The sequence below is a fragment of the Cetorhinus maximus genome, unplaced genomic scaffold, assembly GCF_964194155.1.
Source record: "Cetorhinus maximus unplaced genomic scaffold, sCetMax3.hap1.1 HAP1_SCAFFOLD_625, whole genome shotgun sequence".
In the NCBI taxonomy this organism is placed as follows: Eukaryota; Metazoa; Chordata; class Chondrichthyes; order Lamniformes; family Cetorhinidae; genus Cetorhinus; species Cetorhinus maximus.
In genome coordinates, this window is record NW_027596567.1 from 1 (window position 1) to 225196 (window position 225196).

The 225196-nt window shown below is 44.5% G+C and overlaps 3 protein-coding genes, 5 non-coding genes, 2 pseudogenes and 1 gene segment (V, D, J or C); 8 read left to right on the top strand and 3 right to left on the bottom strand.

Annotated features, from left to right (window-relative positions):
- The first annotated feature begins 92 nt into the window (after positions 1-92).
- Positions 93-84090, top strand: LOC144674310 (uncharacterized). The gene is made up of 7 exons (XM_078535729.1): positions 93-1379; positions 3707-4056; positions 22681-22820; positions 24011-24210; positions 26321-26575; positions 36746-37906; positions 83053-84090. Exons 1-7 carry the CDS (start codon positions 93-95, stop codon positions 83941-83943), a joined length of 4284 nt encoding a protein of 1427 aa, XP_078391855.1. The 3' UTR covers positions 83944-84090.
- Positions 84091-85453: 1363 nt separating this feature from the next.
- Positions 85454-93796, top strand: LOC144674313 (uncharacterized). Of its 4 annotated transcripts, XM_078535731.1 has the most exons (4): positions 85454-88867; positions 89174-89284; positions 90024-90104; positions 91376-93796. In XM_078535731.1, exon 4 carries the CDS (start codon positions 91485-91487, stop codon positions 92352-92354), a length of 870 nt encoding a protein of 289 aa, XP_078391857.1. In that variant the 5' UTR covers positions 85454-88867; positions 89174-89284; positions 90024-90104; positions 91376-91484; the 3' UTR covers positions 92355-93796. The 4 variants fall into 4 exon arrangements, with proteins under 4 accessions (XP_078391857.1, XP_078391858.1, XP_078391859.1 ...); XM_078535732.1 differs by having other exon boundaries at positions 85454-89284; positions 90024-90096; XM_078535733.1 differs by lacking the exon at positions 90024-90104.
- Positions 93797-94869: 1073 nt separating this feature from the next.
- On the bottom strand, positions 94870-108471 carry LOC144674312 (uncharacterized). Its single transcript, XM_078535730.1, has 2 exons — positions 107987-108471; positions 94870-101685 (listed from the first exon to the last, which is right to left on the bottom strand). Exon 2 carries the CDS (start codon positions 101574-101576, stop codon positions 100371-100373), a length of 1206 nt encoding a protein of 401 aa, XP_078391856.1. The 5' UTR covers positions 101577-101685; positions 107987-108471; the 3' UTR covers positions 94870-100370.
- Positions 108472-110399: 1928 nt separating this feature from the next.
- On the bottom strand, positions 110400-128721 carry LOC144674314 (uncharacterized; annotated as a pseudogene).
- On the top strand, positions 126271-126352 carry trnal-uaa (transfer RNA leucine (anticodon UAA)). The gene has a single exon. It is a non-coding gene; the product is annotated as a tRNA-Leu (tRNA).
- Positions 128722-133533: 4812 nt separating the features above from the next.
- On the top strand, positions 133534-133607 carry trnav-aac (transfer RNA valine (anticodon AAC)). Its single transcript has one exon. It is a non-coding gene; the product is annotated as a tRNA-Val (tRNA).
- A 2231-nt stretch (positions 133608-135838) lies between these two features.
- LOC144674315 (uncharacterized) lies at positions 135839-137003 on the top strand (annotated as a pseudogene).
- Positions 137004-140596: 3593 nt separating this feature from the next.
- On the top strand, positions 140597-140669 carry trnav-cac (transfer RNA valine (anticodon CAC)). The gene has a single exon. It is a non-coding gene; the product is annotated as a tRNA-Val (tRNA).
- Positions 140670-142298: 1629 nt separating this feature from the next.
- trnav-cac (transfer RNA valine (anticodon CAC)) lies at positions 142299-142371 on the top strand. Its single transcript has one exon. It is a non-coding gene; the product is annotated as a tRNA-Val (tRNA).
- A 1631-nt stretch (positions 142372-144002) lies between these two features.
- trnav-cac (transfer RNA valine (anticodon CAC)) lies at positions 144003-144075 on the top strand. The gene has a single exon. It is a non-coding gene; the product is annotated as a tRNA-Val (tRNA).
- Positions 144076-155722: 11647 nt separating this feature from the next.
- On the bottom strand, positions 155723-171242 carry LOC144674309 (Ig heavy chain C region-like). The segment is given in 7 exon segments: positions 155723-156141; positions 156858-157169; positions 157794-158111; positions 158326-158625; positions 169422-169475; positions 170711-171013; positions 171141-171242. Coding segments are annotated over 7 exon segments (1737 nt in total).
- Between the last annotated feature and the right edge of the window lie 53954 nt (positions 171243-225196).

Consider the following 225196-nt stretch of genomic DNA (forward strand, 5'->3'; position numbering starts at 1 on the left):
TGAAGGGATTTAATCGACCGTCTCAGCTGGAAACCGGTGAGAGGCTGTTCTCCTGCTCCTCCTGTGTGAAGGGATTAATACAGCTGGTAAACATGCTGACACGACAGCGAGCTCACAACAGTGAGAGGCTGTTCACTTGTTCTGCATGTGGGAAGAAATTCATGTGTTCATCCAACCTGCTGGCACACCAGCTTGATCACTTTGATGAGAAGCCTCTTCAATGCTCTGACTCTGGGAAAAGCATTAAAATCTCTGAGGAACTGGTCCAACAGCAGCGAGTTCACAATGATGAGAGACCGTTCAGCTGCTCCCACTGTGGGAAGAGGTTCAGGCTGTTCTCCCGCCTCGCAGAGCACCAGCTCCTTCACACACACGAGAGGCCGTTCAGCTGCTCTCACTGTGGGGAGTCGTTCAGCGAGTCAGTGCATCTCACTGAGCACCAGCGAGTTCACACCAAGGACAGGCCGTTCAGCTGCTCCCAGTGTGGGAAGGCATTCACTCAGTTTTCAAGCTACACTAAGCACCAACTGGTTCACTCAGATGAGAGACCTTTTAAATGCTCCGAATGTGAGAAAACCTTTAAAAGAAGCATTGATCTGCTGAGGCACCAGTGCATTCACACTGGGGAGAGACCGTTCCCCTGCTCTGTGTGTGGAAAGAGATTCACTCATTCTTTCCACCTTCTGACACACAAGCGTGGTCACACTGGGGAGAGACCATTCATCTGCTCCGTGTGTGGGAAGAGTTTCATTCGGTCATCCAGCCTTCTGATACACCAACGGATTCACACCGGGGAGAGACCATTCACCTGCTCCATATGTGGCAAGGGATTCACTCGTTCAAACCAACTTCTGATACACAAGCGAGTTCATACTGGAGAGAGACCGTTCACCTGCTCCGTGTGTGGGAAGAGATTCACTCAGTCAGCCAACCTGTGGACACATCAGCGGGTTCACACTGGGGAGAGGCCGTTCATCTGCTCCGTGTGTGGCAAGAGTTTCTCTCGTTTGTCCTACCTTGAGGTACATGAGCGAGTTCACACCGGTGTGAGGCCGTTCACCTGCTCCACGTGTGGGAAGAGATTCGCTCATTCATCCCATCTGGTGAGACACCAGCGCAGTCACACTGGAGAGAGGCCGTTCACCTGCACAGTGTGTGGGAAGGGATTCACTTGTTCATCTTATCTGGTGAGACACCAGCGCATTCACACGAGGGAGAAGCTGTTCACCTGCTCTGTGTGTGGGAAGGGATTCACTGGTTCAACCCACCTGCTGAGACACCACCGCATTCATATGGGGTTGAGGCCGTTCTCCTGTTCTGTGTGTGAGAAGGGATTCACTAAGTCATCCAACCTGCTGAGACACCAAAGTGTTCACACTGGGGAGAGTCCATTCACCTGCTCCGTGTGTGAGAAGAGATTTACTCGGTCATCCGACCTGCTGAAACATGAGAGAGTTCACATGTTACCAGAAAAGTTGGATTCAGTTGTTGATGCTGAGAATCACATCCTGAACTGAACCTTTTCTCCTTTATAACTCTAGATTATTTCAGTTCTCATACGTTCAGTTACTCTCATGGACAAGTCCCAGCTCCCTGTACCTCCCAGAGTGTCTCAACTTTTTACGATTTACATCAATGACTTAGATTAGGGGAGTGAAGAAGTAGCTAAATTTGCAGTGGACACAAAGATAGGTAGGAAAGTATGTTGTGAAGAGGACATGAGGAGGTTGCAGATGGATATAGGTAGGTTGAGTGAGTGGACAAAGATCTGGCAAATGGAATTTAATGTGGGAAAATGTGAAGTTCACTTTGGCAGGGAGAATGAAAAAGCAGAGTATTACTTAAATGGAGAACGGCTGCATAATTCTGGGTGCAGAGGGATCTAGGTATTCTAGTACATGAGTCACAAAAAGTTAGTATGCAGGTACAGCAAGTAATTAAGAAGGCTATTGGAATGCGATCCTTTATTACGAGAGAGATTGAACATAAATGTAAGGGTTTCATGCTTCAGTTGTACAGGGCATTGGTGAGATTGCACCTCGAATACTGTATACAGTTTTGGTCTCCTTATTTAAGGAAGGATATAAATGCATTGGAGGCAGTTCAAAGGAGGTTTACTGGATTGATACCTGGAATGAGTGGGTTGTCATATGAAAGGTTGGACAGACTGGGCTTGTTTCCACTGGAGTTCAGAAGAGTGAGGGGTGATTTGATTGAAGTATACAAGATCCTGAACGGCCTTGACAAGGTGGACGTCGAAAGGCTGTTTCCTCTTGTGGGTGAGTCCAGAACTAGGGGGCACTGTTTTAAAATCAGCGTCGCCCTTTTAGGACAGAAATGAGAACTTCTTCTCTCTCAGAGCGTTCTGCAACTTTGGAACTCTGCCTCTGAAGGTGGTGGAGGCGGGGTCACTGAATATTTTTAAAGCAGAGGTAGATAGATTCTTGTTAGGTAAGGGAATCAAAGGTTATCAGGATTGAAACACAAGAAGATCAGCCATGATCTTATTGAATAGTGGAGCAGGCTCAAGGGGCCAAATGGTCTACTCCTGTTCCTATTTCTTATGTTATTATGTCCTCCTAGCCTTGGCATCCAGGGAAGGATAACAGACCCAGGATCATTATTGGTGAAATTTTGCTGAAAATTTGTGAAAAAAGAGACATTCTGTTGAAGTTTTTCATCAGGACAGATTTGTAAGAATACCAATTGTAAATGGAACAATGATTTATACTACATGAGAAGAGGGGCTGATTGGTTGGCACGAGGACTGTGATTAGTAGAGGTATTACCATGGAAAATGCACCAGGCAGTAGTTAACTGCCAAGCTTTTTAAATTCAAACCAGGCAGGTTGACTCTGATTGGTCATGGGAAATGAACCAGGGAATGACTGTCCCTAAGCTTTTGTTTTGTTGAGAAAGCGCAGTGTGTGGACATGCTCTTTCTGTTTGCAAAGGACAGGACCCTGTGTGTGAATACATGAGTTTCTAGCATGTGTAAGTGAGCTATACCGTGAGCATTACTGATAATATTAAATTGTTTGTCAGTGTCATTCTTAGCACAATCAGATTTGTTTAGTAAGTGCTGTCCAATTACAGAGTCACTTATCATGTTGGACACTTTGTTCTGAGATTTGCAAGCATGGGCCGGTTGATTATGGTCAGTACTTTGCCTGTTGTGAACAGCCGAAAGGATGCTCTGTTTGACAAGAATGATACCAGAAATGTGTGTGTTTACATATGAGGAAAGGATTGACAGGCTGGGTCTCTTCTCTCTTGGATAAAGGAGACTGAGAGGCCTTTAAAATGATGAAAGGTTTTGATAGAGAGGATACAGAGAGAATGCTTCCTCTTGTGGGGAAGAGAGACCATAAATATAAGATAGTCACCAAGAATCCAATAGGGAATTCAGAAGAAACTTCTTCACCCAGAGAGTGGTGAGAATGTGGAACTCGCTACCACAGGGAGTGGGTGAAGTGAATAGTATAGATGTATTTAAGGGGAAACGAGATAAGCACAAGAGGGAGAAGGGAGTAGAGGGTTACAGTGATAGATTTAGATGAGGAAAGATGGGAGGAGGCTCGAGTGGATCATAAACACCAGCATGGACTGGTTAGGCTGAATGGCCTGTTTTTGTGCCTTATAACCTCTGTAATCCTATGTAATCGAGCTCTGAATCCACTGTATTATTTGTGTTTGTGTTGGGAAGCAGCATGGCATTAACCTGAAGACTAAACTCAGACTCTCCCAGGCCATTGTCCTTACCACCCTGCTGTATGGAGCAGAATCCCGGGTTTGCTATCAGAGCCGCATCAAAGCTCTGGAACGCTTCCACCAAAGACACCTGAGGTCCATCACGAGAATTCGATGGCAGGACAAAATCACAAAACAACGAGGTCTCCGTCGTGCTGGACTCAACAGCACAGAGACCACCCTCCAGAAAATTCCACTTGGATGGCCAAGCCATGTCCCCCACATGGATGATGACAGAATCCCCAAGCAGATCGTCAATGGGGAACTGCCTCAGGGTAAACAACATCAAGATGGTCAGTTCAAACGGTACAAGGACACCCTATAAAAGAGCCTTACAAACTTGTGCATTGCAGACCACCTCTCTGGGGAAAACACCGTAGCCGACCGGCCCATGTGGAGGCAAACACTGAAATTTGGTTCAGCATGTTTCAAGGACCATCTACTCCAGACTCGCAACATCCGATGTGCCCAGAGGAAGACCAGTGGTGGAGCAGCTGCAGAAGTTCCTCCGGTACCAACAACGACAACATGAACTGCCAGTTCTGTGGGCGTCCATGGCAATCCCACATCAGACTCTTCAGTCATGAGAGGAGCCACAGAAAACGATGCAATCATTGACAGCTTGGACATACTCGAACAACGAGGCATCTACCCCAACATTACCCGTGTTCCCCGGATCAGGGAACTATACTCTGTCTGTATGATTGCAGTGCTGTTAATAAAGTCAGGAAAAGACAATCTATTGTTGTGAGTTTGATTATCACAAGATTCAACAGTTAGAGTCAACAAGATGAACAAGGAAACACATCACGGCCCAATATTCCAGCTCGATATTCCCAGGAGAACGTCTTATCTAACACCTCGAGTGGACAGAACAGAGAAAGATCCCATCTGTAAGAAACCCTCGAATCATTTGTAAATATCTTTCAAATGTTGACAGGTTCCAACTGTCAGTTTCTATTACATTGAAGTCAACGGAAGGTGAGAGCGTAGTTATTCTAGAACTATAAAGAACACTAGTTCGACCACAGCTAGAGCACTGAATACAGTTCAGGTCACCACATTACAGGAAGGATGTGATTGCACTGGAGAGGGTACAGAAGAGATTTATCTGGATGTTGCCCAGATTGGGGAACTTTAACTGTGAGGAAAGATCTGATAGACTGGGATTGTTTTCTGTGGAACAGAGGTGGCTGAGGGGAGATTTAATTAAGATATATAAAATTATGAGGGGCCCAGATAGAGCGGACAGGACCTATTTCATTAACAGAGAGATCAATAACCAAGGGGCAAAGATTTAAACTAATTGATGGAGGATTAGAGAGGAGTTGAGTAATGTTTTCACCCAGAGGGTGGTTGGGGATCTGGAACTCACTGTCTGAAAGGGTGGTAGAGGCAGAAACTCTCATCACATTTAAGAAACACTCCAATATACAGCTGGAGGTGCTGTAACCTCCAGGGCTACAAGAGCTGGAAAGTGGGATTAGACTGGATAACTAATTTTCGGCCAGCACATGCATGATGGGCTCAATGGCCTCCTCTGTGCTGTAAATTTCTGTGATCACAAGTGGTCCTCGTGTTTTTATCCGAGACAGGCCTCAGCCCATCATTTGCTCCAAGTGTTGATGTGATGGTTGAAGCTAAGAGGTGTCAGATGTCGGGAGCAGCAGGAGCAGTAAATAAATGGAAATGTCAGAAAATACTGATGTAGTTTATCTGTATATAGTTCCATTTTAATAACTTCTGCTGAATGTGACCCTCACCCAGTGCCAGGATATCAGATCAGAGCCACCATGGAAAATGAGTTTGACACTCCTGAGTGTCTGTAACTTCCTCCAGCTCCACAACCCTCTGTGTAAATACAAGGTGTTGTTGTTGGATTACACCCAGAGATAGACAATGTCAACATGATTCTCCTCATCCACAAACACAACAACTTCTCCACAAAACACAAACAGGTTTGTAAATTGCGACCTCACTTTCCAGAAGCCGTGTTGAGGATCTCTAATGGCTCCTTCTCTTCCCCAGTGATCAGAAACAGCATCTCTTAGGATCCCTTCAAGCATCTTCCCTGTGATCGACATCACACTGATGGGCCTGTCGTTCCCTGGCTCTGCTTTGTCTCCAATTCGGAAAGTGGGAACTAAGTGAGCTGCCTTCCAATCTCAGGGAACAATCCCCGACTCTATTGAGCTGTTGAAGATTCGGCCAAGGGGCTCAAAGAGCAGCCTACCCATCTCTTTAAGCAGCCTTGGGTGGGTATCATCTGGACCTGGAGCACCATCTAGTTTGAGATTTCCTATTTTATCCAGGATGACAATCACTTTCTACTTTAATATTGATGATGTTACTGTCAACAGCACATCCCACAGCTGGATTCTGAACATCATCCACAGGAGTGCAGACTGATGTGAAATAGTCATTTAACAACTCTGTTATATCCTGGCAATCTGTTTCAATCTGTCCTGAGCTGACTTTCAAAACCATCTTTAACTATCTTCTCACTCCTGACGGAGCTGGAAAAGTTGTCACTATTATTCCTATAATTGTTCACCACCTTCCTTTCCAAAGATTGCTTCACTTCCCTAACAGCTGCTTGTGTCTCCCTCAATTGTGGGTGATATTTGTCCCTATTCTCCTGGACACTGAATCCATCTTGTTCTAAACTGGGTTCAATGTCAGACAGTTCAGGGAGTCGGGAATCATTCACCCCTAGACCTACACTGACAGGGAAAACCCCAGACAGCTCCCTCAGTAAGGATCCCTTGGTTTTTCACCATGTATTAGTCAGGATACTGAAACCCACCTTTCTGACAGTCCATTCCTGGAGGCCCCACTCCCTGAGCCTACAACCTTCAGCAGGGTCAGTGGTGGAGCTCCACAGCGGGAGTGATCCCAGAGTAACTGTTGGGATTGCACCACCATGGATATCCTGAGTTGTCTATTTATAGTTATCCTGGTGTCTAACACATGCACATCAATAAAACAGGGAATTCCTGGAAACACGGTGCAGATCCTTCTTTATCTGGAGATCAAATGTCTGTGGTATAATTGTCTCAGCAGTTAACAGGCTCCTGTGAACTCCACCATCTGCTCTTTCAATGCAGATTTTAACAAATGTCTTTCAAATAAGTTAACATTGTCCTGAAATGGTAGCTGTCGTATAATTACCACAGTCATTTTCAGGCTGGAAACTTAAACCTGCCATTTCTCTTTCAAGACAAGAACACATCACAGTTTTACACCAATCTCTGATTTGACAGCACATTTCCAGCATTCACCGTTGAAAAACAGAAATTGCTGCAAAATCTCAGCAGGTCTGGCAGCATCTGCAGAGAGAAAAACAGAGTCAACGTTTTAAGCCCAATATGGCTCTTCTTCAGTTCCAAAACATTAACTCTGTTTCTGTCTCCACAGATGTTGCCAGACCTGCTGAGATTTTCCAGCATTTTCTGTTTTTAGTTTAGACACCCCCAGTATTTTGCTTTATTTCACTGTTGTTCTTCCTGATTCTAAACACAATTGTAAAGGAGCCTTTTGTCCCATCTGAACCATGGAAAAAAGCAGCTGACACACATTTCTTCCACACTTCAGGATTAACCCACACAAAATCTCTTCAGTGTCAGTGAAGAGATGAGAAAGACAAAAGTGCCATTTGTCCCTCTCAGTGTGACCCTGAAGGACTGTGTCCAGGCTGAAGTTCTGTTCCTGCCGTATGACCCTCCCCCAGATTGTCCTTTCTGAGCTCCAGCCAGGTGATGTTAAACACTCAGGTGGGAAAGACAAAAATCTACAACAATATGTTCAAAACAAAGCTGATTTATTTGACATTTATCCAAATGTTAAACTCCAGCCCAGTTAGAGGGATAATGAACATCATCAGAAGCAAACTCCTGCTCTCAGAATGAACAAGGTCCAGTCCTGGATGTGATTAACAGCTGCAAGAACAGCAGAATCCAACCCCTGCAGTCACTTGTAAACTCACTGGTGTCAGTAGGTGAGATGACCGAGTGAATCTCTTCCCACGCATGGAGCAGGTGAACCGCCTGTCACCAGTGTGAATGTGTTTGTGTGCCAGCAGGTCCACTTTGCTTTTAAATCTCTGTTCACACAACTTAGAGAAGGTTTCTTATTACTGTGAACAAGTTTATGTGTTTTAAGGTGGGATGACTGAGTGAATCTCTTCCCACACATGGAATAGGTGAACGGTGTCGCCCCAGTGTGAGTCCGTTGCTGGACACTTGAGTTCACATGATCAACAGTACCCAGTCCCAGTGAGAGCACCTGAATAGTCTTGTCAGTGTGAACACGTTGTTGGTACGTGAGCTCCACAGGATTTTCATAGCACTTCCTACAATCCAGAGATTGAAAAGATCGTCCCAGTGTGAACTCACTGTTTGTCAACAGGTTGAATGAATGAGGGAATCCTTCCCCACATGGAGCAGGTGAATGACCTCTTCCTGGTGTGAACTCACTGGTGTTGCTGCAGGATGGACAATCGCCTGAACCTTTTCCCGCAGTGAGAGCAGATGAATGGAGTGGAACCAGAGTGAATGCTCTGGAGCATCATCAGTGAATGTAGGTTTTTAAATCTTGGTCTATGCATTTAAAGCCTCTCTCTGGTGTATGAACTTGCTGGTGTGTATGGAGGCTGGATGGAGAAAGAGGCGGATAAGGAGGAAATCCCAGTGGGGTAGTGGAAGGGAGAGAAGCAGCAGAGGCAGCTGATCGGATTGTCGCAATCTTAGTGACAAAGAAGCTCCATGAGATCCTCACACTTGTTGGGGGTGGGGATGGAGGAGACAGGGGAGAGGGAGAGCCCTTCAAAAGGAACTAACTTGTGTTAGAGATATTAAAAAGGCTTAACATACTGTAGGTTTAACACAAAGCTGATTTATTTGACTTTTATCCACAATATTAACCACAATAACTGGACTGGAGTTTATTAACATCAGCAGAAAAAGACCCCAATGAACATGGTTCAGTCCTGGATGTGATTAACAGCAAAATCCATCACTGTAGTTATTCATGAACTCGCTGGTGTCTCACCAGGTGAGATGAGCGAGCAAATCTCTTATTACACACAAAGCAGGTGAATGGCTTCTCCTCAGTGTGAACTCTCTGGTGGATCAACAGGTGGGATGAGATAGTGAATCCCTTCCTACACTCACAGCAGGTGAATGGCCTCTACCCAGTGTGAACTCGCTGATGTATCCACAGGTTGGATGACTGAGTGAAACCCTTCCCACACTCAGAGCAGGTGAACGGCCTCTTCCCAGTGTTAACTCGCTGGTGTGTCAGCAGGTTGGTTAACAACCAACACGCAGCCCATTACAAATCAGTTATTAAATGGTCCATCTCTGTTTCTAGTCTCAGTTCTGTGAGCAACAGCTGCAATAAAACAAATGCAAAACATTGCATTTGCTGTAAATCTGAAAGAAAAAGAGCAAATGCTGGAAATGCTCCAGGTCAGACAGTAACTGTAGAAAAAGAAAGAGAGTTAACATTTCAGGATGTGCAGAATCGATTACAGGGAATAAAAATTCAGCAGAATTTTATGGTCAATATAAGCTCAGAAGCAGAAGAGAATGATCTCTAGTGCAGGTAAAACAATTCCTGACCACGGGAAGATAAAGCTGGTAAATCAGCGGTGTATAGACGGGAGACGGGCAGCAGGGGACACCTCATTTAGACACAGCTGGCAGAAATAACAGGGAAATACCAAACATGGTTAAAATACACCCATTGTTCGAGGGAGAGGAAGTTAGACAATGGAAGAGAGGTGATCAGGGAGGCAGTGGTGAAACAGAGCAATGGCTGGACATAGATTCAGATCCACAGTAAAGAAGCCACACCAGCCCAAAAGCTGTGGAAACCAGGGCACAGCACTAAAAGCTCTAAATTGTAGATGAATGTTCAATAATACTCACCTCTGAAACAATTTCACTGTTTTCAAATTTAAAATCTCCTGCTAGAGCCTGCAGCTGGAAAGATATTACAAGCAGTGAGAGCACCTGTAAAAGGATATTACATAAGTCATTTGTGGCAGTCCAGGTTTGAAATTCAGAAGAGACAAACATTTATCTTGGTTTGAGTTTCCTGTGTGTTGATCCTCCCCTTCAAACCCTCTGTAAAAGGAGTTTCCAAAATCCATCGCTGTTTGTCCAGAATAGAAATTCACAACATTCCCTCCTCCTGGCCTAGGATTACTTAAGCAGTGACAACTTCCATTGGAAGCAGGTCAGAGAAGGTTTACTAGGCCAATTCCTGGAATGAGGGGGGTTGTCTTATGAGGAAAGGTTGAGCAGGTTGGGACTATACTCATTGGAATTTATAAGAATGAGATGTGATCTTATTGAAACATGTTAGAGTCTGAGGGCTCTTGACAGATGCTGAGAGGGTCTTTCCTCTCATGGGGGAATCTAGAACAAGGGGAGGGGAGCAAAGTTTACAAATAAGGGGGTCTCTCATTTTACACAGAGGAGGGGAAATTTCTTATCTCAAAGGGTCATGAGTTTGTGGAATTCATTTCTCCAGAGAGCAGTGGAGTCTGGGTCATTGAATATATTCAAGGTTGAGTTAAGCAGATTTTTGATCTACAAGGGACACAAGCGTTACGGTGGGGAGGTGGGGGGCGCAGACAGGAGAGTAGAGTTAAGGCCACAAGCAGACCAGCTATGACCTTATTGAATGGCAGAACAGGCTCGATGGGCTGAATGGTCTCCTGATGCTCTTATTCTGGCGCTTGGGAAGACCGCGCATGCGCCCTGCAGCAAATTGCCCCTCGGAAGATGGCGGCCGTTATCCAGGGTCTGTTAACAGAAACAGGAACAGAAATAGCTGGAAAAACTCAGCAGGTCCGGCAGCATCGGCGGAGAGGAACAAAGTTGACGTTTCGAGTCCTCATGACCCTTCAGCAGAACATCCTCTTCTCCGCCGATGCTGCCGGACCTGCTGAGTTTTTGCAGGTGTTTCAGTTTCTGTTTCGGTTTTGCATTTCCAGCATCCGCAGTTTTTTTGTTTTTAACCAGGGTCTGTTCCCCGGAGCTGCAAACGCCATTCCCATTCCTGCACAGTCTGATTCTGGGCTTGCGGCCTACATCGGGTGTTTATGAAGCCTCCTTTCCCTCCCCACCCTCACCTCCCGGCTCCATTCCTCCCTCCGCCCCGCCCGCTCTAACCCATTTCCAAAAGCCTCTCCCGCACTCACAGGGCTCCGATCCAAGTGACATTGCGCATGCTCCAAACAGTTCAGCAGGGCGCCTGCGCACTGGGCTCCTGTACAGTGATTAGAGCACATTCACATCCGCACGGAATGTTGGGTAACAGCAGCGCCATTGACACTCGAAATACAAAATAGAAAATCGTTCTGTTAACCAATTGGGATAAATTAATTAAAGAAAAAGACACGTAAATGTTTGTGAATTTGTGTGCTGCTGGGTTCCATCTCCCAACGTGATTTAAATCTCTGCTCCATTCGGAATACACTGAGTTTTTAAAGCTTTTTCCAATGGTTCCCCTCTCTCTCCTCCTATGCAGGTGCTGACCCTGGCTGGGTTCAATCCCACAGTCACTGGTTCCTCTCTTTCTCTCTCTATCTTATGTTACTGAATATTTACTCTTTGATATAATGATACAGCACAGATGGAAACTATTCAGCCCATCATGCCTGTGCTGACTTTTTGGACGATCTATCCAAGTAATTCCACAGCCCGGCTGGTACTGTCAAAACGATGCATATCTGCTGTAGTAATGCAGGAGGTGAATGGGAAAGGATCTCCCAGACTTTGGGAAGATTGATTGACCAGTGTTCTGAGCTGAAATAAAACAGCAAGTACCACTAAAACTCAGCAGGTCTGGCAACTCCTCTGGAGAGAGGAACAGTGTTAGTGTTTTGATTCCAATGTGATTCTTTATTTTATTCAATCATGGGATTTAGGTGGTACTATCCCTAGTTTCCCTAGCTCAGAGGGCATTTAGAGTTAACCACATTGCTGTCACATGTAGTTACCATTTCACTAAATGACATTTGTGAACCAGATGGGTAGTCATCATTCGACTTTTAATTCCAGATTTTTATTCGCACTGTGGTGGGATTATCCAGCGCATTGCCCTGGGACTCTGGATTACTAGTTTAGCAACAATACCACTCTGCCGTCTACTCCCCTTCTTCGAAACTGAAATGGACGGCCATTTTTCCTGTATTCTGACATTAAAACTTACCGTGCTTTGTTTTTTTTTATACTACAAACATGACCAATCCCTTTGCCTTTTGTTCAATCACATCTTTGTTTAATCTCTCCCGTCCTCCTGACCTCTTTTGTTGTACCTGACCCTCCCCACTTTTCAATACCAGAAAACCCATCCTATTTCTCCATCTCTTCAGTTCTGAAGAAGAGTCACATTGCAGTTGAAACGTTAAATCTGCTTCTCTCTCCACAGATGCTGTTAGACCTGCTGAGTTTTTGCAACACCTTCCGATTTTTATTTCAGATCTCCAGCATCCGCAGTATATTGCTTTTATTTAAGGGTTCACTGGTTAGTTAAGTACAGAGTACTTGGTCGAGTTTAATTCGATAATTCTGCACACCCCACATACCACAGTGACATTATTAATAAAGGGCCAAGTGAAGGGAACATCCCTGATGTGATAGAGTAGATGAATTATGGAGTTACGAATCAAGGATATTAATATGCTGTAACCTCACAAATGCCAATTAGCTGGGATGTTGCAGTTTGAAAGAACCCCACATACTTGTCCAGTGAAATAGGCCGTGTCCATTGGACATATTAGGGCCATACCACTGTCCAATTTCACTGGTGTTCATGTGGATGGATCTCAACTTTATGAACAAGGACTGTATCAAACTGGTGCTGCATCTTATGTCCCTCATGACAGCTGTAATATCTTTATTAAATACTCAACATAATATTTAACCCAGAAATCTGAGCTTATTGTGATCACAGCCCTTCAAACTGTCACTGATGGAAACTCCAACTATTCAGAAACTATCCATTGGTTGTAACTCCATCAGGGAAAACCTACCTCTCTGGCAAAAGAAACAAAACACAACTTCTCCACAACAGAAAGGAAACCATTCACCCACCACTCCAAATGCCGAATGATTTGGTATATTGCTGGTAAGTGACGGGAACAATTTTCTATTTGTAATGTGAATGTACATCAGCAGCAAGAGTTAGTGAAGAGGGTGATGGTAATAACCAGGCAGACTGACTCACCAGGAAAGTTACTCCAGAGGGAATTCCATGGGATCCACCCAGAACACTGGTACTGGTACGACAGACTCCAGTTAAACGTGATTTAAAAACTTGTCAGGACCATGACCCTGATGTGACTGTGGCCAAAGAGGCCATACACCATAGCAAAGACTTTCCCTCATCCTTTCTCAGCAAGAACTCACTCATCCAACAAGGGTGGTTCTAATGTGACTTGGGTCACACTTTGATGCCTCAGAAAAGAATTATTTTTGTTCATGGATCAAATTTTGGACATGTTCCTCTTTTTCCAGTCCTCGATATGTTGCATAATTACTATTGACAACACAGGATGCACCAGGATTTCCATCACTACCTGAACCTGTGACCAAATTAACCCGGACTTGTGAATGGACATGTCACATCTGAATGACGTTCCGTGGGAAACCTTGCAGATTGATTATACAGGCCCACTACCCACAGTAACAGGAAGGGACCGGTATATCCTGGTAGTTATAGTTATGCTTACCTGGTGGATTGAATCTTTCCCTGCCTGTAAAAAATGATGCAGCCACTACAGCTAAAATCTTGTGGGAACAGATCTTTATCAGATGGGACTTTCTGAAAAGGATAGAGAGTGATATTGGTTCTCATTTCACAGCTGAATTAATGCAGCAGTTCCGTCATATTGTGGGTGTGGAACAACATTTCCGCATCACCTACCCCGAGCACTTAGCGGGATAGTCGAGGGCTTCACTTTTCTATAAAAACAGCACTGAGAAAAACTGCCATGAAGGGAGCTGATGATCTGGTCAAGGTCAACTGCCTTGCCTGGTGTGTTAATGACCATTCACTCCCCTCCTGTTCACTCCTCCAATTGCAGCCCATTTCAGCTCATGACAGGGCAGAAAATGCAGATTGTGCATCGCCCTGGGATCCCACTCCCCATTGCTACTCGACAGACTCAGGACCTGTTTCTCCAGAACCTCCAACAAACCTCAGCATCCTCCCTCAGTGGGACTACAGACAGTGGAGAAGATGGTGCTGCCCATCTCAACACCTCCAGGGAGAACAACCCTACCCGTTACATTAACTGTTCAATGGGAGATGAAGTCATGTTAAAAACCTTGTGAAAAGGGGTCGGGTTGGGATGTTAATTGGGAATGTCCATATGATGTTCTAGATAGACTTGTGGGAAACAAGTCCTATATTAGCGAAATGGAAATGAAGGATGGAAATGCAATATTTGTGTTACCATGAAGATCAGTATGAACTGTATATAATGAAAATGTCAGATAACCAGATGGAGAATAAACGCTGTGTTTGATTTTATCCAACAGGGACAAGATGTGGATGGTCATCATGCTCCTGGACTGTGTCCAGGCTGAAGTTCTGTTCCTGCCGTATGATCCTCCCCCAGATTGTCCTTTCTGAGCTCCAGCCAGGTGATGTTAAACACTCAGGTGGGAAAGACAAAAATCTACAACAATATGTTTAAAACAAAGCTGATTTATTTGCTATATAACCAGAATACTAAACTTCAGTTCAATTATTAACATCAGCAGAAACAAACTCCAACTGTCAGAATGAACATAGTTGGGGGAATTAATTTCTGGCATGTTGAGTTGTAATCCGATTGGGTGTCTGGCTTATTGTGAGAGAACATCAAGCTGTCAGGGAGAGGGATGATGTTGAGGAGAGCAGGTTTCTGATGGTGCGTGTGTGTGTGTGTGTGTATGTGTATGTAAGGGAGAGACAGGCTGTGCTGAGAGTTCGGTACAGGCAGCACCATTGCAGCCCTGAATGATCGAGAACATCTCTCTCTGCCGGAGTGAGACTCTCCGCTATGTGGATGCTGCAGGGAAGGAAGAGCGGAAGGAGACTCGCAAGGAGTCTCGGGACGGAGCAGAAGTGAGTGTGCTACCAAATTTTCAACACCAAATTATCAAGGGGAGCAAACAGGAATGAAACGCCCGTGGCGAAAAGTTGGTGATGCAGGTTGATAGAGACATTTAAAAGAGCAATAAGCAATTGGTTTCATTTCTAGAGGGTGAGCGTTGAAAAATAGAAGTTTTGTTCTACCCTATATCGAGCAATGGGAGCACTGTGCACGGTTCTGGCCTCCGTATTATAAAAAAGGATATAGAGGCACCGGAGAAGATGCAAAACAAAAAAAGATTTACAAGGACGATTCCAGATCTGAGAGGTTATAACCATCAGGAAAGACTGAACAGGCTGGGGCTCTTTTCTCCAGAAAAGAGAAGGCTGAGGGGGTGACCTGATCGAGGACCTTAAAATGATGAAAGGGTTTCGAGCGGGTAGACGTATCGAAGATGTGGAGGAGGCCAGAACTGGGCGGTGGGGGTAGGGGTGGTTAGTGGTTATCAATATCAGATAGTCATTAATAAATCCAATGGGGAATTCAGGAGAATTTACCCAGAGAGTGGGGAGAATGTGGAACTCGCTCCCATAGGGAGTGGTCGAGGTGAATAGCATTTAAGGGAAAGAGTTAGGGTGGGGGTGGTGGTAGTGAGACTAACCCGATCGCTCGTCAGAAGTGCTGGCACGGACTCAGTGGGCTCAATGGTCTCCTTCAGTGCTGCACAAATTTGGTGAATGGGAGCAAAATTTCTGCCAAGTTTTCTTTCTATATCCAAACTGGTTGGGTTCAGTCCTGTCAACACATATTTGTACCGCCCTGTGGCAACCAACTCCCTCTCGAAGGTGCTGCACTGCCTCCCTCACGGGGAATGGGGGACAGCTCCGGAGCACCGGAAGTTTGTTTCTCAGGCAGTGGGTTCAACAACCTCGGTCGTTGGTAAGATTTTAGAGTCCATTATTAAGGATGAGATTTCAGAATACTTGGAAGTGCATGGTAAAATAGGGCAAAGTCAGCATGGTTCCATCAAGGGGAGGTCATGCCTGACAAATCTGTTAGAATTCTTTAAGGAGGCAACGAGTAGGTTATACAAAGGAGAGCCAATTGATGTTATCTACTTGGACTTCCAGAAGGCCTTTGACAAGATTCCGCACAGGAGGCTGCTCAGTAAGATAAGAGCCCATGGTGTTAGAGGCAAGGTACTAGCATGGATAGAAGATTGGCTGTCTGGCAGGAGGCAGAGAGTGGGGATAAGGGGGTCCTTCTCAGAATGGCGGCCGGTGATTAGTGGAGTTCTGCAGGGGTCAGTATTGGGACCACAACTTTTCACTTTATACATTAATGATCGAGATGAAGGAACTGAGGGCATTCTGGCTAAGTTTGCAGATGATACAAAGATAGGTGGAGGGACAGGTAGTATTGAGGAGGCGGGGAGGCTGCAGAAGGATTTGGACAGGTTAGGAGAATGGACGAACAAGTGGCAGATGGAATACAACGTGGGGAAATGTGAGGTCATGCACTTTGGTAGGAAGAATAGAGGCATAGACTATTTTCTAAATGGGGAGAGAATTCAGCAATCTGGAGTGCAAAGGGACTTGGGAGTCCTAGTCCAGGATTCTCTTAAGTTTAATTTGCAGGTTGAATCGGTAGTTAGGAAGGCAAATGCAATATTGGCATTTATTTCGAGAGGACTAGAATATAAAAGCAGGGATGTGCTGCTGAGGCTTTATAAGGCTCTGGTCAGACCACATTTCGAATATTGTGAGCAATTTCGGGCCCCGTACCTCACGAAGGATGTTCTGGCCCTGGAGAGGGTCCAGAGGAGGTTCACGAGAACGATCCAAGGAATGAAAGGCTTAACATCTGAGGAACGTTTGAGGACTCTGGGTCTTTCCTCGATGGAGTTGAGAAGGATGAGGGGGGATTTAATTGAAACTTACAGAATACTGAAAGGCCTGGATAGAGTGGACGTGGGGAAGATGTTTCCATTAGTAAGAGAGATTTGGACCCGAGGGCACAGCCTCAGAGTAAAGGGAAGACCTTTTAGAACAGAGATGAGGAGAAACTTCTTTAGCCAGAGAGTGGTGAATCTATGGAATTCATTGCCATAGAAGGCTGTGGAGGCCAGGTCACTGAGTGTATTTAAGACCGAGATAGATAGGTTCTTGATTGGTAAGGGGATCAAAGGTTATGGGACGAAGGCGGGAGAATGGGGTTGAGAAACTTATCAGCCATGATTGAATGGCAGAGCAGACTCGATGGGCCGAATGGCCTAATTTCTGCTCCTATGTCTTATGGTCTTATGGGTTCGGCACAGCTCCGGGGAAATCAGTACGGAGCCAGGAAAAGGCTGCTCGTGCCCTCCTGCCACACCTGGTAAAGACTGGCACCTTCACAGTCAGCTATTTGAGCTGTAAATGATTGGGCATTGATATCGTGACACCTTCCCTACGACCATCAGGGTTTTCGCTGGAGTAAACAAGGAGAAACTGTTTCCAGTGGCAGGAGGGTCGGTGAACAGAGGGACACAGATTGAAGAGAATCGGGAAAAGAACCAGAGGGGGAGATGAGGGGGATTTTTTTTTTTACACAGTGAGTTTTTGTGATCTGGGAGGCGCTGCCTGAAAGGGTGGTGGAAGCAGATTCAACAGGAACTTTCAAAAGGGGAATTGAATAAATACTTGAAGGGGAAATGTTTTCAGAGCTATGGGGGAAAGAGTGACGTGGGGGAAGTGGTACTAATTGGATAGATCTTTCAGAGAGCCAACACAAGCACAATGGGCTGAATGGCCTCTTCCTGTGTTGTAAGATTTTATGATTCATTTCTTTCTGCCCACACACGGGATTGTGCACCCTCCACAGTCACTAACTAGCACATTTGCTTGTTTTTGTCACTGTTTTATTCTGGTTCTCTGTCATGTCCGCCTTCCTCTCCCTCTTCCGTTTTCCCTCTCCTTCTCTCCCGCTCTCCCACTCTCCCCGGTCTCTCTCTCCTTCCCTCCGACTCTCCCATTCTCCCCACTCTCCCTCTCGTTCTTTCCCGCTCTCCCACTTCCCCCGGTCTTCCTCTCCTTCTCTCCCACTCTCCCACTCCTCCTGGTCTCCCTCTCCTTCCCACCCGCTCTCCCACTCTCACCAGTCTTTCTTTCTCTCCTTCTCTCCCGCTCTCCCACTCCCCAGTCTCTCTCTCTCTTTCTCTCCCACTCTCCCACTCGCTGGTCTCCCTCTTCTCGCCTGCTCTCCCACTCCTCCCAGTTTCTGTCTCCTTCTCTCCCGCTCTCCCACTCTCCCCAGTCTCTGTCTCCTTCTCTCCCGCTCTCCCACTCTCCCCAGTCTCTGTCTCCTTCTCTCCCACTCCTCCTAGTCTCTGTCTCCTTCCCTCCTAGTCTCCCTCTCCTTCCCTCCTACTGTCCCACTCCACCAGTCTCCCTCTCCTTCTCTCCCGCTCTCCCACTCTCCCTGTTCTCTCTCTCCTTCCCTTCCACACCTCCGGTGTCTCCTTCTCTCCCGCTCTCCCATTTTCCCTGGTCTCTCTCTCCGACTCTCCCGTTCTCCCCGGTCTCTCCTTCCCTCCCACTCTCCCACACCCCGGTCTCTCATTCTATCCCACTCTCCCACTCCCCATGGTCGCTCTCTCCTCTCCCGCTCTCCCATTCTCTCCAGTCTCTCTCTCCCGCTCTCCCGTTCTCTCCGGTCTGTCTCTCCTTCTCTCCCGCTCTCCCACTCCCCCCCAGTCTCTCTCCCACCCTTCCATTCTCCCAGGTCTCTCTCTCCTTCTCTCCTGCTCTGCCATTCTCTCCGGTTTCTCTCTCCTTCTCTCCCGCTCTCCCGTTCTCTCCAGCCTCTCTCTCTCCTTCTCTTCCGCTCTCCCATTTCCCAGTTAGGGGAGGGGATGGCGTAGTGGTATTGTCGCTGGACTAGTAGTCCAGAGACCCAGGGTAATGCTCTGGGGGCCTGGGTTCGAACGGTGGTGGGTTCAGATGGTGGAATTTGAATTCAGTAAAAATCTGGAATTAAAAGTCTTACGATAACCATGAAACCATTGTTGATTGTTGTGAAAACCCACCTGGTTCACTAATGCCCCTTTAGGGAGGTCATCCTTACCTGGTCTGGCCTACATATGACCCCAGACCCACAGCAATGTAGTTGACTCCTAAATGCCCTCTGAAATGGCCAAGCTGGCACTCAGTTGTATCAAAACCGCTACAAAGTCTCGAAAAAGGAACGAAACAGGATGGGCCATCTGGCATTGACATAGGCACCGGAAACGACAACAGCAATCTCGGCCCCGTCGACCCTAAGTCCTCCTTACCAACACCTGGAGGAGCCATTTAAATACTGTAGCTACTAGAGCAGGTCAAAGGCTAGGAATCCTGCGACGAGTAACTCACCTCCTGACTCCCCAAAGCATGTCCACCATCTACAAGGCACAAGTCAGGAGTGTGATGGAATAATCCCCGCTTGTCTGGATATGTGCAGCTATGGTTCCTGTTAAAGTTGCTCAACCAAGGACAGGCATGTCTCCGATGTCTCTGTCGGAGTGGAAGACACTGAACTGCCTGTGCTTAATGATGTACCTGATGTTAATGCTGTTCCAGAGAATATGGTTCCTGCAAAAGAATCGGAAGTCGTGGAGCTTCGACATTCCACACAGATCAGGAAACCATCTTAAAGACTGAATTTGTAATTTCATGACCTGTGTAAATATTGTGATGGCATGAGATAAATACAAAAGGTAGAGAAAAGTTTAAGGTTGGGGGCGGGGGTGGGGGGGTGGCTGCAGTAATTATAGTTCTGATAAATGTAGGACCGTAGCTTTAAGAATACTCCTGTGTTGTAAGATCACATGATCTGTATGGACCAATGAGTTAGCAGCACGGGGACTCACGAGGAGAGAATTCTTCTTTCGTTATAGAGTTAGATGCACACATGTAACTGCTGCTGCCGTCTTGTAAATAAAGTTCAACATTTCCACCAAGCAAAGCTGCCTAGAAAATCAACTCTATCACACTTTCCTTCCCGAAAGTACATCAGTGAAACAAACAGGGTATTTATGACAATTGATGGTCAACATTACTGAGACTAGCTTTCAATTCCAGATTTATTAATTGAATTTAAATTCCACCTTCCACTGTGGTGGGAATTGAACCCATGTCTCCCAGATCATTAGCCTAGGCCTCTGGCTTAGTAGTCCAAACATTAATGCTATGCCACCATCTCACCTTTTAGTGACAATCAAATATTGATAGCCCTTAGTTCTGGTCTCACCCCACACAGATAGAAAGACTTTCTCTACCCTATCGAAAAACCCCTTTCATCGTCTTAATCAGGTCACCCCTCAGCTTTCTCATTTCCAGAGAAAAGAGCCCCAGCCTGTTCAGTCTTTCCCGAGAGTTATAAGCTCGCGGATTTTGGCAGTGTAGGAAATGCAGAATAGATGAAGAATAGCCTTCTTCGGTGCTGTGAAGTCCTGAGAAGATCGGGAAAATGGGTTTAATTTCACTCCATCTGGCGAAACTGCACAGCGTCTGACTTAAAATGGTAGCGGACAACTTGCTTCTCCAGCACTTTTGGCACCGGGTGGCGGGGCTGTGACAGGAAGAATAAAACAGAGGCATATTATCTAAATGGTGAGAGATTGCAGAGCTCTGAGATGCAGAGGGATCTGGGTGTCCTAGTGCATGAATCACAAAAGGCTATCTGGAGTACTGTGTACAGTATTGGTCACCTTATTTAAGGAAAGGTGTCAATGCATTAGAAGCAGTTCAGAGGATGTTTACCAGGCTAATACCAAGAATATGTGGGTTGTCTTATGAGGAAAGGCTGGACAGGTTAGGCTCGTATCCACTGGAATTTAGATGAGTAAGAGGTGACTTGATTGAAACATTTAAGATCCTGAGGGGTCTTGACAGGGTGGATGTGGAGAGGATGTTTCCTCTTGTGGGAGCATCTAGAACGAGGGGTCACTGTTTAAAAATAAGGGGTCGCTCATTTAAGACAGAGATGGCGAGAATTTTTTTCTCTCAGAGGGTCGTGAGTCTTTGGAACTCTCTTCCTCAAAAGGCGGTAGATGCAGAGCCTTCGAATATTTCTGAGGCAGAGCTAGATAGATTCTTGGTTAACAAACGGTTGAAAGGTTATCGTGGGTAGGCAGGAATGTGGGGTTGCGGTTACAATCAGGTCTGCCATGATCTTATTGAATGGTGGAACAGGCTCAAGGGGCTGAGTGGCCGACTCCGGCTCCTAATTCATAATTTGCAATGTGTCCATCTGAATTCATGCACATCAGGGTTCCAGTGGGGTACATGACACACCTGTGCCATTGTCAGTGGAGTGCCCTCTGGGATGCACAAAGGTAGCTCGACTCTTCCTCCCTTTCTTCACCGCACACCCCCAGCCCCTCCCCCCCATCCCACCCGCACCCCCCACCTCCCTCCTCAGGCCTTTACCCACCACCGTCCCTCCTTCATCCATTACTTTCCCTGGGCTCCCTAGTTTTGGGAGGAGTGGGGCCAGCGAGACCCAACAGCCAGCGAGAGGCCCTTTCATGGCTCCAGGTTGTCCTGATGTGCATTGACAAGGTTCCTCCTCCCCTCCTCCCGGCAGCTCGATAGAGAATGGGACCCTCCCATGGGAGAGGCTGTCCCGCTTGTGATCCTGGCTGGAAACGGTGGGAAACTGGGAAATATTGGAATGCAGAGGGACCTGGGTGTCCTTGTACACGATTCACAGAAAGTCAGCATGTGGGTACAGCAAGGAACTCGAAAGGTAGATAGCATGTTCGCCTTTATTGAAAACGGATTGGCATATAAAAGTAAAGAAGCCTTAAAATAATTATTTAGATCTTTGGCGAGACTACACCAGAAGTATTGTGCACAGTTCTGGATCCCATAACCCCAACCCCAACCCTAACCTCCTAACCCCATCCCTAACTCCCTATCCCTAATCCTAACTCCCTAACCCCATCCCTAACTCTCCAACCCCATCCCTAACTCCCAACTCCAGCCCTAACCCCATCCCTAACTCCCTACTCCTAATCCTAACTCCCTAACCCCATCCTTAACTCACTACTCCTAACCCCATCCCTAACTCCCTACTCCTAACCCTAACTCCCTAACCCCATCCTTAACTCCCTAACCCCATCCCTAACTCTAACTAAACTGATTCCTGGGATGAGAGGGATGTCCTATGAGGGGAGATTGAGTATAATGACCCCATATTCTCTGGAGTTTAGAAGAATGAGAGGTGATCCAATTGAAATGTACAAAAGTCTTCGGGGGTTTAACAGGGTTGATTCTGGGAGGCTGTGATCCTCCCCCATTCCCCCACCCCCAGCCTGGCTGGGAAGTCTGGAACAATGGTGGGGGTCACAGTCTTAGGATAGGAGGTCAGCCATTTTGGACTGAGATGAGGAGAAACTTCTTAACTCAGAGGGTAGTGAATCTTTGGAATTCTCTACCGCAGAGAGCTATGGATGCTCCATCATTGGGAATACTCAAGACTCAGATCGATAGATGTTTGGGCACTGATGGTGGGAAAGTGGAGTTGAAGTAGAACATCAGCCATGATCTTAATGAATGGGTGGGGTAGGCTCGAGAGGCCGAATGGCCTCCTCCTGCTCCTATTTGTCTGGTTCTTGGGAGTATTGTGTACCTTTTTCCGATTGGATCAATGGATCCCCATCCTCAACCTCCCTTGGTTGCCATGGCTACAGGAGTAGGCCATTTGGCCTTTTGAACTTACTTCCCTGCTTCACTCACCACCTATTTTGGAGCTTTTTAAAGACCGTCCGGTTCATCAACAGCTCTAACCTGTTTCTTGGCCACCCCTTGCAGGTATACAGCGGTTGTCATGCCAATGCTCTACAATACCCGCTACAGCTCCAAGCAGAGAGTCACGTTGATGATAACTATGATCTGGATGCTGTCCTTCGCCATCTCGTGCCCGCTGCTCTTCGAGCTAAAAAACCACCCTGGTAAGCTGTGCCCATCAAGAACCCTTATTTCATCTTTTATTCCTCTGTTGTTTCCTTCTATGGTAAGGGAGGGGCATGAGAATTCTCACAACAGTCCCAAGGATTGGGGACTTCAGTTATATGGAGAGACTGGATCAGCTGGGATTGTTCTCCTTAGAGCAGAGAAGGTTCATGGGGAGATTTAATTGAGGCATGCAAAATCCTGAGAGGTTTTGACAGAGAAAATAAGGAGAAAGTGTTTCCAGTGGCAGGAGGGCCAGTAACCAGAGGACCACAGATTGAAGAGAATCGGGAAAAGAACCAGAGGGGGTGGAGGAGGAGAATTTATACTCCACACGAGCCCAATCCCACCCCATCTTTATCTCCCCCATCACCATTTCCTTCTATTCTTTTCTCCCTCATGTATTTATCCAGCTTCCCCATTAAATACATCAATAATATTCACCTCAACCACTCTCTGTGGGATTGAGTTCCACATTCTCCCCACTCTCTGGGTGAAGAAGTTTCTCCTGAATTCCCCATTGGATTTACTAGTTGTTGTACTATGCTGATAGTGCTGGTATCCAACCACTGCCAACCATGTTGTATTATGGTGCGCGGTGGTGTCTCAACAATGCAACCTTGAGACTTGTAGATTTAAACATGAACTCTTTATCTATTTACAGATCTCAGGTTACTGTCATGCATGGCGCTGCTACCTCCATGCAGGCTGGTTCCAGAGTGTTCTCTCTAGACTGTTCTCTCAGTCTGTTACCATGTGACTTTATACATCATACCGTGGGTGCTGCTATTCTCCAGTCCCTCTCTAACCCTTACTCTGTCGAGTACCTTTACATTACAGTGGCATGCAGGCACAAACAACACTAGTGACTATCTTATATTGATGGCCGTCTCGTTCTGGTCTCCCACCCGCCTTACCCTCCCCCACCCCACCCCACCCCAAAAGTGGAAACAACTTCTCTAGGTTCACCCTGTCAAAACTCTTTCATAGTTTTAAAGGCTTCTATCAGGTCACCCCTCAGCCTTCCCTTTTCTAGAGGAAAGAGTCCCAGCCTGTTCAGTCTTGCCTGGTAGTTATAAGCTCGTAATTCGAGTGCCATCTTTGTGAACCTTTAGTTACATCTTCTCCAGTGACTCAATGACAGTTTTTGCAATTATGGAGACCAGGAATGTGCTCTGTCCTCTTCCAGATAAAAGGGACGAGATCATCTGTGCCATCATGAACCATTCTTTTATCTTATATTCCTCTATTGTCTCCTTCTACATTCCCTTCATCGTGACGCTGTTAGTTTACATCCAGATCTATGCCATGCTGAGACGGAGGAGGAAGCGCGTGGCAGCTAAGAGGATCAGCGTTGCCATGGAGCATGAAACCCAACCGCCCATAAAAGTCGGAAGAGAAAATAACAAGCTCAAATATTAAAATGAGGGGATGTGCGTACTGGGCGTGGTGTAAGTGACTGACCTTTAACCTCTAGACACTGCGATTAAATCCTGCCCAAGTTTGCTTTGCGTAGAGGCTGCACGGGTTCAATTCGACATGGGTTAGAGTGTCTTCGATCCATTTTGTATCAGACGCACTACCATGATGTAGAGTTGCTTTCAACCTGCCATTTAAGGGAGGATACAAGATGACTGAGGTAGTGCTGTCACCACAGGTATAGCATGTTGGTCTTTTGAAGGAGGCTGCAGATTGGCAGGCATAGAGCGAACTGCACATCTAACCGAGTGTTGTACCTGTCCTGGGAGTGTTTGATGGGGACAGTGTGGAGGGAGCTTTACTCTGTATCTAACCCCGTGCTGTACCTGACCTGGGAGTATTTGAAGGGGACGGTATCTTGCTTTATTATTTAAAAAACATGCTTTTTAGAGTGAAATTTCTTTGTGCAATATTACTGTATGTTTCACACAATCGTATTCCACCTGAAACATTCACTCCCTCCACCACCGACGCACAGTGGCAGCAGAGTGTACCATCTGCAAGACGCACCGCAGCAACCCACCAAGCCTCCTTGGACTGTACCTCCCAAACCCACGACCATGACCATCTAGAAGGACAAAGGTAGCAGATAGATGGGAACACCACCACCTGAAAGTTCCCCTTCAAGCCAAGCACCATCCTGACTTGGAAATATATCGGCTGTTCCTTCACTGTTGCTGGGACAAAATCTTGGAACTCCTTCCCTAACAGCGATGTGGGTGCACCTACACCACATGGACTGCAGCTGTTCAAGAAGGCAGCTCACCCCCACCTTCTCAAGGGGCAATTAGGGATGGGCAACAAATGCTGGCCCAGCTGGTGAAGCCCACATCCCATGAACGAATCATTTTTTAAAAAAATGCAATACTTAAGTCAGTAATTTTGAAAGGAGTTTTGCCCTATTTAATGGCTAATCTCTCAATTCAAATTGTAAACAATGGATTTTCTTTATGGCCAATATGAAGTATTTGTATCCATGTTTGTGCCTACACTGTTGCTAGGGTCGATAATTCCATTTTTTGTTTTATTTAGTTTCAGAATAAGTGCACACACCCGGAAGATGTCAAACTTTGCACTTTAATGGTCCAATCAAACGGGAGCACCAGTGTGAGTAAAAAGAAATTGTTAAGGCCTCATCTGGAGACAGCAGAATCCTCGGAGCTGATTGACAAATTCCCAGTTCAATTTGAGTGGCCGAAATTCCCACTTGTCGCTAGGGTCACCAATCATTCCAAAGGTCATTGATCAACTCTCTTCCCATTCGCTGCCATCGCACGGAATCTCAATGGACCCAAACCTCTTCCCACTCACTCCCATTGTACACAATCCCAATGGAACAAGCCCCTTCTCCTTCACTCCTATTGTGCAGAATGTCAATAGATCGATCCATTCCCATCGCACAGAACCCCAATTCCTTTCACTTCCATGGGGAGATTGGAGAAGTTGGGATTGTTCTCCTTAGTGCAGAGAAGGTTCAGAGAGAGATTTAATCGAGGTGGGCAAAATCATGAGGGGTTCGGATAGAGTAAATAAGGAGAAACTGTTTCCTGTGTCAGGAGGGTCGGTAACCAGAGGGACACAGATTGAAGATAATCAATAAAAGAAAGAGGGGGAGATGAGGAGTTTTTTTTCTTTTTACACAGTGAGTTGCTGTGATCTGGAAGGCGCTGCCTGAAAGAGCAGTGTAAGCAGATTCAGTAGGAACTTTCAAAAGAGGAATTGGGTAAATAGTTGATGGGGAAAAATTTGTCAGGCTGTTGGGCAAAGAGCGGGCGGAAGTGTGGGACTAATTATAAAGCTCTTTCAAAGAGCCAGCAGAGGCTCGATGGGCTTAATGGCCTTCTGTGCAGTATGATACTGTGAACAAGTTAACTGCCCACACCCCATGTACAAAATGGTGACTTGGAACCAAGGGCCTTTTGTCATTCCCTTCCTTGTCCTCTCCTGTGATTTGTGTGTGCTCTGGTCTGTGCTGTTGGCTGTTGGTAACACCCATTTTCTCTTCTTTTTGGCATCCTAGACACTGGTACGAGAAGCAATCCCTTGCTCTGAAGAATCTGAGGGAGCCCGCTTTGTGGGGCATCCCGAGAGCTCAAGGCCAACAGGAACTCTGCTGGCTTTCCAGCTCGGGACCACTTCCGGATCCTGCCTGATGGCTGGTAAATGGAAGGCCCCTTCCCCCATCGAGGTATCCGCGGACCCCGAGTGCAATGGCCAAGCAAGGTTCTTCAGGCGGAGTGCTTTTGAGGTGCAGAGGGTATCGGACGAGAAACAGGTGCCAGTGGCCAAATCAGCAGCGAAAGCAAACTGTCCCGCCAGAAGGAGAAGAATGCAACACAGATGTTGGCGGTTGTCTTAGGTGAGTCTAGAACAAACTAGAACAATAGACTATGTTCCACCGAGACACAATGATTTAGAACAATAGCCCAAGATCCACAGCCTCGGTGGTCTAGAACAATGTTTTAGGTGCCTTGTGTCAACCTGATCTAGAATAGGCAAAGTCTATCAGTTCTTACAATGATCTAGAACAACAGACCGAGTTCTATGTAGTTACAACCATCTAGAACAATAAACGAGATTCCATTGTGTCTCAATTATTTATAAGAAGAGGAAAGGTTCCATGGATCTTGAAATGATCTAGGGCTGTAGTATAAATTACATGCTCTATTACTGTGGACTAACTTCCATAGTCTTTAAATGATCTAGAAAAATAGACAAAGTTTCCTTGTGGCACAATGATCTAGAACCATAGGTTAAGTTGCATTGTAGCACAATGACTTAGATCAACAGTCCAAGTTCATGGGGTTTGCTGTGATCTAGAACAATAGGCTGCATTCTACCAGACCGCAAAGTTCTAGAGCAGTAGGCCAAGCTGCATGGATATGTAATGATCTAGACTAATGGCTGTGTATAGTGTTACCATACTCCCAGTAGATTAGCCTGAGTCCTATCGTGTTACAATGATCTAGAATAATAGGCTAAGTTGTATGAAATCGCTATGTTCTAGGATTGGATTCTATACCGATGATACCAAATTTGTAAGCTTGTGTGTCAGGGATGTAATGTGAATTTTAGCAAAGAACTAGCAACTGTAAGTAATTAATGGAGCCCTGTTGCCATATGGTTGAGGAGCTCTGAGTGGGGTAGGAACCCTTTCGCGAGTCACTGTGTTGCAATGACAAATGGCCCACACGTTCATTGACGACTCTTTTCCTCTCTCTCTCTCTGTCGGATTGGCAGGCGTCTTCATCATCTGCTGGCTGCCGTTTTTCATCACTCATATCCTGAACGTCCACTGCCAGACGCGCCACATCCCGCCAGCGCTCTACAGCGCCTGCGCCTGGCTGGGTTACGTCATCAACCCCATCATCTATACAACCTTCAACGTGGAGTTCCGCAAAGCCATCATGAAGATCTTGCATTGCTGAAGCTGGAACAGGGACTGACTCTGGAACAGGGACTGAGAGCCAAGCGGACCGGACCATGAAACTTGCAACTGATGTCTCCACACGAGAGACACGGGTTATAAGGATCCCAGACTATAAACACCTTGTCTCTGCTGTCTTCACCACACCATAACAGGAAACCAGAATGATCCCTTCCTGCCAAAGATGGAGGAACATGAGTGCACCACACACTGGCACCTTCTGAACACGACAATAAAAGGATGAGTGCTCACACCACAATGTTATGTAGTTTAAATACTGTCTCTCTACACCTAAACACCTTCCATCGCCACCTACTCTGAGTTTAGTTGTTGCGTTCCTTACTGAAGTTCCCACTTCCTGGCACCCAAACTAGTATCCTCAGAATTAAGCGCAACCCTTGATCATTGTGCCACCATGAAATGTAACGTATGGGTTATGTGGAGATGAGCAGAGAGACATTAGCCCAAACCTAAAGGTGGCAGGTCCCTTATTTTCCGTTCATTCATGGCTGGCATTTATTTCTCCTCCCTCATTTCCCCTTGAGAAGATGATGGGGATTTGCCTTTTTGAATTCCACTGACTGGCTTGCTGGGCCATTGCAGAGGGCAGCTAGGAGTCAACCACGTTGCTGTGGTTCTGGAATCACATGCAGGCCAGACCGGGTAAGGATGACAGATTTCCTTCCCTTAAGGACATTAATGAACCAGTTGTTTTTTTACAACAATAATTATAGTATCATGATCACTGTTACTCACTTTTAATTCCAGATTTATTTAATGAACCTAATTTAAATTCCTTCTGGCCATGGTGGGATTTGAACTCACGTTTCGAAATTATTAGTCCAGTAACATGACCACAAGGCTACTGTTCAACGGAGTTGATACGGTGATAATAAAAGCAAATGGGTTCCTTGAGTTTATAAATGGAGGCACAGAATATAAAAGCAATGTAATTGTACCAGAACTTGCATGACTGTTCTTTCAGAGAGCCAGCAGTCACAATGGGCCAAATAGCCATCTTCTGTGCTCTAATTTATTGGCAACGCAAGCCTTTTCTTCTCCTTAATCCACTCTTGGACAGAGATAATGCCTCGAAGCAGTGAATATACTGAGAAATATACGCAATTATCCTGATTCCCGTTTGGATAGAGATGTGACCTCTGTCCTTGTCTCACTTTACAGATTGTGATGGAAAGCTCAAATCTTTATAGACCTCTAGTCATGCACACTGTGCTAGATGATTCAGCAAAGCTGTCCCAGAAACGAGATGGTGCCTGAAAAAAATGCCATATGCCAATCTGTCCACCATCAAGTTAGAATTTGAGAAAATAAGCGATCACTTTTTAAAAAAAATTAATTCACAGGATGTTGGCTGGGCCAGCATTTATTGCCCATCACTAATTTCCCCTTGAGAAGATGGTGGTGAGCTCACTTCTTGAACCGCTGCAGTCCACGTGGTGTAGGTACACCCATGGTGCTGTTAGGGAGGGAGTTCCAGGATTTTGACCCAGCGACAGTGAAGGAACGGCGATATATTTCCAAGTCCGGATTTCCCCACAGGCTGGAGAGGCGGGGGGCAGGGGATGGGGTGGTCACAGTCTCAGGATAAAGGGTTGATAATTTTGGACTGAGATGAGGAGAAACTTCTTCGCTCAGAGCATTGTGAACCTTCGGAATTCCCTGCCCTAAAAAATTGTGGATGCTCAGTCGTTGAGTATATTCAAGACTGAGATTGATACGTTTTTGGATATTAAGGGATATGGGGATATGTCGGGTGAGGAAGTGGAGTAAGGTACAAGATCATCTACGATCTTATTGAATGGCGGAGCAGGCCCGAGGGGCTGAATATTTTCCTTCTGCTCCATGCTGGCCCCTTCTTGCCTAATAATCTATTGTCTGACTGATTAAACTTCGCCATTCAATAGAACCTTAGCAGTGCACTCAGCTAAATTGTACAGTGACACACTAAACTCAGGAGCATCTCGGGGGATGAACAATTTGAACCATTTCTTTAAGTAACATTTGTGAATCATTAAGTGCCAGGCAATGACAGTTGCCAACAAGACAGAATCTAAGCATCTCCCCTTGATGTTCAATGACATTACCATCACTGAAACCCCCACTATCAACACCCTGGGAGGTTACCATTGGCTAGAAACTGAACTGGACGAGCCATATAAAATGCTATAGCTACAAGAGCTATTAACTGGGAATTCTGAGGTGAGTAACTCACCTCCTGACTTCCCAAAGCCTGTCCACTATCTACAAGGCACAAGTCAGGTGTGTGATGGAATACTCTTCACTTGCCTGTATGAGTGTAGCTCCCACAACACACAAGAAGCTCGACACAATCCAGGACAAAGCAGCCCGCTTGATTGGCACCACATCCACAAACATTCACTCCCTCCACCACCGACGCACAATGGCAGCAGTGTGCCCCATCTACAAGATGCACTGCAGCAGCTCACCAAGGATCCTTTGACAGTACGTCCCAAACCTGCAACCTGCACCGCCACGAAGGACAAGGGCAGCAGATAAATGGGAACACCACCACCTGGAAGTTCTCCTCCACGTCACATACTATCCTGACTTGGAAGTATATCGCCGTTCCTTCACTATCGCTGGAACTCCCTCCCTAACAGCACTGTGGTTGTACCTCCACCACAGGGTCTGCAGCTGTTCAAGAAGGCAGCTCACCACCACCTTCTCAAGGGGCAATTAGGAATGGGCAATAAATGAAAGAATGAAAAAACAATTTTACAACAGGACAAACTATCTTTAAGTTTTTTTTAAAGTTTTTAATTTTAACCATACCAATTCCTAGCCCTGTGTAAGCATGTCTAGAGGATTGGGGTATTAAACGTCATACATTGATAGAGACAACTAGAAGATGGCCAGTAATCATTGATCCATCCCAATAATTTCTTAGTTCCACAGGAAGGTGGTTTGCATGGAGCACATCAAAGGTAACAAGCAATTCAGTTGAAGAGAATTAGCTGCTAAATGCCAACTGGAGAAGACAGGGCCTCAGTTTAATGTGTCATCCGAATGTCATCCCTCCGACAGTGCAGCATTCCCTCAGGACTCATCCTCTGACAGTGCAGCACTCCCTCAATACTGACCCTCCGTCAGTGCAGCGCTCCCTCAGTACTGACCCTCCGACAGGGCAGCACTCCCTCAGTACTGACCCTCCGACAGGGCAGCACTCCCTCAGTACTGACCCTCCGACAGGGCAGCACTCCCTCAGTACTGACCCTCCGACAGGGCAGCACTCCCTCAGTACTGACCCTCCGACAGGGCAGCACTCCTTCGGTACTGACCCTCCGACAGTGCTGCACTCGCTCAGTACTGACCCTCCGACAGTACTGCGCTCCCTCAATACTGACCCTCCGACAGTGCAGCATTCCCTCAGCACTCATCCTCTCACTGTGCAGCACTCCCTCAGTACTGACCCTCCGTCAGTGCAGCGCTCCCTCAGTACTGACCCTTTGACCAGTCATCGCTCCCTCAGTACTGACCCTCCGACAGGGCAGCACTCCCTCAGTACTGACCCTCCAACAGTCTAGCATTCCTTCAGTACTCACCCTCTGACAGTGCAGCACTCCCTCAGTACTGACCGTCCAACAGTGCAGCACTCTCTCAGCATTGACCCTCCGACAGTGCAGCACTCCCTCAGTACTGACCCTCCGACAGGGCGGCGCTGCCTCAGTACTCAACCTCCCCACCCCTAACAGTGCAGCACACTGTCAGTACATCTTGCCTTCAGTGCTGACCCTCTAAGAGGCAGTACTCCCTCTGTACTGATCCCCGCTCCAACACTCTCTCAGTACTGACCCTCCGACAATGCAGCGATCCTCAATTCTGACCCTCTGACAGTACAGCGCTCCTCAGTACTGACCCTCTGACAGTGCAGATCATCCTCAGTGCTGACTCTCTGACAGTGCAGATCATCCTCAGTACTGACCCTCTGACAGAGCAGCACTCTCTCAGTACTGGCCCTCTGACAGGGCAGCACACTCTCAGTACTGGCACTGAGGAGTGTGAGACTTGATGTTGTGCTCATGTCTTTGGAATGGGACTACAAATCTACAACCTTTTGATTCGGGGGCGAGATTACTACCCCTTGCACCCTGACTACTATTTAACTGTCGTGTCCCATGGGGGTGGCCATTTTACTTCACCATTATCATGTCTAAGTGGATGCAACATTTCACAGCTGGTTTCTGAGTCAAGTTAGTCACTTTGGATGCCCCTTTGCTTCCATTAACCAATAATTGGCTCAATCAGATGGTGGAGATGTTACATAATAAATATTCTGAGAGGCGACAACGAGTTAATGGAAACTGGGCTGCACCTTTTACAAATTGACATAGGTGCTTCAGTTAAATAGTCAGAAGAGATCAATTAGCATTATATAAAAGCTGTGGGAGCATTTGGCAGAGTTGTGTGATTGGATGGTTAGTGGAGGATATTCAGCCAGGTAAGTGGATGATGGGCCTTCAGTTGAAGACAAACAGGAAATGTTGGGAGCAATCAGCAGGCTGGGCACTATCTGTGGGGAGAAAGGAGAAAAGCAAGTAGAGTTAATGTTTCAGGCTGAGGACCTCTTATCAGAACTGAGTAAAGATAGAAATGGAATAGATTTTCAGCAAGTGGAGATGATTGCTTTCAAAATTGAAATGTAAGTGATTGAAGGATGGGAGGTTTTGTGGTGTTAAGGAAATTAGTTTTGGGATAAGTAAAGAAGCAAAATGTGTCTATAGGTGTGAATGGCAGAAATTTTAAGAGCAGCTGTTGTCTGAATGCTTTAAAAAAAAAGTAAAAATGAAACTGGCAAAGGAAACAAAATGGGGGCAGAGATTAGTCTGAAATTGTTGAACTTTGAAGGCTATAGGTAGTGTCTGATTCGAGAGATGAAGTACTGTTCCTTGGGCTTCACTGGAATAGTGGAGCAGGCTGAGGACAGAGGTTGGAGTGAGAGTAAGGTAGAGAATTAAAATGGCTGGTAACAGTTTTTGTGAACTATTGAGGAAAAAACCCATTGTTCCCCTCATCTTTGTCATAGCACTACTATCCGTTTTTAGCATGCTTGTTACTTCTGTGGTGAGTGAGGAACCTAAAAGCTCTTGAAGCAACGTTCCCTTTGCGTTTTTGGAAATTTGAATTGCTGAGCAGCTCCTTGTCTGTCCTTCCACTAAACAAAATAGGGTGGCTCTGAATGTTTCCAGTGAGCTCAGAGACTTTTCCAAAACCATTAAAGTTTCTTAGTAAATGATTCATGGAATAACATGTCCAAGAGGAAGAAGGCTATTTGTGTTGGTTTATTTGAAAGAGCTACCTTTTTGTCCTGTAATTGTGACTGGTAGTGCAGAGTCGATCCTCCTTTAATATGACTAATGTTCGTTGGAGCTGTTGGCCTCCAGCCTAAACCAGAAAACTGATTCGAAATTGAGATAGAAATGGTTTGTGGGAGAGGGAAAGTGAATGTTTGGTGTCTGTAATTAATTTCCAGTCCCTTTTTAGCACGATGTAATCTCTCAGTTGAATAATGCTGTCTTGGTGGAGATATATGTTAAATCTAAATGTGCTAAGCACTGCAGTGATAGATTGATCAGGCCATTGAGCAGCTTTGCACAATTAATTTGATTTGAAATGCTATTGATTTTCCTGACAAATAACGATGCTTATTAATTTGAGTTGCTAGTCTAGAGTTCTGACTGAGTTGTAATGTTACATTATTTTACAGTGAAAAATCTGACTTTGTTCTAAATTGGATATTCTGGCTTGTTTTTTTGAGAATCACCCAATGATGTTCCCTAGTACTTAGCTTTTAGATGCTGACTGGGGTCTTTAAACATATGAATGTGATTATAATAGGTTTCCATTTATGGGGGAGACCAGATCTAGGGATCATCAATATAAGATTGTGACTAATAAATCCAGTGGGGAATTCAAGAGGAACTTCTTTACCCAGAGAGTGGAGGAGAATGTGGAACTCGCTTCCACAAGGAGTAGTTGAGGTATTTAGTGTAGATGTATTTATCCATCTTTCCCCTTTAAATACATTAGGGAAATGGGAATAGAGGTATACTGAGTTGGGTGGGAGGAGGCTTGACTGGAGCATTACCACTGGTGTGGGCAGGAGGGGTTGTATTAGGTTTCCCTATGTTCCAAAGAAAATATTGATTGATATATTCTCTAGATTCTCAATGATAACTGGGATAAAGAACTGTAGCTATAAGGATAGGCTGGGACTCTCTTGGAGAAAATAAGGCTGAGAACAGACTAGATAAGAGAGATTCAAGATCCTGAGGGGTATGGACAGTGTAAATAGTGAAACTGTTCCCACTCAAGAGAACATCAAGAACTAGAGGGCACAAATTCAAAATAATTGTGGGAAAAGGAGTAAATGTGGTGAGGAAAATGTGTTCACCCAGAGGGTGGTTGGAGTCTGGAACGAACTTCCTGAAAGGGTGGTGGAGGCAGGTTCAACTGAGCTATTCAAAGGGAAATTGGATTGCTCCCTGATAAGTGTGCGAGGTTACAGGGATAAGGCAGAGGAGTGGGACTATGCAGAATGCTCTTTCAGAGAGCCAGTGCAGACACAACGGGCCAAGTGTTGTCCTCTTGCACTGTAAAGATACTTTTGGCATTGTATCATAGTATTTCTTGGATTGATGTGCAGATCAAAAGGTTGAATTTGAGTGGATTGTTTAGTTCTATGCTGTCAGAATTGACTTCCCCTGGTCAGTGACCCTGATAGCTTGCTTGAGAACTTTTGAAGAAATGATTTACCCGCACACTAACATAGACAACTGGTCATAGAGGGCCCTGTGCCTTGCGGTTGTCCTCTCTACATCCGAGTAGAAATGGGTTTGGTTGACTTCTTGCATATGGGACTTGCCTCCATTAGATGTAATTAATCCTGCATTTATTTACACTGCCGTCCAGCTGAATGCTCGACCATCACCGTTGACCATCTGCAGGCTGAACAGTTTCTGCATTTGTACAGCACGGGGAGGCCGTTCAGCCCACCCTGCATGTACAGACTCTTATCTGATTAGTTCCGCTCTTGTGGTGTTCCCTGTAGCCTTAAAGTTACACAAATAGGAATATTCGTTTTAGAATCTGTTGCTGCCATCATTTCACAAGCGTTTTTTTAAAAAAAAGTTTCTCGTGTTGCTACGGTTTTTTCAGCAATCCCCCGTTTAAAATCTAACTCTGCTGCCATTGAACGGTTTGTGATTTTTTTTTTAAGAACTTCAATGTCCTCTTAAGCTTCTCCATTCTCAAGAGAGCAATCCCAGCTTCTCCACGTTGTACCTGTTAGAGGAAAAGCTGATGATACTGATTATACCAAGGACTATGAACACAGATTTTAGTTAAGAGACGGGGTGTGTAGGGCGGGGGGAGGGGGGTGGAAGAGGTGGAGGAGGAGAAGTGTGAAGAACATTTTTATTTTTTAACACCGCGAGGGGCGGTGGAAGTGGGGGGATGAATGATTTCAAAAGTGGTGGCATTTTTTTTCCCCAAGCCTCCGTTTTGATGTGATCCAATTTTTATTAACCACTCCACAGCAAATTCGAGGGTAGAATCGGAGGAGTTTATTTTACACGTACAAAGCAGGGTTTGCCACACCACACCCCCACCCACTTTTACATTCATACAAAAGAGGGATAAAGGAAGAAGTACAGGGCAAAGACCACAGAAAATAGGAATTATTTCACTGGAGTCCAGAATCAAAGGTCCAATGATGTATTCCTTTCAGAGTCGGCAGGTTGAAGACTAATCCTGGATAATTCAATTTTCCAGTGCGCAGAACTTCTATGATGAGATTAATTAGCTTTGTAGGCGCTGGTGCAGTAAGTTCCAGTAGAAACAGTGTAGATGGGGACTAGGGCCATTTAAACTTGGACAGAGTCCTGGCTCTGCTGCCACTTCTTCTATGGAAGATAGCAATCTGCTTCGCAGCTCCACAAGGCAGGGTAACTGGTTCTCCCAGCTAGGGTGGTGGGGGAATCATGTGATATGACTCCCACTTCTCCACTTTGGTTCGGACAAAGGATTTATTTATATTCCTTAGTCTGGATTCTTGATGGTTAATGTTTCAACCATTAATCATTTCCAAGAGGTTTTGGGGTCCTTTGAACCATCAGACTGGTCTTCTCTGTTGGCCAGGCCTTGGCCTTAGAAATGTAATTGGTTTTTGTACAATTCCCTTGGATTTGATCTTTGCAGTCACAACAATCATTGGCATCTCTTCAGAGATAACGAAGTGGCAGCTGTTCTAAGTGCCAGGAAGTTACTTTTTGAGTCGGCCAGCAATAGCTCCAGTCATTTGTAAGCCTTCATCCAGGTTTTTTCAAACATGTAATTTAGCCATTTAAGTTTCTTAAAAATAGTGAGATCTTGGCTACAGGACAGCAGAATATGCAGGACTACAGGGGAATGGCACTAGCTGAATTGCTCAGTTGACAGATCGAATGGCCTCCTTGTGTGACAAATCTTGTTGTTGTATCTAGCAGACTAGCACGCAAGAGATTAAAATCAGGCCTCCATCTATACAAAGTGACCTGTCTGTTTCCTCAAGGCCTGAGAAAAAGGTGACTTCCCTCAGTTGGCATTGAGTTAATTTTTTGATTCATTCATGGGGCGTGGGTGTCAGAATTAACCGCATGTAGGCCAGACCAGGTAAGGACAGCAGCAGATTTCCTTCCCGAAAGGGCATTAGTGAACCAGATGGGTTCGTGGCCATCACTAAATTTTTAGTACAAGATTTTTATGCATTCTAATTCCACCATCTGCCATGACAGGATTTGAACCCGGGCCCATACAGCATTGCCCTGTGTCTCTGGATTACTAGTGCCATCCATTATGTGGCACCTCCACTCCCTCTCTCCTCCCACGTGTGTTTGTGGGTCTTAGAAACGGAAGGAGGACTCTTGGAGCTCATCGGTGTGTTCATTCTTTCTTCTACGCTGTAGATTAGATTCTAACTATGGTTTATTTTTCTCTCAGTTTACGAGCATGGATTTGGAAATTGAGGGGATTATAGGAAGATTTTCAGATGCCATGAGCCGTGGCGGGATATCCGAAGTGGCATCTTTGGTGAAAGCTGAGAGGAGCAGATTGGAAAGCGTGACGGTTCATGTGGCGGTCACCGGGACCCCGAGAGCGGGGAAGTCTGCTTTCATTAATTCAGTCATGGGTTACAAGGATGGCGAAGATGGCGCGGCACCCACCGGCCCCGCCCAACAGGTGACAAAGCCGGCTCCTTACAGCCGGCCGGGGAACCCCAGCTCTGTGTTCTGGGAGCTGCCCAGCGTTCGGGGATCCGGCTTCTCGTCGGGCCACTACCTGAAGGCGGTGGAGGTCGACAAGTACGTCGGCTTCTTCATCCTGTCATCGACGTGGTTCACGTGGGAGGTCGCAGCCCTTGCCAGCGAGCTCAGGCGGGTTGGCAAGCAGTTCTACCTCATTCGCACCAAGATTGACTTGGGCCCTCCTGGCTACAGGGACAAGGAGTTCGTTGAGGACGTCCTGAATGTTTTCACCGCCGGCTACTTTGAAAACCTGGACATTGAATACGCGATTGCTCACTTCTTCTGTGTCTCCTGCCACCAGGTTGACAGGTTCGACTTTCTGGAGTGCGTCCAGGCTCTGCAGAGAAATTCCTCTCCCCCACTCCAGAAACACGCCCTGCTGCTCTCCCTGCACTACCTGGCCAACAAGATGGAGCTGAAGCACTCCCTGAGGGAGTTCATTCCGGTGTCGGCGGTCTACAGCTGCCTCATCGACCCCATCCCGATCGAGCAGCTGCCTTACCAGGCCAATGTCCACTTTCTGTACAACGAGATCCGGCTTTACCGCGTCCTGTTAGGGCTGGACTACCCGGCCTTGAGCAAAAGGGCCAAGCTGATTCGCCAGCCGACCTTTGTCCTCTCGGATGAGATCCAGACCACGATGGCAAAGATGCTGACGGAGAAGGGAGTCTCGGAGGAGCTGCTGAAGTGGACGGAGATAAACGCGTCGGTCTCCCACAGCTACGTGAAGTGGATTCCCTTTCTCGAGACCCTGCCTGGAGGGAAGCTGTCTGGGGCTTCCACCATCCGCTTGTTGGATACCATGCTGCAGAAGTTTACGGACGATGCCTGCCGTGTTCAGAGGAAAATGGAGGATGTACTGAAGGGTGAATAACATTGTTTGAGGCCCAACAATCTAATGGTGTTTGGTACACATGAAGGGAGAGCAAAGCTCAACTTCAGTATCAAAGGCCAACGTTGGTATCCTCTGGTAGGTGACGTGGCTTAATTCCCTATTCTTTTCCTCCATATTCTGCAATGTAACCTTTGTTGCAGAGGCATTCCATGCTCTGCCAGTCCAAGATTGTTAATGCACAATGCCTTCTCTTCTGAAAGTACAAAACATATCCATTTCATCCCAAGACCTTCAGATGAAATTCTACTTGGCAGTTCACATGGGCATGGGCCAAAATTGAAGGCTAGGCACTACAAGACTCGTATTTCACTGCAGCTGGTAGCTACCATGCTAGGTGGGTGTGAAGTTTTGCCTAAGCACATTACTGCAACCCTGCAGCTGTTGTCAATGCAACATATTGACTGACCCTCTTTGTCTGAATGAGCAACATAACCCAGATGTGTTTTCTTTTGTAAGCTTTTAAGCTGTATTGTACATCCAAGTGTTGATGCAATATTGGGGATAATTTCTTCTATCCTTCCCATGTTAAACGTAGCAATAGCTCTTGTAGATGTTGTAATAGTAAACACCATCATTAAACAGCTAATGACGGTCTTTGTAAGCCCTAGTGTAGATTGAATTGCTGACTCTCCACTTTTAAAGGTGATGGGCGTGATATTTTTGACTTTAACCTGAGTCCAGTGTGGTTGTCGAGCAGTTGGGGATATGATGCAACACTTCAATTTTTTTTTTTAAAAAATGAACCTTTGTTTCAAGCACATCAACACTAATTAATTGAGCCCAATATTTTGGCAGAATGGCTGACTATTGACGGCAATGCTTTGTTTTCCTCTCCTCCCAACAGGAGGAGATATTAGAAACTTGTCACTGCAGGGGGAGTTGGTGGGTGAAAGGCCAGGATTCAATAAGGAAATGCCAAATGTGTGCAAAAGAAATGAAAGATGTGATTTCTGAGCAATGCAAGTAAACTCTTTTTTGCTGAAAATGTAAACAAAGCTGTTTCTTGTACAGATTACAGCTGAGTGAGTCTCATTTTATTTCACGAAAGGAATGCTATTGGGAGTGTCAAAATTCGCACAACTTAACGTTTCAGTCTATTTCCAGTTGATAACTGAACCCACTACGGTTATTTGAGAAACTTCAGAATTTAAATAAAATTATTAATGTGTACAGACTGATCTGACTTTTCAAAGTAGCTTTAGTGAAGGATTTAACTGCAGTTGACTTAAAAAAAAAAAAAAATTTTTAAAGGCTTCAACATTTTTTGTTAACTGCTGCATGTAACCTGTTTGTCATCCACTTTTTCATTTTCCAGTTCTGTTCAAGAATTTCCTGTAAATACTGTTTTCATAAATGCAGGTTTGTATGTGGGTCATCAAAGACTTTTTGTTGGAGCTGCCTGTCACTCGTGAGGAATTGATTTATTAAAATGAATAACTTATGCAATTTATCCTGGAGTCAGCTACCTTGGAATTTTTTCTCTATGATAACTGTGTAGTTATGTTTCTGAAACTGGATTAGGTATACACACGTTCCCAAACCCTGGATAACTTTAAAAGCAATTTTTGTTTTGATTTGCAGCATAGTGAAGCCATTTAGCCCATGTCTGTGCCAACTGGGATTGGTCCCTAGCCTTGTGGGTTACAGCATGACACGCAGATTTCCAAGTGCATTTTTTGGGGAAGTGGTGGCGTAGTGGTATTGTCACCAGGCTGGTATTCCAGAGACCCAGGGTAATGCTCAGGGACCTAGGTCCAAATCCCAATGGTGAAATTTGAATTAAATTTATATTTTTAAAAAAAAAATAGACCCCACGTCTGACCATTTTTCTTGTTGTAAAGTCCCATCTGGTTCACTGACCTTCAGATGTTCTTGTCCTTATCTGGCCTACATGTGACAACAGATCCACAGCAATGTGGTTGACTCTTAATGTCTGAACAAGGTCAATTAGGGATGGGCAATAAATGCTGACCAAGCCAGCGATGTCCACATCCAATAAAAGTGTGTAAAGTTGCTGCCTGTACCCCATCACATATGAATTTCTAAAAATTAATTCATGGGATGTGGGCTATGCTGGCTGGGCCAGCATTAATTATCCATCCCTAGTCGCCCTTGAGGGTGGTAGTGAGCTGCCTTGAACAGCTGCAGTACATGTGGTACAGATACACCCACAGTGCTGTTAGGGAGGGAGTTCCACGAGTTTGACCCAATGACAATGAAGAAATGGCTGATATATTTCCAACTCGGGATGGTGAGTGACAATGATGGCAACTTCCAGGTGGTGGTGTTCCCATGTGTCTGCTGCCCTTGTCCTTCTCGATGGTGGTGGTTGTGGGTTTGGAAGGTGCTTTGAAGGGGATTTGGTGAATTCCTGCAGTGTCTTGTAGATGGTGTACACTGCTGCTACTGTCACTGATGGAGGGAGTGAATGTTTGTGGATGGGGTGCCAATCAAATGGGGCTGCTTTGTCCTGGTTGGTGTCGAGCTTCTTGAGTGTTGTGGGAGCTGCACTCATCCAGACAAGTGGAGTTTTCCATCACACTCCTGACTTGTGCTTTGCAGATGGTGGACAGGCTTTGGAGTCAGGAGATGAGTTACTTGTCACATGGTTTCTGACCTCTCGTAGCCACAATATTTATATGGCAGTTCAGTTTCTATGCCCATCTAATCCTTCTGCCAATGACATTAAATTTGTCTCCTGGTTGTTGAAGGATACCAACATTCCCCTTGGTGAGGTCAATCTGTGGGCAATGGTGGGCAGGTAGCAAATGATCCATTCAGAGGGGTGTCTTCACTTGGTGTACCTTTCTCTTTGAAGGCCAAGTGACAGGTTCTGTCTCAGGCACTGCACCATGAAGCTGCCAAGTGACATTGGGGATTGTTGCCACTGACCATTTGTGGCATAGCATGCCAACCCATAAGAATTGATTCCCAGGTGCAATTGTCGATGCTTAGGGTCTTCGTGTCATGGCTACAAGCATCCTTGAACCATTCCTTTGGTTGTCCACTAGTAATTTGTCTCCATGTACCTTGCTACACGGATGGTCCTTGGGAGTGTGACCATCTTCCATTGTTATAACCACAGCCAGTGTTAATTGTTGTGCAAACCAAATCTCAGGGAAACTTGTCTTATGGACTATACCCTTGTTTACATAATACAAAAAAAAGGCGATGTACCGATCTTAGTAAGAAGTCCAGTAATGCTTTTACTTTCTTAAAATCGCAAGAGTTTTATTAGCAACAATAAAGGGAAACGTAAACACACAAGATTAGTTACACCATTGATGTTAGGTTTTTTTTTTAAAACATTCCCCCAAAAAAAAGGAAAATTCTACTTGGTCAAACCTACAAGTAAACACCTCCCAGGCAACAGTCCCTTTTATAGATGGTTAACTATAAAATCCAGTAATATTACACAAGGCCAAGTGTTGTAGCTTTAATAAAAGCATAGCACATGACCTCTACCCTCTTCCACTCTGTTGGAATCCACTTCAGAATAAAACTGCTTGTTGCAGCCCAGGACTTTTCTGTTGACTGAATGGCCGGTTCAAATGGCATCCTCTCCGGGCCCAGGGCTCCAGCTATCTCTAATCCTAAACTCTTTCCCCTTCCATCCCAGTTCCATTGTTCTCACACCTCTTTGAAACTCAAACCCTTCCACATATAAAATCTTTTTCTGTTTCTGTCTTGTCTTTGCTTTTTGGGTCAATAAAATATAGTAACCCCACTACTCTACCTATGGAACTCATGCGAAATGTAAAGATGGTTTTTGGTATCGCTGACTCCCCTTTGATATTCAAACAAACTCTCAACTTCTCTAAAAATGCAAATATTAGATCTAACCTAGTTACTTATACCTCAAGCTTAACACCCCTATCCTTTCCATCTTTCAAAACCAACAAGACAACCTGACTCCTATTAATCTCCTGCACGCACACGTGCGCACACACTGCCTCTGTTTGAGTGCCGACACACTTAGGCAGTCCTCTCAAATACAGAGCTCCTGAGGTAAATGGGTACTTCATATCCACTCTGCATCATGGCCCTCCCCATTACAGATAAAATGCCTAACTTTGTACACCACTTACATCTGTTCCTCGGTCTCTGTGCCAAAGAAAGCGAAATCGGGAACATTTCCTTCAGGGAAGCCCCTTTGGAAGGGCCAGATTTAAGGTAAGACCGCAGCCATTAAATTGGGTTCCATTTTAGATAGGAAGCCTGCGAGTTTGAAATGGGCCTGGAGGATTCTGACGACTAAACCTCAAATTTTTCCATATCGGCAAACAAAGAATATCATTACCAAGTTGATGAGTCCCTCTAGGTAGCATCTATGCTAGCAGAATGATTTAATATGCTACAACATCAGCACATTTGGCACCTTGACTTCCCAATATATGGTGTGTTTGGGGGGGAAAAAAATCTTAAAAATGAGTCAAATGTCCAACCACCTCTATGCAGAGTCCCTCAAAAGCATAATTATGCGTAATCATTCCTGCAGTTTATTTTCTTTAAACTAGAAAGGCCATCCAACACCAGCTTCCTCTTCCCAAGCCAGTATGCCCAGTGGCGAGGCGCAAGTCACTCCAAACCTACTCTGGTGCGCAGGACAGTTCTTTCATATGCCTGATACCAGACTCTGGAAGCAACTGCTGTACTCAGAATTCAGTGGAGGCAGGAGACGCTTCATTGACTCTTCTTCCTCCCCACCCCCCTTCCCCTCCCCCCGCCCCAGGTAACACCGACTCATGGGAGTCCCTGGCTTGTGACCGACCAAAATGGATGGAGAAGGTTCTTTTGTGAAGGTGAAGCCCAGGCGTCCGAAAGAGGATGCAAACCCGTGAAGGAGCCATCTGCCCCACCCTTCAATCTCCAGCTGTCGCTGCATGTGGCACAGTCTGCAGATGGTACGCTGGGCTTCTCAGCCACCATAGAACCCATTGGACTGGAGTGGAAGCAAGTCATCCTCGACCCTGAAGGGCTGCCCAAGTAGGAGATGTTAAATCACTGCACAAATTATCACCACCTTTCAAAATATTAAACAGGAATTTTATCCAAATAAACATTTTAAAGTTTTCCTCTCTAGCATTTCATTTACATAGTTTTGAAAAGTAATGCACGCACTGATGAGGGTTGAACCAGGACATTCAGTGATTCGTCTGTCTCAGTGCCCTTATATTCCAGCTACGAGGGAGCCTTTGATATATATTTAGACAGTGAAAATACAGCTGCAAGTGAATGGATATTGAGTCTTAAACCCAAAGTGCTGGAAGAGGTTGAGACCTTTTGAATGGAAACTCCGATGGGGAATTCGGGAGAAACTTCATTTCCCAGCGAGTGATGAGAATGTGGAAATCGCTACCACAGGGAGGGGTTGAGGTGGATAGCACAGATATGTTTAAAGGGAAGTTGGAGAGACATTAGAGAGAAAGGAACAGAAGGGTGTGGTAAGCGGGTGGGAGGAGGCTCATGTGGAGCATAAATACTGGCATGCAGCAGATGGGCCAAATGGTCTGTTTCTGTGCTGCTGTCGTGTAGAAAAGTCGGCCCTTTCAAATAAAAACCCTATGGATAAATTTATTCATGTGAAATGTGTAATTTTTTTAAAGTCTCAATTTGTATGCTAGAAGTTTTAATGAGTTGAAAAAGCAAATGGAAATTTGTGTAGAAATTTTTTGGCTATATGTAGGAAAAGAGACTTTAACATTTTGTTCAATAGTAGGGTATAAGGCCACAGATGATAGTCAATGAGCCATTACCACTTAGAAGGGAGGCCATTTGGCCCATCGAGTCCATACTGGTCCTCTGTAGAGCAATCCAGTCAGTCCCATTCCCTCCACTCTATCCCCGTACCCCTGCAAGTTTATTTCCATCAGGTTTCCACCCAATTTCCTTTTGAAATCATTCATCGTCTCTGCTTCCACCACCCTCGTGGGCAGCGAGTTCATTACCACTCGCTGTGTAAAAAAGTTCTTCCTCACATCACCCCCGCATCCCCTGTGCAAAACCTTAAATCTGTGTCTCCTGTACCTCGCTAATGGGAACATGTTTACTTTGTCTACTTTATCTAAACCTGCCCTAATCTTATTCACCTCTAACAGTGGAGATGTTAACATTTTTCCCCATAGGAAATATTGACATGATTGGAACATTAGAACATAAGAAATAGGAACAAGAGTGGACCATTCAGCCCCTCGAGCCTGCTCCGCCATTCAATAAGATCATGACTGATCCTCTTGTGTTTCGATTTCTACATTCCCATCTAACCCCGGTAACCTTTGATTCCCTTGCCTCATAAGAATCTGTCCACCTCCGCCTTAAATATATTCAATTACTCCGGCTCCACCATCTTCTGAGGCAGAGAATTTGAAAGTCGCACAGCCCTCTGAGAGAAAAAAAAATTTCCTCATCTCTGTCCTAAAAGGGCGACCTCTAATTTTAAAACAGTGCCCCCTAGTTCTGGACTCACCCATAAGAGGGAACATCCTTTCGACATCCACCTTGTCAAGGCCGTTCCGGATCTTGTATACACTTCAATCAAATTACCCTGATTTTTGAATACAAAGCCTCACTGTATAACCAGCATAGCTTGTTGGCTAGCAGCCTGGCCGCAGGGTCAGAGGCTGTAGATTCAAGGCCCAGTCCAGTGACTCGAGCCCACAAGCTGGGCTGACACTCCTGATGCAGTGCTGAGGGAATGCTGCACTGCCATATGAGGCCTTTAACCGAGGACCCCCCGTCTGCCCTCTCGGGTGGATGTAAAGGATTGCAAGGGTACTATTCCAAAGAAGAGCAGGGGAATTATCCCTACTGTGCCATGAGCATTTATCTCTTGGCCAATGACACTGAAAAAAGCAGTAATCACATTGGTAATCCGACAATGCGACAGTGCTTACACTTCAAAAGTACTTCATTGACTTGTAAAGTGCTTTGGGATGTCATGAAAGGTGCTTTATAAAGGCAACATATCTACCAAATTGTTTAGAAAAGATGAGTCGTGTATTGCTGAGGAGACATGCAGCAAAGATTTTCGTCTTGCACTTAGCAGATTGGTCAAGGTGTTACTTTGGACAATGCACCAAGGGAACTGTTTCCCCTCAGGCTTTTGTTTAATTCAAAAAAAGGCGTAATGCCTGGACATGTTCCTTTTGCCTGCAGAGGACAGGTTCCTCTTTCTGAATATATGTCGCTTCTGCTAAATCTTCTTGATCGGAACCCGTGTCCCCTAAGCGTTAGCCTGGACCACTGGATTACTAGCCCAGTGACAGTACCACTACACCGCCATCTCCCCCGAAACTCTTTGGGCTACATTTAAGTTTTTAGTGGGTGGTTGCACCTCAAGAAAGTTTAGTGACTCTTGATGGCTTGTGTTAACAACTCTTGTTTGGACATGGAGGCAATTATTTGGCCTTGATCAACCATCCTGGCGTTGACCGTTGATTAACTTGCCTTCGATATTTCCTCCCAATTTTTCAGCAATTAGATGAGGTTTGTTCTTTTTTAGCCATCTTAATGCTTTTTAAGGAAATATGTCCTCTTTTTCAATCCTCTTAATGCTTCTTAAGAAGATATTTTCCCTTTTTCCATATCTTAATGCTTTTTAAAGAAGATATTTTCCTTTGTTCAATTATCTTAATGCCTTTTGAGAAATGCTCTCTTTTTCAGTCATCTTAATGCCTTATAATATGCCGCCTCCATGCATTTGAGGAGATATTTGATCATCTTAATGCCTTTTAAGAAGCTTTTCAACATTCTCCAGATTTTGGGAAGGTTCCATTAGGTAGGCATATAGCAAATGTGATTCCTTTATTCAAGAAGGGAGGGAGACAGGAAGCAGGAAACTACAGGTTCGTTAGCTTAACATCTGTCATAGGGAAAATGTTAGAAGCTATTATTAAGGATGTTATAGCAAGGCATTTAGAAAAACTCAAAGCAATCAGGCAGAGTCAACATGGTGTTTTGAAAGGGGAATCATGTTTAACCAATTTATTGGCCTTCTTTGAAGGAGCCACATGTGCTATGGATAAAGGGGAACCGGTAGATGTACTGTACTTAGATTTTCAGATGGCATTTGATAAAGTGCCACACAAACGCTATTGTGGAAAATAAAAGCTCGTGGGTGTAGGGATGTATTGACATGGATAGAAGATTGGCTGGCTAACAGGAAACAGAGGGTAGCCATAAATGTATTTTCTCTGGTTGGCAGGATGTGACGAGTGGTGTGCCGCAGGGATCAATGCTAGGACCTCAACTTTTTACAAATTATGTAAATGACTTGGATGAAGGGGCAGATGGTTTGGTGGCTACATTTGCTGCCGACACAAAGATAGGTAGGAAAGTAAGCTGTGAAGAGGACATGAAGAGGGAGACATAGATAGGTTAAGTGAGTGGACAAAGACCAGGCAAATGGAGTACAATGTGGGCAAATGTGAAATTGTTCATTTTGGCAGGAAGAATAAAAAAGAAGCATATTATCTAAATGGTGAGAGATTGCAGAGATCTAAGATTCTGGATGAGCTGGGTGTCCTAGTGCATGAATCACAAAAGGTTAGTATGCAGATACAACAAGTAATTAGGAAAGCTAATAGCATGTCATAGTTTATTCGAGGTGAATTGAATACAAAAGTAGGGAGGTTATGCTTCAGTTGTACAGGGCACTGGTGAGACCACGCCTGGAGAACTGTGTACAGTATTGGTCACCTTATTTAAGGAAGGTTGTAAGTGCGTTGGAAGCAGTTCAGTGAAGGTTTACTAGACTAATACCAGGAATGGATGGGTGTCTTATGAGGAAACATTGGACAGCTTAGGTTTGTATCCGCTGGAGTTTAGAAGAGTAAGAGGTGACTTGATTGAAACATTTATGATCCTGAGGGGTCAGTGGATGTGGAGAAGATGTTTTCTCGTGGGAGAATCTAGAACTAGGAGTCACTATTTAAAAATAAGGGGTCGCTCATTTAAGACAGAGATGAGGAGAAATTTTATCTCTCGGAGGGTGGTGGGTCATGAAACTCTCTTATTTGAAAGGCGGTGGAAGCAAGGTTTTTTAATATTTTTAAGGCAGAGCTACATAGATTCTTGATTGACAAGGGGGTGAAAGGTTATCAGGGGTAGGAGGAGGTTACAATCAGATCAGCCATGATTTTATTGAATGGCGGAGCAGACTTGAAGGGTCTTGTGGCCTACTCCTGCTCCTAGTTCATATGTTTGTATATGTCCTCATTTTGGTTATCTTAATGCATTTAAGAAGATATGTTCTCTTTTTCAGTCATCTCAATGCCTTCTGAGAAGATATGTTCTGTATCTTAATGCATTTTAGAACATTTGTCCTCTTTTCCAGTCATTTGGGAAGATGTATTCTATTTATCAATCATCTTAATGCCTTTTGAGAAAATATGTCCTTTTTAGTCATCTCATGGCCTTTTAAGAAGATGTGCTCTCCTTTTGCGAATGCCTTTTAAGATGTTCTCTTTTTCAGTCATCTTAATGTCTTCATCTTCATGTCTTTTGAGAAGATAGGTCCCCATATCCTTCAGCATGTTAATGCCTTTTTGCGATGCATTTTTGGGGAAAGGGGCTTGTAATGGCGGGAGGGGCCGAATAACCACCCCAACCACGTGGTCCTCATTTTGAATTCCGACCGTTGGCGGGAAAGCTCGAGCCGCCCTCCGCCCGCACAGGGTCTGGAGGTGGTGGGGAGCTGATTGGACGGCGGGCCGCCGCCACGCGATGGGCGAAACAGAAGCGCCCGCCGTGATTGGTCGCGGGGGCGTGGCGATGGCTGTCCCCGCCCCCTCCCTGCGGCCGCCCATGTATTTAAGCCGTTAGATGGAGGGGGAAGCGACGCTATTTGAGGGTGTGAGGTGGAGGGGCTGGTCATGGAATAAAGTAGAAATAAAACATTATAAGAGGGAACACAGTTTTTGAAATAAGGTTACTCTAATCAGGGTTTATTTGTATTTATTTGTTTTAAAAAGTGAAATAAAAGGCAGCCAGGACCTCATTGGGATGCCAGTTTAGGCAGGGTCAAAGGTCACCCAAACATTGGCCAACTAACGTGGCTCTGACTGCATGTCAGAACTGTTGGACTTAAATGAAAAGTTTCCCTCTTAAGAGGAAAGATAGGCTTTAAGAGATAGGAGAGGTTGCGACATAGTAATAGAGCAACTCAGCGAAGCGTGTCAGGTTGGAGGTAGGCAAGTGACCAGTGGCAGGCTGAAGAGTTGAAATAAGGCAGTAAAGGGTCTCAGAGCACCAAAGGTCCAGGTAAGACGAAATGGCAGGAGTTACGTGCACACACACACACACACACACACCATCATCATCATCATCATTGCATGTGGGGCAAAAGGGAGAACGGCGCAAATTTCACTTGGGATTCGCCGAGTTCCCCTCGCTCAAAGGGAGCCAGGGCGACGCCCTGGAGTGAATTGCTTTGGCTTTGCACCCTTCAGCCACCGTGCGGAGCCCTGGCCAACGTTGACACGTGGGAGAATTTGGGTGCCCCACACCCGTAACGCGGCAAGCTGCCCCGCTGGCGGCAGCAAGCAATAAAGGGCGGCGAATGGCATGTCGGTTCTCCCCTTGCGAGGGAGGTGCTGTTTTAAGAGTAAGGAAGTTTTGCCGCCATTATACAAGGCCTTGGCGAGACCACGCCTGGAGCACACGTGCACAAGTTTCAGTCTCCTTAGCTAAGGAGACTTGCCTTTGGTGGGGATGCAGTGAGGGTTCACGAGACTGATGCCTGGGATGCTGGCATGGGGGTGAAGCGCAGAATGGCCTCCTTACTCATTCCGTGAATCCCTATGAGAGAGCCGTCCTACGAGGTGAGATTGAAATAGGGGAGCCTGTTACCGCTGGAGTTTGGAAGAACGAGAGGTGATCTGATTGAAACTTTGAACATTCTTCGAGGGTTTGACGGGGTCGGTGCTGACAGACTGTTTCCCTCCTGCGGCTGTAAAGTCTATAATGGGGGGCGGCGGGGGCGTCACAGTCTCAGGGTGAGGGGTCGTCGATTTTGGACTGAGATGAGGGGAAATTCCTTCACTCGGAGGGTTGTGAATCTTTGGAATTCTAACCCCCCCCCCCCCCCCCAACTCCCCACCGAGAGCTGTGGATGCTCCGTCGCTAAGTCTATTCAAGTCTGTGACTGATAGGATTTTGGGCGCGAAGGGATAGGGCGGGAAGGTGGAGTCGAGGCAGAAGATCAGCCGCCATCCTATTGAATGGGGGAGGGGGGGCAGGCCCGAGGAGCTGAATGGCCTCTCCCTGTGCTCCTTGAGAAAGTGGTGGCGAGTTGCTGCCTTGAGTATAACTGAGAGGCTTGCTAGGCCATTTCAGAGGGCAGTTCGGAGTCAATCATATTGTTGGGGCCTGGAGTCACACGTGGGCCAGACCAGGTAAGGTTGGCAGATTTCCTTCCCTAAAGGACATTAGTGACCCAGATGGGATGAGTCTGAAGGAGTTCTTCCAAATGACCCTTGTGACACCAGTTGTTGAACGTTCAACATTTTGACCGATTTACTGATGACTGAGACAGTAATCTAGAGGTTATTACTTTTGTTTTTGCTTTTTAATTTAGGTCCTAGCTGCTCATGCTCCCTGAGCAGAACCTTTTACACGATAATACCTATGTAGCTGGTACCTACATGAACCACGATAACTGGGCCCTCTCCCTCCCTCTCCACATTACTCTCCAGCCCGAGGAGATGTCCTTAAATCCATTACTGAGCAGGCTGCACAGCATTCGGGACTCACACCCTTGGCTACAGTCCCCGACTGTTCCTACACTCTGTTCTCTCCGCCACCCACCACCCCCAGCTTGAATGGTCCCCTGTAACTCGGTAACATGGTCACTTTGCTCATACATCAAGCTGCTGTCCTCATGGCTCCAAGAACTTTGAATTTACTGGACAAGTGCAAAGTGCTACCTTCTTGATACCCATACCTGTATCACCAGTAGTCACACCCTCCCATCCCTGACCACAGACTAAATCTGATATTATGTAACTTAAGGAGAGTGGCTGCTTGCTGAATCAAATTGTCCAGGCAACTTTCTCCCTATTGTCCAAAGTTCAGGCTCCAGCTCAACAACTCTGAGCTGAAGTTCCTCGAGCTGCACTTACTGCAAATGTTGTTGTTGTGGATCACATTCGTGCCTACCAACGTCCAAATGCTACGGCTGCAACACATCATATCAAGTCAATTCTGACCTGGAAGTTGCTCAATATCAGAGTATTTCCATCATTTTCTATTTTTATTGCATATTTTCAGCATCCACAGTATTTTTGCTTTTCTTTGACCAGGGGAATGTGAGAATATGGAATTCGTTATATTAAGAGTTTGCGAAGCATGTCAGAACTGGGAACTCATGGGTACAACCACACCACAAATACACCGTCCACCAGCTGTATGTAGACAGGGATTCACTTGGTCATCCCATTTACTGACACAAGAACACAGTCACGTCAGAGGGAGACCATTCAGATACTTTATATGCGCGGAGGGATCTATTCAGTATTTCCACTAGTTAACACTCCAGCTTTAAAAGTTCAAAGCAATTGATATACAATCAGTTGGTGATGAGGAGCTGTTTAAATGTTCTGTTTACGAGAAAAGACACACTCGTTCACACCGCCTGCTAAGAATCCAGTGAGTTCACATTTGACATTGAGGGTTTTTTCCTGCTGTTAATCAAGTCCAGGATAGAACTATGGATACTGTGTCAACTGACTTAACCATTTTATATCCAGGGTTCAAATCGTAAACAGACCACAAAAGATGATGTTGTATTCGATGAAACAGGTTGTCAATGGCGGTGGGACTTACCCAGCATTCACCGAGAGGCAGAATGTGCCCTATCTGTACAACAGGCGATTGTTGCGCAGGCGCAGTGTCGCTCTGACTGGAGCATGCGCAGTGCAGGTGTTCGGACGGGCCGGTGTCGGAACCGCAGGGAGACAGAAACTGACTGGAGGCGGCGGGTGAGTGAGGCCGAATCGAGCCGGCGGGTCGGGGGAGAGGCTTCAGAAACACCCGGTGTAGGCCGCAATCCCGGATCATAGCCTCCATGTCCCGCGTTTGCAGCTCCGGGGCTTCTTCCCGGTGACAGAGCCGGGTTCGGGGGAAGAGGCTCCGGAGCGGGAGATTCAAAAATTACGGGGAGACCGCGGGCCGCCCGAGGGCTCAGAAACTGGGAGGACGGACACAGGGTCCGGCTAAGACCCACCCGGGAGGGTCCCCCCTCCTGTGTCCCGCCCGGCGGCAGCTGGGTTCCCGCCTGAGACCCTGAATCAGAGACACAGGAGCTGGAGAACTGAACCAAGGCAGAGGAGAGGGAGGGAGAAAACTGGGAGAAACTGTTTTCAAATGCAGGAGTTTGTAACCAGAGGACACAGATTTATGATTTTGACAACAGAACCAGAGGGGGTGATGAGGAGAATATTTTTACGCAGTGATTTGATGTGATCTGGAATGCACACACTGACAGGGTTGGAAGCAGATAAAATAGCAACTTTCAAAGGGAATTGGATCAATAAATGAAGAGGGGAAAATTGGCAGAGTTATGGTGAATGGAACTAATTGGACGGCTCACTGATCTTTGTGACATTCTGAATTTTCCTCTCCTGAGGTTTTAACATTTGATCTTTTCAATCATAATGTGTCTCAAACAGAAGATTTAAAACGTTGGTTTCTACGAGCTGTCAGATCTGTTTCCTGTGTGTCTGTGCAACTTGGGAACTGCAGGCAAGGGTGAGAAGGAACCGATTCTTTTCAGTTCCTCAGATGCACCATTATCACCTCAGATAACAGAAATCTCTGGAGTTCCCCATGTCGTCATTGCCCTCCCCTTGGGTACAACAGCTCTCAGTCAAGTGGAGTCAGTCACACGTGTCTCTGTCATGACATTTCCACTCCTATTTTATCACACACCTCCCTGTGACACTCACCATAACACAGAAACCCAAATATCATTGCTTCCTTACACCTTGTCCTCCTATTACAATCGGATCTTTATTCTGCCTCTTTCCTCACTTAATGTAAGGTTCCCTGCAGTTAAAGTGACCTCTGTTATTAAGAACTGGAGTCGGCCTGTGTGATTATTTTTACACCAGACTCCAGTCAGCCCCACGTGCTGCAGTCGTAACTCCCTTCACAAACCCAAAGAGGAAGAGATTTTTTTTAAGGAGTGGATGGGCATGTCAAACCTGCAATCATGTCCCAGGAATGCTTTGCTGGATGGAGCAACTGCCCAGAATTGTCCCGTCTGTCATTCCCTTCACTCCTTCTGAGTCTAAGAAAATATTCGGCAAAAGAACAGAGACTCCCATTTATAATGACACCAGGAGCATCGGCTCGGATGATGTGGTCGAGTTTCTGGAGGGGGCTTGAACCCACATCCTTCTGACTCGGGGTGAGAGTGCCACCAATTAGTCAATATTGATATCAGCTCCCATTCCACTAGACCATGTCTGTGTTATTACATTAAACCCATCCCATTCCCATTGCAGTGATCCTTGGCTCTGTTATTAGACATTAGGCAACACATTGACATCATATTATACTAATAGACCATGACTCACTTACATTGCTAGATGAGACCCAAACTTTGGTTTTGCTGCACTAGATACTGACTGCATTATCATCACATTGGATCCAATGATGTGTTAACTAACACACTGCAGCCTAACTCTTATTATTGGAACAAATACTGTATTTGTTACACTCAAGGTGAGCCAAACCTTTGTTATTCTTCCTTTGGGCCCATCTGCACTCTTACTGTATCAGACCCTGTGTTTGTAATTGTTACACTTATACTATGCCACTGTTATTATTAGAAAATAGCCTGTCTTTTATTCCAGTTCTGGTGTCTGTGTTTATTATTATCACTGGAAACATTTTTCCTGCTAGTTTTCAACTGGAACCTGTTTCTGCTATTTGATTGTCATATTTCCATGTTTTTAACTTTATTATTTAGTCTCTATGTGAATTTCCTCATGTAAGTCACACTGCAATTCAGCCTTTGGTCTGAAAACTTGCTTCTTGAATAAAATACCGTTATTATAGCTCACAGTGTAGGATCATAAGCTCAGAATTACCACTTGGCAGGGTACAGGTGGGTAAACAGTAACTGGGATTGAACCTCACCATCACACAGCACCTTCATGAAAGAAAGGAAGAAAAATCAGTGTTGCATCCCTGTTGATGTTGATGGGCCATATTCTACCACCTGAAGCATTCCGGGTATCATCATCTGCCATTGTCTTCAGATGGTACAGGAGCTAATGGATGGTGTTCAGCTCATCGTGTTTGTACCAGCGCTTTAGGGTAGCTATCGAATTAGTCCCACTCCCCTGCTCTTTACTCCTAGACTTGGATATTTCTTCCTTCAACTATTTATTCAATTCTCCCAAAAATGTTGCTCTTGAATCTGCTTCCAGCACCCTTTCAGGCAGTGATTTCCAGATCACAGCAACACACTGCTTAAAAAAAAGTTCTGAAATCTGTGTCCTCAGATTAGCAATTTTTCTGCTACTGGACACCCTTATTCTTTCAGTTTGTCAAAACTGTTCATGATTTTGAAAACCGCTTTGCATCTTTTTTGAGAAGGTGGTGGTGAGCCATCTTTTTGGCCTGCTGCAGTCCATGGTGTAAGTTCTGGGTATTTTAAGAGTCAACCATATTGCTGTGGGTCTGGAGTCATATGCAGGCCAGACCAGGTGAAGATGGCATATTTCTTTCTCTAAAGGGTATTAGTGAATCAGATGGGTTTTTATGACAAGCAACAATGGCTTCAGGGTCATCATGAGACCTGGTGGGAATCGAAGCCCAGCCTCCAGAGCATTAACCCTGGTCTCTGGGTTACTAATCCAGTGACAATACCATCATGCCACCACCACCACCATCCTGCTTAACCCTTTGCTCCAAGGAAAACAATCCCAGTTTCTCCATATAGCTGAAGCCTCTTACCTTTGGTACCATTCTAGCAAATCTCTTCTGCACCCTCTCTAAGGCTTTCACATCCTGTTTAAAGTGTGATGCCCATAACTGAATACAGCACTCCAACTGAGGCATAACCGTTGGTTTATAAAATCAGTATTAACTCATTGAATGTAAGCACACTCAAAATAATTTTTTTAAAATCTGCACTAAAAGATCGCATGGAGGTGTTCACAGGAGGCTTTTAACTGCTGCTACAATTGTATAACTGACATTCAATCCCCAGATAAAGAAGGGTACGATAACATCGTGGTTATCCATCAGTAATCCCTTCTGTCAAGGGTGATTCTTCCTTGTGGATGACTGGGTGCAAGTGATACGTCAGTGTTAGTTGTGTATTCACAGGTGACTAATGTGTCCTATCTTAGCCTTGCAGGCTCTCCTTACAGTGAGGACATGGGGTTTGTTGGCCAGTAGAGTTGGTGATGGATTGTTGACTCGAGCAGCTGCTCTCTCTGTCCCTCTCTCTCAGTGGCTGTTCTTGTTGATTGAAAAGTTCATGGATGATGATTCACCGTTTTGGAGGCAATTGGGAATCTGCTTCCCAAGTGTTTCTGTTAATAGAGCAGAATGTCAGGTAGGCCTTGAGATTGTCTTTGAAAAGTTTCCTTTGGCCCCATGTGAAGAGCCTCCCTGGTGTAGCTCCGAGTACAGCACCTGTTTGTCAATCTGAATTCAGGCATTCTGACAACATGCCCAGGCATAGTGGTTACATTACTGGATTAGCAATCTAGAGGGAATAATAATCTGGAGATGTGAGTTCAAAACTCATCACAACAGTTAGAGATTTTAAATTCAGTTAATTCAATAAATCTGGAATAAAAATCTACTATAAAAGCTGTTATCAGTGATCATGAAATGAATGGATTGTTATAAAAGTCCAACTGGTTCCCTGACATTCTTTAGGATGCCATCCCAACCTCATCTGGTCTACTGGTGACTGCAGACCAACTACAATGTGATGTGTTTGACCCTTTGAAATGGTGCATAAGCCACTTGGTCATATCAAAGCCGCTCGAAGAAAGTAAAATTCAATTGGATTGCAGCGATTTGGGAAGGCAGGTCACCACCACATTCTCAAGGGCAATTACGGATGGCAATAAATGCCCGCATTGCCAGTGACACCCACATCCTGTGACGAATGAAAAAAAGGAGCTGCAGCCTGTTTCCAGATTACTGTGTTATTGGTATGTGACAGCATAACTAAAAATGCACAACCAGGAATATCCACGAGACAACAATCCTGACAGTTACTCACTGAAAGGATTCACTCAGTCACCCCATCTGCTAAGTTCACATTTGACTGGAGGGATTGGATTCCCCGTCATTGCTGCTGTTCTGGTAAAACTTTGGGGGATTTGCAATTCACCATCAATTCCCTTCTTTTTGGTGGATAATGGAGTTTCTGTGCACTTGGGCTTCTGTATAATTTGGTTCCTAATTTTAAAGCAAAATACTGCGGATACTGGAAATCTGAAACAAAAGCAAAAATTGCTGGAAAAACTCAGCAGGTCTGACAGCATCTGTGGAGAGGAAGACAGAGTTAATGTTACTACGGACTCGAAACATTAACCCTGTCTTCCTCTCCACAGGTGCTGTCAGACCTGCTGAGTTTTTCCAGCAATTTTTGTTTTTGTGTTGGTTCCTAATTTTATTGACTGCCCGACACTCGCCCCAATCCCCACATCTTTGCAAAAAAAACACTCACCACTACCAATTAGGCCATTCTATGGCAAGGAATTTACCCAGCATCCCCCGCGGTGGTGAATGTCCCCTTTCCCCGCCAGAGGAGAGCAATGCGCAGGTGCATTATCGCCCAGTGTTTGGAGCATGCGCCATAATGGCGATGTGGCGTCTTCTGTCTGTCTTATCTTCAAACTGGAAAGGAAATGAAAACACGGAGGAACGATGGAGGCGCCGGGAGGACGGGGAGGGTTTCTAAACACTTTGTAAAGGCTCCAAACCTTGAATAAGACCCTGAGATACCCCTGTTTGCAGCCCGGTTCTTTTTTCCGAAGAAGCGCGTTAGCGGCCGCCATTTTGGATCAGCGGGGTGCAGTGCGCATGCGCGGACGTCTTGTTTTTTTTGGTAAAAATTTACTTTATTCATAAAGTGTCGTCAACCACATTCCAAACCATTTCAAACACACCATTACAAAGGTACAATCAGGTTCAACTTTTACAACATGTATCACCAGGTGCATCAGTACAAACAATATTACAATCATTTGCAGACATTCATTTTGAGCTGGACAGCCCGAGGGGATTTAAGCAGTTCCCAGTCCCTCGGTGCACTGTAGCAGAAAGGTCTTAGACAGCGACCCTTCCCCATTGCGCCTTTGCGGCAGCTGCCCCAAGCTTTAGTGCGTCCCTCAGCACGTAGTCCTGGACTTTGGAATGTGCCAGTCTGCAACACTCGGGCGGGGACAACTCTTTGCGCTGGAAGACCAACAAGTTTCGGGCAGACCAAAGAGCGTCTTTCACCGAGTTGATGATCCTCCAGCTGCAGTTGATGTTTGTCTCGGTGTGTGTCCCTGGGAACAGCCCGTAGAGCACAGAGTCCTGTGTCACAGAACTGCTCGGGATGTACCTCGACAGAAACCACTGCATCTCTCTCCAGACCTTCTTTGCAAAGGCACAATCTACAAGGAGGTGAACAACGGTCTCTTCCCCACCACAGCCACCTCGAGGGCAACGTGCCGAGGGGGTGAGACTCCTGGCGTGTAAGAAGGATCTGACGGGGAGGGCCTTTCTCACCACCAGCCAAGCTACGTCTTGGTGCTTGTTGGAAAGTTCTGGCGATGAGGCATTCTGCCAAATGACTTTGACAGTCTGCTCGGGGTACCATCCCAAAGGATCCACCCTCTCCTTTTCCCTCAGGGCCTCTAAGACGTTACGTGCCGACCACTGCCTGATGGACTTGTGGTCGAAGGTGTTTCACTGCATAAATTTTTCCATGAGGGACAGGTGGTACGGCACGGTCCAACTACTTGGAGCGCTCTGCGGTAGCGTGGCCAGACCCATCCTTCGCAACACCGGGGACAGGTAGAACTTCAGCACATAGTGACACTTGGTATTTGCGTACTGAGGGTCTACGCACCGCTTGATGCAGCCACACACAAAGGTGGCCATCGGTATGAGGGCGATGTTGGGCACGTTTTTTCCAACGTGTTCACATCCTTCCTGTGGTGCCCAGAACTGTACACAGTACTTCAGCTGAGATCTAAATAATGTCATATATAAGCTCAGCATAACCTACTTGCTCATGTAGTCTATGCCTCTATTGATAAAGCCCAGGATACTGTATGCTTTATTAACTGCTCTCTCCACCTGTCCTGCCACCTTTAATGATTTATGCACATATACACCCAAGTCCCTCTGCTCCAGCACCCCCTGAACAATTGTATCTTTATTTCATATTGTCTCTCCATGTTCTTCCTACCAAAATGCCACATCCAGTCGTGAATGATGGTGGACAATTAAACAACTCACTGGAGGAGGAGGTTCCACAAATATCTCCATCCTCAATGATGGAGGAGCCAAGAATATCAGTACAATAAATGCTGAAGCATTTGCTACAATCTTCAGCCAGAAGTGCCGAGTGGATGATCTATCTCGGCTTCCTCCGGAGTTCCCAAGTATTACAAATGCCAGCCTTCAACCAATTCAATTCATTCCATATGATGTCAAGGCACGAGATACTACAATGGCTATAGGCCCTCTCAACATTCCGGCAATAGTACTGAAGACTTGTGCTCCAGAACTTACCGCGCCTCTTACCAAGCTGCTCCAGTACAGCTGCTACACTGGCATCTACCCAGCTATGTGGAAAATTGCTCCAGTATGTCCTGTGCACAAAAAGCAGGACAAGTCCAACCTGGACAATTACTGCCCCATCAGCCTACTCTCGATCTTCAGTAAAGTAATGGGGAGGGGTCATCGACATTGCTATCAAGCGGTACTTGCTTGGCAATAGCCTACTCATTGACGTCCAGTTTGGGTTCCACCAGGGTCACTCAGCTCCTGACCTCATTACAGCCTTAGTTCAAACATGGACAAGAGAGCTGAACTCCCATGTGAGGTGAGAGTGATTGCCCTTGACATCAAGGCCGCATTTGACCGAGTGTAGCATCAAGGAGCCCTAGCAAAACTGAAGTCAATGGGAATCATAAGGAAAACTCTCCGCTGGTTGGAGTCATAGCTAGCACAAAGGAAGATGGTTGTGGTTGTTGGAGATCAGTCGTCTCAGCTCCAGGACATCACTGCAGGAGTTCCTTAAGGTAGTGTCCTCAGCCCAACAATCTTCAGCTGCTTCATCAATGGACCTTCCTTCCATCATAAGGCCAGAAGTAGGGATGTTCGCTGATGTTTGCACATTGTTCCGGGATTCTTCGGATACTCAAGCAGTCCATGTCCAAATACAACAAGGCCTGGATAATATCCAGGCTTATGCTGACAAGTGGCAAGTAACATTCACGTCACACAAGTGCCAGGTAGTGACCATCTCCAACAAGAGACAATCCAACCATTTCCCCTTGATGTTCAACGGCATTACCATCATTGCATCCCCCACTATCAACATTCTGTCAGTTACCATTGACCAGAAACTTAACTGGACTAGCCATATAAATGCTGTGGCTATAATAGCAGGACAGAGGCTAGGAATCATGCGAGGAGTAACTCACCTCCTGACTCCCCAAAGCCTGTCCACCATCTAAAAGGTACAAGTCAGGAGTGTGATGGAATACTCCCCACTTGCGTAGATGAGTGCAGCTCCCACAACACTCAAGAAGCTTGACACTGTCCAGGACAAAGCAGCCTGCTTGATTGGCATCACATCCACAAACATTCACTCCCTCCACCACCAACACACAGTTGCAGCAGTGTGTACCATCTACAAGATGCACTGCAGGAATTCACCAAGGGTCCTTCGGCAGCACCTTACAAACCCACGACCACTACCATCTAGAAGGACAAGTGCAGCAGATAGATGGGAACGCCACCAGTTGAAAGTTCCCCTCCAAGTCACTCACCATCCTGACTTGGAAATATATCACCGTTCCTTCACTTTCGCACAGTGGATGTACCTACTTCACATGAAGTGCAGCGGTTCAAGAAGGCAGCTCACTACCACCTTCTGAAGAGCAACTAGGGATGGGCAATAAATGATGGCCCAGCCAGCGAAGCCCACATCCCATGAATGAATAAAAACAAAAATCACCTCACATTTCTCCACAACGAACATCATCTGCCAGATAGATGTGCCTTGACAGATAGTGTCCACTCCACAAACTTGCCTCCGTCCTTTTGAAGTTCAACATTGTGCTTCTCAAAGTTTACAATTCTTCCAAGTTTCCTATCATCCCCCAACTTCGAGATTATCCGAACTCTTTGGCTGCAATTCCAATCGAATGAAAACGATATTTCGAGTCTGCGCGGGTGAAACAAGTACCTAATTTTAATCCCATTTTCCAGCAGGAGGCCCATGGCCTTGTATGCCATGGCATCGCAAGTGCACATCCAAATTAAATGTTATGAGGGTATCTGCCTCTACCACCCTTTCAGGCAGTGAATTCCAGACTCCCACTACCCTTTGGGTGAAAAAATACTTCCTCAAATCCCCTCTAATCCTCCTTCCCCTTACTTTAAATCTATGCCCCCTGGTTATTGATCCCTCCATCAAAGGGAAAAGTCCCTTCCTGTCTACCCTATCTATGCCCCACATAATTTTATACACCTCAATCATATCCCCCCTCAATCTCCTCTGCTCCAGGGAAAATAACCCCAGTCTATCCAATCTCTCCTCATAACTAAAACTCTCCAGCCCAGGCAACATCCTGGTAAATCTCCTCTGCACTCTGTCTAGTGCAATCACATCCTTCCTATAATTCAGATTCCAGAACTAAAGGCAATACTCTAACTGTGGCCTAACCAGCGTTTTATACCGTTCCAACATAACCTCCCTATTCTTATATTCTATGCCTCGGCTAATAAAGGCAAGTATCCCATATGCCTTATCTACCTGTTCAGCTACATTAAGGGACCAGTGGACGTGCACACCAAGGTCCCCCGATCCTCGGTACTTCCCAGGGTGCTCCCATTCATCGTGTATTCCCGTGCCTTGTTTGTCCTGCCCAAGTGCATCACCTCAAACTTATCTGGATTAATTTCCATTTGCCACTGACCAGCCCGACTATATCCTCCTACAATCTAAGGCTATCCTCCTCACTATTTACCACCCCATCAATTTTCGTGTCATCCATGAATTTACTGATCAATCCTCCTACATTCAAGTCTAAATCGTTTATATATACAGCAAACAGCAAGAGACCCAACACTGATCCCTGTGGAACCCCGCTGGACACAGGCATTCAGTCACAAAAACACCCCTCGACCATCACCGTCTGCTTCCTGCCACTCAACCAATTCTGGATCCAATTTGCCAAATTGCCTTGGATCCCATGGGCTCTTACCTTCATTATCAGTCTCCCATGTGGGACTTTATCAAAAACCTTGCTGAAGTCCAAGTAGACTACGTCAAATGCATTGCCCTCATCTGCACACCTGGCCACCTCTTCAAAAGATTCAATCAAATTGGTCAGACATGACCTCCCCTTAACAAAACCATGCTGACTGTTCTTGTTTAATCCCTGCCTCTCCAAGTGTAGATTAATTCCATCCACCAGAATTGCTTCCAATAGTTTCCCCACCACTGAGGTTAGACTGACTGGCCTGTAGCTCCCTGGTTTATCCCTTCCTGCATTCTTGAATGACGGGACCACATTGGCTGTCCTCCAGTCCTCTGGCACCTCTCCTGTGGCCAGACTTGCCTCACTGACTGACAGGAATGGATTTTGGAAACTCCTTTTACAGGGGTTTAGAAGGGGAGGATTTACAGAAGGGAAACTAAAATGTTTTCCTGATGAGATCTTCTACAGGAATTGTGTTGGTGAGTGGTCAGAAAAGGGCAAATGAAATTAAATCCAGAAAAGTGCGAGGTAATGCATTTGGGGAAAGCAAACAAAACAAGGGAATACTCAATAAACGGGAGGATATTGAGAGGGCTGAAGGAAGTGAGAGACCTTGGACTGCATGTCCACTGGTCCCTGAAGGTGGCAGGACAGATTTACAAAAATGTTGCCAGGACCGGATAATTGCAGCTATGAAGAAAGATTAGATCGGCTAGGGTCGTTTTCCTTAGAACAGAGGAGGCTGAGGGGTGACGTAATTGAGGTACACAAAATTATGAGGGGCCCAGATAGCATAGACAGTAAAGGCTTGTTTTCCCTAGCTGAGAGGTCAATTACCAGGGTCCATAGATTTAACGTGATTTGGTAGGAAGATTAGAGGGGACTTAAGGAAAAATCTCTTCACCCAGAGTGTGGTGGGTGTTTGGAATTCACTGCCTGGTTTGGCGGTGGAGGCAGAAACCCTCAACTCATTTAAAAGGTACCTGGGTCTGCATCCAAAGTGCTGTAACCTGCAAGGCTACGGACCATGTGCAGGAAGGTGGGATTAGAATGGGTGGCTAGTTTTTTATTTTTCGGCCTGCATAGATACGATGGGCTGAATGGCCTCTTTCTGTGCCATAACTTTTCTGTAGTTCAATGAATTGTTTCTGAACTGCCTCACTATCCCATTAATATAAATAGACTGTCGGTTGCTGTGAGTGTCAGACTATATTGTGTCTCCTCATTCTTCCCCCTTCTCCCACTCCGAGTTCCAGGCTGGAGGCTCCTGCGGCTCGATGTGTAGCTTTGGTGGGAATGTGGGACAGTTCTTGGGCCCAGAGATCCTGGAGGGTTGTAGGGCTGGAGGAGATTATAGAGATTGGGAGAGGGGAGGCCATGGAGAGATTTGAAAACAAGGATCAGCATTTTAAAATTGAGGTGCTGCTGAACCGGGAGCCAATGTGGGTCAGCAAGCATGGGATGGTAGGCCGATGGGACTTGGTGTGAGTGAGGACATAGACAGCAGAGTTTTGGATGATCTCACATTTACTGAAGGTAGAATATGGGAGGCCGGTCACGATTGTGTTAGAAAAATCAAGTTTAAAGTTAACAGTTTGATGGATGTAAGTTTCAGAAGCAGATGAGCTGAGGCAGGGGCAAAGTCAGGCAATGTTACTGAGGTGGAAATGGGCAGTCTTAGTGCAGATTTGTGGTCAGAAGCTCACCTTCTGGTCAAATATGAAATTGAGGTTGCAAACAACGTGCTTTAACTTCACACAGTTTGTGTACCATCTACAAGATGCACTGCAGCAACTCACCAAGGCTCCTTCGACAGCACCTTCCAAAGCTGAGACCTCTGCCATCTAGAAGGACAAGGGCTGCAGATAGATAGTAACACCACCACCTGGAAGATCCCCCCCAAGCCACACACCATCCTGACTTGGAAATATATCATCATTCCTTCACTGTCGCTGGGTCAAAATCCTGGAACTCCCTCCCTAACAGCACTGTGTGCGTACCGACACCACATAGACTGCAGCGGTTCAAGAAGGCTAAAAGGTTAGTTAAGGAAAAAGTGGGACCTATCAGAGATGAAGATGGAAACTTGTGTGTAAATTCAGAGGCTGTGAGAAGGGTTTTGAATGAATATTTTGTCTCCATGTTTACAAAGGAAAGGAGGATGGAAATATAGTAGTCCAGGAGGAACACTGCGAGATATTGGACTGGATAGTCATAAAGAGAGAGGAAGTACTCGAAGGGTTGAAACCTTGAAAGTTGATAAGTCACCAGGGCCAGATGGATTGTTTCCAAGGCTGCTGAAGGAAGTCAGGGAGGAGATAGCAGATGCTCTGAGGATGATTTTCCAATCTTCACTAGATACAGGGGAGGTACCGGAGGACTGGAGAAATACAAACGTAGTTCCATTGTTTAAAAAGGGGTCAAAGGAAATGCCAGTTATAGGCCAGTTAGTCTTACATCGGTGGTGAGCAAATTAGCAGAATCAATCCTGAGAGATTGGATTAACTGTCATGTGGAAAGGCATGGGCTTGTCAGGGATGGTCAGCATGGATTTGTTAAAGAAAGGTCTTGCCTCATAAATTTGATTGAATTCTTTGAGGAAGTGACAAGAAGGGTTGATGAAGGTAGTGCAGTGGATGTTGTGTACATGGATTTTAGCAAGGCGTTTGACAAGGTCTCACATGGCAGATTGGTCAGGAAAGTAAAAGCCCATGGGATTCAGGGTAATGTTGCAAACTGGATAAAAGGTTGGCTTTGTAACAGGAAACAAAGGGTAATGTTCGATGGATGCCCTTGCGAATGGAAAGTTGTCTCATTTGGTGTTCCCCAGGGCTCAGTGTTGGGACCCTTGCTGTTTGTGTTATATATTAACGATTTGGACGTGAACGTGGGGGGGACGATTGGGAAATTTGCAGATGACACAAAGATTGGCAGAGTAGTGGATAGTGTAGAGGATAGCCATAATCTCTAAAACAATATAGATGGGTTGGTGGAGTGGGCGTTAAAGTGGCAGATGGATTTTAACATAGATAAGTGTGAGGTCATACATTTAGGGAGGTCTAACAGTTACAATGATTACACAATAAATGGGAATATACTGAAAGGGGTAGATGAAGTGAGAGATCTTGGCCTACAAGTACACAGGTCCCTGAAGGCAGCAGTTCAAGTAGACAAGGTTGTAAAGAAGGCATATGAATGCTCTCCTTCATTGGCAGAGGTATAGAATATAAAAGTAAGGATATAATGTTGGAATTGTATAAAACACTGGAGAGGCCACAACTGGAGTGTTGTGTGCAGTTCTGGTCACCACATTATGGGAAGGACATAATAGCTCTGGAGAGAGTGCAGAGGAGGTTTACAAGAATGTTGCCAGGGTTAGAAAAGTGTAACTATGAGGAGAGATTGGATAGGTTGGGGTTATTTTCCTTAGAACAAAGAAGGCTGAGAGGTGACTTGATTGAGGTGTACAAAATTATGAGGGGAATAGATAGAGAGGACAGGATAAAATTGTTTTCCTTGGTAGAGAATTCTAGATCCAGGGGACGTAGATTCAAGATAAGTGGCAGAAGGTGTAGGGAGGAACATGAGGAAGAACTTTTTTACGCAGAGGGTAGTGGGTGTCTGGAATTCGCTGCCCAAGTTGGTGGTAGAGGCAGAAACTTTAAACTCCTTTAAAAAGTACCTGGATCTGCACCTAAAGTGCTGTAAGCTGCAGGGCTATGGGCCGGGAGCAGGAAGGTGGGATTAGAAAGGGTACCTGGGTGTCCTCGGGCTGGCATGGACAAGATGGGCCAAATGGCCTCCTTCTGTGCTGTAACTTTTCTATAGTTCTATGGGTATAATGATGGCAGATTTGAAGGAAAGATGGACAGTACTTGAGAGAGAAAACTGTTGACATATTCAGTGAAAATGGGGAAGTTGAGTGATCAGTAGTTTAGTGGGTGTAGGGTCAATAGAGCAAGAGATGAATTTCATGGACAAGATGAGCTCTGAGAGGGCATGAGGGGAGATGGAAGGGAAACTACAGAAAGATGTGAGTTCAGGGCTCAGGTATTGGGGAACTTTAGGGAGGGCGAGTGGAAAGGAGGGAAGCAGCAGAGGCAGCTCATCCGATTGTCTCAATCTTAGTGACAAAGAAGCTCCATGAGACCCTCACACCAGTTGTTGGGGGTGAGGATGGAGGGAGAGCATTTCAAAAGGAATGAACTTGTGTTAGAGATATTAAAAAGGTTCAACACATCGTGCCTTTTAACACAAAACTAATTTATTTGATATTTATCCAGAATATTTGCCCCCCCCTAAGTGGTCTGTAGTTTATTAACATCAGCAGAAACAGATCCCAATGAACATGGTTCAGTCCTGGATGTGATTAACAGCAAAATCCCACCACTTTAGTTACTTGTGAACTCGCTGGTGTGTCAGCAGGTTGGATGAGGTAGTGAATCTCTTCCCACACTGAGGGCAGATGAACGGCCTCTCCCCAGTGTGAATTCGTTGGTGTGCCAGCAGGTTGGATGAGGTAGTGAATCTGTTCCCACACTGAGGGCAGATGAACGGCCTCTCCCCAGTGTGAATTTGCTGGTGTGTCAGCAGACTAGATAACTGAGTGAATCCCTTCTCACACTGGGGGCAGGTGAATGGCTTCTCCCCAGTGTGAACTCGCTGGTGTCTCAGCAAGCTAGATAACTGAGTGAATCCCTTCTCACACTGGGGGCAGGTGAATGGCTTCTCCCCAGTGTGAACTCGCTGATGTCTCAGCAGGTAGGATGAGGCAGTGAATCCCTTCCCACACTCAGAGCAGATGAAAGGTCTCTCCCCTGTGTGAACTTGCTGGTGTGTCAGCAGGTGGGATGACTGAGTGAATCCCTTCCCACACTGAGGGCAGGTGAATGGCCTCTCCCCAGTGTGAATTCGCTGGTGTACAGTGAGCTGAGATGATCGCCTGAACCCAGTACCGCAGTGAGAGCATTTAAATGGTCTCTCGTCAGTGTGAACACGTTGATGGGACATCAGCTCGCAGGAACTTTTAAAGCACTTCCCACAGTCTGGGCATTTAAAAGGTCTCTCTTCACTGTGAACTCACTGGTGGCTCAGCAGGTAGCTTGAAAGAGTAAATCCCTTCCCACACGTTGAGCAAGTGAACGGCCTCTCCCCAGTGTGACTGCGCCGATGCTCTTCCAGCTCTGACGGGAATCTGAATCCCTTCCCACAGTCCCCACATTTCCATGGTTTCTCCCCGATTTGGCTGCACTTGTGTCTTGACAGGCCAGATGATCGGTTGAAGCCTCGTCCACACACAGGACACATGTACGATTTCTCTCCACTGTGAACGGTACTTTCTCCTTCCATGTTCAAAATCAAATGATATTCAGGGCGAATGTCAGATTCTGCTGTGATGTTTTGTTTCTGTTTCCCGACTGCAAATCCTCCCCTTCTAATACCCTGTGAAATTGATTTAAAACAGAAAAAAAGGTGTGAGAGAGAATCCACAAAAACACAAATGCAGGTTGTGAAATTGAGCTGAATGAATCTGGTAATTTGTGGGGCCGGCACCAGGGAAAAGTGACCATGAAAACTGCCGGATTGTCATAAAAACCCAACTGGTTCACTAATGTCCTTCAGGGAATGGAACCTGCCACCTGGTCTGGGTCTACACAAGACTCTGGCCTCCATGGGATGAAAGAGAGAGGTGGGAGGTGCAGGGGGTGAAGATGTGTTTAATACATCTTCAGCTCAACCAGAACTTTGGCAGAATATCCCAAACCTTCAACATCCACTACCTAGAAGTATGAAGGTAACAGGTGTCAATGAACACCATCACCTCCAACTCACACACTGTCCTAACTTGTCTGACATCTAGTACTGGATGAGCAGAAATTTCCTCCATTTAAATGTTGGGAAGATGAAAGCCATTGTCTCCACTCCCTAACCACCGACTCCATCCCTCTTGCAGCTCTCTGAGGCTGAACCAGACTGTTCACAATCTTGTTGTCAAATTTCAGCCCAAGCTGAGCTACTGACTATAAATCACTAAAACCACCCATTTCCACCTCAGTAACATCGCCCAGTTGTGCCCCTGCCTCAGAGCACAGCCCGGTCCCCACGCTGGCGCTCTGGGTTCCTGTTCTCATTAATAGGGGACTTTCTGACCCACAGGGCATTCTGGATAAACCAGCCGCCATCGAGACCAATCAGTGAACAGCCATTTTTTTCCCACAGTTGGTAAATTGGAAGATCCATGACAAGGGGGATATTGGACAGGAAGCACAATGAGAGGTTCGGACACTTTATTAAATACTCACAGCAGAAGCACATTAATTTGATCGGAGATCACTTCCTCACGAGCAGCCAGCGGTGTGAAGCCTCCTGAGATTCTGGTCCCTCAGTATCTGTGGATGAAAACCATCCTGGTGCCTTGTCTATCTTTCAGTACAGACAGCTTATCCAATATCTCATCAATTTTAAACCCTTCAAGGGTCTCAATTATCTCCTTTTTCATCAGGACCTGTGCAACGTCTTTTTCTTTGGTAAAGGCAGGTGCAAATTGTTAGTTTAATACCTCAGCTATGCCCCTTGCCTCTATTGTAAATCCCCTTTGTGGTCCCTAATCAGCCCCACCCATACCTTTATCACCCTTTACCTAGTTGTATGCCTACAGAAGACATTTTAATGTTTAAGTTACCTGCCAATCTCTTTTCATACTCTCTCTTTGCTTCTCTTAATTGCTTTTGAAATTCTGCTTTGAACTTTTTTTATTCAGCTTGGTTCTATTTTACATTTGACATCTGCAAGAAGCACATTTTTTCTTCTTCATCTTAATCTCTGTCGTTTTTGTCATCGTGAGAGCTCTGGACTTCTTGCCCCTATCTTTTGCCTTGTGGGAATAAACCTTGACTGTGTCTAAACTACCTCTTTTTCAAAGGCAGCCAATTTTTCAGTTCCAGTTTCACCTGCCAACCTTTGATTCTAACTTAACTGGGTCAGATCCATTCTTACCCCACGGAAATTGGCTTTCACCCAGTTCATTATTCTCATACTTACCTGAAACCTTTGCCTACAGACAAACTGTTTCACTTCCACATTCAAACGTTGATGATATTCAGATCCTGATTAATCGTGTGACTGTCAGCTGTTGATGTGATGTTTGGATTGAGTTTCCCGTCTGTCAATCCTCCCCTTCCAGTGCCCTGTAAGTTTATAATAACCATCACTATAAATCCAGGATAGAAACTGAGAAAGGACAAACATTTCTCTTGATTTGAGTTTGCTGTGTGTAAATTTTCCCCTTCTAATCCCCTGTAAAAGGAGTTTCCAAAATCCGTCCCTGTCAGTCCAGGATAGAAATACACAATATCATCTCCTCCTGCTGACAGGGACAGGGATGACCGCGCATGCGCCCTGCTGCACAAGATGGCGGCCGTTAACCCGGGTCTCTCACCTGGGGACGCGGATCGGGGGAACTGCCGCCCACAGATACCAGCGAGGAACCGGTAGCTTGTTATTCTGGCTTCAGAACGGCTCAAGGTATTTACGAAACCTGCCCGTCCACCGGCCGGCTGCATCTCTCCCTCAATTCAGCCCTTTATCTTACCGGCTGCGGACCTGACAAACAAGCAGCTTTCCTTCGCCCTCACTCACACTGCGCATGCTCCAAACTCGCGGCGAGACTGCACCTGCGCTCTGATGTCCAGCTCCAGCAGCCACGCTGCACATGGTAACGTCACAATGTACAGGTGATTGACGGCAGCTCCGGACCAATGGTGGATGGGGGCGGGACTGCAGGATCAAGGGTGTGCCGTTGGCCCTCCAACCAATCGCAGTGAATGAGGGGCGGGGTTGAGCGCGGGTCTCCCTCATTGGCTGAAACTCTGCATCATTTTGAAAACTGATTTGTTTCAAACTCCAGGAGAAAGCTGGACCTTTCTGTTTTTGGCTTTAAACAGATGAAACCCTGTGGGCGTGGAGCAAACATTTCAACATTTATTACTGAAATTTGGGAACATGGTGAAACGAGGCACAAACTTAAAGGAACAATTGGGCAGACAGGGAATGTCACCACAACAAGGGGAGTCCTTGGTTTTAATAAATGAACAGGCAGGAGGGTTTAGGACAGGTTAGGGAGAAGATTAATACAGTCATCATTCAGAACAACACAGAATGTAAAGGAAAAACTGATCTCAAAGACAATCTGTTGTAATATGTGTGAAGGGAATGTGCTGAAACAGGTTTAAAGGAGTTAGATATGTTTTCTATATTGCACAATCACTTCAAAGATGAGACATGAAAGCCCTCGACATTAATCATGACAAGTGGGAAGCTAACTGATGATTGATGCAATTGGAAACACCAGCTGTGGGCAGGAGTTCACCACCACAGCGACATGTGGTTTCAGAAACTCCAACACAGACAATCAAGGTGTCAGCAGAGATCATCCCACAACAGGAGTAAGGAATACCTTCATACGAGGCACTTTTGCCTTTACAGTATCGGCTTGTTCAGCCATCAGATGGAGTGCAGCAGATCATCTCATCTGATCTCACCAAAGTTCTGAGGCTGCTTTCCCATCATCTCTCACAGATGAACGGATGCTAAACATATGGGACAATCACATTAAAATCTGGAACTCAGATGGGAATATGGATAGGTGTTAGGTGGGAAGATCTGGATCAATGTCTTACTCCAGGAAGACTTAAAATCAGAGTGACAGTATTTCAGAACTGATTCCTGTGATATCAGTGATCCCATTGCTAGTAAGACTGATGGAAGTATTTAGTGGAGACAGTAGCATGTTGGAAGATGATGTACAGAAGGATTTTCTAAACTAACTGAGGATAATAGTGAGGGGAAAGGAAGGGATCTGGAAAAAAAGACTCTTCATGTTGTTACAAAGGACATCGGACCTTCCACTTGGTTTGACACACACACACACAAACCCACATGGATACACTTCCTATCGATCAGGTGAACCAGGTTTTGCCTCACACCGCCAACCCGACTACTGACTAGGACTGGGGATAAAGTATCAGTGTCTGTAAGGACCAAAATGTTATAGAAATTCAAGTAAACATTATGCTCCAGGGACTCAAAGCAGTTTTGACTATCTAATTCCAGCACTTTCTCTGAACCTTAATCTATAATGGACAACATCTTGAACAGAAGCAACAACAAAAAGTTAAGCCATCAATAGATATTGAGCGGTCTATGGCCACCCTGGTGATCAGCCCTGGTGGGAGATTTTAGACAATACAGGACATCTTTGCATAATTGCAGCCCCTACTTTCCTATCGGTATTACAGATAAACCCCCTTATATTGATGGTCTGGGTGAAGGTCAGGCCACAGAGCAGAATGGATGAAAAGATGGCTCCAAACTCCCTGTAAATCTAACCCTCTGAATACTGTTTTGTAGCCATCTTTCCACCCATTCTGCTGCCTGGCCCTTCACACCACACAGCCTGATCTTGGTTACCCTGTAGGTTGTACACACTGTTATGGATAACAAGCTGGTTACAAAACAGAAAACAGAGAGAAGAGGTTAAGCAAAGTGACTCAGACTGGTAAAAGATGGGAATTGATGCTCCACAGGAAGCAATGCTGGGGCCACTGTTATTCACAATTTACATAAACAATTTGGACTCAGAAATCAGAAACCCAATTTTAAAATTTGGGAGCAGAATTTCAGTAAATCACAGATAAGAATTCCCAGTTAACAAAACTTTGTTGCACAATTCATTAAATCTTTAATTCAGTAGCAGAGTGTACAATGACACGAGGAAGTGATGAACTGATTTATTTATGAATTGTTGTGGTGTCTTTGATGAACGGACCACAGGAGACTCAGGTACAGGTTACGATTGTTTATTCGAGCAATTGCAAGGAGGGCACCATCTCAATGTAGCTTGAGAAAGTACTCTGCTAAACTACAAGTGTTCATCATATTTATACATTATTGGTCACGTACAAGAACAATTTCCAGATTTCGATCTCGTCAACATATAGGTTTACGTTAAACAGACAAGTCTCTGGTACAAAAGTACATGCATTATCAGACCCCACCTTCACCCAGGCAGAGACCTGCCTTCCTATCTAAGCTGGAACCATCTGTCCTTCCCCTATCTGTTGAAGAGCACACTTAATCTGTTATTGCCATCCTCTGACTCCAGTCTAGCTCCCAAAACTCCCAATCTATCATATTTACATTCTTCTTCGTCCAATATGGCCTTGCTGATGCTCGCAAACCCTGAGAATGTGCAAGGTTCAGCATTCTCTCTGTCCCAGCCTGAACTTTAAATGTTAACTATTTAGCAATTGTGGTTTTGCATGCTGGGATATTTTAAGTCAAGTCCCTTGACCATTACTGTATTTCTTTATTTCCCCCTAACATGAATTAATTGATTACCAAATTGGGAAGTACAGTTAATACTGAGGAAGACTGCAACAAAATACTAGGATCTAACACACACACATCAATATAACAGGGAATTCTTGAAAACACGGTGCAGGTCCTTCTTTATCTGGAGATCAGATGTCTGTTGTATAATTGTCCCAGTAGTTAAAAGGATCATGCGAATTCCTCCATGTGTTATTTCAATGCAGACTTTACACTATTTATTTTTAACTATGTCTCACTTTTTAAAGGTGCTATGTCAACACAAGTTGTTGTTGACATTGGTGTAAAGTAGTGGACTCAGGACTGTCACTAATAAACCTTAAAAACTTCACAGAATAATCACCACAGTCATTTTTAAACTGGAGACTTATTCCTGCCATTTCAGTTTCAGTCAGGAACAGAGCACAGTTTTCCATCAATCTCTGATTTAAAAGCACATTCCCAGACTGCCTGACTCAGGTTGAACAACCACAGTTGTAAAGGAACCTTCTGCTCTGTGCCTAGGAGCTTTGAACCACGATGGTTCCAAACAGAAATCAGAAGGTTAGATTTACAGGGAGCTTATATTTTTCCATCCACTTTTCTATGTGGCCTTGGACTCCACACAGCCTGACCTTGGTCATCTTTAGGCTGTATGTACTGCATAGAAGTGGCTGTGACACATTTCTTACACACCTCAGGACTCACCCACATGTGGGTTTTGCTGTCAGTGAAGAGAGATGAGAAAGACCAAAGTGTCATTTGTCCCTCTCAGTGTGACCCTGAAGGACTGTGTCCAGGCTAAACTTCTGTTCCTGCCGTATGATCCTCCCTCAGATTGTCCTTTCTGAGCTCCAGCCAGGTGATGTTAAACACTCAGGTGGGAAAGACAAAATTGTACAACAATGTGTGAAAAACAAAGTTTGACATGCTGTGTGACATTTATCCAGAATATTAAACAGCAGCCCATTGATATGGTTTATTAATTTATATACGAACATACGAATTAGGAGCAGGAGTACGCCACTCGGCCCCTCGGACTTGTTCTGCCATTCAATAAGATCATGGCTGATCTGATTGTAATCTCAACTACACATTCCTGCCTACCCTGATAACCTTTCACCCCTTGCTTATCAAGAATCTATCTATCTCTGCCTTAAAGATATTCAAAGACTCTGCCTCAACTGCCTTTTGAGGAAGAGAATTCCAAAGTCTCACAACCCTATGGAGAAAAAAAAATTCCTCATCTCTTTCTTAAATGGGCGACCCCTTAAGCAGTGGCCCCTAGTTCAAGATTCTCTCAGGAGAGAAAGCATCCTTTCCACATCCACCTTGACAAGGCCCCTCATAAGCTTATGTGTTTCAATCAAGTTGCCTCTTACCCGTCTAAACTCCAACAGATACAAGCCTAGGCTGTCCAACTTTTCCTCATAAGACAGCCTGCCTATTCCTGGTATTGATCTACTAAACCTTCGCTGAACTGCTTCCAATGCATTTCCATCCTTCCTTAAATAAGGTGACCAATACTACACACAGTACTCCAGATGTGGGCTCACCAGTGCCCTGTATAACTGAAGCATAACCTCCCTACTCTTGTATTCAATTCCCCTCACAATGAATGATAACATTCTTTCAGCTTTGCTTGTTGCACCTGCATGCTAATATTTTGCGATTCATGCACCAGGGCACCCAGATCCTTCTGAATCTCAGAGCTCTGCAATCTCTCACCATTTGAATAATATGCTCCTTTTTTTATTCTTCCTGCCAAAATGGACATCGTCACATTTTCCCACATTATACTCCATTTGCCAGATCTTTGCTCACTCACCTAACCTGTTTGGATCCTTTTGTAGCCGCCTTATGTTCTCTTCACAATTTATTTTCCTACCTGTGTGTCATCAGCAAATTTAACAACCGTACCATCGGTTCCTTCATCCAGATCATTTATATAAATTGTAAAGAGTTGAGGTCCCAGCACTGATCCTTGTGGCACACCACTCATCACATCCTGCTAATCAGAAAAATACCCATTTATGCCTACTCTCTTCTTCCTGTTAGCTAGATAATCTTCTATTCATGTCAATATGTTACCCCCTACACCATGAGATTTCATTTTCCGCAATAACCTTTAATGAGGCACCTTATCAAATGCCTTCTGGAAATATAGGTACAGTACATCCACCAGTTCTCCTTTATCCACGGCGCCTATTACTTCTTCAAAGAGCCCCAATAAATTAGTTAAACATGATTTCCCTCTCACAAAACCTTGTTGACTCTGCCTGATTACCTTGAATTTATCTAAGTGCCCTGTTATAATGCTTCTAACATTTTCCCTATGACAGAAGTTAAGTAACTGGCCCATAGTTTTCTGCTCTCTGTCTCCCTCCCTTTTTGAATAAAGGAGTTACATTAAAGTTACATTAAACTCCATTAAAGGAGTTACAAGGAGAGAAACAGGATTCAATGGAGAAACTGAGTGGGGGGCGAGCGCAGCCTCAGGAGCAGCGAGTGCGGCTCTCAGAGGCCGAATGAGAGCGGCCGGGCCCGGCGGCCGTGCGGTGATCTCCCCAGGCTGGGGGTCGGGGCTGCCCATTAAAGCGATGCTGCAGCGCCTCCCCCATCCTCGCCGCCGCTTCCCGGTTTCTTCTCCCGTTTCCGCCGAGTCCAACTCACAACAAACGAGCCGCCCAGAATGCCCCGCGGCTGGCCCTGGGGAGCATGCGCACTCTCAGCGCCTGGGGAAAGGAGCGAGTTGGATAGAGCGGTTTCTGGGGCGCATGGGGATTGTGGGAATTTCGGCCGCCATTAGCGTAAGAATCAAACAATGGTTCCACCAGAGAAGAAGGACAACTGGCGTGTCTTATCTGCGAGAATCACTCAGCTAATCACACTGTCCCGCCTTTTCTCCATAACCCTGCAATTGATTATCGATACAGAGCTTAGATTAATATAAACTGAAACAGGGTCTAGTGTTGGGATGACTGCGACAGGGCCCAGATTAATCTCAACTGAGACAGGGTCGAGTGCAGTGATTACTGATGCAGCAGGAGGAGTAAAATAATCCAAGACCTGATCTCGTGCAGTAATGAAAAGGATGGTGCCTAATGGAATATTAAAGAAGACATGGTCTGACTCTAGTACAATAAGGGTAGCCAGGGAAAGGGTAGGCCCACTTAGGGACAGAGGTGGAAATCTGTGTGTGGAGCCAGAAGTAATGGGAGAGATACTAAATGAATACTTCTCATCAGTATTCACCAAAGAGAAGGACTTAGCGGTCGATTTGTCTAGGGAAGAGTGTGTAGATAGCCTGGATCATGTTGAGATCAAAAAAGAGGAGGTGTTGGGCGTCTTGAAGAATATTAAGGTGGATAAGTCCCCAGAGCCAGATGGGATCTACCCCAGAGTGCTGAGGGAGGCAAGGGAGGAGATTGCTGGGACCTTGACAGAAATCTTTGTATCCTCACTGGCTACGGGTGAGGTCCCAGAGGACTGGAGAATGGCCAATGTTGTTCCATTGTTTAAGAAGGGTAGCAGGGATAATCCAGGAAATTACAGGCCGGTGAACCTTACGTCAGTGGTAGGGAAATTATTGGAGAAGATTCTTCGTGACAGGATTGACTACCATTTGGAAGAAAATGGGCATACTAGTGAGAGGCAACATGGTTTTGTGAAGGGGAGGTCGTGTCTCACTAACTTGATCGAATTTTTCGAGGAAGTGACAAAGATGATCGACGATGGAAGGGCAGCAGATGTTATATACATGGATTTCAGTAAGGCCTTTGACAAGGTCCCTCATGGCAGACTGGTACAGAAGGTAAAGTTGCATGGGATCAGACGTGAGCTGGCAGGATGGATACAGAATTAGCTTCATCATAGAAGACAGAAGGTAGCAGTGGAAGGGTGATTTTCTGAATGGAGAGCTGTGACTGGTGGAGTTCTGCAGGGATCAGTGCTGGGACCTTTGCTGTTTGTGGTATACATAAATGATTTGGAGGAAAATGTAACTGGGCTAATTAGTAAGTCTGCAGATGACACTAAGGTTGGAGGAGTTCCAGATAGTGAAGAAGATTGTCAAAGGATACAACGGGATATAGAGAAGTGGCAGATGGAGTTTAATCCGGACAAATCCGAGGTAATGCATTTTGGAAGGTCTCATACAGGCAGGAATTACACAGTAAATGGCAGAACCCTTAAGTACATCGACGGGCAGAGGGATCTGGGTGTACAGGTCCACAGGTCACTGAAAGTGGCAATGCAGGTGGATAAGGTAGTCAGGAAGACATATGGCATGCTTGCCTTCATTGGCAGGGATATTGAGTATAAAAGCTGGGAAGTCATGCTGCAGCTGTATAGAACCTTGGTTAGGTCACACTTGGAATATTGCGTGCAATTCTGGTCACCACATTACCAGAAGGATATGGAGGCGTTGGAGAGGGTGCAGAGGAGGTTTACCAGGAATGCTGGCTGGTCTGGAGGTTTTTAGCTATGAGGAGAGGTTGGAGAAACTCGGATTGTTCTCACTAGAGTGACGGAGATTGAGGGGCACCTTGATAGAAGTTTACAAAATTATGAGTGGCATGGACAGAGTAGATAGTCAGAAGCTTTTTCTCAGGGTGGAAGAGTCAATTACTAGGGGACATAGATTTAAAGTGAGAGAAGAAAACTATAAAGGTGATGTGCGAGGCAAGTTTTTTACACAGAGGTTAGTGAGTGTCTGGAATTCGCTGCCAGAGGAGGTGGTGGAAGCAGGTACGATAATGGTGTTTAAAAGGCAGCTTGACAAATACATGAATAGGTTGGGAATAGAGGGATATGGGCCCCGGAAGTGCAAAATGTTTTAGTTGACGGGCAATATGATCGGTGCAGGCTTGGAGGGCCGAAGGGCCTGTTCCTGTGCTGTACTTTTCTTTGTTCTTTGTTCTAATAACTAATATATATTGTGATATGGCCCACTGTAATTTAACAGGCAAAGGGCCCAAATTACAGTGGTACAGTCGACTGCAGCAGCTACTTTGACTAGTGTAGTGCAAATAGTGAGCTCGTCTCATATAGCAATAACTGAGCCATGGTCAAGATCAGTAAAAAGCAAAACAAGGCCGAGTGCATTATAAACAGGGACAGGGTCTAGTGCAGTAATCTGTGCACTGGGTCTAGTGTACTATAAACCTGGACAGGGTCTAGTACAGTTCAAAATAATATTAAGAAATATTTGCATTTATATAGCTTATTTCATGATCACCAAACGTGTCAAAGCACTTTACAACCAATTAAGTCCTTTTGAATTGTTAATAATGTTGTTACTAACACAGGGCCTCGTGTAATATAGGTAGATATAATTAGAGACATGGTCAAATAACTGAGACGGGGCCTAATCAAATATAAACAGAAACATGGTCTAGTTTGTAACAACTGAGACAGCACCAAGGGCATGAATGACAGTCATGTGTAATATAAATAGAGACATGGTCGAGTCTGGTGATAATCAGAGGGGATCCATTGCAGTAATGTCTTGAATATAGCCTATTGTTAAATAATGAGAGATATGATACAATGCGGTAATAACTGAGACAGATCCTGGTTTGTTCTAATTAGAAACATGGTCTAATGCATTAATAACTGAGGAAAGGGCTATTGTAATACAAACAGAGAGATGACCTCGTTAATTTAAATATATTCAGGCTCAATTTTAATAATAACTGTCTAATAAGTGTCTAATTTAATATACACAGAGTCAGAGACTAGCGCAGTAATAACTGAGATAGGGCCTGGTATAATTGAAACAGTGACATTGTCTAGTGCAGTAATCTGAGATGGTGCCTTCTGTAATATAAGCAGAGATACATTCTACTTTAATAGAAACACTGATACAGTCTGTTTTAATATAAACAGGGACACAGTCTGAAGTTTTAATTTCTCTTTTATCAGCAGAAACAGGCATGGTAACAAAGATCAGTTGTGAAACAACTTTATTGAGACAAAGTCAGGACAATGTTTATCAAGTTCATGTAAACGACAGTGAAAAACTCTGGCAGTGATTTACAGTTTAATGTGGGTTATTCCACTCGTATCAAATCTATTCTCTGTTTCTCCTTCTCTTGGCTGCTCCTTCTCCTCCACACAGCCTTGCTCAGGAGGATCTCTTTCATGTTGCCTCTTATCCAATTAACCTCTGCCTGTCCCCAATCAATGCTAATCCCTGTGGTGATCATGCCCTGAGAATGTTTCTCTTAACCAATCAGGTATAGCTCATGGCAGCATTGTTAGCCTTACTTAATCACCTAAGTTTATCATATTCACAGTTCGTGACAGCAATGTTAGCCTTATTTAATCATGTAATGTTCCGTGTATTCACCCTGGTTCTATTTCCCCATGTCTGCAGGCTGCTACATCCTGTTGCCATTTATCTCAGAGAGGCCCCTACATTCTGGCCTTTAGCTCACACAAACAATCTTCAAGAATTTTAGCTTTTAGCTGCAGTAAGTGTTTTAGAGTTTGTCATTATTTCCCAGAATCTTTCTCCCTTGGCATTAATTTATATTAAGCCCTATTTCTCCATTTTCCGACCTCACTATACCACAAAAGAGGTTTTAACAGAGTTCATTGTTAATAATTTTACACTATCTTCTATTGAAGACCTCTGGTTATTCCTGCTTTAAGCCAATGTGGAAACTTAGCGTTTCAATTGCTAAGGGCAGATGATCGGGTCACTGGACAAAGAATCCAGAAGTGTGGACACAGGTTCAAATCCCACCGTGGCAGTGGGTGGAGTTTAAATTCAATTAATCAATAAGTCTGAAATTGAAAACTGGTCTCAGTAACTGTGACCATGAAGCTATCGTTAATTGTCATAAAAACGCACCTGGTTCTCTAATTTCCTTTTGGGGATGAAATCTGCTGTCCTTACCAGGTCTGACCTACATGTGACTCCCGGCCCACGGTGATGTGGTTGACTTTTAACTGCCTTCGAAAATGGCCGATCAAGCCACTAAGGTCAATGGAAATTAGGTTTTGGTCATAACTGCTTGTCTTGACAGTGACTCCACATCCCATCAAGGTATATTAAAAAAATGATCAATTAACATTTTGTTCCATTTGTTTTCGAACAGGGTGACAATAACTGTTGTCTCATTCTTTAATGGCTCCTTCTTTAACTTCTTTAAACAGGTCATGTTAAGTGAGAGAAAACTGATCCACAGTGACCCAAAAACAAAATACTGCAGAAGCTGCAAATTTGTACTCAAAACAGATATTGTTGGAAACACTCAGCAGGTCAAACAGCCTCTATGGAGAGGGCAATAGCATCAATGCTTAAGGTGAGTGAACCTTCATCAAAAGTTGAAGAATTTAGAGATATAACAGTTCACAAACAAGTACAGAGTCAAGGATAAGAGGTGAAGAGGAGGAATGAACATTGTTGATGGAAGGCAGGAGTTATTAAATGATAAAGAGGAGGATAATGCAAGACAAAATTTTGTGATGAGACAATAAACTAATGGGACAAGTGAACAAGTAAAAGACAGGTCCAGAGTAGGCATAAATAATAATAACAGAACCATTACCAGCACATACTGTCTGAAATAATGGGAGTGGTGATTATGATCAGTGTAGGAGGCTGAGGACAGAGAATTCAGACTGGGTGTGGGGCAGAGAATTAATATAGCAAATGACCAGATGCTCAGGAATATATTTGAAGATTGAATGGTGATGTTCCACAAAGCAGTTGCCCAATCTTGATTTAGTCACCTTAGTGTGGAGGGGATCACATCATAAGCAGTGAATACACGATCCTAAATTGAAAGAAGTACAAGTAATTTGCTGTATCACTTGGAAAGTGTATTTGGGGCCCCAGAACGTGGGAACCGAGGAGGTGAAAGGGTAGTTGCTGCAACTGCACTGGAATAATGCCAAAACAGCAAGGTTATACCTATCAAGAAAGACTGAACAAGCTGGAGATGTTTTCTCTGGTAAAGAGAGAGTGAGAGATGACCTGATCGAGCTTTTCAGATTATAAAAGAGGTTGACAGGGAAGACAAGTGGAAGATGTTTCCAGTTGCAGATGGCTGAGAATAAATGTGAGTTCATCATCACTAAAACTAATGTGCAATTCGGGAGAACTGTCTTCATCAGGATATAAAAACAGAAAATGGTTCAAATCCTCACCATGTCTGACAGCATCTGTGGATTGGGAAAGATAATTAACATTTCAGCTCTGTGCACTGACACAGTGCAGTTCGGATGAAAGGTTGCAGATCTGAAATGTAAATTATATCTCCCCTCTGCAGATGCTATCAGATCTGCAGAAAATTCCAGAATTGTCTGTTTAAATTTCAGATTTACAGCATCTGCAGTATTTTTTTTTTTACTGGGAACATGTTGAGAATCTGGAATTCATCATCAGAAGGGTTTGAGATCCCCATCTGAGCTGGAAACTGATGGGTCAATTCACACCCATGAATAGATCATTCACCAGCTTAACGTGGAAATGGATTCACTCAGTTATTCCATTTACTGACACAGCAGCACAGTCACTCCAGAGAGAGACCACTCAGATGCTACAAGCGTTCAATGGGATTTATTCAGTTTTTCCACCTGTTCACACTCCAGCTTTAAAAGTTCAAAGAACTTTATCCACAATGGGTGCACTCTTCCAGGCAAGACATGGTTTAAATGTTCCATGCATGGGGAAGAAAAATCACTTGTTCACCTTCCAAGCTGCTGAGGCCCCAGTGAGTTCACACTTAACTGTAGTAGTTTGTTCTGTTGTTAATTACACCGATGACAGAATTATGGTGGAGGGCCACATTATTTGCTGTATAAATTAATTTAATAGTTTTCTAGCTTGGCCCCATGGCTCCATCGTAATCCGATCACAAATCATAATTTTCTATTCAACAATGTCATGTTTCAATGGCGCGGCTCTTACCCAGCATCCACGACGATACAGAATGTGCCCTATACGCATTAAAGGAAACCCTGGCACAGGCGTAGTGGCGGGTTGTGAATGGCGCATGCGCAACTTAGTTGCTGTAGCGACAGTGAGGCGGTCGTCTCGACTTCGCAACCGGTGAACAGCGGCTGATTTTTGGACGGTAATGGAGGCGGCGGAATGGGCGGGGAGGCCTCATAAACACCCAGTGGAGGCCTGGGAACAAAAGTAAGAATGTACCAGTCTCGCATTTAGTCCAAGCGGGGCAGCAGCCGCAGGACTGATCCTGATGACAGGCCCGGGTTAACGGCCGCAATCTTTTCGGGGTCAATGTGCAGCAGGGCGCATGCGCCGATATCCCTGTCAGCAGGAGGAGAGAATATTGTGCATTTTTATCCTGGACTGACAGGGATGGATTTTGGAAACTCCTTTTACAGGGGGTTAGAAGGGGAGCATTTACTTTTAGGTGGTGGTGGGTGAGGGTTTTTAAGATTTCGTCAAAGTTGTGATCAGGTTGAAGATACATAAAACCTCTGTCCTTCGCCCCTTCTGCTCCCCCTCTCTCTGTCTCCTTCCTCCCATAGAGGCCAGGGTCTTGTTGGTCCAGACTGACTGGCAGGTTATCCTAACCTGAATATCATAGAATTGTGAACGTGGAAGGAAAAAGCAGTATTTACAACAGGGAGAAACCGTACATGTGTGCTGTGTGTGGATGAGAATTCAGCCAATCATCTAGCCTGTCGAGACACAAGCACATTAATACCGGGGAGAAACTGTCTCAGTGTGGTGACTGTGGGAAACATCTGGCTTAGTTGTAGAAATATAAAATCCCTCTCCTTCGCAACTTCCTTTCCCTCTTTTTCTCTCAATCTTCCCCTAGAGGCCAGAGTCTTGTGTAGAGTGACTCGGTGGCAGGCTCCATTCCCTGAAAGACATTAGTGAACCTTTTGGATTTTTACGACAATCCAGCAGTTTTCATGGTCACTTTTTCCAAGAGCCAGCCCCAAAAATACCAGATTCATTCAGCTCAATTTCATAACCTGCCTTTGTGGGTTCCTTCTCACTCCCTTTTTTCTTTTGAAGGGCTCTCCTTCAAAATGATCGCGAAGCCTTGAGTTCTTTGCAGATGTAATAAGCAGAATGGATAAAGGGGAACCAGTAGATGGAGTGTGTTTGGATTCACAAAAGGCATTCAATGAACTGTCACATTAAAGGTTACTGCACAAGATAAGAGCTCATGGTGTTGGGGGTGATATATTAGTATGGATAGAGAACTGGCTAACTAACAGGAAAGAGTGAGTTGGGATAAATGGGTCATTTTCAGGCTGGCAAACTGAACTAGTGGACTGCCACAGGGATCAGTGTTGGGGCCTCAACTATTGACGATCTGTACTGATGTCTTGGCTGAAGGGACCATAGCATTGTAGCAAAATTTGCTAATGATACAAAGATAGGTACAAAATCAAATTGTGAGGAGGATACAAAAAGTCTGCAAAGGGATATAGATCGGTTAAGTGAGTAGGTAAAAAAATGGCAGATGGAGTATAATGTGGTAAATGTGAAGATGTCCACTTTGGCAGGAAGAATAGAAAAGCAGAATATTATTGAAATAGGGAGAGAGAGAGAGACTGCAGAATGCTGCAGCATAGAGGGATCTGGGTGTCCTTGTACGTGAATTGTGAAAAGTTAGCATTCAGGTACTGCAAGTGATTAGGAAGGCAAATGGAGTGTTGGCCTTTATTGCAAAGAGGATGAAGTATAAAAGTACAACTGTACAGGGCATTGGTAAGACGATACCTGGAATACTGTGTACAGTTTTGGCCTCCTTACTTAAGGAGGGATATACTTGCACTGGAAGCAGTTCAGAGAAGGTTTACTTGGCTGATTCCAGGGATGAAGGTGTTGTCTTATGAGGAAAGGATGGGCCTGTATCTATTGGAGTTCAGAAGAATGAGAGGTGATCTTATTGAAACATACAGGATTCTGAGGAGTCTTGACAGGGTAGATGCTGAGACTATGTTTCTTCTCGTGGGGGGATTGAAAATTAAGGGATACTGTTTAAAAGTGAGGAGTCTCCCATTTAAGATGGTGATGAGGAGGAATGTTTTTCTCTCAGAGGGGCATTAGTCTTTGGAATTCTCTTCCACAGAAAGTGTGGAGGCTGTGTCATTGAATATTTCAAGGCTGAGTTAGACAGATGTTTGACCTACAAAAGAATCAAAGGTTAATGGGATTGGGGACAGACAGGAAAATGGAGTTAAGACCACAATCAGATCAGCCATGGTCTTATTAACGGGAGGTGCAGCCTCAAAGGGTGAATGGCCTACTCTGGCTCCTATCTCTTATTATCTTGCCTACCTGAGCAGTACATTGTTATCTCCCTGCAGTCTCCAGCTTTCTATCTCACGACAAAACGTACAGCAATTTTTGTATTGTTATCCATGTTCTGACATTTAAGTCTGAATCGATAATATAAACCATGAATAAAGGAGCCAGTACTGAGCTCTGTGAAAACCCATTGGAAACAGCCTTCCAATCACAAAAAAACACCTATCGACTGACATTCATCACTTCCTGCCATTGAGCCTATTTTTGATCCAACTTGTAACTTATTCTGGGATCTCATGAGGTTTTATTTTTCTGCCCAGTCTGCCATGTGAGACCTTGTAGATGTGGAGATGTGGGAGAATCCAAAACTAGGGGCCAGAAATATAAGATAGTTACTGATAAATCCAGTAGGGAAATAAGGAGAAATGTGTTTACTCAGAGCGGTTAGAAAGTGGAACTCACTACCACAGGAAGTGGTTGTGGCAAAAAGCTGAGATAATTTCAAAAGGAAACTAGGCAAGTGCGTGAGAGAAAAAGGAATAGAAAGATAAAGTGAAAGACTGAGCTGAGGTAGATGGGATGGAATGAGAAGCATGTGAAATATAAAGATCTGCTGAGACTAGTTGGGCTGAATGGCCTGTGTCTATTCTGTATATTCTGTGTAATTTACAGGGCATTAGGAGGGGAAGGTTTACAGATGGGAAACTAAAACCAATTATCAAGATCTGACAGAGTCACTCGATTCATCAGGGCCTGAATATCTGAACACGGAAGGAAATATGTTTGTCCGTGGGAAGAGATTTCAAACATCAGTGTGACTGGGAAAGCACCGAGACACACACACCCGAGTGTGAGTGTTCCAGTGTTCTGGTACACAGCCTGAAAAGAAATCACACTATTCACAGCGAGGAGAAAATGTACACATGTTGTGTGGACGAAGCTTCAACTGATCTTCCAAGTTGGAGTGACAAAAGGGCACCAGCACCATGGAGAAACCATGGAAATGTGGGGACTGTGGGAAGGGATTCAAATACCAGTCGCAGCTGGAAACTCATCGACGCACTCACGCTGGGGAGAGACCGTTCCCCTGCTCCTTGTGTGGGAAGGGATTCACTCGGTCATCTGACCTTCTGAGACACCAACTCACTCACACTAAGGAGTGGCTGTTCACCTGCTCCACGTGTGGGAAGGGATTCATTAATTCATCAGATCTTCGGACACACCAGCGAGTTCACACTGGAGAGAGGCCATTCACCTGCTCCGCCTGTGGGAAGGGATACACCCAGTCAGCCCACCTGCTGGCCCACCAGAGAGTTCACACCGGGGAGAGGCCATTCACTTGCTCTGAGTGTGGGAAGGGATTCTCTCGGTCATCCCACCTCACTGCACACCAACTGGTTCACACAGATGAGAGACCTTTTAAATGTTCTGACTGTGAGAAGAGCTTTAAACGCAGGTATCAGTTGCTGACACACCAACACATTCACACTGGAGAGAGGCTGTTCACCTGCTCCGAGTGTGGGAAGGGATTCATTCATTCATCTGACTTTCTGATACACCAACGAATTCACACTGGGGAGAGGCCATTCACCTGCTCTATGTGTGATAAGAAATTCTCCCGATTATCCCGCCTCACTGCACACCAACTTGTTCACACCGATCAGAGACCTTTTAAATGTTCTGACTGTGAGAAGAGCTTTAAAAGCAGGCGTGAATTGCTAGCACACCAACGTACACACACTGGGGAGAGGCCATTCACCTGCTCCAAGTGTGGGAAGGGATTCGTCCATGCATCCAACCTGCTGAGACACCAGCGAGTTCACACTGGAGAGAGGCTGTTTACCTGCTCCGAGTGTGGGAAAGGATTCACTCAGTCATCCCACCTGGTGAGACACCAGCGAGTTCACAAGTGACTGCAGGGGTTGGATTCTGCTGTTATTGCTGCTGTTAATCATGCCCAGGATTGAACCATGTTTATTCTGAAAGTTAGTGTTTCTTTCTGCTGATGTTAATAATTGAACTGAAGTTTAGTATTCGGGTTATATATCAAATAAACTCCCTTTGTTTTAAACATATTGTTGTAGATTTTTGTCTTTCCCACCTGAGTGTTTAACATCACCTGGCTGGAGCTCAGAAAGGACAATCTGGGGGAGGATCATACGGCAGGAACAGAACTTCAGCCTGGACACAATCCAGGAGCACTGACCATCGTGTCCCTGTTGGATAAAATCAAAAACAGTTTATTTTCCATCTAGTTATCTGACCTTTTCAGTTTGTCGAGTTTACACTGATTTCCATGGTAACACAGATATTGTGTTTCCTTCTCTTGTTACTGAATACTCAATCTAAGATTTGTTTCTCCCAATTTATCCAGATCATCATATGAACCTTCCCAAGTAGCCCCCCAGACTGACCCCCTTTAACAATGTTTTTAACATTACTTCATCTCTCATTGAACAGTTAATGTAACGGGTGGGGTGCTTTTCCCTGGAGGTGTTGAGATGGGCAGCACCATCTTCTCCACTGCCTGTAGCAGGGAGGATGTTGAAGTTTGTTGAAGGTTCCGGAGAAACTGGTCATGAGTCTGTCAAGTAGCCATGGGGAGTGCGACCCGGGGGGATTCACAATCTGGAGTGGGTGACCTGTCGTGAGCTGAAATGGGCTGCGACCGGGCAGTGAACAGGAGGGGAGTGAATGGTCATTAAGACACCAGGCAAGGCAGTGACCCAGTCATTGGCCTTGACCAGATCATCAGCTCCCTTCATGACAGCTTTTTTCATTGTTGTTCCTCCGGAGTGAATAAAGCTCTCGACCATCCCACTGGACTCTGGGTGGTCGTGGGTTTGGAAATGTTATTCCACAACTACAAGATGACAGAGCTGCTGTGTTACTACTGCTGTGAAATTAGAACCATTGTCACTTCTATCCTTTTCAGAAAGTCCCATCTGGTAAAGATCTGTTACCACAAGATTTTAGCTGTAGTGACTGCATTTTTACAGACAGGGAAAGCTTCAGTCCACCAGGTAAACTTATCTATAACTACCAGGATAGAGTGGTCCCCTCCTTTACTGTGGGTTGTGGGCCTGTGTAAGTTTCCCAGGGACAGAATTCAGATGGGACATCCCATTGGCATCTTACATTTTGCAGGGCCAGATTCATCTGGACACAGATGAGACACAGGTTCAGGTGATAATGGGCATCCTGGTGCATCCTCAGCCACCAAGAGTAATTATGTAACATATCGAGGACTGGAAACAGAGAAACACTCCCCTAATTTGATTCATAAACAAAATTCATTATTTTCTAAGCCATGAAGATGTGAACCAAATCAAAATTAGAGCCATCCTCGTAATAGAAAACCTCATCATGTAGGATGAGTGAATCCTTACTTGCTGTGAGGGATGAGGGAAAATCTTTCCAATGCTGTACTGCCTCTTTGACCATAGTCACATCAGGGTCAGGGTCCTGACAAGTTTTCAAATCAGGTTTAACTGCAGTCTGTCGTACTGGTGCAACTCATTGTGTTTTGAGTGGATTCCATGGAATCCCCTCTGGAGCAGCTTTCCTGGTGAGTCAGTCTGCCTGGTTATTACCATCACCCTCTGCACTAACTCCTGCTGCTGATGTACCTTCACATTACAAATCACAATTTGTACTGGACACTTATCAGCAATATCCCAAATCATTCAGAGTTTGGATTGGTGGGTGAGTGGTTTCCTTTCTGCTGTGGAGAAGCTATGTTTTTTTTTTCCAGAGAGGTAAGTTTTCCCTGAGGGAGTTACAACCAAAGGATAGTTTCAGGATAGTTGGAGATTCCATCAGTAACAGTTTGAAGGGCTGTGATCACAATAACAGCAGACTTCTGGGCTAAATATTGTAGTGGGTATTGAATAAAGGTACTACAGCTATCATGAAGCAAAATCACAGCACGAGTCTGATACAGTCCTTCTTTATAAAACCGAGACTCATCCACATAAACCCGAGTGGAGTTTAACAGTTGTGTGGCCTTGATAGGCCCATTGGACACGGCCTCTTTCATCTGACAAGCATATAGTATTCTTTCATACTGCAACATCCCAGCCAATTGATATTTGTGAGGTTACAGGATATTAATACCATGCTTTGTAACTCCATAATTAATCTACTCTATCACACTGGGGATACTCCCTTAGTTTGGCCCTTTCTTAATAATACCACTGTGGTATCTGGGGTGTGTAGAATTATTCAATTAAACTCCACCAGGTACTCTATGTCCTTAACGCTTAAGCAATGTACTTAAGGATGCTGGAGATCTGAAATAAAAACAGAAGATTCTGGAAAAACTCAGCAGGTCTGGCAGCAGCTGTGAAGAGAGAAACAGAGTTAATGTTTCAAGTACAGTATGACTCTTCTTCAGAAGTGAAGAGAGGTAGAAATAGGATGGGTTTTATGCTGTTGAAAAAGGGGGGAACGGTCAGGTAGAACGATGGTGAAGGTCGGGGATAGGTTAGAGGGTGGGAGAAATTAAATAACAAAGATATAATTGAATTAAAGGCAAAAAGAGTGGTAAAGGCTGTAACAAAATAAACAAAACAGTAGCTGAATGAAAAAGTAAATTAATTGGAAAAGCAAAATTCAAAATGTGTTTGATTTATCTTCAATCTGAATATGAAGTTATGTAAATTTGACACAATTGTGTGCATTTGTGACTGTTTTCTCCACCCATTTGCAAACAATCAGAGAAGTTACCCCTTTCCACTGACAGCATCATGACGATTTGAGCTAAAGATTTTGCCTTTTAAAGATTTGGCTAATTCCCATTTGTATCTTTCGAGACAAAGTGCTTCAGAACGGGAGATATGAGAGTTATCTCCAACCTGATTGCAAATGCTTCTGTGTCTGATATAAAAACATCATATTATGTGAATGTCACATTGGACAGTAACATTCCTCCACTACTCTTGAATGAGATAGAATGGTAATTAATGGGATGCTGCACTTAGAATAAAAGAGAAAAATCACAACACCAAATGGGAATTGGAATGACTCACTCTGAGTACAGTTCAGTAGAAAAGATCAGCCTGGTATTGTCACGACTCACTGGGGATAGTGCACTGTAATAGCAAGCCCCACTGGTCCCTGAGCTGAGACAAATGTGAGAAGTTTGGTTAGACCACCAAATTGCCCAAATTTTACCTAACTGTAATTTAAATTAGACTAACAATACGAGCACCAAGTTTGTAAAGTTAACAAGTAAATAACTGTTTATTAAACAAATTATCTGTGACCAGTGGCAATCGGAAGAAAAATGAACTGCTAACTTTTAACTCTATAACTTAAACTCGACCCCTTCTTAACCCTTATACACACACACACATGCACGCATACAAAACATGGGTTTTAAGGTTGAGGTAAAAACAGTTCAATGGCACCAATCCAGACTATGGGATTAGATGGGTTGATTTTGATTGATGTCTTCCGAAATTCCTTGCAGCTCATTGTTAATGACACGAGATGATCTTCCATCACTTTCTGACTGTCGTTCACTGGTTGAAAACTTGCTTTTCAATGTCTCTACTGGTGATTTTCCTCCTTTCCATCTGGCTTGGGGTTTTCAAAGCAATCAGGTCACAGGGATATTAAGAAAAGCCAGCTATCTGTTATGGCAGAATTACTGAAATCTTTCAAATACAGGAGAGAGGTTTCAGGCGTCTCCTCTTAGCAGGCTAGGAGCTGTTCTCTCTGCTCACTGTGCTTTCATACAAAACCTTGATCACCTGATCAGGAGCCAATTAAAACATTGTTGCCAGGCAGTTCCCCTTTCCAGCTACATTCTGTCCAATCTGGCACTCTGTTCCTGGGAATCGCAACATTGTATATTTTACATCCTGCAGCACCGGTAGTTTTAAAGCCACAATCCAAGAAAATAAATGATATGTTATTTACAACAGTCCAACAGAAAATAAAAAGCTATGTTCCTTACAGTGTCCATGTCCACTCTGGTGAAAGTCAGGAAAGTACAGAATCAATCTTCAATATTTCACAGGGGCATCATTCAGATGGGACATGTACATTGGGATCTTTCATTTCAAAAGGCTAGTGACGAACATCCTGGTGCATTCTCAGCCATCAATAGCAATTATGAACAGATGGAGGGCTCGAACGAGAAACACTCCCCAATTGGATCCCGAAACAAAAATAATTCTTTTTGCAGGCATCAAGGTGTCACCCAAGTCAAATTAAAGCTATCCTTGTGATAAAAAATCTCATCATGTAGGACGAGTGAGTCCTTATTTGCTGTGAGGGATGAGGGGAATTCTTCCCTGTAGTGTACGGCCTCTTTGGCCTTAGTCACATCAGGGTTAGGGTCCTGACAATTTTTAAAATCAGTTTTAACTGGAGTTTGTCGTACCGGTGCCAATGATTGTGAATTTTCAGCATCGGGGATAGAGAGAGGGGGGAACCAGTGACTGTGGGATTGAACTCAGCAGAATCAGCAGCACCTTCAGGAAAGGGGAGAGAGAAAACAGTGGGAAAATCCTTAAAATTTCTGTGTATTTCCAGGGGAGAGCAGCAGCTTAAATCAATTCGAAAAATTGAGCATGGCAGAGCATCAATTCACTAAGATTTGTGGGTGTGCTTTCTTTTAATCTATCTCAATTTGGTCGCATTTTTTTCCAGTTCCTATTTGGAGCAGCAATGGCGCTTCTCTTACCCAACATTCCCTGCGGAAGCGAACGTGCCCTATTCCCTCTATAGGAGTCCATTGCGCAGCCGCAGCACTGGACAGTATCTAAAGCATGCGCAGTGTCAGTTTGATAAGAACCCTGCGAGTGCTGGAGACGCTTCTTGCAACGGGTGAAAGTCAGCGGGACGGAGGGACAAAGGGAGCCGGGAATTGGATGGGGCAATGGGGAGGGAGAGGAGGCTTCATAAATAGCTGATGTCGGCTCCAAATCCCGAAAAAGACGCTGCAAGTCTCGTGTATGCAGCACCGGGGCTTATTACCGGGAACAGGCCCAGGTTAACCGTCGACATCTTGGTTCTGCGGGTAGGATTGCGCATGCGCGAATAACTTAGTGACGCAACAGAGCCGTCTTCAGGGTCCCGGTGACCAGGAGAGAAAACATTCACTCATTGATTTCATTCTCATTCTGCACACAGGAGCTGGTGACAGGCTTGGGTTAATGGCAGTCAACTTTAGAGCGGCAAGGTGTTGCAGGGAGCCTGCACGGTCGTCTGAAGAACATGAGAACAAAAGCAGCAGAATAAGCAGTAAGCATTTGGCCCATCAAGCCTTCTCCATTCAATAAGATCATGGCTGATCTGATTGTGGCCTTAACTCCACATTCCTGCCGCCGTCCCCCTACCTCCATAACACTTGATTTCCTTGTAGCTCAAAACTCTCTTTGACACAGCCTTGAATATATCCAATGACCCAGTCTGCACTGCTCACTGGGGAAGAGAATTCCAAAGACATAAAATTCTTAAGATTACTGTTTAAGCACCAAAATTTGAAAATTCACATCCTTGTGAAGAGAATAAATTTCTCTTCATCTCAGTTTTACATGGGAGATGCCTTGTTTTTAAACTGTGTTCCCTAGTTCTAGATTCCTCCATGAGGGGAAACATCCTCTCAGCCTCTACCATGACAAGCACCCTCAGAATCTTACATGTTTCAATGAGATCACCTCTCATTCTTTTAAACTCTTATAAGTATAGACCCAACCTGTTCAACCTTTCCCCAGGAATCAGCCAAGTGAACCTTCTCTGAACTGCTTTCATTGCAAATATGTCCCTGCTTAAGTAATCCTGGGCCAAGAGCAGAAGGAGAGACATTGTGAATTTTTATCCTGGACTGAGAGGGATGGATTTTGGAAACTCCTTTTACAGGGGGTTAAAAGGGGAGAGTTTACACACAGCAAACTCAAACCAAGTGAAATGTTTGTCTTTCTGAATTTGTAATCTCAACTGACACTTATGACTTTTGTAATCTCCTTTTATGAGGAGTTAGAAGATATGAAGATTGTGAGATTTTTCTCTTACTCCAGTGCTTCTGATATCTTTTCAGCTTCAGGCTTCAACAGGTTCAGAAGTGAGTATTATTGAACATTCATGTACACTTTAGAGCTTTTAGTGCTGTGCTGTGGTTCCAAGACTCTCGGACTGATGTGGGTCCTTTACTGTGGATCTGAATCCATGTCTATCTATTGCTCTGCTTCACCTCTGCCTTCCCTGATCACCTCTCTGTCATTGTCTAACTTCCTCTGTCTCAAATAGTGGGTTTATTTTAACCATGTTTGGTAATTTACTGTTATTTCTGCCAAATCAGGTTCCCAGTGTTGCCCACCACCCCCCAGGTTTTTTTTATTCATTCACGGGATGTGGGCATCGCTGGCTAGGCCAGCATTTATTTCCCATCCCTAATTGCCCTTAGAAGGTGGGGGCGAGCTACCTTCTTGAACCACTACAGTTCTTCTGGTGTAGGGATTTGAAAACAAGGATGTGAATTTTCAAATTTTTGTGCTTAAACAGGAACCTTTGTAGGTCAGTGAGCCCAGGCATGATGGGTGAACAATATTTGGTGCGAGTAAGGATACAGGCAGCATTGATTTACATGACCTCAAAGTTACAAGGAAGCGAAATGTGGGAGGCTGGCTAAGAGTGCCTTAGAATAGTTAAGCCCAGAAGCAATAAAGGAATGGATGAGTGTTTCAGAAGCAGATGAGCAGAGACAAGGACAGAGTCAGGTGATGTTACTGAGATGAAAGTGGTCTTGGTGTTTATGCAGGTATGTGGTCAGAAGCTCTGTTTGGAGTGAATCTGAGATTGTGAACAGTGTGGTTCAGCCTCAGATAGTTGCCGAGGAGAGGGATGGAGTCAGTGGTCAGAGAGTGGAGTTCGTAGCGGGGACTGAAGACAATGGTTTTCATCTTCCCAACATTTAATTGGAGGAAATTTCTGTTCACCCAGAACTAGATGTCAAACAAGTCAGGATGGTGTGAGACTTGGAGAGGAACTTGGAGGCAATGGTGTTCGCTTACACCTGCTACCCTGGTCCTTTAGCTGATGGAGGTACAGGGTTTGGGAAATTCTGTCAAAGTTTTGGCCGAGTTGTAGATGTATAACATCCCTCTCCTTCGCTCCTGCCTCTTCCATGTATTTCTATCATCCCATAGAGGCAATGTCTTGTGTAGGTCCAGGCTGGGTAGCAGGGTCCCTTCAATGAAGCACATTAGTGACCATCTGGCAGCTTTCACTTTTTCCTAGTCTCAGGACCCACGAATTATCCGATTCATTCAGTTCAGTTTCACATCCTGCCTTACTTTCAGAATCCTTTTTTTCTGTTTGAAATCAATTTCACAGGGTATTAGAAGTGGAGGATCTGAATTTGGGAAACTCAGCCCAAACATCACATCAGGATCTGACAGAGTCGCCCAATTTATTGTAACCTGAATATCATCAGATTCTGAACATGGAAAGAAAAAGCACCGTTCACAGTGGGGACAAACCGTACACGTGCTCTGTGTGTGGACGAGGCTTCAGCAGATCATCTGGGCTCACAAACCATAAATGCAGTCACACTGGACAGACACCTTGGAAATGTGGGGACTGTGGGAAGGAATTCTATAACCTGTCAAAGCTGAAAACTCATCAACACAGTCACACTGGGGAGAGTCCGTTCACCTGCTTGGTGTGTGGGAAGGGATTCACTCAGTCATCAATTCTGCTGAGACACCATCGAGCTCACACTGGGGAGAGGCCATTCGCCTGCTCTGAATGTGGAAAGGGATTCACTCAGTTATCCATCCTGGTAACACACCAGAGGGTTCACAGTGAGGAAAGACCTTTTAAATGCCCAGACTGCGGGAAGTGCTTTAAAAGTTCCTGGGAACTGATTTCCCATCAAAGTGTTCACACTGAGGAGAGACCTTTTAAATGTCCAGACTGTGGAAAGTGCTTTAAAAGTTCCAGGGAACTGATGTCCCATCAACGTGTTCACACGAAGGAGAGACCTTTTAAATGCCCAGACTGCAGGAAGTGCTATAAAAGCTCTGGGGAATTGATGCGACATCAACGTGTTCACACTCAGGAGAGACCGTTCAGGTGCTCTCACTGTGGGACTGGGTTCAGGCAATCGTCTCAACTCATTGTACACCAGCGAATTCACACTGGGGAGAGGCCGTTCACCTGCACTGTGTGTGGTAAGGGATTCACTCAGACATCTCACCTCATGAAACACCAGCGAATTCACACCAGGGAGAGGCCGTTCACCTGCACTGAGTGTGGGAAGAAATTCACTCGTACATCCCACCTGCTGACACACCAACAAGTTCACAAGTGAATTCTGGATTTACGGGGATTTACAGCTTTGGGAGTGGAAAAGAGAGGAAAAAAGGTTCCATAGAAACTAGAATAATCTGTTCTGAATTTCTATCCTGGACTGACAGTGATGAATTTTGTAAACTCCTTTTGCAGAATATTAAAAGGAAGGATTTGCAGATGTGAAACTCAAGCCAAATGTCACATCACTTTCTGGTTGACTCACTTGATGCATCAGGACCTGAATACCATTGGACTTTGAATGTGGAAAGAGAAATGTTTGTCTGTTCTGTCTGTGGGAAAAGATTTCAAGCATCAGGGTGACTGGAAAAGCACCAAGACACACACACCTGAGTGAGAGTGTTCCAGTGAACTGACTGCGGAAAGAGCTTTAACCGGTTACACAGCCTGAAAATACATTGCATTGTTCACAATAGGGAGAAAACATACACGTGTTCCCTGTGTGGACGAGGCTTCAACAGATTATCCAACCTGGAGAGACACAGGCAGTCATCCACCCTCACCTCACACCAGCGAGTTCACAATGGGGAGAGGCCGATCACCTCTGCATGTGAAAAAGAATTCACTCATTCATCCATTCTGTGGTCACACCAGTGAATTCACACTGCGGAGAAGCCTTTCAGCTGTATTTCCTGTAGAAAAAGGTTCAGCCAGTCACCTGACCTCAAGGCACACCAGTGAATTAACACTGGGGAGAGGCCGTTAACCTGCTCTGAGTGTGGGAAGGGATTCACTCAGTCATCCACCCTGCTGACACACCATCAGACTCATACTGAGAAGAAGCTATTCAGCTGCACTTCATGTGGAAAGGGTTTCAGGCAATCATCCACCCTCACTGCTCAGCAACGCACGCACACTGGGAAGAAGCCATTCACCTGCTCCGTGTGTAGGAAGGGATTCGCTCAGTCTGGCAGCCTGCATTCACATGAACGCACTGACACTGGGGAGAAGCCATTCACCTGCTCTGTATTTGGGAAGGGATTCATTCAGTCATGGTATCTGCTGCCACACCAGTGAGTTCATAAGTGATTCCAGAAGTTGGATTCTCCTGTTTTTGCTGCTGTTAATCACATCCAGGACTGATAGTCTGACAATATTAGGTTTGTTTCCGCTGATTTAACAGCCCTATAACTAGCTGGAGTTTAATATTCTGGAGATGGTACTGATTTTTGGGACTGCAGTATCCTTTTTTAATAACACCATCTCTGATCTTTCCCCTTAATTCAAGAATTCTCAACAAGAACTCATTTACAATAAAATTATGAACTTTTACTTCAATCCTAAATCGGCCTTTGCAAAATCTAAAATTCAGTGTCTGAAAGGGTCCACTGATTAACATCTCCAATTAGAAAGTGCTGATTGTTGGCAAGGATTAATCAGGATCCACAGGATACGTGTGATATAAAAATCATCACATTATAGAAAAACAAAGGTGACAGAGGAGATTGCAACAACTACAGGGACATCTCATTCCTTAGAGTCACTGGGAAGGCCTTCGCTGGAGTCATGCTTAAAGACTCCATCTGCTTGCAGACTGAGTGTATCCAGAAGCACAGTGCGGTTCCTGTGCTGGCAGATCTACAGTGAACATGATCTTCTCCATACACCTGCTATAAGAGAAGTGTAGTGAACAGGATATACCTCTTTACCTGACTATTATAGATCTCAGTAAAGCATTCAACACCATCAGCAGGGCAGGACTCTCCAAGATTTTGGAGAAAATTGACTGTCCCCCAAAGCTGCTCAGTCTGATCTGCTCCTTTCATGACAACGTGCAGTGACTGTACAGTTTGACGGCACCACTTCCGACAGTTTCAGGGTGAAGAATGGAATGAAACAGACGCCTACACTGAAAACAACAACCCACAATGACAGCTGATCACCATGACTAATAATAACTTCTATCAGGGAGATAGAACAGGGAGATGTGACGTTGAATGGTGAAATGAGTCATGAGATAAGTACATTTAAAGTCCAGAAAGGTGTTGTTTAAATCAGTGCATCCCAAACTTTTTCCCAGTGTGACCACAGTTTAATGCCTCAGACTTCGTGTGACCCCAGAGTGAAAATTTGAAGGGATGAGAATTGTGACAGGGGAGGGGGTGGGGGGTGGGGGTGCTTCAGCTGTTGAGCGGGTTTGGGGGGGATTATTAATGTATTTGAACTCATTATTAATGTAATAGCGTCCTGATTATTCATTTATTTATAGGATGCTGATTATTGACACAATGGCAAATAACTTAAATGTGACAGGATTCTGATAGTTGATGCCATTGGACTCTGATTATGAATTGAAATAACTCTGATTATTAATGTATTAGTATCCTGATAATTGCAATAATTTCCTGATTATTGAAGCAATAGGCAGCTGATGATTAAACACGGTTTCACAGTATCTTTACAGTGCAGAAGGAGGCTATTCGGCCCATTGAGTGTGCACTGGCTCTCTGAAACAGCATTCCACACAGTCGCACTCATCCCCCTAACCTTGCACATTCTCTCTTTTCAGGCAGCAATCCAATTTCCTTTTGAATACCTCGATCAAACCTGCATCCTCCACCCTTTCAGGAAGTTTGTTCCACACTCCAACCACCTTCTGGGTGAAAAATAATTTCCTCATATCATCTCTTGCCAATTATTTTGAATCTGTGCCCTCTAGTTCTTGATGTTCTCCTGAGTGGGAACAGTTTCATTATTTATCCTGTCCATACCCCTCAGGATCTTGAATACCTCTATCAAGTCTCCTCTCAGCCTTCTTTTCTCCAAGGAAAACAGTCCCAATCTCTCCACTCTATCCTCACAGCTACAGTTCTTCATCCCAGGAATCACTCTTGTGAATCTCCTCTGTGCTCTCTCCAATGCCTTCCTATCCCTCCTTAAGTATGGTGCCCAGAACTGGACGTAGTCCGCCAGATGAGGCCTAACTAGTGTCTTAGACAAGTTCAACATGACCTCTTTACTCTTGTACTCAATGCCTCTATTAATAAAGCCTAATATACTATATGCTTTATTAACTGCTCTCTCAACATGCCCTGCCATCTTCAATGACCTATGTACATATACAGTGAGGTCCCTCTGTCCTGCACCACTGTTAGAGGCTCTCCCTTTATTTTATACTGCCTCTCCATATCTTTCCTGCCAAAACCAATCACCTCACATTTCTTTGCATTGAACTTTATCTGTCACATTAATACAACTGGAATTATGTAATTTGATCCTGATTATTAATGTAATTAGACTGTGATTAATGTAATAGGACGCTGATTATTTATACAATAAGATCCTGATTGTTGATGCAATCGGCACCAGACTATTAATGTAATAATATCTTGATTATTAATGAGTTGGGATCCTGAATCTTAAAGTAATTGGACTCTGATCATTAATGTAATAGGAACCTGAACATTGATGTAATAGGATCCTTATTATTAATGCAATAGGATTCTGATCATTATTGTAACAGTGTCCTGGTTATTGATGCAATATGATCCTGAACATTAATGCATTACAATCCTGATTATTAATATACTATTATCCTGATTATTAATACATTATGATCCCTGTTATTGAAGAAGTCGGCTTTCCAGAAAAAACGAACACCTGTACAATGTGCACAACCTTTTCCACAAATTTTATTTGCAGCAGCAATTGCGCCTGAGAGAGGAGGCCATTAGGCCACGCCCACCAACAAAAAAACCGTGAGGATTTAAAGGGGCCTCACAGCTGTCAGGAAACAGTTGGAGCTCCACGGCAGCCATTGCTGCCTCGGAGCTAGCGAGCCCAAAATCTTGTCTCACACCCCACTGGGGTCACGACCTTCAGTTTGGGAAGCCCTGACTTTCACTGGGACTATAAAATGGGAACTGGCTTTGAAAGCACTTGTTACAGTCCTAAGCATTTAAACCCTCTCTCCCTCCAGTACGAACTCATTGATGTGTTTGGAGGCTGGATGACCGAGTGAATCCCTTCCCACACATGGAGCAGGTGAACGACCTCTCCCTGGTGTGCATGCCCTGATGACTTTCCAACTCAAATTGAATCCCTTCCCACTGTCCCCACATTAACACAGTTTCTCCCTAGTTGACCGTGCTTGTGTCTTAACAGGCCAGATGTTCGGCTGAAACCTCCTTCAGTGATGTGGGGAAAGATTGGGGGGAGGTGGGGGGGGGTAGTGGGATAAACTGGATCACTCTTTGAAAGAGCCAGTGCAGATTCAATGAGCTTCTGTGCTGTACTCTGATGAGATCCTATGATTCTATAACAGGATAATGATTCATAATAAATACCATACGATTGAACCATAGAGCTCAGAAGGTGGCCATTCAGCCCATTGTGTCTGTACTGTCTCTCTGAAAATGTTGCCATTCTGTCCCACTCTCCTGATCTTTCTTCCAAGCCTTGAAAATCTTTCCTTATGAAGTAAAAATCCAAATCACTTTTGAAAGTTACTATTGGATCTGCTTCCACCAGTCATTCAGACAATATGTTCCAGATCAAAAACAAAAATTGCTGGAAAAACTCAGCAGGTCTGAGAGCATCTGTGGAGAGAAAGACAGAGTTAGCGTTTTGAGTCTGTATGAATCTTCATCAGTTTTTCCAGCAATTTTTGTTTTTGTTTCAGATTTCCAGCACCCACAGTATTTTGCTTTTATATTAATGTGTTCCAAATCATCAGAACTCACTGAGTAAAATAATCTCTCCTCATCTTCACCCTGGATTTTTTGCCAATTATTTTAAATCTGTTTTCTGTGGTTACCAACCATCCTATCAATGGAAACAATTTCTCTCTATGTAGATAAAAACTCCTCAAAAATGTCCACACCTCTGTTAAATCACTCCTTAATCTTCTCTGCTCTAAAGAGAACAATCCCAGCTTCTCCAGTCTCTCCACATAACGGAAACCCCTCATCCCTGATACTATTTTGGTCAATTTTCCATGTACTCTGTCCAAGGCCTTGACATATTTCCTGAAGTGTGGTGCTCAGAACTGAACACAATATTTGAGCTGAGGATTAAAAAGTGATTTATAAAGTTTCAGTGTGACTTCCTTGCTTTTGTACTTCATGTCTCCATTAATACATGGAGGGCCCCCATTAGCTTTTCTTAAACAATTTGATCAACTTTTCCTGTTACCTTCAAAGATTTGTGTCCATACACTCCCAGGTCACTCCGTTCCTGCACTCTGTTTAAAATTGTACCATTTAGTTTATACTGCCTCTCATTCTTCCTTCCAAAATGTATCATTGACTGTGAGTCACTTTGGGATGTTCTGAGGGTGTGAAAGATTTGAAATGAACACAAGATCTTTATCCTCCACATCCTGTCCACAGGGGAGTTCTCCTGGTGCAGTGGGACCAACATTCGTGTTTTAACTAACACCACCAAAAAAAACTGGATTAATCGGTCACTCTTCTGATTGCTGTTTGTGGAACCTTGCTGTGTACAAACTGGCTGTTATGAAACAGTAATAACTTGTAGTTATATAACAGGATTATTATAATAAAACGTCCCAAGGCACTTCAGAGGAGTTTCATAAAGTAAAAATTGGACACTGAGTCACATAGAGTGATGTTATGACATAGCATGTGGTAAATGCTGAGCTGTTCAAATCCCAGAGGGAAACTTGAAACAACTTTCACAACTAATTTACAATTTGTATGTTTCGAGATGCAGGCTTTGAATTCAGTAATAACAGGACCACCGAGTCTTAAGAGGTTTTTATAAAACTAAATTAAACATTTATTAACAAGAAAAATGATTTTTAAGCACACACATATGTCTACAAATTATCACTATAATAACTTCTAAACCCTCTAATTAATTTAACTCCCAGTTACACCTCCATAAGGCAACAGTAAGACACACAGGTTTTAAAAGGCTCAGGCAAAGCAAACAATACCCTGAACAGTTGAATTCAAAGTGAGTTATCTTAACTTCAGTCCCTAGAGGCAGCAGTTTGGTACATACAGGCTGAAGGCGTTTCACCCTTGTTAGATCTTAAAAATGTCTACCCTTAGACACAGCCTTCGCTCCTTTGTACATATTTTCCCCTTTGAATGCAAATTCCCATTGTTTCACTATGTCTTTGCACTTTATTTTTCTGATAATAAAAGTCTCTCATAGCATAAAGTTTTACCAGTAATCTTTGGGAAAAATAAACACACTGTTCCTTAACTTCACCTGGCTAGGTGACACATTTCTCTCCTCCTTTGAAAGCAATCTAGTCTGATTTATTTAAAAATGCAAATTTCCCCCTTTACACTTCACATTCTAAAACTTCCCCATGTTTACCTAATTCACATTTCAAACCTAACTTCTCTTACATCAAAGCACCCAGACTAGCTGCCACCTCTAATTCATATAAGTCTCTCTCACACACAGACACGGACTCTATTTTACAATAAATTCCAATAACATTTTGGACATTATTATATCTTCCTGACAGTGATATTAGGGTAAATAGAAAAAACCTTGACTGGAGAGGCAGATTTTAACAAGATTTTTAATCAGGAGAGAGATGGAGAGTTTAGGGAGGGAATTTCAGAGTTTCATGCCTCAGCCCTGCCACCAATGGTGGAGTAATTAAAATCAGGGATGCTAAAGAGACCAGAATGAGAAGCACAGATATTTCAGAAGGTTGTGAAACTACAGGTTAGAGAGATAGGGAGAGATGAGGCCATGGAGGAATTCGAAAACAAGGAGCTGAATTTTCAAATTCAGGCATTACTTGACCTGGAGCCGACATAGGTCAGCGAGCTCAGGGGTGATGGTTGAATGGAACTTGGTGTGAGAAAGCACACGGGCAGCAGAGTTTAAGGTGATCTCACATTTCCACATGTGGGGTGGGGTGAATGTGAGAGGCTGGTCAGGAATGTATTGGAATTGTCAAGTCTAAAGGTAATACGGGCGTGGATGAGGGTTTCAGCAGCAGATGAGCTGGGGTGGAATGGAGACAGGCGACGTTATGGAGATTGAAATATCTGGTATAGTGATGGTGTGGATATGTGATTAGAAGCTCATCTTGGGGTCAGATCTGACACCAAGATTATGAACAGTGTGGTTCAACCTCAGACAGTTCCCAGGGAGAGGGATAGACTCGGTAGTTAGGGAACAGAATTTGTAGTCGTGATTGAAGACAATGGCTTTGGTCTTTCCAATTTTTAATTGGAGGAAATTTCTGCTCATCCAGTACTGGATGTCGGATAAGAAGTTTGATAAGTTAGTAACAGTGGAGGAATGGAGAGGGATGGTGGTGAGGTAGAGCTGGGAGTAGTCAGTGTACATGTGAAAACTAATATGTTGCTTTTGGATGATGTCACCTAATGGCAGCATGTGGATGAGAAATAGGAGAGGCCAAGGATAGATCCTTGGGTGACACCAAGTTCAAGGACTTTGGAGAGGAAAGGAGGGTTGGAGATGGGGTGGTAATTTGCCAAAACCGTGGTGTCAAGGGTTTTTTTTTCAGGAAGGGTAAGATTGGTTTATTTAAAGGTGAGAAGGGCAAAACCAGAAGAGAGAGAGAACCATGAGCAATATCAGCTAACATGGGAAAGTTAGATGGTCAGCAGTTTAGTGGGAATAGGATTGAGGGACTCTGACAGGGCATGACGGGAGATAGGAGAGAAACTGGAGAAAGATGTGAGTTCAGGGCTGAGACAAGGGGGAACTTTGGAGATGGTTTGGCCCGGTGGGCTAGTGGAAGGGAGGGATGCAGCAGAGGCAACTGATCGGATTGTCTCAATCTTAGTGACAAAGAAGCTCCATGAGCTCCTCACACTTGTTGGAGGTGAGGATGGAGGAGACGGGGAGAGGGAGAGCACTTCAAAAGGAATTGACTTGTGTTAGAGATATTAAAAGGATTAAACACTGTATTTAACACAAAGCTGATTTATTTGACTTCTATTCAGAATGTTAGCCCTTTTAACTGGCCTGGGGTTAATTAACATCAGCAGAAACAGACCCCAATGAACATGGTTCTGTCCTGGATATGATTAATGACAAAATCCAATCACTCTATTTACCTGTGAATTCGCTGGTGTCTCATCAGGTTGGATGACTGTGTAAATCTCTTCCCACACTTCGGGCAGGTAAATGGCCTCTCCCCAGTGTGAACTCGCTGATGTGTCAGCAAGGTGGATGACTGAGTGAATCCCTTCCCACAGTCCGGACAGGTGAATGGCCGCTCCCTGCTGTGAATACGATGGTGTACACCGAGGTCAGATGATGTCTTGAACCCAGTCCCACAGTGAGAGCACTTGAACGGTCTCTCGTCAGTGTGAACACGTTGATGGCGCATCAGAACCCCGGAACTTTTAAAGCAGTTACCGCAGTCTGGACATTTAAATGGTCTCTCATCAGTGTGAATACGTTGATGGGACATCAGTTCCCTGGAACTTTTATAGCATTTACTGCAGTCTGGGCATTTAAAAGGTCTCTTGTCGGTGTGAACTTGCTGGTGATTCAGCAGGGTGGACAACTGAGTGAAACCCTTCCCACACTCAGAGCAGGTGAAAGGTCTCTCCCCAGTGTGAATTCGCTGGTGTGTCAGCAGGTTAGATGACCGAGTGAATCCACTCCCACACACAGAGCAGATGAACGGCCTCTCCCTAGTGTGAACTCGCTGATGTTCAGTGAGTTGAGATGATTGCTTGAACCCAGTGCCACAGTGAGAGCACCTGAATGGTCTGTCATCAGTGTGAACACGTTGATGGAGCATCAGGTCCCGGGAACTTTTATAGCACTTCCCACAGTCTAGGCATTTAAAAGGTCTCTCATCAGTGTGAACTCGCTGGTGTGCCAGCAAGTCAGATGACTGAGCGAATCCCTTCCCACACTCTGAGCAAGTGAACGGCCTCTCCCCAGTGTGAAAACGCTGGTGTGTCATTAGCGTGGATGAGGTGGTGAATCCCTTCCAACACACACAGCAAGTGAATGGTCTCTCCCCAGTGTGAACTCGTTGGTGTGCCAGCAGGGTTGATGACTGAGTGAATCCTTTCCCACATTTGGAGCAGGTAAATGCCCTCTCTCCTCTGTGAACTCGCTGGTGTTGCAGCAGGTTGGATGACCGAATGAATCCCTTCCCACACTCGGAGCAGATGAATAGCTTCTCCCCAGTGTGACTGGGCCGATGAGTTTCCAATTCAGATGAGGATTTGAATCCCTCCTCACAGTCTCCACATTTCCATAGTTTCTCCCCTCTGTGAACGGTGCTTTTTCCTTCCATGTTCAAAATCTGATGATATTCAGGTTACAATAAATCGGACAACTCCATCAGATCCTGATTTAATGTTATGTTTCAGTTTTCCGACTGTAAATCCTCCCCTTCTAATACCCTGTGAAATTGATTTAAAACAGAGAAAAGGGAGTGAGAGAGAACCCACAAAAACACAAAGGCAGTTTGTGAAATTGAGCTGAATGAATCTGTTATTTTGTGGTACAAGCAAAAAACTGTGGATGCTGGAAATCCAAAACAAAAACAAAAATACCTGGAAAAACTCAGCAGGTCTGACAGCATCTGCGGAGAGGAACACAGTTAACCTTTTGAGTCCGAATGACTCTTCATCAGAACTAAGGAAAAATAGAAAAGAGGTGAAATATAAGCTGGTTTAAGGTGGGGTGGGACAGGTAGAGCTGGATGGAGGGCCAGCGATAGGTGGAGATTGCCAAAAGATGTCATAAACAAAAGGATAAAGAGGTATTGACGGTGGTGATGTTAGCTAAGAAATGTGCTAATGGTGACGTTAAGGGTAGAAAGCAGGACAAGCAAGGTACAGATGGCCCTAGTGGGGGTGGGGTGGGGGGAAAGGATCGAAATAGGTTAAAAGGTATAGATAAAACAATGGATGGAAATACATTTAAAAATAATGGAAATAGGTGGGAAAAGAAAAATATATATAAATTATTGGAAAAAGGGGGATTGGAAAGGGGTTGGGGATGGAGGAGAGAGTTCATGATCTAAAGTTGTTGAACTCAATATTGAGTCCCGAAGGCTGTATCCCTTCCTCCCACCCCACCCCCACTAGGGCTATCTGTACCTTGCTCGTCCTGCTTTCTACCCTTAATGTCACCATTAGCACATTTCTTAGCTAATATCACCACCGTCAACACCTCTTTGTCCTTTTGTCTTTGACATCTTTTGGCAATCTCCACCTATCAATGGCCCTCTATCCAGCTCTACCAGTCCCACCCCCCTTAAACCAACTTATATTTCACCTCTTTTGTATTTTTCCTTAATTCTGATGAAGAGTCGTTTGGACTCGAAACGTTAACTGTGTTCCTGTCCACAGATGCTGTCAGACCTGCTGAGTTTTTCCAGGTATTTTTGTTTTTGTTCTGGATTTCCAGCATCCGTAGTTTTTTGCTATAATCTTAGTGTTTATTTGACTGCCTCTTCTCTTCAAGGAATGCCTACCTTGAAGAAGTATTGCTCTTCTCTCCGATAGGATTTCCGCTTCTCTCTTTTGCCTTGTTCACCTTCATTGCTTTCCATTTCTCTCCCGGTGTTTGACAAGGTGTTTACTAAAACTCGCTTTCACAGCCATATTTCCTTCCTCAGTGACTGTCTCCATCTCCGACTTACCCCACGTGGATTTCAACTGAAATTCCATCCCTCATGTTTCGATCCCACCCAGGATTGCAGGTATCTCTGGGACATACAACGCTCCTTGGACTGCTGTTCTTGTCGCATTCCGAGATCCACACTCAGTGCCATGCACCGCCATATGTACACACTCGACCTCCCCCTCCAGCAGCACCGACGCACCCTATTTCTAAGCTGCCCTTGCCCCCAGTTTCATTTTATTCTTCGTTTCATCCGACGCCTCAACAAGAAACTTTGTCTCTTTCTTTCAGGTGCAAAGGAATGCAAGCTCCAACAACTCAACGACACCAACGCCCATCCAGGACCCTCCACCCCTGCCCGTCCCTCTGTCCCCATCCTGTCTTCCAATCCCAGCCCCGGCCGTGTATTCACCATACCCCCTGACCTTCCCCTCTCTGATGCTGAACGTTCAGTGCTCAGCAAAGGCCTAGGTTCATACCCTTACGCCCTCATCTCAATGAATTTCGGGCTCGGCACGATGCTGAACTCTTCTTCCGCCGCCTTCGTCTCCGTGCTCACTTCTTTGGCCAGGAGTCCTCTCCACATTCAACAGATCCTTTTACCCGCCTCCAATATTCTCCCTCCACCTGGACCCCTCCCTCTGGATTCTTACCTTCTCTTGATCTTTTCATTGAGAACTGTTGGCGTGACATCAGTCGTCTCAATTTCTCTGCTCCTCTCACCCACTCTAACCTGTCTCTCTCTGAACTTGCTGCACTCCGTTCTCTCAGGTCCAACCCTGACATTGTCATCAGGGTAGTGCTGTTGTTGCCTGGCGCACTGAGCTCTACCTCGCAGAGGCTGAGCATCAACTCGTAGACACGTCCTCCTTCCTCCCCCTGGACCATGACCCCACCATTGAACATCAAGCCATTGTTTCTAGGACCGTCAATGACCTCATCTCCTCTGGAGATCTTCCTTCCACAGCTTACAACCTCATAGTCTCCCAACCTTGGATGGACCGCTTCTACCTCCTACCCAAAATCCACAAACAGGACTGTCCCGGCAGACCAATCGTGTCAGCCTGTTCCTAGCCCACTGAACTCATTTCTTGCTATCTTGACCCCATTCTCTCTCCCCCTGTCCAGTCTCTTCCCACCTATGCAATTCCTCTGACACCCTACATCATATCAACCATTTCCAGTTCCCTGGCCCCAACTGCCTCCTCTTCACCATGGACATCCAATCCCTCTACACCTCCATCCCCCACCAGGATGGTCGGAGCTTTGCTTCTTCCTCGAACAGAGGCCCGAACAATCCCCATCCACCACTACTCTCCTCCGTCTGGCTGAACTTGTTCTCTCACTGAACAATTTCTCCTTAAACTCCTCTCATTTCCTCTAAATAAAAGGTGTGGCTATGGGTACCCGCATGGGCCCCAGTTATGCCTGTCTCTTTATGGGGTATGTGGAACATTCCTTGTTCCAGTCCTACTCCTGCCCCCTCCCACAACTCTTTCTCTGGTACAACGATGACTGCTTCAGTGTTGCTTCATGCTCTCGTCTGGACCTGGAAAAATTTATTAATTTTGCTTCCAATTTTCACCCCTCCATCATTTTCACATGGTTCATCTCTGACATTCCCCTTCCCTTCCTTGACTTCTCTGTCTCAATTTCTGGTGATAGACTGTCCACTAATATTCATTACAAGCCTACCGACTCCCACAGCTACCTTGATGACAGCTCCTCACACCCCACTTCCTTTAAGGACTCCATCCCATTCTCTCAGTTCCTTCACCTCCATTGCACCTGTTCTGATGATGCCACTTTCAAAAACAGCTCCTCTGACATGTCCTCCTTCTTCCTTAACCGAGGTTTTCCACCCACGGTGGTTGACAGGGTCCTCAACCGTGTCCGGCCCATCTCCTGCGCATCCGCCCTCACACCTTCCTCTCCCTCCCAGAACCATGATAGGGTCCCTCTTCTCCTCACTTATCACCCCAACAGCCTCCACATTCAAAGGATCATCCTCCGCCATTTCCGCCAACTCCAGCATGATGCCACCACCAAACACATCTTCCCTTCACCCCCCCGGCAGCATTCCGCAGGGATCGGTCCCCCCGGGACACCCTGGTCCACTCCTCCATCACCCACTACACCTCAACCCCCTCCCAAGGTACCTTCCCATGCAACCGCAGAAGGTGCAACACCTGCCCCTTTACTTCACTCCTCCTCACCGTCCAAGGGCCTAAACACTCCTTTCAAGTGAAGCAGCATTTCACTTGCACTTCCCTCCATTTAGTCTACTGCATTCGCTGCTCCCAATGCGGTTTCCTCTACATTGGAGAGACCAAATGCAGACTGGGTGACCGCTTTGCGGAACACCTTCGGTCTGTCCGCAAGCATGACCCAGACCTCCCTGTCGCTTGCCATTTCAACACACCACATTGCTGTCAAGCCCACATGTCCGTCCTTGGCCTGCTGTAATGTTCCAGTGAAGCTCAACACAAACTGGAGGAACAGCGCCTCATCTTCCGACTAGGCACTTTACAGCCTTCCGGACTGAATATTGAGTTCAACAACTTTAGATCATGAACTCTCTCCTCCATCCCCACCCCCTTTCCAATCCCCCTTTTTCCAATAATTTATATATATTTTTCTTTTCCCACCTATTTCCATTATTTTTAAACGTATTTCCATCCATTGTTTTATCTCTACCTTTTAGCCTATTTCGATCCTTTCCCCCACCCCACCCCACCCCCACTAGGGCCATCTGTACCTTGCTCGTCCTGCTTTCTACCCTTAATGTCACCATTAGCACATTTCTTAACTAACATCACCACCGTCAACACCTCTTTGTCCTTTTGTCTATGACATCTTTTGGCAATCTCCACCTATCAATGGCCCTCTATCCAGCTCTACCTGTCCCACCCCCCCCCCCCCCTTAAACCAGCTTATATTTCACCTCTTTTCTATTGTTCCTTAGTTCTGATGAAGAGTTATTCGGACTTGAAACGTTAACTGTGTTCCTCTCCGCAGATGCTGTCAGACATGCTGAGTTTTTCCTGGCATTTTGTGGGGCTGACACTAGGAAAAAGTGACCATGAAAACTGCTGGATTGTCAAAAAAACCCAACTGGTTCACTAATGTCCTTCAGGGAAGGGAACCTGACACCCAATCTGGGCTACACAAGACTCTGGCTTCTATAAGAACACAAGAAATATGGCCTGTTGAGCCTGCTCCACGATTCAACATGATCGTGGCTGATCTTGGTATTCGCTCCACTTTCCTGCCTGCACCCCATATCTCTCGACTCCCTGAGAGACCAAAAATCTCCGCATCTCAGCGTTAAATATATTCAATGATGGAGCATCCACAACCCTCTGGGGTAGAGAATTCTATTTTGACAAGAGAGATGGAGAGAGAGAAAAAGAGAGAGAAGTGGGAGAGACAGAGAGAGGGCATGAGACAAGTGGGAGAGAGAGAGAGGGATGTGCGAGAGACAGGAGGCAATGGGAAGGCATTTTATAGACCTACAACTTGAACCACAATTTGACAAAATCTCCCAAGTCCTCAACCTTGAAGGACCAGGGTAGCAGGTGTATGTGAACACCATCACCTCCAGGTTCCCCTCCAAGCCATACATATTCTGACGTCTGACATCCAGTACTGGATGAGCAGAAATTTCCTTCACTTAAATATTGGAAAGATGAAAGCCATTGTCATCAGTCCCTAATACAAACTCCATTCCCTGGCCACCAACTCCATCCCTCTCCCCAACAACTATCTAACGCTGAACCAGACTGTTCACAACCATGGTGAAATATTTCACCCCAAGATGAACTTCCAAACACATATCCACATCATCACCAAGACCTCATTGCCCGAATCCACCCAAGGCTCAGCTCATCTGCTGCTGAAACTGTCATCCATTCCTTTGTTATCTCTGGACTTAACTCTGGCTGGAGGTTCTAGAACTAAGGGCCACAGTCTCAGAATAGGGGGCCGGCCATTTGGGACTGAGATGAGGAGGAGGTTCTTCTCTCAGAGGGTGGCAAACCTTTGGAATTCTCTGCCTCAGAGAGCTGCGGAGGCTCAGTCATTGAACAAATTCAAGACTGAAATCGATATTTTTGAGATTGATTCAAAAAGTAGTGGCAGCAGAGTCTTTGAATATCTTTAAGGCAGAGGTAGATAGATTCTTGATAAGCAAGAGGGTGGAAAGTAATTGGGAGTATGCAGGAATGTGGTGCTGATGATCAGCCATGATCATATTGAATAGCAGAGCAGGCTCAAGGGGCCGAGTGGCCTACTTCTGCTCCTAATTTGTATGTTTGCTGGATTTCTCATATTAAAAACATCAAAGTACATGGGGATAGTGCAGGAAAATGTTGTTGAAATAGAAGATCTCATTGAATGACGGAGCAGGCTTTAAGGGCTGAATGGCCTATTCCACTCCTATTTCTTATATTCTCTCCTAATGCACTCCCGGCCAGCCTCCCACATTCAACTTCCCTCTAATCTTGAGGTGATCCAAAACTCTGCTGCCCGTGTGCTGACTCACACTGAATCTTGTTTACCCATCACCCCTGTGCTCACTGACCAACAAAGGCTCCAGGTAAGCACCACCAAAATTTTAAATTTCTCATCCTTGTTTTTAAATCTCTCCATGGTCTCACCCCCACTATCTCTGTAATCTCCTCCAGCCTCATAACCCTCCAAGCTCTCTGCACTCCTCTCATTCCGTCTTCCTGAGCATTCCCAATTTTAATTCCTCCATCCTTGGTGTCCACGCCCTGAGCTGCCAAGGCCATAAACTGTTGAATTTCCTCCATAAACCTCTGCCCCTCTCTATTGTTCTTTCTACCTTTAAGATTATCCTTAAAACCTACCTCTTTGACCAAACCTTTGGCCATCTGCTCTCATATCTCCTTACATGACTGTGTCTAGTGTTGCTCTATAACATTCCTGTGAAATACCCTGGAAAGGTCTATTACATGAAAGACATGATATAAATACACATTGTTGTTGTTGATTTGGACATATATCACCGTTCCTTCATCATTGTTGGGTGAATAACCTGTAACTCCTTACCTCACATCATTGTGGGAGCACCTTCACCACACGGACTGCAGTGGTTCAGAAAGGTCAAACATCATCTTCTCCACAGGTAACTGGGGATGAGTAATATCTGCTGCTGGTCTTGTTAGTGAAAGGGCAGAGGAGTGGGACTAGCTGATTTGCGCTTGCAGAGAGCCAGCACAGACAGGACGGGCTGAATGGCCTCCGTCTGCATTGTAACCATTCAATGACGAAAAACCGACTCTGGAGACCAGGGACCAGCCTCTGGAACCAATGCCCAGCCTGATACAAACCGGCTCTTCATTGATCTGGGAGCTGCGGCCCCGCTCGGTGTAAACGGGGGAGGGGGACCGGTCAGTTTATTTCCGGGGTTTGCGGTTTACACAACATGTTTCCGGAGCCTCTCCGTCCACCCGCCGGATCCATCGCTCCCTCCGCCCCGCCATCCCCCCCTTTACCCATTGTGGACCCGTCACCCCATCGCCATTACCTGCACTGCGCATGCTCCAGTCATTGCCAGGCCCCGCCCCTTCATTCACTCCGATTGGTTGGAGGACCAGCCGCATCCGCTCGGTCCTCCAGTCGTGCCCCCTCTTCCTATTGGTCCGGAGCTGCCGTCAATCACCCGGGCATTGTGACGATTTCAGACGCTGAGAGCAGCCACAGACTCAGCCTGACTTGCTGATTCTTGGCAGCATTTTCTGTTTGGGAATTAGAGCTAGAGATGGATGGTCAGTTCCCCTCTGTCCGGGGGGTGGAATTCGCACTCATTTCCCCAGTGCAGTAATTATCATGTTTACTTTACATGAGAAAGTCCCCGGTTCAATCCCGGCTGGAAACTTTGTGTTTAAAATTGCTACTGATGAGGAATTAGCAGTGAGTTTAGTTTCATGTTCAACAGGGTGACAGTTACTGTTGTCTCATTCTTTAAAAGCTCCTTCTTCACCTTTAAACAGGTAACAATAAGTGAGAGAAAACTGATCCACTCTGACCCCAAAAACAAGATACTGCAGATGCTGCAAATCCGACCTCAAAACAGAAAATGTTGGAAACACTCAGCAGGTCAAACAGCATCATTCACAGTGAATGTTTCAGGTCGTTGAACTTTTATCCAAATTGGAAAAATTTCCCAGATTTAACAGTTTATAAACAAGTCCAGAGTCAGAGAAAATGGACAGACAGAAGGAAACAACAAACGGTCTTGTGACAGAATGGAAGGCTGGTGAGAGTAAATGATAAAAGGGACAATGGTGCAAGGCAACATTGGGTGACAATGAGACAATTAAAGAAACTAATGGGACAAGTAAACATATAAGACAGGTTCAGAGGAGGGATAAATGGTAACAGCAGAATCATTACCAGCATCTACTGTCCTAAAAATGGGAGTGATGATTATGATATGAAATTATTAAAATTACCGATGAGTCTGACGAGACGAGCTGCTGTTCCTTGAGCTTCTGTTGGACTTCATGCGGCAGTACAGGAGGCCGAGGGCTAAGAGGCCAGACTTGAAGTGAGGCTGAGAATTAAAATAGTAAATGAGAAGAAGCTCAGGATCACACTTGCAAAGAGAATGGTGATTTTACATGAAGCAGTCACCCAATCTGGATTTAATATCCACAGCGTAGAGGAGACCACATTGTAAATTGAAAGAAGTACAAATAGAACAATGTGTCACTGAGAAAGTGTGTTTGGGGACCTGGAACGTGGAAAGGGAGGAGGTGGCAATGAATCTGTTTCAATAAGTTTGTAACAGGCCAATGCACAGTTGTTCTGCTGTGCTTTATATTTTAATGGGAATTATCAAATGTTTTTACCACTATGATCTTGGCTGGTGGACTATAATGTCCTCGCATTTCTCTGTTGATCTATCCAGGAGGGCTGGTGTGGTAAGAAGGCTTGGTCTGTAAATTACAGTCACTATGAACGTGATAATGGAACATTTGTATATCAAAGGGCAATGATACCTGATCACCTATCGAGTGAGTGAGTTTGTAACAATGTAACTCAAATGATCACAACTACTGCAGGTGATTCTCTGGCTATAAGCTGGTAAGAAAGGAATCAGGAGCATGCAGTCTCACCCAGCTGGACACCAGTGGAGGGGCATTGGCGGAGGATGGATTGGTCAATGGTGTCTGCTGCCCTTGTCCTTCTAGATGGTAGTGGTCGTGGGTTTGGAAGGTGCTGTCTAAGGAGCCTCAGTGAGTATGGAAACAGGTGAGGGAGAGCACTTCAAAGGAATTATCTTGTGTTATAGATATTAAAAAGACTCGGCACACTGTGCATTTAACACAAAGCTGATTTATTTTAATTATATCCAGAATATTAGCACCTACAACTGGGCTGGAGTTTATTAACATCAGCAGAAACAGACCCCAATGAACATGGTTCAGTCCTGGATGTGATTGGCAGAAAAATACAATCACTGTTGTGACTTGTAAACTCGCTGGTGACTCAGCAGAGTGAATGACTGAGTGAATTTCTTCCCACACTCAGAGCAGGTGAACGGCCTCGCCCCAGTGTGAACTCTCTCGTACCTCAACATGTGGGATAACTGAGCGAATCCCTACCCACACAAGTAGCAGGTGAATGGCCTCTCCTGGTGTGAACTCGCTGGTGTACAGTGAGTTGAGATGATCGCTTGAACCCCGTGCCACAGTGAGAGCACCTGAACTGGATTTCATCAATGTGAAAACGTTTATGGGATATCAGTCCCCCGGAGCTTTTATATCACTTCCCACAGTCTGAGCATTTGAAAGGTTTCTCCCCAGTGTGAACTCGCTGGTGTCTCAGCAGGTTGGATAACCAAGTAAATCCCTTCCCACACTCAGAGCAGGTGAACAGTTTCTCCCCAGTGTGAACTCGTTGGTGTGCAGTGAGTTGAAATGATGCCTTGAACCCAGTTCCACAGTGAGACCACCTGAATGGTCTCTCCTCAGTGTGAACACGTTGAGGGGACATCAGTTCCCCAGAACTTCTATAGCACTTCCCGCAGTCTGAACATTTAAAAGGTCTCTCAGCAGTGTGAATTCGCTGGTGTCTCAGCAGGTGGGATGACTGAGTGAATCCCTTCCCACACTCGGAGCAGGTGAATGTTTTCACCCCATTGTGAACTCGTTGGTGTGCAATCAGCTGGGATGATCGAGAGAATCCCTTCCTACACATGGGGCAGGTGAACGGCATCTCCCCAGTGTGAATTCGCTGGTGTACCGTGAGTTGAGATGATCGCTTGAACCCAGTCCCACAGTGAGAGCACCTGAACGGTCTCTCGTCAGTGTGAACACGTTGATGGAGCAGCAGTTCCCATGAACTTTTATAGCACTTCCCACAATCTGGGCACTTAAAAGGTCTCTCCCCAGTGTGAACTCATCAGTGTCTGAGCAGGTTGGATGACTGAGTGAATCCCTTCTCACACTCGGAGCAGGTGAATGGTTTCTCCCCGGTGTGAACTCGTTGGTGTGTAATCAGCTGGGATGATCGAGAGAATCCCTTCCCACACACGGAGCAGGCGAACGGTCGCTCCCCAGTATGACTACGCCGATGAGTTTCCAGCTCACATGGGTAACGGAATCTCTCCTCAGTCCCCACATTTCCACGGTTTCTCTACACTTTGAACAGTGTTTTTTCTTTCCATGTTCAAGATGCTATGCTATTCAGGTTACGATGTATTGGGCAACTCCTTCAGATGCTGTTTTCTGACTGCAGATCCTCCCCTTCTAATATCCTGTGAAGCTGATTTAAAACAGAAAAAGGGGGTGGAGAGAACACAGAAAAAGACAAAGGCAGGTTGTGAAATTGAACTGAATGAAGAGAGAGAGAGAGAAAAAAAACGGGGGTAGAGAGAGATTTTATATGTTTTATATATCTACAGCTTGACCAGAACTGTGAAGGAATCCCCAAAACCCTCAACTTCCACCACCTAGGACCAGGGTAGCATCACCTCCAAATTCCCCTCCAAGTCACACAACGTCCTGACTTGTTTGACATCCAGTCCTGGATGAGCAGAAATTTCCTCTATTTAAATATTGGGAAAACAGAAGCTGTTCTCTTCAGTCCCCACTACAAACTCCACTGCCAGCCACCGACTCCATCCCTCTCCCTGGTAACTGTCTGAGGCTGAACCAGGCTGTTCACAACCATGAAAAAATATTTCACCTGAAGATGAGCTTCCAAACACATATCCGCATCATCACCAAGACCATCAATTCCCACCCCAGTAACGTCGCCGACTCCACCCTCATCTCAGCTCAGCCCCTGCTGTAACCATCATCCATTCCTTTGTTACCTCTAGACTTAACTATCCTAACACAATCCCAGCCAATCTCCCACCTTCAGCCTCTCTGTAATGTTGAGGTCATCCAAAACTCTGCTGCCCGTGTGTTTACTCGCACCAAGTCTTGTTCATCCTTCACCCCTGTGTTCACTGACCTACAAAGGTTCCCAGTTAAGAAGCAGCAAAATTTAAAAATTTTCATCCTTGTTTTCCTCTCTGGCTGCGATCATCCTTATCTCTGTAATCTCCTCCACCCACACAACCCTCCACTCAATGGATTTCCTCTCTGCCTGCGATCATCACTATCTCTGTAATCTCCTCCCCCACACAACCCTCCAATCAATGGATTTCCCCTCTGGCTGCGATCATCCCTATCTCTGTTATCTCCTCCACCCACACAACCCTCTGAAACATGTGTTCATCTCCCACCGGCCTCTTGAACATTCCCCATATTAATCACCCCACCATTGGTGCCGATCTTTCCGTTACCAAGACCACAAGCTTTGGAAATTCCTCCTCCGTTCACCCCGCTCTGCAGCAGCAGGAGCCCCTCAGCTGTCCCCCTGCTCTTGTAAACGGGGACCGGTAGCTTCTCATTCGGGAGACTGCATCTTACACAACATGTTTACGAAGCCCTCCCGTCCACCCACCGGATCGTTCGCTCCCTCAGACCCTTCATCCCTCCCTCACCGATTGCGGATCAGAGAAAGAAGCTTCTCTCCATCGACATTGCTCACTCCGCGCAAGCTCAAACACTGTTCGACACTGCGCCTGCGCGCTGACTTCCTGTTGTGTGGATAGGGGATATTCTCTACCGCGGGGAATGCTGGGTAACCCCTTCCCCCATTGAAAGTCCAAATTAGGATATCCTGATTTGTTTTCCTGTTGCGGAGTGGAAGCTGGGTCGGAGGGTCCAATACTAAAGTTAAGAAACAAATTATACCGAAAGCCAACTGCATGGACCCTCCATTACCCACCAGAAGAAAGGAGAATGGGAATTAATGGCGAATCGAGAATCCCCAAAACAGCAGAAAAACAGAATTCCAACCCCTACAGTCACATGTGAACTCACTAGCATCACAGCGGGTGGGAAGAACAGGTGAATCACTGCCCACGCACACAACATTTAAACAGCCTTACTACTGTGTGAATGTGCTGAACATGCATCAAATGCTTTGAACTTTCAAAGTTGGCGGGAAAACTGAGTAAACCCTCCCGTACTCGTGAATTACCTGGATGGTCTCTCTCTAGAGTGACTGTGCTGCTGTGTCAGTAAATGGGATGACTGAGTGAATCCCATTTCACTCTCAACCAGTACAAATCCTCTCCCTGGTGCCACAGCGCCCATGGTTTTTCAACTGAGACTGGTAATGAAATCGCTCCTCAAAGTAGACAACAATAGCTTGCATTTATACAACACCTTTAATGCATTAAAAACTTTATTAAAACTTACTCATTCAATCGTGAGGGTGATTTGCACCATTGACACTTACTTGAGTCTCCCATTTGCAGGCATCTTGCATTTGTTCTCACCGAGGTCATAAAATGAATGCAGCAAAATCAGACATTCTGAGATTTCATGACGCACTTGAGTGGAAATAGATGTTCTTATTTCACTGCGCTCACATATTAGCAGTTCGTTCAGTCAACAACAGAAATGAATGCGTCTTTCGATACAGATTAACACAGTTACTCACCATGTCAAAGATGTCTCATAGTAATGTGTGCTCAGAACAACAAAGAAGGATCAGATATTACCGCATCATTCTCAAATTGGTTCCCTGTAAAATTCTTCGATGATTTTGTTGAAATGCTGACTGTTGTGCTAAATTTCAAATCAGTCCCATATCAAGTGCATTACCTGGTGTCTGGCAATCTTTTGTTTGCCAGCCACGTTTGCAATTCAATGTTGTATATTTCAGAGAGTCTCAAGTCAACCAAGGGCATTAATATCAAATAGAAATATATTAATACTGAATGTTGAATAACGTAAAAAATTGCTGAGAAAAGTTTGTTGAATTTCGTCTTCTGAGGAGGAGAAGGGCGTTCCTAATAATTGAGCAGAAAGGATTGCTGCCTGAGACATTTGCTGGACCGAGCCTCCTGCATTTTGAAATTCAAAACAAACTGAGGCACCAGGTGGAAACCAACAGTTCTCTTCCTGTAACAAGAGTCATGACGTCTCAGCCTAACCATTGGACAAAAATACCTGGAAAAACTCAGCAGGTCTGACAGCACCTGCGGAGAGGGATACAGTTAACGTTTCGATTCCGTATGACTCTTCAACAGAACTAAGGAAAAATAAAAAGAGGTGAAATATAAGCTGGTTTAAGGGGGTGGGGGGTGGGAAAGGTTGAGCTGGATAGAGGGCCAGTGATAGGTGGAGATAGCCAAAAGATGTCATAGAGAAAAGTACAAAGAGGTGTTGACGGTGGTGATATTAGCAAAGAAATGTGATGATGGGGACATTAAGGGTAGAAAGCAGGACGAGCAAGGTACATATAGCCCTAGTGGGGGTGGGGGTGGTGGGGGTGATCGAAAAAGACTAAAAGGTAGAGATAGAACAATGGATGGAAATACATTTAAAAACAATGGAGATAGGTGGGAAAAGAAAAATCTATATAAATTAATGGAAAAAGGCGTATCGGAAAGGGGGTGGGATGGAGGAGCGAGTTCATGATCTAAAATTGTTGAACTCAATATTCAGTCCAGAAGGCTGTAAAGTGCCTAGTCGGAAGATGAGGCGCTGTTCCTCCAGTTTGCGTTGAGTTTCACTGGAACATTGCAGCAGGCCAAGGACGGACACGTGGGCATGAGAGCAGCGTGGTGTATCAAAATGGCAAGCGACAGGGAGCTCTGGGTTATGATTGCGGATCGACCAAAGGTGTTCTGCAAAGCGGCCACCCAGTCTGCGTTTGGTCTCTCCAATGTAGAGGAAACCACATTGGGAGCAGCGAATGCAGTAGACTAAATTGAGGGAAGTGCAAGTGAAATGCTGTTTCACTTGAAAGGAGTGTTTCATACTAAAGTGCGCTCATAAGGACTGGCACAAGCGATGCTGTAATTGAACCAGAGGAAATGACATAATCACTCCTTTAAACAATTGGTCTTCAGAATAGAGTATCAGGAAAAACGACCCGGCGAGATGTGGAAACCGAGGTGCAGTGCAGATCTGCTGGCTTCCCTCCTGTCTTCTACATGGACGCAATTTATACGCCAGAAAGCTTCTCAGCTGGAACAAAGAGGGATCAAATATCATGAACGAATCATTCTCAAAACTGTTCCCAGTAAAATTATTGGATTTTGTTTCAAAGCTAACTGTGCTCAATTTCAAATGAGCACCATATGAATTGCATTCCCTGCTAACTGGCAATCTCTCAGTCATATTTGAAATTCGAGTTTGCTGTATATTTCAGAGAGTCTCAATTCAAATGAAGGCACCAATAACAGATAAAATATTAATATTAAATATAGAATAGCGGAACAAATACTAAGTAAAGTTTGTTCAATTTCGTCTTCCAAGGATTAGATGGATGTTCCTAATGATTGAGCAAAAAGCATTGCACCTGGAGACATTTGTTGGACGCACACGTCTACATTGAGAAATTCAAAACAAGCTGAGACACCAGGGTGAAACCAACAGTTGTCTCCCTGCAACAAATGACATGGCCTCTCAGTCCAACCATTAGAAACCTTCAAACATTCTGGTAGCTCAGCACTGCCCTATTTGCTGCACAAATATTTATCCTCTGTAAGATTCCGGTCCATGAACAAAAATTATTTCAAACCAAATGAAGTAAACGAACTAGTGAAGCACGTGCTCTTGGCAGGGCTCTGTTAAACTCCGGAACAAGCATTTTCCTCTCTAATATCGCACCCTCGATTGAAGGGGTATGGAGTAAAAGTAATAAGGTTGTAAAAATAGTAAAATTGAAAAAATGACACTTTCGTAAATTCGATATGAGAATCAATTGCATAAATACATCATGTTCATATGGTAAAGTATATTAGGAACCCAAGTCCAAATCGTCATGTGAACCTTGTGATTAAGGCAAACTAGGCATGGATTCTGCAGAAACTACTTTTTCAAAAGGGTATTGAGCAATTTAATGAAAGGGAGGAAAAAACAGGTTTATTAAAAGAGAGAAGCAAATTGTGATTAATTAGTTTGCTCGTTTAAAAAGGGGACAGCGGTCGCATAGTGGAAGGGCCTCTTGTGTGATTGTATGAATACACGGTGCTCGGCCACTTTATGATTAGACGGTTATGTCAGTCTTGCTGCAGCATTCCTGCTGATTGCAGCTGAATTCCATTTCTCTGCAACAGACACCCAGAGTGCTGCTGTGTTGCAGCGCAGTTTAACATTCCAGACAGGCTCAATGGAAACATGACAGTTTCTGTAGTAAAGTGGTTATCACGTTCGCCCAACACACGAAAGGACCCTGGTTCAGTCAATAGTGAGGGTGATTTGTAAGCTTACTTGAATCTCCTATGTTGCAGTTGCTCTCACCCCGAGATCATAAAATGAATACAGCAAAATCAGACGTGGTGCGATTTCATGACACAGTTGAGTAGAAATAAATGATCGTATTTCACTGCGCTCACATATTAGCAGTTTGTTCAGTCAACAACAGAAATGAATGCGTCTTTCAATACAGATTAACACAGTAACTCACCATGTCAAAGATGTCTCATAGTAATGTGTGTTCAGAACGACAGACAAAGAGGGATCAGATATAACTCTCAAATCTGTTTCCTGTAAAATTCTTTGATTTTGTTGAAATACTGACTGTTGTGCTAAATCTCAAATCAGACAAATATCAAGTGCATTACCTGGTGTCTGGCATTCTTTTGTTTGCTAGTCACGTTTGCAATTCGATGTTGTTGTATACTCCAGAGAGTCTCAAGTCAAGCGAGGGAATAAATATCAACAAAAATATTAATACTGAATCTTGAATAACGTAAAAAATGCTGCTGAGTAAAGTTTGTTGAATTTCGTCTTCTGAGGAGGAGAAAGGTGTTCCTAATGATTGAGCAGAAAGGATTGCTGCCTGAGACATTTGCTGGACTGAGCCTTCTGCATTATGACACTCAAAACAAACTGAGGCACCGGGTGGAAACCAACAGTTGTCTTCCTGTAACAAGAGTCATGACCTCTCAGCCTAACCATTGGAATCTTCCAAGCATTCTGGTAGATCAACACTGCCCTTTTTCCTAAACAAATATGTATTCTGTAAAGATTTCATTCCCAGGACAAAATTATTTCAAACCAAAATGAGCACTTTTGTCAATTCAACATGAAATCAAGAGATAAGTAAATAATGTTCATATGCATAGCTAGGTAAGGAACACAAGTCTAAATCTTTTAGTCTAAATTGGGTGAGGGGAACAGTGTTAATTAAGGCAAACTGGGCATGGAATCTGCAGAAACTCCTTCCAAAGAGAATTGTGCAATTAATTGATATTCAGAAGAATAACAGGTTTACTAAAAGAGAGAAGGAAACTGAGATTAATTCGTTTGCACTTTTAAAAAGCTGACAGAGACAGGATGATGGAAGGGCCATGGTATGGATGCATGGTGTTATGCCATTTTATGATGACCTTGTTATATGAGTTTATATGAATTTGTTATATGAATTTGCAGCATTCCAAATTAAAGCAGCGGAGTTCCAATTCTCCCAAAGATCCAGAGAACTGCTGAGTGACAGCACAGTTTAAGCAGTCACACTTCAAACTGACAGAAGTGGTATGAAAAACCTCTCAATGTTTCATTGATTAAAACTCGAATATAAATGTCCCAGCTCTTAAACATCTGTTTCATTATTTTATCCTATTTTACAGACCAAGTGATCGGTTGAATTTTGGGCACCGTAGATTTTCATCAGCTCTTTATTGAAATCTCTGTATTCCGGATTTAAAATGTGCCCTCTTGGTGACTCTAAAAATGAAATACCTTCAGTTTGTTTCCGAATTTGTAACTGAGACAAACATGGATGGTATTTCTGGTTTCCTGTTTGAAATTTTCGAGATAACTATGGCTGTATTCTAATTGTAGCTTATAATTCCCCTGTAGTTTGAATTCTCCGTGTAAATAAATAACTTTTCTCATTCCTCATTCACAATTATCCCCTTCCCTTTATGTTGAGCTCCTGTTTTCTCTTTCTGGTGTCTGTTACTATTATACATACAGTTGGCAGTTCAGAGGGAATGTGTTCTGTTCTGAATGTGACGCTCCTATTCACTTTGGTTAACTTTAAAATAAACTGTTCTGTAAAATGTTCTCTGAAATTGTTAATAAATCATTAATGTGAAACGAACTATGGTTCTGACGAAATCCTTTCTCCAAGGCCCATTGACACCACTCCACCTTCTCTATTACACGGTTTCCCCCTCTCCCCCACCCCACCCCACCCCACCACCACCACCACCACCACCACCATTTCCAGACAGGTATTTTTCACCAGTCCTGTCTGGGATGTGGGGATGTGCTTGAATCGAAGACCCGTCAGTGAAAGAGTCACTCATTCGTGTTAATACATCTTTCCCTCTGAGCGAGGGGAGCCTCAGTCATATTCTGGTCTGTCAGCTAATTGTAAACAGCAGGACTCTGCTTCATCAGAGGCCGATGTAGGGCAGTGCGTGGAGAAAGAAAGCTTCCTTTACACTGTCCCATCAAGCACTCCCAGGGTCTGTGCAGCAGGGGTTAGATAGAGAATAAAAGTTTTTTTCTCTTTATCCTTTAATGAAATGTGGGTGTCACTGGCAAGGCCGCCCCGAACAGCCCGGCTTCCGAGGCCATTTCAGAGGGCAGTTAAGTGTCAGTCACATTGCTGTGGACCTGGAATCACATGTCGGCCAGGCTGGGTAAAAGTGGCAGATTTCCCTCTCTAAAGGACAGTAGTGAATCAGCTGGGTTTTTACGACAATCGGTGTTAGTTGCCATGGTCACCATTACTGAGTCCAGTTTTCAATTCCAGATTTTATTAATTGAATTCACATACCAGCAGCTGCCATGTTGGGATTTGAACCGAAGCCCCCAGAGCATTCACCTGGACTCTCTGTATCTTGTCCACTTAAACACTCACAAGGCAGAGACGTCACAGTCCATCTTCTCAAGCCAATTAGGGATGGGCAATAAATGCTGACCCAGACAGCCACTCCCATATCGCATAAATGAATAACAAGGAATACACATATACCGCACACAGAACATTTGGTACAAACCCAGGGATGATTCCGAGAGACCGGGGCCGATCTGACACAGACACGTTTTCAAGCAGTAATCCTGCAAGTTATTACCACAGTTTGGGGTTTAATAAGAACACCAGGTAGCACAATCGTGGAAATTCCCAGCGTTGCGGCCTGCCTGATGCAACAAACAACTGAACTCACAGAACATCACCCCAGGGATCCTCTCTCCTTGCTCCATTCCCTCTGATACCATCCTCCTGAACTCACTGACCATCACCCCAGGGATCCTCTCTCCCTGCTCCATTCCTTCTGATACCATCTTCCTGAACTCACTGACCATCACCCTAGGGATCCTCTCTCCCTGCTCCATTCCCTCTGATACCATCCTCCTGAACTCACTGAGTATCACCCCAGGGATCCTCTCTCACTGCTCCATTCCCTCTGATACCATCCTCCTGAACTCACTGAACATCACCCCAGGGATCATCTCTCCCTACTCCATTCCCTCTGTGACCATCCTCCTGAACTCACTGAACTTCATCCCAGGGATTTCGCTGCATCTCCTCAGAGAGCCCTTCATACCATCCCCCCACCACCACCCCCCCACCCCCCCCCCCCACCCCACCCCCACCCCCCGCACCCCCCACCCCCTGTCACGGGAATATCAACAGAGATTTCTGGTCAGACCCCAATATCTTCCAACATTTTCCTTCTGATGCAGAGCCGTTGTTCCTTTAAAATCCTGGAGTTCAGGCGCTCGTTGTTGAACATTATAAGATTAAGGGAGGGAAAAATTGCTGGCCCACCTGAAGGGTTCGGAATGATATTTAAGAAAGGGTAGTGTTAGTGTTTAATCTGTTGCTCTGTCTCAGTCTCTATCCCAATCTCTACCACATTTCTCCCCTCTATTTTTTTTTTTTATTGTAAAAATATACTTTATTCATAAAAAATCTTCAATCACATTCAAAACCATTTCAAAAACAACATTACAAGGGTACAATCCAGGTTAAACTTTTACAAAATGTATCACCAGGTGCATCAGTACAAACAATATTACAATCATTTACAGCCTTTCATTTTGATCTGTACAGCCCGAGGGGCTCTAAACAGTTCCCAGTCTCTCGGTGCGCTGTGGTAGAAAGGTCTTACACAGCGACCCTTCCCCATTGCGCCTTTGCGGCAGCTGCCCCAAGCTTTAGTGCGTCCCTCAGCACGTAGTCCTGGACTTTGGATTGTGTCAGTCCGCAACAATCGGTCGGGGACAACTCTTTGTGCTGGAAGACCAACAAGTTTCGGGCAGACCAAAGCGCGTCTTTCACCGAGTTGATGATCCTCCAGCTGCAGTCGATGTTTGTCTCGGTGTGTGTCCCTGGGAACAGCCCGTAGAGCACAGAGTCCTGTGTCACAGAACTGCTCGGGATGAACCTCGACAGCAACCACTGCATCTCTCTCCAGACTTTCTTTGCAAAGGCACAATCCACAAGGAGGTGAACAACGGTCTCTTCCCCACCACAGCCACCTCGAGGGCAACGTGCAGAGGGGGTGAGACTCCTGGCGTGTAGGAAGGATCTGACGGGGAGGGCCTTTCTCACCACCAGCCAAGCTACGTCTTGGTGCTTGTTGGAAAGTTCTGGCGATGAGGCATTCTGCCAAATGACTTTGACAGTCTGCTCGGGGAACCATCCCACAGGGTCCACCCTCTCCTTATCCCTCAGGGCCTCTAGGACGTTACGTGCTGACCACTGCCTGATGGACTTGTGGTCAAAGGTGTTTTTCTGCATAAATTTTTCCACCAGGGACAGGTGGTACGGCACGGTCCAACTACTTGGAGCGTTCCGCGGCAGCGTGGCCAGACCCATCCTTCGCAACACCGGGGACAGGTAGAACCTCAGCACGTAGTGACACTTGGTGTTTGCGTACTGAGGGTCTACGCACCGCTTGATGCAGCCACACACAAAGGTGGCCATCAGTATGAGGGCGATGTTGGGCACGTTTTTTCCCCCTTTATCTAGAGGCTTGTACATCGCGTCCCTGCAGACACGATCCATTTTCGACCTCCAGATAAAGCGGAAGATGGCTCGAGTGATCGCCATCGCGCAGGAGTGTGGAATGGGCCAGACCTGCGCCACGTACAGCAACAGCGAGAGTACCTCACACCTGATGACCAGGTTCTTACCCGCAATGGAGAGGGAGCGTCGCTCCCACATGCCCAGTTTCCTTTTCACCATAGCCACTCGCTCCTTCCAGTTTCTAACGCATGCCCCGGTCCCTCCGAACCATATCCCCAGCACCTTCAGGCCGTCAGCCCTGACAGTGAAGGGGACAAAGGATCGGTCAGCCCAGTTCCCAAAGAACATGGCCTCGCTCTTCCCACGATTTACCTTGGCTCCCGAGGCCAGTTCGAACTGGTCGCAGACGTGCATCAGTCTGCGCACCGACAGCGGATCCGAGCAGAAAACGGCGACGTCGTCCATGTACAGGGAGGCTTTTACCTGAGTGCCTCCACTGCCTGGGATCATCACTCCTCTTATGCCCGGATCCTTCCTGATGGACTCGGCAAAGGGTTCTATGCAGCACACGAAAAGGACAGGCGAGAGAGGACAGCCCTGCCTGACTCCAGATTTAATCGGAAAGCTATCTGTTTCCCACCCATTGATTGAGACTGCGCTACTGATGTTAGTGTAGAGCAGTTGGATCCAATTTCGAATTCCCTCCCCAAAGCCCATTTTGGAGAGCACATCCCCCATGTAGGTGTGCGATATTCTGTCAAAGGCCTTCTCCTGATCCAAGCTGATGAGGCAGGTATCCACACCCCTGTCCTGTACATAGGCAATCGTATCCCCGAGCAGCGCCAGGCTGTCAGAGATCTTCCTGCCTGGCACAGAGCAGGTCTGGTCAGGGTGAATCACCAATTCCAGAGCGGATTTGACCCGGTTGGCGATGACCTTGGACAGAATCTTATAGTCCACATTCAACAGTGAAATGGGTCGCCAATTTCTAATTTCCTCCCTTTCCCCCTTGTGCTTGTAGATGAGGGTGATGATGCCTTTCCTCATGGATTCTGACATGCTGCCGGCCAGGAGCATACTCTCGTACACTTCTAGCAGGTCTGGGCCGATCAAGTCCCACAGAGCCGAATACAACTCCGCCGGCAGGCCGTCGCTTCCGGGGGTTTTACTCTTCTCGAAGGACTCGAGGGCCTTAGTCAGTTCGTCAGGAGTTAGCGGTTTGTCTAGGCTCTCCCGCGTACTGTGGTCTAAGACCTCCGTGATAGAGGACAGGAAGGACTGGGAGGCCGTGCTGTCCGTGGGCTTCACGTCATACAGTCCGGCATAAAAGGATTTGCTGATCCTCAGAATGTCGGACCGTGATGACTTTACTGAGCCGTCTTCTTCCTTCAGGCTGCTGATCACAGAGCGCTCTCTGTGTACCTTTTGGAAGAAGAAACGTGAGCACGTCTCGTCCTGCTCCACGGAGCGGACTCTGGAACGGAAGATGATCTTGGAGGCCTCCGAGGCAAAGTGCGAGGCTTGCTGGCCCTTCACCTCTTGGAGCTCCTCCTTGACATCGACCCCCATCGACTGCAGCCGGAGCAGATTCTGCATCTTTTTCTGGAGTCGGGACATTTCCCTCTGTTCCTTTCTAGCTTTCTGGGTGCCTTTGCGGATGAAAAACCTCTTGATGCTTCCCTTGATCACTTCCCACCAGTGTGTCAGGGACTCAAAGAGGGGTTTCACGGTTCTCCAACCTTTGTAATCCCTCTTGAGCTCCTCAATGTTCTCTGGGGTCAGCAGTTGCACATTTAGCTTCCATGCCCCCCTGCCCACCCTCAGGTCTTCCTCCAAGTGGCAGTCCGCCAGTAGGAGGCAGTGGTCAGAGAAGAACACCGGCTTGACGTCGGTGGATCTGACTGTGAATGCACGGGACACAAACAGGAAGTCTATCCTGGAACGAATGGACCCGTCTGGCCGCGACCAGGTGTATCTACGCTGCGCTCCGTCTGCAGGGTTGCTGAAGACGTCGTGCAGCTTGGCATCCTTAACTGTTTCCATCAGGGATCTGGACGTAGCGTCCAATCTGCTTCCGGCCCTGCCGGATCGTCCAGCCGCATCGATGATGCAGTTGAAGTCCCCGCCCAGAATGACCGGCCTGGAGGTCGCCAGCAGCAGTGGGAGCTGCTGAAAAACCTCCAGCCGCTCAGCCCCTTGTGCCGGGCCGTACACGTTAATTAACCGGAGTGGAGCGTTCTTGTACATTACGTCTGCTACCAGGAGTCGCCCGCCCACCACCTCCTTGACCTCGGAGACGGTGAAGTTGCCTCCCCGCAGCAGAATACCCAGGCCGGAGGAACGAGAGTCGTTTCCGCCCGACCAGATCGATGGCCCGTGGGACCACCATCGTGACCATTGCCTGTAGGAGCTGAGGTGCGGTATCGCACACTCCTGCAGAAACAACAGGTCAGCTTTGACCTTGGCTAGGTAGTCCAAGGTCGCAACACATCGCGTAGTAGATTTAATGCTACGCACATTTATGGATACAATCTTTAAACCCATATTAAAGCATTTATTCTCCTACCAAACCCATTTCTCCCCTCTATGCTGCATTTATAATTAACCTCCACCGCTGCGCTTCCCAGTTTCTCGATCTTTCTCCAGTCTCGGATATTCTCAGTGGGCGCACGGCACCATTAAGGTGCCAAGGGGTCACAGTCCTGAGTCAGGATCACAGGCGGCTCAAACTTCACCGCTCAGCAGAGACTGGAGACAGCCTGTGATCTCCCGCACCTGAATCAATGCGGGTAATAACCAATCACGGTCCAATGGCGTGCGAAAAGCATTGTGGCGTCATCCACTGCCGGGCCAATTGGCGTCAGCCATGTTTGTGTGACGTCGCACCTTGCTCAGATCTGCGGTTAATTGAAAAGAAAAATGACGTCAGTTCTTTTCAGAACAATCGCTCAACCTGATCGCTCATTGGACCATGAAATGCAATGATTCCGAGAGTCCACTATTTAATCTTCTGTTCCATGACAGCGTCAGTTTATGACGCTGGTTATAAATGTAGCATCATGTGCGATGCACTGTCATGACAGAGTAAAGTTTCCTTTCATCCCCAGCTGAGCTGTCCTAGCAGATGATGTCGGCCAGGCGGACCAAATCCACAAAGGAAACGTGGTCACGCTATCACAACGGTTTTACAATTTGTATTCATTACGAGAAGATTTGTGCACCGAATTCAGAAGTAATGAGTCCACTAACACCTTTAGAGATTTTAAAACTAAGTTAAAACATTTATTGACAAAAGGAATAATTTCAAGCACATGCATAAGATTACAGTTACTTAATACTATAACAAATCCCAAAATCCCTAATTAACCTCACTCCCAACTATACACCCTCTTTAGGGCAGCAGTCCAAAATAGCTTTAAAATTTAAGTAGCAAGCAAGCAAATTTACCACAGCGCCTACTTGACAGTGGAATTCCAAAGGCTATCCTCCACCTTTGGTTACTGGACACAGCAGGCTGGAGGCTTCCCCAAGGTTGTTTTGCACGGTCCTATTAGATCTTACATGGCCCCCCAACATAGCCTTCCATTCCTCTTCATATATGTTTCTCTCTCTTTAATCTGTAAATTCCGTTGTTCTTTGTGTCTTTGGAAATTTACTTTTCCCATGATACAAAAAATTTTCATGTTGCTAACATGGTCAGTACCTTTGGGAAAATAAATACACTACTTGACCTTTCTTACCTTCCTTCACTTATCTAAAAATGCGAATTTCCTTCACAATATACGTGCTAAGGCCTCATCCATGTTTACTCAATAGCATTTAAAATACCTTTTGCCCCTAATTTATTTTGATAATTTGAAGCTTGCAGCCTATCTGGCCCTAATGCAATTAAATCGCACAGACAGAACCATACACTCACCACCATAAACCTACTTTACAATAAACCACAATAACATAATGAAAAGATCTGTTAGTTTCATGGCACAGCTCTGACCTGTGACACTGCTGAACTGTCTGCTCTGTAGGTTTGGTCAAAGGTGGAGCCATTGAGCGACTCCAGGTGGAATTCTGTCTGTGAAATATCGACTCTAAATGAAAATATTCGCGAATATCTCTGGATTGTCGTTATGGCAAATTAATATGTTTTTATTGTGTTGATTGCATTATTATTGTAACTGTTTCCCTTTTTGTACCGTTTCTTTATATTGATTCTGAGATTATTTTAATACCAGTTATCTTGATACCAGTTGTATAACATCCACAAATTAAATGGAACTTCACACGGTGCAATGGTGTGCTCCAGTTCTGTTAATATATTCAGCGAATGAATTTCTATTCGCAGCTTTGAATCCTATATTTCTCATGAATTGGATGTATGTACGCTGTTGAACTATTTTTATTCTCATTGTGTTTGAAATTAATATTTAAACGCCTGTTTGTGTGAGAACATACTGGACAACAGATGGCTGACAAAGTTTGGGGAATATTTTCATCAGATCAAAGCGCACAATCCGGAACTGTGACGGCAATGGAAGTAGGAAGGGAGGAGGGTGAGGAAGAGACTTTTATCATTGCCGGATGGTGTCAAACCACCAAGTTTTCAGTTAATATCGGAACACACTCACTACTTATGCCACAAAGACGAGGTACAGCAAAGGAATCAAGGGCTGGGAAATTGGTGTTGAGACCCAGGATCCTCCGTGATCTTATGAAGTAGCTGAGCAAGCTCCAGGGGCCTTTTGGCAGACTCCTGGTCTGATTTCTTATGTTCTCATTCAATGCCGATACCAGTCATGACGATGACTGGCTGTAAGCATTTTGGTAGTGTGGCCGAGCGGTCTAAGGCGCTGGACTTAAGTTCCAGTCTCTAACGAGACGTGGGTTCGAATCCCACCACTACCAGCCGATCATTTTGGGGACTTCGTGCAAATCGCCTCCGGCGGAGGGGAGGCTGCTAAAATTTATAGCAGGAAAGTGAGCGGTGTTTCCGATTGGTCGGAATCCCGAGGAGAGAAAATGTGAATATTAATTACAGGGCGACTGGGAAAAGGCCGGCATTGTGAGAAGAGTTGAGTTGCTCTTCCAAAGAGCCAACAAGAACATGACGGGCCGAATGACCTCCTCTTCTGTAATCATTCTGTGATTTTATATGACCGCTATTGGTGAGCGCACAGGGTCTGCAGGCGAAAGCGGAGTGGTTAAGGTGATGGATTGTCCCCATCCAGTGTCCCATCCAGCCGACTACACTTCTCCTCATTCCTGATTTTAACCTGGCGTCTACAGATACAGGACTAATTATCTGTTCAATGGAATAAAAAACACAGCCAAATACTTTGGTTTTTTCCTATTGGCGTTCATCTACAAGCATTTACGGAATTTGCTGTCGGATTTGTGAAAACAAAACTTAGCCAATTTGTGAAATCTTTGTTTTCTGAGTGTTTGCCTGTCCTTGGGTCTCTGTCACTCTCGGACTTATATGTATGTGTGTGTTCCTGTGTGTGTGTCAATGCGCTTCAGTTCCCCACTTTTACCAATCAAAACTTTATTTATGGCAGTGGTGGGATTCGAACGATTTATATTAGTTGGGTAGCTTCATATTAAAATCGGACAAACAAAAAAGAGCAGCTTTAAAACATGCAAGAGGGGAATTCCGGCTCTATTTGTTTTTGAATGGAGACTGCTCAGCGCCTAAGTGCCCGTATGTTACAAAGTGGGGGGATGATTGACATTTACACTGAGCAACATTAAAACAGACACAAACCGAGTCCTTGTGGTGGAGGAGTTAAGGCAATGGACACACCGAGAGAATGAATTTGTAAATACAAATAGTCCAAACTGAAATCCCTCAGACCTTAGGAACTGTTTCTACTGTGGTCATACCTCAGAAGGAACAGGAAAATTAAAGTTCAATCCCAAATGTTATAATCACCTGGAAAGGCTGAACAGCCTGAAGCTCTTTACGCTAGAAAAGGGAAGGCTGAACGCTGGCCTTATAGAAATGGAATGCTTTGTCCCTGTTTTGTCAAGGATTCCACCTGCAGAATCTGATCAAACAAATAATGAAAAGTTTAGAAACGTAGAATGAAATGTTTACATTGAGGTGTAGTTCTTAAGATCACATTTTGTCATTTGCTGGATCGGCATTTTTGTCGAACTGTCTCTCTGTCATTAAATTACAACACTGACTACACTTCAAAAGCACTCCATCGGTTCTACAACACTTTCTGTTGCCCTGAATTCGTGAAAGGCTCTGTTTAAACGTAAGTCTTTTATTCTCTTCTTCTTTTCCGTCTTTCAATCTAAGTTATCAATGGTGACGTGAATCTGTTCCTTTCAGTGTCGAGCCAACTCTCTGTCTCTATCTGTCTCCGTATATCTGCTTTCGCCCTCACAGTCTCTCTGTCTTTGTCTCGGTCTCCTTTACCTCTTTGCAAAGTGTGAAATTCTGAGACAATTTGACAGTGTTCATGGTGAGAGGATGTTTTCCCTCTGGCTGGAGCGCCTAGAACTGGGCTCACATTCTGCAGATAATGTGTCAGCCATTTAGGACTGAAATGAGGAGACATTTCTTCACGCAAAGGGTTGTGAATCTTTGGAGTACTGTAGCCCAGACATCTGCAGATCCTCAGTCGGCGAGTACATTGAAGGTTAAGATGGATAGATTTTTCGATTCTAAGGAAATAAACGGTTCGCGCGATGGGTTAGAAAATTGATGTCACAGCTGGGGATCCGCCATGATACAAACAAGTGGCAGAGCAGGTTCGAGGCATCTGAAGGCCGCTTCCTGCTCGTTTCCTTACTGTCTATATTTCAATGGAAATACCAGGTAAGGTAAAAGGCGTCCATTATGTTGTCGTGGCCGAGTGGTCTAAAATGCTGTATTAAACGCACCATTTCGTTGGAGGCGTGGGTTCGAATCCCAGAGTTCCAATGAGCTGGTGTTCGCGCCGTGTCACAAAACCTTCAGATGGGAAAGCTTCAGTTGAAGTGTGCTGTGCTTTATTTTGATGGGAAGAACAAGGAGAGACAATACAAATATGAATTTCTGTGGGGGAAAAGGATCCTGCGTGGAACCAGCTGATTGGCTCTTCCAGAGAGCTGGCACGAACATGCCTGGGCGAATGTCTTCCTGCTCTGCTGTAGCCACCTATCATTTTATATGAACGTTGCAAACATACCCGTAGTCTTGGCCGAGTGGTTAAGGCGATGGATTCGAAATCCATTGGGATCTTCCCACGTAGGTTCGAATCCTGCCGACTACGTTTCCTCATTATTCCCGATTTCAACCAAAAAAAATTATTGGTAAATTGTAGAAAATAAACTCTCCCGCGTTTTCCTATTTCCGTTCATCTGCCACATCTCAAGGAGTGTGGATATCTCGGAAGGTTTTGGGGTTCTGGGAGACTAAAGAAAAAGAGAGGGGCAAGGACATGGAGGGATTTGAAAACAAGCAGGAGAATTTTAAACGAAAGATAATACTTGTCCAGGAGCCAGTGTAGGTCAGAAAGCACAGGGGTGATAGTGGAATGGGATTTGCTGCGAGTTCAGACACGGGCAGCAGAGTTTTGAATGACCTCAAGTTTACAGAGGGTAGAATGTCCACTCACATTCCAGAACTCACATCCTGGTGGATCAGCGCTGCCGTGTTTCCAAGATCAATACTGACCCTTATCAGGTGCCATCCTCAGAACTACACACAGTGCTCCAGTAAAAGCAGCCCCATTCCCATCCATATTCTGCCTTGTACCAACATCGTTGTAGCCAGTGCTTTGCAACCGATCACAGCCTTTCTCTTTTATTCTTTTACTTTCCATCCCGACACGACATTTGTTCTCGACCTGACGCACATGTGACATTTTCATTTCTGATGCGGAGCTTCAGTTCCAATTCCACTGATTCGGGCAGAGCTGTAACGCATTTTCTGTTTTCAATCAGTAACTTAATAAAGTCGTTTTAACAAGAGAATTAAGCGGCTAGCTTCTGACCGGGATGCAAACCCAGGCCGCAGCGGTGAGATCGCCGAATCCTAACCACTGGACTACCAAGGGAGCTGCTTGCTGCGCTTGCATCTCCGGATATCCACGCGGCTTTTGCCATTTTCTTCATTCTGGACCATTTTCACGGGGGCGAAGTTTCTCCGACAAAACGTCATGTTGAGATAGAACACAAATTATTTCTTCAGCCAATGAAAACCAACGTTGCTATTGGCTGGAACATGAAATCGACAGCGTGGTGAAATAGTACCAAAGCTGTGAATTGCAAAATTCAATTTCCAAAACCCACCAATCACTGCGGCTCCTATGAAACTGACAAGGCAGCGCACGGCAGATTCATCACTAAAAGCAACTGATAGACATCAAATTCTTCACTTTCACGTCACATTTTTAAACTCGTATTCTCCATCTCAGACATTTCCAGTGCAAAAAGATACGAAAGGAATCTTTCCAATCTGCTTTTTCTCTCTGAACCATTTTAATATGAAGCTACAAAACTAAAGTGAATGTAGCTGTAAAGCGTGAAGTGAATGCGATGGTAAAAATTCGTTCACCTGCTTGTGGAACTGAGCCGCATTGATACATTCCGGATCCTAACCACTCGCTGTGCAACATAAATTTGTACGCTTTATTTCCTGTTGCCTCTCCTCTCCGACCAAAATGAATCACTTCACACTTCCTTACATTAAATTTCAGCTGCCACTTGTCCGTCCAAATGGATTTGTTGAAGAGCCCGAAAGAGGAACCAACTCAAACTGGAAATGGAAGCGTGAGAATGAAAGAAGAGAAGTGACGGGTTTTGTACATCCCGGAGTGAAGAGACTCCAGGATCAAAATAAATCAAAATACTGCGGATGTTGCAAATCTGAAACAAAAACAGAAAATGCTGGAAAAACTCAGCCGATCTGTCAGCAGCTGTGGAGAAAGAAACAGAGTTAACGTTTCGAGTCCGTATGAAGAAGAGCCATTGGGACTGATTGGAATGCTCTTTGCAAAAAGCTGCCATAGACACGATGGGCCGAATTGTCTCCTCGTGTGCTGTACCATTTTATGGCGACATTGTTAAATCAGTCTTGTCTCCAGCATTCCTAATGATAGCAGCTGAATTCCATTTCTTCAACACAAAAATCCAAAGTGCTGCTGCATGGCCGCACAGGTTACCGTTTCAGCCAAGTCCATTGAGGATTCGGCAGTGCAGGGTTTCTCTAGCGTCGTGGCCCTAACACGCAAATAGTCTCCCGGCTCGTTTAAGTGCACTTGCGTATTACAGTCACGTGACAATTGGTCTTCTCGAAATACTAAAGAACATCCCACAAATAAAACAGAAGTGACATTTTATCGCACCCGATGCAGTAAAGGTTGTAAAACACTTTCCACTGTCACTCGACAGACATATTAACAGTTCATTCAGTTAGCAAAATAAATGAATCTGTTTATTGCTGTAGGTTAACATACTTACTCGTCGTCTCAAAGATGAATAACAGTAATAATGTGTGCTCCGAAAGACAGACGAAAGCGATACTGTAATTGAAACAGAGGAAATAGCAGACACGCTACATCATCACTTTGTATCGGTCTTCAGCAGAGGAAGAGGAAAAACTGCCAGGGTGCGATAAAAGGTCCGAGGAAACCGAGGCTCAGTGCAGGCATGGTGAAATCCCTCCTTTCTTATTCAGCCTGGAAAGAAGAGACACGAACGGGATTTAGGCGCCAGAATATAAAAGCTGCCATGAGCCTATTTGAAAGAAGAGCAGGGGAGTTCTCCCCGCTTCCTGGTCAAATTTATCCCTCAATCAACGTCACATATACACATTATCCGCTCATTAGGACGCTGCTGTTTGTGGGAGTTTGCTGAGCGGTGATTGGCTACCGTGTTTCCTACATCACAATGCCGACACTTCACAATGTCCTTCATTGACTGGAAAGCGATTTGAGACGTCCGCTGGTCGGGAAAGGTGCTATATAAATGCAAGCCTGTCTTTATTTAATTATCATAAACCCCAGTCCTCTGGTGACTGACCCTCGAGAGTGGAAACAGCTTCTCGCTAACTGCTCTATCAAACCGCCCGCCGCCGATCCCTTCCTCAGCCCAATAATTTTAAACAACACCATGAAAACGCAGTTTAACCTGCTTTGCTCTAAAGAAAACGATCCCGGCCTTTATATTCTCTACACAAAACTGAATGTGTTCACCCCTGAACATGGTACAAGGCGGAACATTGTGACGAAATTTTGGAAAATGTTGTTCGTTGGCAGGCGGAAAAATAGAGGAGGAACCAAAACAGGAAACCCAGTCTCCAGTTCTGTGAATATTTACAAACTCTTTAGGAAGTGGAATCAGGGGAGAATGAAGGGTGAGCTGTCCGACTGATCAGGGCTTATCCGGAATGTTAAGCCATGCTGTCATGCAGCAGCACTCTGGGTCTCTGTTTCGGTGAAATTGAATTCAGCTGGTATTATCAGGGATGCTGCAGACAGACTCTTATAACAATGTAATCATAAAACGGCAAATTACCATGTATCCATTCTGTGGCATAAGGGGCCCTTCCATAATTCTGTCTCGATCAGCTTTTTTAAGAGCAAACGAATTAATCTCATTTCCTTCCCTCTTTTAGTAAACCTGTTATTATTCTGAATATCAATTAATTGCACAATTCCCTTTTGAAAAAGGAGATTCTGCAGATTCCATGCCTAGTTTACCTTAATTAACACTATTTCCCTCACCCAATGCCATGAAGATCTAAATCTTCAAGACTAGTGCTTCTTACATAGCTATACATATGAATATTATTTACTTTTTCTATTGATTTCATATCGAATTGACAAAAGTGCTTATTTTTCTGATCAAACATCTCATTATTTCTGAGTTGATTTACACAATCTAATTACATTTGCTACACAAACCGCTAATCAAGGGTGTTATATCACAGTGGGAAATCATTGTTACAGTTCAACAGAACCCTGCCAAGATCAAAGGCTGGCATAGTTTGTTTCATTCATTTGGTTTAAAATGCATTTGTTCTGGGAAGGTAATCTTACAGAATACATATTTGTTTAGGAAAAAGTGTTGATCTACCAGAATGTTTGGAGGATTCCAATGGTTAGACTGAGAGGTCATGTCACTTGTTACTTGTTACCACCTGGTGCCTCAGTTTGTTTGAATTTCAAAATGCAGAAGACTCGATTCAGCATATGTCTTAGGCAGCAATGCTTTCTGCTCAATCATTATGAACACATTTCTCCACAGCAGAAGAAATTAAATAAACTTTTCTCAGCAATTTTTTTTACCTTATTTAACATTCACTATTACTGTACTTGATATTGATGCCCTTGGTTGACTTGAGGCTCTCTGAAATAGACAACATCGAATTGCAAACTTGACTGGCAAACAAAAGAATGTAAGTCACCAGGTAATGCATTTGATATGGGTCTGATTTGAGATGTAGCATAACAGTTAGCATTTCAACAAAATCAAAGAATTTTACAGGGAACAGGCTTGAGAATGATGCGTTAATTAGATCTGATCCCTCTTTGTCTGTCTTTATGAGCACACATTACACTGAGACACTTTTGACATGGTGAGTAACTTTCTTAAGCTGCATCGAAAGACCCATTGATTCCTCTTGTTGACGAAACGAACTGCGAGTATGTGAGTATGAAATACGAACAACTATCCACTCAGGTGTGTCATGGAATCTCAGCAAGTGCTGATTTTGCTGCATTAATTTTGTGACTTCGGTGAGAGCAAATGCAATATGCCTGCAGATTCAGGTCAGCTTCAACGATGCAAATTATCCTCACTATTTAATGAGTAAGTTTTCATAACGTTTCTGCCCGGTTTCGAACCGGTGACCTTTCGCGTGTTAGGCTGCAGCAATCTGGGTCTTTGTTGCGGAGAAATGAAATACAGCTGCAATTCTCAGGAACGCTGCAGCAAGCTGATGTAACAATGTAATCACAAAATGGTCGAGCCAAATAGATACATGGTGCTGTTTTATGATTACATTGCTACATCAGTCTCGAGATCCAGATTGCTGCTGCGTTACAACGCAGTTTAGCATTCCGGACAGGCTCGGTAAAATCACAGCAGTTTCTGTAGTGTAGTGGTTATCACGTTCGCCTAACACGCGAAAAGTCCCCGGTTCGGAAACCGGGCAGAAGCATTATGAAAACTTACTCATTAAATTGTGAGGATAATTTGCATCGTTGAAGCTTACCTGAATCTCCAATATTGTAGGCATAATGCATTTTCTGTCACCGAGGTCATAATACACGTGCAGCAAAATCAGAATACCCGCAAAAACTCAGCAGGTCTGGCAGCATCTGCGGAGAGCAACACAGTTAATAAATAGAAAAGAGGTGATAGATAAGACTTTATATTTCACCTCTTTACTATTTTTGCTTAGTTCTGCTGAGGAGTCATACGGACTCGAAACGTTAATTGTGTTCCTCTCCGCAGATGCTGCCAGACCTGCTGAGTTTTTCCAGGTATTTTTATTTTTGTTTCAGTTTTCCAGCACCCGCAGTTTTTTTGCTTTTATCTGCAGCAAAATCAGCACATCTTTCGATGCAGCTTAACACAGTTACTCACCATGTCAAAGGTGTCTCATTGTAACGTGTGCTCACAAAGACAGACAAAGAGTGATCAGATCTAATTAACGCATCATTCTCAAGCCTGTTCCCAGTAAAATTCTTGGATTTTGTTTAAAAGCTAACTGCGTTCAATTTCAAATGAGCACCAAATGCTTTGCATCGAGATAAAGGAGAAAAAGTGTGCTTATGACACATGTCAGCTGGATAATAAAACCAAGAACCAGGATGAATAGAGAAGGTTCAGAGGGATTTGGAAAACCAAATAAGAAAAGCAAAGAGAGCATAAAAAGAGACTGAAAGCAAACATAGAAATCAATCAAGAAGTCTTCCATGGGCATGTAAATAGTAAAACGGTGGTAAAAGGAGGAGCGGAGGCAATTAGGAACCAAAGAGGTGATTTATGCATGGAGGCAGGGGGCATGGATGAAGTATTAAATTAATATTTTGCATCTGCCTTTTCCTGCTGCACAGGTGATCGTGAAAGAGGAGATAGTTCAGACCCTTGTGGGGTTTAAAATTGATAAGGAGGAGATATTGGATAGTCTGTCTGACAAAGTTGCCAAAACCCCAGGACTGGATGAGATGCATCCAAGGATACTGAGGGGAAATGAGAGTGGAAATTGTGGAAGCGCTGGCCATAATTTTCCAGTCTTCCTGAGATTCAGAGTTGCTGACACAGGGACTGGAGAATTGCAAACGTTACACCTTTGTTCAAAAAAGGTGTAAAGAGAAGCCCAGCAACTACAGAGCAGTCAGTTTAATCTCGGTGTTGGGGAACCTTCCAGAAATGGTCATTCAGGATATATTTAATAGTCACTTGAGAAAATGTGGGTTAATTAAGGAAAGCCAGCATGGATTTGTTAAGGGAAAATCACGTTTAACTAAGTTGCTTTAGGTTTTTGATGAGGTAACAGAAAGTGTTGTTCAGGGTAATGCTGTTAATGTTGTGTTACATGGACTTCCAAATGGCATTAGATAAAGTACCATGCAACAAACTTGTGAGCAAAGATTATAGCTCATGGGATAAAAGGGACAGCAGCAACATGGATACGAAATTGGCTGAGTGACAGGAAACTGAGAGTCATGGTTAATGGATGTTTTTCAGACTGGAGGAAGTTTAAGAACGGAGTTCCCCAGGAGTCAGTGTTCGGACCCGTGCTGTTCCTGATACATATAAATAACCCAGACCTCAGTGTTCAGGCACAATTTTGAAATTTGTGGACAGAGTCTTGAGTGGGCATAGACCACGTAGCAGGTTCCCTTCCCTGAGATGAGGAAAAATGTCTTCACTCGGAGGGTGGTCAACCTGTGGAATTCTCTACCACAGAAGCCTGTGGAGGCCGGGTCACTGAGTATAGCCAAGGAAGAAATTGATCATTTTTTGGATATTAGGGGCATCAGGGGGTTTGGAGAGAAAGCAAGAATATGGCGTTGAGATAGAGAAACAGCCATGATCATATTGAATGGTGGAGCAGGCTCAAAGGGCTGAATGGCCTACTCCTGCTCCTAATTTCTATGTTTCTGAAGGATATTAGTGAACCAGTTGGGTTTTTAGGACAATCCAGCAGTTTTCATGGTCTCTTTTTCCTGGTGGCGGCCCCACAAATTACCAGATTCATTCAGCTCAATTTCACAACCTGTTTTTGTGGGTTCTCTCTCTCTCACTTTTTCTGTTTTAAATCAATTTCACAGGGTATTAGAAGGAGAGGATTTGCAGTCGGGAAACTCAAACCAAATATCACATCAGAATCTGACAGAGTCGCCCAATTTATCATAACCTGAATATCATTGGATTTTGAACATGGAAGGAAAAAGCACTGTTCACAGTGAGGAGAAACCGTACACGTGTTCTGTGTGTGGACGAGGCTTCAGCCAATCATCTGACCTGTCAGAACATAATTGCCGTCACAACGGGATGAAACCATGCAAATGTGGGGAATGTGGGAAGGGATTCAAATCCCCGTCTGACCTGGAAAGTCATTGGCGCACTCACACTGGGGAGAAACCGTTCACCTGCTCCGAGTGTGGGAAGGGATTCACTCGTTCGTCCTATCTGCTGATACACCAGCGAGTTCACACTGGGGAGAGACCTTTTAAATGTCCGGACTGCGGGAAGTGCTATAAAGGTTCCATGGAACTGATGCGCCATCAACGTGTTCACACTGATGAGAGACCATTCAGGTGCTCTCACTGCGGGACTGGGTTCAGGTGGTTGTCTCAACTCACTGCGCACAAGCACAGTCACACTGGGGAGACGCCGTTCACCTGCTCTGTGTGTGGGAAGGGATTCACTCAGTCATCCAAACTGCTGAGACACCAGCATGGGCACAGTGATGAGAGGCCATTCACCTGCTCCATGTGTGGGAAGGGATTCACTCAGCAATCACATCTGCTGACACACCAGCGAGTTCATGCAGACGAGAGACCTTTTAAATGCCCAGACTGTGGGAAGTGTTTTAAAAGCTCCCAGGACCTGATGTCTCATCAAAGTGTTCACACTGGGGAGAGGCCTTTCAGGTGCTCTCACTGCGGGACTGGGTTCAAGCGATCATCTCAACTCATTGTACACCAGCGAATTCACATTGGGGAGTGGCTGTTCACCTGCCCTGAGTGTGGGAAGGGATTCACTCAGTTATCTACCCAGCTAACACACCACCGGGTTCACACTGGGGGGCAACCATTCATCTGCCTTGAATGTGGGAGGGTTTTACCCAGTCATCCAACCTGCTGACGCACCAGCGAGTTCACACTGGGGAGAGACCATTTACATGCTCTGAATGTGGGAAGGGGTTTGCTTATTTATCTACACTGCAGAGACACCAGCAAGTTCACAAGTAACGACAATGGTTGGATTTTGCTGTTAATCACATTCAGGACTGAATTATGTGTATTGGGGTCTGTTTCTGATGATATTAATAAACTTCAGCCCAGTTATTCAGGCTGATATTGTAGATAAAGGTCAATTAGATTAGCTTTGTGTTAAACACATAGTGTCTTGAGTCTTTTCAATATTTCTAACCCAAGTTAGTTCCTTCTGAAGTGCACTCTCTCACCCCTGTCCCCTCCATCCTCACCTCCAACAACAAGTGTGAGGAGCACATGGAGCTTCTTTGTCACTAAGATTGAGACAATCTGATCAGCTGCCTCTGCTGCTTCCTTCCCTCCCTCATCGGCAGTGGCTGTGATTATTTGAATTAGATTTTTACATAATCACTCGGTAAGTGATCGGGTGTCACTGAACATTTGACAGAAAATTGTTCCATTATCATTCTCACAGTGACTGTATATTGCAGACCAAGTGATTCTATCTACACCAGCCTTTCTGGAGAAGATCACCAGAGAAGAGTGAAGGCATTACAGTCCACAACCCAGCTCATAGTGGTGCACACATCTGATAAATCCAATTAAAATGCAGAGTATATAGGTCTGCTACAGGTTTATCGATATACGTTGATTATCAATCATAAGAAATAGGAACTAGAGTTCCTGGGTCCCCTGTTTGAAACCAGGCAGAAGCATTATCAAAACATATTTTAAGTGTGAGCAATAATTCATCTTTATTGTTAAATATTAACTGTATGTAATACCTTACAGCCATGAGACATTAGCTCTTCCCCTCTACAGTCTGTACACACTGAAACTAGACAGAATCTTCCACTTGTTCCCATTTCCAGTCCTGATGGTTCAGAAAGCTTCCCTCAAACCTGCACTTGCCAGCTGACTTGTGTAAGATTATTAAAGGCTCCTGCAGCATGATCTCCATCATGAACAGTCGGTCAAAGCTACATTTCAGACAGGGCAACAAACCCATCAACGATTCTGTCTTCCCTGCTCCGTAGTGAGTGAGACAGGGAAAAGCAGTAGGATTTTGCCCCACCCTCTCCAATTATCTACTGCAAACAGAAAACAGTGACAGCAACTTCAATGAGCGGGTTACTGCCCATCCCTGGGATGCAAGATACTCCAATACGGGTCAAACCTCCTAATACACCAAGCACAGATTCAGATTATTAACTTTAAACATTGCTGCTGTTTTCTGGAGTGAACCCCAGCTCTCCATTCCTCCAGTAGTGTCACCGCATTTAAACGGAGTCTATCTCCATCCCGCTTTGTTAACATCACAGTTGTTGAGTTAGGAATGAAAACTGCTCTTTTCTTCACTGGAAGAGTGGGAGAGCAGTTTGTAGGCACGGGTCTGATATGCAATGAATGATGATTGAATATTTTTAAGGCAGAGGTGGATAGATTCTTGTTAGGCAAGGGAATCAAATGCTATCGTGGTTAGATGGGAATTTGGAAATCGAAACACAAGATCAGCCATGACCTTATTGAATGGCGGAGCAGGCTCGAGGGGCCGAATGGTCTACTCCTGTTCCTATTTCTTACGCTCTTATGACAGTTTAAAAGTGGCAAGTTCCACTCAAGCCCCTGCACCAACAGAACTGCTCAGAGCCACAGAATTAGAATAGTCACTTCCTGGAGGGCTGATAGCATTGGGTCCACATCCGATGGGATCAAGTTGAGAATGGTCTAATTCATAAAATTACAGGAGGGAAATTAAGGAACTACACCTGAAATTATCCAAGTCACAGTGAAGATTTCTTTTCCTGTGTTACTTGTGTGGCTTGTTCAATGAAATGTTTGTCCCGGGTAACGGAGGGGAAGGATTGAGAGTTTTCAGTGTGGGACAGAACTGAGAGCAGAGAGAACTGATTGATACAAAATGGCATCATCATCCCTTTTGTGCTTTTTTCATTCATTCATGGGATGTAGGCAGTACTGGCTGGGCCAACATTATATTGGCTATTCCTAATTGCTCTTGAGAACCGAGTGGTTTGCTCAGCCATTTCAGAGTCAACCACATTATTGTGCATCTAGATTCACATGCAGGCCAGACCAGGTAAGGACAGCAGATTTCCTGAAGGACATTTGCGAATCGATGGGTTTTTAATGACAATTGATGGTTTCATCATTTAGACTTTTAATTCAAATTTCACCACCTGCCATGGTGGGATTCAAACACTACCCTGGGCCTTTGGAGTACTAGTCCAGTGACAATACCAGTCCGCTGCCCCCTCCATCTCCCCTGCCCCTCCCAACCTATCACATACCTTCCCTTTTGTTCTTTCCTCCTCTCCTCTATCTGTTTCAAACCTGTTACATCTCTAGCATTTACCAGTTTTGATGTAGCATAGTGGTATTTTCACTGGACTGGTATTCCAGAGACCTAGGGTAATGCTCTGGTGGTCCAACCATAACAGATGGTGAAATTTTAATTCAACAAAAATCTGGAATTAAAAGTCTACAAAACCCCATCTGGTTCACTAACGCCCTTTAGGGAAGGAAATCCGCTGTCCTTACCTGGACTAGCCTACATGTGGCTGACTCTTAACTGCCCCCTGAAAAAATGGGCAATTTAAGGATGGGCAATAAATGCTGGCTTAGCCAGTGATGCCCACATCCCATGAACGAATGAGGAAAAAAACCATTAACTCTGTTTCTCTCCCTGCCTGCTATTTCCAGCTTTTCCTGATTGAAAAGGCAGGAATCACTCTGTAAAAAGAACAAAAGGGAAGATCTGTGATAGAGAGCGAGGCAGGATGGATTAACTGACACAAGAATGATGGACGGGGCAACACGGAGCTGGTGATGGTGGACCCGGGTGGTTCGGAGTCAATGCTTTCTCCATCACGGCCTGGGCTCGATGGCCGGTGACCAAACGTTAACTAAACAAACCATTTTGTGTGAGAAACCTGTCGGCAGTGTCAGTGAACTGAAGGGCAGTAACGGGTAAAGAGATGATCATCAGTGATTTTGAAGGCTTGCTTGTCAGCTTCCCTGGTCAGTCCAACCATTGGAAACCTCCAAATATTCTGGCAGCTCAGCACTGCCCTGTTTGCGACACAAATATTTATCCTCTGTAAGATTCCGGTCCAGGAACAAAATTATTTCAAACCAAATGAATTAAACGAACAATTGAAGCACGTGATCTTGGCAGGGCCCTGTTAAACTCCGGATCAAACATTTTCCTCTGTAATATCGCACCCTCGATTGAAGGGCTGTGGAGCAAAAGTAATAAGATTGTAAAAATACTAAGGTTGAAAAAGTAACACTTTCGCAAATTCGATGAGATCAATTGTATAATTACATCATGTTCATCTGGCGAAGTATATTAGGAACCCAAGTCCAAATCGTCATGTGAACCTTGTGAATTAAGGCAAACCAGGCATGGATTCTGCAGAAACGACTTTTTCAAAAGGGAATTCAGCAATTTAATGAAAGGGAGGGAAAAACTGGTTCATTAAGAGAGAGAAGCAAATTGCGATTAATTAGTGTGCTCGTTTAAAAAGGGGCCTCGGATCGGATGTTGGAAGGGCCTCTTATGCCTTTGCATGAATACATGGCGCTAGGCCATTTTATGATGACATTGTTACATCAGTCTCGCTGCAGCGTTCCTGAGAATCGCAGCTGTATTTCATTTCTCCGCAACAGAGACTCAGATTGCTGCAGCGTTGCAGCGCAGTTTAGCATTCCGGACAGGCTCAGTAGCAACACAGCAGTTTCTGTAGTGTAGTGGTTATCACGTTCGCCTCACACGCGAAAGGTCCCCGGTTCGAAACCGGGCAGAAACATTATTAAAACTTACTCATTAAATTGTGAGGATAATTTGCATCGTTAAAGCTTACCTGCATCTCCACTGTTGCAGGCATAATGCATTTGCTCTCACCGAGGTCATAAAACACGTGCAGCAAAATCAGAATACCCGCATAAACTCAGCAGGCCGGGCAGCATCTGCGGAGAGGAACACAGTTAATAAATAGAAAAGAGGTGAAATATAAAAGATATATGCGATTTTATATTTCACCTCTTTTCTATTTTTACTTAGGTCTGTTGAAGAGTCATACGGACTCGAAACGTTAACTATGTTCCTCTCCGTAGATGCTGCCAGGCCTGCTGAGTTTTTCCAGGTATTTTTATTTTTGTTTTGGATTTCCAGCACCCGCAGTTTTTTGCTTTTATCTGCAGCAAAATCAGTACGTCTTTCGATGCAGCTTAACAGTTACTCACCATGTCAAAGGTGTCTCATTGTAACGTGTGCTCACAAAGACAGACAAAGAGTGATCAGATCTAATTAACGCATCATTCTCAAGCCTGTTCCCCATAAAATTATTGGATTTTGTTTAAAAGCTAATTGTGGTCTATTTCAAATGAGCACCATATGATTTGCATTCCCTGTTGACTGACATTCTTTCGTCTATCAGTCATGTTTGCAATTCGGGGCTGGTGTATATTTCAGAGAGTCTCAATTCAGACGAAGGCATCAATAACAGATAAAATATGAATATTAAATATAGAATAATGGAACAAATACTGAGTTTCTTTAATTTCGTCTTCCAAGGATGAGAAGGATGTTTCTAATGACTGAGCAGAAAGCATTGCACCCGGAGACATTTGCTGGACGGACACGTCTACATTTTGAAATTCAAAACAAGCTGAGGCACCAGGGTGAAACCAACAGTTGCCTCCCTGCAACAAGTGACATGGACCCTCAGTCCAACCATTGGAAACCTCCAAACCTTCTGGTAGCTCAGCACTGCACTGTTTGTTCCACAAATATTTATCCTCTGTTAGATTCCGGTCCAGGAACAAAATTATTTCAAACCAATTGACGTAAACGAATAATTGAAGCACGAGATCTTGGCAGGGCCCTGTTAAACTCCGGAACAAACATTTTCCTCTGTAATATCGCACCCTCGGTTGAAGGGGTATGGAGCAAAAGTAATAAGATTGTAAAAATAGTAAGGTTAAAAATAACACTTTCGCAAGTTCGATATCAGATCAATTGCATAATTACATGTTCATCTGGTGAAGTATATTAGGAACCCAAGTCCAAATCGTCATGTGAACCTTGTGAATTAAGGCAAACCAGGCATGGATTCTGCAGTAACGACTTTTTCAAAAGAGAATTGAGTAATTTAATGAAAGGGAGAAGAAATAGATCATTTAGAGAGAGAAGCAAATTGTGATGAATTAGTTTTCTCGTTTAAAATGAGACGTGAGTTCGGATGTTAGAAGGGACTCTTTTGCCATTATATGGATACATGGTGCTAGGCCATTTTATGATGACATTGTTACATCAGTCTCGCTGCAGCGTTCCTGAAAACAGCAGTTGTATTCCATTTCTCCGCAATATAGACCCAGATTGCAGCTGAGTTAGAACGCAGTTTAGCATTCCAGACAGGATCATTGGATCCGTGGCAGTTTCTGTAGTGTAGTGGTTATCACGTTCGCCTCACACGCGAAAGGTCTCCGGTTCGAGACCGGGCAGAAACATTATTAAAACTTAACTATTAAATTGTGAGGATAATTTGCATTGTTAAAGCTTACCTGAATCTCCAATGTTGCAGGCATAATGCATTTGCTCTCACCGAGGTCATAAAACACGTGCAGCAAAATCAGAATACCTGCAAAAACTCAGCAGGTCTGGCAGCATCTGCGGAGAGGAACACAGTTAATAAATAGAAAAGAGGTGCAATATAAAAGATATATGCGATTTTATATTTCACCTCTTTTCTATTTTTACTTAGTTCTGTTGAAGAGTCATACAGACTCGAAACGTTAACTGTGTTCCTCCCCGCAGATGCTGCCAGACCTGCTGAGTTTTTCCAGGTATTTTTATTTTTGTTTTGGATTTCCAGCACCCGCAGTTTTTTGCTTTTATCTGCAGCAAAATCAGTACGTCTTTCGATGCAACTTAACACAGTTACTCACCATGTCAAAGGTGTCTCATTGTAACGTGTGCTCACAAAGACAGACAAAGAGTGATCAGATCTAATTAACGCATCATTCTCAAGCCTGTTCCCCATAAAATTATTGGATTTTGTTTAAACGCTAACTGCGCTCAATTTCAAATGAGCACCACATGGTTTGCATTCCCTGTTGACTGACATTCTTTCGTCTATCAGTCATGTTTGCAATTCGGGGCTGGTGTATATTTCAGAGAGTCTCAATTCAGACGAAGGCATCAATAACAGATAAAATATGAATATTAAATATAGAATAATGGAACAAATACTGAGTTTCTTTAATTTCGTCTTCCAAGGATGAGAAGGATGCTCCTAATGATTGAGCAGAAAGCATTGCACCCGGAGACATTTGCTGGACGGACACGTCTACATTTTGAAATTCAAAACAAGCTGAGGCACCAGGGTGAAACCAACAGTTGCCTCCCTGCAACAAGTGACATGGACCCTCAGTCCAACCATTGGAAACCTCCAAACCTTCTGGTAGCTCAGCACTGCACTGTTTGTTCCACAAATATTTATCCTCTGTTAGATTCCGGTCCAGGAACAAAATTATTTCAAACCAATTGACGTAAACGAATAATTGAAGCACGCGATCTTGGCAGGGCCCTGTTAAACTCCGGAACAAACATTTTCCTCTGTAATATCGCACCCTCGGTTGAAGGGGTATGGAGCAAAAGTAATAAGATTGTAAAAATAGTAAGGTTAAAAATAACACTTTCGCAAGTTCGATATCAGATCAATTGCATAATTACATGTTCATCTGGTGAAGTATATTAGGAACCCAAGTCCAAATCGTCATGTGAACCTTGTGAATTAAGGCAAACCAGGCATGGATTCTGCAGTAACGACTTTTTCAAAAGAGAATTGAGTAATTTAATGAAAGGGAGAAGAAATAGATCATTTAGAGAGAGAAGCAAATTGTGATGAATTAGTTTTCTCGTTTAAAATGAGACGTGAGTTCGGATGTTAGAAGGGACTCTTTTGCCATTATATGGATACATGGTGCTAGGCCATTTTATGATGACATTGTTACATCAGTCTCGCTGCAGCGTTCCTGAAAACAGCAGTTGTATTCCATTTCTCCGCAATATCGACCCAGATTGCAGCTGAGTTAGAACGCAGTTTAGCATTCCGGACAGGATCGTTCAAACCGTGGCAGTTTCTGTAGTGTAGTGGTTATCACGTTCGCCTCACACGCGAAAGGTCCCCGGTTCGAAACCGGGCAGAAGCATTATGAAACTTACTCTTTAAATAGTGCGGATGATTTGAGTCGTTGAAGCTTACTTGAATCTCCCATGTTGCAGGCAATATTTGCTCTCACGGAGGTCACAAAATGAATGCAGCAAAATCAGCACGTGCTGAGATTCCATGACACGCTTGAGTGGATAGATGTTCGTATTTCACTGCGCACACATATTAGCAGCTCGTTTAGTCAACAAGATAAATCAATGGATCTTTCGATGCAGCTTAAATAAGTTACTCACCATGTCAAAGGTGTCTCAGTGTAATGTGTGCTCATAAAGACAGACAAAGAGGGATCAGATCTAATTAACGCATCATTCTCAAGCCTGTTGCCTGTGAAATTCTTTTATTTTGTTGAAATGCTGACTGTTGTACTACATCTCAAATCAGACCCATATCAAATGCATTACCCGGTGACTTACATTCTTTTGTTTGCCAGTCAAGTTTGCAATTCGATGCTGTCTATTTCAGAGAGCCTCAAGTCAACCAAGGGCATCAATATCAAATACATTAATACTGAATGGTGAATAAGGTAAAAAATTGCTGAGAAAAGTTTGTTGAATTTCTTCTGCTGAGGAGCAGAAGTGTGTTCATAATAATTGAGCAGAAAGCATTGCTGCCTAAGACATTTGCTGGACCGAGCCTTCTGCATTTTGAAATTCAAACAAACTGAGGCACCAGAGTTGTCTTCCTGTAACAAATGACATGACCTCTCAGTCTAACCATTGGAATCCTTCAAACATTCTGGTAGATCAGCACTTTTTCCTAAACAAATATGTATTCTGTAAGATTACCTTCCCAGAACAAATGCATTTTAAACCAAATGAACGAAACAAACTATGCCAGCCTTTGATCTTGGCAGGGCTCTTTTGAACTGTAACAATGATTTCCCACTGTGATATAACACCCTCGATTAGCCGTTTGTGGAGCAAATGTAATTAGATTGTATAAATCAACTCAAAAATAAGGAGATGTTTGATCAGAAAAATAAGCACTTTTGTCAATTCGATATGAAATCAATAGAAAAAGTAAATAATGTTCATATGCATAGCTATGTAAGAAACACTAGTCTAAATCTTCATGGCATTGGATGAGGGAAACAGTGTTAATTAAGGTAAACTAGGCATGGAATCTGCAGAATCTCCTTTTTCAAAAGGGAATTGTGCAATTAATTGATATTCAGAATAATAACAGGTTTACTAAAAGAGGGAAGGAAACTGAGATTAATTCGTTTGCTCTTAAAAAAAAGCTGATCGAGACAGGATTATGGCAGGGCCCCGTATGCCATTGAATGGATACATGGTGCTTTGCCGTTTTATGATTACATTGTTATATGAATCTTTCTGCAGCATCCCTGATAATACCAGCTGAATTCCATTTCACCGAAACAGAAACCCAGAGTGCTGCTGCATGACAGCATGGCTTAACATTCCGGATAGGCCCTGGTCAGTCGGACAGCTCACCCTTCATTCTCCCCTAATTCCGTTTCCTAAAGAGTTTGTAATTATTCATAGAACTGGAGACTGGGTTTCCCGTTTTGGTTCCTCCTCCATTTTTCCACCTGCCAACTAACAACATTTCCCAAAATCTCGCCACAATGTTCCGCCGTGCACCATGTTCACGGGTGAACACATTCAGTTTTGTGGAGAGACTTTAAAAGCTGGGATCGTTTTCTTTAGAGCAAAGCAGGTTAAACCTAGTTTTCATGATGGTGTTTAAAATTATTGGGCTGAGGAAGGGATCGGCGGCTGGCGGTTTGATAGAGCAGTTAGGGAGAAACTGTTTCCACTCTCGAGGGTCAGTCACCAGAGGACTGGGGTTTATGATAATTAAATAAAGACAGGCTTGCATTTACATAGCACCTTTCCCGACCAGCGGACGTCTCAAATCGCTTTCCAGTCAATGAAGGACATTGTGTAGTGTCGTCATTGTGGCAATGTCGGAAACACGGCTGCCAATCACCGCTCAGCAAACTCCCACAAACATTAACGTCATGATGAGCGGAGAATGTGTCTTTGTGACGTTGATTGAGGGATAAACATTGACCAGGAAGCGGGGAGAACTCCCCTGCTCTTCTTTCAAATAGGCTCATGGCATCTTTTACATTCTGGCGCCTACATCCCGTTCATGTCTCTTTTTTCCGTACTGAATATGAAAGGAGGGATGTCACCAGACCTGCACCGAGTCGTGGCTTCCTCGGTTCCCTGGTAGTTTTTCCTCTTCCTCTATTCTGAAGCCCGATACAAAGTGAACCTGTGGCATATCTGCCATTTCCTCGGTTTCAATTACAGTATCGCTTGTCTTGCTAGTCTTTAGGAGCACTCATTGCTATTAGCCATCTTTGAGACGGGGAGTAAGTATGTAAACAAACTGCTAATAGGTCTACCGAGTGACAGTTGAAAATGGTTCATAAACTTTACTGTTTCGTGTGTGATGAAATGTGCTTGTTTTTCGTTTGTGGGATGTTTTTCAGCGCTTCTGGAAGAGCAATTGCCACGTGGCCGTACGATACTGTATTTAATATTTAACAACACAAGTGAATTATCGAACTTCTCTTCACATTTACATGTACAGGTTTTGATAATGTTTCTGTCCAATTTCAAACCGGGGTCTTTTTGTGTGTTTGGCGAACGTGATAAGCACCACGCTACAGAATCACTGCGCTGCCGAAACCCAATGGACCTGTCCGCAATATTAACCTGCGCGGTCAAGCAGCAGCACTTTGGGCCTTTGTTTGGAAGAAATGGAATTCAGCTGCTACAATCAGTAATTCTGGAACCAGACAAATTTAGCAATGTCATCTTAAAATGACACAGCGCATTAGGAGACAATTCGGCCCATCGTGTCTATGTCAGTTTTTTACAAAGAGCTTTCCAATTCGCCCTAATTTCCTTCTCTTTTTCCATTACCCTGATTTTTCTCCCTTTCCAGTTCCCTTTTGAAAACTCTGAGAAACAATATTGAAAGAGGAGCAGGAGTTTCTGCAATGCCCATGCGCACTGTGTGATCATTAACAAAGGTTCCCAGACCCAAAGACATCAAGAGTTGGACTTTAGATTCCGAAATAGTTTTTGAAACAAAAAATGTATTTACGCAGCTGATTTCATACCGAACTTTCCAAAGAGATTGATTCAGATCAAGCATGTCCTCGTTTTTCTCAGTCGCTCTATACAATCTAATTCCTCTTGCTGTACAAACTGTTACAGAGACAGTTATAGAAAAGAGGGAAAGGTTTGCTGCAGCTACACAAAGCCCTGGTTAGGTCACACCTGGAGGACTGTGGATAGTTCTGGGAACGGCACCTTATAAAGGATCAGTATTTGCCTTGAAAGTTTCAGAGGAGCCGCATTGATTCTGTTGGTGGGTTTGGAAATTGAAAGTTGTCCATCCGCAGCTTGTGGCACTATTTCCCCTCACTGTTCACGTCATGTTCATGTCGAACACACTCGATGCTGTTATTGGCTGAACAAGTCTTCTGTGTTGTAACTAAACAGGCTGTTATTCAGCGCTCCCGCTCCTGCCGCCCGGGTTTGGCCCTCATCAGGGAATGTTGTTTTCTTGTTGCTGTGTGAACTGTCACAATGAACTGATCCCGGAGTCTCTTTCCTCCGGTATCTATAAAACCCGTCACTTCTCTTCCTTCATTCTCACTCTTTCATTCCAAGTTTGAGTCGGTTCTCCTTTCGGGTTCTTCAACAAATCCATTTGGACGGACAAGTGGCAGCTGAAATTTAATGTCCGGAAGTGTGAAGTGATTCATTTTGGTCGGAGAGGAAACAGAAAATTAAGGTTCCAATTTTAAAGAGGCTTCTATATTGCACAGCGAGTGGTTCGGATCTGGAATATATCAATTCGGTTCAGTTCCACGAGGGGGTGGACGCATTTTACCATCGCAAACTTCATTCACATTAGTTGTGTAGCTTCATATTAAAAAGGTTCAGGGAGAAAAAGCAGGTAGGGAAGATGCAAGAGGAGATTGTTTCTTTTTGTATGTTTTTACATTGGAGGCCGTTCAGTTACTGAGCGTTACAAAGTGGACGGCGATTGAAATTTCCAGTCAAGGCAATGACAATTTTAGACGTCGCAGTGGCCGAGCGGTCTAAGGCGCTGGATTTAAGTTTCGGTCTGTGTGGAGGCGTGGCTTGAAATCCCATCGCTGCCAGAGTTTCAGACTGTCCGTATTTTCAATCAATTTTGCCATACCCTTCAGTCATTGAGTTGGAGAGGGCTGCAGCACAGAAAAAGGCCCTTCGGCCCATCGAGTCTGCGCCGGTCAAACAAATACCTAATTATTCCAATCCAAATACTTCTTAAATGTTATGAGGGTTTCTGCCTCGACCACCCTTTCAAGCAGTGACTTCCAGATTCCCACCACCCTCTGGGTGAGAAAATTCATCCTCGCATCCCCTCTAAACTTCCTACCCTTTACCTTAAAATCCGTCCACCAAGGGGAAAAGTTCGTTCCTGTGGGCCCTATTATGCCCCTCATAATTTTATGCACCTCAATCATGTCCCTCCTGTGTGCGCTCGGTGTGCAGTGCTCCATTCTGGCGGAAAGATCGAGGAGAGGCAGCAGAAATTGCAGGACAGCCAGGAATAGATGGGGCTGCATTTCTTCATTCCTTTCTGTAACCCCTCTGTCGTTTTATGTACAGAACATTAAAAGGTACATGGCGACGATGTACGGAACTGACTTGCTTATGTAATGGGTTTGAAACCCTTTAGAGTTCCCTGATACAGGTGAAAATCCGACATTTTGAACCTGCAATCTACATTTAGTAGTTTACATGTTCCTGTTTTAAGAATGAGTTACAGAATTGATTATCTATTAAATGGATTAAAAAACCTTTCAAACGCTTCCCGGTATTTTTCATTTACGTTCATCTGTTGGCATACACCAAATTTGCAGTTGGAAATGGAACAAAAACGGAGCCAATTTGGTGACATCCTTGCTTTCTGGATGTTTGTCTCTCCTTATGCCGCTGTCACTATCGGTGTCTATGTCTGTGTGTGTTTCTCTGCGTGTGTCAATGTGATTCAGTTCCCTGAGGGGGATGAATGCATTTTTACCATCATAAACTTTACTCACTTTCGTTGTGCATCTTCATAGTAAATGGCACAGAGAATAACAGTAGGTTTAAAAGTTGGAAGAGGGCCTTAAGCTTTCTGGCGCTGTTGGCGTAACCTATGGTTAAAATAGTGGACTTATCAAACCAGATGCTGTGAGTTCGATCCCTGCTGGTGCCTGTGGATATAGTTTAGCTGATGGAAGCGGTGGAAATGTAAAGTGTGGGGAGGAGTATCTCGGCTGTGAAGAGATTTAGACACGTTAGGGTAACAAGGATAGAACATGGGAGAATACTTTCCAGATGTGCAAAGCTATTAAGAAGGTCTGACAGAAATTGAAAAATGCTGAACTACTTAGGCACAACAAGTAATTAGGAAAGCTAATAGAATGTTATCATTTGCTGTGAGGGGGAATTGAAATAAGAAGGTTATACTTCAGTTGTACAGGACAGTGATATCAGGAGTACAGTGTAGAGTATTAGCCTCCTTATTTAAGGAAAATGTAAATGCGTTAGAAGCAGTTCAGAGAAGGCTTACTGAACTAATACCAAGAATGGGCGGCTTGTCTTATGAGGAAAGGTGGCAGGCTAGGCCTGCATCCGCTGGAGTTTAGAAGGCTAAGAGGCGACTTGATCGAATTCTTTCAGATCCTGAGGGGTCTTGACAGGGTGGATGTGGAGAGGATCTTTCGTCTTGTGGGAGAATTTAGAACCATGGGTCACTGTTTCAAAATAAGGGGTCGCTCATTTAAGACAGAGATGAGAGAAGTTTTTTTCTCAGAGGGTCGTGAGTACTTGTAACTCTCTCCTTCAAAAGGCAGTGGAAGCAGAGTCTTTGAATATTTTAAAGGCTGAGCTAGATTGATTCTTGATCAACAAGGGGGTGAAAGATGATCGGGGTAAGCAGCAGGTTTCAATCAGATCAGCCGTGATCTTATTGAATGGCGGAGAAGGGCCGAGTGGCCTACTCCTGCTCCGAGTTTATATGTTCACATGTTCTTTGAGTCCAGACTGCTTCCCGGCTCAGTGCTCAAATGCCAAAAAGTCAAGGATGATTGAAATTTTCACTGAGCAACATGTAAACTGACAGTGGATTCACTCGGTGCAATGGTGTGTTCCAGTTCTATATGTGCAATCATAGAATCAATTTATATTTGTTGTTTTGAACCAATATTTCTAATGGGCTGGCTGTTATGCACATGTTTGATCTAATTTATCCCACTTATAAAAATAAATATTCGAAAACTATTTGTGTGGGAGGTTACTGGATAACAGCAGGCCTGGAAATGGAGCAGAGAAAGAGGATCCCTGGGGTGATCTTCAGTGAGTTCAAGAGGATGGTATCAGGGTGAATGGAGAAGGGAGAGAGTATCCTTGGGGTGATGTTCAGTGAGTTCAGAAGAAAGGTATGAGAGGGAATGGAGCAGGGAAAGAGGATCCCTGGGGTGATGTTCCGTGAATTCGGTTGTTTCTTGCGCCTGGCAGGCCGCAGGGCCTGGGAATTTCCACTATTTTTTCTCCCTGGTTTTCCTAATAAGCCCCAAACTGTGGTAATAATTTGCAGAATTACTGCTCGATAATGTGTCTGTGTCAGATCGGCCCTAGTCTCTAGGAATCTTCCCATGGTTTGTGTCAACGGTTCAGTCTGCGGGTTTATGTATTTTTTGTTATTCATTTATGCGATGTGGGCGTGGCTGTCTGGGCCAGCATTTATTGCCCATCCCTAATTGCATTGAGAAGGTGGCCAGTGACGTCTCTGCCTTGTGAGTGTTTAATTGGACAAGGTGGAGAGAGTCCAGGCGAATGCTCTGGGCGCATGGGTTCAAATCACAACATAGCAGCTGCTGGAATGTGAATTCAATTATTAAAATCTGGGATTGAAAACTAGCCTCAGGAATGGTGACCATGACAACCATCACCGATTGTCGTAAAAATCCATCTGCTGCACTAATGTCCTTTAGTGAAGGAAATCTGCCATCCTTACCCAGCCTGGTTGACATGTGATTCCAGGTCGACAGCAACCTGACTGACACTTAACTGCCCTCTGAAATGGCCTTGGAAGCCGGGCTGTTCTGGGCGGCCTTGCCAGCGACACCCACACCTCATGAAAGGGTAAAGAGATAAAAAAAAACTTTTATTCCCTATCTAACCCCTGCTGCACCGACCTTGGGAGTGTTAGATGGGACAGTGTAAAGGAAACTTTCGTCCTCCATATACTGTCCTATATGGGCCTCTGATGAAGCAGATCCCTGCTGTTTACAATTACCTGACATGTGACTGTGACAGGCCTGAGTATGAGTGAAATCACCGAGGTTACCCTCGCTGTGCAATCATCCTGGCTCTGAAGTTTGCCATAAAAAGGTAGAGGTAAAGGTGTATTAACACCGATGGGTCGCTGGGTGGCGCAGTGACTCTTTCACTGAAGGACCTTGGGCTCTGAAGAAGTCATGAGGACTCGAAACGTTAATTCTTTTTTTTCTCCACAGATGCTGTTGGGCCTGCTGAGTTTTTCCAGCATTTCTGTTTTTGATTCACATCCCAAACAGGAATGGTTAAAAAAAATCTGGGAAAGGGGAGGAAACAGTGTAATAGGGGAAATGGAGTGGTGTCGATGGGCCTGGGGGAAAGGAGTTCAGCAAAGTCCGTTCGTTTCACATTCATGATTTATTAACAATTTCGGAGAACATTTTACAGAAAAGTTTATTTTAAAGTCAACTGGACTGAATATGATGACTGAGTCACACTGAGAACAGAACACATTCGCTCTGAGCTGCCAACTGTATGTACAGCTGTGACAGAGACCAGAAAGAGAAAACCGGAGCTCAACATAAAGGGAAGGGAATAATTGTGAATGAGGAATGAGGAAAGCTACTTATTTACACATGGAATTCAAACTACTGGGGAATTATAAGCTACAGTTACAACACAGCCATAATTATCTCGCACATTTCAAACAGAGAAGCGGAAATACCGTCCATGACTGTCTTAGTTACAAATTCGGAAACATGAACTGAAGGTATTTCATTTTTAGATTCACCGAGAGGACATATTTTAAATTCGTAATACAGAGATCTCAATAAACGGCTGAGGAAAATCTACGGTGTCCAAAATTCAACTGGTCACTTGATCTGTAAAAGAGGATAAAATAATGAAGCAGATGTTTAGAATGTGGGACATTTATGTGAGTGTTTTAATCAATGAAACATTGAGAGATTTTTCAAACCGCTTCTGTCAGTTTGAAGTGTGAGTGGATTGAACCTTCTGACCTTCACCAGAGTGACGGCAGTGCTGTAGAAAATGCTCAGGAAGAACAGGATGATGAATGTGGAAGCGGTTGTCCAGATGTTGCCGTTATCATCCTCAGAGTCTTCAATCCAGGGGCGATCTGTGGAATCTGCGAGGATATAACCGAGGAAATATAATTAGGTTATTTATTAATCTAGGATATCTTTTAAAAATATACTCTTTACTCTTTCCTAAGTTATTAATGTATTCTCTAATTTAATGTTCAATATATATCTACTGTTAAACTCGTGAATTTCAGCAACCTATCTCTGTAACTATCTCCACAGCTGTTCTTCCTTTACAATCCTCGTATAGTCCGAGTCGGAAAATATAGAAAATTATCTCCAATATCATTTTATTTTCGAACAATTTCGAACGATCTATTATTGGAGAATATTATGATGGGTATTGGGAGAGATTCACTGAGCAACTTATTTGGAAACTGTGAACGTTGCTTTTTAAAATCTCGGATGTGATTTCCCATCTTGTTTGTCTATTTGTGATGGGAATGTTTGGTGCGTCATTAACTTAAATCAGATTCTCAGTAAGAACATTGTTTCAGTGTGCTTTTCGGATCATTATGTAATAGGGACAATTGCCGGAGGATACGTCGGTTAAAAAAGTGCATTTGAATTATACCTTCTTCAATAGCCTGGCGTTTGTGTCATGCTTTAGCTTTTATGTATGTGTGCATGAGTATATCGTGCCTTGCATCACTCTTTGTTTCTGTGTCCATATGTGTGTATGAGTATTGAGGTGTGTTCATTTGCCAATGAGTGCTGACTTGTGCATTTTTGTGTCTGCGTCTGCATGTCTATTTTGTTTTTTTTGCCAATGTGTATGTATGAGTGTGTTATTGTGTGTGTTTATGTATTGATATCTATGTTTATTTATTACTATCTGTGTTAATGTGTGTTTATGCGTTCTTGTCTGCTAATATGTGTTAATGTTTCTTTTTGTGTTCCACGTATGTGTCAGCATATTAATGTCTGTGTCACAGCGCGTGTGTGTGTGTGAGAGAGAGAGAGTTTTTAATGTGTGCATTTGTGTGTTGATGGATATTTAGAACTATGTATCAATATGTGTTTATGCTTTCAAACGTACTAACGTGTGTTTTTTGTGTTCTCGTGTGTATAAGCGTGTTTCATGTTTGTGTCTACATGTGTGCCTGTGAATATGTTAGTCTGTTCCTCTATGTGTTTGTCTGTCTGGGTGTCGTCTGCTCATGTGTGTGCATGTGTTCATGTGTATCCATGTACTTGTTTTAATGTGTATGATAGTGTGTGTCTTTTTGTCTGTATTTCTGTCATTGTGAATGTGTGATGATGCATATTTGTGTCCTTGTATGAGTCTGCTTGTCTGGTTTTATCTGTTTGTGTGTGTGAGATTGTGTATATGTGTGTGAGTATGTGTGTGTGTATGTGCGTGTGCACGTGTGTATTTGTTTGTGTGTGTGTGATTGTGTATATGTGTGTTCCTGTGCCTGCATTTGTGTGTGTATTTGTGTTTATGTGTGATTGTGTGTGTGTGATTGTGTGTGCGTGTGTGTGTCTGTCTGTGCCTGTTTGTGTGTGTGCGAATGTGTATTTGTCTATGTGTGTGTGTTTGTGTGTCTGCCCGTGTTTGTGAGTGTGTCTGTGCCTGTGTGTGCGTGTGTGTGTGTGTGTGTGTGCCTATGTATGTATGTGTGTGTGTCTGCCTGTACTGTGTGTTTGTGTCTGCGTGTCTGTGCCTATGTGTGTATGTATGTATGTTTGTGTGCGTCCATTTGTGACCCTTGTGTGCATTTTTACCATTTTTCAGTGTTTCACCAGGTCCTAACGATCGATCCCACCCTGATAGTGAAAATTTTGGTGAATATTTTCAATGTTCTGTATAAACGTGTTTTCTGTGAGATGCAAGGTGATATCAGGTGAACGAATGCAAACAATCAACCATCTGCCTCATAAAATGCAGGGACAGAACCGTGAACAACCCAGGGAGGATTTAATAATCAGTTTAGATTCGGATGATGGGAAATCAATCTTAGCATAAGATTAACAGGAACAAGAGTGTGAAAACTTCTTAAAATTATGTTGCATAAATATATATTTTACAACATTTTAAGCATGATGGGACTTTAAAACCTGTGGCCAGTAAGCTAGAAGCCGACTTCTGCTGTTGGTAATTGGGTCCTTACAGCAAAGGCCCGTTCCCTTCCAGATTCTCTGCTCGGGGACTGAGAGTCCAGTGAGTTAATAGTTTTGTTCCGTCTGGTTGGCTAAGCTATTTCCCTTTCGGTTCTCTCTGCTGAGAAGGTGGAGACACACCAGGTTAACCAATGACCTTCCTCGTCTTTCTGTTTAGGAAGTGGAGGTAAAATTGGCTAAAAATTTTCCTTTCAGTTTTCTCTGTTGGGGAAGCGGAGGTACAGTGGGTTAATAATTTCCCTTCCCCCTCTGTCTGTTGGGGAAGTGGAGGTATAGCAGGTTAACAATTTCCCTTCCCCCTCTCTCTGTTAGTGAAGTGGGGGTACAGTGGGTTAACAATTTCCCTTCCCCCTCTCTCTGTTGGGGAAGTGGAGGTACAGTGGGTTAACAATTTCCCTTCCCCCTCTCTCTGTTGGGGAAGTGGAGGTACAGTGGGTTAACAATTTCCCTTCCCCCTCTCTCTGTTGGGGAAGTGGAGGTACAGTGGGTTAACAATTTCCCTCCCCCCTCTCTCTGTTGGGGAAATGGGGGTACAGTGGGTTAACAATTTCCATTCCCCCTCTCTCTGTCGTGGAAATGGGGGTACAGTGGGTTAATAATTTCTCCTCCCCCTCTCTCTGATGGGGAAGTGAGGGGGTGCAGTGGGTTAACAATTTTCCTTCCCCCTCTCTCTGATGGGGAATTGTTGAGACATGTTTCTGTGTGACCCTCACTTCAATTCCCAGTGGGTGCGATGCAGCAACTTAAAGCTGGCATCCATTTTAAAGGAATGGACAATAAGAGAAGCAGCAACACCGAGATCTAAATGTGCTGAGTTTGTTTGCCGGAAATAGGAAATTGTTAGATTTCCCCTCAGTGGGAGGAGAGTTGGTGATGTTATTTTGCAGAATCCCGTGATGAATGAGCTTTACTCTGTCTCTAACCCAGGGTGTATCTGAGCTGGGAGCACTGGGTGTACAAGACTTGGTTCTGAGCCCTGGAAATATCCGATTTTAACTAAACAGCTCTAACATTAGCAAAAGTGGAAAACAACATTAATTAAGCGATTGTGCATTTAAATCACAATTGGAGAAAAGGACTTTATTATTTTTTTATTGAAGTTTGAAACGTAACCGAGAGATTCTCATTGACATGAATTAACGGTGTCCATCAGTGCAAGGGAAATATTCACAAAACTCGGTTTACCGCTGGATTTATCAACCGTTCTGTTGATGATCTTCAAGGGGATCGCTTCATGTCCCACCACACAGGAGTAAGAAGCGCCGCTGGCCCACTCTTCCGCTGCAATGGATAACAGGCTGTACATGAAGAAGGAGCTATTGCCGTTCTCCGCCACCACCTCGGTGTTCTTGTAGTTCCCGGGATTCACCGGCTTGTCATTGACGGTCCACTTGACGAAGATCTCTCGGGGGGAGAAACCTCTCACCAAGCAGCTGAGGGAGACGAATCTCTGAGCGGAGACATCTTCTGCCGAGGGCAGGAGGACAGACACGGACGGTTCCCGCAGATTTTTACCTGCAGAAAATGTACAATAAGTGTCAATAAACTGGATAATTTCGTAGACAATGAAACCGCTGGTTAGATGTGAGAGAAACGTGTTTTGTGATGAATATTAAGGGGTTTCATTATCCACTTCTTGGAAATATATCACCGATCCTTCACTATAGCTGAATCAAAATCCTGGAACTCCCTCCCTAACAGCACTGTGGGTGTATCTACATCACATGGACTGCAGCGGTTCAAGAAGGCAGCTCAACACCACCTTGTCAAGGGCAATTAGGGGTGGGCAATAAACGCTGGCGCAGCCAGCGACGCCCAAATGCCATGAATTAATAAATAAAAATCTTTGGGATCTGTCCGGTTTTCCAGCTCGGGGCAGAGATGGATACAATCCTTTTCCCTGAGAACTTATGGGGTTGGACGAGAAAGTTTCTCAAAGTTTACAGCACAGAAACAGGCCATTCGGCCCAACTGGTCTGTGTTGGTGTTTCAGCTTCGCACCAGGCTCCTCCCATCTTGCTTCATCTAAACCCAATGGCACAGCCTTCAGTTCATTGTTCATTCATCTACTTATCAATTTCCCCCTGAAAGTCCACAGGCCCAGGGCGTTTAGTTGGCGAAATTGCTAATCAGAGTAGACCATAAATACACTGAATAGTAAATATTGATTCTTACACTTACACTGGAAATAGACACATTGAACTACTTATTGCTTCAATCTCACCGCTCACCTGGTTCCTTGTGGATGGAACTTCTTAAAGGAGTCGGCAGATCCTGATTGCTCACCACGCAATAAAACTCAGCCCCACTCAGCCAGGCTTGTGTCGAGATGTTTACGTTGCTGACCACGCTGTCGGGGTCCTGTCCCGGTTGGACGGCGATCTCTGATTTCAAAGGCTTCTTCTCTTGTGTCCAGGACACGAGGACTCCATAAGGAGCATTGGAAACGATGCAGGTTAAGGTCACGGTCGCCTCCAGTAAGACCTGTTCTATTGGCGGTGGCAGTAGAGTAATTGTGGGATCGTTGGGGCAGTGGTCTGGGCCTGTGAGACAGAAATGAAGATCAACCAAAGTTTCACCTTCAGGAGCAGGACAGCAGTATTCAGCCTTCACTCCCTGAAGGAGAATAAATCACCTTGGACATATCGACCTCTAACTATCGTCTTTAATCTTCTTTACACAATGGAAAACCAGCTTGGTCTATGTAAATCGTTCTCATAATTTAAGTCGTTCAGCCCCGGTAACATTCTCATGAATCTATGTTGCCCCAGTCCCATTACAAATGTACCATTCCTGGGCCCTGGAATGCAGTACTGAAAGCCGTTTTATAAATAGGGTGGATGCACTTTCCAACACTCTCTCCCGAAGCTGTTACCAGTGAAGGGTTCCAGACACCTTCTGCGTCTCCAAATATGATCAGCTGACTCAGGGTAAAGCTAATGTCAAGTCCACCTCACTCATTCTGTGACGTCAATGCAGAGACGTGACGTGATAAAATCCTGAATGGTGAACAATCCGAATGCAGCCCTTACATCGGAATTAAACAATAACTACATGACAGTAAATTAGAAGTTGTTCCGTGCTTTCTACTAACTCCAGTAAATTCCTGATTTGATTAACATCGGAGAGCAGAATGATCTATTGCTTCCTCTGTTTGTATTTCTTACCCTCACACTTGGTGGCGTTTCGACTTTGGGTGACCCCTTGGTGAGTGACCTGACAGGTATAGACCGCGTCGGTGAACCATGCCCCAGCAGAGACTTTCAGCCGACTGGTCGCCGAGAAGTTCCCGTTCACTTCAAAGACGGGAGAGGTGACAATTCCTGAATCCATGGGTTGTCCATTCTTCAGCCACTTCACGGTGATTGGATTTGGTCGGAAATCGACGATGGAACAGACGGCGGTTGCAAATTTGTTGGTTGTGATTTCTTCCCGGGAACTCACGGTGAGGAGAACAGTTGGAGGGACCTGGTCATATCCAGCACCTTCAAAAAACACAGGTTAGCCATTTCTTGCAGAAGAAATTGATAACAGATACAATGAGTTCTTATATTTTAACAGGCTCTTTGCGGTCAATGGACACTAACCTGGAATTTCCAGGGATCAAAAGTATGCAGAGCACAATAAATGTATTATAACCAAGGCCCTATACAGGTCAATTACAGCCTTTCTGTTTCTCACAGGTTCCCCAACACTTACATTGCCATTCAATGCTCTTGTCTGAGCCGCTGTATTGAACCTCACACTTGATTTTGCTGCATTCCCCCTCTGACTCGGTGATGGTTAACTGGCTGCTCAGGGTGAAGGTTCCCTTCTGGTTTCTCACTGACGGGTAAGTCTTAAATCCAGTGGTGATCGGCTGCCCATCTTTCTTCCAGGTCAGTTTGGTGATTTCTGGGGAATAGTCCATCGCCAAACAGCCGTAGGTGACGGAGCCGTCGGTGTTGTGTTGCTGACAGGAGGAGACCAGTTTGTAGAGAGTGGGCGCAGACGGTGTCGCTGGGAAAAAATGGCCGATTGAAAAAGTTAGACTCTGTGATTTGTGATCATTAAGTAACCAAACAACTCAAAATTTGACTATAACTCTAAACATATCCTAATATATTCCAACTAAAACCCACATCCACATTTGATCATTTATTATTTCCATCATTTGGTGATCCTCATCTGTCGGTTCCCTCTTTAGAAACCCACACCTCTTTTCCCGCCTCTATCCCATGACTAAAATAGAACATTTTGATGTCATCTGAATGACATACCTTTCAGTGGATTAAAATGGAAGAGCAGAGGATTTCCCCCATTATTTCGCCACCATTTATTTCTCAATCAACAGCACTTGGTGATAGAGAAATTGTCTCGTCATTCATATCATTGCAGTTTGGAAATTGGCTCTGTTCAAATTGGCTGATGCCCCCTCCCTTCTCCACGTCCCCCCAAAACAAAGAATAGCAAAGACCCTTCGAAAGTACCTTTGTAATGGTACCTATATAATGACCATAGAACTCTAAACTGAATACCAGTTACAGTAAGTACGACATTTTCCAATCGTATGTACATATGAACATGCAGATCAGTAGCAGGAGTAGGCCATTCTGCCTCTCGAGCCTCCTCCACCATTCACTCCGATCATAGCTGATTGATTGTGGCGTTAACTCCATATTCCCGCCTATTCTCCGCTAACCTTTGACTCCCTTGTCAATGAAGAATCTCTCCACCTCTGCCTTGAAATATTAATGACTTCTCCTCCATCGCACTCTGGTGAAGAGAGTTCCAAACTTTCACTACCCTTTGAGAGAAAAATAAAATCTCCTCATTTCTGCCAGAATGGGAGACCCCTTATTTTTCAACTGTGTTCCCTATCGTTAGTCTCTCCCACAAGTGGAAACATCCTTTCAGCATCCACCCTGTCAATTTTCCCCAGGATTTTATATGTTTCAATAAAATCAGCTCTCATTCTTCTAAACTCCAATAGATACAGACCCAGCCTACCCAAACTTTCCTCATAAGTTAACCAACAACACCTCCCAGTATCATTTGAATGAATATTCTCTGAACAGCTTCTAATGCTTTTATATCCTTTCTTAAAGGAGACTAAATCTGGACACAGTAATTCAGACGAGGTCTCATCGACGCCCTGTTAAACTATAGCAAAACATCTTTACTTTTATATTCTATTCCCTTTGTAATAAATGACAACACTCCCTTTGCCATCCTCATCACTTGTTGTTCCTGCATTGTAACATTTTGTGATTCATGCACCAAGGGATCCACATCCTTCTGTACCTCAGGGTTCTGCAATATCTCTCCTTTTCAATAATATGCTGCTTTTGTATTCTTCCTGCCAAACTGGACAAGTTTATATTTTCCCACATTATACGGCATCTGTCATTTTTTGCCCACTCCTATAATCTATTTATATCCCTTTGCTGACCTTTATCCCCTCTTCACCACTTACTTTCCTCTCTATCTTTGTGTCATCAGCAAATTTCGCAAATTCATTCAGTCCTTTCATTCAAGTCATTGATATAAATTGTAAATAGTTGAGGCCGCAGCATTGATCCCTGTGGCACTGCACTTGTCACAAAACCATGATGGATCTACATAATTGCATTTGGATTTTCTTAGTGACCCGTGATAGGATCCTTAATAATAGATTCCAGCATTTTCGCTCGGACAGATGTTAAACTAACTGGCCTGTCCATTCTTGCTTTCCCTTTACCTCCTTTATTTGATATAAAAGCCTCATTCTCTATTTTCCAATCTGATGAGACCTTTCCACAATCTAGGGGAGTTTGGAAAATTAAAACCAATGCCTCTGCTATTTTAGCAACCACCTCGTTCAGGCCAAGATATTTGGCCAACTTCTCTGCCCATTTCCTTATTTTCCTTTATTGTCCAATCCGTGTCCCGCGGCTGGATTGTGGCCCCCGAAGCCCCTCTATCTGGACCCTGGAGCCGTTGTTCTAAATGCTGGTAAGGCGGGTCAGTGGAGTTCAAGATTTCTGGAAGGAGCTGCTCCTCCAATCACAGGCCAGTCTTCTACCCCGTTAGCTGCTGATAGGCCCGCTAGTCAGCCTATCAGCAGTAAAAGTGGGAGACAATCTGGTTGTGATTGGAGGGGCAGCGACCACCCGCTGGAGAAAGGCGCAGGGAGCCAGGGGGAAGCGCACAGAGGCATTGTCTCCCTTTTATGCCAGGGACTGAGACCCTTTCCCCGGGAATGGAAAGGATTTCAGGAGGAGGAGAGACAATGAGAGAGAGAGAGGGCGAGATAGAGAGAGTGGGGCCCAGGGCGCCTGGGGCCTCGGCTCGCAACTGCTATCGCCCGGATCTCCCCGCTATAGCCCGGCTCTCAGCCCTTCCCCCACCCTCCGCCTCTCTGCCCCGTCCCTCCCCCCCGCCTCTATGCCCTTAAACCCCTGGCTCTCTGCCCTTTCCCCTCCGGTCTCACTGCCCTTCCCGCCCCGGCATCTCTGCCCTTTCCCCCCCGCAACTTTGCCCTTTCCCCCTCGCCTCTCTGCCATTTCTCCCCCAGCTCTCCGCACTTATTCCACGGCTCTCTGCCCTTCCCCCCTCAGCCTCTCTGCCCTTTCCACCCCCCGCCTCCCTGTCCTTGACCCTCCGCCTCTCTGTCCATCCCCCCTCCGCCCTTTCCCCCTCTTCCCCTCGCCCTTTCCCCATCTGCTCTCCCCCCTCCCGCCTCTCTGCCCTTTCCCCCTCCCGCCTCTCGGCCCTTTCCCCCACCCGCCTCTCTGTCCTTTCCCCCACCCGCCTCTCTGCCCTCCCCCTCCCGCCTCTCTGCCCTTTACCCCCCCCCGCCTCTCTGCCCTTTACCCCTCCCGCCTCTCTGCCCTTTCCCCCCCCGCCTCTCTGCCCTTTACCCCTCCCGCCTCTCTGCCCTTTACCCCTCCCGCCTCTCTGCCCTTTACCCCTCCCGCCTCTCTGCCCTTTACCCCTCCCGCCTCTCTGCCCTTTACCCCTCCCGCCCCTCTGTCCTTTCCCCCTCCCGCCTCTCTGCCCTTTCCCCCTTCCGCCTCTCTGCCCTTTCCCCCTCCCGCCTCTCTGCCCTTTCCCCCTCCCGCCTCTCTGCCCTTTCCCCCTTCCGCCTCTCTGCCCTTTCCCCCTCCCGCCTCTCTGCCTCTCTCCCCATCCCGCCTCTCTGCCCTTTCCCCCTCCTGCCTCTCTAACCTTTCCCGCTCTGCGTTCCTCCCTCCGGCCTCTCTGCCCTCCTCCCTCCCGCCTCTCTGCCCTTCTCCCTTCTACCTCCCTTCCCTTCCCCCTCCTGCCTCTCTCCCCTTTCTCCCTCCCGCCTCTCTGCCCTTTCCCCCTCCCGCCTCTCTGCCCTTTCCCCCTCCCGCCTCTCTGCCCTTTCCCCCTCCCTCCTCTCTTCCCTTTCCCCCTCCCGCCTCTCTGCCCTTTCCCCCCAGCTCTCTGCACTTACTCCACGGGTCCCTGCACTTTCGCCAGGCTCTCTGACCTTTTCACCGACGCTCATCACTCCATTCGGCCATGCTCCACTTTCTGACACTGTGAGGATTCAGGCCTCGCTTCCAAGTCTCACTTCCCTGCAGGTCCCGCCCTCCCACACACCGATTTAGGAAAAGTGATCTAGTAAGTGAGCATGTGCATGATTGACAGTGAGGGTGGCTGAGTGACAGAGTGAGGGTGGGTGGCTGATTGCATGAGGGTGCGTGGGTGAGTGAAGGAGTGAATGAGGGTGGGTGGTGAGTGAGCGAGGGTGGGTGTCTGAAGGTGGGTGAGTGAGGATGGATAAGTGAATGAGGGTGGGTATTTGAATGAGGGTAGATGAGCGGGTGAGTGAGGGTTGGTGGGTCTGTGAGGGTGGGTGTGTGAGTGACGGTGAGTGGGTATGTGAGGGCGGGTGGATGAGTGTGAATGAAGCTGGGTGGATAAGGGTCAGTGAGAGTGAGTGATGGTGGGTGAGTGAGTAATTGATGGTGAGTCAATGAGGGTGTGTGAAGGTGGGTGAGGGTGGATGAATGAGGGTGTGTGAGGGTGGGTGAGTGAGGAGTGCGAGTGAGTAAGGGCGAGGGAGTGAGGGTGAGGGAGTGAGGGTGAGTGAGTGACTGTGGGTGAGCGAGGGTCAGTGAGTGAGGGCCAGTGAGTGAGGGTGAAGAAATGATGGTGAGGGAGCGAGGGTGTGTGAGTGAGGGTGAGTGAGTGAGGTTGAGTGAGTGAGTGTGAGCGAGTGTGAGTGAGTGAGCGATGGTGAGTGAGGGTGAGTGAGTCAGTGTGAGGGAGTGAGGGTGATTGAGTGACTGTGGGTGAGCGAGGGTCAGTGAGTGAGGGCCAGTGAGTGAGGGCCAGTGAGTGAGGGTGAAGAAATGATGGTGAGGGAGCGAGGGTGTGTGAGTGAGGGTGAGTGAGTGAGGTTGAGTGAGTGAGTGTGAGCGAGTGTGAGTGAGTGAGCGATGGTGAGTGAGGGTGAGTGAGTCAGTGTGAGGGAGTGAGGGTGAGTGAGTGAGTGAGTGAGGGTGAGTGATTGTGGGCAGTGAGGGGGCCCAGGTGCAGGAGGCTCATCAAGGCGATGTTTCTCCGGATGATTTTCCACTCCGGCTCAGTTTTCCATTTCCTGTCGTCCACAGCCGAGCTGGGGGCACCTCCATTCGGCTCCACCACCTCCACCTCCTCCTCTTCCTCTCCATCGATCCTGTCCCGATTCTCCATATTGATCAGCTTTCAGTAACACCGGCTGTGTAAAGTCAGACAGCAGTGTAGATCGCTGGCCAGCTGCTTTAATGCCGATGCCTTTCTTTGAGAAACCCATGTCAGTGTGCGAATAGGCAGACTGAGGGGGCTGGAGGGGAAGGTTACAGCAAAACCAGGATGGGCCGTGCAGGCTTCTTGCACCAAGTGTGCACCAGTATTGGGGATCCTGGCGGCTGTGGTCCGCCACATCTCTCCCTTTTTTCTGTTTCTATATGTTTGGTTCAACACTTGGAAATTCTCCACATATACAGTGATGTCACCTGTGTAATTTCATTTTACACAACAGGTCCTCAGAAATGGAGCAATGAACATGCATGCAGCTTAACGGATTTTCATTCTGCAATTAGTATTTTCAGCCCACTTCTGTGTGTGATAATGTGTGTGTGTGTGTGAGAGAAAGAGAGAAAGAGAGTGCATGCAAGTGTATGTGTGTTTTTGAGAGAGAGAGAGAGACAGTGACAGAGAGAGACGGAGAGTGAGATACGGAGTTTAATTGTGAGAGTGTGTGAAATGGAGAATGTGTGTGTGGGAGAGAAAGACTGCGTGTGCTTGTGAGTGTGGGAGAGAGAGAGAGAGAGAAAGAGAGAGTGTGTGAGAGGGGGAGAGTGTGTTTTTCTGTGCGTGTCATAGGGAGTATAAGTGTGAGAGTGTCTGAGATAGAGAAATGTGTGTGAGAGAGAATGTGTGTGTGAGAGAGAGCTGCTGTGTGTGTGAGAGAGAGAGCGACTGTGTGTGTGTGAGAGTTAGAGAGAGAGAGAGATAGAGAAAGAGAGTGTGTAGGGGTGTGAGTGATTGGTAGTATAAATGTGTGAGAGAAAGTGTGTGAGAGAGCGAACGTGTGTGTGTGGGGGAGAGAAAGAGTGTGTGAAAGACAGAGCCAGTGTTTGTGTCAGAGAGAGAGAGAATAAGAGAGAGTGCATGTGTGAGTGAACAAGTGTGTGTGTGAGAGGGAATGTGTTTGTGTTTCTGTGTGTGTGACAGAGAGAATGGAGAGTGTGTGCATGTGTGAGAGTGTGTATGTGTGTGGGAGAGAGGGTGCATGTATGTGAGAGAGAGAGTGGTTGTGCGTAAAAGAGAGGGAGTGTGCGTGTGTGTGAGAGAGAGTGCATGTGTGAGAAAGAAAGAGTGCATGTGTGTGTGAGAGAGATAGTGTGCACGTGTGTGAGAGTGTGTATAGTTGAGAGAGTATGTGTATGAGAGAATGTGAGTGTCTGCGTGAGAGTGTGTGTGAAAGAGAGAGGAAATGTGTGAGAGACAGAGTGTGTGCATGTTAAAGAGAATTTGAGTGTGAGAGGGAGAATGTGACAGTGTGTGTGAGTGTGACAAAGAGAGCATGCGTGACAGAGAGAGTGAGCGAGTGAGGGTGTGTGGTTAAGAGACTGAGTGTGTCGAGGTAGATCAGCCATGATCTTACTGAATGGAGGGCAGGATCGAAGGGCTGATATCCTCTCATTCTCTCATTTCTGTCATTCATTCCTCTCCCTGCAGGTGGCAATCCAATGACTCAGTTTTTGATGGCGGCTCCTTTTCCCCAAATCCCCCGCGGCTGGTTGTTTGGAGCGGGAGCCTGGTCATTGTCCATTTCAATCGTTTAAATAACTCGCAGCCTCTGATCAGATCAGAACAGGCGCTGCTCTCTGGAGCCTCACTGTCACTCCCTGATTCTGTTTGTTCTGAAATTGTGCTCAAGTTCAGCTCACTCACATTCAATGATTTTCTGATACTCAAAATGCTGAAACATAATTAATTCATTAAAATTTATACATGTTCTCTCCAGAAATATTGTTAATAACAATTAACGTTCGTCATTTCAACCGAGCAATGGAACAATTTGTTTTCAGAGATGTGGCTCGAGAACTCACTGCCAGTTAGTTCGATGCTGATTCAGTTTGTTTGACCTCTGCAGGGAGAAGACTCTCAGGTCAGTAACAGGACAAGTTAAGATATGGATTAAAGCCCCCACTCCTCCTCCAGTACACTCCTGTCATCAGCTGCAAGGGTGGGGCTCAACAGAAAGCCAACTCTCCACTCAACTGTCAAACACTCCGGGTCAGGTACAGCACTGGTTTGATATAAAATAAAACTCCCTCCACATTGTCCTATCAAATATGCCTAGGAGAGGGTTCAATCCTGTTTTGATATAAATGCTGTGGCTGCAAGAGGCGGTCAGAGGCTGGGAATTCTCTGGCGAGTAATTCAACTCCTATTGCCCAAAGACAACTCACCATATACAAGGCACAAGTCAGGACTGGGATGGAATAGATTTCACTTACCTCAATGAGTGAAACTTCAAAACACCCCAAGAAACTCGATACTATCCGGGACAAAGCAGCCCACAGAATTGGTACCCCATCCACTACCTGAAACATTCACACCCTCCCCCACAGACGCACAGTGACTGCAGTGTGTACCATATACAGGGTGCACTGCAGCAACTCGCTAAGGCTCCTTCAGCAGCACCTTCAAAACCCGCAACTTCTAACTAGAAGGACAAGGGCAGCAGGTGCTAGGGAACACCTCCACCTGTACGCTCCCCTCCAAGGCACCCACCATCCTGACTTGGAATGATATCGCTGTGCCTTCACTGTGAATACCTCAAAATCCTGGAGCTCCTTTCCTAACAGCACTGTGAGTGTACCTGCAGCTATTCAAGGAGGCGGCATTTCAACACTTCAAGGGATAATTAGGGATGGACAACGAATGCTGGCCTTGCCAGCGACCCCAACATCCTATGACAGGATTAAAAATAAGATACAGGCTAATTTCTTACTCCACACTGTCCAACTAAATAGGTCAAGGACTGCTACAGCACGAATTAAAATAGGATAAAGCTATCTCTGCATTGCCTAACCGAACATTCCCAAGATACATACATCACTGGTTTAAAATCGACCAAATCTCCTTCGACAGTCTGTCTGTCGTTTCTGAATTGTCCTTTCTGACTGTCACAATGGGTTGGGTATCTCATTTCTGAGGCGCCTGGTCAAAAAGTCAAACTTTCACATTTCTCACAGATACAAGTTTTTTGAAGAAATAAATCAAATTGCACTTCTTGAAATCCAGGAGAGTGAACCAGAAGGTTTACAACCAGTCAGGAAGATTCCTGGTCCCAGCACAGTGAGCACGTGCACAGAAACAGAACAGACACAAATGACGCAACAAGCGAGTTCCCAGCAGATAGATCTGTTCAATCTGTCCATTTCATTCAAGCTGTTTGATTCCAATTGATGAACGGTCAATTTACTACAATTATTCTATAACTTCTTTGAAATTAATCTGATTTTCATTTCAAAATTCCCTTTTAAGTCCATCTAATTCTCCCTGATCTGTCTCAAATCTCCAAATAATATAGGATTTAAGTTACCCTGAAAATGAGCACAGCAAATATTACAGATTCAGGATAATTTGAGAGACTCAATGACAGGGTAAGAATTAAACAAATCAGGAAACATTCACATTGAAAACCGATTACCCGCTGATTTGATTTGATTTTAGGTATGAATAGAATCAGTAAAAACATCGAGGCGAAACACCTTATCGAGCTGAGCACAGCTAAGTGAGAAAAGTATTCTTTTCTAAATTCATTTTGGATACAATTAAAAATTCTCTCCACTGAGATTTTGCATTCACTATAATGACAGTATACTACTTAATTGTTGGAGCAGATTTATGTTGAATTAATTATCACTAATATTATATTGTAAGCTAATTATCTTGTTATTGTCAATTCATTTTCTTGTCAGCTGATTTCTACTCTATAATATTAAAAATGGTTTTCAAAAATTGAAAACTTGTTTCTCCTTGGGACTTTGTGAAATAACTGGGGTTTATTTAAATCAACGTGATACTGAAGCAATGTTAAACAATAAACTTCAAATTGCTAGATGGCAACATTCAGGCAAGTGCATCAATTTTACTTAAATCTAAGCACGATTTACTATTTTGCTTTTACTTCTGCTCTGTTTTAATCAACAATATTGTAAGCTATGTGTGTTTGTGAACGCATTGAGAAATCATAAATTCCATCTATTCTCATCGAGTAATTCACAGGGCGAATTTATCAGTAGAATATTTGAAATACTTTGAAATCTGGCCGGGGTCACGTCGCATTAAGTGTCTATGAGCTGTAACATCATCTGTTTGCTAAAGGAAGCTTGTCTAAACTCCAAACTATATGTAAAAAAATGTTTCTGGCAGTTACTTATTATCAATAAAATTGCTTCCTAGATAACAATCCCTATTCTTTAATTGTCACATATATTGTTCATTGAAAGAAGATCCAAATTGATCAATATAAAACTTGATGAGAACAATTCATTCAGACCATCTGCGCCACTGAAATATAATCAGCAAATTGAAACGAGATTTTGTTGCTCAATTTAATATTTAATAAGAATTAAGCATGAATCTCAGATATAATCCGTTCTTCTCCTATAATCCTATCCTGTGTACAGCACAGTTATGGTAGACAGGATGTTGTTATTAAATCCAAAACTAACATTAATGTTTGCAATTAAATTAATCTGTTCTAATTTCAAGCTTTTACTTGTCAATCTCTCTTCATATGCAGTCTGCACCTTCCTACAGTTCAAAAAATATGTAAGAACAATTCATTTACTACCAGCGATTTCCACCCCCCCCCCCCCCCAGAAAACTGTTTAAGATTAGATTAGTGACAATTATCTCGCTCTCCAAATCCCAATAACATTGAAGGAATAATATGGTTACGGCTGCACAGAAAAAATGTAATAACCAGATAGACATATTGCCAAACTGAAATGTCAAACTCCTCTTTAAGTCAATGCAAACGTTATCAGGGATATAAAAAATAATTCAAAATCCCTCGTGAAATTGACCAAATCTGTAGAATCAATATATTCTTATTGAAATTTTTTCATGCATAATCACAAAATGTTTCCAGCCTAAAAACTTTCCCGATATGTTAATTGTGCGCAGTGCACAACAAAATTATGAAAGGCGATTAATGATCAATTAGGTTAATATGAAAGCTGTTCAGCCAATATGGAGAAATATTACCACATTATAATTGTTTGAATTGTATTACTTTTACTCTACAACTTGAAAACTTGTTAATTATATAGTTTCTGATTGCAGTAACGAATTATGTTCTGAATGAGCGTCATAATCCATGGTTTAGTTTAATCTGCAATTATCACTTAAAATAAAGACAAAATGTTCTAACACATCTTTAAACGCTTTTTTTCCCATTTCTGAAACCTGTCTGTTTTCTGCCTAGAATCGTGTTTCAAGCAGATACAAACGCGTAGACTGTTCAATCACAAAACGTGCAACCGCTCAATATCACCGAGTTTAAACAATGCAGAAACAATGCAGAACCGCCAAACCGTTTCACAAATTTTACTTATTCAAAGCCATCCAGACACACAATATGCTCGGGAGAAAAACACCAAATCACATCACTGAGGGGCTGAAACCCGTTTCATGGAGAAGCAGCTCAATTGTACAAACACTTCCAACAGAATCCAATGTAACATTGCAAGAAAATCTCAATATCGGATCCAGGCAACACGCTCGTCACTAAATAAATGAATAATTAAACTAAACAGAAATATGGAATAATGTCAACAGCATTGTGAGTAGGCGGAACATGTTCAATAAATTAATATTGAAACTTAAGCATATTTTGTTCATTTTGGGTTTGATTTCAAACCTATTTAAACCCTTGTGCAACAGATGGTAAAACCCGCAGGCGTTAGATGTCACCGAGATTAAACATTGCAGAAACGTCAAACTGTTTTAACAAACGTTAGATATTTCATGTCACCCGGCCACACATTATCCTCAGAAGATAAACACCAAATCACAACAACCAGGGACCGAATCCCTCAGCAGCACTTTTTGTCAAGACACAGCGGAATTATATAATTCAATTTAAGCAGAATCACATGAAACATTGTAAAACAAATCTGCATACAGAATCCACCAAACCCACGTTTCAGTGAACGAATGAATTATTAAAATAGACAAAAATATAAAGCATAGACTCAAGTAATACAATCAATAAATAAACATGTGGTTCTTACCTGCAGTCACCGTCACCATGGTCCCTTGTCCCCAGTAGTCGAAATAATCACAGTGTTACATTCCCTGGGCTGTGCCATACAATAACTTGCCCTGCACGAAAAAGACAGAATCTAACATTACTTTAAATATTCATAAGTCAGAGGCAAAGCAAGGTCACAGTGAATCTTCACGAAATTATATTTGCGTTTGTAGATATCTTTAGGTATTCATCAATGATCCTCATGTTTAATAATTCACAAAGTAACACATGAACATGTTATTGAAATCACCAACTGATGAATGCATAATTATCACAGCTTTTCCATCTTAAACCATGTTTTTTGGGCAGTTCTGGACATAAATAATACTTCACTGTAAATATAGCAGGATTGTAAAAGCGAACACTGACCCAGGAAGACTCAATTAGTGCTGAGGTGTTTTTGTATTGACAGTAACTGCTGTGCCATCCAGTATATCACAGTGAGACACATCATGTCAAATACTGCGGCAGACTGTTCACTGTAAAATACAGAGATTTAATTTCACTGCGCTCTCAAAAACCTGATCCCGACTCGCCTAAGAGTGAATCAGCGAGATATTTCAGCTTATACTGGTCATTATACTTATCAATGTGATTGGAATTCTTTCAAAACCTCTTTGCAGATTTAGCGTTTCCGAAAACACTCACAAAGCGGAAGACTGCTATATGTTTTCACAAGCCAATATTACCTCTACACCTTATTTTATTTAAATATGATTTTCTTTGACGTTCCTGCTGTGTTAGTGATCACCAATTTGAACAAACTCCTTCTCTGAGGTTTTTGTATGAGGATGTCGCTGTGCACAGCACTGTGACCCACTGCTGTAGTATCACAGTGAAAAACACCCGCACAAAAACTGCACCCACTCTCTGTTCAGTGCTGCCTCTCAATATCCACATCAATAGCCGTTTAATTCTGATCTAGAAGTAGAATTCATGCAGCAGTTTACAAAATTGAACGAAAAGAGACCTCCCCCAGGTATCAGATATATTAAAATGAACATTATATCCAGGTCTGTAATTGCGGAAACTGTTACCATTAAATATCAACACAGCCAAAAGCTCAGTTCATTACATCGACTGGTTTGGTTTGCTAGTTTTACTGTTTGCTGTGCTACTTATGTCAGGAGCTGCTTGTTGCCTAGTCCTGATCATTACAGTTAATGTTACATTTAAAACAAGTACTGACCGTCAGGTTATGATGGAAGTTGTTGAGTTTCTCTCGATCTGTTCTTGTTCGGGTCCAGCCCTGGTTCTTCTCGCTGTGGTCTTTTGCACAGTAATAGATGGCGGTGTCTTCAGTCTTCAGACTCGTCATGTCCAAGGAGAAGATGTTCCTTGAAGTGTCTTTGGACGCAGTAAATCGATTCTTAATTCCTGGGGCGTAGTATTCGTTCGATGAACTATAGTAGCTAACCAGCCACTCCAGCCCCTGTCCGGGAACCTGTCGGATCCAGCCCATGCCGTAGCTGCCAAGACTGAACCCGCTGGTTTTACAGGTCAGTGTCAGGGAGCCTCCGGGACGCCCGTTCTCTGCCTCTGGCTGAGTCAACACAACATCCGACTGGACACCTGTAAAAAATATATCAAAAACCTCGAGGATTAATCCTGGTGAAATGATTCCTGACTCTGTAACATTCCAGAGAGACTAACACTGAAACAGAAACAGTGAGAGACTTGGACAATAAAAACTACTCACGGCATAAGAAAGTCAGCAACAAACTGAGAGAAATCGCCGACCTCATCCTTCTGGTCATTTGGGGAAAATGGTTCTGTCCAGAACTCAGTGAACAAACCAGCTCCCGGACGGTTGGATTCCGGCCCCAGTGAGCGGCATTTAAATACCCGGCAGAAGGGGGCGGGTTTCCAGGCACCGCCTGTTGATTTCCTGGTGGAGGCGGCGACTGGATCCACGCCCCACCTTCCACATCCCCAACAGAATGGACTCAGATATTTACAATAGGTTATTGTTAAAAGTGGACATTTTATCTGTATCGGGATATTTGGGCTGAATGGATTCATTGTAAAGTCTCCAGTGGTTCTAATGGTGAAATTACAGTTGAGCATCTGTTAATAAAAATACAATTCCATTGAAAATTAAGCCCAGTTATTTCTACACCACTTCACAAGGCGTTGAACCAAAAAAAATAAATTATATTATCAGGGAATAAAGGGACTGTCAGTCTGTTTTGCAGCAACTCCGGGTCTCTATCTCATTGCCACGATAAAGTGTCATCAGTCATAGGAATTATTATTGATTTATGTAACTAAATGCGGGGGATGAACAAAATGATTCTATTTACAGTGTGGGTGGCTATCGCTGTACAATTTGGGTCCGGAGATAAGAAAAATCTTCTCACATTATACAATGTCTCTCATTGCATTTCTCGATCTGCCCCTGACCCGAAGACAGCCCTGTGAAAATTAGAGGCTAAAGAAGCCCGTCTGCCTGATAATTAAACAGTAATTTTACACAGAAACGTAAAATTTACATCGACTTTTGACAAGAGAAGTTAATGAATCAGACCGGGCACGGAGATCAGCACAGTTATCCTTCAGCATCCAAATCACTGCAGCTAATTTTAATGGCCACCGGCTGTCTACCATTCACTGGTATTGGGAACACAGGATATCAGGGCTTTGCGGCATATTGCACAATATCACAGAGAATAAATGTTTTATCTTCCACTGAAGCGGGTCATGAACTGGTCATTTCTCCATTTATTGGCAGCTATGAGAGGGACTATTAAATAATCGAAATCAGCACACATTAAACTGTACAGTACACGGTGCTAAACGGGTATAAGTGATCCCTCAGATTAAATGAGGTGCACAACTCGGAAAATATTCGAGGAATTCCTGCGAGTTCAAGACAATTCTATAATTTTCTTTTAATTTAATTTATTTTATTTTCTTTTGCCATTCTACTCAACTCATTAGACTGGGGGATTGGGACCATCAACGTCGCTCTCTCGCACTCCATGAAGTTCTTAATAAACCGGCTTTAATATCCTTTACTTAGAAATAATATAAATTAAATAGTATACGGCCAATTTCCTGATCGTGTTTAGCCTCAGCGAACACGGCATTCATTAAAATGTTTCCTTAGATGAAATGCCATTTAAAATGTGCCTTTCGTGTGCGACAGAAACATTTATTGTTTGAATGGCTAAATCCCATTTTCTTCATTCATATCCAGGCTAATCTGCCCCACACAGTATTTGGCAGCAAGCCAGCCGGCTGCAGTCAGGGACGCTCGAATGTCCAATGTTGTTTACAGGAAGCATCTGCGGGTTTGTGCAGTAAATGAAAGATCTGTTTCCTCAGTACTGATCGCTTGGCTGCAAGCCAACTTCAAACCCTTAACATTGTCAACAAGGCCTATTTATAACAAATCTACCCAGCAACAACACTGGAGTCAGCTTTATTTTTTAAATTGTGAACTTATGTGGACTGTGCCCAGCTTTCAGGAAAGCAAAGTTATCCAGCTTCTCTGACACCCTGTTAGCATCAACAGCTCATTGGAGGATCTCTCCAACACATCATAATATTGTGATGGATGGATGGAAATAATTACCGGCAGATTATCAGAGATGACTCAGAGAGAGGGTACATTTTGTTCCAGTCAAACATATAAATCTGTGTGATTTTTTTGCCCCCTTACTCTTTCACGGGATGTGGGAGTCACTGGCAAGGCCATCATTTGTTACTTCTCCCTAATTGCCTTTGAACTGAGTGCCTTGCTGGGCCATTTCAGAGGGCAGTTAGAGTCCACCTTATTGCTGTGGATCTGGAGTCACATGTAGGCCAGACTAGGTCCAGTGGCAGATTTCCTTTCCTAAAGGACATTAGTGAACCAGATTAGTTTTTTCCACAATCGATGATAGTTTCACGGTTCCCTTCACTGAGACCAGTTTTCAATCCCAGGTTTATTGTTGAATTTAAATTCCACCAGCTGCCATGGCGGGATTTGAATTCATGTCCCCAGGTGAATAGCTTGGGTCTCTGGATTACTCGTCCAGTGACATCAATACAACACCACCGTCTGCCAAAGAATGGACGGATGGCTGCAGTGATGCAGGAATGAATGATAGTTGGATGCCTGAACATTTTGATGAAGGGATCAGTGAATGAATTGATTGATGTATCGATAGGCGCGTCTGGAAGATGCTGTTTTACCTTCTCATCTTGGTGCTTGACTACTTCAAATCTTGAAGCAGGTCCAGTATTTCATTTGTGTCAGTCTAATAGCTTCAGTTCCTCCAGATTTTCTGGATGTATTCCATCCCCAGGGTATCGAGCTGAACGTCACCAAGAGAAGGCTGGAGATGTCCCTGCGGTACTGATGATTCTTCTCTGCTGATGGGGAATCACCATCTTTCAGACAGAAAGCGGGTACATAATTCGGTTTAGGATGGAGGATTGTAATATTTGGAACATGTGGTCCTTTCATGTAAAACAAAGCATTCAACATATCCTCACCCAAATTAGCGAAGGTAACAGACATTACTCACTGGAGAGCCGCATTAACTTACAGTCAGGTCCAGGTAGTTTTATTTATACCATCACTTTACAAATCCTCACGCATTCCAGTTATATATCCGGAATTTCTGTGTGATGATGAGGTGATTACTTGTCAATAAAGCGCAGAGGCTGCTGGGTAGCTGCTCATTATCCTCGGTCTGAATTAATTCCATTTGCCACTGAATTCTGGGACAGATGTGATTCCTTGCTGACAGAATGGTCAATGTGATCTCAATCAATGTTAATGATAATAAATGAATTGCAATTACACTTTGTCTGGAAGAAAATGATGAAAATGCTTGGCTCATGCAATTCTTAATCTTTGTGAATGGATGATAATTGCTGATTATAATTATTTGTCTTGTGAATTGATGGTAATTGGTGAATATAATTATTTAACTTTGTGAATTGATGATAGTTGGTGAATATCATTATTTATCTTTGTGAATTGATGCCAATTGGTGAATATACTTATTTATCTTTGTGAATTGATGATAATTCTTGAAGATAATTATTTACCTTCGTGAGTTGATAATAATTGGTGTTGATAATTATTTATCTTTCTCAGCCTTTACGACCTTCTTCTTCTCTGCTGAAAGATAAGATCCATTCCACAGGATGTGAATGATGCAAAAATCACACACTATCTGAAAACAAAGCCGACAGGTGAGACTACAACAACTACAAGGATATCTCACTCATGGAGTTACGGGGAAGGCCTTTGCTTGGGTCATGCTTTAAAGACTTCATCTGGTTGCAGGCTGAAGCACAATGTGATGTTTTTATCGGAAGCTATACTCTGGACATGATTTGCTCCACACGCTGGACACCGTCAGCAGAGCACCACTCTAGAAGATTTTTGGGAAAATTGGCTGTTCACCAAAGCGCCTCAGTCTCATTCACTCCTTCCATGACAACATGCACTGCACTGTACAGATTGATGATTCCACTTCCGACACATTCGGAGTGAAGAATGGAGTGAAACAGACTTGTGTCCAATCCCCACTCTGTTGGGCACCTTCTCCATGCTGCTGATCTTTGTCTTCCCTGTAAATATGGAAGGAGTCGACTTACACTCGATCAAACCACAAGCTCCACAATCTATAAGACTGAAAGCGAAGACATAAACACATTGAATCTTGATCAGAGAATTGCTCCACGCTGATAACTCTGTCATCAAAACGGAAATTCATCCACAAAGACTGATGGACTGTCTCTCCCATGCCTGTAACTTGTTCTCCCTGACTATAAGCACGGAGAAAACCGTGCTCATGGGATAAGGTGTTGCATTTCCGTCATTGATCACACTAAATAACAAACCGATAGAAGTAAATTCCGCTCCCTGGGTTCCAAGGTGACAGGCAGCCTGTTCCTTGCTGCAGAACTTGATACCCGTATGGGGAAAGCAGCTGCCACCTTTGCCTGACTCATGAAACGCCCCTGGAATAACATCAAACTCGCCCTTAGGACCAAGCTGATGGTTTATAAGGCCTTCGTTCTCAGCACCTTTATCTATGGCTGTGAAACATGGACGAATTACAGTTATCAAGAAAAGAAGCTCCACAATTTCCATCTTCACTGCCTGTTGCGCATTTTGGGTATGTACTGGCAGGACAAAGTCACGAATGCAGTGGTACTGTCAAAGGCAGAGCTCCAAAAACTGCAGAACGCATCAACCAGCAGCGGTTTTTGTGTCTTGGGAACGTTCGCAGGATGGAAGATGGTCACATACACAAGGACTTTCTGTTTGGTGAGGGAGCCGGAGGCAGACAACCAGTGGGACGCCCAAAGCTCCGCTTCAAGGCTGCTTGAATTGAAGGCCCTAAATATCGATTATCACAACTGAGTGTAACTAACTGACAACTGAGGAAAATGGCGACACCTCCTGTGGTTTGGCGTGAGCCACCACGTTGACCAGTGGCTACAGTGGCTTGGTAATCCAGGCTAACACCGGGAAAAAAAAAGAAGCCACAACGACATTTTCTAGCTTCATGTGCAGCACTTGTGGCAGAACCTGCCTCACAATAATTGGCCTCCTTAGCAATCAGCACATCGGAAATGGCTTTGTTTCCATTGTGTGTCTGTGACCTTTCATAGATGGAAGGTTGTCCAGGATCTTCATGAAATTCAGTTGCAAACAATGTGATTTGCTTCTCCCTCTCTTCCTCTCCCTCCCAATCTCCTTCACACACACACACATACACACACACAAAGACCAAGATGGCATCTTGTGCTTCAACTTAAGATCGCACCTTGGCTTCCTGGGAGGCTCAATAGCCCTTAACTATTGAATAAAATGACCCTAAATGTCTTTCAGGTGGTATCATGAACCAATAAACTCTTCCCAACACTATGTTTGTTGAGCTGGATATTAATGCTCCCATGGTCTCTGTACAGTGCCCTGGTCAACATCCCTCCCTTTGATCAAGATGAACAAAGTTACATCACCAGGAATTGGGCCGCTTTACTCTGGTGCTGACTTTAACGTGCGCTAATCGGGCACGTCCACCTGCAATTAGTTGAATTTTGTTAAATTTTGACACCACCTCCCACAGAAGGCGATGTGGTGTGACATCTGGGGAAGTGGATTCTTGATACAATAATGTCAAAGAACTAACCTGACAGCACCATTTTCACAGGAGCTGCAATTGCGAAGTTTGGCCAGCAGATGGATGTGAAATCTTGATGGACACATTCTATGAAACAGGCATTCTCTCAATTAATACTGCACTGGATCCCCTCTCTGTCTTTTTAAATTGGACTCCATCTATTTTTGTGTTAGACCAAACACTGTCTCTCTTTATGTTTCAAAGTACCCTGTTTCAATTTATACTGCACCAGTCAATACCAATATTTATATCACACAGTCTGGAAGTTCCCAATTCAAATCGGATCGGATTTACCTCTGCAGTCCTGTCACATCCAGTCGTAAATGGTGGTGGACAAGTAAACAAATAACTGGAGAATGGGGCTCCACAAAGCTGTGGGTCTGGAGTTATATGGGAGGTGGTGATGTGCTGGTATTCTCACTGGGCTAGTAAATCGCTGGGGGTCTGGGTTTGAATCCCACCACGCCAGATGGTGAAATTTGAATCGAAAAATCTAATGATGACCATGAAACCATTGTCGTAAAAACCCAGCCTAACAAGCTGTTGTTCTCAAGAGGGCATTTAGGGATGGGCAATAAATGCTGGCCTAGCCAGCATCGCTCCCATTCTCATGAATGAATAAACAAAATGTAGGCCAGACTGGGTAAGGACGGCAGGTTTCCTTCCCTAAAGGACATCGGTGAACCAGGTGGATATTTATGATAATCAATTATAGTTTCATGGTCACCATTATTGAGATGAGCTTTCAATTCCAGATTTATTAATTGAATTTGGATTCCACATGCTGCCATAACGGGATTCAAACCCCTAACCCCAGGGAAAAGGCCTGGATCTCTGGGTCACTGATCCAGTGACGTTCCCACTGCACGATCGTCCCTCCCATGTTATACAGGATCCTGGTTCCATTATTAATTCCCTGGGAACTACATTATTTCTATTGTGCTGGATCAGGCCTCTGTTTGTATTAAAATAGACCCTATCTCATTAATATTCCACTGGAAGCCATCTCAATTTGTACTGCACTGGATTCTTTCTCTGTTTATATTACATTAGACCCTGTCTCTGTTTATGTTATATTAAATCTTGACTATGTCTACATTATGGTGGTCATTGTAACTACGGCACTAGGCTATGTTTCTGAAGAAGAGTCATATGGACTCGAAACATTTAACTCTGTTTCTCTCTCCACAGATGCTGTCCAACCTGCTGAGTTTGTCCAGCATTTTCTGTCTTTATTTCAGATTTCCAGCATTTGCAGCATTTTGCTTTTATCTATGCCTCTGTTTAAATTATGGCTGCATTACTCCGTGTTTCTGTGAGATGGAGAGATAATATCATAAATAAAGATGTTAGGCTAGAAATGGGTATCTGAAAGGATGGTTTCGGATCGGCCGTATATGCTACGCAGCACTTGATATTCATTTTCAGTGCAGTCAGCAGAATTAGATTTCAGATATCCCTTCTTTCCCTGCGCCAAGGACCAATTTCCCACCTATAGAGTGGTATGTGTAGGAGGATGCAGGGCATTGTGTTCCCATGTGCTTGTTGCCCTTGTTATTCTGGAAGGTGGAGGTCACAGGTATGGAAGGTGCTGTTGAAGAGGCCTTGGCGAGTTGCTGCAGAGCATCTTGTGGATGACTCACACTGCAGCCACTGTGTGTCGGTGGCAAAGGGAGTGAATGTTTAACTCCTGGATGAGGAGCCTATCAAGGGGTTGATTTCCCCTGGTTGGTGTGGAGGTTCTTGAGTGTTGCTGCAGTTACATTCATCAAGGAAAGTAAATAATTTCCAACAGGCATCGGACTTGCAGATTTGCAGATTGTGGAAAGGCTTGGGGGAATCCGGAGCTGAGTTATTCACCACAGGATTCCCAGCCTCTGACCTACTCTTGTAGCCACAGTATTTATATGGCTGGACCAGTTCAGTTTCTGTTCAACGACACCTGCACAACATTGATGGTGGGTTTCAACGACGGTAATGCCTTTTGAACGTCATGTGGAGATGTTTGGTTTCATTATTGTCGGAGTTGGTCATTACCTGGCACTTGTGTGCCGCTTATATCACTTGCAACTTATCAGTGCAAACTTGTCCAGTTCGAGATGCAATATGTAAGGACAGGTTAATTATCTGAGAGGTCATAAATGGAACTGAACACTATGTAAATATGAGCGAACATCCCCACTCCTGACCCAGTGATGAAGGGAAGGTCACTGATGAAGCAGCTGAAGATGGTTGGACCAAGGACACTTCTCTGACAGACTCCTGGAACGATGTCCTGGTGCTGAGATGATTGGCCTCCAACAACACAACATCTTCAGATGCGTTAGGTGTGACTCCAGCCAGTGGAGAGACTTGCCCTTGATTCCCGTTGACCTGACACTTTCCAAGGCTTCCTGATGCCACACTCAGTTAATAGCTACTTTGACATCAAGTACTGAAGCACTCATACATCATGTCTGGAAGTTCGCTCTCTTGTCCATGTTCAGACCAAGTTTACAATGAGGTTTGATGCTGGCTGACCCTGGTGGATCCAATCTGAGCTTTGGTGAGCAGGTCGGCTACACCTTCATTCACTTTACTGATGATTGAGAGTGGACTGATTGTGCTGCAAGGGGACGGACCTGATCTGTTGTCCATTACGTACAGTGTTCTAGCTTCACGCTATGGTTCATCATTTTCAGGTATGCCTGGCTTTGCTTCTGACCTGCTGGCCTACATTCCTCATTATTCCCAGGCTGGATGTTAGACTCAAAGGCGTTTACAGCACAGATGGAGGCCATTCGGCCCATCATTTCCGGCCCATCGTTTCCGCCCCGGTAAACAAAGATCTGACTACATTAATCCTATTTTCCCACGCTTGGCCCATAGCCCTGGAGGCTATGGCAGCTGAAGTGAACATTTAAATCCTTCTTAAATGTTACTAGAGTTTCTGACTCAACCACCCTTTCGGGCAGTGAGTTCCAAATTCCTACCACCCTCTGGGTGAAAAAGATTCTCCTCAACTCCCCTCTTAGCCTTCTACCTCTTATCTAAAATCTCTGCTCTCTGGTTTTTGACCCGTCTACTAATGGAAAAGGTGCTTTCCTATCCACCCTATCGATGCCCCTCAGCACCCCCTCAACCATCGTTGCTCCAAGGAAAACAGCCTCAGCCTATCCAATCTTTCCTCACAGCTCAGACCCTCGAGCCCAGACAGCATCCTGGTAGATCTCCTCTGCACTCTCTCCAGTGCAGTCGCATACTTCCTAGAAATGTGGTAACCAGAACTGCACGCAGTGCTCCAGTTGTGGCCTAACTAACGTTTTATACAGTTCCAGCATAACCTCCCTGCTCTTGTGCTCTTTTATGCCTCAGCTAATAAACGCAAGTAACCCATATGCCTTCTTAACCACCTCATCTACCTGCTCTGCTACCTTCAAGAATCTGTGGATAGGCACACTAAGGTTTGAGTGAGAGATATTCTGGTCCATGAGATTACAGGGTGTGACTGAATGCAACTATCCTGCTGTTAATGACCAACAGTGTCTCGTTGATGCTAAGTTTTGAGCTGCTAGATTTGTTCTTAATGTATCCCGTTTAGCACAGCGGCAGTGCCGCACAACACAATGGAGAATGTGCTCAGTGTGAATACCGGCCTTGGTTTCCGCAAGGACAGTGCAGGGGTCAATCTCACTTATATCGATAGTGTGATGGGCCGGGGATCAGGTAAAGTTTTCCGTCGTGTTGGCTCTCTAACCATCTGTGGCAGGTCCATTCTGGCAGATACATCATTCAGGACTCATCCAGCTCTGGTATTCATGGTATTGTCAAATGGTAATTGATTTTGCAAATTCACGGCACATCCGTTGCCCTTGCTACCCTCAGTGTTTCTTCCATGCAGTGCTAAAGTTGAAAGAGCACAGATTCATTAGCTGAGGGAGGGCAATAGGTGGTAATCACCAGGAGGTATCTCCACCCATATCTTATCTGGTTTTGTGGGACTTCAATCTGGTGTCAATATTGCTGCGCTCCACCATGTCTCTGTTCATATTATACTGGGCCTGCCTCATTGTTACTGCTCTAGTCCGTGTTTCTGTTTCTGTAATACTAGACCCTGTCTCAGTATTGCTGCTCTCCACCATGCCTCTGTTCATACTACACTGGGCCTGTCTCATTGTTTTTTTTTTTTTTTTTTTGTAAAAATATACTTTATTCATAAAAATCTTCAATCACATTCAAAACCATTTCAAAAACAACATTACAAGGGTACAATCCAGGTTAAACTTTTACAAAATGTATCACCAGGTGCATCAGTACAAACAATATTACAGTCATTTACAGCCTTTCATTTTGATCTGTACAGCCCGAGGGGCTCTAAACAGTTCCCAGTCTCTCGGTGCGCTGTGGTAGAAAGGTCTTAGACAGCGACCCTTCCCCATTGCGCCTTTGCGGCAGCTGCCCCAAGCTTTAGTGCGTCCCTCAGCACGTAGTCCTGGACTTTGGATTGTGCCAGTCCGCAACAATCGGTCGGGGACAAATCTTTGTGCTGGAAGACCAACAAGTTTCGGGCAGACCAAAGCGCGTCTTTCACCGAGTTGATGATCCTCCAGCTGCAGTTGATGTTTGTCTCGGTGTGTGTCCCTGGGAACAGCCCGTAGAGCACAGAGTCCTGTGTCACAGAACTGCTCGGGATGAACCTCGACAGCAACCACTGCATCTCTCTCCAGACTTTCTTTGCAAAGGCACAATCCACAAGGAGGTGAACAACGGTCTCTTCCCCACCACAGCCACCTCGAGGGCATCGTGCAGAGGGGGTGAGACTCCTGGCGTGTAGGAAGGATCTGACGGGGAGGGCCTTTCTCACCACCAGCCAAGCTACGTCTTGGTGCTTGTTGGAAAGTTCTGGCGATGAGGCATTCTGCCAAATGACTTTGACAGTCTGCTCGGGGAACCATCCCACAGGGTCCACCCTCTCCTTATCCCTCAGGGCCTCTAGGACGTTACGTGCTGACCACTGCCTGATGGACTTGTGGTCAAAGGTGTTTTTCTGCATAAATTTTTCCACCAGGGACAGGTGGTACGGCACGGTCCAATACTTGGAGCGTTCCGCGGCAGCGTGGCCAGACCCATCCTTCGCAACACCGGGGACAGGTAGAACCTCAGCACGTAGTGACACTTGGTGTTTGCGTACTGAGGGTCTACGCACCGCTTGATGCAGCCGCACACAAAGGTGGCCATCAGTATGAGGGCGATGTTGGGCACGTTTTTTCCCCCTTTATCTAGAGGCTTGTACATCGCGTCCCTGCAGACACGATCCATTTTCGACCTCCAGATAAAGCGGAAGATGGCTCGAGTGATCGCCATCGCGCAGGAGTGTGGAATGGGCCAGACCTGCGCCACGTACAGCAACAGCGAGAGTACCTCACACCTGATGACCAGGTTCTTACCCGCAATGGAGAGGGAGCGTCGCTCCCACATGCCCAGTTTCCTTTTCACCATAGCCACTCGCTCCTTCCAGTTTCTAACGCATGCCCCGGTCCCTCCGAACCATATCCCCAGCACCTTCAGGCCGTCAGCCCTGACAGTGAAGGGGACAAAGGATCGGTCAGCCCAGTTCCCAAAGAACATGGCCTCGCTCTTCCCTGTCTCATTTTTTTTTTTTTTTTTTTTTGTAAAAATATACTTTATTCATAAAAATCTTCAATCACATTCAAAACCATTTCAAAAACAACATTACAAGGGTACAATCCAGGTTAAACTTTTACAAAATGTATCACCAGGTGCATCAGTACAAACAATATTACAGTCATTTACAGCCTTTCATTTTGATCTGTACAGCCCGAGGGGCTCTAAACAGTTCCCAGTCTCTCGGTGCGCTGTGGTAGAAAGGTCTTAGACAGCGACCCTTCCCCATTGCGCCTTTGCGGCAGCTGCCCCAAGCTTTAGTGCGTCCCTCAGCATGTAGTCCTGGACTTTGGATTGTGCCAGTCCGCAACAATCGGTCGGGGACAAATCTTTGTGCTGGAAGACCAACAAGTTTCGGGCAGACCAAAGCGCGTCTTTCACCGAGTTGATGATCCTCCAGCTGCAGTTGATGTTTGTCTCGGTGTGTGTCCCTGGGAACAGCCCGTAGAGCACAGAGTCCTGTGTCACAGAACTGCTCGGGATGAACCTCGACAGAAACCACTGCATCTCTCTCCAGACTTTCTTTGCAAAGGCACAATCCACAAGGAGGTGAACAACGGTCTCTTCCCCACCACAGCCACCTCGAGGGCATCGTGCAGAGGGGGTGAGACTCCTGGCGTGTAGGAAGGATCTGACGGGGAGGGCCTTTCTCACCACCAGCCAAGCTACGTCTTGGTGCTTGTTGGAAAGTTCTGGCGATGAGGCATTCTGCCAAATGACTTTGACAGTCTGCTCGGGGAACCATCCCACAGGGTCCACCCTCTCCTTATCCCTCAGGGCCTCTAGGACGTTACGTGCTGACCACTGCCTGATGGACTTGTGGTCAAAGGTGTTTTTCTGCATAAATTTTTCCACCAGGGACAGGTGGTACGGCACGGTCCAACTACTTGGAGCGTTCCGCGGCAGCGTGGCCAGACCCATCCTTCGCAACACCGGGGACAGGTAGAACCTCAGCACGTAGTGACACTTGGTGTTTGCGTACTGAGGGTCTACGCACCGCTTGATGCAGCCGCACACAAAGGTGGCCATCAGTATGAGGGCGATGTTGGGCACGTTTTTTCCCCCTTTATCTAGAGGCTTGTACATCGCGTCCCTGCGGACACGATCCATTTTCGACCTCCAGATAAAGCGGAAGATGGCTCGAGTGATCGCCATCGCGCAGGAGTGTGGAATGGGCCAGACCTGCGCCACGTACAGCAACAGCGAGAGTACCTCACACCTGATGACCAGGTTCTTACCCGCAATGGAGAGGGAGCGTCGCTCCCACATGCCCAGTTTCCTTTTCACCATAGCCACTCGCTCCTTCCAGTTTCTAACGCATGCCCCGGTCCCTCCGAACCATATCCCCAGCACCCTCAGGCCGTCAGCCCTGACAGTGAAGGGGACAAAGGATCGGTCAGCCCAGTTCCCAAAGAACATGGCCTCGCTCTTCCCACGATTTACCTTGGCTCCCGAGGCCAGTTCGAACTGGTCGCAGACGTGCATCAGTCTGCGCACCGACAGCGGATCCGAGCAGAAGACGGCGACGTCGTCCATGTACAGGGAGGCTTTTACCTGGGTGCCTCCACTGCCTGGGATCGTCACTCCTCTTATGCCCGGATCCTTCCTGATGGACTCGGCAAAGGGTTCTATGCAGCACACGAAAAGGACAGGCGAGAGAGGACAGCCCTGCCTGACTCCAGATTTGATCGGAAAGCTATCTGTTTCCCACCCATTGATTGAGACTGCGCTACTGATGTTAGTGTAGAGCAGTTGGATCCAATTTCGAATTCCCTCCCCAAAGCCCATTTTGGAGAGCACATCCCCCATGTAAGTGTGCGATATTCTGTCAAAGGCCTTCTCCTGATCCAAGCTGATGAGGCAGGTATCCACGCCCCTGTCCTGTACATAGGCAATCGTATCCCTGAGCAGCGCCAGGCTGTCAGAGATCTTCCTGCCTGGCACAGAGCAGGTCTGGTCAGGGTGAATCACCAATTCCAGAGCGGATTTGACCCGGTTGGCGATGACCTTGGACAGAATCTTATAGTCCACATTCAACAGTGAAATGGGTCGCCAATTTCTAATTTCCTCCCTTTCCCCCTTGTGCTTGTAGATGAGGGTGATGATGCCTTTCCTCATGGATTCTGACATGCTGCCGGCCAGGAGCATACTCTCGTACACTTCTAGCAGGTCTGGGCCGATCAAGTCCCACAGAGCCGAATACAACTCCGCCGGCAGGCCGTCGCTTCCGGGGGTTTTACTCTTCTCGAAGGACTCGAGGGCCTTAGTCAGTTCGTCAGGAGTTAGCGGTTTGTCTAGGCTCTCCCGCGTACTGTGGTCTAAGACCTCCGTGATAGAGGACAGGAAGGACTGGGAGGCCGTGCTGTCCGTGGGCTTCACGTCATACAGTCCGGCATAAAAGGATTTGCTGATCCTCAGAATGTCGGACCGTGATGACTTTACTGAGCCGTCTTCTTCCTTCAGGCTGCTGATCACAGAGCACTCTCTGTGTACCTTTTGGAAGAAGAAACGTGAGCACGTCTCATCCTGCTCCACGGAGCGGACTCTGGAACGGAAGATGATCTTGGAGGCCTCCGAGGCAAAGTGCGAGGCTTGCTGGCCCTTCACCTCTTGGAGCTCCTCCTTGACATCGACCCCCATCGACTGCAGCCGGAGCAGATTCTGCATCTTTTCCTGGAGTCGGGACATTTCCCTCTGTTCCTTTCTAGCTTTCTGGGTGCCTTTGAGGATGAAAAACCTCTTGATGCTTCCCTTGATCACTTCCCACCAGTGTGTCAGGGACTCAAAGAGGGGTTTCACGGTTCTCCAACCTTTGTAATCCCTCTTGAGCTCCTCAATGTTCTCTGGGGTCAGCAGTTGCACATTTAGCTTCCATGCCCCCCTGCCCACCCTCAGGTCTTCCTCCAAGTGGCAGTCCGCCAGTAGGAGGCAGTGGTCAGAGAAGAACACCGGCTTGACCTCGGTGGATCTGACTGTGAATGCACGGGACACAAACAGGAAGTCTATCCTGGAACGAATGGACCCGTCTGGCCGCGACCAGGTGTATCTACGCTGCGCTCCGTCTGCAGGGTTGCTGAAGACGTCGTGCAGCTTGGCATCCTTAACTGTTTCCATCAGGGATCTGGACGTAGCGTCCAATCTGCTTCCGGCCCTGCCGGATCGTCCAGCCGCATCGATGATGCAGTTGAAGTCCCCGCCCAGAATGACCGGCCTGGAGGTCGCCAGCAGCAGTGGGAGCTGCTGAAAAACCTCCAGCCGCTCAGCCCCTTGTGCCGGGCCGTACACGTTAATTAACCGGAGTGGAGCGTTCTTGTACATTACGTCTGCTACCAGGAGTCGCCCGCCCACCACCTCCTTGACCTCGGAGACGGTGAAGTTGCCTCCCCGCAGCAGAATACCCAGGCCGGAGGAACGAGAGTCGTTTCCGCCCGACCAGATCGATGGCCCGTGGGACCACCATCGTGACCATTGCCTGTAGGAGCTGAGGTGCGGTATCGCACACTCCTGCAGAAACAACAGGTCAGCTTTGACCTTGGCTAGGTAGTCCAAGGTCGCAACACATCGCGTAGTAGATTTAATGCTACGCACATTTATGGATACAATCTTTAAACCCATATTAAAGCATTTATTCTCCTACCAAACCCACTGTCTCTGAGAGTCCCAGACCTTTAGTCTGCTCCTTCATACCCGTAGTGAGCTCAAATTCCTTCACTTTGGATGGGCTGAGGTAGATCTCCTTGGCCGTGTTCTGCTCCAGTGGCATCTGGAGGTTCACGTAGTGAGCGGATTTTGAGATGACCTTTGCTGGAGAAGCTTCTCCAAAACTCACCCCCTCTGGGGGGTTGCTGTTCCCGGCTTCCTGGAGCTGGGGTGCGATGATTGCCTCACTGCTCCCAGATTCCAGGGGCTGTGGTGCACTGGCCTCCTCAGGTTGCAGGCAAAGTTGGGGTGCGTTCGTCTCCTTGTTGTCTCCAATTTTCTGGAGCTCGGGTGTCTCGTCCTCCAACGCCCTGGAGCTTTGCCGCCTCTTCTGTCGGTGCCGCTCTGGCACTTCCTCATCCGAAGAGCTGCTGCCCTTGTCATCCGTGTCGGATGGGAGACGCCTCTTGCCGCTTCTCTGGGAAACGCTTTTGCTTCTTCTTCGCTCCCTCTTACTTTTCTTGTTCTTTACCGTCCGCCACTCCCCCTGCTGCTTTTCCACTGCTGCCTCCTCCTCCATTGATTCGCTGTCCTGAGGACTGGAAGGTTCAGGGGGTAGTGCTGTTGATTGGCTCTCTGTTGCCTCAATCTCTTTCTCCACCTTGTCTCTCTCTGTGTCCTCCTTTGTCCCGTTGAGCTCCCTGGGGGCCTTGGTGGTTGGAGTGACACGGAACATTTCTTCTGCTTCCCCGTGGTCGGCTTTGGCTGCCTGTGCGTAAGTACGGCAGCGTTTGGGGCAGGTCCTGTAGAGGTGACTTGCCTCGCCACACAGGTTGCAGCACTTGGCCTGTTTGCAGTCTTTTGTCTGGTGCCCTTCCTGTTTGCAGATCTTGCAGAGGGAGGCGCTGCAGTTGGCCGCCACATGACCAGCCTTGCCGCATGAGCGACAATGCTTGGGTTGCCCAGCGTAGACCAGGTAGCCACGGTTTCCCCCGATAGCGAAACTGGAAGGAGGGTGGAAAATGGCTCCCTTACCATCGGTCTTTAGCGTGACCTTAAACAGGCGTTTGCCTGTCCAGATCCCCAAGTCGTCTCGAATCTCAGTGCCGCTCCCCACCTTATCGAAGTACCTGGTGAGGAAGGTGACCACGTCGGCGACAGGGACGAAGGGGTTGTACACATGCACCATCACCTCACGTTCCCGTTGCAACGGCAGAGAAAAGTGCGGCTCCGCCGTCAGGATCTTCATCTCCGGCAGGTCTCTCTCTTCCCTGTCTCATTGTTACTGCTCTAGTCCATGTTTCTGTTTCTGTAACACGGGACCCTGTCTCAGTAATGGCTGCACTCCACCATGTCTCTGTTCATATTACACTCAGCCTGTCTCATTGTCACTGTTCTAGTCCATGTTTCTGTTTCTGTAACATTAGGTCCTGTCTCAGTTATTTATGTAATTGTCCTCTGTTTATATTACATTTGTATTTTACCTTAATTTATTGCAGTAGACCCTGGAAATAGGAGTTAAATGGTTTAATTTAAACAGCTGCAAGATATGAGAGGCCTGTGGATCATGAACACAAATCTGGGATGCAGGAAGGACAAGTCATAACATCTAAATAGGCACCCATGATAATTGTTCCCACCATCTTGCTTCCTTATCTTCACTATTTCCACCCCAGCCAATTTCCACATTATTGCACTTGTGCAGTGCAGTAATAACCGAGGCAGGGTCTAATGTAATTTAAATACAGATATGATCTAGCACAGAACTGAGATAGCGTCTACTGAAACACAGAGACAGTTCTAGATTAATTTATACAGAGACAGGTCAATTATAATATAAACAGAGACAGGGCCTTGTTTAATAGGAGCAAAGACAGAGTCTAAAGTAATATAAACAGAAACAGGGTCTTGTGTATATAAATAGAGACAGGGTCTAGTGTATTATAAACATACAGGGCCCAGTTTAATATAAACAGGGGCAGGGCCTAGTGCAATATAAACAGAGACCGAATCTAATGTAATATAAACAGAGACAGCATCGAGTGCAAAATAAACAGAGACACGTCGAGTATAGTATTAACAGAGACATGCTGAGTGTAATATAAACAGCGACATATCAAGTGTAATACAAACAGGGGCAGAGACACGGTATAATGTAATGTAAACTGAGACAGGGATCAGTGTAACATAAACAGAAACAGGGTCTAGTGTAATATAAGCTGGGGCAGGGCCTAGTGCAGTATAAACAGAGACAGCGTCTCATGCAATATAAACAGAGGCATGTCGAATATAATATAAAGGGACATGTTGAGTGTCATATAAACAGGGGCAGGGCCTAGTGCAATATAAACAGAGACACCATCTAGTGCAATATAAACAGAGACATGTCGAGTGTAATATAAACAGAGAACAGGGACAGGGCCTAGTGTAATACAAACAGAGGCAGGGCCTAGTGTAATACAAACAGAGGCAGGGTCGACTGTAATATAAACAGAGACAGGGTCTGGTCTGTGTAATATAAACAGGGACAGGGTCACGGTCGAACGCAATATCGAGACAGGGTCTACTGTTCCATCAAACACTCCCAGGACAGGTGCAGCATGGGGCTAGGCACAGAATTTAAAGCTACCTCTACATTGTCACATTGAACACTCCCAGGGAAGATGCAGCACGGGTTAGAGAGAGGGAAACTCCCTTGACACTGTTACCATGAAACACTCCCAGGGCAGGTACAGCATGGGTTAGATACGGTTGGACATGGTCTAGTGTAATGCATAGACAAGACCCACGGCTCCATCAAACAGCCCCAGGACAGGTGTAGCATGGGGCTACATTAATAATGTAAAGTTCCCTCTACACTGCCACATGAAAATCTCCCAATGCAGGTATAGCACGGGTTAGATTCAGAGTGAAACTCCCTCGACACTGTCGCCATCAAACATTTCCAGGACAGGTGCAGCACAGTTCAGATACAGGGTAAAACTTCCTCTACATTGTCCGCTCAAACACAGTTGAGGCATGTAGGGTAAGGGTTCTATGCAGTGTAAAGTTTCCTCTGCACTCTTCATCAGGCATTTCCCAGGCAGCTCGACACTGGGGGCAGGTAAAGAGGAAAGCTGCCTCTGCACCGTCACATCAGGGCTTAGATACGGGGCAAATCCCCCTCTACAGTATCTACAGCCATGTCAAATATAGCGTGGTTTAGATGCAGAGTAAAGCTCCCTCTAAACTGCCCTATCAATTACTCCCAGGTCAGGTATAGCACAGTTTAGATACCGAGTAAATCTCCCTCTACACAGTCGTATCAAACACTCCCAGGGCAGTCACAGTGAAGGTTAGGTGCAAAGTAAAGCTCCCTCTACACTGTCCCATCAGACACTCCAAAGGCAGGAACAGCACAGGTTAGATACAGGGAAAGATCCTTCAGCACAGCCACATCAAATCTTCACTACTGGCTGCAACACAGGTTAGATAGAGAGTAATGTTTCATCTGCAGTTTCCCATCAAGCACTATCAGGTCAGTGAATGCTCAAAACAGATTTAGAGTAAAGTTCCCTCTACAGATTATAATCCATTTCATTAGATCAATTTAGTTTGAAGTGTATGAATCGGGCTGAGAGAATACATTGGCTAGACATTGACTTCATGTTGTGGAGTAAAGACAGTGACCCATGGTGGAGAGACAAGACTAAGAACCAGAGAGGAGAAAGAGACAGAGAGAGAGAGAGAGGATACAGGAAATCTCTCCAAACACATTTGCCGTGACATTATATTTCATGATAAGTGGGAATCTTTCTTAATTCTGAGCATAGATATCATTGTGACATAATTCTCACATAACTGATTTTAAAAATGCCCAAAAAACAATTGCAATTGAAATCGGTTGATGTATTTGCATGTTTGACTCTATTTCTGTGCTGTGTTGATGGGGAAATATTTGTTGTGTTTTTGTGTCTCCAGAATCTAATCTGGGACTTCTATTTCTGTGTTTATTTACATAAACGCCTCACTGATTTCAATGAAGTGTTCATGGCAGCAAAACCAGATAAACACAGACACTTATTGATTGGTTTCAACTCAAAACAAGGGTTTATTTTAAGAATATTGACAGTTGGTACAAAATTAATAGAAACATCTTCAACATCCATTAGAACTGATGTTATTTATTTCAAATAATTAAAAATACATTTAAATTAATAATTCAATTCTGAAAGTTCTACTGTCACAATCAATGATGAATATTTGAACAGGCTGGGATTACACTGAATGTCAATTTGTTGGAAGATTTAACCGATTAAAAATGGACAATTTAAAACAGCAGCCAGAGGAGTGACCTATAATCATATTAATCTCAGAGTTTTCAACATGTCACAACTAGCATTTTAAAATGTTAACATTTAGGAAGAATTTGCATTTATAGAACGCTGCTTATGACCCCAGGACATCCTAAAGCCCTTGAAATTCATTGATGTACATTTGTTGAAGTTTAGTCACTGCTGAAATGTTGGAAATCCATCCGGTGATTTGTGCACTGCAAGCTCTCATGAATAGAGCTGTGAAAAATGACAAGATAATATGTGATTTTAGTTGAAGAATGAATATTGGTCCATGATAGTGGGGAGAACAGTCCTGCTCTATAGATTGGTACCAAGGGAGATGTTGAACTTGTCATCGGCCTGAACGTTTGACCTGTTTCTCTCTCTATTGATGCCCACTGACCTGCTGAGTGGTTATTTTTTGCCCTGCTTTAGATTTCCCGAATCTGCAGTATTTTGCAGCATTTTAATTCGTTCTTGGGATATGGGTGTCAATGATGAACTAATTCTAACACTTCGCCCTGTCTCAGTTTATTCTAGTGCAGACCATATATCAGGAATCACTGCACTACACACTGTCTCAGTTTATATTAATTTAGACCCTGTATCAGTACTCACTGCAGTAGACCCTGTCTCAGTTTACATTAATCTAGACCCTGTATCAGTCATCTCTGCACTGGACATTGTCTGAATTTATATTGATCAGGACCATGTATCAGTAAACACTGCACTGGACCCTGTCTCAGTTTCTATTAATCTAGACCCTGTATTAGTAATGACTGCACTAGGCCCTGATTCAGTTTATATTAGTCCAGACCCTCTATCAGTAATCATTGGAAAGGACACTGTCTCAGTTTATATTAATCCTGATCCTGTATCATTAATTACTGCACTAGCCCCTGTCCTAGTTTATATTAATCTAGTCCCTGTATCAGTTATCACTGCACGAGGCCCTGTCACAGTTTATATTAATCTAGATTCTGTCAGTAATCACTGTACTAGACGCTGTCTCAGTTGACATTGATCTAGACCTGAATCAGTAATCGGTTTATTTTATCACAGAATCACAGAATCACACAGTGCAGAAGAGGCCCTTCAGCCCATCAAGTCCGCACCGACACGTGAGAAACACCTGACCTACCTACCTAATCCCATTTACCAGCACTTGGCCCATAGCCTTGCTAATGTTATGATGTGCCAAGTGCTCATCCAGGTACTTTTTAAAGAATGTGAGGCAACCCACCTCCACCACCCTCCCAGGCACCGCATTCCAGACCGTCACCATCCTCTGGGTAAAAAAGCTTTTCCTCAAATCCCCCCTAAACCTCCTGCCCCTCACTTTGAACTTATGTCCCCTCATGACTAACCCTTCAACTAAGGGGAACAGCTGCTCCCTATCCACCCTGTCCACGCCCCTCATAATATTGTACACCTCGATCAAGTCGCCCCTCAGTCTTCTCTGTTCCAATGAAAACAACCCAAGTCTATCCAACCTCACTTCATAACTTAAATGTTTCATACCAGACAACATCCTGGTGAATCTCCTCTGCACCCTCTCCAATGCATCACATCCTTCCTATAATGTGGCGACCAGAACTGCACACAGTACTCCAGCTGTGGCCTCACCAAGGTTCTATACAACTCCAACATGGCCTCCCTACTTTTGTAATCTATGCCTCGATTGATAAAGGCAAGTGTCCCATATGCCTTTTTCACCACCCCACTAACATGCCCCTCCACCTTCAGAGATCAATGGACACACACACGCCAAGGTCCCTTTGTTCCTCAGAACTTCCTAATGTCATCCAGTTCATTGAATACTTCCTAGTCAAATTACCCCTTCCAAAGAGTATCACCTCACACTTTTCACGGCTAAATTCCATCTGCCACTTATCTGCCCATTTGGCCATCCCATTTATATCTTCCTGTAGCCCAAAACACTCAACCTCACTGTTAACCAACCAGTCAATCTTTGTGTCCTCCGCAAACTTACTAATCCTACCCCACACATAGTCATCTATGTCATTTACATAAATGACAAATAATGGGGGACCCAGCACAGGTCCCTGTGGTACTCCATTGGACACTGGCTTCCAGTCACTAAAGCATCCTTCTGTCATCACCCTCTGTCTCCTATAACTAAGCCAATTTTAGAATTATATTCTGCCTTGCCTCAGTTGTTATCAAACTAGACTCTGTATCAGTTATCACCGTACTAAGCCTTGTCTTCCTTACATTAATTTAGAGCCTGCATCAGTAATCACTGCACTGTGCCCTGCCACAGTTTATATCAATTAAGACCCCGTGTAAATAATCACTGCACTGGACACTGCCTCAATTTATATTGAGCTAGACCATGTATCAGTAGTCTCCGCACCAGACCTGTCTCAGATTATATTAATCTAGACCCTGTATCTGTAATCTCTGTACTTGAGGCTCTCTCAGTTTATATTAATCTAGACACTGTAACATTAAACACTGCACTAGGCCCTGTCTCAGTTTATATTAATTTAGTCCCTGCAGCAGTCATCACTGCAAGAGCTCCTGTCCCAGTTGTATTTATCTAGGCCCTGTATCAGTGAACATTTCACCAGGCCCTGTCTCAGTTTATGTTGGTTCAGACCCTGCATCAGTAATTACTGCACAAGAGCCTGTCTCAGTTTATATTAACCAAGACCCTATCTCAGTAATCATTGCACTCGACCTTGTTCTGGTGTTAATAATTTGCACCCTGAACCTAAAAGCACATGCACTGGACTGTTTCTCAGTTTATATTAATCTAAAGCCTGTATCAGTAATCACTGCACTAGGCCCTGTCTCATTTTATATGCATCCAACCCTGCAACACAAATCACGGCACCAGGCCTTGTCTCAGTTTATATCAATCTAGGCCCTGTATCAGTAATCACTGCACTAGACCCTATGTCATTTTATATGAATTTGGACCCTATATCAGTAATCACTGCACTTGAGCCTCTCTCAGTTTATATTAATCTCGGCCCGGTATCAGTAATCTCTGCGCTATGCCCTGCCTCAGGTTTTCTTTATCAATCTAGACCCTGTATCAGTAATCACTGCCCGAGCCCCATCCCAGTTATATTTATCTAGACCCTATACCAATGAACACTTCACCAGGCCTTGTCTCAGTTTATGTTAGTTCAGACCGTGTATCAGTAATTACTGTACAAGAGCCTGTCTCAGTGTATATTAATCAAGGCCCTGTTTCTGTAACCACTACACTCGTCCCTCTTCTGGTTATAATAATCTTCACCCTGAATTTATAATCACTGCACTTGGCCCTCTCTCAGTTTCTATTAACCTAGACCCTGTATCAGTAATCACTGCAGTAGGCCCTGCCTCAGTTCATATTTATCTCAGCCCTGTATCAGTAATCACTGCATTGGACATTGTCTGAGTTTATATTGATTGAGACCCTGTATCAGTAATTACTGCACAAGAACCTGTCTCAGTTTATATTAAGCTAGATCCTGTGTCTGTAATTACTGCACTAGAGCATGCCTCAGTTTACATTAATCTAGATCCTGTATCAGTAATCACTGTACTCAACATTGTCTTAGTTTATGTTGATTGAGACACTGTATTAGTAAACACTGGTCTAGACCCTGTCTCAGTTTATATTAATCTAGATCCTGTATCAGTCATCACTGCTCTATGGCCTACCTCAGTTTATATTAGTCCAGACCATCTATCAGTAATAATTGCATTAAGCCCCGTCTCAGGCTATATTAATCTAGACCCTGTATCAGTAATGACTGCACGAGGCCCTGTTTCACTTTATATTAATCCAGACCCTGCATCAGTAATCGCTGCACTGGACATTGTCTAAGTTCATATTGATTGAGATCATGTGTCAGTAATCACTGCACTAGGCCCTATCAAAGTTTACATTAATTTAGCCCCTGCAGCAGTAATCACTGCCCGAGCCCGTGTCCCAGTTATATTTATCTGGGCCCTGTCATTGAACACTGCACCAGGCCCTGTCTCAGGTTATGTTAGTTCAGACCGTGTATCAGTAATTACTGTACTAGAGCCTGTCTCAATTTATATTAATCAAGGCCCTTTTTCAGTAATCACTGCACTCATCCCTGTTCTGGTTATAATAATCCGCACCCTGAATCTATAATCATTGCACTTGGCCCTCTCTCAGTTTCTATTAACCTAGACTCTGTAGTACTAATCACTGCAATATGCCCTGCCTCAGTTTATTTCAATCTAGACCCTGTATCAGCAATTACTGCAATTTTCCCTACTTTAGTTTATATCAATCTAGACCCTAAATCAGTAATCGCTGCACTAGGCCATGCCTCAGTTCATATTAATCAAAACCATGTATCAGCAATCACTGCACTAAACACTATCTCAGTTTTATTTTTATCAAGACCTAGGATCAGTAATCACTGCACTAGGCACTTTCTCATGTAATTTTAATCCAGACCCTCTATCATTAATCACTGCACTAGACCTTATCTCATTTTATATTGATGTACACCCTGTAACTGAAATCACTTCAATAGACACTGTCTCAGTTTATTTTGATCCTGATCCTGTATCATTACTCACTGCACTAGCCCCTGTCCTACTTTATGTTAATCTAGTCCCTGTGTCGGTAATCACTGCACTAGGCCCTGCCTCACTTTATATCAACCTGGACCGTCTATCAGTAATCACTGCACTAGGCCCTGTCTCAGTTCATGTTAATCTAGACCCTAAATCAGTAATCACTGCACTAGGCCCTGCCTCAGTTCATATTAATTTAGGCCATGTATCAGTAATCACTTCAATGGACACTGTTTCAGTTTATATTGACCCTAATCCTGTATTATTAATTAATGCACTAGCCTCTGTCCTACTTTATATTTACCTCGGCCCTGCATTAGTAATCACTGCACTAGACTCTGTCTCAGTTTAAATTAATGTAGACCCTGTATCAGTAATTCTGGCATTAGAGCCTGCCTCATTTTATATAAATCAAACACTGTATAATAATCAGTGCAATGGACACCCTCACTTTATATTGATCTAGACCCCGTATCAGTAATCACTGCACTAGCCGCTGTCCTCGCTTTTATTTATTTTGGCCCTGCATCACTAATCACTGCACTATGGCCTGCCTCAGTTTATATCAATCCAGATCCTGTATCAGTAATAACTTTGCTGGACCCTGTCTCCATTTATATTAGTCCACACCCAGTATCAATAATGACAGAGCTAGAGAATGCCTCCATTTATATGAGTCCAGACCCTGTATCAGAAATCACTGCACTGGCCCCTATCCCAGTATATATTTATATAGACCCTGTATCAGTAATCACTGCACTCACCCCTGTCTCTGTTTATATTGATCTGGACGCTGTGTCAGTAATCACTGCACTAGACCCAGCATCAGTTTATATCAATCTAAACCCTATAGCAGTAATCACTGTACTTGGCTCTGTCTCAAGTTCTATTGATCTAGACCCTGTATCGTAATCAGTGCAATGGACACTATCTCACTTTATATTAATCTAGGCCCTGTATCAGTAATCCCTGCAGTTTGCCATGCCTCAGTTTATATCAATCCATATCCTGTATCAATAATCACTGCACTAGACCTTATCTCAGTTTAAATGAGTCCAAAACCTGTATCAGTAATGACAGAACTAGAGAATGCCTCCGCTTATTTTAGTCCAGACACTGTAACAGCAATCACTGCACTAGCCCCTGTCCCAGTTTATATTTATCTAGACCGTGTATCAGTAATCACTGCACAATGCCCTGTCTCAGTTTCTGTCAAGCTAGAGCCTGTATCAGTAATCACTGCACTAGACCTCGTCTCAGTTTATATTAATCAAGACCCTGTATCAGTAATCACTCTACTGGAAACTGTCTCAGTTTATATTGATCTAGACCATGTATCAGTAATCACTGCACTAGGCCCTGTATTAGTTTCTGTCAAGCTAGAGCCTGTATCAGTAATCACTGCAATAGGCCTCATCTCAGTTTATATTAATCAAGACCCTGTATCAGCAATCACTCTACTGGAAACTGTCTCAGTTTATATTGATCTAGACCATGTATCAGTAATCATTGCACTAGCCCCTGTCCCAGTTTATCTTGATCTAGACCATGTATCAGTAATCACTGCACTAGGTCCTGTCTCAGTTTCTGTCAAGCTAGAGCCTGTATCAGTAATCACTGCACTAGACCCCGTCTCAGTTTATATTAATCAAGACCCTGTATCAGTAATCACTCTACTGGAAACTGTCTCAGTTTATATTGATCTAGACCATGTATCAGTAATCACTGCACTAGGCCCTGTCTCAGTTTATATTAGCCTAGAGCCTTGTTCAGTTATCACTGCAATATGGCCTGCCTCAGTTCATATTAACCTAGGCCCTAAATCAGTGATCGCTGCACTAGGCCCTGCCTCAGTTCATATTAAATTAGGCCATGTATCAGTAATCACTGCAATGGACACTGCCTCAGTTTATATTGACCCTGATCCTGCATCATTAATCAATGCACTAGCCTCTGTCCTGCTTTATATTTACCTCAGCCCTGCATCAGTAAACACTGCACTAGGCTCTGTCTCAGTTTACATTAATCTAGACCCTGTATCAGTAATCACTGCACTATGCCATGCCTCTGTTTTTATCATCTAGACCCTGTATCAGTAATCATCACACTAGGCTCTGTCTCAGTTTATATTAATCTAGACCCTGTATCGGTAATCACTGCACTGGACACTGTCTTAGTTTATATTGATCCAGACCCTGTATCAGCAATCACTGCAGTAGGCCCAGTCGCAGTTTATATTAATCTTGACCCTGCATCAGTTTTCACTGCACTGGACACTGTCTCAGATTCTATTAATCTAGACCCTGTATTAGTAATGACTGCACTGGACATTGTCTGAGTTTATATTGATCAGGACCATGTATCAGTAACCATGGCACTGGAACCTGTCTCAGTTTCTATTAACCTAGTCATCTATGTTGTTTATATAAATGACAAATAATAGGGGACCCAGCACAGATCTCTGTGCTATGCCACTGGACACTGGCTTCCAGTAACTAAAGCATTCTTCGGTCATCATCCTCTGTCTCCTACAACAAAGCCAATTTTAGAATTATATTCTGCCCTGCCTCAGTTTTTATCAATCTAGACCCTGTATCAGTAATCACCATACTAGACCTTGTCTCAGTTTAAATTAATTTAGAGCCTGCATCTGTAATCACTGCATTGTTCTCTGCCGCATTTTCTATTAATCAAGACCCCGTGTCAGTAAGCACTGCACTGGACACTGCCTCAATTTATACTGAGCTAGGCCATGTAACAGTAATTTCTGCACTAGACCTGTCTCAGATTATATTAATCTAGGCCCTGTATCTGTAATCTCTGTACTTGAGGCTCTCTCGGTTCATATTAATCCAGCCCCAGTAACATTAATCGCTGCACTAGGCCCTGTCTCAGTTTTTATTAATCAAGACCCTGTATCAGTAAACACTGCAGTAGAAACTGTCTCAGTTGATATTGATCTCGACCCTGTCTCAGTTTATATTGATCTTGGTCTCACATCAGTTATCTCTGCACTAGACTCTGTCTCACTTTATATTAGCCTAGTCCCTCTATCAGTAATCACTGCGCTAGATCCAGTCTGAGTTTATATTAATTTAGTCCCTGCAGCAGTAATCACTGCAAGAGCTCCTGTCCCAGTTATATTTATCTAGGCCCTGCATCAGTGAACACTTCACCAGGGCATGTCACATTTTATGTTGGTTCAGACCCTGTATCAGTAATTATTGTACAAGAGTTTATTTTAATGAAGACGCTGTTTCAGTAATCACTGCATTCGACCCTGTTCTGGTAATAATAATTTGCACCCTGAACCTAAAAGCACTGCACTAGACTGTTTCTCAGTTTATATTAATCTGGACCCTGTATCTGTAATCACTGCACTAGACCCTGTCTCATTTTATATGCATCCAACCCTGTAACACAAATCATGGCACTAGGCCTTGTCTAAGTTTATATCAATCTAGACCCTGTATCAGTAGTCACTGCACTTGAGCCTCTCTGAGTTTATATTAATCTCGGCCCGGTATCAGTAATCACTGCACTAGACCCTGCCTCAGCTTTTTTTATGAATCTAGACCCTGTTTCAGTTATCACTGCACTAGGCCCCGCCTCAATATATATTAACCGAGACCCTGTATCAGTAATCACTGCCCGAGCCCTGTCCCAGTTATATTTATCTAGGCCCTATATCAATGAACACTTCACCAGGCCCAGTCTCAGTTTTTATAAATCTAGACCCTGTATCAGTAATCACCATACTAGACCGTGTCTGAGCTTAAATTAATTTAGAGCCTGCATCAGTAATCACTGCACTGTTCTCTGCCGTATCTTCTATCAATCAAGACCCCGTGTCAGTAAGCACTGCACTGGACACTACCTCAGTTTATATTGAGTTAGACCATGTATCAGTCATCTCTACACTAGACCTGTCTCAGATTATATTAATCTAGACCCTGTATCTGTAATCTCTGTACTTGAGGCTCTCTCAGTTTATATTAATCTAGCCCCTGTAACATTAGTCACTGCACTGGGCCCCGACTCAGTTTTTATTAATCAAGACCCTGTATCAGTAATCACTGTAGTAGAAACTGTCTCAGTTGATATTGATCTAGACCCTGTCTCAGTTTATATTGATCTTGGTCTCACATCAGTTATCTCTGCACTAGACTCTGTCTCACTTTATATTAGCCTAGTCCCTCTATCAGTAATCACTGCGCTTGATCCAGTCTGAGTTTATATTAATTTAGTCCCTGCAGCAGTAATCACTGCAAGAGCTCCTGTCCCAGTTATATTTATCTAGGCCCTGTATCAGTGAACACTTCACCAGGGCCTGTCACATTTTATGTTGGTTCAGACCCTGTATCAGTAATTACTGCAAAAGAGCCTGTCTCAGTTTATATTAATCAAGACCCTGTTTCAGTAATCACTGCATTTGACCCTGTTCTGGTAATAATAATTTGCACCCTGATCCTAAAAGCACTGCACTGGACTGTTTCTCAGTTTCAATTAATCTGGACCCTGTATCAGTAATCAGTGCACTGGACCCTGTCCCATTTTATATCCATCCAACCCTGTAACACAAATCATGGCACTAGGCCCTGTCTCAGTTTATATCAATCTAGACCCTATATCAGCAATCACTGCACTAGACCCTACGTCATTTTATATCAATTTGGACCCGAAATCAGCAATCACTGCACTTGAGCCTCTCTGAGTTTATATAAATCTCGGCCTGGTATCAGTAATCCCTGCACTTTACCCTGCCTCAGCCTTTTTTATGAATCTAGACCCTGTTTCAGTTATCACTGCACTAGGCCCCATCTCAATATATATTAAGCTAGACCCTGTATCAGTAATCACTGCCCGAGCCCCTGTCCCAGTTATATTTATCTAGGCCCTATATCAATGAACACTGCACCAGGCCATGTCTCAGTTTATGTTAGTTCAGACCATGTATCAGTAATTACTGAACAAGAGCCTGTCTCAGTTTAAAATAAATAAGGCCTTTTTTCAGTGATCACTGCAGTCATCTCTGTTCTGGTTATAATAATCTGGTTATTATTATAATAACCCTGAATCTATAATCACTGCACTTGGCCCTCTATCAGTTTCTATTAAACTAGACCCTGTATCAGTAATCACTGCAGTAGGCCCTGCCTCAGTTCATATTTATCTCGGCCCTGTATCAGTAATCACTGCATTGGACATTGTCTGAGTTTATACTGATTGAGACATTGTATCAGCAATTACTGTACAAGAACCTGTCTCAGTTTATATTAACTTAGGTCCTGGGTCTGTAATCACTGCACTAGCGCATGTCTCAGTTTATATTAATCCAGATCCTGTATCAGTGATCAGTGCACTTGGCATTGTCTGAGTTTATATTGATTGAGACCCCGTATCAGTAAACACTGGACTAGACCCTGTCTCAGTTTATATTAATTTAGACCCTGTATCAGTAATGACTGCACTAGGCCCTGCCTCAGTTTATATTAATCCAGGCCATGTATCAGTAATCGCTGCACTTGGACCCATCTCAGTTTATATTGATCTGGACACTGTATCAGTTATCACTGCACTAGACCCTGCCTCAGTTTATATTAATCTAGGCTCTGTGTCAGTAATCACTGCACTGGACATTGTCTGAGTTAATATTGATTGAGACCATGTGTCAGAAATCACTGCACATGGCCCTGCCACAGTTTATATTAAGCTAGATCCATCTCAGTTTATATTGATCTGGACACTGTATCAGCTATCACTGCACTAGACCCTCCCTCAGTTTATATTAATCTAGGCTCTGTGTCAGTAATCACTGCACATGGCCCTGTCTCAGTTTATATTGATCCTGATTCTGTATCAGTAAGCACTGCACCAGACAATGTTTCAATTTAGATTAATCTCGACCCTGTATCAGTAATCCCTGCACTATGCCCTGCCTCAGTTTTCATCAATCTCGACCCTGTATCTGTAATCACTGCAATAGGCCCGGTCTCAGATTATATTAATCTACACCCTGTATCAATCATCACTGCATTAGACACTGCATCAGTTTCTATTGATCTAGACTTTGCATCAGTTCTTTCTGCACTAGATCCTGTCTCAGTTTATATTTATCTGGACCCAGTATCAGTAATCACTGATTATGGTCTGCCTCAGTTTATATCAACCTAGACCCTGTATCTGTAATCACTGCACTTGGCAGTGTCTCCGCTTTTATTAATCAAGACCCTGCATCAGTAATCACTGCAATGAACACTGTCTCCATATATATTGATCTAGGCTCTGTATCACTGCAATATGCCTTCCCTCAGATTATATCAAATAGACTCTGTATCAGTAATCACTGAACGAGACCCTGTAACAGTTTATATTAACATAGAGCCTGCATTTGTCATCACTGCACAATGCCCTGCCTCAGTTTATATCAATCAAGATCCTGTATCAGTAATCTCTGCACTAGGCCCTGTCTCAGTTTATATTAGTCCAGAGTCTCTATCAGTAATCACTGCACTAGGCCCTATCTCCATTGATATTGATCTAGATCTTGTATCAGTAATCACTGCAAAGGACACTGTCTCAGTTTATATTGATCATGATCCTGTATCATTAATCACTGCATTAGCCCGTGTCCTGGTTTATATTTATCTAGGCCCTGTCTCAGTTTATATTAATCTGGACCCTGTATCAGCGATCACTGCACTATGCCCTGCCTCAGTTTTTTTTAAATCAGTCTAGACCCTGTATCAGTAATCACTGCACTAGGCCCTATCAAAGTTTATATTAATTTAGCCCCTGCAGCAGTAATCACTGCCCGAGCCCCTGTCCCAGTTATATTTATCTGGGCCCTGTGACAGTGAACAGTGCACCAGGCCCTGTCTCAGGTTATGTTAGTTCAGACCGTGTATCAGTAATTACTGTACAAGAGCCTGATTCAGTTTATATTAATCAAGGCCCTGTTTCAGTAATCACTGCACTCGTCCCTGTTCTGGTTATAATAATCTGCACCCTGAATCTATAATCACTGCACTTGGCCCTCTCTCAGTTTCTATTAACCTAGACCCTGCATCAGTAATGACTTCAATATGCCCTGTCTTAGTTTATATCAATCTAGACCCTAAATCAGTAATCACTGCACTAGGCCATGCCTCAGTTCATCAGGTCATATTAATCTAGACCATGTATCAGTAATCACTGCACTAGACACTATCTCAGTTTTATATTTATCAATACCTTGGATCAGTAATCACTGCACTAGACACTGTCTCATGTTATGTTAATCTAGACCCTGCATCATTAATAACTGCACTGGACCTTATCTCAGTTTATACTGATGTACACCCTGTAACCATAATCACTTCAATGGACACTGTCTCAGTTTATATTGATCCTCATCCTGTATCATTAATCACTGCACTAGCCCATGCCCTAGTTTATATTACTCTAGTCCCTGTGTTGGTAATCACTGCACTAGGCCCTGCCTCACTTTATATCAACCTAAATCGTCTATCAGTAATCACTGCACTAGGCCCTGTCTCAGTTTACATTAGCCTAGAGCCTTGTTCAGTAATCACTGCAATATGGCCTGCCTCAGTTCATATTAACCTAGGACCTAAATCAGTGATCGCTGCACCAGGCCCTGCGACAGTTCATATTAATTTAGGCCATGTATCAGTAATCACTTCAATGGACACTGTCTCAGTTTATATTGACCCTGATCCTGTATCATTAATCAATGCACTAGCCTCTGTCCTACTGTATATTTACCTCGGCCCTGTATCAGTAATCACTGCACTAGGCTCTGTCTCAGTTTACATTAATCGAGACCCTGTATCAGTAATCACTGCACTATGCCCTGCCTCTGTTTTTATCGTCTAGACCCTGTATCAGTAATCATCACACTAGGCTCTGTCTCAGTTTATGTTACTCTAGACCCTGTATCGGTAATCACTGCACTTGAAAGTGTCTCCGCTTTTATTAATCAAGACCCTACATCAGTAATCACTGCAATGAATACTGTCTCCATATATATTGATCTAGGCTCTGTATCACTGCAATATGCCTTCCCTCAGTTTATATCAAATAAACCCTGTATCAGTAATCACTGAACGAGACCCTGTTACAGTTTATATTAACATAGAGCCTGCTTTTGTCATCTCTGCACAATGCCCTGCCTCAGTTTATATCAGTCAAGACCCTGTAACAGTAATCTCTGCACTAGGCCCTGTCTCAGTTTATATTAGTCCAGAGCCTCTATCAGTAATCACTGCACTAGGCCCTATCTCCATTGATATTGATCTAGATCTTGTATCAGTAATCACTGCAAAGGACACTGTCTCAGTTTATATTGGTCCAGATCCTGTATCATTAATCACTGCATTAGCCCATGTCCTGGTTTATATTTATCTAGGCCCTGTCTCAGTTTATATTAATCTTGACCCTGTATCAGCGATCACTGCACTATGCCCTGCCTCAGTTTTTTTTAAATCAGTCTAGACCCTGTATCAGTAATCACTGCACTAGGCCCTATCAAAGTTTATATTAATTTAGCCCCTGCAGCAGTAATCACTGCCCGAGCCCCTGTCCCAGTTATATTTATCTGGGCCCTGTGACAGTGAACAGTGCACCAGGCCCTGTCTCAGGTTATGTTAGTTCAGACCGTGTGTAAATAATTACTGTACAAGAGCCTGATTCAGTTTATATTAATCAAGGCCCTGTTTCAGTAATCACTGCACTCCTCCCTGTTCTGGTTATAATAATCTGCACCCTGAATCTATTACCACTGCACTTTGCCCTCTCTCAGTTTCTATTAACCTAGACCCTGTATCAGTAATCACTTCAATATGCCCTGCCCCCGCCTATATTAATTTAGACCCTGTATCAGCAATCAATTGATATGCCCTGTCTTAGTTTATATCAATTAAGACCCTAAATCAGTAATCGCTGCACTAGGCTGTACCTCAGTTCATATTAATCTAGACCATTTTTCAGTAATCACTGCACTAGACGCTATCTCAGTTTTATAAATTTCAAGACATTGGATCAGTAATCACTGCACAAGACACTGTCTCATGTTATATTAATCCAGACCCTGCATCATTAATCACTGCACTGGACCTTATCTCAGTTTATACTGATGTACACACTGTAACCATAATCACTTCAATGGACACTGTCTCAGTTTATATTGATCCTCATCCTGTATCATTAATCACTGCACTAGCCCCTGACCTAGCTTATATTGCTCTAGTCCCTGTGTCGGTAATCACTGCACTAGGCCCTACCTCATTTTCTATCAACCTAGACCGTCTATCAGTAATCACTGCACGAGGCCCTGTCTCAGTTTATATTGATCGACACCCTGTGTCAGTAATCACTGCACTATGGCCTGCCTCAGTTCATATTAATCTGGTCACTAAATCAGTAATCACTGCACTAGGCCCTGCCTCAGTTCATATTAATTTAGGCCCTGTATCAGTAATCACTGCACTCGCCCATGTCTCTGTTTATATTGATCTAGACCCTGTGCCAGTAATCACTGCACTAGACCCAGCATCAGTTTATATCAATCTAAACCCTATAGCAGTAATCACTGTACTTGGCCTGTCTCAAGTTCTATTAATCTTGACCCTGTATCAGTAATCACTGCACTAGACCCTATCTCAGTTTATATTGATCTAGGCCCTGCATGATAATCAGTGCAATAGACACTGTCTCATTTTATATTAATCTGAGCCCTGTATCAGTAATCACTGCACTATGCCATGCCTCAGTTTATATCAATCTATATCCTGTATCAGTAATCACTGCACTAGGCCTTAACTCAATTTATATTAGTCCAGAACCTGTATCAGTAATGACAGAACTAGGGAATGACTCAGTTTATTTTAGTCCAGACACTGTAACATTGCACTTGCCCCTGTCCCAGTTTATATTTATCTAGACCCTGTATCAATAATCACTGCACAACGCCCTGTCTCAGGTTATAGCAAGCTAGAGCCTGTATCAGTAATCACAGCACTATACCCTGTCTCAGTTCATATTAATCAAGACCCTGTATCAGTAATCACTCGACTGGACACTGCCTCAGTTTATATTGATCTAGACCATGTATCATTAATCACTGCACTTGGTCCTGCCTCAGTTTATATTAGTCTAGATCCTTGATGAGTAACCACTGCATTAGCCCCTGCATCAGTTTATATCAACCTAGACCCAGTAACAGTAATCACTGTACTTGGCCCCATCTCAAGTTTTATTAATCTAGACCCTGTATCAGTAATTACTGCACTGGACACTGCCTCAGTTTATATTGATCTAGACCCTATATCATAATCAGTGCAAAGGACACTGCCTCTGTTTATATTGATCTACACCCTGTATCAGTAATCATTGCACTAGCCACTGTCCTAGTTTATTTTTATCTCAGCCCTGTATAAGTAATCACTGCACTATGGCCTGCCTCAGTGTATATCAACCCAGACCCTGTATCAGTAATCACTGCGCTGGACATTGTCTGAATTTATATTGATCGAGACCCTGTATCAGTAAACACTGGATTAGACCTGTCCCAGTTTATATTAATCGAGATCCTGTGTCTGTAATCACTGCACTCGAGCATGTCTTAGTTCATATTAATCTAGATCGTGTATCAGTCATCACTGCACGTGAGCCTGTCTCAGTTTACATTAATCTAGACCCTGTATCAGTAAGCATTGCACTAGGCCCTGTCTCAGTTCATGATAATCTAGACCCTCCATTAGTAAGCACTGCACGAGGCACTGTCTCAGTTTATATCAATCTGGATAAAAGCAAAATAGTGCGGATGCTGAAAATCTGAAAGAAAAGCATAAAATGCTGGAAAATCACACCAGGTCTGACAGCACCTGTGGTGAGAGAAGCAGAGCTAACTTTCTGAGACCGTATGACCTTCCTCAGAGCTAAAGAGAAGTCAAAATGTGATGACATTTGTTGTTTAAGCAGGATGGAGCAGGTCAGGCTGGATAGAAGGCAAGCAATAGGTGGGGGTAAGGTGACACTACCAAACATATCATAGGCAAAAAGAAAAAGGGAGTGTTAATGGCAGTGGTAAGGCTGAAGTAGGTGCTAATAGAGTCATAAAGGTAATAAAGCAGAATGTGTTAACAGCAGAGCCAGAATCAGCACACTGTGAAAGAACAACATGGAACAAGTAACTGATGGCCCTTTTGGGGGTGTGGTAGGGGGAGGGGGCGGTGGTTGGGGAAAAACAGTATAAAAAGGGGATAAAAAAGAGGATAAAACAATGAATAAATGAAGAAGGCTGTAAAGTGCATAATCGGAAGATGAGTTTCTGTTCCTCCAGTTTGCGTTGGACTTCACTGGGACAATGCAACAGGTCAAAGAGGGGCATGTGCGTATCAGAGCAGGATGGTGTGTTGAAATTGTAAGGGACAGGAAGGCCTAAGTCATGCTTGCAGACAGACTGAAGGTGACCCACAAAGCCGTCTGCCAGTCTGTGTTTGGTGTCCCCAATCTAGAGGACACTGCATTGGGAGCATTGAATGCAGTGGACGAAATTGAAGGAGGTGCAATGAAGCGGGACTTCAATTGAAAGGAGTATTTGGGCCCTTGGATGGTGAGGAGGGAGGAGGGAAAGGGACAGGAGTGGCATCTTCTCTGATTGCTTGGGAAGGTGCCATGGGAAGGGATGAGGTGCTGGGGGTGATGGAGAAGTGGACTAGGGTGTCTCAGAGGGAACTGTCCCTGTGGAATGCTGACAGGCGTGGGTGGGTGGGGGTGGAGTGTTGAAGGGAAGATGTGTTTTGTTGTGGCATCATGTTGGAGTTAGCGGAAGTGGCGGAGGATGATCCTTTGGATGCGGGGATGGCGGGGTGAAATGTGATCAGAAGGGGGACCCTATCATGATTCTGGGAGAGAGAGGAATGCGTGAAAGCAGAGACGTGGGAGATGGGTCGGACACGGTTGAGGGCCCTGTCAACCACAGTGGGTGGGAAACCTTGGTTAAGGAAGAAGGAAGGCATGTCAGACGCATCGTTTTGGATAGTGGCATCATCAGAACAGATGTGAAGGAGGCGAGGGGACTGAGAGGATGGGATGGCATCTTTCCAGCATTTTCTGTTTCGATATCAGCCTAGACCCTGTATCAGTAATTACTGCATTGGACCCTGCCTCCATTGACATTAATCTCGGCCCTGCATAAGTAATCACTTCACTAGACCCTGTCTCAGTTTATATCAATCTAGACCCTGTATCAGTAATCACTGCACTAGGTCCTGTCTCAGCCTATAATAATCCAGGCCCTGCATCAGGAATCACTGCGCTAGACCCTGCCTCAGTTTATGTCAATCAAGGCCCTATTTTAATAATTCCTATACATTCCCTGTTCAATTTATTTCACGCCCTCATTTGTAACTGTAAATGCTAGATTACACTTTGCTTTAGTTATTGTTGTCTGGGTGAACGTCACTGTTAATAGTACAATGGGCCCTATCTTGTTTATTACTGCAGCCGTCCATATCTCTACATGTGGTGCAATTGGTCCTTTCCCAGTTACCACTGCACCTAACCCTGCTCCTGTTTATATCATTAGGTCTTGCGCCAGTTACTACTACATTAGGCCATGCTTCTGTGGACACTCCAATTAACCCTTTTCCAGTTTGCACTGTAGTACAACCATGTTTTAATTTATATTTCACTGCACCTTGTGTTTCGTTATATTACACTGAACTATGCTTCAGTGATCACTGTCCGTGACCTGTTGACCTTGTCTCAGTGATGACTGTACTGGGCCATACGAACATATGAGCATACGAACAAGGAACAGGAGTAAGCCATTCAGGCCCTCGAGCCTGCTCTGCCATTTAATAAGATCATGGCTGATCTGATAGTAACATGAAATCTGCATCCCACCGACCCCTGATAACCTATCGCCCCCTTGCTTAGCAAGAATCTATCCACATCTGCCTTAAAAATATTCAAAGGCTCTGCTTCCACTGTCTTTTTAGGAAGAGAATCCCAAAGAATCACGACCCTGAGAATGAAAAAAAAATTCGCCTCATCTCCGTTTTGCATGGGCGACCCCTTATTTTAAACAGTGACCCCTAGTTCTAGATTCTACCACAAGAGGAAACATCCTCTCCACATCCACCCTATCAACACCCCTCAGGATCTTATATGTTTCAGTCAAGTCGCCTCTTACAATTCTAAACCCCAGAAGATATAAGCCTAGCCTGTCCAACCATTCCTCAATAGACAACCCACCCATTCCAAGTATTAGTCTAATAAACATTCTCTGAACCTCTTACAACACATTTACATCCTTCCTTAAATAAGGTGAACAATACTGTACACAGTACACCAAACATGATCTCATTGGTGCCCTGTATAACTGAAGCATAACTTCCGTACATTTGTATTCTATTCCCCTCGTAATAAATGATAAAATTCTCTTAGTTTTCCCAATTACTTACTATTTCTCCTTTTATCTTTCTCTCAGCACTGTATCTGTGTATATAACGCTATCTGCAGTTTAACTTATTAATGCACTGGACCATGCCTCTATATACACTACAATTGACCCTTTCTCAGTTATTACTGCACTAGACTATGTCTCTACTTCTATTACATTATATGATGCTTCATTTATTAATGCACATAGCCGTGCCCCTATATATACTGCAAGTGACAATTTCTGAGCTGCTGTTGCATTGCACAAAGTCTCCGTTTGTATTATATTAGGATTTACCTGACAACTAACTTGTGAGAAAAGTTATTGCTCATGGAATTAAAGGGACAGAAGCAATGTGGATACAAAATTAGCTGAAAAAAAAGGAAGCAGGGAGTAACGGTCAATGGATGTTTTTCAGGCTGGAGGAAGGTTTGTTGTGGAGTTTCCCATGGGTCGGTATTTGGACCCTTGCTTTTCCTGATATATATTAACGATCTAAGCCTTGGTCTGCAGGGGACAATTTGAAAGTTTGCGGATGATACGAAGGTTGGGAGTGTTGTAAACTGCTAGGAGAACGGAGTGGAACTTCAAGAGGACACAGACAAGTTGGTGGAGTGGGCAGATAAGTGGCAGATAAAGTTCAATGTGGGGAAGTGTGAGGTGATGCATTTTGGGAGGAGGAACATGGACAGACAATATAAAATAAGGGGTGGAGTTTTGAAAGGAGTGCAGGAGCAGAAAGACTTGGGTGTATATATGCATAGATCATCGAAGTGGCTGGACAGGTGGAGAGAGCAGTTAATAAAGCATATAATATCCTGGGCTCTATTAATAGGGGCATAGAGTACAAGAGCAGGGAGGTTATGCGGAATTTATATAAGGCCCTCGTTAGACCTCAGCTGGAATATTGTGTACCGTCCTTGGTACCGTATTATAGGAAGGATGTGAAGATATTGGAGAGAGTGCTGAAGAGGTTTACAAGAATGTTCCCAGGGATGAGAAACTTCAGTTATGAGGATAGATTGGAGAAGTTGGGACTGTGTTCCATGGAGACGAGAAGGCTGAGAGGAGATTTGATTGAAGCTTTCAAAATCGTGAGTGGGCTGGACAGAGTAGAGAGGAAGAAACTGTTCCCACTCGTAAAAGAATAAAGAATGAGAGGGCACAGGTTTAAAGTGATTTGCAAAAGAAGCAAATGTGATGTGAGAAAAAAACTTTTTCACACAACGAGTGGTTCAGGTCTGGAATACGCTGCTTGGAAGTGTGAGGGAGACAGGTTTAATTGAGGCATTCAAGAGGGCATTAAATGATTATTTGAACAGAAACAAAGTGCAAGGGTGCGGGGAAAAGCCAGGGCAATGGCACTAGGTCAGAATGCTCATTTGGAGAACCGATGCAGACAAGATGGGTCGAATGGCCTCTTTCTGTGCCGTTAAAGTTCTGTGATTCTATGATCCTGTGATATTACTGTACTAGGCTGCTTTATTCATTACTACACTCTTCTATGTCTCACCTTATATTGCAAAGGTCCTATACCATTTATTAATACACTACACCAAGTCTCAGTTATTACTGCACTATAACAGGTCTCTGCTAACTGGATAGAGCTGGAGAGAGAGCCAGATGGATAGGTGGATATTGCTTTTTAAAATGTAACATTAATAATAACATCCTGTCGGTAAAAAGGTTTTGGAAGAATACATTTAGTCTTGTTACTAACTATGAGATGTTGTGTGCAATTTCTAATTCTCTAGTGTGATGTGTGTAATGTTTGTGTTGAAAGGTTGGGGTGAATCTTGTAACATTCCCTTCATCAATGAGATTGAGGAATAGAAATAAAGGTGAACCACGTTGCACTGCACATTGCACAACTTAGTCACAAACTGCATTGTGTTGGAGATGACTAATTCATACTTGAGTTGATCAGTGGCAATTGCTCACAGTTTTCGTTAATTTCCAGATACTTTTCACTTTTCCAATAGGAATTGCTGTTTGCTTTTGGCGTGGCCACTGATTGTCAGAGATAGGGTCTGAAGCCGCAACCTCCGGCGAATGGGCGGCCGCAGGCTCCGAATAACCAATGTTCTTGTGTGTGAAAGGTGTGTGTGTGTGCATATGTGTGTGTCACTGTGTGTCTGTGTGTGTGTGTCTGTGTCACTGTTTATGTGTCTGCGTGGCTGTGTGTGTGCATTTGTCTGTGTGTGTGGCTGTGTGTGTGAATGTGTGCAGCTGTATTTGTGGTTGTGGATGCGGCTACGTCTAGAACATATCATGCTTCATTGCTTGCAAAAGACATAATTTTTTTTTTAGCACGTTACGATAGTTTATTGCGCATATATCTATATGCTGCCTATGCTGTCATTAATATTTATCGGTAATGCATTGTCTTGCGTGCTCTGGAAAGTAATGCCAAGCTGGCCATTCCGTTGTCAAGGAAAATACATCTTTCAAATGACTCACTGAACTTCTTCCCTCTCTTCCTCTGTCTCAGACTACACCTAAATCAGTTATCCTCTATTCCCTCTCTCAGACTTCACTTAACTCACTTACACAGACTCACAATGGCCGGATCTGGCAGCTACGAGCAACCAATGTTTGAATCTTTTGCTGAAGGCACATTATCACTGAAAAGATTAAGCGCCAAAACCTCATCAGAGGAAAATTCAGTGCCATAAAGGCACCAGCTCACTCACTTAACCTCTCTCCTCTTTTTCTCTCAGGTGGCACCAAACCCTCTTAAAACTTTCCATTTCAGAATAATCCCCTGTGAGCGGTATTATTGTTTTAATTTCCCCTCTTTTCTCCCAGTGATAACCTTCAGTCCATCTCGTCTTCGGTTAATATGTTATAACCAAAATAACCTCATTTATTTAATTGTTTAAATTGGGAATGGAGGTGAATGCAATACTGAGACCGGCAGCAATCTGTGTGGTTGTTCTTGATGCTGTCAGAGTGAGTTCACCCTCACAGGCAGGAAGACTGTTCACGGTGATAACATGAAACTGACGCCTGTTGTTTCATTCTCAGGTAACACAACTTCCTGTTTTTCTGCTGCCGGTTCCAAACCGCACATCTCACTTCTGAGCAGAAAATAAATCCAGGGGCCACAATCTGGTGAGAACATCTGTCAAGGCGGCCTATATCTGGCCACGGAGTCAGGGCAGAGTCACACAGATCACATTGCGGTGACATTTACAAATGAGCCTGTGTGATCCGTTTTGAGCTTCCATTTCCAGGATTTAACCGAATGGTCAGTCACTGTGCTCTCAAGTCCCTGAAACGGGAAAATGAGATCTTGCTATCTTTCATTTGACGTTGTCATGCTCCAACGCCCGCCCCCACTCTAACTCCCCCTCCACACCCCACCAACACCGCATCCCACCACCACCCTCCGCCACCCGCCACGCGCACACACTCCCTGCACATACACTTTCCCTCGAAACTTGTTTCCTCTGTTTCTCTGAAACATTCCGTCCCCCTTTTTCATTTGAAGTCTCCTTTCCTAGTTTTATCTCTGTTTATCTCTCTAGTATATATCTCTCAACCTCTCGGTGTGCCTATTAAATAGAAGCGTTCAAAATCATGAAAATTTGGATAGTGTGAATAAAGAGAGACTATTTTAACTGATAGGAGGGTCGGTAACCAGCAGACGCAATTTTACATTTTTGAACAGGAAGGCAGGAGGATATTTGTTTATTTTTTTAACACGGCGAGTTGTTCTGAACTGGAATGCACAGCTTGAAAGGCTGATGGAATCAGATCAATAGTAACTTTGTAAAATGAATTCGATAAATACTTAAAGGGGTTAAAATTTGAAGGATTACAGGGAATGGGGCCAACTGAACGGCTCATCTATATCATTGTCCCAGCACCTTCCCTAAATCTACCTCTGTCCCTCATTGAGTCCAAATAAAATGCAATAATTATACAGCTTTCGTCTTCTGCTAATCCTGTCTTTTGACAGCGCTTGAGTGTGTGTGTGTCGATAATTGCCAGGAATCATTCAGAAGTTCACTAGTGTTTACAAACCACTACTTTGAACAAAATAATAACACTGAATAGAGCTTGTTTAGTAGAAAGCACGATTATCTTTAACATTTACGGCTCTGATTTTTCCTCTGGTGAGATTTTGGTGTTTAATCCTTTCAGTCACCATGTGCCTCAAGCTGAAGATTTAAACATTGGTTTCGACAAGCTGCCGGGTCCGGTCCTTGCGTGTCTGTGTAAATGGAGAACTGTCGGTAAGAATGAGAGGGAGCAGATTATTTTCTGTTCCTCTGACAGATGCAGCATTGACCCTGCAGATATCAGAAATCTCTGGAGTCCGCAATGATTGTCCTCCCCTTGGGTATAACAGCTCTCAGTCAGGTGGAGTCAGTCACACGGGCCTCTGTCATGATGTTTCCGCTCCGCTTTTACCACACAAATCCCTGGGTCACTCAGCATAACACAGAAGCCTGCGCTGAGGCCCTAAACATCATTGTTTCCTCACACTTTCACACCCTATTACAGTCAGATGTTTATTAGAACCCCTGCCTCTCTTTATGTAAGATTACCAGCAGCCTCTGTTATTGACACAATGGAGCCGGCCTCTGTGATTATTATTGGACCAGGCCCCAGTCTGGCCCGGGCCCGGCAGTCAGAATTCCCTTTGCAAATCCAAGGAGGGAGATGTTGTTTGTATTTTTGGAGAGGGCGGGAAGGTGAAAGCAGCAACAATGTCCCAGGAACCTGCCCTTTGCTGGATGGAGAAACTGTCCTGAGTTTCTCCGTCTTTAATTCCTCCTCCTGAGTGTAAGAAAATAATGGATAAAAGAACAGAAAGGCTGACATATAAACTCTCACCGTGAGCACTGGGCGTTATTAAATGGACAACTCTCTGGATTGAGGCTTCAACCCACAACCGTTTGACCAAGGGGTAAAAGTGATGCTAATTCGTCAATGCTGACATGATGTATCCCCAGTTCCCATTGCATTAGTACAACGGCAACATATGACAGATGCTGGAAATCTAAAATAAAAACCGAATGTGCTGGAAATCCTCAACAGGTCAGACAGCAGGTGTCGAGTCTGTTTGTTTTCCGGATCGTCATATATCAGCCTTGGGGAAAGTGTGGAGAGGCGGGAGGATTTTGGAGGCTAATTAAAAACCGGCGTTATGTCAGACGGACACTCTTCCCGTGGCCAACGTAGCCTGGAGTAGAATTTGAACACAGGCCTTACAGCTCAAAAGCAGGAGGACGACCAAATTTAGCACTCGGGAGTGCAGTGGCTGTGGAGAGAAGCAGAGTTAAAGTTTCTAATCGATGACCCCGGTTCTGCTGAAGGGTCATCGCCATGAAACGTTCACTCTGTTTAACGCCGCAGGTTCTGCCTGACCTGCGGAATAATTCCAGAATGTTGTGTTTTATTTGCTATTACACTAGACCGTGTCAGTGTTATTGCACCAACTCCATCCCATTCATATTGCAGTAGTGCTTGACTCTGTTATTGGGCATTGGCAAAAGATTTGCTATTGTATCAATTGGCTCGGTCTCACACACACTATTATATCAGACCCAACTTCGATTTGGGTGGATCAGGTGCTGACCGTATCGTTATCACACTGGACCCAGTAATGTATTCAGTGATGCACTGCAACCTGCTATCCTCTGTTATCATCAAACATTGTACTAATTACACAGAGCTTTATCGTTTTTTAATCTGTTCCCTAGATCCAATCTCATTGTATAAAACGCTGTCTCTGTAATGGTTGCCCGAAGAGCCTACATGTCATTCAAATTCTAATGCAAACCTCTCTCATTATTTCTGAAAACCTTGTGCCGATCAGTTTTCAATTGTAACCAGATGCTGATATTGTTAACGTTGACCCAGTTTCTGCTAGTGTTTCGCCATGTCCTCTTTCAGTTGTTATTTTATACAAATTATTTTTGTTATTATGATCACACAATTATCGGTTCATTAAATGTTATACCAAGTCCTCCCTCTCTCTTATTCCTCAACTAGCCAATTTCTCTGTTTAATTAATTCTTGGATCAATTTGTGTTATCACCGCACTGGCACATGCCTCTGCCTGTACTATATTAGGTATTGTGCCTGTTATTACTTACACTAGCCGATAAATATGCTTATATTACACCAGGTCCTATCTCTGATATTACTGCACGGGCCCATATCCCTGGTTATATAACACCAGGTCTTGTCTCTATTATTACTTCATTAGTCGATATCTCCATTTATGTTAAACCAGATACTGTCTCTGTTATTAATGCAGTAACCCATATCTCTGCTTATGTTACACCAAGTTCGGTCTCTGTTTATATTCGACTAGGCCCTGGTTTATTTTCGTTAAGATTACATTGAATATACAACCTGCAGTTAAACCAATCCGTCCAAACATGATTCGAGTGGTTGTGGTGGAATTTGTGAAGATAACAGTTAAAAAAGTGGAAATAGAAATAGTGAAAGTCTCTGGAGAGCAGCAGGAGTTTCAATCCTTCCCATCAACAGGAATAATAAATTGGAGAATTACAGGTGTATTAGTCTCATGTCAGGTGTAGGTAAAGTTTGATATTTGCCATCACTTACACAAATCATCACACATTCGAGATTATCAGGAGCTTCTGTGAGATATTGAGGTGATAATTTGTTAATAAACTGCTGATTCTTCTGGATGTGATTTACTCCGCTTTCCGACTGATCACCGGTGACAAATAAAGCACCTTAGAAACGAAATCGTCAGTCTGACATCACTTTATAAACAAATGCGCACAACAGACTGATAATCAATAAATAATTACAGTATTAAACAATCTACAATTTAAATAAATGCATAGTTTTGGATTTGAACACAATCACTGAAGGCAGGATTGGACTGAAAGTTGTCACTGGGAGAAATGAAGACAAATTGCGAGAAAAAAAATCTCCAAAGAGTGTTATTAGATAACAGGAGATTCAAAATAAATAAGGGACTGTCTCAGAGAGAAAGAGAGAGAGAGAGAGAGAGCGGGGGTGTGGGGGTGCGGGAGTTAGATGTTGGGTGGAGAGAGAGCGAGAGAAAGAAAGGTTGAGAGAGAGAAAGAGAGAGAAGAGGTTCAGTGAGTTAGACGCTGCCTCAGGCGGAGAAAGAAGGGTCATTCAATGAGTTTGGTGATAAACATCAGAAAGTGTCAGTATGACATCACTTTCTAACCTAAAGTACACAATGAAACATGTTATCAATAAATATTTACAGTACTAAATCATCCACAGTGACAGTTTGAGTAAAAGAAAATTAAATATTGAAACATTCGGGTAAAGATCATCATTTGTCTTTGAGAAACGGCGGTATAAGCAAGAGGCATGTTTTTTTCCTATACGGCACACATAACTGAACATATCTGATCTATAATTTCTTTGACTAAAACTAAATGAACATAACTATCAGGTGCTGCAAAAAACGGGCCATCCAATACCGCCCGTTTTAGGCCAACGACAGGGAACAATTCCCACCTCAACATCTTTGTGTATAATATCTCTCCAACTCACAGTTGCAGTAATCACAGAGACATGGCCCAGCGTAGAAATAACTGAGGCAGGGTTAGCGCACTAAGCACTGGGTCAATTGATATTAATCTTCTCTCGGGGCTAGAACAGTAATGATTGATCCGGCACATGGATTAATAACACCCCAGACAGGGTCTGGTGCAATAATAACTTAGACTGCCTATAGTGTAAGACAAACAAAAACATGATCAAGTGGAATAAAAACAGGGACAGGGCGAGTGTAATAAAAGGAGATGATTGGACTAGTGCAGCAGCAACTAAGACAGAGTTTGGCGTTGTATATACAGACACAGGGCCGAGAGCAGTAATAACTGAGGGTTTTCCACATGTAATACAACCAGAGCCACGGCTGAATTCAGGAACAGCTGAGACGAGGCCAAGTACTGAAATAACTGAGGCAGGAACTGGTGTAATATTATCATAGACATAATCCATTTCAATATAAATAAAGTCAGGGTCTGGGGCAGTAATACTGAGACAGGGCCGAGTGCACCAATTATTGATACAGCATCGACAGTAATACAAACGAAGGCTGGACCTAGTGTCAGCAATTATTGAGCCAGGGTTTAGTTCAGTAATAACAGACTTGGCCTTCTGTAGTATAAACAGAGACATGGGGTCTACACAGAGATTTCTGTGTAACAATGACCGGGCCTATTTTAATATAAACAGAGGCAATGCCTGGTGTAATATAAACGGAGTTAGGGTCTGGTGTAATATAAACTGAGACGGGGTCTAGCGTAATATAAACTGAGACAGGGTCTATTGTAATGTAAACAAAGACGTGCTCTAGTGTAATATAAACTGAGACGGGCTCCAGTGTAATATTATCTGAGACGGGGTCTAATGTAACATAAACTGAGACAGGGTCGAGTGTTATATTAACTGAAATAGGCTCTAACAGAATATAAGCAAAAAGGTGATCTAGTGTAAGATTAACAGAGGCATGATGTAGTGGAGTAAAAAGTGAGGCAGTGCCGAGTGCAGTAATAATTGAGGCAGTGTCTTGTGTAATATGAACACCGACATAGTCTAGTTCAGTAATAACTGAGGCAGGATTTAGTGAAAGGAAACTGACACGGGGTCTACTGCAGTTTCACCTGATACAGGACCTTGTCTAATATAAACTGAGAGAGAGCCAGTGCAATAATTACCAACACAGGGCCTGGATTAATATAACAGAGATGTGGGCAAGTGCAGCAATAAGAGAGAGGCACGGTATTATACAATAATAACAGTGACAGGGCATCGTGTGATATAAACAGAGACATAGACTGGTGCAGCGTTAGCCAAGGCATACCCTAGTTTAGTATAAACATGGCAGAGTCCTGTAGTGCAACAACAGAGACAGAGCCTCCTGTCATGTAAACAGGAACATGTTCTGGTTTCGTATAAATAGACACAAGAACCAGTGCAGTAACAACTGAGACATGGACTATTGTCATGTTAGCCAAGACATGGTTTGGCGCAGTGATAACTGAGAGAATGTATAGTGTAACATGGTCTTTGTCCTGTATATTGACTGAGATTGAGCTATTATAGAAACAACTGAGACACAACCTGCTGTAATATGATCAGAGACATCACTAAGTGCAATATACACAAAGGTCAAGTTTAATACGAACAGAGAAAGGGTTCAGTGCAGAAATGATTGAGACAGTGCTTGTTTCACATAATGTCAGTATTCACTGTTTCACTGCCATCTACTGGACGGACTCTACTATTGCAGGTGTTGTAAAAATGTCGATTTTAGTTGCTGCTTCCGACATTAATGATAGAATCAGAATTCTTACAGCGCAGGAGGACAGCATTCGGCCACTCCTGTCCGTGCTAACCCACTGACGGAGTAATTGACCTTGCGCCACAACTTTCCCCGTAGTCCAGCATCTTTTTTTCTTTTCAGATAAGGATCTAGTTTCGTTTTGAAAGCATCAATTGTCCCTCAATCCACCACAGTCAGGCAGTGCATTCCAGATCCTAACCACTCACTGCGTGAAATGATTTTCCTCTTGCCTCGATTGCTTCTTCTCCAGATTACTTTAAACCTGAGCCGTCTGGTTCTCAATCCTTCCACCAATGGGGACAATTTCTCCCTATCTACTCTGCCCAGACCCTTCATAATTTTTAATACCTCTATCAAATCTCCTCTAAACTTTCTCTCCTCAAACGAGATTAAAGCCAACTGCTCCACTCTTTATACATAACTGGAGTTCGTCATCCCTGGAACAATTTCCACAAACCTTTCCTGTGCGGTCTCTCATGCCTTCAAATTCTTCCAAAAGTGTAGTGCCCGCAATTGGATGCAATTCTCCAGTTGAGGCCTAACCAGTGTGCCACACACGTTTAACATAACCTCTTTGCTTTTATACGCTTTTCCTGTATTAAGAAAGCTCAGGATGTTGCATGATTTATTAATCGCGCTCTTTCAACTTGTCCTGACACCTTCAATAATTTTTACACATAAACACCCAGGTCACTCGGCTCCAGCAGCCCCTTTGGAATCGTACCCTTTCTTTTATATTGTCTCTCTGCGTTCTTCCTACCAAAATTTCATCTGACACTTGTCCGCCCTTTCCACCAACCTCTCGGCGTCTTTTTGAAGTTCTAAACTATGCTCCTCATGGCCCGCAATGCTTCCACATTTCGCATGGTCCGTATATTTTGACATTGTGCCCTGTACACCAAGGCCCAATTTATGAATAAATATTATGAAAAGTAGGCGTTGTAGCACTGAACCTTGGGGAACTTCATTATAACCCTTCCCCGAGTCCGAAAAACAAACGTTCAAAACTACTCTTTGTTTCCTGGCACTCAGCCAGTTCCCAATCCATGATGTTATCGTCCATTTTATTCCAGTGAGCTCCAACTTTGCTCACAAGTCTGTTGAGCGGCACTTCATCTAATGTCTTTCAGAGACCTTGTAAACCACGTCAAAAGCATTACCCTCATCAAACATCGCTGCTACGTCATCAAAAAAACTCAAGCAAGTTAGTTGAACATGATTTGCCCTTAACAGATCCATGCTGGCTTAATGTGTCCAGAAACGACTTCTACTGATGTATCGGCTCATTACCTCCTGTGCGAACTCCCAATACTTATGGTGCAACTGTGGCAGATTAACATGGCTGATTTGCGCACTTTAAGGTCACGAGAAGAGCAAAGTGTCTCAATTCATATTGATTAATTCTTGACGATTTTGTTTCAACCGAAGAATGTGGACCAAGGCGCACATTGTGGGAATGATGGGAACTTTAATGACCAACTCAACCGGTGTGAAGTGAGGAGAGATTTTTTCTTCATGGAACCACCTGAAATGTGGTGGCGGAGATTTTCTCCGATTCTTCAGGTGCTACAGAGCCTCCGAGGGCGGGGTGGGTGCTGCGGGATGTGCGGTGGGGCTGGTGCGAGTGCATGAGATAAATTCGATAGTTTTTTTTTAAATGCTGGTACAATCCTGAGGGACTGAATGACCTCCTTCCCAGCCCGGAGCACGAGTTCATTCTAGAAGTCTATGACTTATTGGCTCAATCCAACACTTTTCATTTTGCACCTATACTTCATAAAAAGGAAAAGGAAAATAAAGAATATATGTATATATATATATATTACAGCGCTTTTCACGATCACCGGAAGTCTCCGAGTGTTTTACAATCAAATATGTACTTATGATGTGTATTCAAAATTGTAATGTAGGAAACACTGCAGCCTGTTTGAGCACAGCAAGCTCCCACAAACCGCAATATGATAATGACCAAGTAATTTACCTCTTTGCGTATTTTAAAATGTTTATTGACTGATAAATGCTAAGGCACCGGGGATAACTCCCTGCACTTCCAGATGGAATAGTAACATGGGCTCTTTCACATCAACCTGAGAGGGCAGACGGCCCCCAGTTTAATGTCAGAGGGGAAAGTGCTGCCAACTGAACCACAGCTGGCAACCAAAGCCCCTTGTGAATGAATATGACATAAATAAATATAAATCCAGGCAACCAATGGCTCAACTATATACATAGGTACATAGTTAAGTCAGACTGAACCTGGCCCCAATGGTACCATAAACCCTATCATAGAGTTCCGCTGGTAGTACAGGCACTGACTGTGGATGTGATCTTGATCCTGACAACAGAATAGCTCCTTCACTGTGTGAGTTGTGCTCTAAGATCCAACCAGTTTGTAATTTAACCAGAACTTCACAGTAATTCAAATGATTTGTGGACCAACTACCTCATTTCCTTAAACAAAAGAATATTCATTGGGTATTGAATCGTTACAGAATTGGAGACCATTAATAGATTGTGAAACACCAATCGATTAGGAGTGGTGAAAGGGTTGAGGATTATTGATACAGAGAGAAACATCATTCAGTTGCAAGCCATCGATTGTATGGGAAAGTTGAAAGTTTGGAACTATCAATAGATCAAACCATTAATGGATTGAGGCACAGCTGGTGTTTATTAAACACAATCAATGGCAAAAATACCAAGAAATATAAATTGTTTTGAAATATGACAGCCTGGGATCACCCATTGTTACGAAAGTAGAATAATTTAATAATATTTTTCTGGTTTATCGTAAAGTAGGTTTATGGGAGTGAGTATAGTTGGTTCTGTCTGTGTAATTTAAATACATTTGGCATCAGATATGACATATGCAAGCTTGGAATTATAAAAAGAATCTAGGTGTAGAAATGTGTTTGAAATACTAATGAATAAACATGGGTGCTGGCTTAGCATGCAAGGTGGGAAGGGAGTTTGCCTTTTTAGATAAATGAAAGGATTGTATGGATTTTAAATTCACAAGTAGCCAGCTAAGCAAGGCTAAGGAGTGTGTTTATTTTTCCCAAAGGTTACTGATAATATTGGAACATCAATTTTCTTTATTATGGGAATGGTACCTCTCCAAAGACATATGGAACAATAGAATTTACATATTAAAGAGAGATAAAATTACATAAAGGAGAATGAAAGGCTATGTGAGGTGAGGGCCATGTAAGATCTAACAGGAGTGAGTGAAACAGCCTTCGAGAAGCCTCCAGCTTTTTGTGCATAAGTCGGCTCGGTCCAGTAACTGAAGTTGGAGCAAACCATTTGCAATTCCACTGCCAAGTGAGTACTGGGTTAACTTGCTGGTTTTCTTTGAAATCTAAAATCACCCTGCCCGGGAGGGTGGTGGAGGCGGGTTGCCTCACATCCTTTAAAAAGTACCTGGATGAGCACTTGGCACGTCATAACATTCAAGGCTATGGGCCAAGTGCTGGTAAATGGGATTAGGTAGGTAGGTCAGGTGTTTCTCACTTGTCGGTGCAGACTCGATGGGCCGAAGGGCCTCTTCTGCACTGTGTGATTCTGAGATTCTGTGATTCTCTGATTTTGGACTGCTGCCTTAAAGGGGGGGTGTAACTGAGAGTCAGGTTAATTCAGAATTTTAGGATTTGCTACAGTATTGTGTAATAGCAGTGTTATGTATGTTTTTGAAATCTTTTATTTTGTCAATATATATTATAAATTAATTTTTAAAATCTCTAAAAGCCTTAGTGGACTCGTCACCTCTGAAGGCAGTTCACTCATACTCTCATAATAATTACAAATTGAAAACCTTTGTGATGGCGTGACCACGTTTACCTTGTGGATTTGGTCTGCCTGGCCACATATCATCTGCTATGCCGTAACACTATGGATCTGGAACTATCTCTCCATTTGTCTGTCACTCTTTCTGTTAGTTGGCACTGCGACAGTTACTCCTGATAGTAGGACATTGAACATGAATGGCAATGTGCACCGAGCAGGTAGTTATCCTCGTTAAAGGTAGAGATCCTCTTCTGCAATGTGTATTAAGGAACTCTGTGCTATTTACCTAAAAACATTTCCCCAATATAATATTAATGACTATATTAATAACAATATTAATAATTCATTTTGCCGCAGTTTTGAATATTCGCAAAGGGTCTCAAGGTATAAATTCAGAGCAGAAATTTGTGTGGAAAGGTAATTACTGAATATTCCCACATTGATTCATCATTGGAGGCTTCATATCACAACACCATTTCTCTCTGATCCTAAAACGTCTCACAATGCACCTGCAACCGTATGAAAACCATCAGCTTGGATTCATACCGTCCCAGAGAGCACTGACCCTGTATTCATGTTCAAAACTGTGATTCAAATCACTTCAGCCACTTCACCGACTCAGTTCTGTCCAATTCATGCACCATGTCCGATCTAACCAGAATCTCCATCGCAGCGATCCTGAGCACATCTCATCGGAGTAATGACATCACCCATCCAACTCGTGAAGAATTGATTCTCTGCACGAATGTACTGTTTGGAAAGCTTCTCGGGAGTGTGGTTAAAGGGGTTAAGGGCTTTTGAATTTGCGACAACAATCTGTAATACCACATTAGTCATGACATTAGTCGTCTCAATTTCTTGGCTCCTCTCACCCACTCTAACTTGTCTCTCTCTGAACTTGCTGTACTCCGTTCTCTCAGGTCCAACCCTGACATTGTCATCAAACCCGCTGACAAGGGTGATGCTGTTGTTGTCTGGCGCACTGACCTCTACCTCGCAGACACTGAGCGTCAACTCGCAGACACTTCCTCCGACCTCTCCCTGGACCATGACCCCACCACTGAACATCAAGCCATTGTTTCCAGGACAGTTACTGACCTCATCTCCTCTGGAGATCTTCCTTCCACAGCTTCCAACCTGATAGTCTCCCAACCTCGGACGACCCGCTTCTACCTCCTACCCAAAATTCACAAACAGGACTGTCCCGGCAGACCGATCGTATCAGCCTGTTCCTGCCCCACGGAACTCATTTCTTGCTATCTTGACTCCATTCTCTCTCCCCTTGTCCAGTCCCTTTCCACCTACATCCATGATTCCTCTGACACCCTACATCATATCAAAAATTTCCAGTTCCCTGGCCCCAACCGCCTCCTCTTCACCATGGACGTCCAATCCCTGTACACCTCCATCCCCCAGCGGGATGGTCTGATGGCTCTCCGTTTCTTCATCGAACAGAGGCCCGAACAATTCCCATCCACCACTACTCTCCTCCGTCGGGCTGAACTTGTTCTCACACTGAACAATTTCTCCTTAAACTCCTCTCACTTCCTCCAAATAAAAGGTGTGGCTATGGGTACCCGCATGGGCCCCAGTTATGCCTGTCTCTTTATGGGGTATGTGGAACATTCCTTGTTCCAGTCCTACTCCGGCCCCCTCCCACAACTCTTTCTCCGGTACACCGATGATTACTTCGGCGCTGCTTCATGCTCTCGTCTGGACCTGGAAAAATTTATTAATTTTGTTTCCAATTTCCACCCCTCCATCATTTTCACATGGTCCATCTCTGACACTTCCCTTCCCTTCCTTGACCTCTCTGTCTCAATTTCTGGTGATAGTCTGTCCACCAATATCCATTACAAGCCTACCGACTCCCACAGCTACCTCGACTACAGCTCCTCACACCCCGCTTCCTGTAAGGACTCCATCCCATTCTCTCAATTCCTTCGCCTCCGTCGCATCTGTTCTGATGATGCGACTTTCAAAAACAGTTCCTCTGACATGTCCTCGTTCTTTCTTAACCGAGGTTTCCCACCCACGGTGGTTCACAGGGCCCTCAACCGTGTCTGGCCCATCTCCCACGCATCCGCCCTCACACCTTCTTCTCCCTCCCAGAAACATGATAGGGTCCTCCTTGTCCTCACTTATCACTCCACTAGCCTCCGCATTCAAAGGATCATCCTCCGCCATTTCTGCCAACTCCAGCATGATGCCACCACCAAACACATCTTCCCTTCACCCCCCCGGCGGCATTCCGCAGGGATCGTTCCCTCTGGGACACCCTGGTCCACTCCTCCATCACCCCCCTACACCTCAACTCCCTCCCATGGCACGTTCCCATGCAACCGCAGAAGGTGCAACACCTGTTCCTTTACTTCCCCTCTCCTCACTGTCCAAGGGCCCAAACACTCCTTTCAAGTGAAGCAGCATTTCACTTGCACTTCCATCAACTTTGTCTATTGCATTCATTGCTCCCAATGCGGTTTCCTCTACATTAGAGAGACCAAACACAGACTAGTGGCCGCTTTGCAGAACACCTTCAGTCTGTCCGCAAGTATTACCCAGACCTCCCTGTCGCTTGCCATTTCAACACTCCACCCTGCTCTCATGCCCACATGTCCGTCCTTGGCTTGCTGCATTGTTCCAGTGAAGTTCAACGCAAACTGGAGGAACAGCACCTCATCTTCCGACTAGGCACTTTACAGCCTTCTGTACTGAACATTGAGTTCAACAATTTTAGATCATGAACTCTTTCCTCCATCCCCACCCCCTTTCCGTTTTACCATTCCCTTTTGTTTTTTTCCAATAATTTATATAGATTTTTCTTTTCCCACATACTTTCATAATTTATAAATGTATTTCCATCCATTGTTTTATCTCTACCTTTTAGCTTATTTCCCCCCCCACCCCACCCCCACTAGGGCTATCTGGACCTTGCTTGTCCTGCTTTCTACCCTTAATTAGCACATTTCTTTAGATAATATCATTACATTCAACACCTCTTTGTCCTTCTGTCGGTGACATCTTTTGGTTATCTCCACCTGTCACTGGCCCTCTATCCAGCTCTTCTGTCCGCCCCCCCCCACCCCACTCCGCCCCCCCCCCCACCTCCCCACCCCCACTCCCCTTAAACCAGCTTACATTTCACCTCTTTTCTATTTTTCCTTAGTTCTGTTGAAGGGTAATTCGGACTTGAAACGTTAACTGTGTTCCTCTCCGCAGATGCTGCCAGACCTGCTGAGTTTTTCCAGGTATTTTTGTTTTTGTTTTGGATTTCCAGCATCCGCAGTTTTTTGCTTTTAATATGTAATACCCATCGGATATGTTTCATTGTGACAATCGGTTTTCAATCAATATTTTGCCGTAAAGAAAGTCACAGTTCATGCACGTTTTTCCCGTGGTGTTCAGAATGGTGTGACTGCACCAGAATCACAGAGCAGCAAGAAATTACCAGGGAAATGGGAAAAAATGCATGTATTCAACCATCTGCTTTGTTTCTGCTGCGATTGAAGTAATTTGGTTGAGAATATGCTGAGTGCTTTGTTGTACGTGAAAAGGCCGCATGTTGCACATGTTATAATCCCCGTTTCTCATCACAGTCATGAAACCGCTTTCTAACTTTGAGATGAAGATTCAGCATCACCAGAAAAGGATCATCAGCGCCGCAGGGATATCTCCAGGTTGCACTTGGTGACGTTCAGCTCGTCAGTTGTCAACAGTCAAGGAATTGGAATGATCCAGAAAATCGGGAAGGACTGAAAGCACCAGACAGACACAAATGGAATAAAGGTCCTGCTGCAAGTTATGGAGCAGTCAATCGTAAAGATGAAAATGTGGAACCGCATTTTTCAGGCACATCCACCC

Excerpts from the sequence above, each read along its gene's own strand:
- LOC144674313 (XM_078535732.1), top strand. The coding sequence starts at position 91,485 with ATGGAAAGAAAAAGCACCGTTCACAGTGGGGACAAACCGTACACGTGC.
- LOC144674312 (XM_078535730.1), bottom strand. The coding sequence starts at position 101,576 with ATGGAAGGAAAAAGCACCGTTCACAGAGGGGAGAAACTATGGAAATGT.
- LOC144674310 (XM_078535729.1), top strand. The coding sequence starts at position 93 with ATGCTGACACGACAGCGAGCTCACAACAGTGAGAGGCTGTTCACTTGT. Across the intron at positions 4,057-22,680 it reads CAAGATGGTCAGTTCAAACG|GTATACAGCGGTTGTCATGC; the intron begins GTACAAGGACAC and ends CACCCCTTGCAG. Across the intron at positions 22,821-24,010 it reads CGAGCTAAAAAACCACCCTG|ATAAAAGGGACGAGATCATC; the intron begins GTAAGCTGTGCC and ends GTCCTCTTCCAG.